At 41.3% G+C, this 288,358-nt stretch overlaps 6 protein-coding genes, 1 non-coding gene and 1 pseudogene across 15 annotated transcripts; 4 read left to right on the top strand and 4 right to left on the bottom strand.

Moving 5' to 3' along the window:
• Window positions 1–33,870: 33,870 nt before the first annotated feature.
• e2f1 (E2F transcription factor 1) lies at window positions 33,871–42,195 on the bottom strand. Of its 2 annotated transcripts, none has more exons than XM_068334738.1 (7): window positions 40,899–42,195; window positions 40,589–40,688; window positions 39,646–39,865; window positions 39,294–39,446; window positions 38,355–38,469; window positions 37,992–38,274; window positions 33,871–37,318 (listed from the first exon to the last, which is right to left on the bottom strand). In XM_068334738.1, exons 1-7 carry the CDS (start codon window positions 41,148–41,150, stop codon window positions 37,077–37,079), a joined length of 1,365 nt encoding a protein of 454 aa, XP_068190839.1. In that variant the 5' UTR covers window positions 41,151–42,195; the 3' UTR covers window positions 33,871–37,076. The 2 variants fall into 2 exon arrangements, with proteins under 2 accessions (XP_068190839.1, XP_068190849.1); XM_068334748.1 differs by having other exon boundaries at window positions 33,871–37,315.
• A 328-nt stretch (window positions 42,196–42,523) lies between these two features.
• On the top strand, window positions 42,524–53,702 carry znf341 (zinc finger protein 341). Of its 3 annotated transcripts, none has more exons than XM_068333081.1 (16): window positions 42,524–42,857; window positions 43,539–43,649; window positions 44,065–44,255; window positions 44,520–44,669; window positions 44,858–45,145; window positions 45,303–45,486; window positions 45,613–45,703; window positions 45,804–45,894; window positions 46,765–46,936; window positions 47,681–47,922; window positions 48,243–48,451; window positions 49,028–49,124; window positions 51,583–51,715; window positions 52,164–52,275; window positions 52,431–52,519; window positions 52,861–53,702. In XM_068333081.1, the coding sequence occupies exons 1-16, from the start codon at window positions 42,614–42,616 to the stop codon at window positions 53,454–53,456; spliced, it is 3,000 nt and encodes a 999-aa protein (XP_068189182.1). In that variant the 5' UTR covers window positions 42,524–42,613; the 3' UTR covers window positions 53,457–53,702. The 3 variants fall into 3 exon arrangements, with proteins under 3 accessions (XP_068189182.1, XP_068189199.1, XP_068189192.1); XM_068333098.1 differs by having other exon boundaries at window positions 42,525–42,857; window positions 44,620–44,669; XM_068333091.1 differs by having other exon boundaries at window positions 42,686–42,857; window positions 52,449–52,519; window positions 52,861–53,699.
• Window positions 53,703–69,532: 15,830 nt separating this feature from the next.
• Window positions 69,533–90,545, bottom strand: itchb (itchy E3 ubiquitin protein ligase b). 2 transcript variants are annotated; one of them, XM_068334160.1, is made up of 24 exons: window positions 90,409–90,545; window positions 87,489–87,580; window positions 86,910–87,051; window positions 84,751–84,875; window positions 81,729–81,863; window positions 81,573–81,618; window positions 81,300–81,478; window positions 80,802–81,054; window positions 80,488–80,583; window positions 79,640–79,814; window positions 79,217–79,286; window positions 78,624–78,708; window positions 78,400–78,528; window positions 77,490–77,562; window positions 77,253–77,324; window positions 76,567–76,655; window positions 76,124–76,283; window positions 75,840–75,973; window positions 75,037–75,177; window positions 74,774–74,894; window positions 74,437–74,541; window positions 73,808–73,904; window positions 72,195–72,267; window positions 69,533–71,973 (listed from the first exon to the last, which is right to left on the bottom strand). In XM_068334160.1, the coding sequence occupies exons 2-24, from the start codon at window positions 87,556–87,558 to the stop codon at window positions 71,874–71,876; spliced, it is 2,670 nt and encodes an 889-aa protein (XP_068190261.1). In that variant the 5' UTR covers window positions 87,559–87,580; window positions 90,409–90,545; the 3' UTR covers window positions 69,533–71,873. The 2 variants fall into 2 exon arrangements, with proteins under 2 accessions (XP_068190261.1, XP_068190269.1); XM_068334168.1 differs by having other exon boundaries at window positions 90,446–90,545.
• Window positions 90,546–98,089: 7,544 nt separating this feature from the next.
• Window positions 98,090–116,886, top strand: LOC137609132 (solute carrier family 22 member 2-like). 3 transcript variants are annotated; one of them, XR_011038303.1, is made up of 13 exons: window positions 98,090–98,517; window positions 99,835–99,882; window positions 100,193–100,296; window positions 100,606–100,760; window positions 110,775–110,943; window positions 112,212–112,326; window positions 112,418–112,521; window positions 112,610–112,824; window positions 113,123–113,231; window positions 113,320–113,432; window positions 115,045–115,140; window positions 115,824–115,923; window positions 116,307–116,325. XR_011038303.1 is itself a non-coding variant. In XM_068335931.1 (12 exons), the coding sequence occupies exons 1-12, from the start codon at window positions 98,164–98,166 to the stop codon at window positions 116,335–116,337; spliced, it is 1,539 nt and encodes a 512-aa protein (XP_068192032.1). In that variant the 5' UTR covers window positions 98,090–98,163; the 3' UTR covers window positions 116,338–116,886. The 3 variants fall into 3 exon arrangements, 2 of the variants coding, with proteins under 2 accessions (XP_068192032.1, XP_068192023.1); XM_068335931.1 differs by lacking the exon at window positions 115,045–115,140 and having other exon boundaries at window positions 100,193–100,218; window positions 116,307–116,886; XM_068335922.1 differs by lacking the exon at window positions 115,045–115,140 and having other exon boundaries at window positions 116,307–116,886.
• A 2,344-nt stretch (window positions 116,887–119,230) lies between these two features.
• On the top strand, window positions 119,231–155,634 carry calcrl2 (calcitonin receptor-like 2). Its single transcript, XM_068331528.1, has 13 exons — window positions 119,231–119,361; window positions 137,368–137,425; window positions 138,628–138,799; window positions 147,440–147,547; window positions 147,741–147,853; window positions 149,932–150,023; window positions 150,241–150,370; window positions 150,592–150,745; window positions 151,832–151,892; window positions 152,311–152,377; window positions 153,258–153,476; window positions 153,859–153,900; window positions 154,017–155,634. Exons 1-13 carry the CDS (start codon window positions 119,312–119,314, stop codon window positions 154,287–154,289), a joined length of 1,539 nt encoding a protein of 512 aa, XP_068187629.1. The 5' UTR covers window positions 119,231–119,311; the 3' UTR covers window positions 154,290–155,634.
• A 1,794-nt stretch (window positions 155,635–157,428) lies between these two features.
• Window positions 157,429–157,500, bottom strand: trnaq-uug (transfer RNA glutamine (anticodon UUG)). Its single transcript has one exon. It is a non-coding gene; the product is annotated as a tRNA-Gln (tRNA).
• Window positions 157,501–181,354: 23,854 nt separating this feature from the next.
• LOC137601564 (uncharacterized) lies at window positions 181,355–182,554 on the bottom strand (annotated as a pseudogene).
• A 10,831-nt stretch (window positions 182,555–193,385) lies between these two features.
• On the top strand, window positions 193,386–269,497 carry LOC137606050 (vitamin D3 receptor A). 3 transcript variants are annotated; one of them, XM_068331093.1, is made up of 9 exons: window positions 193,386–193,460; window positions 244,381–244,528; window positions 245,181–245,311; window positions 254,845–255,029; window positions 257,401–257,500; window positions 257,964–258,141; window positions 259,854–260,005; window positions 260,463–260,579; window positions 261,689–269,497. In XM_068331093.1, coding segments are annotated over exons 1-9 (1,266 nt in total). In that variant the 5' UTR covers window positions 193,386–193,459; the 3' UTR covers window positions 261,943–269,497. The 3 variants fall into 3 exon arrangements, with proteins under 3 accessions (XP_068187194.1, XP_068187202.1, XP_068187209.1); XM_068331101.1 differs by lacking the exon at window positions 193,386–193,460 and adding an exon at window positions 193,521–193,594; XM_068331108.1 differs by lacking the exon at window positions 193,386–193,460 and adding an exon at window positions 194,414–194,593.
• Window positions 269,498–288,358: the final 18,861 nt, after the last annotated feature.

Here is a 288,358-nt window from a genome sequence, read left to right as displayed (position 1 = left end):
GAAGAAAGAAACAAAAAATTTTCTCAATAGATTTAGTCAATTCACAGGGAAGGGAGGCACGGTGGCGCAGTGGTTAGCGCTGCCGCCTCAAGTCCCGCTCTGTGCGGAGTTCGCATGCTCTCCCCATGTCTGTGTGGGTTCTCTCCGGGTTCTCCGGCTTCCTCCCACCTCCAAAAGCATGCGCTTTGGGTTAATTGGCCGTTCCAAATTGCCGTAGGAATGAGTGTGTGTGTGCATGGTTGTATGTCTTTGTGTGTGGCTCCGCGGTGCACTGGCGTCGTGCCCAGAGTGCCCCATGCCTCACGCCCTATGCCGCCGAGATAGGCTCCGGCTCCCCGTGACCTGCTGCGGTGGTAATCTGAAGATGACTGACTGACTGAATTCACAGGGATGATCAATTTGAATTACAATTCATAGAGTTGTGCTATTCAGGGGAAAATTGCTATCTGTTTAACAATAGTAATGATGATGATGATAACAACAACAGTGATGACGACGACAATGACGATAATGTTGATGGCAACGATGACGATGATGATGATGACGATGATGATATGGCTCTTGAGCATCAAAATGTTTTACTAATCTTATGTCAAGTTGATGATGAAAAAACAATTTTGGTGGGTTGAATTTGAAGTTTTGATTGTTGCTGTTTAAAATCTTTAAAGTTTAAAGTCTTGGGATGAAGTTTTATAGCAATGCACCTTCAGTCAGGACATTAAATTTGATGTTGACTTAGAGTGCAGTGTTGAGAAAAACCAAAGGTTGTGTGAGTGTGCGTGTGTGTGCGTGTGTGTGTGTGTGTGTGTGTGTGTGTGTGTGTGTGTGTGTGTGTGTGTGTGTGTGTGTGTGTGTGTGTGTGTGTCTTGACAGGTGACAGGAATTCTGGTCCAGTGAGCCAGACAGACAAGATGCATCACTGTCACCTCATGGCTGGTCTGACAGGCAGTGGGGATGTCATGACAGGCGTAAGTAACATGTTTTAGTCTGGACATAACACACTGTGACATATGTTCCCCAACACACAAGTTGCCCACTCACCAACTATACTTTCTACTCTAATTATCGGCACTACACAGTGTTTTCAGAACAAATTTGTGATTTGGATTAAAGTGCTTTAAGTGTCGATTCTGCAGATTACTATAATCTCAGAAATCAGGATCATCCCCAAAAAAATAACAAAATATTTAACCCTTAGATGCACATGTGGGGTCAGGCATGATCCCATGGGTTGTTTTTCTTCAACAGCTTCAAAATAAAAGCTTGTAGTATATTCATATTCCAGGTATTCCTCATAAAATATGTTTGCGATATGAGGCCATTTCCATTTTTAAAACATAACAAATAATTTTCAAGAAATTGCAGTTTTTGTGTCACTACCCCATTCTTCCACGAGTGGGGTCACATATGACCCCCAAATACTTTTTTATTTTTGTATGAACCTTTAATTTTTAGCCGCTTTTACTGTCCCACTCAGACACATGTAGTCAATTATTCACTTCTGTTGTAACTTTCCAATCAACACACCTGGTGTCAGCAAGCTCTCCACTGCTACATATTAATACACACGTAAGTCTTTTCTTTATTTATGAACTTAATTTTTTCGTGATATATTCTAACGTGATCATGCTACTGGTTAAATGTGTGTTTTTATTTTAACTATAGTAAAATGGCTGATGGGAGGCCAGCTAGGATCCTTTGGACCGTGCCCTGCAAATGATCCAGGACGGATGGGATGTAGAACCAATCACAGTCACACAGACAGGCTACAATACCAAGTCACAGTTTTCAATGTATTTGGCCAGGACCTGTAGCTAGGTACAGGACTGTCTACCCAGTAAAGCCTGGATGGGGTTCATGCCTGATGATATAATAGAAGAGGTGCTGACATGCACAAACAAGGAAGGAGAAAGAGTAGCCTCAGACATGGGAAAAGAGTGGAAAAATGTAATCAAAGATGAGCTTGTGGCCTTCATTGGATTGACCATTCTTGCAGAAAGTGAGAAGAACTGGGATGTGCCAGTCCGTATGCTTTTTGGGAGTCCTCTGCACAACCCATTGTACAAGGCCACTATGTCGGTTCAAGAATTTGAAGACATTCACCCTTTCATACACTTTGACCAGGGCCGACCAACTGCAAACAGATCGCCTGGCAGCTTTTTGCCACATATGGGACCTGTTCCTGGTCAACTGCAGGTACAAATTCATCCCCAGTGATTGTGTGACAGTGGATGAACAAGCCGTGCCTTTCAGAGGGAGGACCCAGCTTCTGCAGTAAATGCCAAGCAAGCCCGCCAAGTACGGCATAAAGATCTCCTGGGTTTGTAATGCAAGTACCTCATATGCAGTTGATAGGATTGTGTACCTAGGGAGACAACCAGGGGAAAATGACCAGAATAATCTGTGGGACGACGACATTGTCCGTCAGTTGTGAAGTGGATTCAGACACACATGTCCCAAATAACCACTGACAACTTCTCCACCAGTGTGCCTCTTGCAGAACATCTCATGGAGGAGGGTCTGAGTATCGGGAGAACTTAGTGACAGAACAAGCCAGACATTCCTCCAGTCATGAAGGCTTCCAGCTCCAGAGAGGTCCACAGCACCGAATTTGGGTTCAATGGCAAGATGACCATGATCAGCTATGTAAGAAAGAAGGGAAAGACTGTTCTGATGCTTAGCACAATGCACCACAGCAGGACGGTTGATGAAAACAACCCAAAGAAGAAACCAGAAGCGATCCTCTTCTATAATCAGATGAAAGGAGGAGTGGATATAGTGGGCCAGATGGTTAGCAAATACACCTGCAAATGCCAGATGCAGAGATGGCCCATGGTGCTCTGGTATAACATGATTGATGTCCCGCTCTGAATGCCTATACACTTGTCAGGGCTCAGCACCCTGAAGTCCTCGATGGAGGACGACACTTCCTCACAAAGCTCTCAATTTAGCTTCTGACACCTCACATGAAAAGTCGACTGGAAGATACCCTGAACCTACATCACAGCAGCAGTGGAAAGGGTTGGAGTGACAAAGGCTGCTGCAATCCAGCCACGGGGAATAGACACACATAGCCAGTGGAAGAGGAAGAGGTGCTGGTTGTGTCCAGGAAAGAAAGATCGCAAAACCGTTGATTTTGTGTCAAAATGCATTATCCCTGTGTGCAACGGTCATAGTCAGAAGCAAGTAGTTTGTGACAGATACACACAGTGAGAGGAGATCTAGTTTTTGTGTGAATTTGGGTGTGTGCACAAAAACTGAAAATTGTTAGTTAATGAAAAAATAAATAAATAATGCAAATGGTTATGTGTCACAAACATGTTTTATTATGAATGCCTTGAATATGAATGTATTACAACTTTTCATTTTGAAACTGTTGAAGAAAAACAATCCCTGGGTTCATGTTTGACCTTCTCTGTGGAAGAGTGGATGTATTGGTAACTTTGTGTTATTAAGGTATTTTTCTCTTTGAAAGTTTCTCTGGAATATCCTCCCTGCTGACATTAGATGACTGCACACCTTATGATAATTCTGGATCTTGCTTTTTTGATGTAATTCTGTGATCAGGATTTGTACACGTTCTGATTGCTTTGCTCATTTTGTGTCTAATGAATCTGTAACACCACTTATGGAGATGTCAGCTGAAGTACTTAAGAAGGGAAGAGATGATACCCGTCACTGATTTCTTTTAATGAAGTTTTACAGGGAAGAAAATTCCTTCACATTTTATTGTTGCCAAACTTAATCAGCATGCCTATCAGAGCTAAAGGGCTCTGTCATCATGTAAATGCAGAGTAATAAAATGGAAAATTCAACAGCCACTATACAGTTATGTTTATTATCAATCCATGATGTTTAAATGCACTGGATGTCATTATGAGACTCATTGTGCTCATTGCCATCATTTCAATTTCCCTGTACTGTCTACTTACTCTTGGAGTTCCACTACATTTTGAGATTAACTGTTAGCAGACCCAATTAACTTTCACACACAGACTTTTGATTATATTTACAAACTATGTAATATATATTTATAATCATCAAGCCACCAATCATAGAAGTCATAATCGCAGAAAAATGCCGGTAGTAAATCATATTAAAATGGATCCAGTGTCTATTGCTAGAAGAAATACAACAACAAAAACAGGATATATGTATTCATGCATTAGGTGCTTAATTCATAACACACTGTCACCTTCCCCGTAGGTATTTATTTGGTTGTTATTGGTACATCATAAACAATACAAATTTCAAATCCTGCTCAAAATGATTCTTGATTTTATTGCAACAAAGTATCCTTTCAATGTTCTGGCGACGCATCTGGGGCGCACCCCACTTCTCATTCATAGTCAGCTGAGACAGGCTCCAAGATAACCTGTAGCCCACAAGGTGGATAAGTGGCTGTAGGTGAAATGATTATGGTCATCTTGCATGCAAGAAAATGAATGAAAGGAAGGAAGGAAGGAAGGATGGATGGATGGATGGATGGATGGATGGATGTTAAAAGCTATATTTTTAAATGAATCCTGGAATTTGAAATCTGAATAATGTGGGTGTCACTTTCAAACCTGCTGTTTGTCAGAAATCATTTTTTAAAAATAATTATGCACAATCAAAATTTTACAAGCTGTATCTCGAGCAGAGACAACAATATTTCTTAAGGCAAGACTCACTGTTTTTTTATTTATAAAATTTATCACATATATACCGTACCTGTTGAAAAATACACACTCAAGGACAAATGGTCTCCTCGTAGAGAAAGCAAAACAGTTCAGACAAAAATCAATTAAACTATCTGCGATTCAAACCATTATCGTCTATTGATACTTGCAGTAGTAGGATAAGTAGTAATAGTAGTTTTGATAGTAGTAGCGGCACCTACTACTACCTTAACTCCCTACTTAAGATTCTTGGTGTCATGGTTGTGTTTGTTGCTCTGGTCATGTTTTCTCTGCTCTGTTCTCTCTTCCCAGCTCTGCAGTGCTGGAGCATGGCAGGACGCTAGTCTGGACTTGTGAGCAGAGCCTGGTCTCACATGTGAGCATCATTGGGCTGATCACCCGGGGCCTTTTTAGCTACCTTTCCCCTTTTGTTCAGCGCCGGAAGATTTCAGATGTCATGCACTTTGTGTCTCACCATGTTGCTGACCCCATCTCCTGCCACGCGTTCCCGCTGCAAGTTTGTTTCCAGCAATTCTCCAGTTTTTGGTCTTCACCCTAAGTAAAATGATTTTCTGTTGATACTTTGTTAGCTAGAGATGATTTTCTGTTGTTATTTGTTTAGGTTAGCCTTTCTCTAGAAAGTGATATTCCGTTGCTACTTTGTTAGTCAAGCAACTCCCTCAAAAGTGATTTTCTGTTGTTACTTTATGCTTAATAAACCATTTGCTCTTGTACTCTGCATCCAGAGTCCTGGCCTTGCTTTTGCCAGCATGGACCCAGCAGAGACAGAGCGTCTCAAGCACACACTCTCCACACAAGAGGCATTGCTTGGCCAACATGAAACGATTCTGCTGCGAGTAATGGAGCACGTGCAGCAACTCTCCACCACCGTGATGCAGCTGAGTACCCAGCTGGCAGCCATCAACGACCAGCTCTTGCCATCCAGCTCCTTGGGTCTATCGCCCCCCCAGCCCACGGCAGCACCACCCATCTCCCAGATGTCTCCTCCCAGAGAGCCATTCATTCCTATCCCGGCTAGGTATTCTGGAGATTTAGGCACTTACACACAATTTCCTTTATAATTCACATTAGTTTTTAACCAGCAGCCTGCCACGTACGCTACCACCAAGTCAAAAACAGCTTTTGTGATGAGTCTCACTGCTACCACGGTTAAAAACAGGTACCCTCTGCCCCTGCTCGACTCTGCACTCAGCCCCCTCTACAAAGTGACTGTGTTCTTGAAACTGGACCTACGAAACGCTTACCACCTGGTTAGGATCCGTGAGGGAGATGAATGGAAGACTGCTTTTAATACCCATTTGGGTTACTTTGAGTACATGGTTATGCCTTTTGGACTCACAAATGCTACAGGAGTTTTCCAGTCTATGATAAATGATGTTCTCAGAGACTTACTAAACAAGACTGTGTTTGTTCACTTGGATGATATACTGATTTTTTCTCAGTCACAGAAAGAGCATGTGGACCATGTGAGGGATGTTGTCAGGAGATTGTTGGAAAATAAGCTCTTTGTAAAGGCAGAGAAATGTGAGTTTAACGTTTCCTTCGTTAAGATTCTGGGCTACTTGGTGGAACGGGGACAACTCAGGGCCGATCCAGCCAAAATAGAGACAGTCAGGGATTGGCAAATTCCCACTAGTCGAAAGCGGCTACAGCGCTTTCTTGGGTTTGCTCATTTTTACAGACGGTTCATTCGTAATTACAGCAGCATTGCAGCTCACCTCACATATTTAACGTCCACCAACATTCAATTGATGGTCCACTGATGCTCATTACGCTTTCGACAAGTTGAAGGATCTTTTTGTTAAGACCCCTGTTCTCATTCACCCATATCCCGAGCAGCAGTCTGTGGTGGAGGTGGATGCGTCTGATTCAGGAGTGGGGGCCGACCCTGCCTGTGGACCAGAAGCTGCACCCTTGCACTTACTTCTCTAGTTGCCTTTCTCCTGCTGAGCGCAATTATGATGTTAGAAACCATGAACTGCTGGCGGTGGTTCTGGTGCTTCAGGAGTGGCGGCATTGGCTGGAGGGAGCAGCTAAGCCTTTCATCGTCTGGACAGACCACAAAAATCTTTCCTATCTCCACTCTTCCAAGCAACTGAACTAGAGCCAGGCTCATTGGGCTCTCTTTCTCGGCCGTTTTTACTTCACCAACACCTACTGTCCCGGAACCTGAAGCCCGAGGCCTTCTCCCATCAGTTCACCTCTGGGTGGCACAGGGACAATCCTCCCACGTGTGTGGTAGTTGCTGTTGGGTGGCAGGTGGAACAGAAAGTCCTCGACGCTCTCAAGGATCACCCGGTTCCAGATGGATGTCTTCTAGGGCGGCTGTTCGTTCCCCCTACCACTAAGATGCCTGTGCTTGTCTGGGGGCATGCTTCACAGATTGTGCACCACCCGGGGGTCCACCAGACGCTCACCCTGCTCCAACAGCACTTCTGGTGACTGTCTATGGCTGAAAATGTTCGAGCCTTCATTGCCTCATGCTTAGTCCGCGCCCGCAACAAGACCAGCCATCAAGCTCCGGCAGGTCTTCTGTGCCCCTTGCCCATTCCCCTTAGACCATGGTCTCACATCATGGTCTCACTTTTCCTTCTTCGACCGCCGAGGACATCATCAACTAGCGGTGGTGTCCTGAAACACCACTCGTGTGTCTTCCTCTTTCAATCCCTCTCGCGGTAAAGTTTCGAGCTATGCCTGGCCTCTCTTTTTCCCGGGGCTCACTGGACCCTGTGGACTCCTGGCTGCTACCTGTCGTCGGCCCGGATGAGGTGTTCCAGCCCCGTGGCCCCTGCTTTCCTCGTCCCCGCTGGCGCGGGGTGAACCGCATCAACCTGCGGCTCCTGCGGCGGGCTTCCCTGACAGCTGATGCCACGGATCCGCCAATTCCCGCCAGGATTAGCCTGGTGAATGCTAGATCACTAGCGAACAAGACCTTCATTCTGAAGGATTTCTTCACATCCCGAGGTTTGGATTTTCTCTGTGAGACTGAGACGTGGCTGAGTGTTGGTGAGTCCAGCGCTTTCACTGAACTCTTACCTGACAACTGTTGCTACGTTAACTCCCCACGGACTACTGGCCGAGGAGGAGGAATCGCTACTGTTTACAAAAGTCAATATAAATGTAAGCAGTTATCCCTGTTATCCTTGTTCACCAGCTTTGAACTGAGCCTATTTGAGCTGGGTCGCTCTCACACTGTGCTGTGTGCCGTGGTCTATCGGCCTCCTAAATACAATAAGGACTTTTTAAAAGAATTTTCTGACTTTCTGGCTGAAATTATGCCTAAATATGACCGTGTCCTTATTGTTGGCGATTGTAATGTTCATGTGTGTTGTCCTGAAAAGCCAATGGCAACTGACTTTTTGAACCTCATTGACTCTTTTAGTCTTGTGCAGTCTGTGTCTTGACCCACACAAGAACATGGACACACACTCGATCTTGTTTTATCGTATGGTTTGCCTGTTTTTAACCTAGAGATTTGTGATGCAGTGTTTTCTGAACATATGCCTGTGCTATTTGAGGTTACTCTTATGCAATTTCCTCCGGGATTAATAAAGTATCTATCTATCTATCTATCTTGTCACTAATACAGTTAAATCTGCCGCTGCTTCTCAGCGCTGTCGTATCATAAACCCTTCCACTGCTGTTCAGTTTTCGGCCGCTTTTAATCATAACTCTGTCATTCCTGAATCTGTGTGCAGTACAGAGGAGCTCAGCTCATGGTTTCACTCCACCTGCCAGACTGTTTTAGACTCTGTGGCTCCATTAAAAACCAGGCAGCCTAAAACTAAATCTGAGCCCTGGTTAAATGACTTGACTCGTGCTGCCAGACGTGAGTGCCGTAAAGCTGAGCGCAAATGGAAAAAGGACAAACTGCAGGTGTCTCTTCAAATGTTAAGGGACTGCTGGCGTCATTATCAAAAAACTGTGAAAAATGCTAAAAGAGAACACTTGTCTAATATTATCCTCTCTAACTGTCACAAACCTCGTGATTTGTTTAAAACAATTGATTCAGCTCTTAATGCCAAGCAGACTGCTGGTATAGAAACTTCTCCTGTTGTCTGTGAAAATTTTCTTCACTTCTTTATTGACAAGGTCTCTTCTATAAGGGCTCTCATCTCACCTCCTGCTTATGACCCCTCAATCTCTGTCACCTGCTCTGCTGTTTTTGAGCAGTTTGAGCCTGTGACACTGTCCTTTTTACAGGAGATAGTTGGTCAGTTGAGGCCCTCAGGTTCTCCAAATGATGTCCCTCCTCGACTGCTTAAAGAGGTTTTCCCCACTGTTGGAACTTCCGTTCTCACAATTATTAATAGCAGTCTCTCCTCAGGTGTCGTCCCTGTGTATTTTAAACATGCAGTAGTGCAACCTGTGATCAAAAAACCTGGGCTAGATCCTACAGCTCTTGCCAATTTCAGGCCGATCTCCAAACTACCTTTTCTCTCAAAAATCCTTGACAAGATAGTCTACAGTCAATTAATAGACTTTCTGAAAGACTACAATATTCTTGAGGTTTTCCAATCCGGTTTTAAAACCCTGCACAGCACGGAATCAGCTCTTTTAAGAGTTTTTAATGATATCTTTTTAGCTACTGACTCTGGTGACTGTGTTATTTTAGTGCTTTTAGACTTAACTGCTGCATTTGATACAGTGGACCATGAAATCCTGATCTTCCGCTTGGAACAGTGGGTGGGCATCAGGGGCATAGCACTGGAGTGGTTCAGGTCGTACTTGGCAGATAGAACGTTCTGTGTCAGCCTTGGCGACTCAATGTCCTCCTCTGCTCCTCTCTTGTGTGGGTTCCCACAGGGCTCAGTTCTGGGCCCTCTTCTCTTCTCTCTCTATCTGCTCCCGCTTGGCTCCATACTTAGGAAGCATGGGATTCACTACCACTGTTGTGCGGATGACAGCCAAATTTATGTTCCACTCAAAAAGAACAATGCATACTCTATCGCTGCATTAGTTAAATGTCTTGATGACATTAAGGCCTGGATGGCTCTGAACTTTTTGAGTTTTAATGAAAAGAAAACTGAAGTGATATTTTTTGGTGGCACCGCTGGTACACCCCTTCCAGATCTGGGATCTTTGGCCCAGCATATCAAGCCAAGCATCACTAATCTTGGGGTAAAAATTGACTCAGGTCTCAAGCTTGACAGCCAGATCAGGGCAGTAGTGAAGTCAAGCTTTTATCATTTGAGGCAGCTGGCCAGAATAAAACCAATTCTTTTGAGGCAACACTTTGAAAGTTATCCACGCCTTTGTCACCACTAGGCTGGACTATTGCAATTCTCTTTATGTGGGGGTTAGTGCTTCTTCCATCTCCTGTCTCCAGATGGTCCAAAACGCTGATGCACGTCTGTTGACCAGCACCCGTAAACATGAGCACATTACCCCCATTTTAGCCTCACTCCACTGGCTGCCCATACATTTTAGAATCCATTTTAAAATTATTTTATTTACTTTTAAATCCCTGAATGCCCTTGCCCCGCCTTACCTCTCTGAGCTTCTACACCGCTATGTACCTGCTCGCTCTCTCAGGTCAGCTGATCAGCTGCTCCTGAATGTGCCTAAAACCAAACAAAAGCTCAGAGGGGACCGTGCCTTTGCTGTTGTGGCACCCAAATTGTGGAATAATCTGCCTCAGCAAATCAGACAGGCCTCTTCTCTGTCTGTTTTTAAATCTTGTGTGAAGACCTACCTCTTCTCCTTGGCTTTTAACATCTAGATACCAGATTCAATTTTGTCTTATCTTTTTTATCTTACTTTTTATTGCTCTGATTATTTGCTTTTGTTTTTATCCATATTTTATGTTTTATGTTTTTAATTGATTAACTTTACTTATAATATTTGAGCCATTTTGTCTTTTATCTATAATGTTTGTTCTTTTTTATTCATTCGCCTGTACAGCACTTTGGTCGACTGCGGTTATGGTAAAGTGCTCAACAAATAAAGTTTGGATTGGATTGGATTGGACATCAATGTGGATTTTGTTACAGGAATTTCACCATCAGAAGGTAAAGACACCATCCTAACCATAGTCGATTGCTTCTCTAAGGCAGTTAATTTTGTTCCCCTCCCCAAACTCCCCACGGCCTTAGAGACTGGAAACCTCCTGGTTCCGCATGTTTTCAGGATCTCCATGGACTTTGTCTCAGATAGGGGCCCATAGTTCACCTCTCAAGTGTGGAAGTCTGTCTGTGGGGTGCTGGGGACTTCAACCAGTCTTTTGTCCGGCTACCACCCCAATGGCCAGACTGAGCTGGCAAATCAGGAGATAGCCCTTTGCTGTGTAGCCTCACACCTCCACCTGGTCCACCCACTACCGTGGGTGGAGTACGCCCACAACTCCCTGATCAGCACCACCATAGGTATGTCCCCGTTTATGGTGACCTCAGGCTACCAGCCTCCTGTTTCTCAGCCAGGAGTCAGGAGTCATCCAGGCCTAATTCTGCAGGGTCCGGCGGGCCTGGAGGGAGATATGAGTGGCTCGGCTCTGGGTAGAACAGCTGAGCGCAATCGGCGCATGGCTGACCAGTGGAGGATCCCAGCTCCAGACTACCTGGTGGGGCAACAATTCTGGCTGTCAGCACGGGACCTGCCTCTGCAAGAGAACTCCCACAAAATGACTCCTCGGTTCATCGGAGCCTTCCCATTGACAGGATCATTAACCCTAGTGCCGTCTGACTCTGGCTTCCAGCCTCCCTCAAGATCCACCCGGTTTTCCATGTGTCTCTACTAAAACTGGTGACTGAGGAGCCCCCTCCAACCACCAGAGCCACCACCACCTCCTCCCCACATCATCGAAAGACATCACGCATACACGGTGGATTGCATCCTGGATGTCCACAGGCGAGGCAGAGGTTTCCAGTACCTCGTCGACTGGGAGGTATACTGCTGGACCATTCCTCTCACGCTCCCTCATATTAGACCCACAGCTGCTGTGGGATTTGTACGTCTGCAACCCAGATGTAGAAATCCAACGTGAAATGCCAGGTGGCGTTCCTTGGGGGAGAGGGGGTACTGTCATGGTTGTGTTTATTGTTCTGGTCATGTTTTCTCTGATCTGCTCTCTTCCACGCTCTGCAGTGCTGGAGCATTGCAGGAGGCAGGTCTGGGCAGAGCCTCATTGGGCTGATCACCCGGAGCTTATTTAGCCACCTTTCCCCTTTGGTTCAGCACTGGAAGATTTCAAATGGCATGCACTCTGTGTCTCGCCATGTTGCTGACCTCGTCTCCCACCACAGGTTCCCGCTGCAAGTTTGTTTCCAGCGATTCTCTACTTTTTGGTCTTCTCCCTAAGTAAGATGATTTTCTGTTGATAATTTGTTAGGTTAGCCTTTCTCTGGAAAGTGATTTTCAGTTGCTACTTCGTTAGTCAAGCGACTCCCTCAAAAGTGATTTTGTTCTTACATTGTGCATAGTAAACTGTTTGCTCTTGTACTCTGCATCGGAGTTCTGGCCTTGCTTTTGCCTCGAAGCCCCTAACACTAGGTATAAAACCAGCAAAAATAAGATGATACATGAAATTCATAATAAATAATGAGATTCTGCGGTAGGTACACATTCATTGAATGCCACATTGGATTGAAGGATAATGGAGGGGCGGCAGTGGCTCAGTAGTTGAGCAAATCATTTTGAAGACAGGATCACCCAACCATCTGGGGTTCGAATCCCGCTCCCGCCAGAACATCCAACCGAGTGTGAGTCGACGGTGGGAGGTGTGGCTCACCCTGAGCAAGGCGCCGTCCCCCCTACAAGCTGCTCAATTTGGGGCGCGTTCCACAAGCCGCTGCCCCTCACTCTGCCTCCCAATGTGTGTAGTTTGATGTGTACCTGTATGTACTAACTGCATGCTATACTAACCTGAGTGACTATGTAATTTCCCTCGTGGATAAATAAAGTATACTTCTTCTTCTAATGGTTGGATGCAACATCACAGTTCTGCTTTGATAAACAGGTTAAAGTGATGAACCAGAGGATCAGGGTTCTCCTCATTAATGAAACACGGCCATGGTCTGGTTCACATTCATGTAATGCCTCATACATTAATTAAAGAATTTTAAAATGCACAACTAACAGGCGGTCAGGGGAGAATGTATTGCGTGTGTCCTTTTGGTCATATTTTCAATTCATTGTGGTTGGTTTATTATATTCTTAGCTAAACAAAAAACGAGATGTTGTAGAAATGTGTACTAGTCTCTGTGAGACTAGAATTGCTCATAGATTTTATGGTTCTTGGTTGTGGCTGAGTACCTCATGCTGCTTTTGTCAAAATCAAGACCTCAGTAAAGTTTGGAAGAAAAAGAAAATAACAATTCTTGTAAAATTCCTTGAAAAATTAGCAAGTGAAAACACTGAGCTAAATACAAGGGATGTTTTTGCATTGTGCAATGGAATGTGCAATATACTGTGTAAACCTATAGGATGATGACATAGCAAAATTACAAGAGAAGGGAGAATGATGTTTAGCCAAATACACATGCAAATTTTGCTGTTGCTTTCCCATCTGCTCATAAAAAGTTCCTGCTCTGGTAATGAATGAAGACTTTTCAAAATAATGAGGCTTTTGTTAATGATGAGACCAAATTATTTTACAGTTGTACAGCTGTTACAATCTCATGACTGTAATCTGGGTGTTTGTTTAATTAGATTTTGAATTTAAATAGTTTCTTATGTGGTTCATGAAAAAAAATAGGACTTCAGTTTCAAAACCAGCGGAAAGTTCTGTTGGGTGTAACATTATAGATATTGCATGTAAGCGTGGAATGCAATATAATTAGGAAATTCCTCCATCTATCCATCCTCTTGTACCTGAGACAATTGCAGGTGTGTCATCTTCAGTCACCCATCCGGATGAGATACCAGCTGATTGCATTGCCGCACTACAAACAAATAATCATGCGCACCAGGAGGCAACAGCGCTACCCACTGCATCACCTTACCAACCTGTTGTACAACACCTTCATGAAAAATGTTAACACGGGAAGTAAGCAAAATAAAATATGTTACTACAAATCTGTGTTTGTAGTTTGAACATGGTAGTTTCAATTGTGGCGCACCCTGAAAGTGCTGCCTGTCACTCTGCCTCCCCATGTACTGTTTGATGTTGTGTGAACTAATTGTATGCTTAAAGGCCCTTTGTGTTATGTGGTTGTGTTTCAGGGGCCTGTACACACACTGTAACTACGTAACACAAAAAAATGTACATCTGAGCGGAAAAGTAATTTCCTCATCTGGGGACCAATAAAATATACTTTCTTTCTGTCATGGTATCTATCAGTAACAGTAAGTTTATACATACTCAGGGTAATTGCTGGGATTGTTAAAAACTATCTTACTGTAATTGCCTCACTGTAATTACCAAAGATATGGGGGCTTATGCTAAAACCGTATTATCTCAAAAATAAATTGCTCTCTTGTTAGAAAACACACTTTCTTAGTTTTTTAGTTTCAGCATTATGTCGTGAATCACATATGTCAAAGTCAAGGACCGGGGGCCGGATCTGGCCCGTGAATGAATTATCTATGGCCCCCTGGATGTTATTTAATTATTATTAGAACTGCCACCTGCTGTTTTTTTGCACGCACCAACACTACATTTTTTTCTTTTTTAATTTTATATGCAGTGGTACCTCTACTTACGAAATTGGTTCTGGAAGAAATTTTGTAAGTACAAAATTTCGTAAGTAGAGAGGCGTTTTCCATGCAAATGCCCTAATCTGTTCCTCATTGTTTTTTGCCGTTTGGTTCATACGCTCCTGTCTCACCATGCCGAACAACAGATTCAATTCCAGTCCTCCTTTTGAACTTCTCCAACCATCCACGCAATGCCTTATACTCCTTAAACTTCCTTTGGTTTTAATAACGTGGCCATATTCTTTAGCGAGATCAACCAAACGCATCCCTTTTTCATGCTTTTCTATGATCTCTTGCTTTGTTTGTATGGACAAAAAAAAACTGTATTCTTTGTGACTTTCTTGGGGTCCATAGTGAATACTCTAAAAGTTAATATATTTACGTAAAACTATCAGAACACCTCATGGGTCGAGGGCCGAATGATGAGGACGCTGCATAGACACCTATTTAGCTGCATACAGAGGTCCCTCTTAGCCAATGGGATGCCAGGATGCTAGGTAATAGCCAACGGCAAAACAGCTATAAGAATGTTGCATTCAGGAACCTGTGGGAGCTGGGAGTAGCAGTCCATACTGTATTTTTACCTTTCGTAACGCGAAAATTCTTTCGTAACTAGCGGCGATATTTTCCTGTTGAGGCGTTTCGTAAGTAGAAAATTTCATTTGTAGAGATATTCGTAAGTAGAGGTACCACTGTACTGATTTTGATCCCCGAAGGGAAACGAAGAATGCACACTCTAGTTAGTCGTTAGTTCAAACGTATGCATACATATTAGTGAGTACAGGCCCCTGTAGCACTCACACACACACACACACACACACACACACACACACAAGGAGGCCTGTAGGCATGCAAGGGGAGGTAGAGTGGCAGGCAGCTCCTTCATGGTGTGCCCCTCATGACCAATTTGTAAAGGGGGCAGCGCCTTGCTCAAGGGCGGCTCGGCAGTGGTCCGGAGTGTGAGCTGACACCTCCCACTGTCAGCTCACACTCCGGGTGTTTTTTTGGGGCGGGAGCGGAAATCGAACCGCCGATCTTGAATCATAGGAGGACCCGCTCTACCGCCCGCTCTCTACCACTGAGCGACTGCCGCCCCACAATGCAACGGTAGACTGCAAAGTCACTGCAGTATGTGGGCTTCAGCTTCATTGTTCATCAGCAGTCAGAGCAGAAGTTAACTTTCACCTAAACCCCCTCTGTCGTGAACATAGAACAAGGAGGCAGGACTCAAGTGCACGACACTGAGCGGTAAAATCAGAAAAACAAGGTTTATTCCAGGCAGGGTTTGGTACACAGTAGTGATGTGACGCTGGGGATCGAAGCTCCGAAGTGTGTGCCGAACAGGAGAGGGGTGTTCCCGCGAAGCGCAAATCGAGGCTTGCTTCGTCGATGGGAGGTGCTGTAAATGATGACGTCCGAAGCCTCACCGGCAGCGAGGCATCGGACGTGTCTTCCGTATCGACGCTCCCATCACGGGAACGCCCCGCTACACGGCCGATACCATGTGACTGATTCGGCAAGCGACAAGAGCTCCAACACCGATATAAAGCGATCACACTCCATTCAGAATGTGGTTGTTTGGTGGACAGTTGTGGTTAGATAGTGTGGAGACAGTTAGGAAATTAGATAGTGTTAGATATATTCTGGAGCGAGGTATAGATAGTGTGGAGAGAGTCAGTTTAGGAGATTCAGGAAATGGAACCAGCCACAGTGGAGAAAATGTTGTTTCTAAATACAAACCAATGATGTCACAAAGCATATACCTCAATGTTACAGAAACACAATCATTTTCCCAACCCCAACCACCCTCCCCTCACTGTATTCAATAATTTTCACTTAATTTGCGTTCCATTGCCTATGGTACGAGTTATGGTACCGTAAACTTCGGTCCCTAAGACGACGATAACTTGCATCTTGGGCTAACCGGATTTCTTTCTCATGTTTGCTTCTTTCTTTTACATTTCTTTGATATGTTTCATTACCGTACAATTTGATATATAAATGACATAACATTTTGAATGACCTTAACAGGTAATTTTCTAGCGTCTTGAAATGTGGTCGGAAACCGAGGTTTGCCTGTATATATTATATACTGTGTATATACAGTATACACACACACACACACACACACACACACACACACACACACACACACACACACACACACACACACACACACACACACACATATATATATTATAATCACTAAACTATACAAGTTTTGCATACTTCTTTTTTTTGTTGACAGTTTTATTAAAAGGCTTTCTGCAAAATGCTGCACACTTCAAACTCATGCCACCTGATATTTTAGCATCCAGTAGATGTCGTACTAGAGCAAATGAAGCCTCATGAAGCTCCGAACTACCGTGAACCGATTGGGATGAAAGGCTTCATGCTTCATGGGGCTTCATCTGCCCATCACTAGTACACAGGTAAGGCAGTCAATCCAGGCAGAGGTATCCAAGGCGGGAGGCAAAAAGGCAAGGTCAAAAAACAAGCAAGGTTCAAACACGATAACGAGAACAGGAGCAATGAAACAAGGTGGGAACATGAGCTATGAACTACAACGAACTGGCGACGAGACAAGACTCAAAGGAGAACTATATGCAGGACTGATGGGGGGTGATTGGATCAGGTGCACGTAGATGGGGAGGGGGCAGGGCAGACAGGAACCTGGAACAGAGACAGGGGTGAGTGATCACAAAATAAAACAGGAAGACAAGACATGAAACACAGGCAAGCAAATAAAACACTTAACAAACAGGATCATGACACCCTCCTCAAAATGGCTAAACTGAAGGTGGACGCTGAGAGCAGGGGCTTTCAATTCAGGTGGGTGGCAGACAGTTCAGGGAGGGAAACGACAAACCTGTGTCTTCCGTGTGGAGAAAGTTTGGCTGTAATGAAAGAATATCATTTAATAAGAAGCCATCTGAAAGTATTGCATATTCATTTAATCAATGAATAATATACACTCTTGGTTCAAAAGGCTATGTGCAATCATTTCAATATGTTTTAACAAACATTGAACCAGTCCGGCCCTTGGCTTGAAGCAAATTTGTTGTTTTGTTTGGCCCTCTGTGTATTTGATCAATCTACGACAGCCATCCCTGTTATAGATTGATCCCTGAAACTCCAACCTATGCTTCTTTATTATACCTCCATGATAATTTGTCAAACCCACAGTATATAACAAGGGCAGAGTTTGGAAAGAGTTCTACATCTGTATCCCCAGTGAGGGTTAAGTGGAGAGGACAATGTAATACACCATTTTAACTTCACTTCAATGGCTACTAGGGCAATTTAGGGTTGATGGTAAAATTTTATTGATCAGCACTTGTGGCACTTTTCTCCTTCGAGAGGTCTAATAACACCACAATGTTTTACTGTTGCTGCAATAAAATCACATTTTAAGCTGCACTGAATATGTAGACAGAGACAATTTGCAAAAACCTCCATATACAGTAATAGCCTGTTACCCATGGCTCTGTAACCTCTGACACTATTTGGGTCAGTGTTTCCACAAATGAATACACCTGCATGGCTAATGCTCATTATTATACCCTTTTTTTCTTAGTTTCACACTCATGAATGAAAAGTCAATGTCCTGAATACTTTATAAGGACTGAATGGGTCATTATGCTGAGGGTCACCCCAGTAACAGCCTCCTTTAGCCCATTATTGAAGAAATGTGGCAATAACATGCCATGTATACCATTAGAATTGGCTGGTTTTGCTACAGTGGCAGCCAGCAGGCAAACAGTGGTAAAGCTGTGGCCTCTCATCTGCTGGCCAGTAAGCATCATTAATGAGTAGGAGAGAAGAAACATGACACGATGACATGCATGCCTCTCAGGATTGGTATTGTGGCACTGCAGGAACTTCCTGTACTGTATGAGCTGTCACTGTCTGGGCAGCGCACCAGCCTCATACAAATTGATAATTGCTGTTTAGATGACTACTAGTGTGTTAGCTACTGCTGGCATTGTTTGTGAGCAAGTGTGTGCATTACCCATCTGTTACCAGATTTTAATCTGTAACAAACCAAATGCAACATCTGCAAGGCTTGAAGAGTTATTTTAACTAATACATTTTCCTCTCTATCCTCATTAGGAGATGATCAGGCCTGACCTGACGCTGAATCAGATGGAAAGAAAGCCAGGAAGTCGCCTGATAAAAATGGACCAATTTGGAATTGGAAAATGATCTGAGTCCTGATCACCACTGATGATTGATCCTCAATGTGAAGTGTCTGCATGGTATGTCCAAATCCAATCCTAACAGTGGCACTTTATATTTAAACGCAGGCCCTTTAAAAGCAAAGAGAAAGTGTTAAATCTAAAATATGTGATAGCTGTCTGAATGGCTCAGGGTTTGCTGTTTGTAATTGTTTTCTGTCTTCAGGTCCTGTCTTCAGGTCTTGGTCCTCGTTGCAACTGACTGGTTTATTCTGAGTTTGCATTTAGGGGTATTCCATTCTCATTTTCCACTCCCTTACTCACTGCTGTTTTACCTATATGATTTACATTCTCTGTTGTTTGGTTTAGTTTATATCTACTGCATGTATCCCTACGGTTGGGTTTTAAGGGATGAAGTGGTTGGGACTGTTTAGTCCTGGGCCCTGCTGTTGACCATCATGTTAAGTAAAACAGTGAAACATAAGTTGTTTCTGATGGCTCTTTCTTTGATAGTGAGCTTTAATGCACGTGAATAGCTGTCATTCCTGTTGAGTAGGTACATAGAGACATCAGACAACAGTGAATGGATGAGTGTGAGAATGCTGGCTTATGTTATGATAGTCAGTAAGACAGTATAAATATAGTCCGTTTACCATTTACACACATACACACTCATTAGCACGGCTTTTTCTTGGTGGCCGAAAAAAAAGCTAGTGGATTTGCAGTCATCAAACAGACAAAGATATTCATCCATCCATTCATTTTCTGTCACCGCTTTATCCGCTGTAGCTGGTCACAGGGAGCTGGAGCCTATTTCAGCTGGCTTAGTGCATGAGGCAGGGGAAACTCTTGGCGTGACACCAGTGTATCGTGGAGCCACACAGACAACCATGAACGCACAAACTCACAATTTGGGACTGGCCAATTAACCTGAAGTGCATGATTTGGAGGGGTTGGAGGAAGCCAGAGACACCGGAGAGAACCCACACAGACACGGGGAGAACATGCAAACTCCACACAGAGTGGGACACAAACCCAGAACTGCTTTGCTGTGCGGAGACAGCGCTACCTAATGCGTCACCGTGCTGCCCCAGACATATCCAGTAAATGCTAATATTGTTAAATGGCCACTGGCTGCTTGAGCAACTGCTATGACTGATGTTAACTGTCCTGAGTATGTTCTTTTACAAATACACTCCATATTAGTTTTGTATACCTTTCCATGTTGAAACACTTCTCTTCTGTCCTGCTCTTCAATGTGAAGAATGAATACAATGTGCATGCCTGACTTGCCCTGTTCTAGCGGGAATGGTACCAATGTGAAAATATAAATGCCATGCTCTACCAACTTAGGCCCAATGGACAAAATATGTAAATTTCTTGTAAGACTTTGGGCATCCATTAATATCATTATCATCACCAGTCATGCCACCATCACATTGTTTTACCAGTGGATAGCATTCCAAAGCTGCTAGGAAGAACGTTATGCACTAAATTTTGCTGTAGTAAGGAAACTCTTCAATCATATTTCAGAATCAGCTAAATGTGATTGGTGGAATTTGAGGAATATGACATTCTTACATATAATCTGTAACATTCTGCATCAACACTACTGCCCAATCCTTAGAAAGAAGGTTGTGTGTGTGCATGTGTTCGTTTTGTTGCATTTGGATGCTGAGTGTAAGGGCGCTCCAGCTAGCTCCCCTGCCTCACCCCAGAGGTCACTTTGAAATGGAATAGATTTTTCTAGATCTCACGATGCTGTAGGGAAGGTCACTTCATTAATCTCATCTAAATGCCACTGTCTACCTATCTCCTTTCTTAACCAAGTAACATCCACAGATAACATCATTGATTGATACCAATAATTAATTCTTCTTCAGTACAGGACAATAGAGGGCATCATTCATCAGGGAACCATTAATTATTATGTAAAGACTCATTAGGTTAATACCATCCTCTGCTCTGGTGGCACAGGGGCCAAATAGAAGTCTTCCTCCCACTGTGACCTTTTGAAACAAACTGCTATTCTCTCTTTCTCTCTCTCTTTCTGTCTCTCTCTCCCTCTCCCCTAAGTTTTATGTCTGTCTAGGTATACCCATGTACGAACAAGCCTACTTTCTCTGCTGATTCAGTGTTGGAAAATGTCAAGTCAAATTTTGCTTGAGAGGATTTTGGCAGATGAGTTGAAGCACAAATGATCAGGAGAGAACAGGTAAGCTGGCTCAGAGTGTACAGTCTGCACATCTGTATGACCTATTAGCATGTGTGCAATTCTGTTTTCAGGGATGAATATGTTTGTGCGTGTATGGGTTGGGTTAACTCTTGAGTCATATGTATGCCACCAGTCATGGCAGTGTCTCTGCATCACAAGCAGGAATAGAGGACATGCCATGTTGTGTCATTATCTACAAATTTATGCTGTGTGAAGGCAGCTGTACCACTCACAGGCTTTTCACAAAATAATAGTCTGTGACATATTCACATAAATATAAATGTCACACACTACTATTTCATACAGTTTGTTTGTTTCCATTTCTAATTATCAAAGCAGGTAATGATTCAAAACTTGTATTATATGTAGCTGTTGACAGCATTTGGAAGATCTTTGGGAATAATCTCAAAGGACTTGATGCCCATCACATGATACTTGGTACAGCAGTTAGCGAAGCTAGCCACAGCTCTGGAAGTAAATAAGTCAGAACTTCAGAAACTTCAACGAAAAAGAGATAGATTTATGGATCACCATGAATCAACTCCGACAAAAGTAAAAATTCACGTATTACTTTTGTTTTTTAAGCTACTAAAACAAATGGAAACTACACATGACCATAACTGCAGAAAGCTGCAGTGGTATGATGGGGAAATTAAAATTGAGTGCTTGACTAAGACTTCACTGGACTAATCAAGTGGCTCTCTGCTAGGTTTTAGCACCATCTTGTGGGCTGTGTGTGTAAGTTTTCCTCATGTATAGTCTTTAAAAATTAATGATTTATTCTTTATAGTACTAGTACTTTTACAGTAGAGGATGCAATGAATGGACTACGTTTTATCACAACAGTTGGTTTTTGTGTGTTTTACAAACTTGGTGGATGTTTTATTATTTTGCTCTGTGGTTGTGTGTTTTAGTGTGACATACTCATGCTCGCCTATTTCTATATATTTGGCATTTTTTTAGAATACAGAATACAGATACAGTGCTCCAACTCTTAAGACTGTACATCACATGGCATTTGCTTTGAGGAAAGTATTTCAAACTAGTTGAAAAAAATTGTTTGTTCATGTATCTAATTATATTACATTGAAAGCACAATACATTTTCCAACAAATAATGAATTCTGGGGTTTTGAATTGCATCACATCCCTTAACTTGAGAGGATGGACAATTTCCACCTTGGCTAAATTTGAGTTCACATCAGCAATTTATTCATAAAATCCAAGATGGAGGACATTAGTAGCCACAAGAAGACACAAGCCAGTGTCTTATTGTGCCGGTCCCAAGCCCGGATAAATACAGAGGGATGTGTCAGGTAGGGCATCTTGTGTAAAACCTTTGCCAAATCAAACATGCAAATCCAAACGTTGACTTCCATACCAGATCGGTCGAGTCCTGGGTTAACAATGACTGCCATCGGTTCTGTTCACCTACAGAGTACCGGTGGAAATCGGACAACTGTTTGTCGAAGACGGAGAGGAGGAAAGTGTTTTCGCATGGAGAGAGAGAAGAGGAACACCAAGAGTATAGGACTGAGAGTAGGGACGTTGAATGTTGGAAGTATGACAGGAAAAGGTAGAGAGTTGGTTGACATGATGCAGAGAAGGAAGGTAGACATACTGTGTGTCCAGGAGACCAGGTGGAAAGGTAGCAAGGCTAGAAGTTTAGGAGCAGGGTTCAAGTTGTTCTATCATGGTGTAGATGGGAAGAGAAATGGAGTAGGAGTTATCTTAAAGGAGGAGTTTGTAAGGAATGTCCTGGAGGTAAAAAGAGTGTCGGATAGAGTGATGAGTCTGAAGCTAGAAATAGAAGGCGTGATGTTCAATGTTGTTAGTGGGTATGCTCCACAGGTAGGATGTGAGCTGGAGGAGAAGGGGAAATTCTGGTTGGACTTTGATGAAGTGATGCAGAGCATACCTAGAAGTGAGAGAGTTATCATTGGTGCAGACTTCAATGGACATGTTGGTGCAGGAAACAGAGGTGATGAGGAGGTGATGGGCAGGTTTGGTATCCAGGAGAGGAACGCAGAAGGACAGATGGTAGTTGACTTTGCAAAAAGGATGGAAATGGCTGTAGTGAATACTTTCTTCCAGAAGAGGCAGGAACATAGGGTGACCTATAAGAGTGGAGGTAGGAGCACACAGGTAGACTTCATCTTGTGTAGACAGTGTAATCTGAAGGAGATCAGTGACTGCAAAGTAGTGGTAGGTGAGAGTGTAGCCAAACAGCATAGGATGGTGGTGTGCAGGATTACTCTGGTGGTGAGGAAGATGAAGTGTTGCATGACTTTTAGGAAGGGGTTAAGACAGGCTCTGGGAGGCCAGGAGGTGCTCCCAGATGACTGGAAAACTACAGCTAATGTGATCAGGGAGACAGGTAGGAGAGTACTTGGTGTGTCATCTGGAAGGAAAGTAGATAAGGAGACTTGGTGGTGGAATGAGGAGGTACAGGAGTGTATACAGAGAAAGAGGTTAGCTAAGAAGAAGTGAGACACTGAGAGGACTGAGGAGAGTAGACAGGAGTACAGGGAGATGCAGCGTAAGGTGAAAGTAGAGGTAGCAAAGGCCAAACAAGAAGCTTATGATGACTTGCATGCTAGGTTGGACAGTAAGGAGGGAGAGACTGATCTATACCGGTTGGCAAGACAGAGAGACAGAGATGGGAAGGACGTGCAGCAGGTTAGGGTGATTAAGGATAGGGACGGAAGCCTATTGACAGGTGCCAGTAGTGTGATGGGAAGATGGAAAGAGTACTTTGAAGAGTTGATGAATGTGGAAAATGAGACAGAACAAAGACTAGAAGAGGTGACTGTTGTGGACTAGGATGTAGCAAAGATTAGTCAGGATGAAGTGAGGAGGGCACTGAAGAGGATGAAGACTGGAAAGGCAGTCGGTCCTAATGATATACCTGTAGAGGTTTGGAAGTGTCTAGGAGAGGTGGCAGTAGAGTTTCTGACTGGGTTGTTCAACAGGATCTTAGATAGTGAGAGGATGCCTGGGGAGTGGAGGAGAGGTGAAGAAGAGTGTACAGGCAGGATGGATTGGGTGGAGAAAAGTGTCAGGTGTGATGTGTGATAGAAGAGTTTCAGCTAAAATGAAAGGAAAGGTGTACAAAACTGTGGTGAGACCAGTGATGTTGTTTGGCCTAGAGGAGAGATAGTATATAGATTGATAAAGGAATGCTGAGTTTTGAACTGACAGGCAGCAGGCCTAGAGGAAGACCAAAGCGGAGGATTATGGATGTAGTGAAAGAAGACATGAAGGTAGTTTGTGTGAGAGAAGAGGATGCAGAAGACAGGGTCAGATGGAGGCAACTGATTTGCTGTGGTGACCCCTGAAGGGAAAAGCCAAATGGAAAAGAAGTAGAAGAAGATGTAGGAGCTGCCCTCCACTCAACCTCCTTGTGCGTGCGAACAGGCCCTCTTGTGTGTGTTTGTGTGTGTTACATGGGCCTGTACTGTACATCCTAACATATATGCATGTGTTTGTTCAAAAAACTAGACTGCGCTTTTAATTTCTCTTTGAGGATTATTAAAGTATACTTTTTTCCCCAAAAAAAGTCAGATGGAATAGGCAGTCTTAAATAGATGTGTTTTGAGTTGCGATTTGAAATGGGGGAGTGAATCAATGTTTCTAAGTTGGGGTAGTAATGAATAACAGAGACGGGGAGCTGAGCGCCTGAATGTTCTGCAAGCTTTATTCATTAGGAATGAAGCCACACAACAGTCGATGAGCCCAGAAAACAGCGCCTTGAGGTTTCCTGTATTCTTTACATTTTCTGAATAAAACCAAATATAATTTAATTAATGTGTTAATGCTTGCTTGCTCTATCAAAACCGTATACTATAGGAAATTCTTTTTTGATCATTGATCCTTGCAGGGTTCAACAAAGCATTAATATAATAAGCAATAATATTAATATCTAATATAAATCTACATTTATGCTTGTCTGTATGAGTTACATAAGAGGATTAGTGCCACTGGGGAAAAAAAGGTCTATGTTGTTAGATAAAAGTCGGAATTCCGAGATGTCATCACAGCAGCACCACCGGCTTCATTCTCATGTCTAGCCTCATAATTGATGGCGTGTTGTTACTGTATGCCAGATACTGGGAACAAACACTTCACCTGCAAATTAAAAATGAGATGTGTGTAGTTTATTCTTTTCTGCTGTGTGAGCAACAGGCCTTGAAAATAAGTTTCTTAGAAATTAACCCACCTGCTATGTTCCAGGTCAAACTGATCCGTTTTAAAGTTTGATGATCTAGGAAAAATAGTTGAAATATTTTTTTCAGTATGAAACTTCGTCTACTTGACTTAATTACTGTAATCAATATATATTATGAAAATGGTTTATCTCAAATATTTGTAACTATACCCTGCATGTTTATAAAACAATGTTACTGTACGGATCAATTTGACCCAGCAATCAGACATATTTCACCCTTCTCTCTCTCTCTCTCGCTCTCTCTCTCTCTCTCTCTCTCTCCCTCTCACACAAACACACACACACACGCACGCACGCACGCACGCACACACACACACACACACACAGGTGCAAGTGTGATGACTTGACGGGAACCATTTTGACTGGAATAATTTATGTTCTTGCGAGAAACTCTACTCCCATTCAGTGGACATTGAACAGTGGAGGGGCAAAACTTATAAAAGATTCTCTGCATGGGAGTCCTACCAACATTACACTCTGTCAGGCAGACCTTTACAAAATGAGCAGCAGAAGCAAATAGGTGATAGTCCAGGAGGCTGCAGAACTCATCTTAGATCATGACTGTGAAATATAGGAGGATGTGTCTGAAGATGAAAACTATCTTGAGCTAAATTCTGACTATAACGATTATGATTTTGAACCAGATGAGGGGTCCCTGGGGACCCGATTGTATGCCATCTCCAACTCCACAAAACACATGTAGACTGAATGGGCATACTCCCAACCCCCTCTAGGACCCCTGCAAGAGTAAAGAGCTGGTCCATTGTTCCACGACCGGCCGGACCCTCCTTTCCAGCACCTTGGAGTAAACTTTCCCGGGGAGGTTAAGGAGAGTAATGCCCTTGTAGTTGGCACACACCCTCTGGTTCCCCTTTTTGAAAAGAGGAAAAACCACCCCAGTCTGCTACTCTTTCAACACTGTCCCAAACTTCAACGCAATGTTAAAGAGGCGAATCAGCCATAACAACCTCTTAACACCCAGAGCCTTCAGCATTTCCGGGCGAATCTCATCAACACCTGGGGCTTTGCCACCGTGAAGTTGTTTAACTACCTTGGTGACTTTGCCCAGACAGATTGACTCGAATCCTCCATCGTCCTCCTGCCTCTGCAACAGAGGACGGGCCAGTTGGGGTAGTTGGATTCAGGAGTTCCTCAAAGTGTTTCTTCCATCGACTAAATACCTCCTCAGTCGAGGTCAGCAGTGTCCCCTCCTTGCCGTATACTGCTTGGATGGCCCCCCATTTTCCCCTCCTGAGGTGTCAGACAGTCCTCCAGAATAACTTTGGTGCTGTCCGAAAGTCCTTCTCCATGGCCTCTCCAAACTCCTCCCACACCCTCTGTTTTGCCTCCATCACAAACGAGGCGGCAGTTCTTCTGGCCTTTCGGTACCCTGCAACTGCCTTAGGGGTCCACAGGGACAACATGCCCCTGAAGGCCTCCTTCTTCAGTTATATGGCGTGCCTGACCACTGGGGTCCACAACCTTCCAGGTGTCTCCATCATTGCCAACGTGTGCATTGAAGTCCTCCAGGAAACAATGGAATCCCCCACAGGGATCCCGTGAAGGACCCGTTCAGGGACCCCAAGAAGGTTGAATAGTCCGAGCTGCTATTTGGTGCGTACGCACAGAGAACAGTCAGAGTTTTCCCTCCCACAGCCTTAAGGTGTAGGGAGGCGACCCTTTCGTCCACCTGGGTAAACGCCAACACAGGGGCACTCAGCTGGGTGCTTGTGAGTATCCCCACACCTGCCCTGCACCTCACACCTGACGCAACTCCAGAGTAAAACAAGGTCCAACCCCTATCCACAAGTTTGGATCCAGAACTGAGGCTATGCGTGGAGCTAAGCCCCACCAGATCCTACTGGTAACTCTCCAACTCCAACACAAGCTCCGGCTCCTTCCCCGCCAGAGAGGTGACATTCCACGTCCCCAAAGCCAGCTTCTGCTGGCCAGGTCTGGTCCGTCGTGACCCCCTGTTGTCACTGCCAACCATATGGAAGCGCAACTGACCCCATCCATCTGCCCTGCAGGTAGTGGGTCCAGAGGGGACCCACTACCCGCAGTGCGTCCAGAAAAATTCACTTTGCCTTTTCGGGCTGGGCCCGGGCGGGACCCGGCCACCAGGAGCTCGCTGACAGGCCCTCCATCTAGGCCTGGCTCCAGGCATTGGCTCCAGGCTTCCTCCAGACAGAGTCACATTTTTTCCTTTTTCGGTTTTTCATGAGGTCTTTTGAACAATTCTTTGTCTGGCCCATCACCTTAAACCTGTTTGCCTTGGGTGACCCTACCAGAAGTACAATACTTCCGACAACATAGCTGTCAGGATCCTTAGGGCACAGGAAACCTCTCCACGATAAGATGATGGTTCCTTGGAGAAGTCCTTAGCAGGATGGTTCTGAGCAGAAAGTTGGTGGACTGCTTTCTCCAGGTGGGGAATGAGGTCCTTCCACAAGTGAAGGAGTTTAAGTATCTTAGGGTGTTGTCCACGAGTGCGGGAACAATGGAGCGTGTGATTGGACGGAGAATTGGGTCAGCAGGAGCAGTAATGCAGTCACTTTACCGCACTGTTGCCACAAAGAAAGAGCTAAGTCGAGAGGCAAAGCTCTCTATCTACTGTTCAATCTTCGTTCCTACCCTCATTTATGGTCATGAGCGATGGGTCATTACCAAAAGAACAAGATTGCGGATACAAGCGGTGGAAATTGTCTTTCTCAGGCGGATAGCTGGTGTCTATTCATGAGGGGCTCAGAGTACAGTCGCTACTTCTTCCTGTCAAAAGGAGTCAGCTGATGGGGTTTAGGCATCTGGTGCGAATTCCTCTGGTAATTTGGCCCACTTGAAATGAAAAGACAAAAATGTTGTTCTTCATGAGATGGGTAGTATAGATAGACTCTTCCTGCCTTAACTGCCTATCCCAGACTGAAAATTAGGCTTCTCATTTTAGATAGATAGATAGATAGATAGATAGATAGATAGATAGATAGATAGATAGATAGATAGATAGATAGATAGATAGATAGATAGATAGATAGATAGATAGATAGATAGATAGATAGATAGATAGATAGATAGATAGATAGATAGATAGATAGATAGATAGATACTTTATCAATCCCGGAGGACATTGCACATATCCACTGCTCAGGCATACATAATGAATAAATACTGGATAAACACCAGGAGAAAAACAAACACTGACACCACAGGACGTACCACAAGACATACACTACACTAACAGACACATACAGCACTAACAGGACATATACTAAACTAAAATATAAACAGCATAAAATAGAATGAAAAGTGAAAGTGAAGATAGCAGGAGGCCCACATGGTGGGTAAGGTACACCCTTCTTACATTGTAAGGCATGTCACTATCTAATGTCACAACATCACAACACTTTGGCCCTACTACACTGCAGTACAGGCTGACATCCCATCTCCTCCCTTCCATTCAACCGCGTGCTGACCTCGCTGCCTCCCCACTGCTCCTCCTGAGAGAGTCATTGTATCCCCTGATGGCACGGAGCACGAAGGTCGACCTCAGCCCCTCTGTAGAGGCGCTGTGTGACAGCAGTCTGCCGCTGGAAACGACGGACTGACAGAACATGATGTTGAAGGAGGCCAGCCTCCTCAGGAAATACATCCCGCTCTGCCCCTTCTTGTACATACAGTCTGTGTTGAGTGACCAGTCCAGTTTGCTGTCTAGCTGCAGTCCCAGGTGATTTCCTACCACCTCCACCTCACTGCCCTCAGTGATCACTGGCTGTGGAGAGGGGGGTACCCGCCGGAAATCCAGCATCATCTCCTTCGTCTTGCAGACGTTGCGCTGGGGCTGGTTCTGTCGGCACCACTCCACGAAATCATCCACCAATGCGCTATACTCCCCCTCCTCACCTTCCCGGATAAATACCACAATCGCAGTGTCATCGGAGTACTTCTGCATGTGGCATGTATCCGAGTTGTGTTTGAAGTCCAATGTGCAGAGGGTGAAGAGAAGGGGGGAGAGCATGGTCCCCTGTGGCTCCCCCGTGCTGCTGGGCACCAGTCATCTATGATTCACAGATAACTTCACAGGTAGATCTGCCATCTTGAAACCTGGGTATCTCAGTTGGTAGAGCATTAGACTTTTAATCTTAAGGTCCAGGGTTCAAGTCCTTGTTCAGGCACTGCTTTCTAAAACATTGTTTACTTATTTATTTAGTTTATTTTGTTCGGACATGTTAATATAGCATACTTCACACCTTCATCATATTTACAACATCAACAACAACATCCGAAAAAAAGGGCAGACGGATAGAAGCCAATAGGCTTGTGAAATTCCCGTCCCCCAGAATCAACAAACATCTCTCTTATTAGAATATGTAATCAACAAACTCAGACATTAAAAGTTTTCAACCAGGTCATACCTTGAATTTTGACAGACATTCATTCCCTTATCCACTTCCAGATATTGGCCTTTTACCCTAGAGTATAACCATGTTTACATTCTTCCTAGGAACACAAGGTTTGTTAACATCATGGATAGTCAAAACAAGAAGTTGGCCTTGCCAGTGTTCTGCACAAGAATATAATGATCATATTAACCTCTTTCAGCAGACAGTGATTATACAAGAATTAAACAGTTTGTTGCAGAAACTTTAACAGTTTTACATGGTATTATATTGTCAAAAGATATCAATATGCTCTTTAAAGTCTCAAAGTTAATGTTATCCCATGTTATCACAAATACATGTTTTGTTTTGGTTGGGGGGTTTTTTTGTTCATAATTAGTCCATGTTTCTGACATCAATGATGTTGATTTTTTCAACTGTTCCATGAAATACTTGACGTGTCCAAAAATGTAGAGCTCCCAATATTTAAGTGCCTCTGTTGTACTGATCTTTGGTGTAGTAACAATTCTTGTCCGTCTTTATTGCTCATATTTCACCAACTCCTCTGCACTCCTGATCACCATTGTTTTCAATGGTGATCAGGTCCGGAGAAAGCCCCTTTGTTTTGATGAAGATCCTGCAGTTGTTTGTCCAGGTGTTGTCGATCAGCCCATTCTTCTTCAGTTGTCGAGCTTTTTTAGCGATATCAGCATTCTTTTTAGTGAGATTCTCATTAATGTAGACATGTTTTCCTTTCAGTTTGAAGCCTTGTTTCAAAAGAGCAATTTTGTTTTCACCATTGTTTAATTTTATCAGCACTGCAGGTGCTACCTACCTCCAAATGGTAATGGGTAACATGTCTCAATCTGGTCTAGATCTATAGTTAAATCCAGATCCTTCAGTTGAGAACTCACTTGTTGCTCCAGAGATTCGATGTCAGCGCTGTCCACAGCATTACTTTAATTCCTCGGCTTAATTTTGATTCCAGTGATGATCACATCATTTACACGAATGTGTTGTTCTAAGTCATCCATTCTTTGTTGTCCCTGTTCCAAGACAACAATTCTTCGGTCTTTTCCTCCATGTCTTTCTGCATTTTCTTCATTTTGACCTTCATTTCTTCCAAGGCGTCGAGCACCGGTTTTAGTTTTTCTTCCAGTTTTTTATCAAAGTCACTCCTCCTCACTCCCTAACTAGTCAAAGTTGCTCTTTAACTCACTCTTTAATTCTTTCATAGACACCATCTGGTCTTTAGTATCCTCCAATTTTCCTTTTCCTTTCGGCATTTTGCAGAGAATAAGTAAGAGTCAGTCTGGGTATGAGCTAGAGAGATAGCAACAACAGGAGACAGAAGAAGGACATCTGCTACCGTTGAGAGCCTGAAGTGTATATGTTTGATCACATATAAAAGATTTGTTTCAGAATGTTTCTCAAAGTGATCAAAGCAGACATACTCCATACTTGAATCGACATATGTGTTTAGGTTCTCAGTTTTCCAGGTCAAGGTAAACCAAGAAGGGCAAAAAATAATCAAGTGGACTTTCTTGACAACACAAAGATGTTTCACCTTTCACGCAAGAGGTTTCTTCAGTTCTAATTGACTCGTAAAGTCCAGACACTTACTGTATAACTCTGTTGGAGCAGAAAACAAAGGACAGAAACCACCAGGACAATGAGTCGTTAGGAGTCGTAACCGTTCATAAGAGGACTGTTGTCCCACTCTCATGTGAGCTGTTATGGTGAGCTCCACACAGGTGTGAATGGTTGCTGTGGTTTCTAGGAATGGAGTACAACACTGCATTGTAGGCAGCTAATAGGTGGTGTCTTGATCCTCCTCATCTGTTCAGAGATGGTTTCTCCATTTTAACATAAATGGCTTTAACTCCTCTTTCATATACCTAGGTAAATGGATATTACTGTTGTCAAAAGAGCGGCCTGAATCTATCAAGTGTGAGTGGATTGCTGAGTCTAGTGCTGAGGAGTCCTCCATGTCCTGTACACCATGTACCACCCAACACACTTTTTTTACCAAGAGTTCAGCGAATATATTATTCCAATAACTGTATGTCTATGGGTTTAAATGGACATCACAACATAGACAAAGACGGATTAAAAAGGATTTCCAGCTCTGACTTAAATGCATCGTATGAATCTTCACTGAGAGGCTGCACTCATTCACTAAGATCCATCTTCATGTTTATTATGTTAGACAGTGACGTCAGGTGAGGTTCATGGCTGGTGATGCACCGACGTCATCATGATCACGTGATCAGATTTACAAAAATTAATAACCTACAGTGTAGTTTATTCACCATTTAATTAGCAACAGTGAGTGGGTTACGTTAAAGTCTCATTGCAGAATTATTTACACATACAGACTGTAACACACAAATAAGCATATTTGATTTAAAAAAACGTAATGTTGTTACTTACCTGTTAATATGTCAGGTTTACTTGTAAATGAAATCCATGAGCCACTCCCTCTGAACAAATGCAGAAATTTGTAGAAATTGTCTGTATCTTCCTTCAGTTTGTAATATGTAATCCTCCATTTGAATAGGCGAGTGGAAAAAAAAAATTGCTGCACTTGACTTAATGAAATTCGCAGCCTGCATTCACTTATTCCTTGGCTGAGGAGTTCCAAAACAAATCCCTGGGATCACCAGCGCCCCCTATCCATGAGGCCGGGTATTTTTGTACCTCACCTAGTGCCTTCTTACAGCGGTTTCAGGACCGCTCAACTCAAGAAAGACGTTACACACATGCAGCTGTTGACATAAAAACACTACATTATATACATTAGCTAAATTACGGGAATTTAGTTTATAGAGCAAACGTGTTTGAACATTTTAATAGCAACATATAAAGGGATAGCATTACGGTCTCACTGTATAGCATGCCAGCACAGGTAGCTGAGCCATTGCGCAAGGCATGGTGAGGCTCGGCTGGCTGGTGCCTCACCGCAGGTCTCTGTTCTGTATTGCAGCGGTAAATGTGAAAATTCACCAATTTTGAGTAAAAATAACATAAAATTAGTGATGTTACACGGGAAATAAGTTTATAATACACATCGCTGGATAAATGTTAGCATTTAATTTATTTATTCCATTTTCCATTTTTTCTTTCATGAAAATTTTTTTTTCTTTCTGGGCAGGTGTGGCCGTGTCTCACCTGCCCAGCCTGAACAGAGCCACATCGCATTTGGACAATTGCTAAAAAGAGTGTGAACAGTCCTCCCTAAAAACCAGATATGGAAGGAAATCTGATATGCTTGCAGTCTGAACGTGACCTAAGAAAGTTTCTTGAAAATGTTTCGCTCCTCTTCCAAGAGACTTCGTCAGTTTTGAAGGTGTGTGGGCTTGGCTTATAACAATGTGGGGTGTGGTCAGTGCTATTCACATTTCAACGACTGTAGTTGAAACCAGTCTGGGAGATAGTGAATATATTGGTAGAAGGATACTGAGTTTTAAACTGCCAGACAGGCCTAGAGGAAGACCAAAGAGGAAGTTTAGGATGCAGAAGACAGAGTTAGATGGAGGCAATTGATTCACTGTGGCGACCCCTGAAGGGAAAAGCCAAAAGGAAAAGAAGTTGAAACCGGTCTGGCTCCTCAACAATGGTTGATTGGGGTGCCAGGGGGTGTCAAAGGGGGGGGGGGTCGTTGAAATGTGAGTTTCACCTTTGTATACTAATGAGGGTCATTAGAATGAGACACATCACCTGAGTTAATCTGCAGAGACATTCTTTTTGGGAGTTTTGAAAGGACCTAATTGTAAATGGGCGAAAGCTGATGTCCCAGATCACCCCCCTGTTCAGAGATGGCTTCTCCACTTTGACATGGATGGCTTCTTTCACTCCTCTTTCAAACCATCTATCTTCCCTGTCCAGGATCTGAACATCCCTCTTTCTTGAGGTGAAGGAGACTGCTTAGTCCTGACCTGATGATTTGGCTCTTCTGTGTTGGGCCATGTGCTTGTGTAATGGTTGTTTGGTTTCCCATATGTAGACATCTGGGCATTCCTCGCTGCATTTGACTGCATATAACAAGTCCAGTGGATTGATTTAAACAGCTTTGGATAACCATGACCTGGATAACTGAGAACCTACACAGACACCTCCCACTGAGTGTTAATTGCATGCTTACAGGCCCCTGGTGTTTGTGTGTGTTTGTTTCAGGGGACTTTACAAACATATACTGTAAATACATGTTCAATCAGTAAAAGTGAGAAGATCATTTCTCCAAGAGAGACAATCATGTTTCTTCTTGTTTGCAGGAGCTGCCGTGAGGATGTCCTCACACCTGGCAGCTCCCAAGTTCATCGTAAAAAACAGTTTCAAAGAATTCAGATCATCTAAATAGACAATATATTAAGGTGTCTTTTAAATAGATCGTAAGTTCATTTTAAAGTTGAAGCATGAATAAAAGACATGGGATAGATATTACAATTATGTAAATGTATTTTATATATTACTCACTCACTGAAAACACTGTACATACATCTGTGCTAAAAGACAACACGTGGAACAAATGGGACAAATTAAAATTTATTTATTTCTGTCCAATAAAATGACTCAAAAGGGCAAAGTAAACAAACCTGAACTTTATAACCAGTATACTGCAAGAAAAATTATACCAGTTAATCAGAATGACTGATCGATTACACTGCTGGATGAGTTTCCCTTAAATGCACTCAGTGATGGAATCAATTCATTCTACAGCTCTTAAATTTATTACGATATCAGATTGTGTCCAACAGTGATATCACAATGTGAACACACCTCTGAAAATAAAAACTTTTCAATTTTCATGTTATGAACTGTAGATCAGTTATCATATACTCCACTGTAAATTTGATGTGTGTTGCTTCAGAAAATTCTGCTCATCTCCTCAAACTTGGATTCCCTAACATGTGACACAGGCGTTTCTTCTTTTAAGATTTTACTTCAATCCTGGTGCAACATGTTATGTGAACTTTTATAAGCAAAACTACACAAAACACCCAAAAATGTAGCATTCCATCACCACTGTCACACAAAAAGAAATCCTGATTTGAAGATTCACCAGCGATTAATATTTTACCCCAACAAGGCACAGCAATGGTCTTGCAGTGAAACAAGGAAACACAAGATTTGTAAAGACAGATAAGACGAACTGCTCACAATTCAGAAATACTGTCCAGTTCAGCCGCGGAAGGTTGTTGTAGGTAAGAAAGTTGTACGAGTGTAAAGAATGTTTCACATAGTAGTCAATTGTGACACAGCTGGCATGTGAGACGTTTCAAATGATGGTAAACCATCATATATTGATTGTTATGAAGATAGAAGATACAAAAGACATGATAGTATGAAGCACCCAATGGCTACATTATGATGCATGCACAACCTTACATTAGCAATGTTGCCTGCAACATTAAGATATATTTAAGCTAATGTGATAGAGGTCAGAATTAACCAAAATATGGCAAAAAGGTACAGTATGGAAAGGAATCAAGCCATGCTTGAGCAAATTCCACCTAAAGTCTACCTAAAATCTCTTCTAAATCCCGAAGAATTACTGGTTTCAAACATTTTGCACCTAAAATAGTTATGTTTATAAGTAGCAGGTCTTGATGAGGATTTGCCGTTTTTGAACATGTGACTCTTATTCATCTAACAATACTATAATATTGCGTAAATGTGCACAGATTAACCCAAAAATCAAAATTCGCAGCCCTATTCCTGAGCCACTGTGGAGACATGACAATCAATCATTGTAGACTCTGGAAGATAACTGGTTCCTTGTCTTTGGAAAAAGGTAAAGAAATAAAGGATTTTTGATATCAGGTGGTTATACACTAACAAAATATAAACAATATATATTTTATTTAATTTCCTTTAAGTCCTTTAAAACTCGCACACTAAACTTGTAATTTGACGATCAATCAAAAAGACGTGTTGGATTTGCCAATATTTTTAAAAAAATATTTTTTCACCATTGACCAAAGAAAAGGTTGCACATGTCAAAAAAAATAAGGCAAAACTATATATTTTCTATGGAGGGACTGAACATGGGAAAACAAACATTACTAGCACAATAACACACTGCTCCTTTCACCACTGAGGGACAGAATTATCAATTGCTTGGATTTACCCAAGACTAAAATAATTACGGCTGTAAGTTTTCTTCCTGCAAGAACTTGGAAGAAAAATCTTCTATGTGTTTTCTATTAAAACCCTTTTCTTTTAAATAAATACGAAACTCAATGAGGAATTGTAATTTCTACACACATGCACCCACATACACATCAAAACTGTGACTTCAGGAAAACAAAACACATTAGCTTACATAACTTGAAAGAAAATGGAGACATTTCAAACTATAATAAAAAAGACAAACTGCTGCTCATCTAATACATGATCATATCATGTGAGGATGTTTTTGTTATTGCTGCTTATTTCAACTGGTACTCAATGTGAGAGAAACCGTACATGTAGCAATATCTGAAGAAAAGATGCGGAAAGATGAGGAGGAATTGACCTGTCTGGGGCTTTGATAAGATGTCATGTGATGGCCTTCACATGGCACAGGTGTTTGATGTAAGGCATGAACATTAGCTTTCTAGTTTGATTAGAAGTGCATATACCATAGCAGGTAGTCCATCACTTTCACTTTTCTCTCCTGAACCACTGAAAAAGCTGCAACACTACAAAGCTGTAAATCTGTAAGAACACAAACCACCATGAAATTCCACTCTGCATCAAAAACTGATTGAAGACACCTGAGACTGATCTACATGTGTAGTCAACTGACAACATATGTGGTATTAGTTTTTACTGTTATCACCTGGTTTCTGGTTTGTGAAGACTTTCCGACCCTTCAGATTTGCTTATTTTTCCTTCAAACCTACATCACTTGTTCATCTGTGTCTGCTCCTGTCCTTCAGACGCTCTACATGGCTTTTGTCCTGACACCTAAAGGAAAAAATGCTTTTTGAAGACATGTAATATTTAAAATGTAATTGACTTTAGAACAAGGGCCAAGCTCTCCAAAAGCATCTTAGTTGTTGCTGAAGTAAAAAAACAACCACACATTAGATGGTCTGTGGCTGGAAATCAAACTGAGATGGCAAACAGATGTAACTTAAGTAAAGTATCTTAAACGCCATCAGATACAGAAACAAGCAAAAAGCAGTGTGAGGATTCCAGTGTTGTAGACGAACTAACTGACGGAGAGGCGTTTACTTTTACACTTGTGACTTCAACCATGGAGGAAATAAATATTCAGATTGTGAAACTGCACCACCGCTCCAAGAAACTTTTGGACAGCCTGGCACTGACTCTTCCCTACAATAACGCTGGTTTCACTGAAGCAACTTCAAGAAACCAGCCTCATGAGCTTTAGCATGTAAGCTAATCAGTGTTAAGGAAACCAGCCCTATCAGACCACACTACACACAAACACCTGCACAAAAAGAAAATGCTCACTCAGTACAAAATAGGTTTCATATAAATAATTTAAATAGCTATACTAAAGCCAAAGTCTTGGTCAAAACATTTTGATGGCCAAAGAGAAGTGCTGAAAATGTGCTGTACAATTTGTGGGGCTTTTTGAGGTTTTGTAGTCCAGGTGGAACTTTAGGGAGCCAAATACTGCACAAAATATTTTACAACACCCAACACTGCCTGGGTGTTTGACAAAACAATATGTTGACTTCTAGCCCTCCTTCAGAAGCCCCAGGAAATGGAGAAACAGTCTGTAATCAAGAAGCCAAGAGCTCGTCCTCTCAGTCTAACTATTCGCCAAAACTTGGGACAGATCACTGAAGTCACAGTCAAACAGTTCACTGATGCCTTCATTGTCATCCAGTCCAAAGTGGTAGTCGTGAGCGTGCGGGGGAGACAGATTGATGAAACTGTCCAATGGCAGAGAGAGGCCTTCTCCATTTAGGAAGTCCAAGGAGGTGATGGGTGAGAGATCAAAATCAGGCATGTCTCCCAAGCTGGAAAATGGGTCGCCTCCGAGGAGAGCTTCTGGTACAGACAGACAGACAGACAGACAGACACAGCGTCACGGGAGGCATTTGTGGTTTCTGGATTTTATTACTAAGTAAACACCAACAGCATCAGAAAATGAGTCAAAGTCTGTGGTGGCAAATAGCCAGAAATTATTTTCATCTTGAATATTTGACATCTTACTGGGAAATAAACGACGACGACTGCATTGTGTTGTGCTTACACACTCATCAGCTCACTGGTAAACTGAAACTAACCTTTGCTAACATTATAAGTAACACTCAGGCCCTTCCCTCTTCAACTAAACGATTTACCACTTCAGTAACACAGCTAGTAAAAGACGCAGGTGTGAACCTCTAGCTGTTGCCTTGCCCATTCGTTCTTTAAATATTTCCCTCATCCTTTGGTGTGTGTGTGTTGTAATTCAAGTCCCAATCAAAGCCTTTTGAGATTGTTATTGTGGGACATGATGGCAATTAAACCCAACAAATGTTCAACCTAGTGACATTTTGTCCCCTCCACCAACTACAGAAATTGACAGAAACACAGTCGACGTTAAAACAACATGAACAACATCGGCAAGCTTGAGCTTTGCCTTGGATTTGATTTGCTTAAGATTTTCAAAAGCTGAATGATCCCGTTTGAAAAGTTTCAATAAATAGAGTTATTTTCTGCCAAATGTAACCCTCACCTGTGTCACCACCTAACATCAGGGATGTGTAGTCCTGCTGGGAGGCGGCCGTCACTGTGGAGGATGTAGACGTTGGTGATGACAGACCAACTTCCAGAACCGTTGTGGACGTTCCGGCTTGTGATTGGTCTTTGAGTTGTGTAGAAGGTGGAACCACAGAGGGGTCAGAGTTCAATTTTGACGGACTACATTCTGTTACCGGGCTGCAGGCACCAGAGCTTTCATCTGGACAAAGGAAGACATCGATTGGACCTCGCGTACTCTTTAGTGACACCCGGTAGCCCTGAAGAGACGAGACAAACATTTGCCGTCATGTGAAAAATTTCAAACTGAAAAAAAGTGGACCAAACTGAAAAGACGTACCTCATTGGGTTCAGATACTTGCATCTGGGTCTCTGGTGGAGCTCTGATCACCATTACCAGCTGGTCCGGGGAATCAAATGACTTCTTTAAATCCTGGCAGCGCACATAGCTCAGCGTGAGCGACACAGTCATTAAGGAACACATCAGGTGCAAGAGAAACCACATCCAGACCAACAAAGACAGCAAATTCTTCTTGACAAAGTTTTAGTTTTAATATGCAGGAGGCAGACCTAAAAAAAAACTAAAGGTTATTTATATGTAAACTGGAATGGGAACGGCAATACCAAAGCACCATTATAAGAAAGGAAATCATAGAAGACACACATTGAAGGTTTTGTGAAAAACTATTGAACAGTTTCAGAACTATACCCCAGAAAGCTGACTCAAAACATGAGCCTAACTTTATGTACAACACGTAGCCATGGAAACGGCAGAAATGCAACTGATAAAAGTTTCCAAGCAAAAGGCACCATTTCAGGTCTTGTTGGTGTGTGAAGTTTTCACAAATGTTGGACAGTATTTTACAATAACTAAATCCACAACAATAATGACCCTGTGTCCAATTGGTAACCATGGATATGGGGGAAAAAATGTCAAAAAATACCTTCCAAAAATCAAAAGGTGCTAGTCTGTGCTGTGATTAATGAGTATTAATATTGTGAAAAATTGTTTTGTAGTTTTTGATGCTGCTGAAACAAACTATCAGCCAGCAGCCACAGTCCATTCCTATTTGCCACACCTCACTTTGTTTACAGCGGGGAATGAACAAACAAACAACACTGATTCAAAGGAATCAAAGTATTAAAAGCAATACCTTCTTCATATCACCAGCGGGTTTAAACCTGATACGATGACACCGATCAAACTTTATACTCATCTGTCGGGGTCATGTGAACTCGCTGAGCGTGACCCTCAGCAGCTGTTCTGTTGAGAGGATATTTCTTGTTTTGTGGGTCCTCTGTGACCAGCCGGAGCTGAAGGTTGCATTTAGAAATTAGATCATCTAGCTGCTCCTCGGCTTCTGTGAGGTCACACACCTCACTCTGTAGCTCCTTATGGCGGGACACCAAAGTCGAATCAACTCGATTGCCGCTGGAGGAGAAAATACCACAATTAGAATCCAAGCTTTTTCAAAGCAACAGACATGTTACCAATCTGCTGTAAATAAGGGCCATCCTGATCGGGGACCAAAGTCATGCTTTAATATTTTCCACTTACTATTTCAGTGCTCGTTTTGTTTAATGCTGGAAAAGTACGCTAATTTGACATATCTACCTTTATCGATACTCACAGCCACTGAATGTTGTTCTTGGACTTTTTGGAGATGAGCTGGATTCCCTCCAGGACGTTGGTTATGTCGTAGATTCGTCTCTTCTGAACATCTAGGACCTGCGATGCCCAGTTCAAATCCACCACGCCATCAGCTGACTGGGACAAAAGGTCCAGGAAGCGCTTGGTGGTCAGATTAAGGGATGTGTCATACCGAGACTTTTCTGTTGTGGTTCGAGGAACTGGAAAAGAGGACGATTTTTAGCTCTCTTCACGTCTTCCTTCTTACATTAGCATGTGTGAATCAAAGGAGAAAAACCTCAAAAAGAAGTGAGAGAGATGCAACACACAACCTAAAGACACACACGGCTGTTTAAACTCCCCTTGAACTCCTGTCAAATAGTTGTTTGTCGTGTCTTTAATGAGGCAAATCTACTTATTGGCTTTTTAAATCTATGTAATTGAATAGATTAACTAATCAACCCCATGTAAATTCTGTGCTAACCATAACACATTTTTACTTTTTCCATGTCATTCTTTGAGAAATCCAGACAAATCTGAGGACACATAATTTCAATCAAATGGTAGACAAATGAATGTGAGACCACTATGTCAGGCATTCGTCCCAGTTTACCACAACTGACACAATTTTGTAGGTTGTGCACCAATTAACAAGCAGCACATGTGACCCTGGAGGATTTTAAGTCTGTTTTTTTTTTACTGGTTGTACATATAGTGAAAGATGACTTCTTGAGAGATCTGCTTTAAACTTGTGAACCTCATCTACTGATCACAATCTTCCTGTGTACTTCAAAACAAGTTGTCAGCTGTTGCCATTGATGAAAGGACAGCATGACAGTTGTAGTAGCATGAATGGATTTGAGTGACACGCAGCATTGTGTTGCTTCTGTTGACAATGTTTTTAATACAAATCAGGAGAGCAAGCTTTAGGTGGGTGTTTGTACCTCTGGGAGGTGCAGGGGTAGAGAGTGGAGCCGGGCCTACGGACGGCCGAGTGGTGCAGACGTACTGATGGTCACTGTCCAGGTCCAACTTCCTCTTCACCTGAATATGGGTGGATAGAAGAGAATTGTAAATTTACAGCCATAATTCTATTTTCCCCGAAAAGAAGTACTGTAAAATAATCCCTGATGGGTTACAGACATAACATGCTCTAGCAATAAACAGTAGGTGTATATACACATTCAAGTAAACATCTCAAAATGTAGAATAAAAATCTTGAACCCTTTCCCTCAACTTCCACACTCTCCTCACCGGAGGTCTTCCCAGAGCCGGTCGTCTCTTGTCCTGGAGCCCCACGTCAGCAGGGCCTTGTGGCGTTGCAAACAGCAAGATCTCCCCTGTGCTGGTGGGCGCAGATGCTGGATGGAGTCCCTCATTGCTGGGGCTGGTGATGATGACTATCTGGTGGTCTTCACTCAGCTCAAAACTTCCCGAATTCAGCAAAGTCTCAAAGTCAGCCAACAGATCTTCAGACGTCTGCCCTGTTATCAAAGTCTCTGACATTGCAGTGAGTCAGTGAGAGGGGCTTCACTGGACTTTGAGGTGCAGAAAGGTCCAAACTCAGATGCTATGGCTTGACAGTATCAACACCTACTTGGACTTGCTGTCCTCAGGAGATTTAAGAAACAAAGAAATCTCCTGAAAGTTTCCCCGCACGCTTTTTATGACCATCTTAAACATGTCTTTAAAGTATTTAAATTCTCTTCAATAATTACAATCAAGCTTCTTCAAAGAAGTAAACGAACAGTATTATCTAATCTATTGGCAGCTAACTGCTTCACTCAATTTAGGGCTGACGGCAATACAAATCGGGTTGTTTTTACTTTTGTCAAGCGGGAAATAATAGAATTACTAAATGAATACAACAACCTGAGTCTCAATCGCTAACATATGATCTAAAAGCATAGATGTTGCAAGTTAGCGAGCTAGCAAGAAAGCAAGCTAATCTACTGTTTTTAATCTATTCTGTCAACCCGGTTCACAGCCGCGGCCTGCCTCATTGTCCTTCACACACTGCTAACGAGCTAGCCCGAATCCTCACAACTTACATTGAAAGTTAAAAAAACAACACGATGCAGCAGGCAAATTACACAATAAAGAATATGAAACAATATTACTTGTCCTTAAACCCAGCACAGGGCGTATATAAATAGATATTGGAACTTTACAACCGCATTTCAGGAGTGAGCTTTCGCAGTAATATGTATACCATGAATAATCATGAACATCGCTCAAAAGCAGAGTATATCTACTAAGACAAAAGACAGTTCAGCGCTGCATCAGAGGTGTCGTACAATATGAAAATGTAGGATACGTTAGCATGCTAGCTAAGTTATTAGCCGCAGTTCTTCAACCCCTTGGTTTAGTTGGGGCACGCAGGAAGCAGTCCGATAAAACTGGAAATGTAATGCAAGAGAATAAATATCCAGACGTTCTTTAAAATAACAGCTTCCCCTCTTTCGTCTGTTTTTACCGTTCTCAGCTCGTTTAGAAACGCGACGTCTCGACGCCGTTATCGGTTGTTATTGTTGTTATTGTCCCAGCTGATCTAAATCTAAACAAGGGTCGGACGTTTTTTCGCGCGAAATCTTTTTTGCCGCGAAACCGGCACGTGGTCAATACGACAGATATCATTGGTGCAAATGCTTCACTTTCCGGGAGGGAGGGGCGGACGGTCTCTGGTTGGTGTAAACACTGGTCTGTCATGTTCGCGAACGCAGAGGCGATTGACCGATCGCAGATTCATCGTTGTTCAGATGCGTTCAAGTCTCACAGAAAAAAACAACAACAACACAACTTTTGTTTTATCCTGCGTGGGGAGGGGGGCGATTGAATGTACTTAATACTTCACGGGTTATGCTAAATTAAAAGCTATTGCTCAAGACGTTGCTTGAATAACAACTCTAGTCTGTCAAGAATAAATTTTGATCGTGGACCAGATAAAGAAACGACACAGCTCAACCATAATGTTTGGACTCATTCAAAAACATGTACTAAGTGAATTTACAGCCGGTACATATTTGCAACCAATAGGCAATCTGGTTGGGAACGATGGCTCTGCAAACAACTCTTCGGTTGTTTCGGTGTTAATGATTTGTTGGTCTTTCCTTCATGCGGAAACGTCTCTGACAGCAGACTCAGCTAGTCGAGCGCCTATCGCACGGCAGAAGAGCTACAAGATGGCGCAAGCAATATTTGAAGTGCTTGAAGGTAGGAATATCATGTTAACAACCACGTAACTACAAGTATAAGAAAAAGAGCGTGTGGTTTGAACAACTGCAACATACGAGCAATATTTCACAGATAGAAGTATGTATCTGTCTTTGTCAGTACAATTAGAGCAGGAAAGGTGACAATGACTGTTCTGCACAGATGGGTTGTGTTTCGGACCTGATGGATAAGTTACTACATGAAGTCCTTGTCATGTTGTTAATGGCAGCTATCAGAAGATGTTATCTTCATCTAATCACAGTATATGTTGGGTTTTGCAGCAGGCCTTAGTGATGGAAACACTGAATTGATGTTTGTTATTTGTTAATGTATTTACAGCGACCTTATGCTTTGCGTACTTTATACTCCTTATCACTCTGATATTTGTATCCACTATCAGTATTTACATTTTAGTGTTAAAATCAACTTTACAGCATTTGGCTGTTCCTTCTTTATATGTGAAGCATAATGATAATTTATTTTATGTAAAGCTGCTAACTAGAATTCAAGATGTGCCTTTTAATGTCATTTTACATGATGAACTATTCACAACCAGTGTGAAAATACACCTTTACTATTCTAAACATGCAGTAATGGAATGTCGACTACAATTTACAAGTTCTGCGGAATATAGCAAATTATAATGTGTTTCTTTACCCTCATCCTCTTCATCCTCATCAGGCATGGACAACCAGACAGTGTTGGCTGTCCAGTCTCTGCTGGATGGCCAAGGTGGAGTTCCTGATCCGAACAACCAGAATGTTTCTGGAACGTCCAACATACAGTCTATGGGTATGAACAGCAAATGTAGTGAATCATATTTGTGAGACTAAACAGAAAATGAACCGATGAAAACAGAATAAGCTAGAACAGAATCCTCGCTGTATATAGCTGAGATGGACAAAAAAAATAGAAAGTCAAATCAAAACTCTTCCACAAAGCTCCAATCTGAGAGTAAAACAGTTAGAAGCCATGTAGACTCACTTCTGGCAAGTGGTGTAGAGTCTAGTGGGTTTCCTTTCAGCCTCTTTTCCATCCTGCGGGTCACGGGTGTCGCTGGAACCAAGGGGAAAACTCAATGCAGTAGCGTTTTAGTTTTCAATTCGTCATTGTTCATGGCGTTTACAGCTGTAACACAGCTCTTGAATGGCTGCTACTGCTCGTCTTTTACATGTGGCTGAAGCTTCCATGTTTGCCCTTCCTACAGATGATGAGGACGTGTTCTTGTGTGGGAAATGCAAGAAACAGTTCAATTCTCTGCCGGCCTTCATGACACACAAGAGGGAGCAGTGCCAATCCAGTGCGCCCTCACTCTCCACGGTGTCCTTGGCCTCTACCGTTGCCTACACACCCATCCCGTCTATCAGCTCTGGACCCCAGACGCCCGCCAACAGACAGGTAATAAGAGTCAAGCTTCTTTTCTGTGTTTTGTCTCTTGTTTTTTTTTTTGTGTGTGTGTTTTTTACAAAATGTCTCTTAAATAATTGTACAGGAGACGTATAGAGAGTTTGTGACCCTACCTGTACAAAAACATGGAAACAGAAATATTATATTGAATGTTTTGTGAGAAGGAACCCGCCTTAACATGTTTTCTCTCTTTTGTTGTTTCTGAACCGAGGATAAGTTCACATGATTGTTTATCACTCTTCACTTACACATCAGGTGTCCACCTACATCACAGTCCCTCCCTCTCCTCTGACTCACACACTAGTCCAAGGAAACGTGCTGGTCAGTGACGATGTTCTCATGTCTGCTATCTCAGCTTTCACCTCTATCGACCAGCCCATGGCTGCCATGCAGACGCCCATTCAGGTAATACAGGACAACTTTACACAATAAGTGTTACGCCTCCTCTGGAAACCATAACATCCTTGTAGACATTGCATCATCATGCTCTTGACTTAAAGGACGTTTACAGCAGATTGTGACCATAAAATACATACAGAATTATTTTTAGCAATATTCTCATCAAATCTATTTGCTTCCTGTTTGTTTTGCAGAGTAACTTGAGTATGCACACAGCTGGTGTCTCTTATCTGCAGCACCATCACCACCACCATCATCCCCAGCAGCAACAGCAGCAGCAGGCCTCCCACAGTTTACCCTCAGGCCAGACCTCCATCCACCCGCTGCCAGCAGGACAGTCTAGCCAGCAGCCACTCTCCTCACAGGTCCCAGTGAGCCACAGTAACTCAGTGGTCCAGGTGTACAGCACGCTGCCCCACATGGCCGGGGGTGGTAGCGCTGAGATCCACACCCTGGGCTTGCAGCCTTTTAATCCTGTACACGTGAGTAAAGCTTGCTTTTATGCTTCCATGTCAGTATTAATTATCTTGTTCATTATTCAGTTCTCAATAAAGTCATTTTGAAAAAAATATTATGTGTTCAGGAGATGGAAACAGAAAAGTCCTCACACAAAGCACTGAGCCTTTGGTTCTCCTTCAGGTTCCCAGCCAGTGCGTTGAGAACCAGTCATTTACCACCCCTCCTGTCTACAGTCCCGGAAAGCAGAGCACCAAAACAAAAGTCTGCAGCATCACCACCAACCTGACAGAATTGGGAGACTTCGAAAAGGTCATCATTCCAAAACGACAGAGGAGCAGCAAAAAAAGCCCAGATGGGGCCACAGGTAACTTAGAACACAAATCAGATAATATTCCATATTTTTGTTTAGTTATGAAACTAAACATGACAACTCAATGACTGTGGACTATGATGTCAGATAAATATGTATTCACCGTATTTCGTTCAACAGAGCAGCTAAAAGGAAAAGGACCAAAGCTGAAGTGCAATTATTGTGACAAAATCTTCTCAAAAAACTTTGACCTTCAGCAGCACATTAGAAGGTGAGTTCACCGGCCAGCAGGATGGGATGTAGAGCGAAACCCACAGGACAGGTTCTCCAGTCCCTCCTAGTCATGACCCCTGACTATTTTCTTCCCACAGTCACACAGGAGAGAAACCGTTTCAGTGTATTGTCTGTGGCCGAGCCTTTGCCCAAAAGTCCAATGTGAAAAAGCACATGCAGACACACAAGGTAAAACATTTGTGATCACACAGCTGTGCATGCACAATGATACAAAACATCCTCAATAGTCAGATTCTGTTTGTTTAGAATGCAAATTTATTATAAAAATATTCACTTAAAATTGAAGGCAGTTCTATGTGTAATTAGATAATTATAATAATAGTACCATTGCTACATCAAGCTTTCTTTTTTGCCAAGCACACATTTACATTTACAATAATGGTTTTTAAAATGTAGGGAATTTAAGACACAACTGGAAGATTTGTAGACAGTGATCCTTCGCCAGCTGAAATGAAGGAAGTTCCCAGATTCTAGCAGATTTTACTTTAGTTCCATGAGTCCATGATATTCCACACAATATCATTGTTAAATTATTATTTTTTTAAGTAAAAAAAAAAAATTTACTTTCATGCATGAATTTTTCATCTTTGGTTAAATGGTTTTGTGTTCAATCAAGCTCATCAACAACTTGAATAATCAATAAGGCTGCCTCCAATCAGCACAGTGTGCTTCATAGCTAAATTGACATCTGGTTTAAGGCCCCGCCCTCATGTCTGAAGCCCCTCCCCAACAGATACAGACATACTAACTGGTTTTCCAGCTGCTGATGCGGATCATGGTATACTCAATCATAGTACCTGTTCCTTAGTGCTAACATTTAATGTTATTTTTCTGCACACAAAACTACTGTTTAACCAATTCCTTGGGATTTCTTTTGCTGTTCAATGTTTGGGTTTGGAATGCCAAAAAAAAAGAAAGTGTAAATTTAAATGACACTGTTTTTGTTTCCAATATTTTTTGTTACGACCCCCTGCCTTTAATTATTGCAATTAAAGTGAATGTGTTATAGTTCAAGTGATAAATGCCTGTATCTGAAAGGTGTGGCCTATGGGCGTGGCCAGCACAGTGTCAAGGTTACCAATCACAGTGAAAGTGGTGCCAGTGGCGTCCAATGAGGAGGAGGGGAATGGGCAGCAGCAGCAAGGTGCACCAGAGAAGGAGGGTTCACAGCATCACGGCAGTCAGACACAGACAGAAGATGCTGCAACAGGTAGGAAGAGTTTCACAAACCTGACTGAAACGTCTGAATCTTCAGAATAGAAAATATGGTCATGATATATTTGACTCATTTCCATTCTCTACACGGACTGATAAACAGAAATTGAAAGCTTGTGCTGCTCAATAACAAAGTACCACACAACCAACAGCATTACGAACAAAGACAATGTAAAAAAATTTTTTTTTAACATTTTCTTTAATATCTCAAAGAATAAACAGACATTATTCAAAAATCCAGATCGTCCAGCTCCAGTCCAGTAACTGTATGTTAAGTCTGGCCGGCTGCTGTACTTATTGAGTCCCATGCTAGCTGTAATCTAAAATTCTAAACATATTTAACCTGAGAGATAATAAGAATTCCAAATTCAGTGGTTGATATATCAAATAGCACTGCAACATTTTGATACTTGTTGTTTTTTGGAAATACTTTTATTTAAAGTTTTATTATGAAGTGTAACTTCAGTCACTGTTATGTGTGTTTATTGTATCTCTTGCGAGCAGATGTTACCCTGAATTTCCCTTGGGATTATTAAAGTATCTTATCTATCAAATAGTTGATGTATTCTTCATATATATGTCAGGAAACTTCAGCTTTAGAGATGCTTTGTGTGCAAACAAGTTTAATATTTGCTTGGCAGTAGTGTTGCAAATGGGTTACACACACACAGTGCTTTCTAGCTGTAAAAGTAGTAACAGCATCAAACCTTTTCTCAGAAGGTACAATGCTTGATTACAGAAACTCCAGTAGAGTTAGAGACTGTGACAGAAGTTCACACCAGTCCAGAGGAAGGTGGAGGGGAAGCCATGCAGAACGGCCATCCTCAGGCGCCAATGCCGTCCAGCCAGAACCAGCAGAGCCACGCCCACACCAAACAGGTGGTTGTGATAGACAGCTCCTACCAGTGCCAGTTCTGTGCCGGCAAGTTCAAGACCTACTTCCAACTAAAGTCCCACCTGACCCAGCACAAAGGGGAACAGGTGAGTGTGGAGCACCAACAGGTTCTTATTGTTAGTGGAAATCTTTATTCCAATGTTCATGTTTGCCCTTTTTATGATAGATTTGTGCAAACATTTTAAAGTACTTGTTAATGAAGAGTGATGTTCATTCATGTGTTTATTTGGCTTATAAAGCATGATTCAGGGGTCTGATTGTTTCTAGTCATGAATATTCCATGTAGAAATTTGCCGCTACCGCGCGAGAGACTCTACAAGAAGAACACAGGAAAGTGAATGCAAGGTGGTAAAGACAGTTTAGTTCTGACAAGACAAGACGAGTAACCATTTTCACTTCCCTACAGGTTTATAAGTGTGTGTTGAAGTCCTGCTCCCAGACCTTCCATAAGTTGGATCAGTTCTTGGAACATATCAGGACACACCAAGAGCAGCTAACCTACCGCTGCCACCTCTGCAGCAAGGTATTCCCCTCACTGTTTGAACTGGGAGTCCACCAGTACTCGCACTGCTTTTGCCCACAGCAGAGTACGCGCAAAGAAACCACCGTGTACAGGTGAGCTCAACCACTCGCTACTATTGATTGATTACAAATTGATAAAGGAGGGAAGAATGCTGGCATTCTGAAAGCAGCTAGACCAATTTAAGTTTTGTGCATATCTTATTATTTTTCTTTCTTTCTTTTTTTTTTTTTTTACCACAAACAAGTCATGTATTTTGATTTACTGACAAATTCAGACAGGAAGTCAATTAAAAATTTAAGGAGCCAGCCAGAAATCAAACCTAGAAGCTTCTGATCCATAGTCAGAGACGTTATCCTTTGCACCACTGGCCCAGTGATGATTGAGACCCTTCTTCTCCTTTCTGAGCTCTGCTCTGTTATCAGAGAAGAGAATACTCACAGACTCATCTGGTAAAGTGTATCTTGTGGTGTGAGTTATAACAAATACAAATTTAAACGTCAACCTGACTCGTGTGTGAAAGCACACAACCACAGTGTGGTACTTCCTGAATAAAATGAATGTATTAATGTATTATGTGAAAATGAGTGTGCTTTAGCTATGACCTTTTGGAGAGGGTAGGTTGTCACCACAATCTTTCCATGAACAATAAAATCTTTGTTTTCCTTCAGATGTGTGAAGTGTCAAAGTAGATACTCCACCCAGGAGGCACTGGAGCAGCATCTGCTCACTGCCTCGCACAGTTATCCCTGCCCACACTGTCAAAAGGTACGATTCATTGACGTGAACACATGCAGGATGTTCCCCTGGTGTAACTGTTGAGGTGTTACCGCGGTGATATCAGGACTATATAGAGTTTTATCATAAGACGGCTCTGCTTGATATACTGGTTGAAAGGGCTCAAGTCCCCTTTGTCAAGAAAGTTTGAAATCGGTCAAATATAAAAGGTGCAATTTATAAGATAAGACCTGCTAAAAGGTCTTGTATATATTGATTTGCAGGTTATTATTCAAGGTAGCATGCTAATCAACAATGCCCAGCCTGTCCTACCTCTAGGTACTTTAATGGCCTTCTACAATGAAAGCTGGTTAGTTTGCAAAATTAAACTCTTAACATTCAGTTCAGTAAAAAGAAAAAATTTAAATCACACAATGTCCTTCTCCTGCTCTCCTGAGAAATCCTAAAACACAAGCATGTACCTGAGTCCAAGTTTGTCTTTAATTAAACCAGGATCATTAAGATTTATTATAAAACACGTAAATCCAACAGAAACAAAAGAAGAGTCAGCAAAACCTGTGACGACTCATCATTTTTCAGATCAGTCCTCAGCTGCTTCACCGCCCACCTTGTGTTCTCATCCTTAGAGTTGTAGTTCCTGAGGGAGCCGCTGAAAAGCTGCCATCTGTCCTTCACTGATCCCAGTCTGGTGTCCATTCTTACTGCAAGAACTCAACACTTGTTGAGCGAGACTTGATCAGACCGTAGCCGGCAGGAATTCCATTACAGCCTGCTTTGCACCCTCTAGTCCCACCTGTCAAGTAATACTGGGCCAGTTTAAAGGATTCCTCAGTTATTTACTTAAAAGGACAGCAAAGTTATTTTTTAATGAAATATATGTTATTCATCATTATGAAAAATAGAAGAAAAAATTAATTTTATATTGTAGCATCATCCCTTTGGTCAGAAAACCTTAAAATCTGCACTGCAGCAGATCTTCTCAGTAAAATGACCTGTCTTATTCATATTGTTTACTTTTTTACGAGTGCTATAATCGCGCGATAATCTGGTCATAAAAATATTTATGCAATAACTCCAGTAGCTCCAGACATGAATTAATTATCCACTAAACCTTGGGAATTCAGAATAAATACTATGGGTTGTCTGAAAATGATCTTACCTTCAAATTACTTTGGAAATCCTCCGAGGTAAAGTGCTCATGACTGATCCTCGGATCCTTGGCCGTATTGACCCGGTTTATCCGTGCTCTCCATCTCCCTCCTAGCTTCCCAAAAGGTATTCTAAAGAACGATAGATCCTTGTCTTTGTGTTTTTTTGATGTTCTGTTAACACAACCGTTCACCTCGCAGGTAACCATGATATTTTTGGAGTTAATCGCGACGTGGATTGCATTGTTTCTTATGGCTGCTAAGCTATGTTGGGCACCAGTGACATATGACGCCCACGTGACCACTGAATGCGGAAGCTGCTGCTGCGAATATTTTAAGGTTTTCTGACCAAAGGGATGATGTTACACATATAAAATTTATATGTGTAGCAAACAAATAACCAGTTTCATTGCAGATGAAGACGCTACTAATCAGAACTGATGTTTTTGAAGAATGAAAGTAACTTCATTCTATGATCTGAGAGCTGCATGTATACCAAGCGAAGACACTACTCATTAACAAACAGCCTCAGCCTTTATTTATTATAAAGAAAACCCTCAACGTTTCATCTTACCTCACCGTAACATTAGACTCGCTAGCTTAGTGTTCATAGCCAGCGATCTCTCATGGTCAGTGGTGATTGTCAGGAACCACAGCTTTAATTACGTCCTGTCCGTAATCTTCTGACATCTTGTGACTCATTTTTGTCTAGTTTGCAGACACTATGTTTTACTCCACAAATTCAGCGATGTTTGATGACTGGCTTCACTTTGATCAGCCGTGGTGTTTACACAATGAGCCACGAGTTGCACGACTGAGAAAACAGCTCCACGCTTACTGCAGAAACATTAAATTATATAATGGAAAACAAGAGTGAAAAATAAGAAAAAACGAAATGCGTAGTAGCGAAGTTACTGAAAGTTAAAAAAGTTCCAGACTACAGTAGATCGGATGGTAGTGTGTGCGCGTTCACGTGGGGCATGTAAACAAAACGCACGTGAACCTGAAAGGGAATAGGGGTATTGATAGAGAGAGAGCTCAGAGGCCATTAACACCAAGTCTTTCAGGGTGGAATTAATTTTATCTACAGTATATTAAACATAGATATAGACTAGAGGACCACGGAGCAGTTTGGGGCAAGACATTTAAAATACAGTGTAGTTTGACATCTGGCAGCTGAATTACATGAGTTCAAAAAAAAGCATAATATGGGACCTTAAAAGACCTAAAGTGAAAAAATGCTGTCCAGACAGTACAATATGCATCATCTCAGTTGTATTTGGTTTTAATGTGTTACTTTCAGACCTCGGTGCCTAATCTGTCCTCGTTCCCACTGGCAGGTTTTCCCATGTGAAAGGTACTTCAGGCGCCATCTCCCCACTCACGGCATCGGAGGGAGGTTCAAGTGTCAGATCTGCAAGAAGGCTTTCAAGACAGAGCACTACCTCAAGCTGCACACTCGCATCCACTCAGGTCTGCAAGGCTTTCATAAAGCCGTCATCCTGTCCCTCTGATATTCTGTTGCATGAGGACTTTGATTGTGTCTCGTGAGCAGCGTAGAATCAGTTTATCTAACTTTTTCATCATTTTTAAAAAATATTTTAATATTTAAATCCTCATCGTCTTCAGTTGAACTGAGAAATGCTCCAGAAATGTTTTATGGACTAGCAAAACCTCAGCTGGTCATCTTCAGGAATATCCGTTAATAGATAGGGTCTGAATTTTGATTTTAATATTTCTTTTCTTTTTTTACGATACCTTAACAATATCCAAGGAAACTCTGACCCTGCGTCTCTGGCTAAACATTTTGCAGTTGAATTCTTTGGAAGGGTGTGACAGAGTCAATAAGAAATTCTTTACTTTATACATTGTGTACACATCATTGATCAGTGGTTGATTTATTGCTGATTTTACGCTCTAGGTGAAAAGCCATATAAATGCACCCTATGTGAGGCGACGTTCAACAGGAAGGACAAAGTGAAGCGTCACATGCTCATCCACGAACCCTTCAAGAAATACAAATGTCCCTTTAGGTGAGATGAAGTCTTCCCTCTCTACCAGACAGTTTCTTTCAAGCCATCTTCTTTTCCTCCTCGTTCACAGAAATCTGCCCTGTTCTGTTCTGATTGCCGAATCCTTTCCTTTCAGTCTGTCTCACTTTGTTTTCATGCTGAATGTTATGCTAAAGTTGCAGTTTTTCTACCAGGACACATGTAGGCTGCACCAAAGAGTTCAACCGACCTGACAAACTGAAGGCCCACATTCTGTCTCATTCTGGTGAGGGATTAATGTTACCTTTCATTTTTATTTCAGCCACAATGATGGACTATCGTCTGTGATCAGTCAGAGCGTCGACGAACCACTGTGATTTATTTCTGAGACTTGAGATCCACAATTAAAACATATAGACTGATCAGATTAATGTAAAAATCAGTAAAGATATTAATGACAGATGTTTTGCTGATGTGAGAATATTTCTGTTCAATGAGATTAACTGAATCAAAGTGAAAATAACTGAACTTTAGCAAAAGGACCATCTCCAGAGCAGTTTAGCCCCCACGAGTTGTTTGACATCTATTTTTACACCATTATTGGTTCTAATGAAATCCTCCTTGCAGGAATCAAACCCTACAAGTGTCTCTTCTGTCAGAAGGCATTCAGCCGGAAAGCTCACATGCTGGAGCATCAGCAGTCCCACACCGATAACTACCGCTTCAGATGCTCTTCGTGCAACAAGGGATTCACCAGACAGAGCTATTACAGAGATCACAAATGTTCTTCAGCAGGGAACGGGGTGGGAACTGAAGAGGGGACCGCAGATGCCGAGGGAGACGAGGGAGACGAGGTCGAAGGCGCAGCGATTGTAGAGCAGAACCACGGAGGGGACAAAGAGAGAAGAAGCAGATTCATTAGAAATGTAAAAACTCCAGGGCCCGGAGGAGAGGACAGACAGGAGGGCAACAACATGGACAACAGCCAAAAGCTGATGCACACAAACGGGGAGGAGGAGGAGGAAGATGAGGACAACGACGATGATGAGGGAGATGAGGAGGAGGACGGGAGGACAGATGAGGGTTGTCAGCCTGCGTTGTCTATTGCAGCCATTGGAGGGCAGACAGAAGGAGCAGAGGGGGACAGAATGGAGCATGGAGGCGAGACAGTGGAGCAGATTCAAGCCAGTGAGCCAAACTGCTTGCAGCCACCATGTTTGTAGTTTTAAGCGTCTGGACCTGGACCAAACAGACTCCATCCTTTAAACAACAGCATCTGTGAAATTCTATATTATATTTTATTATAAATTTTAAATTAAACGTTATTTATACCACACACACTGCCTGGAATCCCAAACTGTAAATTAAAATGGATTGTGTGGTACACTATCTGTACTGTCAAAACAAAATGACCATGGTGTATTTCTGTTTTCCCGTGTGAACCCTCATCCATAGTCATTCAGTTCACATAATTTATCACATCAACAGGAAGTGTGACAGTTTTTTCCATATCAAGTTGGAAGGACTACATTATTTTAAGTTATATTTGTGTTTTTGTTTTTTGTGTTACTGTAAAAAGTCCTTTTTTCCATCCTCCCACCATATTATCAAACCAAGTCCACGTCTTGTCCTGCATTCTCCTTTACTTCTATTCTGAGATTCTTAATCCTCTTCATAGCCTTAGTAAAGCAACCATCTGGAGCCGTATTACACCACAAACACCACCTCGTTCAGCCAATAACCAATCCAAAACGTGTCCATTCTGCCAAGCCATGTCAGGTAGCATCCACCACCTGTATGGACCCTCCTGTCAGGGGATGTTCCACTTTCTTCTGAACACCTTTATGTACACCAAGTCTCCCTGTGTCACTGAAGGTGGTTCCTCCTCTCGTTCAACTTTCGCCTGCTATGAGATAATACGAGCAGAGATGAATAATTTCATGATCTGCTCACAATGCTGAATGAGACAGCCGTCAGTTTTTCTGAAACCCCTCAAGGCCTTTAGTTCTGCCGACTGGCTAGAACATGGCTGTAGCATTCGAACAATCTCAGTGTTGCCATTTTTAACTCAATATCTGCACATCCTGCTCTGAGAACTTCCCCATCTCTAGCAGGAGACGTCTACGAACAGTCATGTCGGCCGACTCCAAAGAGATGGCACTCAAGTCAGACTTTTAAGTTTAGCTAGCATAGCTCTCTGGCTCAGCCACAGTCAGGTGGTTCTCCCTCAAATGGGAGTGGAATGGAGTCTGCTGGGTTTTCACTCTACAGACATGCAATGCCACATCTGGATAGTCAAGTAGTTGGTGATATTCAGTTAACCACTGTGCATTCATTCATTCATTCATTTTCCAACCCGCTTAATCCGCTAACGCAGGTCGCGGGGTAGCCAGTGCCTATCCTGGCAGTCTCAGGGCGTGAGGCGGGGGACACTCCGGGCACGACGCCAGTGTACCGCGGAGCCACATACAAACAAACATACATTCACACACACACTCACTCCTATGGTCAATTTGGGACCGGCCAATTAACCTGAAGCGCATGCTTTTGGAGGTGGTAGGAAGCCGGAGAACCCGGAGAGAACCCACGCAGACACGGGGAGAGCATGCGAACTCCGCACAGAGCGGGACTCGAACCCAGGTCCGCCGTGTTGTGAGGCAGCAGCGCTAACCACTGCGCCACCGTGCCGCCCAACCACTGTGCAGTTAGCACAAATTTTCCTGAGGCCAGGCCAATTTAGTTTAACTTATGATGTGATAAGATTTTTATGTGATAACCCATGGTGAGAGCTGACGCTTTTTCATAAAGCAAATGAGCAGCAGCCAGGTGCTGATAACAATCTATCAAACCCAGTTCTACCAGTGTCAGTGCAACAGAATCATAGGCAATCGGTTGGGCCTGTGTAGTGATGTGACGCTGGGGATCAAAGCTCCGAAGCATGTGGAGGGGGGCGTTCCCGCGAAGCGCGTATCGAGGCTTGCTTCATCCAAGGGAGGAGCTGAAAAGGATGACGTCAGAAGCATCGCCGAGCAGTGAGGCTTCGGGCGTGACTTCCGTATCGACGCTTCCATGACGGGAACGCCCCGCTACGCGGCTGATACCACGTGACTGATTCGGCTCGTGATTCGTGCATTAACACCGATGTAAAGCGATCAGAGTTGTGGTTAGCTGGTGTGGAGACAGTTTGGGTTTGGATAGAGTCAGACATACTTTGGAGAGAGGTATAGATAGAGAGTTGGTTTAGGAGAGAATCAGGAAATGGAACCTGCCACACTGGAGAAATTGTTGTTTTTAATTGTTTTAAATATACTTTTATATATACTTATATATACTATAAGTATATATATATATATATATATATATATATATTTGTGTGTGTGTGTGTGTGTGTGTGTGTGTGTGTGTGTGTGTGTGTGTGTGTGTGTGTGTGTGTGTGTATATATATATATATATATACTAATTTATAAATTTATATATATATATCCCACTGGAGTACACAAAATAGTTTACACATTGCATCTCTTCCAAGAGGATTCACAGGAGTTTGATATGATAACACTGGTAGTTCTATAGTTTTTTCACGGAACTGAAAGGGGACTGGTTCAGGAGTAGGTGTCAGCTGCTTCGTCCCTGAGAATCCAACGATTCGAACATATTGTCCCGATCTTGGGAGGTGTTGCGAGTCGGCCTGGCCCACACAGGTGTAAGCAGCACCTAAATCCGCCGTCATTTCCACAGGCTTTCCTGCTGATAGAACCTGCAACGTCGGTTCTTCATCAGGGCATGATGTTACAACCAGCTGATGACCCCCCTCTGGATCCTCAAGGCCCTCCTAGTACCCAGCAGGAGGTCCCTGCCAGAGGTTCACAGGTCCCCAAAAACTCGGTTGGTTATTTTTCAGTCCCTGCGTGTTTTGCCCAGGTCCAGCATGACGAGGTGCTCTTCAACTCATGCGCAAGTGGCCTGGTTTTCAACAATTATAGCATTTAGGTGGTTCCCTCTTGGGATTTGTCCATTCGTCCTCCAGTTGTTCTTCTACCTTGTCCCATTGCAGGAGCTACCCAGCCTGAAGGCTGCACATATATCACCTGGGAAGCTGCAAGTACTGGAGCACTTGGTGGTGGGGCAGCTGGTGCCACAACGGCTTGTGTAGTCTTCTTTCCTTCTGTAGGCTGCTGCTGTGTCAGTTTTCTCACAGCTTCTTCATCAGCCTGCTTTTGGTGAAGGATCTTGGCTCTTCTCTTTGTCACAGCATCCACCACATGATCTGTGAACTGATTAAATGGCATAGCATACAGTCCCACAGCATCATTCAGTCTGCTCTGAGCCGCTGTTAGCAATCCATCAGCAATTATCTTCCTGAGAGCAACATTGTGGAAAATGTCTTGATCTGGTCATGCACCAGTTTGTCTGATCCACTCTTTTCGGGTGTTGTGCACATAGGCCTGTGGGCTCTCACTGTCTTTGATTGGAGAAATGATGATGCTGTCAGGTCTGATTCTGGCAGGATTTCGCTGTCTCAACATTGTCCATAGCACATGAAGATATTGGTTGAAAATGTCCCCACATACTGCTCAAGTCCAGCTTCTTATAGAATTTCTTCCATGTCATTTTTCCCCACTGTTTTTTCCCACATGACTTTAAGATCTCCCATTGCCAAGATTGTAGGAATTGTTTCCTCTTGAAAAGCAGCAATCCATTTTCCTGCTCCGTCATAGATGCACAGAAGTCTTTGTATTAACCCTTCCAAGTCCATTGTAGCCCAGGGAACATATTGCAGAATTGGTCCTATGGCGAGCAGGGGATACTCTCATCTCTCCTGCACTGCTGTTGTTACTGGTGGACCATGCGTCACAAATGTGATTTCACCATTCAAGTGTCCTCGTTCCTCCACAATTTCATTACCACTAAATGGTAAGGAAGTTCTTGGTCTTGGCATTGACATGTGTTCTGGAACAATTGGAGATTCAAAACGTCCCGTTTCATCGTAGTGCCTGAGTATGGTTTTGCCTGTCAAAGCCCCGTGAATTCTTTTGGTCTTGCCCCTTGACCTGCTCCTGCTTGCCTAGGTGTTGGCAGAAGGAGTTCAGAATACTGCATTTTCACATAATCTGGTGTCTCTTCTTCATCTGCCCCTTCATTACTTTCTATTCCTTCTTTACAAACTTCCTGTTCTTCTTTGTCACACTCTCCACCTGCTGCCTCAGCCTTCTGAAGACAACATTTAACTTTAGTGCTGAATCCACTTGTACGCCTGCCTTTCTTCTGTACTTTCTGCCAAGGCAAAGGTATGTCATCCTCTTGTTCTGTTTTTGCTTCTTTTGCTGAGTCTAATACTGGGTGAAGTGCATCCTTCTCCGACTTCGTCACATAATGTCCCTACAGCGAAACTTTTCGGACCGGCACCTGAGAAGAGCACGGAGGAGGACACACCTCCTTTCAGGCATCAACTAACTTTCCTACATGTTTCTTAGAAGCTTCTCTTAATTTCTTTCCTTGTGTTTGACACATCTGCAAAAAAACTAATTATCTCTCACACTTTTGAACACATTTAGCTCTTCTATCCTTTGGATTATAGTTTTTTATTAAAGTCTCTATTTCTCTGCATTGGCTTATGTCAAATGTGCCATCCGTCAGTCAGGGAGACTGATGCTCCGTGTTCATTTATTCCATTTCTGTGAAACTTTATTTATTTCATCAGACAACAGTGGGTTCAGTTTTCTGTGAATACTCACTGCTGACCAAGTCTGCGATTCTGGCCCCATGATTCGCACAGCACAAACAGTGTAAGCAGTTATGTAGTATTGTAAATATAGTGTCAACTGTTAATGTCAAAATAATTATGAATGAAGGGTACATGATTATGTGTGTGATGTTTTTTTGACCATTCATACATTTTTAGCAATGTTAAGCTAAGCTATGCTAAGCTAATTATGCTAACCAAAGCTATTATATTAAGCAGATCTCAGTTAGCTAAGTTAAATTATACTATGCTAACATGCTATGCTAACATGCTAACGTATGCTAATTAATGCTAATTTGACCTGTGATAAGTGACACTGTCGCCTTTCATATATCTTCACACACACACACACACACACACACACACACACACACACACACACACACACACACACACACACGCAGAGAGCAATCAGGGAGTGATCATGGGGAGCATGAATAAAAAAATACCAGCGGGAACCTGTGAAAATTCCACGATCAAACAATAATATCACACTTCATACCAAACATATGAAAACAAATGTACAGTATTTTCCATTCTATAAGGCGCACCCTCAATAATTTGTTTGTTTTATAATTTATTTCATATACAAGGTGCACCGGATTATAAAGCACACACAATAAAAAATAAATAAAATTGATTTGATAAACTGCAGCTGCTGTAGTTGCGCAATCCGTCCACTAGATAGAGCCACGCTGCTCAGGCAGTCATGATTGCATTCATGACTTCCTGACTACCTTTGAATGGCCCCTATTGTTATGTCAATAAGTCATTCTGAGCCTCATCAAGGAAACCTGATCACTTGATCACTTTGCCATCTTAGAAAGAAGTCAACACGCATATTAAAAAACCTGACATTAAAAACTGGTTAAATTCATTACGAGTGCAGTCAGTGCGAACAGAGCGGATTATTTCCTGATCTGACATTCGAAGCAGATATTTAAGCTCCGACATTCATCTTCGTTTATTAATTAAGTATTGATTTGATCGATCGGTAGTCCAGTCGGAGGTGAGGTGCAGCTTTTTGCTGCTGTGTGTCCTAAACAATTTTTAACTAGTTTTTAATGTCAGGCTGCTAATTTACTGGCAAATGTGACGCTGTTTTACTCCTAGAACTGACTTTAACGTCGGTGTCTCACCGCCGTGAATCTCACAGCACGTCGCTGCAGACTGAATACACAAGCCTGAATGCGCCCCTCCGCCGCCCGCCCAGAGCTATCAACTACATTTGTAAATCAATGCAGCACACCCATTGGCACCATTGTCTAGCAGTGACTCTGCTCTTGAAGTTTCAGAAAGAGCTGGAAGTTCAGCTTTGAGGGTCTTTCATTCACCTTTATGCCAGTTTCTCCGTGTGTTTCCACAGACTAATAGAATGGACCGTCACTAGATTCCAGATGACAGCACAATGGCATTTTTAAGACCAATTAAGTTTAAAGTGGGTTATTTCCGACGCCAAATAGTTAGGAAATACTGAGATCAGTCAGTCAGTCAAACTTTATTAATAGAATTGTTGAAAGTTCCTTATGTTTTGCTACGTAATCACCGGTGCTCCTACAGTCTGCTCTACCGTCTGAGAGCAACTCAGTCAGTCAGACTTCGGTGACGCCCCTTGACTACCGTTGTTAGGGGGCGTAGGGCTGAGTGCCTGGTGAGGGGGCTCCTCTGGTGGCGGAGTGCGGAATGACTGGCGGCTTTTTTTCAGCGATCATGTTTTTAACCAATATTAATATGAATATTAATTCATATATAAAACGCACCGGATTATAAGGCGCACTACGGGATTATGAGAAAATTTTAGGCTTTTAGGTGCGCCTTATAGTGTGGAAAATACGGTATTAGAATTGTAAACCAAGTGCATCCAATGTAGTCAAATATCAACGTGGTGACGTAACGACTTTGAGTTGGTAAATCATGGATTGCGCTGGACGGACATTGCGAAGCCGTAGATGAATGTTAGCAGGCTAACCGGAGAAAAAAAGATAACTAATTGTGAGATTGGGAAAGGAGCTAACGTTAAAGGAAAAGGCACCTGTCAAAAGAGCAAGTGGAAAAGAAATTTTAGAGAAGTGATAGTTCTGTTAACTGAATACATGAACAGAACTGTATGTAGTTACTTAAAGACCGTTATTGTCAGATGCCCGAGGAGCATTTTTGATACTACATCGATTGTCCCGTTTCAAACGGAAACCACAGCTGGACAGACTGTTGGTGTTAGTCAGATAGTTTCACTCAGAAATCGTTGCATTTTCTTTGTCGTTGCTGCTGTTTGGACTTTCTACTCAAAAACATGAAAATTGTTGGAACAGTTATGACACTCTAAAATTATGTTAGCTCGGAAGTCAATGTATTGTTACTGATGGACAGATCAAATCCCTTGAAGCATTGAAGCTTTTCATCCCAATCTGGTCACTGTGGTTCAAAGCTTCGTGAAGCTTCATTTGCTCTAGTACGACATCTACTGGATGTTAAACTATCAGTTGGCATGAGTTTGAAGTGTGTGGCATTTTGCAGAAAACTTGTGAATAAAACTGTCAGCAAAATAAGGAAGTATACAGTACAAAACGTATATTTTAGCGATGGCAGTACACTGTGTGTGTGTGTGTGTGTGTGTGTGTGTGTTTGTGTGTGTGTGTGTGTGTGTGTGTATTAAATAAATAAATAAATCTATTAATAATTCCCATAGGGAAATTACTTTTGTTTTACTCCAAATGCTTGTACACATGTACAGTATACACACACACACACACACACACACACGCACGCACGCACGCACGCACGCACGCACGCACACACACACACACACACACACACATGTCAGTATGGAGAATGACCATTTGGACAGGACGAAAATGAAAATACAGTAAACATGTACAGTGAGGGGAGGGTGTTTGGGGTTGGGGTATGAACATTGATTGTGCGTTTGTAACATTGAGATAAAGCCTCAATCCTTCCTTCTTCGTGTCGCCACATTGAAGTGGAATTTAGGATTTCCTTAAGACAGGTCAAAGTACGTAAGTATAAAATATTTATTTGTCAATTCAGGTTGAGAAGAAATCCAACATTATCATCGCTGATAAAAGCAAACAATTCAAAGATACTTAACTAATATTACATAGCTCTTATCTGAACACTGCACACACTCTTCTCCTTCTGTTCCAAGTCTTCTTCATTTTTTATACACAATGGGTGGTTACTGACCGACCAGTCCATGGCAAATATTTTCTCTTAAAAGTTCATCTTTTTACATCAAATTGTCACGTCCTCAGGCCACGTCTTCAGACATGAATGTTACATAACTATTGTTTAATAATATTATTTTATCACATGATTATTTTGTTAAACATTATTAATCATTTTATTAAACATAAATTAAAAATAAAACAAACATAAACCACCACACTGTTTCAGCCATCCTTAAGATCACTGTATGGAAGTGCTGACTTATGTGAAGCAGACCAACACTTAACATACTGTATTTCTCTATGGCAACTGATGAGGACATTCATTCATTCATTCATTCATTCATTCATTCATTCATTCATGTTCCATCCATCCATCCATCCATCCATCCATCCATCCATCTTCAACCACTTTTCCGGGGCTGGGTCGCGGGGGAAACATTCTCAGGAGAGATGCCCATACTTCCCTCTCCCCAGACATCTCCTCCAGCTCCTCCGGGGGGATCCCGAAGCATTCTCAGGCCAGCCGGAAGAAATAGTCCCTCCAGCTTGTCCTAGGTCTTCCCCGAGGTCTCCCCCCGGTAGTACATGTCCGGAACACCTTCTAAGGGGTCTCGAGGCGGAGGAGCAGCGGCTCTTCTCTGAGCTCCTCCCTGGTAACTAAACTCCTCATCCTATCTGTAAGGGTGCGACCAGCCACTCTACGGAGGAAACTCATTTCAGCCGCTTGTATCTAGGATCTTGTCCTTTTGGTCATGACCAAAAGGACAAGATCCTGACCATACGTGAGAGTAGGAATGTAGACTGACTATAAGCAAGCCCACACCAGCCTGCCGCCTCTCACCTTGGGCAACACCAAAAAAGTAGAGAGTTGAGACCCTCTCAAGGGTTTGGGTTCCAGAGCCCAAGCTGTGGGTGGAGGTGAGTCTGACTATATCTAGTCAGTACCTCTCATGTTGCTAAGGAAGTACAGAGACACTGACAGTCAGTGGCTGTCTGTGCTATGAGGCTAATAAGAGTAAAATGGCAAACTAAGATCAAGACAGTGAAACAAACCGGTTTCATCAACGTCATCAGTTGTTTGTATATATTTTGTTTAAACCGGGTGACAGAGTTTTTGCTCTTATTACTGGGATACTGACTGTGTGTGGTATTATAGTATTTGTGTCTGCATTAATGCGATCAAATTGTACCTCCTGATTAGCTGGAGTTGAACCTGGAGTGTCAGTGATGGTGTGAATGGACACTGCTGATAAGGACAATGACAGAAAAAAAACCCCACTTCTTAATATAAAACACTGCAAAATTAATTGTTTCCACAACAACAAAATCACTGTAGAATCCCCCTCAATTTATCTCTATTTCTGCCCAACGTGGAAGTACACCAATGTTTACAGCATCCACAATGGACAATAATAGAATAAAACCTCTCACAAATTACAATATTTTTTTAACACAGTCCAAGCAAAATATACATTTATGCCGTTTACACAAAATAAATAAATAAAAAATATTTCTGTACCTACAAAAAACTGAACTGGGCGGTGCTTGTGTCCATGGATACAGGTGTACAAAGCCTTCAAACCTGTTTCTTGTCTTTGAAGAGATTATATATACAGTATGTACTCTACTAAAGGATTTATACTGTGTCTGAAAGTGGAATAACTTCCGAACAAGTGTTGCTGGAATTAAACCCGGATCCATCAGTCATCTCATTTGCAATTTCATCCAACATTTCCTCACCCATCTGAGCCCAAATGTCATCTCCATCATCTTTAACCATCAAGGCCAGTCGTTGTGGTAGAAAGGTAAGATGTTTAAACCAACAGTCACCGTTTTAACAAGTGACTGTTTTTAGTCACTTGTTTAAGTTTGATTTCTCCTCAGATTTATGTCATTTGATAGATTTATACTACTTAGGCTGTTCTACATGTATTATATATGTATATAAGGACTTGTATATGTATATAAGGATTTCCTACTATGTGATGTTAAAAACCCGTATTTACCCAGATTTTGCACAAGGCTTGTGACGACATCAGGAAACAGTTTGTCCTCAAGGACAGGGAGGACAAGCAGAATGACTCTCACCTGCTGAAGGTAAACGACCGCCTGAAGAAGAGATTGTCTAATCTGGGGGAGTACAACAGGAGGCTGCAGGATGACCTCAAGGGAGCTCGGGAAAAGATTGGATGCAGGGACAATCTCGTTCGGTCTCTTCAATGTCAACTGTCTACTCTGCAGGCCCAGATGGAGAACCTTCAGCCACCTGTGAGTTCAATTTATATCCCAACTATTTATTTAATTGGACTTCAAATCATAGCTACAGTGTGAAATGGTAACGATATGTCAGCCCATGGCTGAAATATCACAAGACCAGACTTAAAATAATTGAAAGACATAAAGGAAGACATTTTAATCCATGCATGGTTTTACAGCTGCAGTCACTGTGGGCTTCAGTCAGCTACTTAGCACATTTAAGACTTCTGAAAGTGACATCAAACGAGCTTTCTTTTTCCTTTCAGACAACAAAGGAGACCACCTCGCCTCTTCAAGTTTCTCCACCTGCTACCAAGGAGCCTACAGTCCACCAACGGACTGACCACAAGGGTGAAGTTTGGTGTTTTCAGCCAAAGAAGCCCATCCTTTTCCTGGGGGACTCCAGTCTTGCTCGGGTGCCGGAATTTTCAGATGCAAATATTCAAGTGGATAGCTATCCAGGGGCCCAGTTTTTTCACTTGACTGAAATGCTAAGGAGGATTTCCCCAACTGAGATGGTGGAGACAGTTGTTTTGTCAGCAGGACTCAACAACTGTCTCAGAAGACAGACGTTAGAGACCATGGTGCAACAGCTGGATGCTCTGTTGAAAGTGGCAAAGGAAGCATTTCCTAAAGCCAGTCTATACGTGCCAGTTATTAATATCTGTGACGGACTGGATAGGCAGCAGAAGAAGCAGTTGGTGAAACTGAATAACTTTGTTGAAACCAATTGCAACTTTTTGTCAGGACTTGTTCCTCCAGTCCGCTCCAGGACCCAGTCAAGGAATTCTGTTCAGTTGACACTGAAGACAGCCCAGACCATCATACACCATTGGCTGCATCAAATATTAACAAAACAAACCCTGACTGATAAGCCACAAGGAGAAGAGAGACTGACTGCCACAGAACAAGTACCCTAGAATACATTGTTGCAGCTTGTGTCAATTGTTAAAGCTGATCATTAATGTATCACAAATAAATTCTACAATTGAGTGAAACATTTGCTCGTAAATCTTGTCTCACAGTATCAGTTGAGGAAGTCTGACATTGGAACGGACCTGTGTACAAAGTTTGGTTTTTGTCATGTCCACACACATGCATCCCCTATTTAGGATTCAGGATGTAAATAAATTTAATTGTTTTTATGCTGAAACCAAAGGTGGCCCTCTGCACATTTGTAGCTGAGGAAGGGTTGTTGGACCATTCAACAATGGCATAACACTGAAAGACAGAAAGGACACCAACATTAGCAAAGATTACAATCCATCTCCTGGTGAGATACTGCAGGTCTTGAGTGCATGGGTTGTCACTAAGTGTGACGCTAAGTGTTATATTAATTTCCACATTGACCCTTTTATTATTCACAGCACATAATAGGAAATATAAGGACTTAAAAAATAAGCACAGTTAGAAATGGAGATGTGGCTCTCCAGAGTGTACACTAAGTATACCTGCTAGAGCGAAGCAGGTATATTAAGTATACCTACTACGCCCTAGCAGGTATACTCAGTGCCTGGGCCAAAGTTAACAGGCCTAAACAAGAGTGGGATCCCTGAGCAATAATTCACCAGGTCGTCTTCGCAGATTTCCATGGTAGTCCCATGCTAATATGCGGTGATCCTGCAAAGAGAAAGGGAGAAAGGTTACATCGCAACCACACAACAGACAGACGTTTGATCCATGATAAATATGTTTCTTCACAACATTTGACCACTTTGGCTTTTAGTGTACCATTTTGTCCTTCCTCAGCTGAACCAGATTGAGGGTGGTAGCTGCAGTGTGTTTTGAAGTTGGTCGAAGAGTTGCAAGATGTCATCATTGACCAACTGTGTATCAATGTCACGAGGGAACTTATGTGGGACTCCCAGGGAGAAATTATTTCAGTCAACAGTGCTTTTACCACTGGTAAAACTCTATTTCACAAGAAAGCCTTCAATCCACGTGGAAAACATGTCTGCAATTGCGAGACAGTATTTTTCACTTGGGCGGGGTCTCAATTCATTGAAAACCATCATTAAGGCCCCGTCCACACGATGACAGATTTTTTTGAAAACGCAACTTTTTAAAAACGCATTGAAAATGATTTGCGTCCACACGACAGCGTTTTCAAAAAAATCTCCGTCCACACGTAAACGCACCAGTGTGTTTTCGAAGACGGCTATAAGCATGCCAAACCATGTGGTGGCAGTATTGAGTCAAATTTTATCCAATAGGAATCCTCCGTGTTTTGTTGTCACAACACACATAAATATGACATCACAGAGGTTTTTGTCGCAGGCAAGATGTCAGAGTTTTTAAAAAGTTGCGGATACACCGTCCACACGACAACACAGACCCAGTGTTTTTTTTAAAATCCACCTCGGCCAGCGTTTTCAAAAAGTTGCGTTTTCGTTCCGGATATCTGCGTTGTCATGTGGACGGAAGGCGTGTGGTCAGGAAGGTTGTGTGTTGTGTGTGTTCTTGTTTGCCAGTGCTGACTGATTTATTGTTTACATAAAAGTTTTATGCTCCTGGCCAAACAATTGCTAAGGTCTTCATTCTCGATTTGGTCTACCTGTGGCTGCTGAGCTTGCGTATTCAGCCAACATCAATGTTCTGGTACAGGATATTGGAAACCTTTAGGATGTTGAGCTGACAGAAACCACTAGACTGATCAAAAGTCTATGTGTTTGTCATTATTTAGCTCTCTCCTGCTGTCCATCTGTTTCTTTTTGTCCAGTTGTCTCTGTTTCACACAAGCTGTATCACACAATGGGCCCGTTTCACGAAGGCAGGGTTAACATACCCTGAAGTAAACCTGTGTAACTCGATTGACTTACTCTGAACTTGAAAAACCAGGGATTTCTTTTTCACAAACGATTTCAGGGTTAGTGTTGTTAACCCAGAGTAAGTTGACCTGCAGTTTAACAGGCGCAACAACTCTAAAAAAAAGTCATCATCAGTGGAGCCCCAATTCGATGATTTACCATGACGGACATGGTAAATGCGTTCCGTATCACTTCACGGCAGTTGAAGTATAGATTTCAATTTATGCATATGAAGACTCTGAGGGCATTTTCAGAAGAAAGAGCACTTGCAGCGTTACAGCTGCAAATAAGTGGGAGATGGCATGAGAGTGAATTGTTGCTCAAGTCAATGCGTAAGTTTAAACATAGTCTGTTGCACTCGCAGCCAAGGCGTTGAGGGTGTCCGGTTTGGTGGCCCCAGTATTGCGTCTCTGCTTTTTGCAGACGACGTGGTGCTGTTGGCTTCATCAAGCCGTGATCTCCAACTCTCACTGGAGCGGTTCGCAGCTGAGTGTGAATCGGTTGGGATGAGAATCAGCACCTTCAAATCTGAGACCATGGTCCTCAGTCGAAAAAGGGTGGAGTGCCCTCTCCGGGTTGGGGATGAGATCCTGCCCCAAGTGGAAGAGTTCAAGTATCTCAGGGTCTCATTCACGAGTGAGGGTACGACGTAACGGGAGATCGACAGGCGGATCGGTGCAGCGTCTGCAGTGATGCGGACTCTGTATCGGTCCATCGTGGTGAAGAAGGAGCTGAGCCGAAAGGCAAAACTCTCGATTTACCGGTCGATCTACGTTCCTGCCCTCACCTATGGTCACGAGCTGTGGGTCGTGACCAAAAGAATGACATCCCGGATACAAGCGGCCGAAATGAGTTTCCTCCGCAGGGTGTCCGGGCTCTCCCTTAGAGATAGGGTGAGAAGTTCGGTCATCCGGGAGCGACTCAGAGTTGAGCGGCTGCTCCTCCGCATCGAGAGGAGCCAGATGAGGTGGCTCGGGCATCTGGTTAGGATGCCTCCTGGACGCCTCCCTGGTGAGGTGTTCCGAGCACGTCCTACCGGGAGGAGGCCCCGGGGACGACCCAGGACACGTTGGAGAGACTATGTCTCCCGGCTGGCCTGGGAACGCCTTGGGATTCTCCCAAAGGAGCTGGATGGAGTGGCTAGGGAGAGGGAAGTCTGGGCTTCCCTGCTTAAGCTGCTGCCCCCGCGACCCGACCCTGGATAAGCGGAAGAAGATGGATGGATGGATGGATGGATGGATGGATGGACGGACGGACGGACGGACGGACGGATGGATGTTGCACTCTCGGTAAAATTACGTAGGTAAACGGCTTGAATAATAGTCTATTAATTTATTCTATTTCGGTGCAATCCAGCAGGGGGAGAAGCGCACATGTCAGCAGCTGAGAATGAAGTATAAAACCATTGTTCACACAGGTCAGACACCTGCATCATCTCATTAAGGATCCTCCTCATCCTCATTATGTTTGATATTGTACAGTAAATATGAAGTGGACGTTTGACTGTTGAGTTATCGCCAACATATTGCTCTTGTAATGCACATAAATGTGCTCTCATCTATATCAAGTTATGTTAAATAAGGAAATATATTTAAATTTTAAAGGTTATGTAAATAAAACAGTAAATTAGCATATGCATGTTACAAAAACAGTTGAGTAGGACATTCATACCATTGTGTATACCGATATTATCTAAGAAGTGAAATCAAGAGCTGACGTGTATCTCGTTTGCAGGGTTTCCTCGATACAGTAATAGCCATAACTGCTTCAGTTGTTACATCAATTTCTGTGGCTTTGTCCTGCTCAGAACTGCTTGAAGTTACTAATTGATAAAAAGAAAAATAAATTGTTAAGAAATTGAAGAAAAGAAAGCTGGTCTAATATTTTATGTTACTGATTGATCTCTTCCCATTGCTTAACATTCTGGTGCAATACAGTGTGACATTTATTATCCGCTGAAGTATTAACACCTTCTCATCCTTTTTTAACAGAGCATGGCTGGACAGTAGCAGAAGGGTCCCAACTATGTTTTTATTGCCCGCTGTGGCGGTGATGGTGACTCTGAAATGATTCTGGCTGATGGTGTCTGTCACTGCTCTGAAATCCTGGATAGCAGGAATTATCCTGAGGTGACATTGGCAGTGGTAATGGGCTTTCAGCAGGCCTATGGTCATCTCCACCCAGACTCGTCCTGCAGTGAACCCAGTTGAAGTTCTTTTGAGTGTCTGGGTTAGAATAAAGGGTCAGCAACCTCGGTTGGCATGGGTAACCTGTGTCCCCCAGCAAAAAATCATCAAACTCTCCTGTGATGTATAGTGGATTCATTAGAGTGGATTAAACAATGGAGACAAGTGAATTATTGTGTAAATCTTTAGGTTACTGACCACATTATAGCCTGCTGCTCAGGTAGGACTCATCATACATCCGTAAGTCAGGAAACGGCCGAGACCATTTTGTCTCCACATCAGAAATGTAGTCTGCAACGTCACACATGATCTGGACAGATGTTAATTTATCTGTGATGCAGTCTTTAACGTGTTGAAACAGTAGTCGGTCTACATGTACCTTGATGGGTATAATGGGAATTTGGGTTCCATCTATGCAGCCAATTACATTGGGAAATACTCAAAGAAATATAAGTTACTGATCTGATTGTGAGGATGCAGCACAATGTCATTAAGAGAATATAATTTCAAATTAATTTATCAGATTTCTACATCATTCACCTGCAATCCTGTGGAACTCTTCGATAATTCTGATGGGTTTATCTCCAGCGTAATAGAAAAACCAGAGTAAAAGTTTCAAGGCTGAGCATCTCCCACATTGTATAGAAAACTGCCGTTTGCAAATAGAAATAAACTGAACGGAGCGCCGCACGTATCCAGGTTTTCCACTAAACCTGCTTTGTGAAATGGGCATATTATTTATTAGTCATCAACTTTAAATAAAATACAGTAGATTTTGAGGGGGCAGTAGGACACATCCAATTCCCCCATACCCTTAAATAATGCTTGGCTGCCGTAAGCTCAAACTGCATGTACTTTTTGTGAAAACATGTTTATTACTTATAAATCTGGTCACGGGTCTGACGACTACAAGTGAGAGGCACGGTAAACCCTGGACACACTGCAAGGCAGGACTTTTATTCTAAAAAATTTATAGATTTAATGTTTTTATTCGTCACAGTCTGGGAGCTGTTCATTTACTTTGGTTTGAGGCTCACCTCAATCATCTTCTGGCTCTATCAAACTGTGAGTGGTTGTGTGTTTTTCATGTGGCCCTATCTAAAGAACAAACACATATTTTGAACTTAATTTATTAAGGTGACAATTTCTATATTACACATCTTTACACATTACACATGTACATCAGATATTAATTAGGGGAAAGAAAATATAGTGTCACCGAAAACCTCTTATTAAAATCTTTCTTTTACAAAAGAAAATGTGTTATTGACACCATTTACATCTTTTCATGTACAGGAGCATAACAGTGGCTTAGTTTTAGTTTACATGGAAAGGCAGTGATTTATGATATATACACATCTGCTGGATTTTTCCCACATTTACCCAGGAGAAGATTTAAAAAACACTCTGCATTGGGGGAACAGCTGAGGCAAAACTACATAGGCAACTTTACATCATGATACATTCATGATTTTGCATCAGTTTTCTGTCAGTAATTGTTTTCCAAACTGAAGTCATGGTCAGCCGTTGACACAAGCCATGAGTTTCCAGATAAGTACTTTAGCTTTCCCTTACTGGTGAAGTTTCTTGACAGGACTTGATGAAACTAAGTCTGCTTATCTGAAGATCAGTGCCCGAGTCCTCAGCATAAAACATACGTGACAATTAAACCCACATGATGGGCCGGCTGATAAATGCCTGAGGGTTGAAATAAGGCTACCTGAAGGCTAACACCAAATACCAGCTGTACACACACACACACACACGCACACACACACACACAAGCGCACGCACACACGCACGCCCTACATCCATCCAGGAAAGACCATGGAGGGAAATTATTAAAGTGTCACTGTTCCAGACTAACACTGACATCCAGTGTTTCCTAGCAACTACATATATGTTTTCAGAATATAATTATTTATTTCATAAGCACACTCAAACATCAGCAACCACACTATCCAGTGTTGATCAATACTAGACTGCTAGACTTACACCATGATCTGGATCTGAATCCAAATCTTACCACTCCTTCCCCATTCCATCTCCCCACAAAATATTATGGAAATCTGAGAAAAAACATTTTCCACAAACAGCAAACAGATGAAATAACACCTCCTTGGTTTAGGAAACGAATGTGTCTTCACAAGTTGGTTGCATTTGGATGTTTCTTGGTGCACAGGATCCATGAGCAACACACAGTGAAAGTTGTGTATCCATAATTGCATACTGAGCACAACATAAAACAGAAAACCCTCTACATGCATGAGCTCATTGTGTGTCAAATATATACCCATTAAGGACATCAGAAGAATTTTGACAATATAAAGTGAAATAATGATAGCCAAGTCATTTTTCATTGGTGTCAACTGCTGTGGGGAAAGAAAAGTGTTAAAATTGTATTTTTCTGACTTGTACTGAATTGGTGTGTTTTTTTTTCTTCTTCACAAGTTCACTGAAAATATAATATTTAGTTCAAGGGATCAGGATCTTTATTTTAAACAAGATCATTAACCATTAAAAAGGAGGAAGATACACTATGTATTTAAAGCTTACATTGAGATGAACAACTTCTCCCAAAAATACTTTGATCACGTTCAATGTCACATCACAGTGTTCCAACTACAACCCTATAAAACTAGGGTAGGCATAAGTTCTGCTGAGTTCTTGCACATTTCCCACCACTATAAATAATGGAGGTGATAACACTTATCACCGAGTTAGTCAGAGATCAAATAGAACCAGGAATAAAAAATCTGATTTCTTTGCTACTAGTAGGCATGCCCCCCCTCCCCCACCCCTCTTGTAGCACCGAGATTCTCTTACTTAAGTTTCATTCTATAAATTCATCAAATGCAAGCTATCATCTTCTACTGCCATGCTTTACTGTTTGCTGCTAATCATGAAAGATGCAGACCACACTGGGATAGACAGACGGATATGACGTATAATACACTGTCATTTTCTAGATTCTTTAGTGCAGAGCAACTGAGAAAACACAAATCAAGCAGTCGAAGACACTTTGATAAGACACCTTGGAGCCTGCAATCTCCTTGTTGCCTGTTATTACAGGGTTATGTGCGGGGAGAGAACGATACTGCTGACCCATGAAACTGATGTCAGAGGCTGAGTTCAGGTTCCCCATATGATCAGCCGAACATTCCGAGACACAGGAGCAGCTCTGTGCTTTGGTTTAAAAGAATAATAATGTTCACAGAAAAATCAAGCACTGAGAGGCCTGCTGTGAGCATGATGCACATGGTAGATACAAATCAAAGCTCCTCTGCCAATATTTGAAAGTACAGTCTCACAAACACACAAACAAGTACCACTCCGGTGCGTGTGTGTGTCAGCATCAGCTCTGCCACACAAAACACCTTCCTGTTTCTGTAGAAGCTCCCTGATTTGAAAACTGGTCGACTTTCGACTCCTTCAGCCACCATTTAAACTTCTCTGGGTTGTCTCACTCCTGTCCGAAACCTTCGGTCTCCTCGATGGCAAACATCAGCTTTTCCTTCAGCTGCTCGTAGCTCTTGTAGGGTGGCAGGTCCAGTCTGTTGAAGCTGAGAAAATAAAATGACTGCGTCACAAACTGATTTCATTGATGAAAAACAACATTTTCTATGTGGTTAGGACGATATTCCTCATCCCAACATTTAGAAAAGCAAACACACCTGTCTACAGAAGGAAACACAACACCTACCTCCAGTGACTGGGCACAGGTTTGTCAACTTCAAGAGTGTAAAATCTGTATCTGGTTGTGTGGTAGCTGGGATGAACTCACCATGTGTGACTTCTGGGAAGCCAGTTCTCCTTCCCAACCTTTTCGATACAGAACTTCTGAGCACCATTGCTTCCTGTAAAGCAAAACGTATCTCAGTAAGGTCTAGAAATACCGCGATTCATTTAACACACAACCTACGCCACCTTCTGACAAATAATAATGTTTTAGCTACCACAGCAAATTCTAATACATTTTCAGACATACTTTCAGATATTTAGGAATGTTTTGATCTCAGACAACTACAGACATAAATAGAGGTAGTCCTCAACATATGAACAATATTGGTTCTAAGAGGTTGTTCACAAGCTGAACTGTTCTTAAATCATTTATTAAATTTCATATCTATAATCGCCATTTGAGGTTATTTAAATCAGTGGTCCCCTACCTCTTCTGCACCACGGACCAGTTTCATCTAAGACAATATTTTCACGGACCGGCCTTCATTTCTTCAATAATTGTTAATGACACCTGGACAGTTGTACTCCAATAATAAATCACTGCAGTGGTCTTATGTCAAAAGCAGACATCAACAGACAATAAACAATCGCTGGTGAATTGTCACATGACCAAAACTGTCAAGAAGCACTGACGCATGACTTTGTCTGTAAAGTGACTTCTGTGTGCACAGAAGTCACTTTACAAAATATGTTTAGACTGATAATAATAAAAAAGAAAAATTCAAATGTTATGTGCCGCCTGTGATCTAATGGCCCATGGCCCAGTACAAATGAAATAAAATACAAGTATATGTCATTTAGTGTTGTTGATCTCGATTGTACGGAACACATGGAAAAAAAAAATCAAGTTTACGTCATTTACTCAACTTTACATCTGAAGCCATATATTGGAATCGTAAAATCAGTATAACACCATTAAATCACATAATCTGTTACTGTACAATAAATAACAATAAAATCATATATCATTAAAATACATACGTTTAGTTCCAGTATGTATCAATGAGCATCACTTATGATTCATGCAATTTTTGTGAATTTAGTTTACGGTAAGACTTTGCTCCTTATAATTTAATCCTTGAGGAGAAGGAGAAGAAAACACTTCAAGGAACTCTCCACCAGTTTTTGAAGCAAATCCAACGACAACAGCTGGAGTCAGCTGTTGATGCTGATGATTCGCTGTACCGTGCTCTAGCATTTAGTCTACCTTTGGGAAAAGGAGGAGAGAGGAGCTAGTGTCGGTGAGAGGCAGAGTTGACATCGGAGAGATCGTCGCCACCACCACTATTCATGACTTGCCTTATGGTTTTTGCCAATCCCACTAGCACTAGCCTTTGCTTTATCATCCATGATAAATGGACAAGTATCCTAGGGGGTACCAAACCTGTAGCGCTGAGATGCTGATAGAGACACGTACAAGAACAAGATGGGGGAGACGAGTGTTGGAGGTGTGCGTACTCAGTGGTGCTGCTCGGCAGGGTTCCGGCATATCCCCATATTCGACTAACTGCAGTAGTCGGATATGTGGGCGTCTGGCTGCTTGTGCCTACAAATGTTGGTTAGCCGGATGTTCGTATCTTGAGGACTACCTGTCTGTCCTATGGTGAGTACCGAACAAGCAGATGACAGGAAACATGTTTCTACTGTTATTTTTACCCATGAGGTCAGCGAATCCTCCTACTGGCAGACGACAGGTACCGGTGACAAACTGAAGCAGCCTCATCCTCTTCTCATTGTCCATCTCCTTTATAAACTGCAGGATTGAAACACAAGAAGGTAAAAATTCATTTTTTCTTCTGCCTGCTGGACACCCTACACAACATGCTTTTCATTATCTTCCTTGAAATATTAGTTATAAAATTATATTTCTTTGCAGAACAAATAACATGAAAAAATGGGGTGCGATTAAAAACTTTTCACAGCTGTTTGGCTTCCAGCGAGGATCATGGCAGTAAATGGTTGCTGCAGAATGACTAGGCGTGGGAAATGTCTCATTAGTGAGTCACCTCTCAGTCTGTGCAAGAGATTATCATTTTTTTTCCCCTCGCTCTGCGTTCAGAATAAATGATCCAACCTAAAGCTGTGACTGCATCATCACTTTGTGATGGCAATGCTTTCACACCATTAAAAAATGAAATCAATTAATAAGCTGATAAAGGACTGACGTGAAATTTCACAGTTCAAACACATCCCGTTGTTTTGGACCTCAGTAATTGAAACCGTGTCACATTAGAACTGAATGGGGCTTCAGTGTAACATTCTGAACTGGCTGCTCCGACACCGACCTGCCAAAACCAGATGATCTGTTTGCTGTTTCGTGTGTAGTGTCTGTAGATGGTGTTTCTTTGCCAGTCTGTGAGGTCGATCTCCTGCATACCACACAGCATCACCTGTAGCAATACATAAGTTGCATACACATTGTTTTAATTCATAAATAAAATGGAATGAATAATTCCCTCATCAAGAAAAGCTGTTTGTGTAATAAGCTACCCATGAGGGTAGCTGATTAAATTTCCCAGTTTGGGATAACTATATCCATCTATCTATCTACATCTATTTAATCTTTCTACCTTAATTTACACATAAGTCAGATCTACCACTGTATAAATCGTTTCAGGGTACCTCAAGTTCTTTAGCATCAAAGTACTGCAGGTACTGCTGGGGAAGGACCTCATTGAAGCCTTCAAAGAAAGCCTGTGTTTGCTCCTCCACTCCTCTGGACAGCCTCCACTCAGCTACCAGCCTGCAAACAGAGGCACATACACCCCAACTTTAAGACGGATATACTACACAATAACAAACAAAATCTACTTTGATGAATAATTGCGTATAGAATCTAAAGGATAATATATGAAATGGTTGAATCACAGCTGCACAGAACCAACCGAATGTATTCCTCCTTGTTCTTCTCGGTGACCTGGATGTCTCCTCCTCCTGGTTTTAGATCCTGAGTTGTGATTTCTCCCAGGATCTCTTTATCCACAGAGAAGAACATCTCTAGCCCACACTCCTCGATGTCATTATCCCTTGAAGTGTCATAAATAAAGCAGGGCAAAGATTACAACACAGTACATCATTAATTCAGCCTGGACTCACTGCCAATGGCTAACAAGTAACTACAAAGTTCAAATTCACACATTAAAAATATTTGTTGACTAAACAATGTTTGATTTGGGTTTGCATTTGGATTGGACTTAAAGTTAATCTGACTCGTCATAAGTCTGTTATTCAGGTCGTCTTTTTGTAGCTTTTTGATATATTCTTTAAAAAAAAGACGTACAAAAACAGATGATCACATGACCTCCACCACGCTCAATGGAATCTGTTGTTCAGCTGGTAGTTTTGGTGTGGAGGAATACATGATGCATGTCGCTGCTGAGGTTCTGAATGGGCCTCCTCTCACTGAAGTCCAGCCAAGACCATCATTATTAAATAACTGCCTGCCGATGACATCTATCGCCGTCAATGATGTTTTCAAAGGTGAGGGTTGGGGAACGGTTTGGTAGAGCTTGTCAGTGACAATCAGGCTTGTAATTGTGAAATTTAGCTTAATGAGGAGGACAATTGGTACAAAGCGCTGGCAGCCAGTGAGTTAAACTCAAAACTGACTTGAACTCAAATTACCAGATGTGGTAAAATGCAAACAGAATGAGGGCGGTCTACATTTTACCACGCTCTTTGCACTTACTTGATCCACATGAGGGAGTTGTAGAACTCTGGGTCCACAGACTCCAGGTCCTTTAGGGCAAGCGGCTTGTTCAAGATGCGTTTGTAAAACGGCAGTGAGAAACCAGTGTCGATGAACTTGCTGTGGAACAGAGCCTGAGGGACAGAAACACTTGTTGCTTCAATACAGCTTTATTACATGTAATTAACAATGTGAAGTTCAACATATTCTGTACTATATATCTGCTCTATTTTCTTCATGGCATCGCTAATAAATATAAATCTACACTTTTGAAAAAGACTAACCATGGCAATGAAGCGTCCTATGAACTTGAAATACTTGAGGTGGTCTGGGTTGATGTAGGAAGCCGGGTTAATCTGGAGACAGTAGTTATCTTTCCCGGCATATTCGAACAGGCAGTACATGGGGTTCAAAACCTCGTGGGATAGGAGGAAAAACCATTCTCTGTTCAGAAAGGACAACACAAAAACAAAATGCAGGGCAGGAAACATTCCATTTAGTACAGATTTATTTAAACGACATACAATGTATAATTCATCAGGTAATCTGCCAGAATAAAGATATCAGAGATTTCTCCATCATCAGGGTGGGTGTTTATCATGTCAGCTAAAAACAGGAACAGATGTGCGGTATATTTTTATATAATGTCACTAAATCTAACCAGAATGATGCGCTTAGGAGGTGATACTCTTGTGGTACAAGAGAATCCCCTCCAGCAGTGGCTTACCTGGCGACACCTCCATAGTCGAGACCTTCTTCTCCAGGGAAGATGATCCATACTCTTCTTCGCAAGTCTTGTGCATTGAAGCTCATTATCTGAAACAGAGACAAAGAGAAATAAAATCTGTGGTACAACATAACCTTCCTCAGAGTATCTGTCCTTCATGTGTAACTGCTGTTAAAACAAGTACAGCGCGCCCTTGCGTATTCGTGCATCAACACTCGCGACTTCTTGGTATGTGGTCATGTGATATCTACTGGCTGACGGCATCCGGAAGCGCGCTACGTTCCGTGAGTATCGTAGCTCAGCACACTTCCACGAGACACAAAAGTACTTTAAACAGTCGGTAAGAGTGTGGGAAAAGGTAATACAGTATGGGGAGGGTTCATAAACGTTTAAATTACCGTAAATAATAAGATAAATAGTTCTTCGCTATATCGCGAAATTTGTTATTCACGTGTGGTTCCTGGAATGCATTTACTGCGAGTAACGAGGGCGCACTGTATATACATAACAGGTTTGCACTGTTTAAAACACGTTTAGACTTTTAAAGATCTGCAATTAATATGCAATTAGTAAATAATTAAATAGTTATATTGCTCTAGAAATGTTGACTTCAGCCAGAGGCAGAGGAGGTGAGGCTCATTTTCCAGAAACCAAAGGAAGTCTTCTCAGATACTGGAGGTCACTACCTGCTGGAAGGAGTCCTCAAACAAAGTTTTTCTGGTTACTGTGATCTTGATGTGCTGAGGCATTGAGAGTTGCTGGAAAAAAGGGGAAAATAATTCAGAAGTATTAAGTAAATTTACTTTCAGCATGGACACCACAAGACACATTCAAAGTTCTGTCAAAGTTCCTTTGAACCCAGCGTACACATAGCATATAGGCAGCATACTGCAACCTGTCAAACTGAATAATCGGAGCCCTACCTGGCACCAGAACCTGAAGTATTGGACTTTAGCCTTGAAGTCTCGAACGTAGGTGATCTGAGGTCCGTTTTCCCTAAGGGAGAAAAGAAAAGTTTAAAGGTTCTTAATGTTTTAAAATCTCATATTATTCCAGGCCAATATATTTTTAATAGAATGCCTTACTTTGTTATCTGAAACTAGTATCTGTTGTATTTTTCATGCATTATTTACCCATTTTGAAATTCCTCCCAAAGGTGTTCAATGTCTGCTTTGGCTCTCTACAGCAGAATAATGAGCCCTGACTATTTACCACCACTCATCACAACGGTAAAATAATCTGAAGTCGTGTTTTATGCCATTTGCTACTTTGATGAAGAAATTAATTGTGGGAACAGCAATGAGGACAACCTGCATTCTCTATGTTTCACATCAGCAAAGAACATCACGTCACCATCTATTTATGTGCTAGTTTAAAGCTCTTGAGTCAAGTCAGTCTGGACAGGTGAGATAATAAAGTTTTAGGCTGTGTCGTTCTTGCAGCCACACAAGGCTGTGCACTGCGCTCAGCACTGCTTCAGCTTGATACTTTTTACTGTAACGTGTGTAAAAAGCTGTCCAGGTGAGGCCTGACCCCAGGAGAGGTTCTACTCTGTGTAAAGACGTCATGTGAGAAACTATTTAGTTACCTGATACTGTCAGTTCACACTGTCACATTCTTAACATTCAACAAACTGGTTTTTCCAACAGTTGCAAGCAATTATCATGAATCAGCTTTCTGATCTGTGCCAAAGACAGAATGGAAGCTGAAGATAGCAGGTGAGTTACCGACCCATGGTCAATAAAGATCGGGTGTCACTTGACAAGTCAATACTGTTCTCTGACTTTGAAGTCTCAAGTTTTTGTGGAAGTAGAGACAAAAATGTGGACATACAGGGAGGATTTTCCAGTGCGGGGGTCAATGTATGTGGTCGTTCTCCTGTTGTGATCTACGAAGTAGGGAATACCATCCACAGTGAACCTCATCTCCCAGCCCTCCGGAAGCGGCTTCTCATTCAACAACCTAAAAAAAAGAAAGCATATCAACATTGAATGATGAATTACTTCAGCCTACAAAGATGCAGCAAACACAATTTGACTCTGGACACACAAACTGACCCTTGTGTTCTCGGGTCCTCCCACTGGGTTGTGCGCGTTGAGTGATGGACAAAATAAACTCTGCCATTTGTGTCTGTTCTCTTCTCTGAGGACAAACAGAAATGATTTATTAATGGTTCAGTCAGGACACAATGTCCGCTGGTCAAGTGTGCAATTTGAATTTACAACATGTACCACTCGCAGTGGCCTCAATGCATGTACTTGAGCTTGAATGTAAAAATCACTTTCAATGAAATGCAATAGATCATCTAAAAGGTTTTGTTGTTTTTTCACTTCAAGGTAAAAAAATAGTCACGTTTGTGTGTTTTTTCTTGGACATACCACCAGAGCTCTATATTAAATTGGGCGATAACACAGGAGGCTAGCTAAGGAGAGTGGGAAGGAGGTTTGTGCTGTCATCAGGTCGGTGACGTGCAGTTTTCATACTGAATAAACAAGCACCTTATTTCAAGTCTCTATTCTCTGTTATATGTCATTGTGTTGTGTATTACACTATAGTGTGGTTTGTGGTTCTTCTTACTTCATTGTCTAAAATGACCTGGAGCATTTTAACAGACTAGCACAGTGGAATAAAATGAGCTTAAAAGTCTTACCCCATCCATGCGGCAGAGGCCCAAGGGGATCATAATCCTTATTCTGCGTGGCTGAAGCCTGATCTTGTTGCTGCACAGCAGACAAAATAATTCATAAAAATCAAAAATGTGTTTTACAAACAAATGTAGAGACAAACAAAAGCGACATCTTCCATCCAATTGGCTATTAATGTCACAAAAATACAGCAGTAAATATTTGAGTGAAATTTAACTTAAGCTGTCTTTTAACTGTGACTGAAGACTGATGTCGGTTGATGCATTCAAATCTCAGTTTACAAGTAGGAAAAGGTTTAAAAAAGACCACAAAAAAAACACACCTTTGATGCTCAGTTTCTCAAGGAGATCTCACTTGTGTTTCCACACACCGGACAGCCAGACGACTGCACCAGGCAAAAGCATCACATTGCAGAGAGGAAGACTCACCCCGAAAATGAACCTCTGGTTGAACTGCTGCATGGCGCCCTGCAGCTGACTGCGCTGGTGTTGCCACTGCTCGTAGTTACGCACAGTCTCCACCGTGGGGCGCTGCCATGTGGTGGTTCGTGTGATGTGATCGACAAAGTAGACCCGTCCAATCTGGTCGACGCGACGCTCCCAGCTACAGACAAACCAAAGACTGGATTTCAAACATCTCTTATTCTATTTGCAGGATCTTTTTCTACAGCTAAATGAAACACTGAGGAATCAGTCTGATTTTGTTTAAGTATTTACTTTAGTTGTACTAAACTAAAACGAAAAAATAGGGAAATGTAACCACATTAAAGTAAAACAATATAAAAATAAAATGACATCTTTTGAGGGTCGTTTTATTTATTTTTGGAGTCAAATATATGCTTCTGTGCTGATACAATGATCTCAAACACAATGTCATGTTTGAAACGTCTCCCTTTTCAGGCTAGTTGATCAGGGAAACCAAATTTAAATTTTATTCTCCACATTCACCATCGCTATTCGAGCTCCATGAGACTCAGCTAACATCCAAGAGCTGGTAACATTATACAAACTGGCCTTGTACTTTCTCCTACTGCTAATTAGCTCGTATTGTTCCTGTGATCAAACCACCCTTACTAGTTTTGTTGTGTGACAACTGAATGAATCACTTTGGTGTATTTAATGAGGTTTGATGGTTTTTGTAAATATGTTAAAGTAAAAGTGTCTCAAAAATGAACGCAGCTTTATGTTTGCAGTCTAATCAAAATGTACAATTATACCATGATATCTGAAACAAAAACTGTGTCTGTGTCTGATAAGACAAAGGGGAAAGCTTTTACCCCGGAGGAAGGGGTTCAGGGCGTTCCCACGTTGTTCTTTTTTCCACATGATCGACAAAGTACAACCTGCCATTCTGATCCACCCTCTGCTCCCACCTGGGTAATAAAACAACAGCAATAAAACTGAGTTCAACAGGCAATTACACATTATGAATTTAAAGCAGCTCACATGAGTCATCCCACAGCAAAGGTTGCAAATTGCCAGGAATGTTTTCAAAAAGATGACTTCAAACAGCTCTACTTATACTGCAGTCAACCACTGTAAACATGCAAAAGCTGACTGTTTTTGCAATGAACACAAAATGAGAGCTGACCCAGGGGGCAATGGTCCAGAGTTGACTACGGGGACCCTGGGAGGAGCAGCAGGAGTGACACTGTTGGTTGGTTGTCGGGTTGCAGCAGCAGCAGTTCCAGAGGTGGAGGCCGGGCTCCTGTCTGAGCCGACTGATGGGCTTGAGTCTGGGGCTGGGGACGGGGAGGGGCCAGAGGCCAATGTTCGCACCGGAGTATCAGCACCTGACTGACTATCACTGCCATTGGCTGGGCCAGAACCATTGCTGCAGGATGCTGAGGAAACAATGAGATAAGAGAGTTTGATTGCAAATGAAGTGTGGCAAGACGCAAATGTGGTAATCAAGGTGGGCTGAGTTTATAGCACAAAAACTGTAATTCAGAGTATGCACACTCCATGTTGGCTAAACTCAACTGAGAAATTTAGCCTTTAGGACAATTTTGACTAGACCTTTGACTTCAGACTTTGTTGTAAAGTGTCTGGAACAGATCAGATTGGATTTGTTCAGTAAATGTCTGACCTGGTGAAGAAGTGGGTCTGCGAGGGGTTGGAGGTGGTGGTCTCGAGGGCCTGGGTGGTCGGAGAGGCTTCGAACCTGCAGATACTGATGGAGACCCTGTGCTGATTATTGATCTCCGGCCACTGGGAGAAGACCTGTAATCTACACCATCAACGGCTGGAGAGCTGTCTCGGCTGCGTCTGAAAGAAAACAGTTGATGATGTTTAATATTACAGTAGAAAATATAGAAACAAGAGATGTGAACTTTAACCAGAAGGGAAATAAACGCTTTACCGTATGACATGATCCCCGTTTGCTTGTGATTCTCCATTTGATTTACCTGAAGCAAAAATTCACAACATGAATGAGGCAGAAATTACTGGACTTTAATACTTTGATTGACACTAAACAACAAATCCTTACAGGCAGCACTTCTTCAGCAATACTCACTATGATGGTTGGCTTCAGTGGTGGCGAACATCTCAGGGTCAACAGTCATTCCATCCAGGCAGACGGACAGGTCTCCCACGATGTCAGTCTGGTCTCTGTCTGCACACAGCTGTAAGGTCTTCACTACCTCACAAACTAGATTGAGATAAACAATACAAAGAAGCAAGAGTCAGTGAAAAACAGTGAGAGAAGTATTAGCTCAGCTAATCAAATCATTGATTTCATGCGTTCCACTTCCATGTCCACCAGTGGATTAAAAGAAGCACCTTGGTACAGATTATTTCTACAAACATTTGTGGAAGAATAGGGCGCATTTAGGAGGTCAGTGAATTCCAGTGGCAGGCTGTGCATTTCACACCTAGGCCTTCAGTGATGTTCTCTTTAATCAAACATGAATAAATACAACCCATAATACTATAAGATGCTCCCACCACTACCACCTGTGTAGCATTTAGGATTGAGGTGTTTACAACTTCTCTCAAATGGGACAAAAACTGGCGTCTGCCCCACTCCTTTTATTGTCACTCACACAGAAGAACTCCACATGTCACAACAAAACCAACTGAAATGACCATCATTTATGACACCACAGCTAGAGAAACAAAATACAGACATACATTAACACACTACCAGATGTTTCATCACCTCTACCAGGTATAAAACGGGCTATTTTCAAGCAGGGAAACAAGTCTCTTTGTGAATTTCCACTACAAACACACAGCTGCGCAAGTGTGCCACATTATTTACACGCATCGCAGAAGAGCAAGACTTTTTTTGTGTGTATTTGTCATTTTATTTTGTTACAATTGATTTGATATAAATGAAATTTAATTACAAGAACATTAAATATGAAAACTTATGTAAATGAAATGCTTGTACTCACAGAAACAGCTGTTCAAACAGCTTATTTAAACACAAAATCCATTCTCCTTTCTTTCCACAAGAACACTCCACTAGCTAGAACAGGTTAACTAGTTCAGATTAGCTAGTTCAGATTAGCTAGTTCAGATTAGCTAGAACAGGTTAGCTAGAAAAGGTTAGCTTCTTCAGGGATTGGACCCTCCTCTCACTAGAGCTTCTCTTCAAATGTGCGTCTGCATAGCGCCGTCTTCTCAGACTGAGTAGCCAATCACAGGACATGTACATGTCAGGTGAACGTGAGGCCAGCTAGAAGGCCTTAGTGTTGCCAACTCGTGATCTGATTGGCTGTCGCATCCGTCTGTTCACTTTAGGTTCTCTTACACTCACAGTGCAGGGAGACCTACATTCTAGATTCTGAAGGTCCTGGGCAGATTTCATTCAACCTGGCAACACAAGCTAGCTGAATTCTGATTGGATAAAACCTCTCTTACCTAAAAATAGAACAATGACCCAGTGTTGGCTTATGTCATATCCCAATGTATAATTATATATTTATACACATATTTGAATATATATATTTAAAAGAAAATGCATTAAAATATAATTAACTTTTATCATACATGTCATAATTTCTGGTTATGTTAGACCAGCAGAGACGGCCTTGCTGGCCCTGACCGACCACCACTGGTGAATTCCAGCATGGTAACAGTAACAGTGATGGGATGGCCCCTATAAAGCCCAGTTGTGAAATTTTTTCCTTACTAAATATCCCAGTCAACTGTTAGAACTACAACAAAGTGTAAGTGAGTAGGAACAACGGCAACTCAACCACAAAGGGGTAGGATTAGGGTTAAGGTAAGGGTAACACAATGCAAACTGTCAGATGCAGCGTTGTAAAGCACTGGACTCTAGAACAGTGGGGCGACAAATTATGCTTCTTCATTTGGTAATCTTGGATGGATCCGGGTGGCCAGGAGCACGATACTTGTCTGACTACAATGTGCGAAGTGTAAAGTTTGGTGGAGGGAGGGATTACTGTGTGGGAGTGTTGGTTTCATTGAAAGAAACTCTGAATCCTTCCACATACCAAGCCATTCTGGGCAATCATGCTCCCAACTTTGTGGGAATAAGTTGGAGATTACACCTTCCTGTTCCTACATGACTGCATGCAAGGTCCAAAAAGACGTGGATGAATTTAGCATCAAAGAACTTCACTGGCCTGCACAGAGTCCTGACCTCAATCCTTTAACAGAGATAGCAGAAACTGCAAACTAGGCCTTCTTGTCCAACAAGAAATGCCCTTTCAGAAAAATGGTCAAATTTCCCACAAAACACATTCCTAAACATTGTGGAAAGTTTTACAAGAAGAATAGAAGCTGTTAAAGCTGCAAAGGGTAGACCAACATCATATTAAATCCTATGGTTTAAGAATGGGATGCCACTCAACTTCACTCCCCTGAAGTCAAACCAGCATTTTATATGTAATTCTCAAAGTGGAAAACTGTATTTTCTACATTTTCTGTGATGTAAACAATCATTAATTTATGACAACTTCAAAATACTTTCAAATCTACAAGTCATTTTGTGCATAATCCAAATTTGGCAGGGTAAGACTCAGCCCTTCTCTTGTACCTAGATCTCTCAGGCGTCAGCACTGAGGCAAGGAGCTCTGAGGGATGATGTCTGAAGCAGAGGTATTTATTGGAGCAGAATCAACCTAATGGCTTCATGCTTCACGAGCATAAAGTTAAGTTGTCCTGATCAGTTCCAATGACTGTTAATTATATGAACAGTTCCATTTAACTTAAATATATCAAATACCTAAAAGTTCTCCAGTTATCTGTATGTGAGAATGCGTATGTGTTGATAAGATCTTGTGAAAAGTAGTTTCTGTAATAATATTAAAACTTCACTATTGGGCCAGAAGCCAATCGTAAATCCATCCCATCAATGAATGAGTTGCAATTCAAGTTGCAGCCACAGAGTCAAAACAAAAATTAGCACTAGTAAGACTCAGCCAATGAGGAAATTCTGAGGCAGTAGGCTTGTGTTATTATGAATAGTTAAGAAGAGAATTACTAGCTTGGAACAAACCAGAACAATAAATACATAAATAAATAAAAAATAAAGAACAGCAGCTCTGTTTGAATAATTCACTCACTTTTCATGTCATTGGACTTGAGTGTGTCGCTGACTTCCAGCGCGGCCATACCCAACAGCACGTCTGACTTCAGGGTCTGGTGGCTCCACACACGAAACACCACTTTGCTGAATGGAGTCACAATCCTGTAGAGACAACACTTGTTTTGGAAAATTGCAGCACAGTGCTTCTTCTGAGATGAAGAGTAATACCATACTGTCTTCCAATGAGGATCTGATTTCTGAAAGACCCCTGGTGTCTAAGCTCAGGACTTCACATCCCATCATCAAACACTTTTTGAAATTATTTACAAAGCACTACTTTGGTTTAACCTTTACTTTTCTGTAACAATTTAAAAAATATGAAAGGTAAATGTAGCATAATGTCCAGGTGATCAATTTTACAGACATGTAAAAGACCTAGGGAGAAAAATTGGGTTTAATGTTTTTCCTCGGTGTGTAACCAATTTAAATGAAGCATTATGGTCCTTTGTTGCCTTAGAACAAACATCTTCCAACTACAAAAGCAGCTGGTCCACTGTCATCCTTTTACAGTAACCAAGAGGGAATAAATCAAAAAATGGCTGCAGAGGCAACATTATTGATGGCCACTATAAGGGTGGGGTGTTCAGTTGACTGCAATCTGTAACCACGGCGCTAGAAGCCACAAAAATGATTGGAAGATTAAATGAAATTGTGAAACAAGGCAGGCCTCCTGATAGCAATACGGACAAGAAATTAACTTAAAACAGATTCTTCTCACGTAGCAATCCAACAGAGCTTGGAGGTTATTCTCATAAAGCCACTTTGCTAGATGAAATAAAGCGATACCAGCCGGTAGTTAAAAGTCCATCATCCTGCAGCAGCGTGAGTAGCAAAAGACAGTAAAACTCAGTGGCTATTCAGTGATAACGGGTGCCTACAGCCACCATTATGAAATCTGTTTAACTTAGCACTCTCACTTGCCCTCAGAAAAAGCATCTGTTGACACAGGGGCGCAGATCCGATTGCATCCCATAGTAAACACTTGTTACATAATAACACACTGTTCCCACAGGTCCAAAGGAAATTGTAGATGAACTCTATATTCAGAACGTCACTGTGCCCAGCCGAAGACTGAGGACAAGCTAAAATTAAGAGGACATCTGAAGTGTGATTATGTCAGACTGCAGGGAGTCTACCAGTGTAGCGCACATGTTTAGGAACCGGCTTCCTGTAACTGAACCAGATACATTCTCTCACAAATATGCGGCATTTTCCTTTTACATGCTAACCTTTTGAGAGATAGCATATCTGTTCCTTTAAATTGTACACACCTTGATACTGAAGTTAAGAGTTACACCACAAGGAAAACCCAGTCCCAGTGACTCATTGTGAAAGACGACCGCTGCAGGCAAGACAGCTTGATCAAGACTGTATGTTACAGCAGCAATTTTATACAATCATAACAAAGTCTATTTTTCATTCCTAATTGAAACTTCTTAAGGTTGGGAAAGTTTTCGTAGGTATTTTTCTTGTGCCAAAAGTTACATCAGCAGTTCTGTTTCAGGATAAACATTAATGGCCAAATAACAAATTCTTCTTTTCATGAGTCACTTAATTCTTAAGAAAACTGCGTTAAACCACTTTCCTCAGCACTAGTGATGCGATTTCTACCTGTCTTATGCCTTTGCATGCTTTCTCATAATCTTGTGATAACAAGATAAGCAACTTAATTCAAACATTAAGACTAAACCTGCTGTTATTTATCCACACCTACATTAACTACACAAATGTGATGCGAAAATTTGTAGTTCAACAAGTACTAATACCACATTGCAGCAAAAAGTCCAGGCTGCTGGTAGGTTCTTTTAATCACCCAGAAGTGAACCTTACAATAAAATTTGTGTTGGAGTCAAATCTGAGAAAAGAGGCTTTTGTAAATAACAAGGTTGTTTTGAACTTCCTGGAATACCAGCCCGGGGACATGAAACGCAATAAGAACAACTAATAATTAGGTTAAGTTTCTGTAAATGCTGAGCAACTGGCCTGTGAGATAATATCTATACACACTGTAGCACATCCCAGCAGACAGTCAGTGTGAATACTACAAGACAAGTCTAGCCGGGAAAGAACACCACATTTCTATCAGAATGTTAAAAGTGATATTGGTGTGGAAATCCAGGAAAGACTTTGACTCACACAGTGAGCGGCTGCTTCCATTTGGGGCTGTGAGTGTTGTTGCATTTCTCCGTTTTCTTGGACTGACCGTCGACCGTCACTTCAACATATGGACTGGGACCAAACCAGTTTTTCTTGTTCTCTTTTAGTTTTGCTGATAGCACTAAAACAGGTAGATAAAGAGAAGGAACCCATGCAGCAGGCGGTCAGTCATGTTTGTGCAAAGGAAGCAATGTTTCAGGAATAGGGAAACTGTGTATAACAAACTTTCGAATAAAAAGCAGAGTGGGGAAACATGATGTCTGGGTTTTACAAGATGAATTACAGCCTGTGCAAAATGTGATAAAGCAAAAAAGCAAATGAGTTATAAACAACAATACAGATGTCTCTACTTTATATAAACGTCCAAATAATGACAGTGACAAAAAGCATAGCACCAATAGTTACGAACCAAAGCAGCTGAAAGAAGATGTAATTCATTTATCTGATATTATGAACACTCTTATTTTCATGTCTGTAAGAACATAGGTGTTTTACCTTTGAGCAACAATGGCCAAACACATGCTAAACACACAAGAAACAAAAGAGCATGAGCCTTACCAATGATCTGCAGCTGAGCCTTCATAGGGTAACCATTAGATGTACCTGACCTGGTGACTCCACTGGCCATGACATAGGGCTGCAATGGTGGCCTATGACACAGACAACACATCACTGTCGCGGTGACAAAACAAGGTTTCTCATTGCTGCAGTTTCAACATCATGTGCACCAAATACATTTCACCCACAATAAAAAGGAACTGAGAAAAAAACAACCTCTTAACCACTGCCAATATTAAATGTGCTACTTTGTTTCATTTTGTCAGATTGCAGATGTTGATATAAGGACAGTGTTCCTCCGAGTTGCAGTCAACACTGTGTGATGAATTAGCATATACGGTTTCAAGATGTAAAAATTCATAATCCCTAATTATGGTGAATTCTGAAGCCTTTATCAGCGGATCCCAACCATGTCTGATGTTTTCCTACTGTTTTACTACACAGGAAATCATTCTCGATGTTGTTGACATGAACGAAAATTAAAGTATTTCTGTTGTGTTTCAATGACTTCAAAGTGCATCCTATACATGAACTTGTGTCTCTGATTACAGTGTTTATCCGTCACGTTCACTTCTTTACTTCTGCTGAAAGCATAAATCAGTTTTTACCTCCCTTTACTCCCAGAACAAGAAAAATAAGTTTCCGTGAGGCCCTGAACCTTGACGCTGTAGGCAGTCTTCTCATTGTGTTTCCACCCCCACCACAGCTGTTTCATTTGCAGCTTTCTCAACTGCCTGCCTGGGTTATTTGTGTATTATGAGAATTATGTACCGTTGACATTTATATTAAAAAACAAAATGAGAGAATACGCTGACTGTACACTCAAAAGCATTGAGTTAAATAAGCTTCTGACTTTCTTGACAAATAATCATATGATGTGACACTCATCATGATTTAACAAAGTAGGAGACGTTGACTGAAAATCCACACATAAAAATGATAGATTCATCATTTAACTTCTGCTTTAAATTGACGAAACACCAAAAAATATCCTGTGCTTGCTCCTGTTCTCTGTCTGAGGACAAAATACACCTAACTGCAACTGACGCACAAGTACCTATAAAACTTGACATCAGAAAACAAAGATTGCACCTGCATTCAGCCTAAAGAACCCGACACTGGTACCTGAGGCTGACTTTCACATATTCTAGTTTGAATGTAATATAAATGTGCATATTTTGCCAAAGTTAGCACATGAATGCGGAATGAAGTTTGTTGCAACATAGCAAGGTTACCACCGGTAGCACCTCTGTGAGACCTTGATTCACTGGACAGGCCCCTGCACACATACAATGGATAGAACACATAGCTCACATTTTAATTTCACCAGATGATAAAATACGAGGATGGGTCAATCCCAACAAAGATAAATGTAAGGCATACACAGACCCCCGTGTGGTTTGAAAGTCCAGAGCCCTCAGCTACTGAGTTATTAAAGTTTGGGTCATTGAACATTTATCCCCGATCCACTTCTGTCAGTTTTGAGCAACATTTAACAAAGACATGGTAAACTATACAGCCAACACTGTCAATGGGTTTCAGAGTGTGATTTGACAGGCATGTTCAGTCTGATTCTGATGCTGGTAGAAACAGAAAAAACAAGAAGAAACGTACACAAAAATAAAGTCCTGTGATCTTTGATAGATTCTGGTTCGTTACTTTGATGCATCACTCAATTATAAATGGTCCAGGTTTAACTTTCACTTTGTCGGCTGCTACTGTCAATAATTAATTGTAAATGCAGGCCTTGCAAGAGGATTTTCTCGATGAGGTTATATAACACGAATTTGATATTTAAATAATATATCATTTAAAAGAATGAAGTATTAGTAATTTAATTTACAAGGGAATTTAATGATTTCCTTACATATAGTGACCAGAACCTGGATAGGTTGATGAAAATCACACATGAATTGTTTCATTCAGAGCTGTCGGGGGTTATTTTTGAACAAGTCACACAAGAGCAAAGCAGATCATTCACTCGATCATTCCACCAAGATGAGAGAACATCTAGCAGTGCTTCATCAGCCTAACAGTGTCAGAGGAGGACACACCACCACACCAAAGTCAGAGAGATGACAAGCAAACCCGATTAAAAAAAAAACCCCCAATGTGCTCTGCTCCTCTGACACGACTACAATCATATTTCAAGACGAAAACCCAAAGCGGTCTGAGGCGGATGTTTGTGCGTTTATCTGCAAAATCCTTGACGCGACCGGCTCACTGTTGACACCAATGAACATTCCTTATATTCAGACGATTACCATTATTATGTTTGTAATGTTCGATAAGTCGTATAAAGGACGCACCATTAATGTTTTCGGACAGTCTCCATTTTGTGTTACAAGGATGTAGCTTTACAGAGACTTAAGAGCAAACGACCAGGTGCTATGATGGAGTTGGGTGTAGTGTTTTCGCACTGAGTTTACGCAGCTGGGTCAAAGCAATTCAAAGTGAACTCCGACTGCAGTAGACTGGGTGTGCGGCAGTAATCGTTAAAGACCACAGACCACAGCTGTCTGTCTGTCAGTAAAACATCGTTCCTCTAACACTAATTCCCTTTCGTGTGTGAGGTCAAAGCACATGTCAAATGTTAGCACATAATCCAAACCAACAAGGAGCTAGGAGCTACGCTAACTAGGGTTAGCTGTATAGTCAAGAGCAATATGTCCTGGTTACCCACTAACTTAAACTGCACTGCTGTTGAGCTGCATGTTTATGTGCAGCACTGCTGCGGTCACAACAGCTGCTGACTACGTGTTGAATGTCAACTGGCCACCGGGTTGACAGCCCCGCTACATGCTAGCCCACTAGCTCGTGTCATCATCATGGCTGAGTGGAAATCCCAAAGTCCAGAGGCTTAATTAAAGACAAATGCTACTGGTGACTACAAATCGTCCTACTGGCCTCTGTCGCTTACCTGGATCTGTGGGGAGACTGCTAAATAAAAACAGTACCGTTTCAGTGAACACCGAGCCCTCGGTTTACAGGATGTTTGGGTTTCGATCGTGGAAGAAGCGAAAGGAGGAAGAAACTTCCACCATCTTCCTAAGCTAACGTCACGTGACCGAAACAAGGTGGGGCGCACGCTCCTTCCGCTTTCCGCCTGTGACTGGACTAGAGTCGATCTGCGAGTGAGTCCAGACGGACCAATGAACGGCCAGCAAACAAGCTCGTGGTTTTGGAGCGCTTGTTGTCAATGTTGCCAGGTTCGCTTATTATCAGCGACTTCGGTTTTGTTATTTGTCGTCTCATAAAAATGTCGGTACTCACTTGTCACACTTTTTGGACGTTTTTCCAGTATGTACTTGCATCTTTAGGTTTACTGTCTGGTTACTGGCTCGATGTAAGCTCCAGCTTTACCTGTTTGACGTTACTTTATAAAGGCCGCAGTACGGATGTAGTTCAACAGTGGAGGCGATTTTTCCTTCTGAGATCATTAGACGAGCTGCACGGGTGTGTCACCTGTTCCCAGACGGCTGAGTTTTTCCAGTAATACTGGAAACAGTTAAGACTTAGCAAATTTAGAGATAATGAATAATAAAATGACCCTTGAGGACAAATACATGTTTTTTTAATTTGAATTTTGAATTTTCATAGCACTGAATATTATTGTTTCTAGAAAACTGAATCTTTCAAGTAACAGGCATGAAAGATGAAAATAAGAAGGTAGATGCAATATTATATATTATGTATACACTGTATATTAATGTATTTAAAGTAGCCGCAAGAGGGCACAAGCCAGTGTCTTATTGTGGCAGTCCCAAGCCCGGATAAATACAGAGGGTTGTGTCAGGAAGGGCATCCAATGTAAAACTTTTGCCAAATCAAACATGCGAATCAAACCTATAACTTCCATACCGGATCGGTCCAAGCCTAGGTTAACAACGACCGCCATCAGTGCTGATCACCTACAGGGTGCCGGTGGAAATTGAACTACTGTTGGTCGAAGAAGGAGAGGGGGAAGAGGGAGAGAGAGTAGAGGAACACCAAGAGTATAGGACTGAGAGTAGGGACGTTGAATGTTGGAACTATGACAGGAAAAGGTAGAGAGTTGGTTGACATTATGGAGGAAGGTAGACATACTGTGTGTCCAGGAGACAAGGTGGAAAGGTAGCAAGGCTAGACGTTTATGACCAGGGTTCAAGTTCTTCTATCATGGTGTAGATAGGAAGAGAAATGGAGTAGGAGTTATCTTGAAGGAGGAGTTTGTTAGGATTGTCTTGGAGGTAAAAAGAGTGTCAGATAGAGTGATGAATCTGAAGCTAGAAATCAAAGGTGTGATGTTCAATGTTGTTAGTGGATATGCTCCACAGGTAGGATGTGAGCTGGCGAAGGAGGAAAAATTCTGGTTGGACTTTGATGAGGCGATGCAGAGCATACCTAGAAGTGAGAGAGTTGTCATTGGTGCAGACCTCAGTGGACATGTTGGTGCAGGAAACAGAGGTGATGAGGAGGTGATGGGCATGTTTGGTATCCAGGAGACGAACGCAGAAGGATAGATGGTGGTTGACTTTGCAAAAAGGATGGAAATGGCTATAGTAAATACTTTCTTCCAGAAGAGGCAGGAACATAGGGTGACCTATAAGAGTGGAGGTAGGAGCACACAGGTAGACTTCATCTTGTGTGGACAGTGTAATCTGAAGGAGATCAGTGACTGCAAAGTAGTGGTAGGTGAGAGTGCAGCCAAACAGCATAGGATGGTGGTGTGTAGGATGACTCTGGTGGTGAGGAAGATGAAGAGGGCAAAGGCAGAGCAGAGGAAGAAATGATGGAAGCTGTAAAAGGAAGAGTGTTGCATGACTTTTAGGAAGGAGTTAAGACAGGCTCTGGGTGGTCAGGAGGTGCTTCCAGATGACTGGACAACTATAGCTAATGAGATAGAGATGGGAAGGACGTGCAGCAGGTTAGGGTGATTCAGGTTAGGGATGTGCTAGTAGTGCGATGGGAAGATGGAAAGAGTACTATGAAGAGTTGATGAACGAGGAAAACTAGAGAGAACAAAGACTGGAAGAGGTGGCTGTTGTGGACCGGGAAGTAGCAAAGATTAATCGGGATGAAGTGAGGAGGGGATTGAAGAGGATGAAGAGTGGAAAGGCAGTTGGTCCTGATGATATACTGTACCTGTGGAGGTATGGAAATGTCTAGGAGAGGTGGCTGTAGAGTTTCTGACTGGGCTGTTCAACAGAATTTTAGATAGTGAGAAGATGCCTGAGGAATGGAGGAGAAGTGTGCTGGTCCCCATCTTTAAGAACAAGGGAGATGTGCAGAATTGTGGCAACTACAGAGGAATAAAGCTGATGAGCCATACAATGAAGTTATGGGAAAAAGTAGATGAAGCTAGACTAAGAGCAGAAGTGAGCATTTGTGAGCAGCAGTATGGTTTCATGCCAAAAAAAAGAGTACTGCAGATGCAGTATTTGCATTGAGGATGTTGTTAGAGAAGTACAGAGGGAGCTGCATTGTGTTTTTGTAGATCTAGAGAAAGCTTATGATAGGGTGCCCAGAGAGGAACTGTGGTATTGTATGAGGAAGTATCTTAGAGTGGTGCCAGACAGGTATGAAGACTGTAAGACAGTGGTGAGGTGTGCTGTAGGTGTGACAGAGGAGTTCAAGGTGGAGAAGGGACTGTATCAGGGATCAGCTCTGAGCCCCTTCTTGTTTGCTATGATGATGGACAGGCTGACAGATGATGTTAGACAGGAATCTCCATGGACTATGATGTTTGCAGATGACATTGTGATCTGTAGTGAGAGCAGGGACCAGGTAGAGGAGAATCTTGAGAAGTGGAGGTTTGTCCTGGAAAGGAGAGGAATGAAGGTTAGCCGCAGTAAGACAGAGTACATGTGTGTGAATGAGAGGGACACAAGTGGAAGAGTGAGGTTACAGGGAGAAGAGATCAAGAAGGTGGAAGATTTTAAGTACTTAGGGTCAACAGTCCAGTGCAATGGAGAGTCTGGAAAAGAGGTGAAGAAGCGTGTACAGGCAGGATGGAACGGGTGGAGAAAAGTGTCAGGTGTGATGTGTGATAGAAGAGTCTCAGCTAAAATGAAAGGAAAGGTGTACACAACTGTGGTGAGACCAGCGATGTTGTTTGGTCTAGAGCCAGTGTCACTGAGGAAAAGACAGGAGACAGAGCTGGAGGTAGCAGAGATGAAGATTCTGAGGTCCTCTTTGGGAGTGACCAGGATGAATAGGATCTGGAATGAGTACATCAGAGGGACAGCACATGTTAAAGGTTTTGGAGACAAAGTCAGAAAGGCCAGACTGAGATGGTTTGGACATGTCCAGAGGAGAGATAGTGAATGCATTGGTAGAAGGATGCTGAGTTTTGAACTGTCAGGCAGGAGGCCTACAGGAGGACCAAAGAGGAGGTTTATGGTTGTCATGAAAGAGGACATGAAGGTAGTTGGTGTCAGAGCAGAGGATGCAGAAGACAGAGTTGGATGGAGGCAACTGATTCGCTGTGGTGACCCCTGAAGGGAAAAGCAAAAACGAAAAGAAGAAGTATACTGTATATCTTTATATACTGTATATTACAGACACACACACACACACACACACACACACACACACACACACACACACACACACACACACACACACACACACACACACACACACACACACACACACACACACACACACACACACACACACACACACACACACACACACACACACTCACCCTTGATACTTCTCAATTTTTTCGTGTTCCTTCTTCCTGATGATGGAAGAAGGAATCGCCACATCTGTCACCACTGCTCTCTTCTGCTCTTTGTCCACCACCACTATGTCCGGTTGATTAGGCAGCAGCTGTTTCTCAGTCTGGAAGCTGAAGTCCCACAGGATCTTAGCCTTGTCGTTCTCAACCACCTTTGGTGGTATGTTCCATTTGGATTTGGGTACTTCTAGTCCATAGTGGGAACAGATGTTCGTGTACACGAACACAGCTACTTGGTTGTGCCTCTCCATGTATGCTGAGCCGACGAGCATCTCACACCCTGCTACCACATGCTGGACTGCCTCTGGGGCTTCTTTACATAGCCTGCACCTTGGTTCAGATCTACTGTGGTAGATATTGGCCTCTATTGCTCTAAGGCATTCACTGAGCAGTTCATCTGTTGGGGCCATCTTCCTGATATACTCTTGGATTTTCGATGTTTCATCCTGGACAGTGGCCCTGATGCTCACTAGTCCTCGGCCTCCCTCTTTCCGCTTAGTGTACAGCCTCGGGGTGAGGAGCTTTCTAGTCTTAATATCTGTGGCTTCTATCGCCTCCTTTGGCCAGCTTATGATCCCAGCGGGGTATCTGATGACTGGCAGTGCATACATGCTGATGGCTCGGACTTTGCTCTTGCCATTTAGTTGACCTCTCAGGACTTTCCTTACTTTCTGGAGGTATGTGGCTGTGGATGACTTTCTTGTGGCCTCCTCATGATTGCAATTAGCCTGTGGGATTCCAAGGTATTTGTAGCTGTCCTTGATGTCTTCTATCCTGCCCCCTGGTCGGTCAACCCCTTCAGTTCTGATCATCTTGCCTCTTCTCGATACCATCTGGCCACATTTGTCTCATCCGAATGACATCCCTATGTCGTCATTGTAGATCCTGGTGGTGTGAGTCAGTGAGTCGATTTTCTCGCTCATTCTTGGCATACAGCTTGATGTCATCCATGTAGAGGAGATTGTTGATTGTTGTCCCACTTCGGAATCGGTATCCTTAGCCGCTCTTTGTGATGATGTGACTGAGGGGGTTCAGGCCTATGGAGAAGAGCAGTGGTGATAGTGCATCCCCTTGGTATATGCCACACTTGATGTTAGTCTCCAGGGTTGTCTTCCACATTCCCAATGAGTTCTTGATGAAGGCTCTTAGTGTCCTGTTGATCTTATACAGTTCCAGACATTCCAGTATCCACGTGTGTGGCATTGAATCGTAGGCTTTCTGGTAGTCTATCCAGGCGGTGCACAAGTTGGTCTGCCTGTTCTTACAGTCTCTGTGTACTGCTCTGTCCACCAGTAGCTGGTGCTTGGCTCCCCTGGTGTTACTATCAGCTCCTTTCTGTGCCCTGTTCATATATTGATCCATATGCCTACTCTTCTTAGCCGCCATGATGCCTGACAGGAGCTTCCATATTGTGCAGAGACAGGTTATTGGCCGGTAGTTGGATGGGGTGGATCCCTTCTGTGGCTATTTCATGATCAGGACTGTCCTGTCTTCAGTCAACCATTCTGGGTGCGTCCCATCCCTTAGCAGCTGGTTCATCTGTGTTGCTAGGCGCTTATGGAGTGCTGTCAGTTTCTTTAACCAGTATGTATGGATCATATTGGGGCCCTGTGCTGACCAGCTCTTCATCTTTGACACTCTTTCTTGGGTGTCTGCCATTAAGATGGATACTGGTTCTGGTTCTGGGAGGCTGTTCTGGGAGGCTGCTGTGGTCAGTCCAGTATTTCTCCACCTCAGCTCTGACTGACTGCTGCTATTTCCCTGCCACTGAGAATACACCTTTGCTGGTTGAGAATAACCTTTATTTATTCTCCTGGCCTCTATCTCCTTGTTGTATCTCTTCAGTCGGGTAGCCAGAGCTGCTAGTCTCTGTTTAGCAGTTTTGAGTGCTTCAGGTATGGAGAGCTTGCTGTATTTCCTGGGTGCCCCTTTTTTCACCATGTTCCCCTTCTGCAGCTCAGCTAGCTGGCTGACTTCTCTCCGTGTCGCCTTTATCTTGGCCTCTAACCGTCTCGAGGATTGTTGGTCTCAGTTATGTTCCCTGTGGGGTTCTAAACCACGCCTTCCTGAATTCCAGACAACGACCTCCTGCATTTCAGTAAGTTGACTGGATAGTGTTTGTCCCGACTAGGATTCGAACCCACAACCTCCTGCATTCAAATCAGTTGATTTAAACACTGTACTATCCAGCTGCTATATACAGTATATATATATATATATATATATATATATATATACACAGTGTATATATATATATATATATATATATATATATATATATACAGTGTGTGTGTATATATTTTTATATATATATACAGTATATATACAGTATATATACAGTACATATATATATATACACAGTATATGTACAGTGTATATATATATACATACAGTATATATACAGTATATATATATACATATATATATATATATATATATATATATATTGGGAACTCTAACTAAATATGTTTATATTCTAGATCAGAGGTTCTTAACCAGGGTTCGATCGAACCCTGGTTAAGAGAAGCCTAATTTTCAGTCTGGGATAGGCAGTTAAGGCAGGAAGAGAAGGATGCAGCTATGTTGATCCTAATGGAGTGTCAACTCACGCATGCTGAAGTTCTTAACCAGGGTTCGATCGAATCCTAGGGGTTCGGTGAGTTGGTCTCAGGGGTTCGGCGGAGACGTAGGTCAAGCGGATGAACAGACTCATCCGCAGAGCGTGCTCAATGGTTGGGCTGAGCCTGGACTCTGTGGATACGCTTCTGGAGAGCAGGACCATGTCTAAAGTTAATGCTATCATGAACACCAGCCACCCCCTGCACACCACCTTCTCCCAGCAGAGAAGCACCTTCAGCGGCAGACTGCTGTCACACAGCGCCTCCACAGAGAGGCTGAGGTCCTCCTTTGTGCCCCGTGCCATCAGGGGGTACAATGACTCTCTCAGGGGGGGGGGGGGTGGCAAGGTCAGCACGCGGTTGAATGGATTTAATTTAATTTTATACTGTTTATATTTTAATTTTATACTGTTAATATTTTAGTTATACTTTAGTATATAAGTCCTGTTAGTGCTGCATGTGTCTGTTAGTTTAGTGTATGTCTTGTGGTATGTCCTGTGATGTCAGTGTTTCTTTTTCTCTTGGTGTTTATCCAGTATTTATTCGGTACGTAATGCCTGAGCAGTGGATATGTACAATTTCCGCCGGGATTAATAAAGTATCTATCTATCTATCTATCTATCTATCTATCTATCTATCTATCTATCTATCTATCTATCTATCTATCTATCTATCTATCTATCTATCTATCTATCTATCTATCTATCTATCTATCTATCTATCTATCTATCTATCTATCTATCTATCTATCTAAAATGAGAAGCCTAATTTTCAGTCTGGGATAGGCAGTTAAGGCAGGAAGAGAAGGATGCAGCTATGTTGATCCTAATGGAGTGTCAACTCACGCATGCTAAAGACATTTCATTAAGACTTCAGGGGATTGTGTTAAGATGTAGTTAAAGGAATTGTATGTCCCCATTAGAAAATAAAGGTGTCAACCATCTAAGTCAACCATCAGAGGCCAGTTTAGCAAATTCAACAGGAAACTAAACAGCTAAAGAAACCCTTAAAGGTCAGTGACAGGATAGCTTTGGGTGATGTTGGTTATACATTTCAAGTACATGAACAAAATGTGTTTTTGGATCTGCAATAGTTAAACTGGATCTAATCAGATCCAGTTAAATATTGCAGGTTTTTTTTTAAACATTTACTGTTTACATAAATTAAAGCATAACAGCAGTTCAAACTAGATGTGGCTATTTTTAACAGACCTGTTGGACTTTAGCTCCAGATTGACCCATTCGGTGAATGTATCCAACTCTACTAACAGTCCGTTCTCAACTGGACACTGACTTGTCTGGATACCTCAATCACCAAGAACTTGTATCAGAAGATGACAACGTTTGATGACCTTCTTGATGAGGCTGGAAATTTTGGCCACTATCAGAAGCGAATCTTTGCAATGACCTGTCTGATGTCATTGCCCTTTGCAAGTTTGTATGTTGGGATCGTCTTCCAGGGTTATACCCCAGATCACTGGTGTCAGGACTCCACAGTGATGGAGATGAGGCAGGCATGTGGTTGGAGTCTGGAAGACAGTCATAGACTGACCGTACCAATGGTCAACAGTTCTGGGGTGCTGCAGCACAGCAGCTGTGAGCAGTATGACGTTGACTGGAACAACACAATGCTCACCTGTGACACACAGGGACTGAACCTGACTAAGGTTCTGGTTATCAAATGTAAGGTGAGATGTCTGAGTTGGATTGTTTTTTAATGTGTCAATATGAACAAAATGTAATTGTGTTTTCAGTTTAGATTCTTCTTCATATACAGGTATTGGTAATCATTGAAGACTGAACCTTAAGCAAAATTTCTGAGACAAAATTAATAATATGGATTGTTGAAGTTGTTAAAGATTAACGTTGTTAGTTTGTCTAACGGATCACCATTTCAGTCTTTAGTATTATTGTCACTTTAACTTGACTTGAAGAGAAATGCTAAGACCTCATTGTTTGCAGGCAAGGAGAGGGGGTATTGACTTAGTAGCTTACATGTGACGTACAAGGTTGTAGAGTGAATACAAGGTTCTATTCACTCTTCCTCCAGACCCTCTGTCTTTTTAGCAGATGTAAGGTGCTGTGAAAAGATACTTGCCTCTTTCCTTCCATACATCCATTTTCTTGTAGTGGAGACAATCGCAGACCACACTGCTTAGGTGAATTGGTCACACGAAAATGTCTGTAGGTGTGAGTGGAAGCAAGTGGTTGTTTGTCTTTGTATGGCCCTGCAACGAGCTGTTGTCTGATGTGGGGTGTCCTCTTAACCTTAGGAAGCTCGGATTGGCTCCAGCAGGTCTGTGACTTGTAAGGTGGATAAGTGGCTGTAGGCAAAATGAGTGTGGTTGCAAACTCTGCACTGAAAGATGCAATCGAACCAATGACCTTCTTGCTGTCAGGCAGCAGTACTACACACTGGGTCAACATGCTGCTCATAACATTATATTGATCATAAATAATAATATAAATATTATCTAATAATGTAGCCTTGTTATATCGTATTTTTATATATTGATATAAAATATTTTTGTTTAATTGTACAATAATCAAGATGAAAACAAAAATTAGTTATTTTGCTTGGATTTTGCTTACCACCAAGAAATAAGCTGACATGCCAGAGAATTCGGTTTACCTGAATTCTCTGCTTATTCTGTGTGGGGGAGCCCATCCCAACTGACCTTTGTGTGTGTGAGGCAAGATAGAAGGGATATTGCATGACCACACATAGAAAGACAAACACCCAATCTCACTTAGAGTGTTAAAAACAACAGCAGCTTACTCTGGTCTATTGAAATAAAGGTTCTGAAAGGGATCAAGTTGGCTATTAGATTTCATCTCTACCTGTTGTTGTGAACATCTCTTTGAAGTAATGTGTCTTTCACTGTAGCCCTGAAGTTCTATGTGGACATGATGTTAAGGTTACCATTATACGTTTGATGAGATTCCTTGAGCAGTTATTAGGCCATTTAGCATTTGTAATCCCCTGATGTTTTTGTGTCCGTAAGGATGGCTGGGAGTATCAGTATGCTGGCAGGAATTCCTTAGTCACAGAGGTGAGAAATCAGCTTTGATGAGCTGTTTGTTGATTGGTGGAACCTTTATTTAATATTTCTCAATGTCCTTTACCTCTTTTGTTCTAATTAAGTGTGAATATCGTATGTGACATCATTAATAAGCATTTTCTAAATGTTGCCAAAGTAATCATTAATATTTTTTATTTTTATTTTTGTAATTTTTAATTTTATATACTGGTTTGATCCCCAAAGGAAAATTAAGAAAGCATTACAAGCATTACAAATTACTGCATATGTGTAGACAGACATCCTATACAGACAATTCTAATGTTTTTCCTATTGATTTCAGTTTAACCTGGTGTGTTCAGATGCATGGTTAGTGGACATCAATCAGTCCATTCTGAATGTGGGCTTATTTGTTAGCTGCTTGGTTTTTGGTTACCTTGCAGACAGGTAAGTTCTGGAATAACCTTTCAGTGTTCTATTTTGGCCACTTTAATTATGAGTAAATTAAATTCTTTTTTGCCCAGAAAAACCTGAAACTTAAACTATAAAATTGTCAAGTTGGTTTACAGTCCAGCTTGTTCATAATTTGTGCCTCTTCTCATCATACTTTTCAAGTATTCTGTTTTCTATATCAAAGCGTTCCATCACATTTTCAGATAAATTTTAAATAAACGGAGTGAAGAGTTTTAGAATTTAGTAAAGTGACTTGTGACCTACTTCGGTGATTTATGGCATATTTTTTCTTTTTGCCTGCAGCTTTGGAAGGAGGATCGGTATCCTGCTGTCCAACATACTGAATGTGATCGCAGGGTTTGGCCTGGCTCTGACTCCAAACTATGTCGCTATTTTGGTCATCAGGGGTATCTTTGGCTTTGGAGTGAAAGGAGGATGGATGACTGCATATGTTATGCGTAATTATGACCGTTGTTGTTTACTGAAGTTGATCTACCACCTTATTGACTGTAATTAAATAGCTTTCAAGCTATGTGATATCAATATTCTGATGAGATTGTTATGATGCAGTTATAACCAATTGATAAAAACAGTTAAGTTAATAAAATATTTTATTTTAGATAAAGTAATCAAGCACCATTTATTGTCCACAAACACAATGTGTAGTTTTCTGAAATATCTCTTATTGTGTAATGGCTACTTTCACAAACTTAGGTAAGCTAAGTTTTCTTTAGTAAAAGTTTAGAATATAGTTTTATATTGTTCAAAAATAAAACCTAGATACAGAGCTAAATGCTCTGCCAATTAATAGCAGAAAAACAAACTATGCCAGTCAAGAATATTTAAAAAAAAAAAAAGAATCAACTGCTTAACATTGGTTGATTTTAACCCAGATGTCATCCATATATCTGAACCAATAGCTGGGTACTGTCCCTGTGAAACAGTTCAGAACCCTTACTGTCCACCTCTTTCACATATAAGTTGGCTACTATAGGAGATACAGGTGAGCCCATGGCACAACCATGTTTCTGTAGTAATTTTCTGGAAGTACACAAGAAAGAAACTATACAAGAAAAACATACACGGAAATTATAAAAAAACAACAACGTCAAGTCCAATGTAGATATTTAAATGAGAAATTCACCAACCAAAATCCTAATTGGACATTAAAAAACACAAAAAAAAATTAAATTACAAAATCCAGGAGCAGACTTGGGACTAAACAGACCAGCTGACAATAAGAAAGAGGAATCTTACAGCCTAAATAGACGTTGACACACAGGCGGGACAAGGAGAAACTCACAGCTGGAGACAGGTGAAAATATTCAAGCATTCACAATGGAGGGGAAATCAAGCGAGAAAACTACAAGGGGAAGATACAAGAAAGTTTCAATAATAAAGTAGCACACACACAAGGAATCCACATGGAACAGATAGAGCACAAACACATTTAAACATAATCCATCAAACAGGAAGGCACAGGACAGAAGAAAGAAATAAAGAAAGTGAAAAGTACCAAATAATGAACATACAAATCCTTCAAAATAAAGCAGCAAGAAAAACATAGAACCATAATACTTGTTCCATCAACTGATTTTATGACATACTATGTTGTTCTACAGTCACATTTGCACCTGCTCAGGTCTAACCTCAGAAAAACAACAACCAAACTTATTTGGTTATTTTGAGTTTGGTCTTTCTGTCTTTTTTTTCTTCTTCTGTAAAACACACCTGGAAAAAAATTCTGCAAATGTTACATTATTGCTGACCTGGTTGATGAGATTCCCTCTAGTAGGACATTTTTTGACCAGAGAAACAAACAAGAAAGTTCAAATAACGTATCTGCAACACAAAGTGGCAGCATGGTGGCGCAGTCGCCTCACAACAAGGTGGGTCCGGATTCGAGTCCCGCACTGTGCGCAGTTTGCATGCTCTCCCCGTGCCTGCGTGGGTTCTCTCCGGGTTCTCTGGTTTCCTCCCACCGCCGAAAACATGTGCTCCAGCTTAATTGGCCGTTCCAAATTGCCTGTAGGAGTGAGTGAGTGAGTGAGTGAGTGAGTGTGTGTGTGTGTGTGTGTGTGTGTGTGTGTGTGTGTGTGTGTGTGTGTGTGTGTGTGTGTGTGTGTGTGTGTGTGTGTGTGTGTGTGTGTGTGTGTGTGTGTGTGTGTGTGTGTGTGTGTGTGTGTGTGTGTGTGTGTGTGTGTGCCTGGTTGTATGTCTGTGTAGCTCCGTGGTGCCCGGAGTTTGTCCCGCCTCATGCCCTATGACTCCCCGCAACCCATGCAAGCGGATGAAGCGGTCAGAAAATGAATGAATAAATGAATGCACCATTAAACTATTATTTCATTGTATGTAATTTAAACACAGTTTTGAAGGACCTCTTTAGCTCGTAATTCAGAATTATCTCCCAACACCAGAGGGACCTTGAGCAGTGTTTCCTCTGAACTCCGCGTTTGCGCAGAAGGCAAGCTGTGAGTTTTTATTCATCTTTGTATGAAAGTGAATACCGAGAAAACCAGCCACTGTTAGAGGAGTTCTGTGCAGAGCTACCTCAGGTCTCCACGGAGACAAATTCACAACTCGACCGGCCACTGGAGTTAGAGGAACTCCACACTTCCCTGCAGAACATGCAGGGACGACGATCTCCGGGTATCGTTGGTCTGACGGTCGACTTCTATAAAGCCTTCTGGGACATTCTAGCACGTGATATGTTAGAACTGTTTACCGAAAGTAAACAGGCTCTTTGTCACTGTCCTGCCGGAGGGTGGTTGTTGCCCTCCTGCCTAAAAAAGGCAATCTGCAGGACATCAAGAACTGGCGCCCTGTGTCACTGCTCTGCACCAATTACAAGGTTCTGTCCAAGGCTTTGGCTACCAGGCTGAGGGAAGCTATGGAGGAGGTCATCCACTGGGATCAAACCTACTGTGTGCCCGGCAGGTCCATGGTAGACAATGTCTACCTAATTCGAGATGTTTTGGAGGTTTCCAGATCATTGGGTATAAATGCTGGTCTTGTTTCATTAGATCAGGAAAAGGCATTTGACCGTGTTGAGCACAGCTTCCTCTGGAAAACTATGGAGACGTTTGGGTTCAGCACCGAGTTTATTGCCAAGATCCAGCTGTTGTACAGTGACATTGAGAATATACTGAAGTTTGAAGGCAGTTTGTGTGCCCCTTTCAGGGTGCACCGGAGCGTCTGGCAGGGCTGTGCTCTGTCTGGGATGCTCTATACACTCTCTCTGGAACCCCTCCTCTGTAAATTCCGCAAAAGCCTCGACGGTTTGATTTTACCTGGTGTTAGAGAGAGAATTCTTTTATCTGCCTATGCTGATGATGTTGTTGTTCTTATCAAAAACCAAAGGGATGTTGATGTTTTGGTGGGTTTGACAAACTCATTCAATGTTTTCACTGCTGCAAAAGTAATCTGGAGCAAAAGTGAAGCCCTTGCCGTTGGTGAGTGGCATGGCAACCTCCAGGTTCTTCCTCAAAACTTGTGTTGGAAGACTGATGGTCTCAAATATCTCGGTGTGCACCTGAGAAATGAGACAACAACCAGGAAGAACTGGGAGGGCATCATTGAAAAATAGAAGGGAAACTTAAGAAATGTAAATGATTGCTCCCCACAATGTCGTACAGACGTCGAGTTTTAGTGATAAACAACCTGGTGGCCTCACAGCTGTGGCACCGCTTGGCCCAATTCCAGACCAAACTTGTTAACTTTTTCTGGGATGGGCTGCAATGGGTGCCTCAAGGAGTGTTGTTTTTATCAAGAGAGGAGGGGGGACAGGGCCTCATTCACCTGGCTAGTAGAACAGCCACGTTCAGATTACAGTTCATCCAGCGGTATTGTACGGACCAGCATTTCTGACGTGGAGAGAGGTGGCCAGCTGCATATTCAAACGTGTGAGTAACTTGGACCTGGATGCTGCACTGTTTTTAATGGTCTCTAAGTTTCTAAAGTTAAACGGTTTGCCTCCGTTTTATCATGGTGTTTTTAAGTCATGGGCCCTATTTAAAAGCAGCCCAGGAAAAAGCTCTGACTCTCTGTTCTGGTTACTGAAGGAACCACTAGTGCATGGGGCCAGGCTGGATGTCTGCAGTGGAGCCACACCTGGGCTGTCTGCAGCGCTTTGCAGAACCAGGACCATGACCCTCCAGCAGCTGGTGGACAACGCCGGGCCAGCATTGGCGGATGCCCAGGCTGTGATCTCCCTGCTGAACATTCAGTCCACCAGGGTGGCTCAGAGGGTGCTACAACTGTGGAGGCAAAGACTCTCCGAGAAGGAGAGAAGCCTCCTCCTGGACTATAGTACAGGGACTGTGCCAGACAGCAAAGATCCTTTCCCTGAGGTACACATCAGTCCCCTGTTTGGAGAACTGGAGGGTCCTCTCCTCGGAGATGAACGACAAATCAGCCTGCACATGGCCAACAAAAAAAATACTGTACAAACAATGTATAAAAGTAATCAACAAGAAAAACCTGTGTAACAGAGCTCCCACTACCTGGGCCAACAGGATGACAGGAAATGGACCTGACCCACAGTGGAGACTTTTATACAAACCTCCCCTCAAGAAAAAAACTGCCGACCTCCAGTGGAGAATTTTACATGGTGCCATCGGTTCCAATGCTTTCATCTCTGTTTTTAACCCTGCGGTGTCCAGCCACTGTCCCTTCTATCCCTTTTGTGAAACAGTCTTTCATGCTTTCAGTGAGTGTGGGAGACTTGCAGTACTCTTCACTCTTCTAATGAATGATTTTAATTTGTTCATTGAAAATTTTAGTATCAGGAAATTCTTCTACGGTGCTGGATACAATAAATCGAATCAGAGAAAGTGGCAGCTTTCAAATTTTATCTCTGGAGAGGCAAAACTCGCAATTTATGTGACCAGGAAGAGGAGAATTGAAAACAATACTGTTCAAGAAGCAGCTACTGTTTGTATAAAATCACAAAAGACCTGAATAACTTTAGGATCATCTAGTGTTACAAAAATGTCCTATGCACTTTATTTGATGACCACCTCACTTTTGCAAACTTCCTGTTATAATGCATTAATTTTTATATTGTAGTGGACACTTGGAGAGCTGTCTCACACCAGGCAGGCACAAGGGAGGTGTGACGTCACAGGGTTAAGGGGTGTGATAGAGGAAGTGGGTATTTAAAGTAACTGTGTTGGTTGTTGTAGTACACTTATGAATAAATACACTGAACTCGCCCGTAGCCTTGCCTCGTTCCTGCGAACCTCCACATTGGTGACCTCTACGTGATCATGGATGCCAGTCACGATACCCAGACAGGTAGTTCGGCGCAGGTTCCTGCTGCTTCTCCAGCGATATTTGTGGCTACAGTTAAGCTACCGGAGTTTCAGCTGGCGCTGATGGGATCCGGTGATACTTTCTTCCTCTTTATCCATCTGTTCCTCCGCCAGCTTCCACCGCCGGTGCGCACAGCTCTCGCCACATCTCCTCTCACGCGCACAAAGGACTACCGAGGGTTGGCGGAGGAGGCCGACAGGATTCTGCTGGCTTCCCATTGCTCTCACGTGCACACTGTGATGCCGGGACAGCCACAGCCCCCGCCAGAGGATGGGGCTGCGCCAGCCGTGGCCGCGGTGGCGGTGCGCTGGAAAGACATTCAGGAGCTCTGTTTTTATCATCGCCGTTTTGGAGCCAAGGCAAGGTGCTGTATTCTGCCCTGCTCCTTCTGCAACCAAGGAAACGCCAGGGCCGGTGGGAGTTTATTGTGGCTTCTGTCTCGGTACCCATACTGGGTGCGGATTTCTTGTGCGCACACAGACTGCTAGTGGACGTAGCGAATTACCGCTGAATTGCCGCTGTTTCGTTTGCCACCTACCCCTGCATGCTGGGGAGCTCCGCGCCACTCGCCCTCGCCAATATCCTCGCTAGAGGGGACATATATCAGTGGCTCCTTGCTGAGTTCCCGGCCCTGACCATCCCGACTTTCTCTGCTGTGGTCGCGAAGCATGGTGTGGAGCATCACATCACCACAGCTGGTCCGCCGGTTTTCGCCCGGGCGCGGCGTCTTGATATTGCCAAGCTGGCAATCGCAAAGACAGAATTTGCCACAATGGAGCAGCTCAGCATTGTGCGCCGCTCAGACAGTCCATGGGCATCCCCCCTGCATATGGTTCCTAAGCGGGAGGGGAGTTTGCGTCCCTGTGGGGATTTCTGGCTCTCAATAATGCCACCACCCCGGACAGGTACCCCATTCCGCACATCCAGGATTTCTCTGTGCACCTGGCAGGGGCAGTAATCTTTTCGAAGGTGGATTTGATGCGGGGTTACCATCAGGTTAGGGTTAGGGTTCCTAAGACTGCTGTCATCACTCCGTTCGGATTATTCGAGTTTTTGCGAATGCTGTTCGGCCTTAAAGGGGCAGCGCAGACTTTTCAAAGGATGATGGGCTCCGTCCTGCGAGACATGCCTTTTATTTTCGTTTACCTGGATGACATCCTGGTGGCCAGGGCTTTGGTAGACGAGCACCTGTCACATCTTCATTTGCTGTTTGCTCGGTTAAGTGAACATCGACTTATTGTGAACCCGGCCAAGTGTCAGTTTGGCCGGACTTCTATTGACTTCTTGGGACACCATGTCTCGCCCCTGGGAGCCGGCCCCCTGCCTGCCAAGGTTGAGGCCATTTCTGCCTTTCCTCGACCCCGGACTGTTAGGGCCCTGCAGGAGTTCCTCGGCATGGTGAACTTTTACAATCGGTTCATTCCCAGGGCGGCTCACCTCATGCGCCCACTGTACGAGGTGCTGAAGGGTCAAAAGGCCAGCGCACCTGTAGACTGGTCGCCGGAGAGGGTGCAGGCTTTGGACAACACCAAGGCTGCACTTGCCAAGGCTGCCCTGCTGGCACACCCATCAGCTGCTGCTCCTGTGGCCCTGATGACAGATGCCTCAGATTCTGCGGTGGGGGCGGTCTGCGAGCAGTGGGTGAGAGGCGCATGGTGGCCCCTGGCCTTCTTCAGCTGGACGCTGAGGGACAGTGAGCGGCGGTACATTACATTTGACAGGGAGCTGCTGGCTCTTTTCCTGGCTACACGTCACTTCAGGTTCCTGCTGGAGGGCCGCGAGTTCACCACCTTTGTGGACCACAAGCCTCTCACCTTTGCCATGGCCAAGACTACTGAGCCGTGGTCTGCCAGGCAGCAGCGCCATCTCTCTGCCATTTCGGAATTTACAACTGACATTCGCCATGTGGCAGGGAAGGATAACCGGGTTGCTGACTGCCTCTCCAGAGCACAGGTCACCTCTGTGCATTTGGGGGTGGACTACTCTGCCATGGCCGCTGACCAGCTCACAGATGGGGAGATCCAGGCTTTCTGGTCGGCAGAAACTGGACTGCGCTTGGAGGATGCGGCTTTTCAGGGCTGCGGGGCCACGCTTCTCTGTGACGTTTCCCTGGGGCAGCCCCGCCCCTTGGTCCCCTCCAGCTGGCGCCACTAGGTTTTTGACTCTGTGCATGCCCTTTCACACCCGGGCGTTAAAGCTTCGGTAAAGCTGGTTGGGGCAAGATTCGTCTGGCCGGGCCTCCGGAAGGACGTCCGGGGATGGGATGCTGCCTGGGTGCCCTGTCAGCGCGCCAAGGTGCACAAACACACTAAAGCACCTCTGGAGCCGTTTCTCATTCCACAGAAATGATTTGACCATGTCAACGTGGACCTGGTGGGTCCGCTTCCCCCATCTGGGGGTTTTACTCACCTCCTCACCATGGTAGACAGGACCACCAGGTGGCTGGAGGTGGTGCCCCTGTGTTCCACCGCAACAGTGGAAGTTGCCCGGGCATTCATTTTTGCCTGGGTGGCCAGGTTTGGTACACCCTCTGACCTGATGTCCGACCGGGAGCCGCAGTTTACCTCTGAGCTCTGGACGGCAGTAGCGGGGAGCTTGGGCGTGAAGCTCCTTCGCACCATGGCGTACAACCCACAGGCCAATGGGCTGTCCGAGCGTTTTCACCGGTCCCTGAAGGCAGCGCTCCGAGTCGCACTCACAGACGCCAACTGGATTGATCGACGGCCATGGGTCTTGCTCGGCCTGCGTTCCGCTCCAAAGAGGATCTGCGGTCTTCATCAGCGGAGTTAGTCTACGGCCAGCCACTGAGGGTCCCTGGGTAGTTCCTGCCGGAGGGTTCGGCCCCCGGGCCAGCAGTGGTTCCCCGGCCCGTGCCCCCTAATGCTGACCGCGTTTGTGTCCCTGTGCCTGTTCACCACTGTCTCCCCAGATCATACATCCCGAAGGACCTTGCCTTCTGCGGAATATTTTATCATCCGGCATGATGCTCACCATTCTCCACTCCAGCCTCCTTACGATGGGCCCTTCAGGGTGTTTGAGGAAGGGCCAAAGTCCTTCAAAGTAGAAGTGGGGGGACATTCAGAGCGGGTTTCTGTGGACCGCCTTAAGGCTGCGTATCTAATATCAGAGGAACTGGTCACGGTGGCTCAGCCCCCGCGCCGCGGCCGGCCGCCCCTTGTTTCATCGCGTAAAACTTCTGCTCTTGTTTCAGGTCGTGCCTCTAAGACAGCCCGCCGGCCAGAGGAGCTGCCCCCAACCCCTGCACAGCCCCTGCCCGCTGTTAGGCGTAACCGTTGGGGCTGAATTATCAGGCCACCCGTGCGGGGCTGAAACTTTTTCGGTGGTTGGCCTATTCTGGATGTTCGGGGGGGGGGCCTGTGTAGTGGACACTTGGAGAGCTGTCTCACACCAGGCAGGTACAAGGGAGGTGTGACGTCACGGGGCTAAGGGGTGTGATAGAGGAAGTGGGTATTTAAAGGAACTGTGTTGGTTGTTGTACTACACTTGTGAATACACTGAACGCACCCGTACCCATGCCTCGTTCCTGCGAACCTCCACAATATTGTATTTCCTTTTGTTGATTGGTGTTTAGTGTTTTTGAGTGTTTAGTGCTTTTGAAGTTTCATCCAATGAAAAATTGTAAAATGTTCAAAATGTTCTGAATGTGATTGAAGTTTTTTTTGCCAAAAATCTTCTTCTTCTGAAGCACTTTAGTGCTTTCATCTAATGTTAAATTGTAAAATGTTTGAATATGATTAAAGTGTTTCTGCAAAAATCAAAAAATCTGTCTTTTGGCAGAACTTGCAATTTATGTGACCAGGAAGAGGAGAATTGAAAACAATACTGCTCAAGAAGCAGCTACTGTTTTTTGCTGTAACATCAGATGTCGCTTAAAACTAGAATTTGGTTTCTATAAAATGACAAAAGACCTGAATATCTTTAGGAACATCTGGTGTTACAAAAATGTCCTATGCACTTTATTTGATGACCACCTCACTTTTGCAAACTTCCTGTTATAATGTACTAATTTTTATATTGTATTTCCTTTTGTTTATTGGTGTTTAGTGTTTTTGAGTGTTTAGTGTTTTTGAAGTTTCATCTAATGAAAAATTGTAAAATGTTCTAAATGTTCTAAATGTGATTGAAAATCTTCTTCTGAAGCACTTTAGTGCTTCATCTAATGTAACATTGCAAAATATTTGAATGTGATTAAAGTGTTTTTGCAAAAAAAAAAACTTTCTTTCTTTCTTTCTAGTGAAAAATTGTAAAATGTTCTAAATGTTCTAAATGTTAAATGTGATTGAAGTTTTTTCGCAAAAAATCTTCTTCTGAGGCACTTTAGTCCTTCATCTAATGTAAAATTGCAAAATGTTTGAATGTGATTAAAGTATTTTTACAAAAATTAAAAAAAATCTTTCTAGTGTTTGCTTCTTTCTTTTACATTTCTTTGATATGTTTCGTATACAATTTGATATATAAATAACATTATGAAATAACATATTATGTTGAAAAAAGGGTAGTTTTCTAGCATCTTGGAATGGATTGAGACCATTTACATGATTTGTGATGGGAAAAATGTATTTGGATTTCGAACAAATCGGTATTCGAACAACCTTCTGGAACGAATTGTGGTCGGAAATTGAGGTTTGCCTGTATGTGTCATTTCTTCCAGAACAGGACCCTAAGCCAGGCCCCAACTGGACCCCACCGGCCAAAGCAGCACTCTTCCCATAGCCAAAGCAGGACCCTCCCATATAACATGCTACACATCTCATGAAGAACAAAATTTTTGTCCTTTTCATTGAAAGTGGGATAAATCACTGACATTAAAAGTAAACTAATGAAAATTGCTGCTGTAATTTCATTCTTTTAATAAGCAATGTAACTTGCTATGATCCAAGGTTTTGAACAAATGTGATACTGGTGTGTGGCCACAGCGTGAAAATCTGATGTTGCTCACAGTGGTCCTCAATGCACTCGGGAATCTTGTGTGTTTGCCCAGACACTTGAAAAATTAGAGGGAACATTGACCTTGAGTGAGAATAGAAATCAGGGAGATCATAAATGTTGTATGCCCCTTTTGCAGAATTTTCATCCAGTCAGTGATATATTGTTTTACTTTTTCGTGAAATAACTTCTGTTTTCTGTCTTGTTGGTAGTCACAGAGATTGTTGGGATGAAGTACAGACGCACAGTAGGAATACTGTTCCAGATGTTCTTCAGTGTTGGCCTCCTTATCCTACCTCTGCTTGCCTACTTCATAACTGACTGGCGCTGGCTGCAGGCTGCCACAACTGTACCATACATTTTCTTCCTGTCCTACTACTGGTAAATGTATGCTCTTTATTAAATTACCCTCTACATTCTAACCATCCATCCATCATCCATCCATCCATCCATCCATTCATCATCCATCCATCCATCTATTTTCTACCGCTTTATCCGCTGTCGCGGTTCACGGGGAGCTGGGGTCTATCCCAGCTAGCTTACGGCGTGAAGTGGGGAAACTTCAGGCGCGACGCCATCTACGGTCCTTAGTCACAAAGGTGAGAAATCAGCTTTGATGAGTTGTTGTGGGTGGAAACTTTATTTAATATTTCTCAATGTCCTTTCCCTTTTTTGTTCTAATTAAGTGTGAATATTGTTGGTGAAGTCATTAAAAAGCATTTTCTAAATATTGCCAAAGTAATCATTAATAAATTGGAGAGAACTCACGCAGACACGGGGAGAACATACAAACTCTGCACAGAGCACCCTGTTGCTGCTGCTATTTAATATGGGTTGATATTCATATTTAGCACTGTGCAAAAAATTTAGACGAGTGTGATGAAGTGCAAGTAAAGTACACGAGGTGTTGATAGAGGGAGCTCAGGCCCCGTCCACATGATGACGGATTTTTTTGAAAACCAAACTTTTAAAAAAAGCATCGAAAACGATTCACGTCCAAATGACAGCGTTTTCAAAAAAATCTCCGTCCACACATAAACGCACCAGTGCTTTTTCGAAGACGGCTATAAGCATGCCAAACAATGTGGTGTCAGTATTGAGTCAAATTTTATCCAATAGGAATCCACCGTGTTTTGTTGTCACAACACACAGGCTCATAAATATGAGGTCACAGAGGTTTTCGTCGCAGGCAAGATGTCAGCGTTTTTAAAAAGTTGCGGATACACCGTCCACACGACAATGCAGCCTTAGCGTTTTTTAAGAAATCCACCTAGGCCAGCGTTGTTAAATAGTTGCGTTTTCGTTCCGGATATCTGCATTGTCGTGTGGACGGAAGGCGTAAATGCAACAAAATATTTGTGTTTTCAAAAAGTTCCGGGAACATGTGGACGGGGCCTCAGAGGCACATGCATTAGGCCCCGAAAATGCGCATTAACACAGCCGTTTTGAGGCGGAAGTGATTTTATCAATATTCAATCAAAGATATTGAGGACCACGGATCGCTTTGGGGCAAGACATTTCAAATACAGTGTAGTGGGATATCTGGCAGCTGAATGACATGAATTTAAAAGGGTAATATGGGACCTTTAAGTACGGGTCTTGGTGGTCAGATACTGAGGTTTGAGTCTGGACCATTGCTTGTGTCACAGGTTAATTCCGGAGTCTCCGAGGTGGCTCATCTCTCAGAAAAATTATTCAAAAGGTCTGGAGACCATGGAAGCTATGGCGAAGGAGAATAAGAGGAACATCTCCAGAGACTTTGAAGTAAATTAATTTAGCTTTGCATGATCGATATGTCAAGTAATTAATATTATAATCCTGAGTGCCACAAATGTATCATAATTTCTTGTTTCAGACACTGACCGGTGATGAAGAGGAGTCATCCTCCTCTGTCTCAGTGTTTGACCTGTTTAGAACTCCAAATATGAGAAAATACACCTTCATCCTCATGTTCTGCTGGTGAGACTCAAGAAGAAAAAGAAACGTACTGGTTTTGACCCATGAAGACAGTAATTCAACACACAGATGAATATTCTTTTTTCCGTAGGTGGACTAGCTCTGTGGTTTATCAGGGCCTGGTCTTACGAGTGGGAATTTCACAAGGAAACATCTACATTGACTTCCTCCTCGCTGGACTGGTGGAGTTCCCTGCAGCCTTTCTCATCCTCTTCACAATTGAACGCATCGGGCGTCGCCTTCCCTTTGCCGCCGCCAACATCATAGCTGGGTTGTCCTGCTTTGTGACTGCCTTTATCCCTGATGGTATGAAGACCCTCTGATTCCTAGATGATGACCGCATCAAATTTTAGTGTCTAATGTCAGACTCTAATGTTGTTTTGTCAAGACCGAAAATGTAGATTCAAATATTGACAAACCAAAGTCCTTATACGGTGTTAAATAAAGTAATGACTTAAAGAGGGATTTCTTCCAGAGTCAAAAGGAACTGCTGTCGATGCTACTGACTCCATGAATGTAAAAATGTTTTATTTCTGCTTAGGCGTCCCTCTGAGAATTACCCTCATTTCTAGTCTAATTCATTTCTACTGTCTCTGTGCCTCAGAAATGTTCTGGTTTAAGACGGTGACAGCCTGCTTGGGTCGGTTAGGGATCACCATGGCCTTTGAGATGGTGATGTTTATTAACTCCGAGCTCTTCCCAACATGTGTCAGGTGAGGTCAAACTGGTCAAGTCTTCTTTCACATTCCTCACACGCTAGTGTTAAAATTTAAACTAAAATGTATGTTTAACTGGACACAGGAACCTGGGGGTGTCAGTTTGCTCATCCTTGTGTGACATCGGAGGCATTATATGTCCTTTCCTGTTGTACAGACTGGCTGCCGTCTGGATCGAGCTTCCACTCATCGTCTTTGGTGGGTTCCTAATGTGTTAGTAGTGATCGGTGTCATTCCATAAAGCTTTGGAAACATATCACTGAACTCTCAAAGAAAAAGTGACATTCCATTTCTTGCATCAGGTTAAGCAATTTTGAAGAGCTATGTAACATTCATCGTGTTCACTCCCTGTTCATGTCATAACACCAAAAGAAGTCTTGGTTATTTTCACCGACTTCAAGACGACAAGCACATATTTTATTTTTATTTGTACCAATATAGTTTTAAGTATGAGTATTAGTATTAGTATTATTAGTATTATTATTCTGTTTGACAGAGTTGACTTGAAAGAACACTTGCATCTTTAATTTGTCCAATTTTCCTGCTAGAAAGGCAATTAACTCCCAAACTGCTAGCAGGAATGCTCTCTGGTCAGTTCATACTCCAGGGTGGATTTTGAAATGAAATTGGATGAATTCTTAGAGAAAGACCTTGACGCCTAGGAGTGACATGTACTGTAGATTGTATTAATATACCAAATATTCCACCAACTATTAATGCTGTAGTGTCTTGTAGTGCTACCAGAGGGAGCCAATGCTTCTTCATCTGTCCTTTCAGCTTTTCCCTTCAGGGGTTACCACAGCGAATCAGTTGCCTCCATCTAACTCTGTCTTCTGCATCCTCTTCTCTCACACCAAGAACCTTCGTGTCCTCTTTCACTACAACCATAAACCTCCTCTTTGGTCTTCCTCTAGACCTCCTGCCTGGCAGTTCAAAACTCAGCATCTTTAAATGAATATATTCATTATCTCTCCTCTGGTTATTTCCAAACCATCTCAGTCTGGCCTCTCTGACTCCAAAACCTCCATCATGTGCTGTCCCTCTCGTGTACCCATTCCTGATCCCATTCCTGTCTTTCCCTCAGTGACACTGTCTCTCGATCAAACAACATTACTGGTCTCACCACAGTTTTGTACACCTTTCCTTTCATTTTAGCTGAGACTCTTCTATCACACATCACACCTGACACTTTCCTCCACCCGTTCCATCCTGCCTAAACACGCTTCTTCACCTCTTTTCCAGACTCTCCATTGTACTGGACTGTTGACCCTAAGTACTTAAAATCTTCCACCTTCTTGATCTTCCACTTGGGTCCCTCTCATTCACACACATGTAGTCTGTCTTACTGCAGCCAACCTTCATTCATCTCCTTTCCAGGACAAACTTGGAAGCATTGAAGCCACCAATGCTAGTACTTAAATTTATCCTCTTTATTTATAAATTGATCCTGATTTATTTTCAAGCTGCGATGAAATCTCTCCTTCTTGTGGGGAAATTACTTTGTGGTCTCCTATCAGTTGGACATGCTTTGAAAACTCTCGACTGCCATTTCACACTGGATGTTTGAGCTCCTCACCTGACCTTTCAGGGTGAAACCAGCCGCCCTACATAGAAAACTAGTTTTGATCACTATCCCTCTTTCAATCGCTGCCAAAAGTTAATGATCACACAAGGTAGGTGAAGTGAAGGCTTTGCTTCAACATAGATCAGCATTACTTTCCATCTGACCTTGAAGGTGCTGCTTATTGGAAAAACATTCAGAAAAAGATTTTACTGAAACTGAAAACTTAATGTGTTTTTCTTTGTACAGATGCTGGCATAAGATGTAATGAGTAGACAATTTAAGCAAAAACATGGAACAAACTTTGTGAAGTTCTTCAAAGCAAGGTCATTGAAAAGACAACCAGTGAGTGAGAACAATGACAATTGATCATTTGAATATTTCTGGCCTAAATATTCAGCATACACCAACGTGATGTGAAAACAGGAAGCCCTGATTATCAATGAGGAAGAATGGAAAAGTGTTGTTTTAAAGTTTTAAACTTGCTTAAACTTTACATCTTCTTGAAGAACCTTTGTTCACCCGGATCTCTTGGCTCTCGGAGTGAAATGCAGCATCCTGTCATTGTTACATGTGCCATGGGAAGTAATCTGGCTAAACTGCCCTTCTTTGTGACCTCATCAGATGGTGCTTTAAAAGCACCAGCAGTCACATTTTTGTCCTTCATTGCCACTGACTTGGCATTCAGTAAAATTATTATAATCAAAAAAAGTGTCTGTAGTTATATGTAACACTCTCCACCCTGTCAGCGACTGTTTAGACATCCGAATTATCATATAGGCTTGGAATTGTAATGAAAAATAAATTGGAGTCTTGTCACAAAATGTAATTAATTAATTGACTGGATTTTAAATGACAGTCAGTTCTTTACCTCTTTACAAAAAGTCATAATGTTTCTTAATATTTGGAATGGGATGCTTCCCTGCTGCAAAGTGATGTGTGTTGATGATATTCAATAGTTAAGTTTGGAGTGGTGCTGGGATCTCTGTTTTCAATGTGAAGCTAAGGCAATGATATTTTTCTTCCAGGAGTTTTCGCATTCATAGCTGGAGGACTGATCTTGTTGTTACCTGAGACCAAAGGAGTTCCTCTCCCTGACACCATTAATGATGTTGAGTTTCCTGGAAGGTGAGACACGTCCAAACTCATGAAAAGTTGATTAATGCATAACACATTCTCCATAATCAGCGGCAGCATTGATTAGAAGGAACCAGACAGTGGTATACTCAGCTCTCACCTCTCAGTACTTAAACTGATTAATTTTAAAAGAAAACAAGCTCTTACTGTGGAAAAATGGCTTTGGGAGTGCTACATGCTTATATGCATTATACAGTATAACAATATTATATCATGAACATGTAAACAGAAGTTATGTTAATATGAGCAAAACTCTCACTCTTCCTAGAGCTATGTGAGGATGACTTAATGAGAAAATGAATGACTTCTGTTGAAATTGATGCAGGGAGTGTTTTGTCTATTAACTACTAACAGATTTATTTATTTATTTTCAGGAGAAGGGTCCTTGTAGAGGAAACCAAATGAAGAAACCTTTAAAATCGACCACAGCAACTAATAAGGAGAGAACTGCATAACTGTGTTTTTTGCATGGATTTCGAAATTTCTTTTTCTATAAAACCTGGTTTCTCTACTGAATTTGTTATACATTTTATTTTATAGCCTTGAGCAAAAGTACACACAATGCAGAACAGTCCCTTTCAGTGACTAATGCCATTTGAAACTACAAAATTTGTTGAAGGTTGAAACTCTTATTTGCTCTTGATGGTTTTGTAGACCAAGACAACAAATTTGGAGACTAAAATAAAGATGTCAGGTTCCACAATGTGGGCAGATCCCAAGCCACAGTTTGTCCTGCACATCCTGAAGGACAGTATTATGAAACCATCTGGATTGAACTTAGATTTGATAGCATCTTATTTGTTCCAGTCTTCCAGTTCCGGTCAAATCCTTTTGTATATAAATTATCCAGGATGAAATGCAACTTCTTATAGTCAGAATTTAGGTATATAACACTAGTGTTGGCAAACATGCATCAAATTTGGAAACGAAAAAAATGAAAACTTTGAATAAACTCTTGCATGAAAAAACTCACATTTGTTTTGCTTAAATAAATCAGACTCGAGTGAGTTTAAATTGACAACTTTCTGAACACCCAAGCCCAAGTACAGTGCGCCCTTACGCATTCACACATCAAAGCTCGTGACTTCACCTCATTGCGAATTTTTGGTACACAGTCACGTGATACCGTACAGGCATTCAATTGAATGACAGCATCTGGAAGTATGCTCTGTTCCGTGAGTCTCGGACTTACGTGAGACACAACAGTGCTTTAAACAGTCGATAAGAGTGTGGGGAAAGGTAATGCAGATAGAAGGTAATTTAATATCAGTATGGGGAGGGTCATAAACAATTAAATTACCGCAAATAATGAGATAAATAGTTTGTTGCTCTATCACTGAATTCATGGTTCCTGGAATGCATTAACTGTAAAGAGTGAGGGTGCACTGTAAATTGTTTAAAACAAATTGGCTACACTCTCACCTACCACTACTTTGCAGTCACTGATCACCTTCAGGTTACACCGTCTACACAAGATGTAGTCTACCTGTGTGCTCCTACCTCCACTCTTATAGGTCAACCTCTGCTCCTGCCTCTTCTGGAAGAAAGTATTCACTACAGCCGTTTCCATCCTTTTTGCAAAGTCAACCACCATCTGTCCTTCTGCATTCCTGTCCTGGATACCACACCTGCCCATCACCTACTTATCTACTCATGTACACCAACATGTCCATTGAAGTCTGCACCAATGACAACTCTCTCATTTCTAGGCATGTTCTGCATCACTTCATCAAAGTCCAACCAGAATTTCTCCTTCACCACCAGCTCACATCCTACCTGTGGAGCAGACCGACTAACAACATTGAACATCACACCTTCTATTTCTAGCCTCAGACTCATCACTCTATCTGACACTCTTTTTACCTCCAAGACATTCCTAACAAACTCCTCCTTCAAGATAACTCCTACTCCATTTCTCTTCCTATCTACACCATGATAGAACAACTTGAACTCTGCTCCTAAACTTCTAGCCTTGCTACCTTTCCATCTGGTCTCCTGGACACACAGTATGTTTACCTTCCTCCATAATGTCAACCAACTCTCTACCTTTTCCTGTCATAGTTCCAACATTCAACGTCCCTACTCTTAGTCCTATACTGTTGGCGTTCCTCTTCTCTCTCTTCCTACAAACACACTTTCCCCCTCTCCTTCTTCGACTAACAGTAGTCCAATTTCCACCGGCACCCTGTAGGTGAACAGCACTGATGGCGGTCGTTGTTAACCTGGGCCTCGACCGATCCGGTATGGAAGTCATAGATTTGATTTGTGTGTTTGATTCTAAGGAAATATTTTGCCGGATGGGCCTTCATTTGCTCGATAATCGTGAATGATGCCAGGACAGCTCTAGTCTGATATGAAATCATGCAGACATCAACAGACAATAAACAATCTTTTTTTTCATAAATTGATAATCAAGATCTCTATAAACAAAATAACTGTAAGAAATAATTATATTAACAACTCAATTCAGGTGACTGCACTGATGAGGTTCACTTTGAAATATGGCGACTGACAATCAATGCATTCAACATCAGAGAAACACTGATAATTTCCAATAAAAGGATGAACAAGTCAATCTAATAATAATGACAATTAGTGGTTGGGGACCGCTGATCTAGGGGTAACGGGAGACTACTCCCGTTACTGTTTATTATGCCAGCAACTTCTGGCATGCTACACAGTTAGCCTAGTCATTAGTGTAACAGCAGCCGTCCGAGCCTCACCATGGATTGCCAATTCTTAATTTTAAATTTTTTTTAAATTAATTAAAATTAATTAAAATTAAGACACATTTTCACATTTACCGCTAAAATACTGAGAAGAGACCTGTGGTGAGACAGCAGCCAGCCGAGCCTCACCATGGATTGACAATTTTTAATTACAATTCATTTTTAAAAAATAAATTTTTAAAATAAATGTTAAAAAAATTAATAAAAAATAAATAAATAAAAATTCAGAATTGGCAGTCCATGGTGAAGCTTGGCTGGCTGCTGTCTCACCACAGGTCTCTTCTCAGTATTTTAGCTATAAATTTGAAAATTCAGTGATTTGGGGTAAATATAAGCTAAAATTGGTTAGGTTAAAAGGAAAATAACTTGATATATATAACCATTTAATTTATTTCTTCCATTTTCCTTTTTTTTCTTTCATGATAGCAGATGAGGCCGTGCCTCCTCTGCCTCCCCTGAACGCACGTCACTGGTCTTCATCATTCCAAACTAAAACGAGAACATGCTGGTGGTTATTTTATTTTGAAAATCCTTAGGAAGTTGTATGTTTGCTGCTGTGCGGCGCTTCATTGCCCCGGCTGAGTGGTCGAGGTTGGTCAGTGTTGACAGAGGAGCAGCATGAGACCGTTCTCTGCTCGGATCATGAAAGCATGGAGATACTTGGAGGGAAAGACTGTTGGACAACTTGCTCAATGAAAAGGTATGTAGAAAGTGTTTTTCTGTTCAAAACCAGTTTAGCAGATACCTGAGATTCGAGAGCTGTTGCTTTGCTGAGGTTGTGGATTACTACATGAAAAAACATCTATGGACATCCAACAGTTAATATCATAAAGGTACAATTACTAATATTAAAAATCTGAATATTATAGGACAAGTTAAGTGACGTAAATACATATTTAAGTATAAAAATAAGCACTTTAAGGTGTATATAAAGTCACAATTGAGCTTCATAAAGAATCTAAAAGTCCATTAGGAGACTACAGGAATATTATGGGACTGCTCTGCCTCAAACAAGATCATTTTAGATAACAGTAACTGCCACAGATGTAATAAAAAATGCTCACATCTCAAATACGACCAACTTCCTTTTGTGTGGGTTTGTGACACAAGTCACTAGGGATGAATGCAGGTTAAAGGAAGGTCACACCCTGATCTCCTTCCCAACTTCTACAGTGGTACTTCCAAGTACCACATGAAGAAAAATAGAATACAGCTAAGCTGTGTTGCCTCACTAATAGAACAACACAACAGATGGTAGATGAGTCCTTGGTCAACATAGGGGACACTACAGAATGCTGGGTTACATGTGAGTGATGCTGCAGAAAACCTGGCAATACAGCAGCAATTTAATCATTTATTGGTGGCTCAGTGTTGTGATTGTGACCCAGTTAAAGCGTGATTCATTTCTATACCAGTGATTCTGTAAAGCACAAGTCATACTAAGACTCAAAATGATGAACAATCAGAAAGCAGTCTGGTAAACTTCACAAGATTCAATGCAGATTAGAGCTGGATTCCGCTGATAAAGAGCCTTTTCCATCGAACATACAGTCTGCGTCCAAACCACCGATAAAGCATGAACGATTGAATGGTACAGTCAGATAGAAATGCTGTACGTGGGGCTGCAGGCAGAAACAAGTGTTTGGACATTTTGTCTTATTTGCATTTGTCCTGCGTGATTTTCATTTGCCTTTACAAAGCAGCCACCAGCATGCTCTGCAGAGCTGGGGGATTTGTTCTCTTTGGAGAAGTAATTTCATGTCCTCTGTGCTTTATCCAGATAAGGAAGCCAATGTACTTTTTTTTGTTCATATCGCATACTTGTTTGTCTCTGGTGTTATTCTGTTGACATCACTGGCCTCATATTTTTCTTTACTCAATCTATAAGACATCTTTTGTTTTACCTGTAGATATTGCCGTGTTTGTTTGCTTTGTGTGTTTCTACCTAGCATTGTTTCAACTTCAGTGTGTCTTCAGACATACCCTTCGATCCTTCCTCCTAGTTGAACTGAGCTGTAGTCGTCGATCTTCGACCATCTCCTCTCTTGACTTCTAAATGATTCCTGGTGTCTCAGAAAGTTTCTGCCCGTGGGAAACTTTTACCCAACCCCACCAGTGTCCCAGTATGTCTTTTTGACTTTGTATGCTCTTGCCAGGCAGCTATCAGTGTATTAATAGGTGCTTTTGCTGCTACTTTGGTCCCAACCCCCACCTCAGTCTCCAGTCATCACCCCCTTTCATAACACAAATAAACCACCAACAACCCCCTGAAATAACATGCACCTATTTTAAGCTCAGTGGGAGATAACTGCCATGTCAGGCTTGCATGTTGCAAGGTGCAGGGCTGCAGAAGTTACAGTAGGAAAAGCAATGATATTTCATCAGTCCTCAGAGCATTAGTATTCATGGAGACCCCTGTATTAGGACACATTACAATGTTCTTCGATGCTACTTCGTGGGGTTTCAGACCTGGGACAATGAGACAAACAAAACCAATCATTTGTTTCCAGAAAGTGTGTCTTTGTGGCATTCAAAGAGAAGGCGGAGAAAAACTTTGACTACTGTTAAAGGGATTTGAGGGAAGACCTCAGCTAGATTAACCGTGAAATGGAATGATAGAAGAATGAGAATAGATGCTTTTGTGGGGAATGTGGTGTCAAGCTGACCGTATTTGAGACCTGTGTCAGGGTGTGCTGGCTCCCACACCAAGTTATCACTGGGGGGAGTGTGAAGGCTGGCATGGTTGCTGTTGTATTGGTGTGGATCTCTGTCAACATAGCCTGCAGACATTGGCAGTCATCTGTGTGGTGGAAAGATTAAGTCTGGTTGGATGGAGGAGTTATGCGATGTTTGGCTTATAATGTCATGCTTTAACCACTGTGTCACGGGAGTCTTTTTGTGCACCATCAGTGCTGCTTGTGTAGCCCCAGGGACATAAAACACAAATGAAAAATGGAAGGACACAGCATGGCACAGCTCCAAGCTGGAAGAGCTATTTTTGGCTCTGGCTATGGGAAACTAACCAAGTCCATAATCATTTATACATGGACAGCTCTGTTGCTATAAACCCCGGTGCTGCTGGTGTGCTGGCTCTTGAAATTGATTTACAAGATCAGACAGTGTTAAGAGCCTGCTCTCCACAGACAAGTGCTGGACTTTAATGTTAGAGAAGAAGATGCAACTCATTCATAGCAGGAAAACACAGGCACAGAGCTGCAGAATCAAATGAGTGATGCACTAAGCACACAGCTTTTCATGCAGATCAACACATGTCCAGGTGTTTATGTCATTTTTAATGGTAAACTGCACCATAATGTTTGTTGACTGAAGGTGCAATGCATGCCATCTTCTTCAGTCACCCTCTGCCTAAGTACCCTGTCTGACCTGTAATTAAACCTCCTGATGGTCATTGCATAACAGGATCTTATGTGTGTTGGCTGGCTTTTTCTGTTCTCACGGTGCAACGACCTCCAATCTCAGTTTCTTATTCTGAAAATATTGATGATTTACAGTATGTGTGTGTCATTTGAAATGTGTTCCCAGAGAACTGTCTCCCTTTCAAGGCCTTTTAGGTCTGGATGTTATATTGTTAAATATCTGTGTGAATTTTATTTCATGATATAGTGTTGTTGGTATTAAAATGCTGTTGTGATAGGGTTATTATTCAACTGATAGAAAGAGGGAAAATTAATTTAACTTTATTAATTGTCTGTTGATATTTTGTGGAATGACTGAGCAAATAGTAAATAATGAAAATAATTTTAGCCTAGTCATACCTCAGATATGAGTTTACAAACTTGAATCTGTAATACTTTCCTACAACAGAGCTTTGTTAGAGTTATTCCATGTCCCTTTGTTCATCCAACAATGGCTTATTTTTAACCTGGGAGGCTGTTCAAAAGTGAAAAGAAGTAAGGAAGCAGTTCCAGGACGACAGAGGAAGATAATTGCCTCCTCCTCAGCCTTCATCCTTCCCCTGTCTTCGCTCACATTAGACACAGATGGTTGTTGTTTTTTTTTCTTTATTCTCTGTTGGAACAACATGATCACATGCTTGTAGATTCACAAATGCTCCTGGACTGACTATTTAAATATATTTATTCTTCAATAGCTGTTTACTAAGCAGACTTCTACTCCCCCTGGTTGTCCCTGGTGTTTTGTTTTTGGTATTTTATCTTATCTCTGGAAAACACTCCCATTTGCAGCACTGAACTCTGTGACAGTTCCTTTTGTTGTTATTTGTTTTAGTTTATCTTTCATTATCCTTGTCTGTTGTTGTCAAGAGCAGCTGGAGTCTTCTACAGAGCTTTTTATTCTGCTGTTATTTTCTGTTCATTCTGGTTCTTCCTCTTTTTTTCCTTGAACAGTCTCAAAGTAACTTAGCTTATCACAATCCTTCCAGACTGGACAAATAATGTATTTGCATTTATAAAGGCCCACTTTCTGTACCTCGAGCAAAAATAACCTCTTGAGTTGGGAAAAAAATCCTGTTTTACTTCACAGCAGCATCTGTGGTCGCTGGGTGCAAGGGGCAATAAACCTATATTTGGTGGCACAAGAAAAAAACATTTGGATTTCCCATCAGTCCATTAGATGTCCATACAAGAACAGTGAGGCTCTCGCAGTGATGTGCAATAATGTTGAGCACTAGCCTAGAGTTGGATACAGTATCAGAACAGGATTCAGGCTTTAAATACAGTTATAGGCTTTTCAATTGAAAATGTACTACAAAAATGTCCACTTGAGATATTCAGCCTATAAATGTTGTGTGAAGATGTTTAAGTGACATGCTGCTTCCTCACTAAAAGGTCTTGTTTTACTTACTAACATTACGTTCCTTGCTATTTCCACATTCACACTCACATTGAAGATTTTGAATGGAAACTCACCATTCCTTGGATATGAAATCACTAATGGATTTGGAGAGAGAAAGAGAGAGAAAATGGCAACAGTACATCTGTGTAATTAACTTCCAGATGGATAAATATACAGAGGGGTGATATTTATAGAATTTAATGACATGGAAAGGTCTAACATTAACAAAGATACTTTTAATTTATTGGTGTTTTTCTCCCACTTTGTCGTTTGTTGCCAGGAAAATAAATTGGATGTCACACAGAGTCCCAGAGAATCTCAGGACAAGTTGTTGAGCGCAGTTCATATTTATCAGATACATTATTTTGTTAGTATGACCGCAGCTACAGTTACTGGATCTTTATGTACCATCTCCAAAGAACACATTGCACCAAGAAGAAACATTGTGACTGTAAGTTCTGTTTGTTTTAGACCTCTGACTTGTTTAAAAATCCAAATAAGTTTGGTTAAACTCAGGATTTGGTTGCAAAGTACTGCATTTATTTTGATGACATGGTCTTGTCTTATATCATAAGACTTCATAGTAACTGATGACTCAGAAGACGTCCGCGCCATTCCCTCTGCTGTAGTCTATGTCCTTTGACTTTTTCAGTTACTAGAGGACACAGAGGGGTGAAGACTTGATATTTTTTATTTTCTGGCATTCATCTTTTTTGTCGTTCAGTCATTCCAAGTCTTTCCAACATCTTTCAAACCCAGAGAACGCGGTGATTTAATTTAAGGTAATGGTGTCACCCTATCTTCTAACTGAAATGAAGGTGTTCAGAAAATGTGACTTAAATATTGTGATGTCTGTGAACATTTCATCTACAATGTTGGATCCTATATTCTACATTATTTTCAATGCGTCCCTTCTCCTCAGTGGTTAAATTTCTCTTTATACACAACAAGTAGACAACAAAAAACCTGATCTTGGATCTATCCAAATTTTGTCCAGCTGTCCTGCAAAAGTCACCATTTCCTGTGCAGCTTTATAATTGCTTCCCAATATTGAGTTACTGATCGCTTGGTGATTTTTCTCCACCTTTTTTGGTCAAATGGCTCAAAATTCTTTCAGTGTTTAGGAATGTAGGAGAACAGCAACAGAGCTACCCCTTTAACTGGATATACTGATTTGGAATAATGCTCACACTTCTACCCAGCTTCATTGTGACACATGAAGTTTAATCATAACAGACATCCCCTTCCCTGACGAAAAACCCTCATATTATTGAAATGACTTTGCTCTTTTATCCAGTTCTACTTCAAATTTAATGAGTTCTTCATAATGAATTTCTCCATCAAGTTTCGTGAAAATCCATCCTGTAGTTTATGTGAATACCTGCTAACAGACAGTCAAACTAAATAATGTTATAATCATTTTGTTTGTGCAGGTCTAAACTGTGTCATCATTGTGTCCTCTGGATTTATTGTTAAAGTTTCTACATAGGGGCGGCAGTGGCTCAGTGGTAGAACAGGCGGTAGAGCGGGTCGTCCTATGATTCAAGATCGGCAGTTCGATTCCCGCTGCCGCCCAAAAACACCCGGAGTGTGAGCTGACAGTGGGAGGTGTCAGCTCACCTCCAGAGAACTGCCGAGGTGCCCTTGAGCAAGGCGCCGCCCCCTTTACAAAGTAGAGTTCTAATACGGGTCCAGGGAGGCAGGTCGGGGTCCAAATACAATCCGTCAAGGCAGGAGTCAGGATGAACTGCCGACAAACACGGCCTCAAGTCAGAGGATCTGACGCTGGGTCCGTGTTCAAGCCGGGTGTCTATAGTGAGTGACTAGGGGTAAAACGCTGGCAGGTGTGTCTGGGATGATTGGACGCAGGTGTGGGAGCTGCGCCGCGGGAAACCCAGCGCAAGGCTGGGGGCGGACCCCGAGCCGGGTCGTGACACAAAGACAATGCAGCTTCTATAAATCAGTTCACATTTACAAGAATATTTAATAATTATGGTTATAATTATAAGAAAATTATTATAATATAAAATAAAATAATGTTCAACATGCATTAAGACTAGAAGCACTTTTGTTTTTCACATCTGTGAATTTTTTTTGTGGTGCAACTTGAACATTACATCGTAAAATGGATTCTGCAAACTCTGCTATACTTTTGGTTATTTAGTTATTTTGGGGTAGGTGGATTGGAGAAGTGGTTTCCGTCTTCTTAGCCGAGCTGTGGTCAATTCTGTTGTGCATTTCCTTGAACCACCCGTGTCCTTGAAAACAGCACAGCTGATCACATGATCTTACTGTAGGGACATTTACTCACTCCATTGTAAGTTACAAAGCTTTTATTTACAGAAAGGGGGGCAAAAAGCACAGAACAATGAAAGGGTATAAGTGGTGAGAATATAATTTCCTGTTCAACAGGGGAAGTTTCAGAATATACTCTGTAGTAGCTTGGTGAAAATATGGAGACTGTTACTTGCCATTCATTTTCAATATGCTTCATGTGATAATAGTGACCTAAAACACATCTGCTTCATGCAGTGGTAAAGGTGAGCACCAAGCAACGTCTTCAGGTGTAAACCAAAATTACAATATAATGTGCACCCCTAATTATGGCAACAAGTTAACAGTACAGCTGACGATTGGAAACAATATAAGAAATATACATATTTAGGAAGTGATTAAACAACAAGAGCTTAGGTAAAATCAGGAAAGGTTTATAAGAAGGCATTTAAAAGAGATTGTGTTTTCGCAGACCTGAATCTTCTGGCAGATCATTCAAACGGAGCCTTGACTGGGATTGATCTATTCCCTTTAGCCTTCAGCTAGTCTAATGGAACAGAGAAAAGAACTTAAGGAGCTTGGAGTATCTGCTGCATAAAGGACTAAACAGTTGGATATATAGCTAGAGACAGCAGAAACTGATAATCCTTCCTAAACCATACTGGGAGCGGGTGTCTGGAGGTAAAGGCAGGAGTGATGTGATCACACCTCTTACTTCACTGGGTTTCAGCACCTGGCGTCAGCTTTGAAAACAGATAGTATTACACAGATGGTTAGCATTATATGCCGGATGCTCTTAGACTGAGGTATTCCTCTGACTTGACCAGACAACTTTCTTTTGAAAAAGTGGTGCAAGAATACTGAATATTACTGCAATTCTTTCTAGTGGAAAACATGATAAAACAACAGTATTTTTTATTCAGTCACAAATACACAATCGTCCATTAGCAAAGAACGGTGGACCTTAATTATTTATTATCAATTTATAACTTGATTTGGAATTATGTGTCTCTAATTCAGTTTGTCTCAGTCCTGGTCCTGGGAACTTCCTGACCTGCACATTTCAGACACTTCCTGCTCCTGGCTGATTCAAATGAATGGTTTGTCAGGAGGCCTCAGCAGAACCTGTTGACCGACTTACCATTTGAACCAGTTGTGTTGAATGAGGAATTGGGGATATGACTAAAACATGGAGGTAGGAATCCCTGGGATGATGCCCAGGATTTCAGTCTGTTGCCAAAGATTCAGTTAACCTGAGAAAAATACCAACTGTTTGTGTCTGTATTATTAGTTATTAGTTAGTCATTAGTTGTTATTTGTTTGACAAAGGTTGCTTATTAGTAAAGTAGAGTAGAGTAGAGTAGAGTAGAGTAGAGTAGAGTACAACTTTACTTATCCCTTGAGGAGGTTCCGTCAGGGAAATTAATTTCTCCGTCGCACACAGCACAGTAAGTACACAAAACACAGAAAAAGCCCACAGAAAGCACCAGCACATAGAAAGTAGTACAACACCAAATAGAAATATTAATAAATAACCCATCAAGAGTATATACATAGAAAATCATAAATAGGCGTAGAAATAATAAATAAACAGGCCTGGTTAAGTATGGGTATAGTGAAATGTCTATAGTGTTTGTATTGTTTTTGCTGTATTGTCTGTGTCATCCCTCAGCTCTCCTGTGGACTTACTTCTTCTTCAACTCCCCCAGAGGGGAGTTGAGCAGTGACCAAAGGGATAAAGATACTCAATTTTCCATTGACTGCAGTCATTAAAAGATAAAGATTTAAAACACTCATTCAAAGATGATTGTTAAAATATAGCATAATTCATCTATAATATAATTTTTCATGCATCATTGAGAAAAAGTGATAAAGCAAAGTTCATTATCATTTATCTCAATTCAAAGGCAGGTAGAAAGGAAAGTGCTGTCAGAATGAGTTAAACACAGAAGAGCACTTTAGTCTTAGACTTGAGTCATATTCTGTATGAACCCTATGTGCAGCTCGAGAGTGGGGGATAGATGAAAGGTTTTTACACTAGAAGACAAAGGTTTGAGTTCACGTTTCAATACAATCACTGTGACGCAGAGAAGATTGTGTTCAGAGATGGTTGTTCCAGAAACAGCTAGTCCGTATTTGACAGCACTTTGTCCACCCATCTATCCTCGAGCCTCATCCTGCTGTGTTAAAGGTGTTGATCAAAAGGCCAATTAGAGGCAAACCGCTTCTCACCATCACATTCACACCCACAAGACATCTTGAAAAGTTGTTAGCAGATTTTGATAAAATTCCATGTAGGAGTAGATCTCGTACGAAGGAAAACATCACATTTTTGAGTCATATGTTGGTCCGCATGTAGATGCTGAATCATCTGTAATACATTTTTCTAGGAAAAGTAGTCATGCTTTCATTTCAATTCCTGTGAGCAGCTGTGCTCCATCCCATCTTGCTTTTGTCACAATATTCTGAGACAATCACAGAAAGATTGTCTCAGAAAGCTGCCAAGCTGCTACAATACGAGTCCTCGGATTTACAATATTAATAACAATACACTGTTGGAAACAGATAGCGAGACGTTCGTTGTTGCTTTGGTTCTTTTATTTACAAATAAATCTCTGGTTATAGTTAACTAGCAGCTGGTTAGCTTATCTTAGCATAGCTTTAGTTCCCCCGTCTTTCCTCACCTATCATTTCTATCAATGCTGCAAAGACCACTTCAGTTTGAATTTGAACTTGAACTGATTGTAAATTATGTACTTTGTGGGCTTTAGAGGCTTGAGTTAATTTTCTACTGTTACATTAAAAATGGAGAACCTTTATTAGAAAGTTGGTGGAAATTGTTACTCTCTACCAGCCAAAACACCGAGAGGAGATAGTTATAAAAACATAGGCAACAGAGACAGAGAGACAGACATGTTTTTTTTTATAATTGATGACTTAATGTGGCAAAAACATCCTTATTCTCTTCAGGAGGTTATGTGTTTATCATTGCTTGCCTGCCTCTTCATTTTTAAACTTAATTATTAAAAGAACGACCTTTAACTATTTAGCCGAGTTCAGAAGTGAATAGGTTTTCCTGAATTCAGACCAAAAAATGGAGCCTTCATTTCTTTTCTTTAACATTTTGATATTTTTGGACACATGCAGTAGTTTTCTGACAAATGAGTGCCACATATAATAATGCAGTTTGCCAATGTTATATGTGAGTAGCTTTTTAACTTTCTGACTTCATCATTGTGGGATTTTGTATTTTTTCCCGGAACCATTTCCATAGAGGTTTGATAAGCTGTATCAACACACACACACACACACACACACACACACACACACACACACACACACACACACACACACACACACACACACACACACACACACACACACACACACACACACACACACACACACACACACACACACACACACACACACACACACACACACACACAGATTACAACTGAAGATATGTTGTGCTGACTCCAAGTTCCCAACGTTGAAGCTCATTGTGGTTGGTTTCCTGCTCCCAGTAAAATCACAGTTGTTTTGTTCCTATGGGTTGAATAAAATATATTTATTCTTGTTTGGCTCAAGTGGCTCGGGAGGAAACAGTCAAAGGAACTTCCTCCTTCTTACCCTAACTACACAAAAATAATAGTAAACACAACTGTGTCTCTGACCCGCATTGGGCAGTTGAGATTTATGGCTGCTGGAGCACGAACTTCCTTTCTACACATACCATAAATAAACATAGGTCAGGAAAATTCATGAACACATCCATGTATTAAACTATCCATTTTTCTCATTTTTATGAAGCCACACACAGACAATTATTCCCCATGACTACATCTGCCGGGTGTCACTGCTGAGGTGCCCTTGATCAAGGCGCTGTCCCATTTCTAAGCTGCTCATTGGGTGCATCAAGAAGTTGCTGCCCGCTGCATATATATGTATATATGTATATATGTGTATATATATATATATATATATATATATATATATATATATATACACACACAAGCCAAATGCCCAAGTTAACATCAAGTGCGGCATATACTAAGGGGATGCGCTATCACCACTGCTGTTCTGCATAGGCCTGAACCCCCTCAGTCACATCATCACAAAGAGTGGCTACGGATACCGATTCCGAAGTGGGACAACAATCAGCCATCTCCTCTACATGGATGACACCAAGCTGTATGCCAGGAATGAGCGAGAAATCGACTCACTGATCCACACCACCAGGATCTACAGCGACGACATAGGGATGTCATTCGGATTAGACAAATGAGGCTGGATGGTATCGAGAAGAGGCAAGATGATCAGCTACTTACCTATTCATATTTACAAGGAACGTTATTAACCTATTTGGGAATTATATTTTTTTGTTCTAACCGCTTCAGGAACATCTGTTCATGGGTGGAATGTAAAACCGGATACTTTATAATGCTGTTTCTGTTTGGAACGAACCGGTTGGCAAAAAATTCTGGTTCAAAGCCCAGTGTGACCCGTGTCTCCATGTACACACTGAATGGATGGAGTTAAAAACGACTGTTTTCTGACTTACAACACCTCCACGTCAAAGACGCGTTGATAAACATTCTTGACAACTGGGTATTTTTTCGTCTGTTTCTTTCTTTATGAGTCATAAAGTTTATATATTTATTTATTTATTCATTGAAGCAAAGTCTTTTCAAAGCTTCTTTATTCCGTGGGTTCTTGTTATTGAGGTAAAGTAGGAGACTTAGCCGATCGTCAGAAGTTTAAAAAGTTTATTCCCGACAACAAGTCTAATACAGATACCCGGGCTCTACCACAGTCACTGACTGCCGGTACTACACGGGTCTTACATCAGACGCAGCTGAAGAAGAGCAAATTCTATCTTGGCCTGGTCAGATTTAAACAATTCAGATTAAGAATATGCATGATGGGATGTGGTGTCTTCTGGACCAATCAGATCGTGACAGGTTTTCGGCCGCATCTTCTCGACGTAGTTTCCGTCTCCAGTATCATCCTGTAGACAATCCTGCCTATTCCTGATCACCCCATGAGTGTGAAGACTTCCATAAACGCATAAACGGAACTGTTACCTGGGGGGGGGGGGTGTAGGTGTAGGTGTGTGAGTGTGTGTGTGTGTGTGTGTGTGTGTGTGTGTGTGTGTGTGTGTGTGTGTGTGTGTGTGTGTGTGTGCGCGTGTGCGTGTGTCAGATTAGATAAATTTGCCTACATCTTCCAAATGGAACTGCCTCTGCAACCATGTATGTGTGTATGTGTGTGTGTTGTATGTATGTGTGTATGTGAGTGTGTGTCAGACTAGAGAGAAGTGAGACCGCTGTCTATGTCCTGTGTGTGTGTGTGTGTGTGTGTGTGTGTGTGTGTGTGTGTGTGTGTGTGTGTGTGTGTGTGTATGCACTACTTTCACCAAAGAAAGTAGTGCATCCCTGAGATGCGCTTCAACAAAAATTTGTGCACCCCAACATGACGTTTATGCAACCCAAAAGTGATAACAGAATACACGGTAGAAACCGTACAAAAGGATTGAGTATTGCCGCCAATAATACAATATATGAACAAAGTGTTAATTTTAACAATTGTATTAATAAAGATGTCATAACTGTTTCAGTAAAAAAGAAAATTACAGATTCTTTTTATCAAAATGTTACAGCCTGGTGATCATTCTTAAAAAAAATTTAAGTAATAAAGATGTAATACAGTTTTTTCCCCCTTTTGCTCTTCACTCAGTAGTTTTCTTTGCCTTTAATTCATGTATTCTCCTGTGGACACTGCACCAGACTGACAGAGCCTTCTCCGCACACATTTTTGTAGGCTTCATTTTGTCTTGGGTGCTGACAGTTAGCCATGCCTCACCCATGGAAACAATCATGTCCATTTTTTCCATCGGTGAAAAAATGGATTTTTGCTGGTTTCTGCTTGGCTTCTTCTGCGTCTTCGTCCGTACTGTCCACAGTAATATCTGTTTTTCTTTTCATTTACTTTTGTTTGTTTATTCAGGAAAACACTCATTGTCACTTGGGTTTTTTCCAACTTTTGCATCTTTTTCGGAGGCGTGGTGAGAATGTGAGATTAACTCGTCACACTCTCACTGCGGCATGTAAAATGTGCAGAGGTCGTGTTGCTGTTTGGTCGATTTTATTCATTCATTTATTCATCCATTCATTCATTGTCACAACAGCTTCATCCGTCTATCCCAGCTGACTGAGGGCGTGAGAAGGCGGAAACTCCGGGCGCGAGGGCCGGTGCACAGCCACGAAGAGACGCAGACAAACATGCACGCACACACTCAAGCCTACGGTCAATTTGGGATCGACTAATTAACCTGAAGCACATGTTTTTGGAGGTGGGAGGAAGCCAATAACCCGGAGAGAACCCACACAGACACAGGGAGAACATGCAAACTCTGCACAGAGTGAGACGCGAACCCCAAATGGCCTTGCTGTGCGGCGACGGCGCTACCCACTGCGCCACCGTGCCTCCCCTAGTCGGTTTTAATAAGGCTGAATCAAGCAGATGAGTCTCTTGACGAGAATCTCACGTGAGATCACAACACAATGGCGATTACTCTATCAAAATTTAAATGGAGAAATAGCTGGACGGATGGACAGACAGACAGACAGACAGACAGACACTGCTCAGGCATTACCTAACGAATAAATACTGGATAAACACCAGGAGAAAAAGGAACACTGACATCACAGGACATACCACAAGACATACACTACACTAAACAGTATAAAATTCAAATATAAACAGTATACAATTAAATAAAATCTATTCAACCGCGTGCTGACCTCGCCACCCCCCACCCCCCGTTCCTCCTGAGAGAGTCATTGTACCCCCTGATGGCATGGACCTCAGCCTCTCTATGAAGGTGCTGTGTGACAGCAGTCTGCCGCTGAAGGTGCTTCTCTGCATGGAGAAGGTGGTGTGCAGGGGGTGGCTGGTGTTGTTCATGATGGCGGCACGGTGGAGTAGTGGTTAGCACTGCTGCCTCACAGCAAGAAGGTCAGGGGTTCAAACTCCATCAATTCCAACCTGGCCTTTCTGTGAAGAGTTTGCATGTTCTCTCCGTATCTGAATGGGTTTTCTCCGGGTTCTCCGGTTTCCCCCCATTATCAAGAAAAACAAGCATCTAAGGAAAATTAGGTCATGTTGGCCCGTAGTGGTGGCGCACCCAGGGTGCAGCGGCTCTAGGCCGACTTCCATCTGGCCTTTCAATTTTATTGTACCATCCCTGTATAATGACAAATAAAGCTCCTTGTCTTTGTCTTTGATAGCCTTAACTTTAGACATGGTCCTTGTAATGGTTATTTCTTGGGCCTATTGATAACCATTGGTGGCTGAGCAAAAATGTCTGACTCTCTAGCAGTCCAAAATGATCCAAGTTCCACAAAGGTTTGTAGCAAAAAATAAACCAAAATTTATTACAAACTAAAATTAATACAAAAGCCCAGAAGATCAAATGTTAAATTCAAATAAGGATTGCACTGATAAAGTTAGATTTTACAAAGGAGGAGCCGTTTAATCTAAAGCTCGGAGGTTATGCATTGAGTGTCAAAGACTGTGTCTTCCTGCTCTGGCCACGCCCTCCAGGTAGGATGACTGGACCTTTATGCTCCAGTCCAGCCACTAGATGGGGGTGAATCTGGGATATGGCTCAAACAGAACATATATGAGTTAATGCAAACAAATCTTCATTTTGGCTCCTACAGTCCTGCTCTCCAGAACTGTCTCCACAGAGTCCAGGCTCAGCCCGACCACTGAGCCCGCCCTGCGATGAGTCTGTTAAGACGGTCCATATCTCTTTTCCTGGCCCCGCCACCCCAACACACAATGGCGTATGACAGCACAGTGGAGACTATGGCCTGATAGAACATGAGAAGGAGCTTAGGACAGATGTTGAAGGAGGCCAGCCTCCTCAGGAAGTACATCCTGCGCTGCCCCTTCTTGTACACACAGTCCGAGTTGAGTGACCAGTCCAGTCTGCTGTCTAGCTGCAGTCCCAGGTACTTATAGTTTTCTACCACCTCCACCTCACTGCCCTCATTTATCACTGGCTGTGGAGAGGTAGGTGCCCGCCAGAAATCCAGCACCATCTCCTTTGTCTTGGAGATGTTGAGCTGGAGCTGGTTCTGTTGGCACCACTGCTGGCATTTTTTCCCAGTATTATATCTCAAAAAAAGTTAGTAAGTGAATATTGTCTGACGATCGTGTGTCCCTGCCAAAAATTGTCTGTCAAAGACTCAAAGACACACGCAAATGAGAACACTTATATATATATATATATATATATATATATATATATATATATATATATATATATATACAAACAATGTCCCTCTCACCCTAGTAGGGTGGTATCTGTGTGTCATCCTCAAGCTTGGGTCCTCTACCAGAGGCCTGGGAATCTGTGGGTACTGTGCAGTATCTTAGCTGTCTTTAGGACTGCGCTCTTCTGGACTGAGGCTTCAGATGTTGTTCACTGAATCTGCTGGAGCCACTCTTCTAGTTTGGGGGTCACTGCCCCAGTGCTCCTACTACCACGGGGACCACATTAACCTTTACCTTCCACATCTGTTCCAGCTGTTCTTTCAAACCTTGATGCTTCTCAATCTTTTCACGTTCCTTCTTCCTGATGTTGGCATCAGCTGAAAATGCCACATCTATCACCACTGCTCTCTTCTGCTCTTTGTCCATCACCACTATGTCCGGTTTGTTAGCCAGCAGCTGTTTGTCAGTCTGGAAGCTGAAGTCCCACAGGATCTTAGCATTGTTGTTCTCAACCACCTTTAGTGGTATGTCCCATTTGGATTTGGCCACTTCTAGTCCATACCGGGTACAGATGTTCCTGTACACTATCAAAACTGCTTGGCTGTGCCTCTCCATGTATACTGAGCCAGCTAGCATCTTACACCCTGCTACCACATGCTGGACTGACTCTGGGGCTTCTTTACATAGCCTGCACCTTGTGTCAGATCTACTGTGGTAGATATTTGCCTCTATTGCTCTTGTACTTAGGGCCTGTTCTTGTGCTGCCATAATCAGTGCCTCTGTGCTGTCTGTCAGTCCAGCTTTATTCAGCCATTGGTAGGTCTTCTTGATATCAGCCACTTCCTTTATCTGACGGTGATACATGTTGTGTAGGGGCTTGACCCTCCATGTTGTCTCCTCCGCCTCCTCCTCCTCCTCCTCTCTCTCATCATATTTTGCTGTCTAAGGCATTCACTGAGTAGTTGATCTGTTGGGGCCATCTTCCTGATGTACTCTTGGATTTTTGTTGTTCCATCCTTGACAGTGTCCCTCATGCTCACTAGTCCTCATCCTCCCTCTTTCCGCTCAGTGTACAGCCTCAGGGCGCGTTACTTGGGGTGAAACCCTCCATGCATGGTGAGGAATGTGTGTATATACAGTAGTATGTATATATATATACACACACACACACACACACACACACACACACACACACACACACACATACTGTATGTATGTATGTATGTATGTGTATACAGTGCACCCTCATTACTCACGGTTAATGCATTCCAGGAACCACACGCGAATAATGAATTCCGCGATATAGTGACAAACTACTTATTATTTACGGCAATTTCAACGTTTTTGAACCCTCCCCATACTGATATGTAACCACCTTCTATCTGTATTACCTTTTCCAACACTCTCATCGACTGTTTAAAGCACTTTTGGTTTCATGGACGTGCGCTGCGTTCCAAGACTCACAGAACTTTTGGATGCCGTCAGCCAATAGAATACGCGTATGGTGTATACACACACACACACACACACACACACACACACACACACACACACACACACACACACACACACACACACACACACACACACACACACACACATTCACATGCTATCCTTTTCAGGAAGTTGCTGATGTTGATTCACACACATCAAAACTGCAGCACTGTTTCATCTGAATTCATCCGGAGTGGAAGATGAGATGTTGACATTCAGTTGAAGTCCAGAACTCATAGATAATTCAGGAACAGAGGAAAGGGCTAAAAATTGGATTTTGGCTGCCAGTCTGAGCACAGCATAAGTGACTCTCATCTGCCTTTTACATCGCTACAAAAGCAGTTTTCGATGAAGTTAGCGTATGCAACGACCATCAATAAGTCACATGGGCGCATATATATGATAAAATAGGACTGAAGCTGCATTTAGTCATGATAAGCTGAATCTTGCTTTCTCGCAAGTTAAAATACAATTATATCTTCAAGTTAAAGTGATCAAGACAAACCAGCAAGGCAGAGAAAAAGAGGAAGAACAGTCACTGGAAACAGAGTTTGTCGAAAAGTATGAAGTGTTTGAACATCTGGTTGGATCCTATTGAAAGCAATGGTTGATTTACTTGTTGAAGTTTCTCCATGTTTGCGTCTGTTCTCTTCCTCACAAAGAATTGTGTAGTTCTGAGCCTTGGATGATTCCTCCCCCTTTAGCTGCAGCCTCTGGGTTGCCTTTTCAGATAGTGTTGCGCTCTAATGTTGTTGAACTTAAGAGCTTTCTTTTACTCTTCCACAAATGCTTATTGATGGTTCACTTTTGAATCAGTAGAATGACCACTGGAAGTATGCAATGCTATATAGGACAACTGTAACTAATAAGTAAATATTTTGATCAAAGGGCAGCACGGTGGCGCAGTGGGTATTGCTGTCGCCGCACAGCAAGGTGTCCTGCTCTGTGAAGAGTTTGAATGTTCTCTTCCGTGTCTGTGTGGGTTCTCTCCAGGTTCTCATGGCTTCCTACCACCTCCAAAAACATGCGCTTTAGAGTCATTGGCCATTCCAAATTGCCCGTAGTGTGTGAGTGTGTGTGTGTTTGTGTGTGTGTGTGCATGCTTGTCTGTGTCTCTGTCTGGCTCTGCAGTACATTGGCATCGCACCCGGAGTTTCCCCTGCCTCATGCCCTCAGTCAGCTGGGATAGGCTCCAGCACCCCTGTGACCCGCCACATCAAATGAAGCGGTTGATGATGAATGAATATTTTCATCCATCCATCCATCCATCAATCCTGGAGTGAAGGGCAGCCATGTAGCAGTGCCTTATGAGCAGCTTGAGGGGTTTGGTGCATTGCTGAAAGGGACCTTGTTCAAGGGCACTTTGGCAGTGCTCAGGAGGTGAACTGAGGCCTCTCTCCAGCTAACAGTCCAGACTCTAAATTTTAGTCAACACTGAACTTGAACCGGCCCCCCTCTGGTCCTTGTGGGCTGAGCTACTGCTGCCTCTTTAGTGTTTAGCCAAAAGTGTTCCCGTATTTATTGTTTTTGTATCATGCTAATTTGCGAACATTATCTTGCTGAGATGACAAAATAACAAGTGTAAACATAGTAAATGTTACAACCGGACTTCAAGGAATAAGCATTTAATAGTTGTCACTGTGAACATGTTAGTTTGGTGACATTAGCGTTTAGCTCGAAGTAAAAATAATGACTACACAATGAATTTTTTTTATTACTGTGGATTCAGTTTTATGTGTGTGAAACTCTGTTTATAGAATACATTGTTCACTATCATAAATAGTCTTTTTGAATAATACACATTAATCTGTTTAAACTGTTCTTGTTTCCCTTTCAGAAACATGTGGAGGACCCTAACATTGTCACTGATAGTTGCCCTGGCTTTGGGGTCAGAAGTGAGTGTGATCATTTCTGTTTGGTTCGAGCTCTTTTTATGTCATTCTATACAAATATCAGCAAAATACTGTTTAGACCTTGAACACCTAGATATATAATTCTCATGTATACTGTACTTGCATTTCATCATCAAGCTGGGGCCTGACTGCTCATTGAAAGAGTAATCCAGTTTTTTCTGTATTTTTTTTAGATGTTTCAGTGTTCTTAGATAGATAGATATACTTATTTATCCCAAACTGGGAAAATTAGGAAATTTCTTTTGCTTTTCCCTGGTTTTCTCTTGAAGTAGTCTATGAATCAACCTTGCTCATCTATCTGCAAGAGAGCATAATCTTTTTTTTCCTGTATTAAATCTGTCAGAAATGAAAGTACATTGCAAGTAGGCTATCATAGCCTAGTCAGCTAGTTACGTTATCAATAAAGAATTAAACATGCTTTTCTACTGTTGATGTTTTATGATTTTTTTGATTCATCCAATTAAAGTAAATGGTTGTTTTGACAGTGGCACAGAGAGGATAGAAGTACCATTTTGTTATACAATTGGGTGATAAATCAAGTTGAACCTGTCACGTTTTGCAGAATAGTTGCATGTAACACAATATACCAGTGTAAAAACAGAGACAATTATCAATATAATTTTTATGTCAATGATGCACAGGATAGTATCATTTGCTAACATACAGTTAGAATGATGATAAAATGGAATTAAACACATGGCCATTCCAATTTGCCAGTAGATTATCTATAGTTGTGTCTGTGAAACATTTGTAAAACTCTCAGGAAAATGATGGTCAATGGAGAGAACTATCTCAGCTGAAAGTTCATGAAACTATCAAGAGTGAAATTGTTCCGCTGCAATCGCAGCCCTCCTGTGTGGAGCCAAAATGTCTTCCTATTCCTCTGTTCTCCTTTTAGAACTGCTCTTGACAAAACTAATCTGCTCTTACACAATTTTTGAATATGTAAGAACCAGAGAAATTTTGCAAATTTTAACATTGAGTTTAGATCCTTTTGAGACAAAGATGAAGAAGTAGCAGACCGTGACTTTCAACTGCATGTCTTCACATATTATTTCCTCTGTTCATATTTGTACATGCTTATTTCCTCATTACATTTTGCCATTGGAATATTTGTATACATATTTCTTACATAAATTTTTGTGACATTCCCGATATTGAGTGTATTGACTTTTTTTTCCCAGGTATCCCAGTCTGAGGACATGTCGGCCATAGTGAACTACAAGAAAGCACTGGCCACACGGGACAATTTTAGCGACATATCCAGCCTAATAGGAACGTCCCAATACCAGATCCGGGCGGCTCAGTTTGAGTGCTACTTGAAGATAATCCATGATCCACCACGTACAGACGAAGGTGATAAGATGTGCCTGCTATTTTTATATTAAAATGTTGATAACAACCACCCTGCCAGAACTTGTGTGTCCTTTAAGGGCTCAATAAATTTGACTTCTGCTGATGTCAGATATTCTATATTGAGTTTTCAGTGCTAAATCAGTTTCAGTGAGATACCATAAACTAAAATTAGTTCAGCGGTAATCTTTATAAACTTCCACATCCAATGAAGTTGAACTCTGTTGTGATTATTGGGCTCCTATGTTTGGCATTACTGTCATGCTTTGATGCATAAAAAAAGTGTGAGTGAAGGGGAGGAACCTGTCCTGTCAACCAATTACCATAAAACTTCTAAAATCATTTTTCCTCATCAAATACATACCACTTTCTGTGAATATCACTGTCTGTCTGTGAACTGGTTTCAACACTGAAGTCCAGACAGACATTTTATATTAACTATTGCATGGATTACTTTAATTTTTTCCATTTATATTCATGAAGTCAAATGGATAAATCCTGCTGACTCTGCAAAACCTTCTTTTTGAAGTTTGGTCACTTGAAACAGGATCTATCCTTGAACTTTGCTTGCTTCCTTTGTCAATGAAAAAAAAAACCCTGCCAACCTTCTGACCTGCCAACAGAGGACGCTGTATGATCAAAATTGTATGATCAAAATTTTTTTGCATTTCGGCAGTATGCATTCAGATGGGATCTGTCCTTCCATTTCGGCAGTATGCATTCAGATGGGATCTGTCCTTCCTTGTTTTGTTTACTTGCTTTCTTGTTTTGTCAGTATCCCTGCAAATCCTGCAAACCTTTTAGCGCTCCCCCCAGAGAATGTTTTCATCTTTGTGGTTAAGCAGCACTTCAAAACATGAGGTTCTAATACATCTAGTGACAATTGCAGCTATTTGCCAGTGACTGTTTGTGAATGTGAATGAGTGAATGAACGAACGAACGAATGAACATAACTAACGACTAAGAGTAAACACTTGTTCACTCCTTGAATCAGCTTTGTTAATGGAGGAGAACAAGAGCAATCCAAGGATTCTTTTTAGTAGTGATGGTTTCATGAACTTCATTACAAAATAGAATTTCTTAGGGACGAAACATTCATCATCTTCTCTTATTATGTATGACTGATGTATCCCTAAGCAAAAAAAAAATGGAGATGCCACTGATAGACTTCATTGTTATTTGAATAACTTCCCCTATCAACCTGAAGCAACTAAGTTCAACTCTTGTTGCTCTTGTGTCTTAGACCCAGCCCCAACTAAATCACTTAAAGAGGGCTTTTCTCGCAATTATCCTATTGCTTAATAGAATTCACCTCTCTTTACAGACAAGCTATGTGTCCATTGTTTAAAAATATCCGTCATTAAACCTCTGAAAAAAAAAAAACATCCTGAGGAGCCATGCGGCTTAAGTGAATTGTTTACACCAATTTGTCCATAGGTATGTGTGACCTTTTGTGCGTTTGACTTTTGTGTGGTCTCTCGATGAGTTTGCATCTTCTCAGACGTATAAAACCGTCTCTCACCCGGAGGAAGCTGTGCTAGGCTACAGCGGACCTGTGACCCGCAAGTCGGATAAGCGGCTGAAGATGAGATGATTATGGTCAATTACAGTCATCTCATCTTCAAGAAATTGATTCTCTTCATGCTCTCTCCCCTTCCCTTCACCCTCTGCACCACAGACTTCCAGTACAACTCCAGTACTTGCCACATGCAGAGGTTCTCTGACAACACTGTGATTGTGGTATGTATCAGGGAGCGTGAGGACTGAGTGGACAGGAAAGTGGCGATGGACTTTGTAGAGTGGTGTCACCATAATGAGCTCCAGCTGAACATCTCCAAGACTAATGAGAGGGTGCAGGACGCCAGGCGGGTACCCCCCCCCCCCCTTCGCAGCCGGTGGTCATCGAGGGTAGAAAGGTGGACAGCATACTGGACTGGTCAACCAACTTGGACTGTGTGGACAAGAGGGGCCAGTGTAGGATGTATTCCTAAGGAGACTGGTCTCCTTCAACTTCTGCTCTAAGCTCATTCAGATGTTCTACCTGTCCGTAATGTCTAGTGTGCTGTCCTATGCTATTGTGTGTTGGGGTGGTGGTGCAAAGAAAAGGGATAGGGACCGGCTAACAGATTCATCCATAGGGTGGGTTCTGTGGTCGGTCAGAGCCTGGACTCTGGAGAGTGGAGAGGAGGACCATGTCCAAGTGCAAAGCGATCCTAGGAAACACTGGCCACCCGCTGCACACCGCCTTCTCTCAGCAGACAAGCTCATTTAGTGATAGACTGCTGTCACCGAGCTCCTTCACAGAGAGACTGAGGACCCCCTTTGTGCCCCGTGCCATCAGGGGGTACAGAGAGGCTCTCAGGAGGGGGGGGGGGGCGTCCAGGTCAGCCAAGGGATGAATGGGGAGGAGGAGATGGAATTGAGCTGAACTGGTGGTGGAACCATGGTGGAGTTGGAATGAAGACGTGTCTGTGGACCATGTGGGCTTCCAACTCGCTTTTTTAGGTTTTTTTGTTTTGTATTTATATATTTGTTTAGCTGTGTATCTATATGTTTGTGTAGTTGTGCGTGTGCATGTCCTCAGTTTTGTATCTGTGTTCCTTGTTGTGTATTTATCTTGACTCTTTGCTGTTTCTCCTTTTGTGCATTTATTAATTTGTTTGTATTTGTTTCGCTGCTGTGCTGTCTTGTGTGTGTGTGTGTGTGTGTGTGTGTGTGTGTGTGTGTGTGTGTGTGTGTGCGTGTGCGTGTGCGTGTGTGTGTGTGTGTGTGTGTGTGTGTTTGCGTGCGTGCGTGTGTATGTGTGTAAGCAGCTGGTATACCTAATTTCCTTCAGGATAAATAAAGTAGCTACGTACCTACCTACCTCCCAGACTGACTGACCTACAGTATATTGACACTACATAAACCATGTGTCAAGGTCAATGGAAGGATTTTTTAATTGGGAAATTCCCAAAGTAGAATGAATAACTGTAAGGGTAAATATAAATATTGAACTCATGTCACTGAAAATTTAAGAACAAATATCATTTGCTTTGATATGAATTGAATCGAGCACGAGTTGTACGGTTATGCAATGGACTGTGAACATGACATGGTGTGGACTGAAAGGGACTTGACTGTTGACTGTTGAAACATTCAAGTCCCTTTCAGGGGTTATTTTCTCGGAAATCAAAAAGGAACTTTTGAAAAATCCTTGAAGGATTTAAAATGAATGTGAAAAAGAAGAAAACTATGTGAACCCTTTATATTGGACTGTAAACATTAATGAATGATTCAAATTGTGGTCATTAATGAAGGGCTCTCTATTACATGCATGTTGAATTGCCATTCCATGGGCAATTAGGAGCCAGAGTGTTAGAGCTGTTTTGATCTTTTGAGTTTTCAAACCATTTATGGCTATTATTTTCATTCTGTTGATAGATTACTGACATTTATGTTCTTATAGTTTAGGATCATAATTTGACTTGGGTTGATTAAGTGGAAATTGTGATAGTGATTTACCGCTCTGACCACAGTTGAGTGACGTGTGTGACGTATGCCAGATTGATGCCTGATATCGGGAACGCCACCTGTAGCCAGACAGACGGAAAGAAGAAACGGCTTTACCACTGCGTCAGTATGATAGGTTCATGCGTTGTTTGTTTGTTAAGTTACAGTAAAGAGAACAAATAAATGACCTCATTTTTGTAAGGAGTGCATTGTCCCTGTTAATCTGGAGATGCCTCTACTCCACAAATAGATTTTATCGGTAGACAAAATGGTCATCCCTCCTTCAAAAATGAATGAAGGAATGAAATTTTCTGTTTGAATGTTTTGCTCTATTCCAGAATTCAATGGGCTCTTTGTAATCACATGAACCTGAGAGAGAGATCTGCCTTTTTTTTTTATTTGTAAAATCACATTTATTCATAAAAGCCAAATGACAAGATAATCACGTTGACACAAAATCCAAAAGGGATTCATGCAAAGAGGATTTTCAATAGTAGGTGGGTTTCCTGAACAAAGAAGCACATCTAACCTTTTAACATTTATCAAACTTAAAAAAACACAGGTTTTAAAAGTTATCTGTTCTCCACAAGCATCCCTTTTACTTTTCGTATCTTCAATCTATAAACCTCTTTGTAAAAACTGGTTGGTCACTTTCTTCTCGATTCTTTAAATAAAAGCTAATGCTAACCAGAAACATGTTGAGGTTAGGAAAGAAATTTTCTACTTTGGGCCTCAAACTTTTTGTGTCTTGCAGGATTTTTTTTGTTTTTCTATATCTTTTGCGAATCATATGTGAATCATATTTTTCTGTTACAGCCTCTTTAAGACTGTTGTCATTTTCGTTCTCAGAGCTACTTGTATCAGGAGGTGTCTCAGGTGTTTCTTTAGCAATTTTGTGTTTTCTTTTAGGAGCTATCTTTAATAATTCCTCGTCTATCACAATATCATCCTCCTCCTCCTTCCTCTCCAGCTGAGACTACCATCCATTCGGCTGAATCTTTGGCCCCTCAGCCTTCCCCAAATCAACCTGTCCATCCTTTGTGCTGTTATGTGTCCTGTGTGAGATAGAGTGTGTGTGAGAGAGAGATTTGATTTTTAACATGAAGTTTATTCATAAAAGTCAAATTACAAAATAATCACATTGACACAAAATCCAAGAGTCACCTAGAGGATTTTAACAGTACTGTGTGTTTTCCGAGCAAAGAAAAAATCTTAACTTTTAACATTAATCAAACTGAAAATTATCAAACTAAACAGACAAAAGTAAGAAAAAAAATAACAATTATCTGTTCTCCACAATCATCTCTTCTACATTCATGTCTTTTACTTTTCCCCCTAGTTTTTTCAATCCGTAAAAATCTTGGTCTAGAGAGAGAGGGAGTCTGAAAGAAAGGAAACTTACCCTTACTGCTGTCAGTACTCTGCTGCCTTTGACACGTTATCTTATGCTGCGTTTCTCAACTTGCCCCTGTGTCATCTGGTACCACCAGGCTTCCGTCCATCAATTTCCTCCGGGATTAATAAAGTATCTATCTATCTATCTATTATCAACAGGTTGCCTGTGGGCCAGCTGCTGTCAGGCATAATTCATGAAAGCACAACACACCGTTAATGCTGAATAGATCATTGACACGATGCTTCAAGCCAGGGACTAGAAATACAAATTGTTCTCTATCTTTATGTTTGACTGTTTTTAGATGTGTGAGTCACTGACAGAAGTCTCATATCACAGATTTATAGCGTCTCTTCTTCTTCTTTTCCTTTCGGCTTTTCCCTTCAGGGGTCGCCACAGCGAATCAATTTCCTCCATCTAGCCCTGTCCTTTGAATCCTCTTCTCTCACACCAACTACCTTCATGTCTTCCCTCATTACATCCATAAACCTCCTCTTTGGTCTTCCTCTAGGCCTCCTGCCTGGCAGTTCAAAACTCAGCATCCTTCTACCAATATATTTACTATCTCTCCTCTGGACATGTCCAAACCATCTCAGTCTGGCCTCTCTGACTTTATCTCCAAGACCTCTAACATGTGCTGTCCCTCTGATGTACTCATTCCTGATCCTATCCTTCCTGGTCACTCCCAGAGAGAACCTCAGCATCTTCATCTCTGCTACCTCCAGCTCTGTCTCCTGTCTTTTCTTCAGTGACACTGTCTCTAGACCAAACAACATCGCTGGTCTAACCACAGTTTTGTACACCTTTCCTTTCATTTTAGCTGAAACTCTTCTATCACACATCACACCTGACACTTTTCTCCACCCGTTCCATCCTGCCTGTACACGCTTCTTCACCTCTTTTCCACACTCTCCATTGCTCTGGACTGTTGAGCCTAAGTACTTAAAATCCTCCACCTTCTTGATCTCTTCTCCCTCTAACCTCACTCTTCCACTTGGGTCCCTCTCATTCACACACATGTACTCTGTCTTACTGCGGCTAACCTTCATTCCTCTCCTTTCCAGGACAAACCTCCACCTCTCTAGCTTCTCCTCCACCTGTTCCCTGCTCTCACTACAGATCACAATGTCATCTGCAAACATCATAGTCCATGGAGATTCCTGTCTAACCTCGTCGGTCAGCCTGTCCATCACCATGGCAAACAAGAAGGGGCTCAGAGCTGATCCCTGATGCAGTCCCACCTCCACCTTGAACTCCTCTGTCACACCTACAGCACACCTCACCACTGTCTTACAGTCTTCATACATGTCCTGCACCGTTCTAACATACTTCTCTGCCACTCCAGACTTCCTCATACAATACCACAGTTCCTCTCTGGGCACCCTGTCATAAGCTTTCTCCAGATCTACAAAAACACAATGCAGCTCCCTCTGGCCTTCTCTGTACTTCTCTATCAACATCCTCAAAGCAAATACTGCATCTGTAGTACTCCTTTTTGGCATGAAACCATACTGCTGCTCACAAATGTTCACTTCTGCCCTTAGTCTAGCTTCCACTACTCTCTCCCATAACTTCATTGTATGGCTCATCAGCTTTATTCCTCTATAGTTGCCACAACTCTGCACATCTCCCTTGTTCTTAAAAATGGGCACCAGCACACTTCTCCTCCATTCCTCAGGCATCTTCTCACTATCTAAGATCCTGTTGAACAACCCAGTCAGAAACTCTACTGCCACCTCTCCTAGACACTTCCATACCTCTACAGGTATATCATCAGGACCGACTGCCTTTCCACTCTTCATCCTCTTCAATGCCCTCCTCACTTCATCCTGACTAATCTTTGCTACATCCTGGTCCACAACAGTCACCTCTTCTAGTCTTTGTTCCCTCTCATTTTCCACGTTCATCAACTCTTCAAAGTACTCTTTCCATCTTCCCATCACACTACTGGCACCTGTCAATAGACTTCCATCCCTATCCTTAATCACCCTAACCTGCTGCACATCCTTCCCATCTCTATCTCTCTGTCTTGCCAACCGGTATAGATCAGTCTCTCCCTCCTTACTGTCCAACCTAGCATACAAGTCATCATAAGCTTCTTGTTTGGCCTTTGCTACCTCTACCTTCACCTTACGCTGCATCTCCCTGTACTCCTGTCTACTCTCCTCAGTCCTCTCAGTGTCCCACTTCCTCTTGGCTAACCTCTTTCTCTGTATACACTCCTGTACCTCCTCATTCCACCACCAAGTCTCCTTATCTACTTTCCTTCCAGATGACACACCAAGTACTCTCCTACCTGTCTCCCTGATCACATTAGCTGTAGTTGTCCAGTCATCTGGAAGCACCTCCTGATCACCCAGAGCCTGTCTTAACTCCTTCCTAAAAGTCATGCAACACTCTTCCTTTTTCAGCTTCCACCATTTTGTCTTCTGCTCTGCCTTTGCCCTCTTCATCTTCCTCACCACCAGAGTCATCCTACACACCACCATCCTATGCTGTTTGGCTACACTCTCACCTACCACTACTTTGCAGTCACTGATCTCTTTCAGGTTACACCGTCTACACAAGATGTAGTCTACCTGTGTGCTCCTACCGCCACTCTTATAGGTCACTCTATGTTCCTGCCTCTTCTGGAAGAAAGTATTCACTACAGCCATTTCCATCCTTTTTGCAAAGTCAACTACCATCTGTCCTTCTGCGTTCCTCTCCTGGATACCAAACCTGCCCATCACCTCCTCATCACCTCTGTTTCCTGCACCAACATGTCCATTGAAGTCTGCTCCAATGACAACTCTCTCACTTCTAGGCATGCTCTGCATCACTTCATCAAGGTCCGACCAGAATTTCTCCTTCTCCTCCAGCTCACATCCTACCTGTGGAGCATACCCGCTAACAACATTGAACATCACACCTTCTATTTCTAGCTTCAGACTCATCACTCTATCTGACACTCTTTTTACCTCCAGGACATTCCTAACAAACTCCTCCTTCAAGATAACTCCTACTCCATTTCTCTTCCCATCTACACCATGATAGAACAACTTGAACCCTGCTCCTAAACTTCTAGCCTTGCTACCTTTCCACCTGGTCTCCTGGACACACAGTATGTCTACCTTCCTCCTCTGCATCATGTCAACCAACTCTCTACCTTTTCCTGTCATAGTTCCAACATTCAACGTCCCTACTCTCAGTCCTATACTCTTGGTGCTCCTCTTCTCTTTCTTCGTGCGAACGCACTTTCCTCCTCTCCTTCTTCGACCAACAGTAATCCAATTTCCACCGGCGCCCTGTAGGTCAACAGCGCCGATGGCGGTCGTTGTTAACCCGGGCCTCGACCGATCCGGTATGGAAGTCATAGGTTTGATTCGCATCTTTGATTTGGCAAAAGTTTTACGCCGGATGCCCTTCCTGACGCAACCCTCTGTATTTATCCGGGCTTGGGACCGGCACAATAAGACACTGGCTTGTGTCCTCTTGCGGCTACATTATCACACGGCTACAAATCACAGATTTATAGCGTATGTGTGTGATAACACACCTTAGGGAAATTTTTTTGATTATTTATTAATATAATTTACGTAATATTTTAATATAGCAGGGCACCAGTTTTTAGTTCTGTTTCCTAAATTTCCAGTTGCTGGAGCATCCTGACAATATAAATAAAGCATCTTAAGGTGCACGCGCGCGCATACACACACACATACACGCACTTCTGATGCCCTATATCTGAGACCTTGTGTTTGTTCTGCCTCCCGTAGGGACCTACTGTAACCGTACATGGGACGGCTGGCTGTGCTGGGGCGATTCAGCTCCTGGGACTGTCATGCAGATGTGTCCTGAATACTTTCATGACTTTGACCCTGCTGGTGAGGCTTAATACACACACATTTAATACATGAAGTTGGAATTTTTTTATGATTTCTCAATGACTTTTTTACATTGTGTCCTTGCTGTTTAATTAATTACAGTAAATAAGTAAACAGATACACATTAGCTTGTCATTTGCTGTTTGCGGCACCGGGAGCGACTTCAATTGAACTTTTTTTATGTGTTAAACAGAAAAGGTTACCAAAGTGTGTAATCCTGATGGCCAGTGGTTCCATCACCCTGAGAGTAACAGAGTGTGGACTAACTACACCCAGTGTCAGGTCTACACTGAAGACAAACGCAAGGTGAAACACAGTCAACACTAATACAATCCCAGCCACTGCATGCGAGGTGATTTTAAAAGTTTTCGTTAGCATACATTTTGTCTCCCTCAACCACATTCAGGCAGTGTCATTGTTGAGAATCAGATACATGGAGAGATCACCTCATTTAGTTCTTTTACTAGACATGTATTGATATACATTAAAGCTGCTAATGTCAGAGGTTGTCTGTCACTGCAACCGGAGCCTGAACATTCCAGCTTGATGAGGTAACAGTGGTTGTTGTTAAAACATGTACATGTATTGCTTTGATTGGACATGTGTTTCTCTACCTTTTTTAGTCACCATTACACAAAATACGTGGCTATGGGGAGAGGTGTGAAAACATTTAATGTACTATCAGTGGGAAACCCGAGTCTGATACGGCACACAAACTATCTGATCTGCCACCGTTGGACGGGAGGCAAAGAGTCAATTTCCTTTAAGGGTATTTCTCTTCACACGAGCTCATGGAAAAATGACTAAATATTATAGGACTGAGCAAGTTTTATGAACAATTCTGCATCTCTTCTCCTCTCTAACAATGGTGTCACCGACTGTAGTGGTCAACATTCTGAGGAACACGCACCCATTTATTGAAGTAATTTCCAAACTTGTTTTAACTTTGAATCACTTTTCCTTTTTAAGACATTGCAAAACAACATGGTCCAAAGTAGGGCTGAATTTGAGTCTCTTCAGAACAATTTCTGCTTTTTTTTTGAAGGAATATCTTTCAAACATTTTTGTGAAACAATTACAGTGCGCCCTTGTTCCTCGTGGTTAATGTGTTCCAGGAACCCCACGCGATTAACGAATTCCACGATTAAGTGACAAAATAGTTATCTTATTATTTACGGTAATTTAAACATGACCCTCCCCATACTGATATTAATCCACCTTCTATCTGTATTACCTTTTCCCACACTCTTATCGACTGTTGAAAGCATTTTTGTGTCTCACGTAAGTCCAAGACTCACGGAAACGAGTGCACTCCCAATGCCGTCAGCCAATAGAATCCGCGTACGGTATCACATGACTGCCAACCAAAAATCGGCGATGAGGTGAAGTCGCTAGTGTTGATGTGCAAATGCGCTGGGTGCACTGTACAGAGATTTTTTTTTGTCTCTTTTGAGTTCTGATATAGAAGTAAATCTATAGTAGATTTCTTTTTTACCTCTGGTTTTTTGTGAAGGCCCAGAAAGCAGTCTAATGTTAGTTTATTGTTACTTTTAACCTTTTATTCTAGCTCTTAACTGAATCTTATTTATTTCATTAATTACGGTTTTACTTTTTTTAAATTTTATCTTTTTAGACTGTTTATTTTATTTTATTTTATTTTAATAAGTTATTATTTTTACCTTTTTAGTCCGGCCTCTTATACCGTCATCTTTTATCTCCATATTAATTAATTTCTCTCTGGTGTTACTTAACTTCATAGTGGCGAGTGCAGGATAGTGTTTCCTATATGTTCTGAACTTCTCAGTGTTTTTAATTGTGTGTGTGTGTGTGTGTGTGTGTGTGTGTGTGTGTGTGTGTGTGTGTGTGTGTATGTGCGTGCGTGTGTGCGTGCGTGCGTGTGCTGGGGAAAAGTGGAGATATTTCTTGTGTAAACTGTCTTTTGTATTGTTTTTATGTAAAGCACTTTGGGTTCCTCATTTTGTATGAAAAGAGCTTTATAAATAAAGATTGATTGATTGATTGATTGATTGATTGATTGATTGATTGATTGATTGATTGATTGATTGATTGATTGATTGATTGATTGGTACATAGATCCGTGTGTTGGACTGGTCATGGTTAAGGTTATGTAAGACATTGTTCCATCAATGAATTTTAACAAAATAACATTTATCCAACAGGATGAATGTTTTTCTTTTGTGCGTCTAAAGTTTCTGTTTCTCAGCTTGTATTTTGTTTCCTGTCTGCTCTAATGAGGCTGTAGCTCTTTGACAGCATCCGGGACTTCACTGCTGAACTTAGTATAACCCGAGTATAACCATCCTCATCGGTTAGTGAATGTATTTAGATCTATTCAATAAGCCGTCCTTCATCTCTCTTTGCAGTTTGCCATTAGTCTCTACTACCTGGCCATGGTGGGTCATGGCTTGTCTATTGTTTCCTTGATCATCTGTTTGCTCATCTTCTCCTACTTTAAGTGAGTCATGACTACTCAAATCAACACCTCTACAGTATTCATATGCCTCTATCACTTCACTGTTCTATCTGATCACTAAGTCAGTTTTAGTGTCATATGATGCATGCTGCATTATATAATGTGAAAAACATAATGAATGTGGAGGGCTAAATGTAGTAATGTGGAATTTAAAAATGTCAAGAAATATTAAAATACTTTCCCTGTTCCTCTCTTTCAGGAGTCTCAGCTGTCAGAGAATCTCCCTCCACAAGAACATGTTTCTGTCTTTCATTTTTAACTCCATTGTTACTATAATGTGGCTCTCGCTCTCTGTGGCAAACAACCAATCCATAAATGCCAGCAACTCGGTGAGTTACATTTATCACTGAATAAAAATGGAAACATGATTTCCTTTTTCACAAAGTTTAAGTAAAAAATGTGAGATGAGACGTTTTGTGGATACCAAATAAACATTTCTATCAGGTTTCATATTTCTCAAAGTATCTTAGTGTGTTCTCAGTGAGGGTGAGAACACCAATCTGTTGATTATTTCTTTTGTTTAAAATAAATGTTCTTCTCTGTCTGTTAGATCAGCTGTAAGATTCTGACGGTGCTGAATCAATATACATCTACTTCCAACTACTTCTGGATGCTGTGTGAAGGCATCTACCTCCACACACTCATCATAGTGGCTGTTTTTGTCGGGGAACAGCAGCTCTTCTGGTACTATGTCCTGGGATGGGGTGAGTTATGACAGTGAGAAGTTTCACCAGGCATTTCCCACACACACACACACATATATATATATATATATATATATATATATATGTAGTTTGCAGCAGGAAGCTCCCTCGTGGGACGAGGGAGCTTCCTGTCTCACTGCTCAGCCTCCCTGGGAAAGTCAAAGCAAAGTCCAGCTGTTGAACCTTAGATTCCGAAGGAGAAATGCGTTTTTCGCTCTAGTCGTGGAACACAGGACCAGCTCTACGTTCTACGCTCTATGCGAGGATGCTGGAGGGAGTCCACACATGCTTTGTATACCTGGAGAAGGTTTATGTCCGTGTCCCCCGAGGAATCCTTTGGAACTCTGGGTAGGAGGGGAGTCCCTCCCTCATGCGGATGAGTTCCAGTATCTCGGGGTCTTATCTACGAATGAGGGAAAAAATGGAACTGGAAACAAACAGGCAGATCGGTGCAGCGTCCACAGTGACACGGTTGCTCTACTGCTACATGGTGATGAAGACAGAAATTAGCCACAAGGCAAAGCGCTCTATTTACTGTCTATGTTCCAGCCTTCACCTATGGTCAGAAGCACTGAGCAGTGACCAAAAGGATAAGATCAGTAGTACAAGCCGGTGAAAATAAGTTTTCTCTATAGGGTGGCTGAGCTCTGTCTCACAGATACAGTGAGGAGCTGAGACATCTGGGAAAGGCTCAAGGTAGAAACGCTGTTCCCCGTATTGGGCGGAGCCAGCTGAGGTGGAGTGAGCATCTGGTCAGGATAAACCCGTTCCTTAGTTTACTGTCCTTTTGATAAGCTAAGCCAACTATCTCTAGCTACCAGTTGTACTTTGAGGACCTTTAGAGCTGACAGTTGTGATTTGTCTTGGTTTTGGACAGTGTTCTGCCTCCTCTGTCACAGATCCTTTCCTATTTGTAGGCTAAGTATGGAAGCTAACTCCTGATATTTATGTAGAACAATTGTTGCTTGTTTAGCATATTTCTCTAACTGTCAGGATATTATAAGACTATAGAGTGAAAAGGTTTGATGACATGTTGAGTTGCTGTTTTATGATATTTCTCTGTTTTTACGCCCGCTCTGTCCACAGGTTTTCCTGTTGTACCTGCCATCACATACGCTGTTGCTAGAGGACTCTTCTTCAATGACAGGTAAGATATATTATTACTATTACTCTGTACTAAGATATATCAAGACAATGAGCAGTCCCAATGTCAGAACCCAAAGGTGATAAACTGATTTACCTGCATCTACCTAACATGAAGAGGTTTTTCTTCAGATAAGTCTGTCAGTTTGAGCTGACACATCTTGTGTGGAAGAGAAATAAACCTCTGGACATTTGTAGTCTGTGTACATTTTGGTGCAGAAATGATGTGAAATCAGTTCCAAGCCCCGTGAATCAAGCCGTGTTCTCCTGTGACCTTCCTGTTTGATCATCTTCAGAATGAGAAAAATTGAAAAGTATTGATTTGCTTCATCAAGAGGGGCTTTAATGAAGCCCTCCAGCTGTTGTACGTCTGTGAAACCTCATTGAGATGTTGTTTTTATCTCCATCTGTGTTTGTTCCAGGTGTTGGATCAGCTCACACACTCAATTGCTTTATATCATACATGGGCCCATTCAAGCTGCACTGCTTGTAAGCAATCATTAAATTATTTTCTTTTACATTCATATATACTCTTCTCCTTCAAAGCATCCATCCATCCATCGTTTAAAGCCCCTCATGCGCTGTGGTGGGTCACAGGGAGCGGGCGCCCTTCCCAGCGAACTTAGGGCGTGAGGCGGGGGAAACTCGCGGAGCCACACAGAGACAGACAAACACACATGCACACACTCATACCTACGGACACTTTGAACCTGGCCAATTAACCTGAAGCGCATGTTTTTGGAGGTGGGAGGAAGCCGGAGAACCTGGAGAGAACCCACGTAGCAATCTTTTGTTAATTATTTCAAAAGGCAGACTGTAAAATCTGTTTTGCTCTGAAGTCCAATTTTAAAAAGGTTGTGACTCACAGACATTCATTCATTCATTCATCGTCAATCGCTTCGTCCGCTGTCGTGGGTCACGGGAAGCTGGTGCCTATCCCAGCTGACTGAGGGCATGAGGCGGGGGAAACTCTGGGCACGGAGCCACATCGAGACACAGACAACCACGCATGCACACACTCATACTTACAGGCAATTTGGAACGGCCAATTGACCTGAAGCGCATGTTTTTGGAGGTGGGAAGACGCCAGAGAACCCAGAGAGAACCCACGCAGACACGGGGAGAACGTGCAAACTCCGCACAGAGTGGGACTTGAACCCGGAACCGCCTTGTTGTGTGGCGACAGCGCTACCCACTGCGCCACAGTGCCGCCACATGTACATTAACAAAACACTATTTAATCATTTCATTATTGACTAATGGCTTTGATTTTAATTTCAATTGAATAGAAATACAGAAGAATACATATAAAGTTGTACTTCATCAGCTTTGTTGAATTTTGTAAACCTCTGCTTCAACTGAATTTTAGGTGAACTTCTTCTTCCTTTTGAACATCGTCCGGGTTTTGATCACCAAGCTGAAAGAAACCCACTGCGCTGAGACCACAGCCTACATGAAGGCAGTGAGGGCCACGCTCATCCTCATCCCGCTGCTTGGTGTTCAGTTCATCCTGTTCCCCTGGAGGCCAGAGGGACGCATCAGCCGAGCAATCTATGACTTTTTTGTAAACATCTTCTGCCACTTCCAGGTACACTCAAAAATAAAGTAATGTACTCATTCCATTACACTGCAAAGCCTCATACAGCCCCTCTGTGCTCCTGACTTGAAATAATTGTTTGGCCTTTCGTCTGTGAACGTTCATTGGCTCCTTATGTTGACCTATCCACCCAGTCCATCATTCAAGTGAAGAGTGCTCTCCTCCAGAACTGACAGTGAAAAAACAAGGAAGATGCATTCTCAACAAGTTACAACCTACAGAAGCTACATTCAGTTTCTAACTATGTCTCTTTTGATCCAGATTTTTCAGATTAAATTTCGGGACCAGACTAATTGACATGAATTATTTACAGGATTATCTCTGAGATCTGTCATCCTAACAAATGTGTAATCTGTGTCCTGTTATTTCACAGGGACTCTTGGTTGCAATCATATTCTGCTTCTGCAATGCTGAGGTACGTTCCAACTGTAATGTTCAATGTAAATGTGTTTTAGACAGGATATCATATTTAAAATGAGTCACACCACAAGTTCATTTAGCATGAAAATGAATACCTTTTCTGACATCCAGGCCCAAACAGCGCTGAAGAGGAAGTGGGTTCAGTGGAAGTCTGCCTGGGATAAGACCGGCTGGGGTGATACACCTATCACCAGCAACCACTTCAACTACCACAGCTCCTCCATTACGGAAACCAGTCGCGCTACAGTCAGCCTGGAGCAGCCTGCAGTTGCACCCTCTGGACAGAAGGAAGATAGCCCCCAGCAGAACGCAAATGGCCCGCAGAAAAACAGCAGCACCTGGGAAGTGGACGCGCTAAACACAATGGGGCCTGTGGACATCTGATGAGAGACAGCACGGACGACACACACACACACACACACACACACACACACACACACACACACACACACACACACACACACACACATGCACTGTCTCATATATTGGCAGAGAGATTTCAGGTGAGTGTTTCAAATGAAAGTTAACTGAGCAGTGAATGTAGAGTATGTGCAAAAGACAAGAACTTCAAAATTCAATTTGAATGGATGCACTTCCTGGAACTGAGGTGTGTATAGAACGTGATGGGGTGCAAATAACCTGATTCAAAATGGAAGTGGAGCTTTGAGAACAGGATAATGACTGGTGTGTTTGGAATGGATCTGTGGAGCACTGCACGAGTTTGAGCCCTACTAAATCTCACTGCATTAGAAGCATGGTGATAGGGGGCATTTGCCAACAAATACCACACGTATAATACATACAACTTATGTTGTGTAGGGTCATGGGGACAGCAGCCATGGGTAAATAAATAACCGGTGTCGCTCATGTTCACATTGTTTGTCAATAAAGAGTCATTGGTTCACCTGTACTGCATGTTTTTTGATGGCGTGAAGAAGCCAGAGAAACTGGAGGGAACCCACTCAGACGCAGGGAGAACATGCTGCAGGACTGTCTGGGTATGAGGCCTTGGCGTTACCCACTGTGGCATCCACACAACACAAATACAAACAAGTGACGTTGTCTCTTCTACTTTGGTACAAGTGGTGGGATAAATGTTTTTCCTGTCTCTGATTAATTCCACTTGAACCAGATACTTAGAATGTTTTCATTCTCATAGTCACTGTGGATTGGTAATATTCCTTGTGATTACTGTTTTGGTTGTTAATATGGACTGATTCATTATATGTAAAGGTTAATATTATTGTTACACTATGCTTTTATCCAAATGCACAAATTATTTCACTAATACATCCCAGAGACACAAAGTATTTTAATGTTTTTCTATTGTGCAAACACAGTGCTGTATACACACTGGCCTGCAGGCTATGATACAGACACCTTTTCAGTTCCCACTGAAGTATTTTGCAAATCTTATGTTTAAAAGTGAGCTTTTATCAGATATAAATTATGTTGGATAAAACCCATGTAAAACAAATTGGGAATATACATTTTGAAGTGTGGGTGCAGCAGGGTTCACTTATCCACCAAATGTAAAAGTAACAACGTTTGTTTTCAACTAATTTTTTTGCCATTGCTATTCTACATATAAAATACGTTCATTGACATGTTTGTTAAGACATTCAAGAAACATTCCAATAAACGTCTTTGATATTTTGAATTGAAGCATATTACTGTTTATGTATTTTTAACAGGTTCATGTGGGGAAATAAATGTATGTGAACATAAAACTGTGGTATTTAGAGTTTTATTTCTTAATAAAATTCCTTAATCTTTGCACCTTTGATATTTCCAGTTGACATATGGTAAGAATGTAATGTCCTGTGTGAGACCCACACCTATCCAACAGGACTACATCCAACACAGCTGGACAGATAAACACCAAACCACACAGGATGTAAAACCCCTGCATTATCCTTACTGCAGGTTAGGGGATGCAGAATAGGGAAAATAGGGACGGCACTCAATAGCCAGTTCAATATACAGAACTCAATCGCGTTGACTTACCTTTCCCGTATTTCATTCAGATTGCTGTGAACCCCTACACCAGGTCTTCGACCTCAGTCTCCAGCTGGGGAGGGTCCCGTCCTTATGGAACACATCGTGCATCGTCCCTGTACCCAAGCAGAGACACCCCACAGAGCTCAATGACTATCGACCAGTCGCTCTCACCTCACACGTGATGAAGACCCTAGAGCGACTGGTCCTGTAGCTTGTGCGTCCCCAGGTGCAGGGTGCGATGGACCCTCTCCAGTTTGCCTACCGGCCACAAGTTGGGGCTGACGACGCTGTCCTGTACCTCCTCCACCGGGCCCTCTCCTACTTCGATGTCGGGAGCTGTGTGGTAAGGGTGCTGTTTGTTGACTTCTCGAGCGCCTTCAACACCATCCAGCCCCAGCTCCTGCAGGAGAAACTGTCATCCATGGCTGTGGACCCCTATCTCGTGAGCTGGATTACGGACTATCTAACAGACAGACCCCAGTATGTCGATATGGGGAACTGTCTGTCATCAGTGGTGACCAGCAGCATAGGGGCCCCGCAGGGAACGGTACTCTCCCCCCTTCTCTTCACCCTCTACACAACGGACTTCCATCACAACTCGGATACGTGCCACATGCAGAAGTTCTCTGATGACACTGCAATCGTGGCATGTATCAGGGAGGGCGACGAGAGGGAGTACAGGAGAGTGCTGACAGACTTTGTGGGGTGGTGTCAGCAAAATGAGCTTCAGCTAAACATCTCCAAAACCAAGGAGATGGTGCTGGATTTCCGGCGGGCACCACCCTCCCCACAGCCAGTAGCAACAAGTTCACATTATAAAACATATAAAAGGACAAATTTTCAAAATGAATAATACATCAGCCAATTTCCATTCGAGTGATGATTTCAATTTTATTAAATTTAGAAAAACTGTAGGATCATGGAAAGCCATAGGTCCCACCAAGAGCTGACCTCAGACCGTTGGTTTCAAAGTCCAAGGTACTAACCATTACACCAGGGGACCTTTGTTGATCTAGTTGGCGTGTTTTACAAAACCACATAAAAACTTTCACTTTGCTATATCATTTCAGTATAAAAGATGTGTGGAACTAGTTGGTGTACAGTGGCTAATCTAAGCTACCTATTATTCAGAGGACATGTAAAATGACAAACATGGTGGTTTTCTGACTTTTGCTGAGATGTAGTATCTGTATGCGTCACAAGAGGGCAGTATTTATGTAGTCAGCACATGGATTCTACCCAGTGCGACCCACTTGTCAGCGGAACCCAGTACAGACGCATCTCGTCACAGACATTTTTGTAAAAACCAGAAACACTAAATTAATGTTGGGGAAATGTTGATTTTCAGAACGTTCATTAATGTCTAGCATTCTACATATTAAAGTTTTAAAAGAGCCGGTAACCTAAAATAATTGTCCTCAGCTGCATTAGGATCATCGCTATTACTCTGACATTCGTGTAACATCAACGACGAACCGTGCAATGATACTTATCTGAGCTTTTACACATTACTAAAAGTACGAGGTCCCACCGAGATTTGAACTCGGATCGCTGGATTCAAAGTCCAGAGTGCTAACCATTACACCATGGGACCAAACTCCGCAATGGCTGTTGCAACTATGTATTTTGTCTATTTCTGTAAATATTATCGCGGATTCAGGATGTAGGTAGAGTTCTTATATTCAGCAGAGTTAGGATATAATCATGTCAACCTGACGAGACTATGACTGGAGTTGAACCCTGCTGCTAGGACCGTGTTAATCTGCTTAGTTAACAAAGTCACACTATCGATAGGACAACAGCTGTAATTTATCGATGCATTGTAGTACCCACATGTACCACATGGGGCCAGCAGCTGTCAATCAAAATGACCCTGCCCGTCTCGATACCTACCTGTAGATCTATCTGTCTGTCTGTCTGTCTGTCTGTCTGTCTGTCTGTCTGTCTGTCTGTCTGTCTGTCTGTCTGTCTGTCTGTCTGTCTGTCTGTCTGTCTGTCTGTCTGTCTGTCTGTCTGTCTGTCTGTCTGTCTCTCTATCTTGACCTCCTTCCACACAAGGAAGGAGGTCAAGACTCCCTCTTGACATGCTGCTCCATTAGCCCAATTTAGGACCAGCAAACACACACACACACACACACACACACACACACACACACACACACACACACACACACACACACACACACACACACACACACACACACACACACACACACACACACACACAAATACAGATGATTAAACAGATACACACAGAAACACATTTGACCTGTTAAGACAGATTGGTGTTAGATCAATGTGTTTCTGGACTTTGGATGCAGGAATACGACTAAAATCAATAGACTGCAAGGCTGTCTGATTACTCAGTGTCACCCCGGATTCAATCTATATTTCCTATGCTGGAAATAGGTCGCTGAAAAAATAACACACATACTATAATTGTTTTCCTCCTCATGATCTATGTAGCATGTTTGGAATTTTCCAGTCTATAGACAACCATGGGTCATGGTGTGTAAGTGTAGTCACACAAAGGCAAACAGGAGTAGGCAGGCCCTCCTCTCAACCTCTAATCCCAGTCAGTTGGCTAAATCCTGTTTCAGAGATAATCTGAATGTTTGGCTAATCGGAGTTGGTCAGTAACCAGACCAACCAGATAAGATGGATTGTGTAGAATCAACAGAACCTGACACACATCAGCTTGTAAATCCAGTGAAGAAAAGTTCACACTACAAAACAATCCTTTTGCCTCTGTGACTCATCAGTTTCCCCACATGAGGCCAGTAATGTTAATCTTCTTTATCTCTCTTGATCAGCTGTTAAGGGCTTTTTTATATTAGCTCTTGAGTCTCTGCCAGAAAGGGTTTTTAGAACCTGATCTAGAAGGTATAAAAACAACATTTGTAAAGGGGCCACAGAGTTCTACCTCTGGATCCAGTTTTAGATTTTCATTAGTTAGACATGTGTGATATAAAAAGATCTCCTCTCACTCCAAGCAGAGCCAGATGAGATCCAAATGAGTTGCAGTATCTTCGGACATTTTTAAATTTGACCACCATTAAATAAGATGACACATGACAGAGGAATCACTTTATTAAGAAACTCTCGACCGTGTTGCGACAAAAAATTGACAGACCAAAAGCAAAAAGCAAACCGAATGTAGTATAATTACGCAATCAATACATATGGCTGTCAGACAGCCATATGTACAATCTTATATGTACAAATCGTAACATAAATCATAAGAGATGCAGCAAAGCAGAAGAATGCTTGTAAATATAAAGCTGTCTTGTTAGAGAACACTTTAACCAGAGAACAGCATCTGTCTGTCTGCTAATAGTCAAGACAGTTTCTCTGAAAGACAAAATGAAGGTAACAAAAGAAATGTGATTTCAGTTATTAGAGTAAGAAGTACTTCGTTAGTTGCATTAGTTGAGGAAATTCTTTTCTTCACTCCAGTATATTTTTCACACACATCCATGCCTGAAGGACGAGCATAGACATGCTAATGCAGGGGGAGATGGTGGAGTGACCCTGAGAGCAGTTAGGGGTTTGGTGCCTTGCTCAAGAGTACATTGACAGGGCCCAGGAGATGAACTATCATCCGTCTACAATCCATACTTGTCTTGAACTGGCCACAATCTGCTTCTCAAGTTAGGTCCCTGTGGATTGTGACCACACTAGTTAAAAAAAACTTTGTTTTGGAACTGGCATAAAAGCAACAATTTATTTTTTTGTAATCTGTTGGTGATGAATGCATACATTTGACGAATTTGACGATTTTGGTCTCAGACAGAGTCAAAGAGCAGCCAGTTTAAATATTCAAGGCTCATCTGGTCCTGACGTCCGGCTCAACAGCTCTGCTCCTCTCTGCTTTCATGCAGTCTCTAAAGAAACAGACCCCAAAACATATAGAAACTAAATGCAAGCTTATTTAAACAAACCTGGATTCTTGAAGTCAAATTAGCCTGACAAACTTATATCTGAGATAATATGAGATTTTCCAACTGCATTAACATCCACTTTGTGAGTTTCTAATTATCAGTGTTTAGAAGGCCAGCTTGCTAATATTTGCAGTAGAGCACCAAATGTAGAATCAGATGCAGTTGAAGCCGATTGGACTACTTATCATGTTGTTTTCAAAATTTTAAACTTTGTCCTCATGGTGGTTTGAGTTTAAATTTATTGCAAGTTGAATCATGATACATCCTCTGGAGACCATGCCCCAATGATATCTGTCCCAAAAATCCATAAAGTACAGCAAAATTAGGAGTGACTGATGATGTCAATGATCTTCAGACCTGCTAAATACATGGAAATAGATTGCTTTGTCTTTAATTTTCTAGAAAAGAAAGAAATTAGATTGAATGTTTTTGAACTTGTACAAACACAAATGCGTCCAACTTAACAAATAATCAACAACCTTTTCTTCCCTTTTTAACATTACAGACTAGAGGAGACCAAAGTTTCTTGCTGTGGTTTGCCTGGTTTGGTTTCAACTGGGTTGAGCTTGAAATGGAGTTGTTTCTGAGTTTACTCCAGAGAATCTCAGTATCGTTTGAAAATGATCCAGGAGAGTAAAGACAACGTCTTCTTGTTTTTCTTGTTTGATTTAACCCTCTGTTCTTAGATGTCTGAGTTCATATTTTGTCAGTGCTACTAGATATTAGCGCTCGGGGTGCACACACATTATCTAAGGACAAGGGAATGGAAAACGGACACCAATGCTGCACAATTAGCCCAGGTCATTTTTAGAGTTAAAGCTTTACTGCCATTTAGACTGTCTGGGACTGTGTGTCCAAATAAGCCATCATTAATCATTCTCTCTGATGCTAGTCAAAAAGTGATTGATGTGCTAGTATTTAGCTCAAAGCATAATTCTCCTACCTTCTGTTATACTACTCAAAAATGTATATTTTGCCAAAATTTTATTACTGATGATTTTCTCTAGAATCAGAGTAGAATGTATGTACCGGTACCTGAGCAATCCATCACATGGGGGTGAGGCCTTGAAATTCTGAATGTGGACCCTCACTGTCAGAATCAGGTAAATGTATCATCTGTGTTCGTCATGGTTCCTGTCGCTATGTCTCTTTTTGGTTGTGCTTCGAGGCTTGGCTGTATTTGTGACATCAAAGGTTCTAACCACAACTTCACATCAACCTGGCAGGAAGCCAGACACTGTTTATATAACATTAAAACTGGTTGTGCCTCCTTTCTCAGACTTCTGGTGCTATTATACTTGATGTAATTGCAACACTTTTCTCTCTTACCTTCTTGAGCCTCATCTACCCACAACCCACATGTCTATGACACTCTCCCCAACTGTCACCCATGTTGTCTTATTTCCTCTCATTCACATCCTATGAAATGTGTTGTACTGTAGTATATTTGAGCAAACTACAATCTAGACGGCGGCAGTTTTCTTCACGTTCCTCACTCCCCCTGGGCAATAATCTACCCTCTTCCTCCATGTCTCCACAGTTTCTCCTACACAGTCTTTCATACAATCATCAAACACATACTCGCCCCTCTATACACAGCTTGACTTGCAATGCCCCTTCATTGCAGTTCTGTCACATGTGATATAGTCACTGAATATCCACACTTCACGCCTGCCTAGTCAGGGTGGGAGACGGTATCAACACATCCAGCAAAGAGAGACTTCTGACAGCGCTACAGGCTGTGATAGATGTCACTGAAAGGACAAGTCACCACGAATTGTCCTGAGTAAAAAAAATGTTCTAGGAGGGTGACTGAAGCTTTGTGTTGATCATGTTTATTTTAAGTCCTTTTTACTGAAATCATTAATGATGTTAACTTTGTTATCAAACACGCTGTGCTGTTTTACCTGCTGCGATGTTGCTCAAGTGTTTATCATGGCTTTGTTCAGAGAACTGAAGTTCATTTACAGCCAGATATAAAATTTGCTCACTGACAAATAAAATTCCCCCAACGTTATTTCGAGATATTTATTAAAACAAAGACTTAAATATATTTTATTTCAAGTATAAAGAGCACAAATTGTGATTATTACAAGCAATAAATTAAAAGGTCAGATATATCTCATTCATTTTAAGGTGATTTATGTGTAGCAAGAGTTATGCAAAATTTATGTTGTGATGTGGTGCAAAGGCTTCTGTCTTCTTCGTATCCGATTTGTTCTTTTTCAACAGTGGAGTTGCAACCTTGGCAACTGTGGAGTGCAGAATTTGAATCCAAGACAAATATCCCTCTGGAGACAAATCTTATCATATTCCACTATATCATTTTACTGTACCATACCGTATCATTGCACTACATCATCATCATATCATATACTGTATGTATTATATATTATAATATTCTTGTAATATATATTGTATCCAATTGTATTGTAATGTATCTTAATGTATCGTATTGTATTGTATCATCGTATCATAGAATTGTAACTTATTTCATTACTGTATATCGTAGGGGTCACGTTGAGGCTCTCTGTTTTGATTTCTGTGAATACAACTGGAAAAGCTCAAAGTATCAATTGAAACTGTTCAATTTATTATTTTATTGCAGTTTATTTGTGACATGTCTGTCTCCCTCTCTCTCTCTCTACACTGCTGAACTGTTATCAAAAGGAGGACACAGCTTCTCTCAATCATTTGATAAAAACATCCACGGACTTCTTGTCAATCACTCCATTCTCACTGTGTAATTTATCTTTGTGCCTGCCTGACTGTTTGCTGTTATATCACTGTCTTGCTTCTCTACTCTCTTTTGTTATGATTTTCTCTTCCATTGTCTGTGCGGCAATCGATGTAAAGGCTAAAAGATTGTAATTATATTCTACAGGGTTTTTTTCTAACCTACCTTGACACACTCTTTGTGTGTGAAGGTCACAGCCATCACACCAAACATATTAGCCTGAGCTTCTGTATCACAGTGTGATACAGTGTGATGTGGAAGAATTTGTAAAAGAGTACGCATTTTTATCAGCAGTTATTTTCATTAATTTATTCATCTTCAGTACCCTTTTCTTTGCTGTCGTGGGTCGCAGGGTTGCTCTAGCCTAACGCAGCAGAATACAGAGAAAACTCTGGTTGCGACGCTAGTGCGCTGCAGAATCAGCAGTAATTTAAGCACAAATATTAACTATGAAAAAATAAGGAGCCTGAAACAATGAGTGTCTCAGTTACAACTCTTTAATATTTAATGTGAAGTGTCACATTATATTCCCTGCCTTTAAAAATAATATACAACAAGCAACCAACAGTTCATTAGAAAACTTGATTATCAATTTAATTTATATTCTGAAAGCAAAGGGTCTTAATAAAAGAAGAAAGATAACGTTAATGTGAGTTTTCAATAGTGGATTATGTTGAATCAATTTCCTTTTTGTGATTGAAAAGGGATATTTGATTTTTCTTAACTGAAAACACAACTTTATTCAGAAAACCACACTATTCCATGATTCGTTAGCATTGCTGTCAAGTTGCTCAATGGGCTCAAAGAAAAGAAAAGTCTTCCAAGGTTCTACTTTTTCTAAAAAACCCCAAAAAGAATTGGCAGGCTTAAAAGAATGCACCACATTCACTTGACCCGCAATTGAGAGAGTGATGGCTCCACCAAAATGAAGTACATAATAACAGCAGCAGCATGACTGGACAACACTACAAAAAACAACAAATTGACAGCTGCATATAAAAACAAGGCAATCAGAGACTGCAACATCCCGCGACAAGCTTGATTTCAAAATTTTACCCTGACCTACTTTCATAATGGTCACAGAAATGAATTCTAAATTGTACTATTAAGTATGACATTGACCTAGTTTTCCAAAGGTGAAGGTCATCATCACATTTTTGTGCCTCTGGCTTCTTGAAAATGTTGTTTTTTGTTATGTGATTATATCTCATCGGGTTTCAGAGATGTGTACCTAAAAAGGTATAAGAGTGAAAATTTGACCTTGACCTAGTTTTTCCACAGTCAAGGTTATGTTGTAATTTTCATACCCTTGCCTCCCTGAATATAACGCCTTTTGTTTCGTCTTTCTATCTTATCCAGTTCCAGGGATATGCGCAAAATAATGTAAAAAAGTTGAAATTTGACCTTGACTTAGTTCTCTCACGGTCAAGGTCATCATCTCAAGTTCATCCCCTTTGCCGCCCGATTAATGTGATTTTCTTTTCATCTGTCTATCTGCAACGGTTGTGAAGATATTTGGTGGACAGATGGAAGCTCAAACACACACACTAACAATTGAAATACAATCAACCCTCGATTTTCGAACATAATCCGTTCCAGAAGGCTGTTCGAAAAGTGAGTTGTTCGAAATCCGAAACTATTTTTCCCATTATAATTAATGTAAATAATTTTAATCTGTTCCAAGTCTAAAAAACAACTTTTTCTAAGTTTTTTTTTAACTATTTTACACCATAAACTGCACTGTATACTGTTTACCATAAATAAAAAAGGGTAGAAATAGACACTGTGTTTTATTTTAATAAAAGATATCCTATCGAACTTTGAACACGAATGCGCTACGGAAGAAGCATCCTGGGCATTCGAGTTCGCTCGGCTCCCGAGTGAGTCGCGTTCAGGTGCGCTCGGCTTCTTTCGGTTTGGTCGAAAGCCGAATTTTGGTCGAGTTCAGAGACGTAAAATTTTCAGATTTTCTGGTCGAAAACCGATTTGGTCGAGAACAGAAGCGTTGGAAAACCGAGGTTTGACTGTACATCACCGCGTCACGGGATGTAAACAAGATTGAGTTACAGCTTAACATTGACTAATGCCAGAGGAGTGCTGCTCTAAACGTGCCTGTTCAGAATGGGATGTTTGTTTGGCCTGTTGTGTTGCTGGTTGCATCTTTCTTCAGACACACTCTAAGAACCAGTTTTGTATTTTGCTGGAACATAAATAATACAGTGCAAAACTCTACATGTGCAGTTTGTGCCTAAGCTGACATTCACATTTATTTATTTTGATTAATAAGTTACAACCAGGCACAGTGGTGGAGTGGGTAGCCCTTTCGCCCACAGCAATGTGGCTTCGGGTTTGTATCCCACTCTGTGCGGTGCTTGCATGTTCTCTCCATGTCTGCGTGGGTTCTCTCTGGGTTCTCCGGCTTCCTCCCAACTCCAAAAACATGCACTTCAGGTTAATTCATTCATTTTCCTCCACTATATCCGCCCCAGCGGGTCATGGGCAGCCGGAGCCTATCCCAGCTGGCATAGGACGTGAGGCGGGGGACACTCCGGGCACGATGCTAGTGCGCCCCGGAGTCACACACAAAGACAGACAACGATGCACACACACACACACACACACTCATTCCTACGGACAATTTGGGACCGGCCGCGGTGCACTGGTGTCGCTCCCGGAGTTTCCCTCGCCTCACGCCCTAAGACAGCTGGGATAGGCTCCAGCTCCACGCAACCCGCGACAGCGGATAAAGTGGTGACAGAAAATGGATGGATGGATGGAAGTTACAACCACTGTAAAAACATGTTCCATATGTTAAAAACAAGACTCTTTGTACTGTGTGGTTTCTGTGGGTTCACTTTAAGTGCTCCACAGTTTAGGGCTTACAGAGCAACATACCGTTCGGCCTGGGTTTCCCACACTTTGTTTTCTGCAAGAATCACACTTTGACTGATATACATGTTGTTTTTGATCAGGGACAGACATCTTGGCAAGACCTCATTGTCATGATTGAGGTTACTTGTTTTGGCTAAATCCAAACCGCCGCTTCTGCACAGATTACCGTTCATCTGTTCTTCTTGATATTAAAAGCATCACTGGTCAACGTGCTACGTATCTAGACTGCACCACAACTCAACAATGTACTTCAACGGACCCCCAGCAAATCACATCTTGTGAGTTGCTGGGGTATGTGTACTGAAATATGTGTATGGATTTGTTTTCTTGGCCTACTCCTGCTACATACCAGCACTGCTGTTGTTTGAACTGATAACATGTATGAGCTCAGTAACTGGATGCTTAAAATGAGAATATTGTGGACATGAACAGATATTGTGAATTTTAGTGGACAAACTTATGTTTATTTTTAAATCATCCTGAGGGTAAGAGGGATTCCATCAAGAATTAGAAACTCAGAGAAGAAGCTTTGATGTCATTAGAAATTCCAAAAGGACAATAATCCTAAGAAACCTCAAACTCCGAGGCTTGGCTCCAGAAGTCCTGGATCATTCTAGAGGCCATTGTGTTCATCTGACTTGAATCACATAGAACATCTGTGATGGGATTTGAAGGACGTGGCTGCAGTACATAAGCCCAAGAATATCCCAGAATGAAGGATCTTTGTCCAGAGCTCAGATTCCTCAGGAACATTGCCAGAAGCTCATGTCTTGATATGCATTTATGTCTACAACAGGTTGCAACAGCTAACATGTCTCCATAAAGCACTAAAGATGCTTGTCATTAAGGAGATGAGACTGCAGTTCTCATTCATATTCATATTTCTTTTGTATTTGCGAAAAATATTTTTAAGACTTCTTGTATTTAACCACATAAACTGTTCTTTTTGTTGTTATTACAAAATGCTGGTTAATTATATATTTTCCTATAAATCTAAAATGCTGTGGGTTCTGAGTCATTCTGCTATCAGCTATATATATATATATATATATATATATATATATATATATATATATATATATATACACAGTACATAGTATATGTGCCTTCTGTCATGACGTTGAATTTACATAATTTGAAATGTTAACTGATAACTAAGAAATTATTATTAACTTAATCAAGAATTGAAAAATACAGAAAGACTAAGACTCAAAAAGTTTTTTTTTTTTAAAATCTGTCTTTTAAGAAAATCTTTCATTTATTTTGTCATTTCTCTCACTTGACCAGACCATATTTGGAAGAGATGGTTTTTACAATTGATAGAGAAAATGCTTTTTTATAATTTATATATAAGGTATATGACTGGCTCATAGATTTGAACCAGCTTTCTGTTGAATTTATGAATAAACACAAATTAGTGTTCCTCCTGCAATTTTTGTAAATTTCGTGTTGACATTCTACAGATCCAAAACTTTTATCCAACAGCATCATTATGCAGCCTCACACTCCAGGAGCCACTTACCACTCCAAAAAGAGCACTATTCAAACACCGCACAACACAAACACTACTCATTCGTTCCTGCGGAGCAGAAAGAGCTCTAAATCTGTCTGAACCTGTGTTTGTGCTCCAAGACTCCCTCCAGGTGGGACACCTCTGATAAAAGCCACAGACTGCATACTGTACCGAGAAGAACTCCCATAGACAGGCTTATTGCTGTGAGCAAAGCTGTGTGTGTGTGTGTGTGTGTGTGTGTGTGTGTGTGTGTGTGTGTGTGTGTGTGTGTGTGTGTGTGTGTGTGTGTGTGTGTGTGTGTGTGTGTGTGTGTGTGTGTGTGTGTGTGTGTGTGTGTGTGTGTGTGTGTGTTTATGGTGGTAGTTGCAACAATGTCAGACAAATAACAGGCAGGCAAAACGGTCTACTACAAAATAAACACATTCACACCTGAACTATTTCCACAGGATAAGAAGGAAACAGTATCACCAAACTGATTTGTTTTGGTAGATGGAGGAATAGAAACCATACCAGTTACTTTGAGAAAATTGTGTCAGACTAACAAATAAGAACCTATATGGAAAAATAATTGTGCTCTTCTCATATCAGTGATGTGGGATTTGGTCACATGGTACAGCGCTGTGAAAGCAAAAGGTCAGCAGCTGAGCACTGAGCACAGAGGTGCGCCACAGAGGGGATGAAGCTTTCCTGACCTTTTGGTTTCTGAGAAAGGAAAGCCAATCAGTGTTGTCCTTCCTATCCTTGTAATGTTGCCATCACCATTGTGCAGTCAACCGTGCTCTGAAAGGGGTGTACGCAATTTCTGGGTGTTGATGTGCAGTAATTACGTGAAGTCACAAGAACTGAAATTGACCCTATGCCTTGTTCATAATTCTTTTTGGCTACAACCTCTATCTGACACCAGATCTAAAACACAACCATATGATTCATAACAAGTCTCAGAATTCATCACAATTAATGAAATAATGATGCAGCATTCATAGCTTGTATCGTTTGCTGTGGTAACAATAGTGTGGAGACAGTCCGTCTGCTCTTCAGGCTGAGGCAACACGGGGTTTGACCGAAGTACCTTCCTATTGTAGCAACAAGCTATATTGCTCTGCCTCCATTTCCCCCAGTATAATGGAAAACAGCCATGCACAACAATGTCTTGTGCATCTCTAAATTCTTTTGGCAGTGTTTCTGCAACTAGAAACTCATACTATGTCTCACAACCATGAAGATTGTAGATTATAGTGTCAGAGGTTGACAAGATGCCAGCTGACCCGTCGTATGCTGATTCATACATTCAGATTGTGACCGTAAAATAAGGGTATGTGAGACAAATTCTGATAATGATGTGAATTTTTTTTTGTTTTTTAATTTCATTTCAAGTACTGTAATGTGATGTGATGTCAGGGTATCAGGGTGTTTTTTAGCAGTACTTTGACAAGGCCAGACAGCTCCCCAGTTGAGACTGGTGTAATTACTGTGACAGTGTTTCATTTAACTTTTTAACTTTGCCATCCATAAATTTGTTATGCTGAACTAAGATCATCCCTCTCCATATTTAGCATACAACCATGACATCAATAATCATTTCCTGAAATGCAAACTATGCTTTTTACGTGTGGATTATTCAGTAATACATTTTTTATTCAATTAATTTCACATCTGCTTGACCACTCAAAGGTTTCCAGTAATAAACATTTATAAAACATTTTCCGCCATTATTCAATTTTGCAGAACCACAGGATCCCTTCAGCAGAAGAAACCAAGGTTAAATCATGACATTGGGAAATGGGGAGTAGTTTGAATTGTTTAGTTTGGTTTAATAGATAACATAAATCTGGAAAGATAATATGCATGAAAGAAAGGTGTAAAAGCACTTCCTGGGATTCCTCTTGTCTGATTGGATTAGAGTCTTGGCCTATAATCCACTCCAGGACAGGGCAGGTAAAGTGATTTGCTAACAGAAGAACAGTGTTAATGGTCTCTATATAGCACTTTAAGACTTGTGTGACCACACACTGGACTTCATGCTCTTGATTTTTAAGAGGTCGATGTACAAATCTGTGGTGAGCCCCTGAGCAATGTCGGAATTCTAACCAAGATTAAATATCCTCTATTTTTATACCCCCAAATTACAGTCAGTCAGTGTCTCCTGCTGGGGTGGAAGAGCATCTGGAGCAGCACATAGACCATCATGCAACATTAACCTTTCATTAAAACTCAGACTGATGGGGTTTCTTTGAGGTTGCTAACTTCTTCAGACAGATGGAATGGATTACTAACTAATTATTCACTAGAGCCGTAAAGGAACAGTTCATCCAACTAAGAAATAAGAAAATTCAGATGGAGTTTCTAAGATGTCGTAATATTTGTTGAGCCTGACGACCAACAGCATTAAGCATTCTCTTGGACAAGTGGAGAGGAGGAAGCTGCCACAGAAGTGGACAGACCCCAACATAACAGAAAGCTCCCAGTCTTTGCAAACCACAGACTTAAGCTGGATGGTTCACCCACCTTTGTCACATGGGGTGTACGCGGATGCTTTTAGTTTACAGGCTATGATGAAAAATAAATAAAGCCCAACGAAGAGTGTAAATAATATCTTTTTAGGTCACATTGGGATCATTGTGGTCCCGCAGATGAAGCACTGTCAAATTATCTTGTGTTTGATTGCTTTTGTTCTCACTGCAATGTGCTGGCATCTTATCCAGGGTGTACCCAGTTTTATGCCTGTAGCCTGCTAGGATAGGCTGCAGCAGACCAGTGACCTGTGAGGTGGATAAGTGGCTGTAGATAATTGCAATTGTCAACAAGGAAATGGATGGATGGAAGGATGGATGGATGGATGGATGGATGGATGGATGGATGGATGTTTTTGTTCTTAACTAAATTTTCCACACCTGTTGTTTCGGAGAATGATGCTACACTGACAGTCCAAAAATGAAACTTCCATCAACTTCCATTTCATTTTCTGCCCTTTTAATACTTGCAAAATTTACAGACTAACAATAATCATTAGTTTTTGATGCAAACTGAAATGTGCATCAAAAACTAAAAACATGTGTACAGTAAGTGTACAACTGACTGGATAAATAGGTAAATAAATTGATATATAAAGCATAAACAAGTGTGTCTCTGGGGAACTATATGGTGATGGCTATATATATTAGACAATTTCAGCTAAAATTTGGTGAGTGGTTGAAGCAACGTCATGTAAGCGATCACACACATGTATCATCTCGTCTGTTAATAGGCTGATTTTTACTGTACACTTGCAGTTCCTATCTTTTTACTTGCAAGTATACGTACCTGAATTTTGTAATGTTGCTAAACATTCACATTGCATATCTGCGATCTGCTGGCTGCACCTTTTTCCTGAAACCTCGTGTGTTTTCTCTCCCTGATATAAAATTACTGAAAACTTCCCAAGTGATTGTTAAACTCAAATCAGGCTAGAAGAGCATGTTGTTAAGTTTTCCTTTTATGGTGATTCATCCACAATGCAAGTTTATTCTGTAAACAGACAAATGCTGTTAAAGATTAGTCAAGCATGTGAGCTCAAATGATGTTTTTTTGTTGAAATCTGTATTTGAAGGTATCTAATAGTTGGACCTCAGCAGGGGAGCTGAAGACCTCTGCTCTGAAGACCTCTGTCCCAGTGTACGATTCCTTCATGACATCAGTGCTTCTTCCCCCTCTCAGGCCTCCTCTGCACACTGGCGTGCAACAAATACAGCAACCAGGGACACTTAGCCAAACATTTACTCAAGGTAGGTCAGGGAGTTAGCAGCGCTGTCGAGGGGGACCTCAGCAGCCCTGCTTAATTTAATCTGTCTTCACTTTCTATATTCTCTTCTAAGTCAAAATTATCTTACCACAAATTTAAAACATAATATGAATGAGTCTGCATCAAATCTAACAAACAAGTCCCTCGCCTCCACCTCATATCAAAGATTTATTCTGTTAGGGAGCTAATTGCTCACATTCAGAGTTTCGACAGTCATTTCCTCTTTTAGCTCACAGCTTTTGTAGCCTTCTTGTTGAAAAATTAAAAGCAAGTTGCATAACGCAGACTAACAATAATGTCCTTGCGAATAATCTCCCTATGAAGCCATGATGCCAGGGACCCACCACTGCTCAGTTGTGTTTTCTAAAAAGAAAAAAAAAAGCTTCATAAATGAGTACTGTATTATGTTGCTGTGTGGCATGCTGTTGTCTGCTTTGTGGCGTGTTTCTGTCATTTTTTCCCCCTTATGTTTCTTGCTTTCATACATACCATTACTCTCAGAATTTCTTGTTGATGTTTTCCTAAAATCTAATCATGCAAAAAGTTGAAATCTTAAGAATGGGAAAGGGAAATGGGGAAAGAAAAAAAAAAAGATTTACAACATAGAAAAACTGACTTGGCCTGACGTGTTTCAAACATGGAGATAAAAACATATCTGAGCGTTTTATTTCAGGTAGGTTATTTTTCCAGAATTTTCCAGAAAGACATGCCAGAGAAAACAGTACTTTATGAAATACTTCCTGAATTGAATCATCCTTCACTCTCTTTTGAGCTTATAGACATTTGCACCTGTTACTTTGAGAGACAAAACTCAAAACAGTTTGTGGGATAAGACTAAAAGGAAAATGATATATCCTCAGAAAGGTACAGCCGCACAAAGACAACATAATCCAAGATCAATCTGGAGAATACAAGACTAGACCAAATAAGTCTTGAACAAGTTATAATGTACAAGTGTGTATGTAATATGATTTATTTGTGTATTTATTCTGCAGTATCAGCTATTTCTTTTATTTCATCAAGTATATACTAGTATTTAATAATGTGTTTTCTTCAGCAGAGAGATACAATTTACAACTGAAAAAAGCAGAAAATCCACTTTTTAGAAATACCAGAAGCAGAGAATATTTATTTCTCTTGCCTGACAAATTACTTGAATGGTTGCAAAATAAAAATGAATGGGTTGAAAGTGATTCAATTTGGGGCAATATTGCACCAGCCACGAGTGAATCAGCCCAGTGTTCACGAGACGAAAGTGATCTAAGCGTGTTGCTGTAAGGAGCTGTGAGAGGCAGTGAGAGGCCATTGTTAGTGAAATGATTTCCATTTAACTGAACAAACTAAATACTGTGGTTGAGCTATCATCATCTCTAGCTCCTTTTCAACTTGCATGTCAACATATGGGATTGCTTATGATGTAATAAGAATATGAACAACTTAAACTAAGACATAGGCTGACATGTTATGTTGTGAAACCGACACCACCATTGTTAATAAGCTGAATCTTTACAAACCTGTATTCAGTATTAGTTTTATTCAGTGGTAGGCCATCAGGGCCAGCAAGGCTTTATCTGCTGGCCTGACATAGGCATAACTCATGATAATATTTATGCTTAGTAATGTTTTAATGCATTTTCCTCAAATAAATTAATTTAAAGATATGTAAAAATATATACATATATACATTGGGATATAATATGACATGGGCCAACACTGAGTCAGTGTTCTATTTTTAGGTTCAGCTAGCTTGTGTTGCCAGGTTAAATGAAATCTGCCCAGGACCTTCAGAATCTAGAATGCAGGGGTCCCTGCAATGTGAGAACACGAGAACATGGGCACGTATAGTTAATAGACAGATCGATAGCCAATCAGATCAGCCAAGGTTAACTCATGACATTGGGAAATGGGCCTTCTAGGAACTACTAGTTAGCCCACATTGTCCTGACATGTACATGTCCTGTGATTGGATAATTACTCTGAGAAGGCAGTGCTATGCATTATGTGTGTTATGCATACGCACATTTGAAGAGAAGCTCTTGTGAGACTAGGTCGTCCGATCCCTGAACGAGCTCATCACATCCTGCTTCAAAGTTGTGATGTATTGTAAATGTCAGTGTTCGTGTGTTCGTCCGTTCATTCATTCATCTGTTAGTATGTCCACCACATATCTTTGCAACCGTTGCAGAGAAGGATGAGACAAAAAGCAGATTACTCAGGCGACAGAGGGGATGAAAATGAGAGGATGGCCCTGACCTTGAGAAAATGAGGTCAAGGTCATATTTCAACTTTGTATACTCAGGAACCGGATAAGATAGAAAGACGAGGGAGAGGGCTAGTGTGAGTAGATCAAAGCTGGTGCTTTGATCTACTTATGCACTAGCTTTGATCTGTGATCAAAGCTAGTAGATAATATACAAGTATGATGCTAGAATAAACTGGTAGCTACATCCTCCACGAAGAACCGCTGGAGTAAGCCTGTAGTTTAATTCCCCACAGAGCATAGTAATGTACTTTGAGTCCCAGGACCCCCTATGATGCTAGAACAAATGTGTCGTTCATTCCCCACAGAGCATAGGACAGTACCCACAAATTCTTTGGTTGAGCTAAACCATTCCAAATGTGCTCAGTCTCTTACCTTGACACACGAATCGGAGAGCCCAACGATCCAGGTAGAGTAGCATCAACCGTGCTGGGCATTCATACGCAGCTGACTCCAACATGGCGCCGGAAACCCTCTACTTTTATACACCGGAATAAAAAACGCACCACACTGTCTGAGAAAGACGTGGGGAGGATCTCGCTGCACCGGTGAAGGCAGTGCAGGGAAACATCTATATCAGGTGACCTTGCACATGGGAATGTACCAAAACAACTTAACTGAGCAGAGTTGCCTGAGAACAGGCCTCTATTCTCTTCAAATCCACACAGGTGAAATTCCCATTACAGGTACCCTGACCAAAGTCGTGGGATGTTGCAGTCTCTGACTGCCTTGGTTCCAGTTTTTTGCTAGAATTGTTGCTGGAATTAAAATGCACGGATAAACTGTACAACCAAGTATCAAAGTGTTCTTGAGGACAGAAAGGAGAATGGATTTTGTGTTGAAATAAGTGGTTTGAACAGCTGTTTTGGTAAGTACAAGCATTTTTTTAATTTAATTTTTCATGTTTAAAATATAATGCTGTAAAATAGCTCGTTTCATACATGATAGAGGCGATGCAACATATAGCAGTGTTTTAATGTATTTCTGTATTTTGTTTTTTTGTGGTGTCATAAATGATGGTCGTTTCAGTCGGTTTTGTACTGAGACGTAGTTGTGTGACGTCTACAAAAGGTGTGGCTGCGGGTTCTTCTGTGCGAGTGACAATGAAAGGAGTAGAGCTGAAGCTTCTTCAGAAACGATGGTTTTTGTCCTATCTGAGAGAAGTTATAAAAGCCTCAGTCCTGAACGCTACATTGGTGGCAGTGGTGGAAGCCGCTTATAGTATTATGGGATGTTTTTATACAAGTTTGACTAAGTAGAATATCACTGAAGGCCTAGGTGTGAAATGCATGGCCTGCAACTGATTTTATTATTGATATTATCTGATTATCATAAAATATTTGTCAGCCATAACAATTCAAATCAAACCACCCTTAAGGCACGAATCACATTATGTGTATGTCATGTCTTATGTATGCATGACGTGACTCATGCAGTTTGCATGTGAACATGAGAGTTATCTGTATTTCTTCAAATCTCACTCTTTCTTTGCAGTAATAAAGATGTATCAAGAGAATTCAGTTCGATCTCAGTGGGAGAGAACCTGAAGTCATGTATTTGCTTGTGTAATACTGCAACATTATATAAATCAATCAATCAATTCAGTTTTATTTATATAGTGCTTAAATTTCAAAGCACAGATGGAAAACCCAACTGAACCCTCCAGAGCAAGCATAAGCAACAGTAGTGGCGGGGAAAAACTTCCTCGCTGAGGAAGAAACTCTGGGCAGGACCCAGACTCTTTTGGGTGGCCATCTGCTTTGACTGGTTGGTTGGAAAAGAAATAAAATGAAGATGAGGACAGGGTAAGAGAAAGCGAGACAGAGAGAGAGTGGCAGATAGGCCAGATAGAGTCAGTGTCTTTATGGTTATAGTTAGACGATTTGATGCAGGTGCTTAATTGGGAACGGGAAAGTCAGGCTGCGTTCACCGACTCCTGGGTTGTTGCCTTCAATACATGTTCCCCATCATGTAGTTGGTAAATTCAAGGCACAATACAGCTGCAGGAGCCATTATAATTTTTATCTCTCGATTAAACATTATAGTCAGTATTAACAACAATAAAACTCCTCTTCATCCCAGGGCCTAAATGAAACCTATTCATTTAAAATAACTTCAAACAAATGATCAATTAACAGACTGATGGGCAAACAACGGAGACTGTTGGCACATCATCAGTTACTTTGATCCTATAATAAAAGAAATTTTAAAAGTATTTTACAAAACGTCTTAATATAAGTTGAAAGCATAGCTGAAGTCATATACTGTGTGCTCTATCTGATATTTTTGTTGTCCGTACAGCTCCTTTGCAGCTCACATGGCTGAGAGTGGGAGAAAATCATGATAAACCTGAGACGAAGAAAACTGGTACGTTAAGGATCACTAAATTTAACCCAGGATGGCACATTTCTTTAAAACCTGCTGCCAGTTTCCAGTCATGGGGAACAAGTGCAGAACGTCTGGTCATAAAAACAGAAATTTTAGTGGTAGGAAACTGCCCGTAAGGAGTGGAAATGTATGATTTCATAGTTCAGTGAAAATGAATCAAAAAACAAAAATGCCACAAGAAATGCTCCAGGAAATGAAATCTTACCCTGCTGGACAACTCTGCTTGCTCTGCATTAAAAAAAGGAAACCCTCATCCTTTATACATGATCTTTATAGTGTAACAGCAGTTGAGTGTCATTTCCAGCGCTGGGGCTCCGGTCATCTGAGGATTCAGTTTGGGTTGTGTTGCTGCGCTGGAGCACCATTACTGGCAGTTTTATATGACGTTAATGTTCTCTGTCACATTGAGACTATGTCTCTAGCCAGCTAGCTACATTTTCCTTATATAGAAGGATTTATCACAGGCTGGCAGATAATCAGTATTTTCATTTTATTTCATACAACACATCAGCTGATCAGGCACACACACATACTTAATTTAAACCACAGTGGGCCTCAATTAATTCACAGATTTTCATGTTTAGAAATCAAGACATGGTATTACAACGGACATAAAGATAAGATAAAAGCAATGGGCAGTCAGAGACTGTAACTTCCCGCAACACCCTTGAACTCAAAATTTTACCCTGGCCGTAACTGGTGCATTCTATTTCAGAGGTTTCAGAGACGTGTACCTAAAACCGCATTAAAGTGAAAATGTGACCTTGACCTAGTTTTTCTAGGTCAAAGTTGTGATCTAACTTTCATCACCTTGCCTCCCTGAATATAACACATTTTGTTTCATCCTTCTATCTAATTCAGTTACTGAGTGTACAAAAATTAAAATTTGACCTTGACCTAGTTTTCTCAAGATCAAGGTCATCATCTCATTTTCATCCCCTTTTCCGCCCGAGTAATGTGCTTTTTGTTTCCTCTTTCTATCTGCAACGGTTGTGAAGATATTTGGTGGATGGACGGACGAACTGACAATTACAATACAGCACCTCTTCGCGGGATGTAATTATTATTACATCCCGCTTCAAAGCGCTGATGTATTGTAATTAAATCCTGCTGCACAGTGGTGGTGCATTGTGATTGTCAGTATTCATGTGTTTGTTCATCCATTTGTTTGTCCTCCACATATCTGCTCAAATTTCAACTTTTGTACACTCTGGAACCGGATAAGATAGAAAGACGAAGGAAGGGGCAGTGTGATTGAGACCATAGATCAAAGCTAATGCTTTGATCAATGACAGTAAGTTATTTTTGACCCATGCAAGTAAGTCAGGGTAGTATTTTGAATTCAGGGGTGTCGCGGGATGTTGCAGTCTGTGATTGCCTTGGTTCTAGTTAAATTTGTGGCTGTTCTCTTACTCCTCATGGTATGCTGACACTTATTCTGCTTATGGGGGGGCAGTGTCTCAGCGGTAGAGTGGGTCGTCCTATGATCCAAGGTTGGTGGTTTGATTCCCGCTCCAGCCCAGCCACCCAGAGTGTGAATTGACAGTGGAAGGTGTCAGCTCACCTCCAGAGCACTGCCACGGCACCCTTGAGCAACGCCCCGTCCCCTTCACAATTGGCTCATGAGGGGCGCACCATGAAGGAGCTGCCCCGCCTCTCTACCTCCCATTACATGCCTAGAGGCCACCTTGTGTGTGTGTGCGCATAAGCTATAGGGGCCTATACTGACTAATATGTATGCATGCGTTTGAACTACTCACTAGAGTGGGTTTTGTTAGTTTCCCTTCAGGGATCTGATGAGTATATAAAATAAAAAAAAATAAAAAAAAAATATGGCTCCACAAATGTGTTGTAAATGGATTAATGTCCCATTTAAACTGCTGATAACAGTGTGTGAGGGATGTTACAGTGCATGCTCGGGGACAGTCCAAGGAAAAGAAGTCTAAAAAGAGAGTAAATAGTCATGCAGCAAAGCAGGGTCTTCGGCTTACCAAGTGCTGTGAGCTGGAAAGTGAAGCTGAGTGACTGTCTGTTTTGGCATCCCACTGTGAATATGCTAAGCACTGGGATGATGTGCAATGAAGTTTCACTTACCTGCTTTCATTCTCCCCATTGTCCTTTGGGGGCCTTGTCCTCACTGAAAGAGAGAATCATACTAAGGGACTGTCAGATAACTGTTTTCTGCAGGTAAGTCTTCCAGAGGCTGTGCGTGCAACTCTTAACACAATAGGTCATCATAGTCACATGAACCCTACATTTTTTGCCTCCTTGGCCTGGCAAGGGCAGATGGACCAGGACCTGCTGGATCATCAGATCACTTCGACTTGAACTTTCAACTGCCCCACAAATGTTATCATGTGTGACCACATATGAACTGCAAAGTAGAGGAGGCACACATTTGGGACTTAAATTCTGGCCCAAACCCTTGATGCCACAGGGTTAGCTAGATGGAGAAGTCTTTATCAACCTTGTGTGGCAAGTTGTTTGCCATCAATCAAACCAGTGCAGACTTTTGGAGAATGTGATATCCTGGTTGCACATTTTTAGGGCCCCTGCTGTGTCACATTAGGAACCATAGTTGGCCTTATATTCTCTCCATGTGCCCAATGGTTTTCTGGAATGTACAAAAAATCATACAGTACGTCCCTCTCTCAATAAGCAGAGGGAGATGTGGTGGACACTGTCCTTAGTCTGCTGAATTAGGGTCCTGTATTGTATAATCAGGACATGCAGGGCAGTGGGTAAATTATATTGCAAATGTAAGAATGGGTAAAAGAGTTTCAAACTAGACTGTCTCAGTAGTTGCGGGACTAATCCAACATGCATGAGAAGGGAGCATGTGCGCTTGCAGCCCCCTACATACAGGCACCATCTAATATGTCTTCCATGTGAGGACATAGTGATTGAAATGCTCATCTGTATGTAAGTGTATACCGTTTATCTCTGTGATGATGAACTCTGCTACAGTATATATTATATAGACTGTGTACATTCTAAATAATGTGGGTGTGACTAATTAATTTATTCATGTCATCTGGGGTCAAGCCCTGAAGTATCTATGAAATGCAAAAGCTGGGTGTAGAACACAGAGCAGCAGTTACATTAAAACTGTTACAGAAGTCATGTCCTATCTGTTTATTGTGGTGAGAGGCGGTGGAGTGTTTCCAAACACCTACAGATTATTTTCAAGCTGTGATTTTGGTTTCCTCTTCACCACACATGATAAATCCCAGCAGGGCAAAGGTCACAAGGGAGCAGAGGGAGAGGCAGTTTGTGTGTGGCAGGCTGGAATACAGCGTGAAGAGAAGGGAAAGAGATTTATTGCAGGCATTGTTATTTTTCTCTCACACTTTTATCCAAAGACAGAAAATGTGTATAAGAAAGTTCTGTTGCATTGAATATTAACTAATTAAATTCAGTGACCATTGAATGAAATTAGATCAAACGATCCGGTTGTAGTAACAGTCTGTCATTACATATTTTTAGTAATTTTCCATGTGTGTTGTTTTCACTTGTGCATAGAATAATTTTTGCTGGGTCTGTTGAATTGAGTAAGAAGGAGATAAAGGCATGCAGGGCAGCAAGAATTGAAACAAGAAAGGGAGACAAAAGGAGAGGGGGTTTGGTGTTGTGTAACAGCTTGACATTAATCAGGGCTGTTGAATGGTGTCAGCCCATTGTCTCATCTGTCTGCAGTGTGCAGCCTCTCCATTCTGTCCTTTGCCTCCTCCCTAATGTTAACTCACCAGAATCGCAAACATTTCTTTCCCTTGTGTCACATATTTATTGGAAAAATTCAGAGAGAAACCAAAACATAGCTAAACATAAATATCTTGAATTAAAAAACAGAAATGCACTCTGCCAAAGCCAGTAAAGCATTAAAGTGGTTCTTGATATTTTTTACACTTATCATTAAATCCTCTTGTGTAGATATTTCACTCACATTATATTTGCTTTCAATTTCTATCAGAGATAGACCAACAGCTAATTCATTCTTTTTTTGACTTGATTCACCCAATGGAACAGGAAAAAGTGAATCCTCTGGAGCAGCTGTTTTCCAAATAACAAACATTCTGAACAAATACAAGCTCTATGTCTGAATCCCTTCTTTGATCTTAATATGTATGGATGATTTTGAAAAATCTTTCCACCAGATTATAGACTCAACAGAGTCAGGATGGCATCGGCATCTTAATGGACGTCTTTCTGGTTTGGGTTTCTGGTGTCCAACGCTTGCCACAGGATGTTTCCAACTCTGAAAATTTACTTCATCACAAACTTTTATTGTTGTAATAAAATTTTGAAATCACTGTTCAGGTAGTAAAGTAATCTAGAAGGAATATTCGGTAGCATACATGACATCACTGTGTCTCATATTGTGTTGCAGTAAAAGCTTGGCTATCATCAGTTGGCTATTGTTTAGCTGGAGCCCTCCACGGAGCATTGTTAGCTCCATAGAACAAGGTAGCATGTTATTCTTTTCGTATGTTTGGTATGAAGTCTGACATTATTGCTTTATTGTGTATTGTGGAATTTCCACAGGTTCCCATATATATATATATATATATATATATATATATATATATATATATATATATATATATATATATATATATATATATATATATATATAGAGAGAGAGAGAGAGAGAGAGAGAGAGAGAGAGAGAGAGAGAGAGAGAGAGAGAGAGACAGGCGATATATGTGGTGGATGTAGGACCAATGGATGCTTCAAAACCCACAATCAAGGCTAACAAAGAAACAGCTGTTAGCCCAGTGTTCCAACATTCGTAACCGAAAACTGCTGTCACAACTAGAGATCGATGAAATACTACAACAATGCTACGGCAAGGGGGAGCCAGGACGCCAAGTCAGTGGGGGGATGTCAGCGGGGGGATGTCACCCCCCCACAATCCGAGATTGGGTACCAAGCCCCAAGAGACATACACAGCCTCAATACAAGAGCTGCTGACCTGAGAAGGAAGATCGTGACCCAAATGGAAACCTGGAGCCTCCGACAAATACCGAAGCTAAGTTGTCAAGTACCTTCAGAAGATCTGCTAGAAGATGTTTCAATCAATCAATCAATCAAGTTTATTTATATAGCGCTTAATCATGGCAGCAGACATTTCAAAGCACTTTAACAGACAGAGAAACCCAACTGAACCCTCCAGAGCAAGCATAAGCAACAGTGGCGGGGAAAAACTCCCTCGATGAGGAAGAAACTCCGGGCAGGACCCAGACTCTTTTCGGCGGCCATCCGCCTCGACCGGTTGGGTGGAAAAGAAATCAAAGGAAGATAAGAACAGCATCAGAGAGAGAGAGAGAGACAGAGAGAGTGACAGATAGGCCAGATAGAGACAGTATCAATATGGTTAAGGTTGCTAAAGTCAATGCACAATTACAGCTGCGTGGATGACTGTATGGCGGCACAGAGGAAGAAAGGAAGCAGGACCCCAGCCGATGGATAGTTGAGGGGTGGTACTGGTGGGCTTGGAGGAGAAGGTCCACAGCACATGGAGAGATGGGGGTGATACTGGTGGGCTCGGAGGTGTAGGTCCACAGAGGAAGGTCCACGGCGGCTGGGCGGATGAGGGGTGGAACACTAAGATGACACCAAGGAAGAGAGGCAGCAGGACCCCAGCCGATAATTAGGTTAGGGGTGGTACTGGTGGGATGGGAAGAGCAGGTCCATAGCAGATGGGTGGATGAGGGGTGAACCTGAGAAAAACCTGTGAGGACATAGAGCACAGAGACTCCAGGGAAGAAGTTTAGTTAGTAGGGTGTGATTGGAGACTTGGAGAGTGAGATCGGAGAAGAAGAGGAGTAACAGAGATGGTTGGAGAGAAGGGGGAGGAGAGAGGAACTCAATGAGTCTGGATGTTGAGTCTCCAGCAGTGTAGGTCTACATGAAAATAAACGTAGTAACTTAAGTTGTCATTAATTGTAAAATTTATGAAAAAGAAAAGTTTTAAGTCTAGTCTTAAATAGTGAGAGGGTGTCTGCCCCCCGAACTGAGGTAGGGAGGTGGTTCCACAATAGAGGGGCTTGATAGCAAAAGGCTCTAGCCCCCGTCCTACTTTTATCAATTCTAGGAACCACCATTTGGCCAGTATGTTGAGAGCGTAATGCTCTAGATGGATTATAAGGAACTAAAAGTTCCTTCAGATAGGTTGGTGCCTGGCCATGAAGGGCTTTGTAAGTGAGGAGGAGTATTTTAAAATGTATCCTAGCTTTCACAGGAAGCCAGTGCAGAGAAGCCAGCACAGGAGAAATATGGTCTCTGGCACTGGTCCTGGTCAGAACACAGGCGGCAGCATTATGAATTAGTTGAAGAGTCTTCAGCAACTTTTTGGGGCAGCCTGAAAAAAGTGTGTTACAGTAATCTAGTCTGGAAGTGATGAAAGCGTGGATTAATTTCTCTGCATCACTCCGTTTTAAAATATGCCTGATTTTAGCAATTTTTCAGAGATGGAAAAAGGCCATTCTAGAAACCTTAACCATATTGATACTGCCTCTATCTGGCCTATCTGTCACTCTCTCTCTGTCTCTCTCTGATGCTGTTCTTATCTTCCTTTGATTTCTTTTCCACCCAACCGGTCGAGGCGGATGGCCGCCCAAAAGAGTCTGGGTCCGCTCGGAGTTTCTTCCTCATCGAGGGAGTTTTTGCCCGCCACTGTCGCTTATGCTTGCTCTGGAGGGTTCAGTTGGGTTTTTCTGTCTGTTAAAGCGCTTTGAAATGTCTGCTGTCATGATTAAGCGCTATATAAATAAAACTTGATTGACTTGATTGATTGATTGATTGCTCAATGTGTGTGTTAAACGAGAGATCCTGATCAAAGATGACACCTAGGTTCCTCGCAGTGGTTTTGGCCTCAAACGTGATGCCATCCAAGGTTATTACATCACTTGCCACTACATCCCTAACAGTATTTTGGCCGAGCACAACAACCTCAGTTTTATCAGAATTGAGATGCAAAAAGTTATTCGTCATCCAATCTTTAATCCCTTTGATACACGCCTGTAATTTGCACAACTGACTGACTTCGTCAGGTTTTATCAAGAGATATAATTGCGTATCATACAATGGAAGTTGATGGAGTGTTTCCTTATCAAATTACCCAGAGGAAGCATGTACAAGATAAACAGTATTGGACCAAGAACCGAGCCTTGAGGAACTCCATAACTAACTATAGTTGACTGAGAGGACTTGTTATTAACGTGAACAAACTGGGAACAGTCAGTTAAATAGGACTTAACCACATCAGTGCTGATCCCTTAATACCAATTGTTTGGTCCAGTCGTGCCAAAAGAATATTGTGGTCAATTGTGTCAAATGCCCCACTAAGGTCCAAGAGAACCAGTATAGAAACAAGTCCTCTGTCTGAAGTGGTTAGAAGGTCATTGCTAACCACTTCATTGCTAAGTGCTGTTTCCGTACTATGATGTTCCCTGAAGATGTAAATGCTGCAATAAGAACCATCCCCACAGGGAACATAACTGAGACCAAACAAGCTGATCCACAGTACAGCAACAGTAATCCTCGAGATGCTGGGATATAAGATCAACACAGGGCATAACAAACAATACCCAACATGGAAGAGATGGTTAGAGGCCAAGATAAAGGCGACACGGAGAGAAGTCAGCCTGCAAGCCGAGCTACAGAAGGGGAACATGGTGAATAAAGGGGTACCCAGGAAATACAGCAAGCTCTCCATACCTGAAGCACTCGAAACTGCCAAACAGAGACTAACGGCTCTGGCTACCCAACTGAAGAGATACACCAAGGAGATAGAGGCCAGGAGAATAAACAAGACCTTCTCCACTCAACCAGCAAAGGTGTACTCTCAGTGGCAGGGAAATAGCATCCGGCCAGACCCACCAAGAGCTGAGGTGGAGAAATACCAAAAGGGCATATGGGAAAGAGAAGCATAACACAACACCGATGCCCAGTGGCTAGTGGACCTGAGTACTGACCACAGCTGCCTCCCAGAACAAGAACCAGTAATCATCTCAATGGCAGACATCCAAGAAAGAGTGTCAAAGATGAAGGTTGGTCAGCACCGGGCCCGGATATGATCCATACATACTGGCTAAAGAAGCTGACAGCACTTCATGAGCGTCTAGCAGCACAGATGAATCAGCTGCTAAGGGATGGGACGCACCCAGAATGGTTGACTGAAGGCAGGACAGTCCTGATCATGAAAGACCCACAGAAGGAATCTACCCCATCCAACTATCAGCCAATAAGCTGTCTCAGTACAACATGGAAGCTCCTGTCAGGCATCATGGCGGCTAAGATGAGTAGGCACATGGATAAATATATGAGCGGGGCACAGAAAGGAGTTGGTAGTAACACCAGGGGAGCCAAGCACCAGCTACTGGTGGACAGAGCAGTGCACAGAGACTGTAAGAATAGGCAGACCAACTTGTGCACCGCCTGGATAGATTACGAGAAATCCTACAATTCAATGCCACACACGTGGATACTGGAATGTCTGGAACTGTATAAGCTCAACAGGACACTTCATCAGGAACTCAGGGGGGAAGTGGAAGACAACCCTGGAGACTAACTCCAAGCCAATTGCCCAAGTTAACATCAAGTGTGGCATATACCAAGGGGATGCACTATCGCCACTGCTGTTCTGCATAGGCCTGAACCCCCTCAGTCACATCATCACAAAGAGTGGCTACGGATACCGATTCTGATGTGGGACAACAATCAGCCATCTCCTCTACATGGATGACACCAAGCTGTATGCCAGGAATGAGCGAGAAATTGACTCACTGATCCACACCACCAGGATTTACAGCGACGACATAGGGATGTCATTCGGATTAGACAAATGTGGCCGGATGGTATCAAGAAGAGGCAAGATGATCAGAACTGAAGGGGTTGACCTACCAGGGGGCAGGATAGAAGACATCAAGGACAGCTACAAATACCTTGGAATCCCACAGGCTAATGGCAACCATGAGGAGGCCGCAAGGAAGTCATCCACAGCCAAATACCTCCAAAGAGTAAGGCAAGTCCTGAGAAATCAGCTGAATGGCAAGAACAAGGTCAGAGCCATCAACATGTATGCACTGCCGGTCATCAGATACCCAGCTGGTATCATAAGCTGGCCAAAGGACGAGATAGAAGCCACAGATATCAAGACGAGAAAGCTCCTCACCATGCAAGGAGGGTTTCACCCCAAGTCCAGGATCCTGAGGCTGTACACTAAGCGGAAAGAGGGAGGCTGAGGACTAGGGAGCATCAGGGCCACTGTCCAGGATGAGACATCAAAAATCCAAGAGTACATCAGGAAGATGACCCCAACAGATGAACTGCTCAGTGAATGCCTTAGACAGCAGAAACCTGAGGAGGAAGAGGAGGAGGAGGAGACAACATGGAGGGACAAGCCCCTACATGGCATGTACCACCGTCAGATAGAGGAAGTGGCTGATATCAAGAAGACCTACCAATGGCTGAAAAAAGCTGGACTGACAGACAGCACAGAGGGACTGATCATGGCAGCACAAGAACAGGCCCTAAGTACAAGAGCAATAGAGGCCAATATCTACCACATTAGATCTGACCCAAGGTGCAGGCTATGTAAAGAAGCCCCAGAGTCAGTCCAGCATGTGGTAGCAGGGTATATGATGCTCGCCATCTCAGAATACATGGAAAGGCACAACCAAGTAGCTGTGATAGTGCACAGGAACATCTGTACCCAGTATGGATTAGAAGTACCTAAATCCCAATGGGACATACCACCGAAGGTGGTTGAGAATGACAAGGCTAAGATCCTGTTGGACTTCAGCTTCCAGACCAACAAACAGCTACTGGCTAACAAACCGGACATAGTGGTGATGGATAAAGAGCAGAAGAGAGCAGTGGGGATAGATGTGGCGATTCCAGCTGACGCCAACATCAGGAAGAAGGAACACGAAAAGATTGAGAAGCATCAAGGTTTGAAAGAACAGCTGGAACAGATGTGGAAGGTCAAGGTTAATGTGGCCCTCGTGGTAGTAGGAGCACTTGGGGCAGTGACCCCCAAACTGGAAGAGTGGCTCTAGCAGATTCCTGGAACATCTGAAGCCTCAGTCCAAAAGAGCGCAGTCCTCGGAACAGCTAAGATACTGCGCAGAACCCTCAGACTCCCAGGCCTCTGGTAGAGGACCCGAGCTTGAGGATGACACACAGATACCACCCCACAAGGGTGAGAGGGACATTTATATATATATATATATATATATATATATATATATATATATATATATATATATATATATATATATATATATATATACAAGGGAAGCTCTGTTTCCCGTGCTTCCCTTGTGTGCCTATATATATATATATATATATATATATATATATATATATATATATAAACACTGTACACATACATACAGTATATTCCCACCTATATATTTGAATAAGCTCACTTGAAAATCTGTGTCACGTTTTCACTCCACCCACTATCTGTCAATCAAGAGCCCGACCAATCACGGCGCCAAAACAATCACGTTGCACATGCCAGAAGGTATCACGTGAACAATATGGTGTAAGGCATCAGACAGCAAGGCTTTTTGTTGCTTTTATACCTTCATCCACACGACAACGCAGATAACCGGGACAAAAACGCTGGCAAAAGTGAAGTTTTTTGAAAACGCGGAGCGTCAGCGCCGGTTCTCCGCCAACCTGTGTCTGTACTGCGGGGAGGGGGGACACAGAGTAGCGACATGTCCGTTAAAAGCCAGAGCTCACCGGCAGTAGGAGGGGTCCGGATGAGCTCAGTCACAACCCGACCGTCCCAGACATCTAACCCCCGCAAGCCCCTCGTCCAGGTCCGCATTCACCTCCCTGGTAAGCTCCACAGTCTCTCCGCCCTGGTGGACTCCGGGGCCGAGTTGAACATTATGGACTCTGAGCTGGCCCGCCAGTGGAACCTGCAACGCCAGCCTCTACCCACTCCTGTTCCTGCCCGGGCGCTGGACGGTCACCCCCTGGGTATTGTCACCGATGTCCCCGCACCGGTCCAGATGTCCATTCCCGGAAATCACCACGAGGCCGTTCAGTTTCATCTGCTCCAGTCACCCGGCCAGGCTATTATTCTCGGATACCCCTGGCTCCGCCGACACAATCCCTGCATAGACTGGTTAACGGGCTCCATTCTGGAGTGGAGTAAAGATTGCCACCTGACATGTTTAAAGGCGGCAATACTAGACTCTTGCAAACCTCCAGTTGGACCACCTCCCGATATCTCCAAGGTTCCTGAGGTTTATCATGATTTAAGAGAGGTGTTCAACAAAGCCAAGGCTACCTCTCTGCCCCCTACGACTGTGCCATCGACCTGCTGCCTGGTTCTACTCCACCCAGGGATCGCCTGTACTCCCTCTCTGTTCCTGAAAGGAGGTCTATGAAGGACTATATTAATGACTCCTTGGCTACAGGCATCATCCGGCCGCCGTCCTCTCCCGCTGGTGCGGGGTTCTTCTTTGTGGGGAAGAAGGATGGTTCGCTCCGTCCCTGTATCAATTACCGGGGACTGAATGAGATCACGATCTAGAACCGGTACCCTCTTCCCCTGCTCTCTTCTGCTTTTGAACTCCTCGAGGGGGCCACGGTTTTCACTAAATTGGACTTACGCAACGCCTACCACTTGGTCCGGATCCGGGAGGGAGACGAGTGGAAGAATGCGTTTAACACCCCCACTGGACATTATGAAAACCTAGTGATGCCGTTCAGACTTACAAATGCACCGGCGGTCTTCCAGGCTCTGATCAACGATATTCTGAGGGACATGTTAAATAAATTTGTTTGTTTATCTAGATGACATTCTAATTTTTTCCCGAACTCAGTCAGAGCACGAGTGACATGTCGGTCTGGTGCTCAGTCGTTTGCTCAAGAACTCATTATTTGTTAAGGCAGAGAAATGTGAGTTCCATGTCAAATCCACTTCCTTCCTGGGCTATGTAATTGCAGAAGGAAATATAAAAATGGACCCAGCCAAAGTCTCTGCAGTGACCTGTTGGCCAGTTCCGGATAACCGTAAGAAGCTCCAGCAGTTTCTGGGGTTTGTGAACTTCTATAGACGTTTCATCCGGGATTACAGTTCCATTGCAGCCCCTCTCACCGCCCTTACCAGTACCAGACAGCCGTTTTCCTGGACCCCTGTGGCTGATAGGGCATTTAACGCTCTCCGGACCTGTTTCTCCTCTGTGCCCATCCTCCGCATGCCAGACTCTGAACGCCAGTTCGTCGTGGAGGTGGACACTTCTGATGTGGGGGTGGGAGCGGTGTTGTCCCAGAGGTCGGCAGAGGACAAGAAGCTTCACCCCTGTGCATTTTTCTCTCGTCGATTGTCGCCAGCTGAGCGCAACTACGACATCGGGAATCGAGAACTGCTGGCAGTAAAACTGGCTTGGGAGGAATGGCGCCACTGGCTGGAGGGCGCTTCTGTCCTGTTCCTGATATGGACAGATCATAAGAATCTGGAATATATTCGTTCAGCGAAGAGACTCAAACCCGGACAGGCCCGGTGGGCCTTATTTTTCACCAGGTTCAACTTCTCCTTGTCATACCACCCTGGTTCTCGCAACGTTAAGCCTGACGCACTTTCCCGTCAGTTTTCGGGGAATGACGCCTCGTCCCAAGACGGCGCACCTATTCTTCCCGGCCCCTGCGTGGTTGCTGCCCTGACCTGGGATGTCCAGGAGAGGGTGAGAGAGGCCAATCATGACCAACCCGGACCCAGCGCTTGCCCCGCTGCCTGCTTGTTTGTGCCAGAGGACCTGAGGACTCCAGTCATCCAGTGGGGTCATGAATCCCGTCTGGCCTGCCACCCCGGTCCCACCCATTCGGCCTTCCTTGTTTGCCAAAGGTTCTGGTGGCCCAGCCTGAAAAAGGATATCCTGGACTATGTACAAGCCTGCCCTATCTGCACCCGGAATAAATCCGTGTGTCGCCCCCCAGCTGGACTTTTACAATCCCTGCCGGTGCCCAGTCGCCCATGGTCCCATATTGCCCTGGACTTTGTTACGGGGCTTCCTCCCTCTAACGGCATGACCACCATCCTCACGGTGATTGACCGGTTCAATGGCCAGTCTGAGAGGGCTAACCAGGAGCTGGAGAAAGCACTCCGGTGTATGGCGTCGCTGAACCAACGCTCCTGGCATGTCCAGCTCCTGTGGGTGGAGTACGCCCACAACTCTCTCACCAGCTCTGCCACCGGACTCTCCCCATTCCAGTGTGTGTATGGGTACCAACCACCGCTGTTCTCCAGCCAGGAGGGAGAGGTTACCTGCCCGTCAGCGTTTGCCTACGCCCGACGATGTCGCCATACCTGGGTCCGCACCCGCTCCGCCCTGCTGAGGTCATCGGCCAGCTACGCTACGGGAGCCAACCGCAGGGGAACCCCCGCACCTGCCTACCTAGAGGGCCAGAAGGTCTGGCTCTCCACCAGGGACCTCCCGCTCCGGGTGGGGTCCCGCAAGTTGGCTCCACGGTTCATCGGGCCATTCCCCATCCAGCGGGTCATCTCACCAACTGCCGTCCGGCTCCAGCTCCCTCCGACCATGAGAGTGCACCCGACCTTCCATGTCTCCAAGGTCAGGCCAGTCCACGAGAGTCCACTGGTTCCTGCAGCCCCCCCCCCCCCCCCCCTTCGTCTGCTGGAGGACGGGTCTGTCTACTCCGTCCGTCGCCTATTGAAGTCCCGTAGGAGAGGAAGGGGCCTACAGTACCTCGTGGACTGGGAGGGTAATGGTCCTGAGGAGAGGACATGGGTTCCTGCGAGATGGATCCTGGACGGGACTCTCATCACTGAGTTCCACCGCCTGCACCCTGACCAGCCTGCTGTTCGACGTGGCCGCCCGAGGGGGGCTGGCCGCAATTCTCCGGTTCCTGCCGTTCCTGCCTCCGTGAGTCCTGGGGATTCTTGGCAGGTCGACGAAGGTGGTCTGGATTCGGACCGGTCGGAGGAGTATTAGACTGTTCTGGTTACTTCCCCCCCACCCGCCCGGCACTGTGGATTCTGTTTTTGGGACTTCGGGAGCCGTCCCTTAGGGGGGGGGGGGGTTCTGTCACGAACCGGCTCGGGGTCCGCCCCCAGCCTCGTGCTGGGTTTCCCGTGGCGCAGATTCCACACCTGCGTCCAATCATCACAGACACACCTGCCACCGTTTTACCCCTAATCACGGACTATAAAGACCCAGCTTGAACACGGACCCAGTGTCAGATCCTCTGTGTTGATGCCTTGTTTGTCGCCAGTTCATCCTGACTCCTACCTTGACCCCGAATTGTCTTTGGACCCCGACTTGCCTGCCTGGACCCGTATTAGAACTCTGCTTTGTCCCCGACCACGAACTCTGCCTCTCGGACTTGTACCTCTGCCTGCCTGTTTCCCGTAAGTCCTGTCCATATTCCCCCGTGTCTGCACGCCGCTCGTCCCGCTCGGTTTCCCTGGACTCGTGCATCGGTCTTTCCCGTGCTTCCCTTGTGTGCCTTTGCTGGAATAAAGACTTTAGTTCAGACGCACCTGGTCTCCGCTTCTGTCTCGGGCCTGACAGTCAGCATTATTGTATATCATAATATACTGTATATATATAATATACTATAATATAAAGATATATATATATCCCTCAATATATAGATTTGTGCAAAAACGGTCAAATTGACTCCCATTATAACCACATATTTTTAATATATATATATCTGCTTATAGTATATGAAAAATATGTGGTTATAATGGGAGTCAATTCGACCATTTTTGCACAAATCGGGTAAGGTGTATACACAATGAAAATCTGCTATTCTATACACTTCTAATGACAGGCATTAAGGAATTTAGAAAATAACGTTGAAAGAAAATTACTGGCAAATTTCAAATATTTAGGCTTTTAATTGACTGATTTATTGGGAGAGAAACACATAAAAACAACAATGTCCCTTTTTGTACCAAACAGGCTCCAAGGGTTAATAATTGAGATTAAAGAAGAAAGAAGAAAGTCATGCGGTCCACAATTTATTTAATTCAGACCTTAATGCTTTTGATTATATTTGCAAATTATATTTGTTGAAATACTGACCCCAGATTCCAATTGTGCTGAATCAAATTTTCTTATTTTGGGAATTTATGCAACTACTCATGAATATAGGTCACGTTTACTGATTTTGGAAGCTTGTGATGACAATGTTGTGGATTTGGAAGACAGGGCAGAGTTGAGGAAAGGCCTTGCTGTCAAGTGGACAACACCATCTGCGAACACTGCATTCCTGCCAAAATATCCTGAGAAATGTATGGCACATGAGGCAAAGTTGATCAAAAATGTGTTTTCCAATTTCTGCAGCATTCCTTTGGTTTGTGTAATTTCATTGCTCCTTGTAAGTTTTGACTGCTGATAAAAAAAATTTGTGTGAGGACTGCATTCATGCAAGTTAAGGTCCAGGCATGTGTGAGAGCCAGTGGGCCAGGGCACGGCCTGCCTGCGATTATTTGCTTTTCCAGCTGTTTCCGAGACTCACCCTGTGAGTGGGAGAGAAAGTGGTGTATATGTGTGTGTTGATTTTGAGGTCAGGAGTGGGGGAGTTGAAGTGAGATGTTGAGATTCACTCTAGGAATGAAGATAGTGAGGAAGAGAGCTCTACAAAGAACCTGTGTGTCTGTGTGTATAATCTATGCGAAGATGTCTCTTGTTGCTATTATACTGCACAATGTTTGCAGAATGGAAATACCCCTTGACAACCCAGCCACATCAGAGAATATATGCTCTCTCACTCTGGCTCATGCAGACATTATGAAGTCCTGAGATGAAGTCCTGTGTACGCATGTCCCCACACAAGCAAGCCCATATGCCTCGCTGCCCCTCATATACACTGATCCTCCTTTCAGACACAAAGCCACAAGGGATGGCCTAGATTCCAGCACATGCAAACACAGGCTGTAGGGAAAATATCAAGTGCACATTAACATGTAAAAGTATACAAGCTTCACATATACACACATGTTAATGATTCTCATTTATAGATAGTCAACTTTGATTGTGTGGCTCCGCGGTGCACTGGCGTTCCGCCCGGAGTTCCCCCCGCCTCACAACCCTAGTCACCTGGGATAAGCTCCAGCTCCCCGAGATCTGCTACAGTGGATGAAGCAGAATGAAGATGAATGAATGAACAAAAGCAAAAATAAATTAGTTTCAAGGATGTTAGACACAAGAACCAATAAGACCATGTAAAATACCTCTCCTGGATGAAATATTAAGAGAAACAGTTCTGTCCACAACTCTTTCTCACAATCACAATGGCCAATAGCCCATTTATACATTTGACATACTGCATCCCACAATTGTTATTGATATATAGAGTTACATTGCCCTGAATTGTCTTTCTCTGCAACTTCTGACAGCACAGTAACGTTAACTTTGTAAAATGGAATTTGTTGAATAAAAAAAAGTACACAATTTGTTTGGATGAGTATGTAGGGCACACACCCACCTCACCTTTAAGTGCAATGATCTGCATACAATGCATTCTCTCACAGGTAACTGACATTTGCTCATGTAAGTTAACATGGATTTACAATTTGCGGGGAGAGAAATTGTCAAATATAAGTGTTGATCTTTAAAAAAATTAATTTAAAATCTAGTTTGAAGCAAGATAAAACAATCAGTGAAGTTGAGTGAACATGAGAACTTTTGACATGGGTTGTCAAATCTGTCTTACTGTTTTTCAAATGCATTTCTGTATTTGCATCTGAGTTTGTCTGAGAACAAATATATTCCATATCCAACATTTACTTATTATCAATAGCTATTCTTTAATTTTCCAATTGTGATGTTAAAAGTATGAATTTATATTTTTTATATATTTTCTGTGGACTCTGGCACTTTAAACTACACTGGAATTTAGAAATCCCACTTCATCCTACAAGAACAGCTATTTTGCATTTTTATAGTATTACACAAATTATACAATTACCAACCTCTTTAGTGTTATCATTTATAATTTTATAGAGGTTTGTATAGTATAGTGTAGTAAACTATAGCATACAGTAGTTTGTGTATAACACAGCAGAGCATAGCATGGTACTATAGACAATCCACAACAGCATGATATTTTGATGCAACATTTAGAAACATGGATGGTATATTAGTGTCATATATAGTATAGTACTATTCTTGGCAAACGCAAATGGAAACGAAGAGAATCGCCTCCTATCAAAACCAAACAATCATTTTGCATACTGAGTTGTGACCGAGCAGACTTCAGTTTGCTTTTTATCTGACGGCTTGTCTCATTTGTATAATTACTCGTTGCTTAGTCCAAACAAGAACATGTCAAGAGATTAATACTGTATAAAAAAATAATATGTCCCACATTGAGTAATGGGATTATTGATGTGCTGTATATTACAGATTGTAGCACTTTAGGACCCCATCATTTCTACTGAGTGCCTCGGTCAGCTGGATGAAGTGGCTCCGCTTTGTTTCCGTATAAACACCATGTGCTGGAGCCTCCCGATGAGACGAAACTGTTACGATCTTGGCATGTGCGTGTTTCTGTTGCTGCCACTTTTCTTAGCCAGGAGATCGGAAAGAGAGAAGAGGATGCTGGAACTTTCATATATTATGTATAAGTAAGACATTAATAGTTAAATAGTGAAAAATGCAAAATTAGACAATATTTTTAACATTTGTACCTTGACATAGGATAAAACGCTTGCACAAAAAATGTGTGAAGGAAATTCAAAGATATTTACCGTGTTACATACAATTTCTTCCAGTCTCCACAAACGCAGGAAAGCAAACGCCATGAACTTCACACGCTACAAAATGTAATTGTAATTTTTCTGTGAAATTGTGTATTTTTGTTTATTTCATAAAGGATTATTTTTGACGCAATTGTTTACTACTAATCAGACTGTTACGTCACGACACACCCCTATATGGTGAGGAGACAGCTGGATGCTCAGCACAAGACTGGCAGACACCTCGACCAATGGGAGCTGACAGTGTTCCAGAGAAGAAGGCTGTGATTGGACCATTCGGGGATTATATAGTAAGCATATATATCGCTGTCGTGCTGTCGTGGGGGGCGGGACTAAACAGAGGTGCAGTCCAACTATGTTAATACAAATCTAAAAAACTGGATTAACGGATTGTCTGCTTACATTTGTGTTCGCATGGACTAATGTAAGTTACTTTAGCTTTTCCTGTGCATTTGACAATGTCCCGTGTAGCGAGGGCGATCACAACACTGTAATAGCGACGTAATTTTACTCTTCCCCGGTTACGTTTTGCTGATAAACGCTTTCGGGCCGACTGGCACACACGCGTTTCTTGCCAGCAAAGCGTGCTGCTGGTTACGTAGCGTTAGCTCTCGTTCTCCGCAATGTTTTCCCAGCCAGCCGAGGCGTAGTGTCGTGCCAAATTCCATCTAATCGACTTTTTTTCCCCCCTTAGGTGTGACAATTGTGTCTGCAATGTGTGTGTAATAAAAGGACTTTTCCTTTGTAAATGCTTATGCTACTCGCCTTTTTATTAGCTACTGTCAGCGACATGTCTACTCGTGCAGAGAGGAGACACTTCGACCGCCTTTAAAAGACCGTAGGTCGGGGACTATTCCAGGGGCTCCTGGGCTGCCTGTGTTGGAAACTGTACGAGCCCAGTAACACGACCATAGACAATACATGTTGAGGATACACCCCCGGTTCGATGCACATTTAATCGTTACAGTTTCCACAGTGGAATCGCGTTCTGAAGAGTGTGGATTGTAGAAGTTGAAAGTTTTGTTGGAAGTGCTGCACAAGTCAGCTCATGTGTCCCAGGAGCGAAAGCGCTGAAGTCGGACGCGTTTGCCCCTGATTGAGCAACGCGACCGATGCGTTTCCAGATTTATTGAGTGACGTTAGACGCAACAGAATGTCCATGCAATAAATAACGGGACGTCATCGGGGCTCAATCGTTACCCAGTTGCCCCCCCCCCCCGGACTGACCGTTAGATAGCCCCACTCCTCCTTTCTTCTCTGTTGACAGTTTGGTTTTATACAAAGGAAAACTTTTTTCAGCTTGGGGAAATTGTTAAAAAGCGGCGTCCCACTAGCTTGGAACATTTCTGCACCGGGGTCCAACATTTGGGGCCCTCCCCTGCAGCTGCATGAAGTGAAGCTGGGTCACGTTGTGCCACATCAGGTAAGAGCCTCCAGCAGCCTCCAGCTGCCTCCAGCAGCCTCCAGCAGCCTGCTGCTGGGTCGGCGCACCGACGGCGGTAGCATGTCAGGTTATCAGCTAGCTAAACACCAGCAGTAACATAAAAAAAAAATGGAAAGAATCCCCGTCAGACTCTTTGTTTCCTCGCTGCGCTGACGTGCCTAGAGGCCACATGGTGTTTCACATTACGGATTCATTCAGCATTTCAGCACTGCTTCGACATGAGCCACGTCGCTGGTGTGTTGTGTGTGGTGGTACTGTTGAAGGCGGGGGCTCCCCTCCACATTCCACATGCATATGCTCGGCTGACTGCAGCAGGGCCACGGCTCCAGTCCCTCCTGTCTCCGAGACGCCGATTGGAAAAATAAACCGACATGGAGGCTAGCACACTGCAAAGCCATTTTACCCTGAGCGTGCAGGCTGGCGAATGGACGTTCTGACGTGTTTTCAGAAGTGCGTGGAGGTGTTGCATGCCTTCTGTCCTGGAGGTCATCGGTCTGTGGAGGAGGCTGCTTCTCGTTGCAGGAGGAGACAAAGGAGAGATTAGCATGGAGCTGAGTAGAGTAGAAAGGACTGGAGTTACTGCTCACAGCGTTTTTGTGTGACTTTTGGGCCCTAGAAACACTGGATCGGTGGTTGAAATAAAAGCAACTATTTGTCAGGACATATGAACTTGTGCGCTGGCTGTTTTTTTTCCAGACTGTACCTTTCACTTTGAGGGGGGGGGGGGGGTCATAGTAAACATCAGTCTGATTGAAGAAATAATTTGGCCTTCATCATTTTTAAAATAAAGGCCTCCCTTTAAAGGAAATTTATTTCCCTCATTATTTCTGTACAGGTTGCTACTTGATCAAAATACTTTTTTTTTGTTTGTTCTTTTACACATAAGAGATCAGTTTCTTCTTCCTCATGTTCTCCCACAATCTCTAGTTTTCATGTTTTTTCTTCATAAAAGATTTGTTGTTTGTAAGGTGTAGAGGTGCAGTTTCACAAACTGTTTTAGTCCCCTTTTTTTCATGTGTGTTGCATTATATAAGGAGAAAGTTGAGGTGGTTCCTGGAGGTTTGATGAAAAGACAACGTGAGGTTTGAAAGTTTCTATTTTACCAATTAGACAAAGCATTATTTTTCTGTTGTTAGTTTTGTTGCAGTACCTGTATGCTTGTATGTTTGTTTTTACTTGGCCTGCTGGGATTTTGCTGTATTGCTGTTTTGCTGCGTTGTTAGTGAACATGCAGTAATACAACCTGCAATAACTTGTCTCACATTCTGCTACTGTTGGATAAAAACCCTTGAATTTCTCATCTTTAGTAAAATAGGCTGGGTTTTCTCATCGCCTCAAATTTATGGTGTCAGATTAGTAGTTTAAAATCATCTGGTGAATCTTCGGAGTCAACTTGCAGTTTTTGTCAGTTTTTTGAATCTGGGAGATTAATCTGAAAAGGTAAAAATGCCGTATGGAACTGTGTTGATTCCTCCATCTAAAGGATTTTCCTACCTATCTATTCAGTGGGATACAAATAATTGTTTTCTGTACTGAGGTGCCAGATGTAGTACATTGTGTTCAGGACGTTTGGGGAGTTATAGGAGGGTTGTAAAATGATGAGATGCACAGGGGCCTCAAGGTGCTGCACAGTTTTGAAGGAAACTAAAGGAAATATGGATTCCTGCATGCATGCATGCAATTGCACACACAAACACACAATCACACATTCTCACCATACTTTCACGTTTGCACACTGACACACTTTGTTGCCCAGAGTTGCAGTAAGTGTGTTTAGTGTTCCTGTTACGTACTTAGAATTAAAAATTGGAGCTGCTTTCAAAGCGGTTTGTCTGACAACGTTCATTGCAACTCAAGACACAGCATGAATTACACTCCCAAGCCTGTTCTTTACATCTTATGTTTCCAAAGTGATCTCAGCAGCAGATACTCAGATAACACTGAGTAGATATAAGGTGAGTCTTTCATATGGATTGACAGTTTATGGTACATGTGTCAAACTCAAGGCCCGGGGGCCAAATGTGGCCCGTAACATGTGGCCTGCAAGAGCATAAAAGTGTCTAAAAAGAAATAGGTCAAAAGTGTGCTTTGACCAAAACTACATTCCCCACAATGCAGTAATTAAGCCTATTTTAACTTTGACAAAAACATTTTGAACAAAGTTACTGCCCTAACTTGTGTTTGATATTATTTTTCTTTATTAAATTGGATAGTTTGATCTTTGAGCTTTGTGAGTTTCATAATCTGACAAAAGGATTTATAAAAGAGAAACAAACATATATATTTTATGTGAAACTGTAATGTTTGTAACTTGGATAAGTAATAAATTCAGTTATTTAACGATAAGGAGTAGTTACATTTGTTTTACATTATATTGAGTCATATTTACTTACATTTATAAGTTACATCTGGTCCTTTGAGGACAGACATTATGATGATGTGCCCTTCAGGGAAAATGAGTTTGACACCCCTGGTTTATGGTATTATCAAAGCAAAACTGTACAAGCATGGAGACTAGCGTGATAAGTTAAATGTCATGATTGACTGATTATTTCTCTGGTCTGTGATTTTTTCAGTCAAAAGTGTTAACAATTGGGAGGATAATGCATCCATTTAGATGTTTTTATGCACATAAATGCCAGAAAACAAGGGTTTGTGGTGTGACTGAATGATGTTCTTTGCACTTGTCTGGAGTTTTGAAATGCAGTTGTGTTGTTTTTTTTTGCTAGATTTGGCCAGATCCTGATTGATAATGAGAAAAGAGAAACATATGTGACTGAATCTCAGTTGAGCAGAACCGTGAATATTGACAACTATGTGGTCAGCACTGAAGCGCTGAAAGAATGCTCTTGTAAAAGAGAACATTTCTGCAACACGAGTAGATGGATAAAACATTGTACATCAGAATCTGATCTTTTTTATTTTAGACAATGCTGATACATTGAAATATGCCTGGATCAGTTGTCTTACAGATATTTATAGCTGGGACACAGAATATTTCTAGTACTAGGTCTCAAACACAGCAAGAATTTTTACCTCCGCGCTCTATTAACAGGTAATAAATAACCCATGAAAATAGCTAAAGAATTATGGAAGTTCATTTCTAATTACAAGGTAAGGAATAAACTTAAATATATTTAGTTTTTTAATCTTCATCTTTCATAATAATTGTTGATTGCGGCAGTATTTCATTACTGTTGTCTTTTCTCCTGAGTTTTCTCTTTGTCAAACGATGGTGTTTGCACAAACCAGTTTCTCTTCTGCTCATTTCAAACAAAACTGGTCACTCCCTGCATGGTAGTGCCCCCAATTCCCCCCCCCCCAAAAAAAAAGAAAAAAAAAGAAAAGATCTGACACTCAGTGTTTACAGTGGCACAATGCAAAAGTGTTCATGAGCTGTCCAGATGTTCAGTCACTGTTGTGAGGAGTAACAGAGATTGACATGCATTTGTCTGCTTTATGAGATTCAGATGCAGTTGACAGCTCCTTTATTTTCTACAGCCTCTCTTTACGTCTTTACGTCTTCTTTTCCTTAATTTGAACAGGGGCTAATGGATTCCTTATGAGAGGTAATTTTGTAGCCACAGCATACATTTAGTAAATCCTGTGGTGTTGTGGCGTGTGTGATTAGAGTGCGCCCTCGTTACTCGCGGTTCATGTATGGTTCCAATAACCATACATGAATAACGAATTCTGCGATACAGAGAAAAACTATTTATCTTATTATTTACGATAATTCAAACATTTATGAAGCCTCCCCATACTGATATTAAACCACATTATATGTGTATTACCTTTTCCCACGCTCTTACTAACTGTTTAAAGCACGGCGTGGCGAGACTCACGGAACATAGTACACTTCCGGATGTCATCAGCCAGTAGAATGCGCGTACGGTACCATGTGACTATGAGGTGACTATGAGGCGATGAGGTGAAGTTGCGCGTGGTGATGCGTGAATGCGCAAGGGATTACTGTAGGTCTTTTTGAAGCCCTTAAGGTGCTTGGTGATGTGAACATATGAACATAGCCCATCCCAAATCTGAACTTCCAATTCATGGAAGTTCTCAGAGTTCATCATCTAAATAAATCAGTGGTGTTGATCAGTGGGATAAACCAGAATGGTTCCATGGTTTGTACAGCATGTGGTGTTCAGGGATTGCTTCTTAAGTCAGTTTGGTTGGTATCGTACATCTGTTTACAAGTACACTGAATCTGTATTGTTGTTTACAGAGGCTTGAATTTTCAAGTCTTTTTATTACAATTTTTTTCAAATGAATACAATTTTTAACATTTTCATTACATTATGCCATTAGGACAAAATAGTAAATTCTATGCAGCTATACCAGACTTCACCTTTTCAGAGAACAAAATAATAGCTCAACAAATTGAAAATCAGCATCAGACTGTTTTTGCAGAGGACACCTGACCACCTGACGTGGTCCGAAAAATGTGGATTAAAATAACACATGGAACAACAACGACCTGATACAAGAAGCATGTATTGCTCAGATACTCAGTGAGCTTTATAAATACAGACATCTGCGTCATGTTCCCTATTTTGAAGTGACCAATCAAAGATGTTTTGGCATAATAAAACTTTGTAACAGTTCTTCAATCTCTCTGTGCAACAGAAATGTAATTTTAGTTGTAATTAATATCATTTCATACTAATTTTGTTTAGAAGGATGTTTAAAGAGTTGGGAGCAGCTGGGGAAACTGATTTTACTCTGCACACTTAACTTACCCTAGTTAAGTGGACTCAATTTAAGCGAGTGATGAAACACACTGATGCAACATGTACAAATTTAGAGCAGAATAAACAGCCAGTGTGTTTGTCTGTTATGGTGTTATCACCGCCACAGTACATACTGTAATATGTCTCCATCAATATGCAAACATGTAGTATTAGTGTCATACTCAGGTTTCTGACATACACTAACTTACTGTTAGAGCAAAGTACTGTAAATGGTGTGTTGGTAAGGAATTTGGGTATCTGTGTTAGCCCCAATAAAAATTCTGTCATAGAAGGCATTGGAATTAAGCTCTGTAATCTCCAACAATAACTTTGCCAAATGCACAATTAATTACATGGTGTCAATGAAGTTCTTCACTCAAAGTTTCCTTCACTTAGATGCTTTTTAATTGGAATCAGACTACAAAACTCCATGCTAAAGATATTTAAGTAAGCAGCCAAAAGTCTATTATAGCCTTCATTTCCATCTGTGTGGATGAGAAAGACTCAATTTCCATTGATCTAAAATAAGGCCTTTTAATTATCTTTATTGAGAGTTAACTTGAATGTGTTTTATTGGCACACTAAAAGCAAGACTGGCTCATTAGTGTGGCCACTCATGGAACTGTGTGTGTGTGTGTGTGCGTGTGCGTGTGCGTGTGCGTGTGCATGTGTGTGTGTGAACTGATCTCCCATTGACTTTCAATAGTATAATCATGTGTGATCTTGAATTGACCAGAGTTGTTTTCTGTGTTGGGATTATAAACTATAATAACAATCAATTCTTACAACATGTTAAATATCTTCATGTAACGGGAAAGAGCATGGCAGAGAATTATCCACTCTTTCTGCTGTTTATCTTGGTTCTTTGGAGGTGGTTCCATAGCCTTCTGTTCTTGTGGTTAGTAGCTGTTTCCAGTGGGAGCAATCAGCTCTGCAGACACTGTGGGTGTCTTGTTGACATGAATGTTTTTATCATATGATTTGCTTGTAGTTACTCTTGTTTTTGTACTCATATGTCATAACTGGCATGTCTTTATTACACCTTATGTGATTATGCCAAATACATTTTTCACTACTATGAGCAGATTCTGACTAAACTCCACTACCAACTTTAAATTCTTTCTCACTTGTTAGTTTACGTGTGTAGGTTTGAACTTGTTTTTATTTCAATTTGTTCATGAGATATATGATTAATCTCATTACTTTTCAAGCAGACTTTTCTTCTGGCCTCCATCCATTTAAAAAAAGTTAATCTTATGACTTTCAGAATAACCTCGGGGTATGTGTTCACCGAGTGCTTAGTTTTGTTTATTAAGTGGATTACACAGAAACTACTTGATGGTTCTGAACATTTCAAGATGGGACTTTTTAATGGTAAATTTCAATTACACATAATTCTTGACACATACAGTATAGCATGAGGATTAAATTACAAAACTGCACATGTGACATGTACCACAGAAGAAACCATTTTTTTTCAGAGTGCATCTGTGTAAAGGGGTTATACATGGCCTTGTTCAGCACTTTTATCAGGTAGACATTTATTAAATTACAAAATGTCATGAAACATAATGGAAGAGTGGGGCATGAGCTAATAAGTATAGTCATACCTCGGTTTTCGAACATAATCCGTTCCAGAAGGCTGTTCGAAAAGCGATTTGTTCGAAATCCAACGAGTTTTCCCATTATAATTAATGTAAATGATTTTAATCCGTTCCAAGTCTAAAAAACAACTTTTTCAAAGTGTTTTTTTAGTATTTTATATCATAAACTGCACTGTATACTAGGGCTGACACTTTAACGTGTTAATTAGATTGATTAATCACAGTACGATGAAAATTAACGCGCTATAAAAATTAACGCAATTAATCGCGAATGGCAAATTTGACTCATTTAGGGACCGTAGGCTGCAGTGACGTCACTTCGTACCTCCGCCACTAGTCAAAGCAGGGTGACTGACAACAGAGGTGGACGCGAAACAGGAGAGCGAGGCAAGCCCACTCGGACCATTGGGTGGAATATTTATTTATGAAAAGAACAAAGACAGGACTATTGACAAAAACACAGTGATTCTGCCCTGCCAATCTGCGCTGTAGACGACTCCGTCAGTCTGCCCCAGGCCAGCTGTGGCTACACACGTAGCTTAGCATCAACAAGTAATGAATGAGGAGTGAATGAATAATGGATCCGATGTAAAGCGTCTTTGAGAAAGCGCTTTATTATTATTACAGTATTATTATTATTATTTGTACCATTTGTAAAAGAGAATTTTCCAGCCTAACGTTTGTTTTATTTTAATAAACATTAAAAAAACCCAAAAAAAACAAAAGCACTTTTTCATCAATTTTTCGAAGGAGAATCCTCTTCCATAAAAACTTTGGGTAGCTCGATTGGAGTGTCGTCTCTCTAGCCATTCTCTTCAGTTGGGGAGACGTGGCCACAGGGTGTTCCTTACTTTTCATAAAGAACCTATCTAGAGTCACTTGTTTTTCCCTTTTTTTTTTTTAGAACTTTACGGAAGTGGCTAATAACATCATTAAATCCATAAACGGCTCTACTGTTTGCGGCTTTACATCTTCACTAAGAGTATCGCCTGCTAACTGTTTCTCGTTTACGAAGATCAGCAAAAGTTTATCCACTTCCTCCAATACCTGTGGCCTTTGTTTGCTAAAAACACTACATCCTTTAGCCACATCACTTGCTTTAAGCTGGTCTTTATTGTTTAGGATGATACTTATCGTCGATTTCGCCATCCCGAACTCCTTAGCCAACTGAAACACATGCACGCCTGATTCATATTTTGCTATTAATTATTTTTTAAATTCAATAGTTTTGCGCACCATTGGACCCATGATTAGGGGGTGCAAAATTTAAAAAAAACAGTCAGATTTGCGTAAATAACAATGTCAAGGTCCGTTCCAAACGGACTTTGAACACAAATGCGCTACGGAGGAAGCATCCTGGGCATTCGAGTTTGCTCGGCTCCCGAGTGAGTCGCGTTCGGGTACCCTCGGCTTCTTCCGGTTTGGTCGAGAGCCGAATTCTTGGTCGAGTTTGGAGACGTAAAATTCTCGAATTTTCTGGTCGAAAACCGATTTGGTCGAGAACAGAAGCGTTCGATAATCGAGGTTTGACTGTAAATCCATATCCATAATTATTTTCTGTCTACCGTCAACAGTGAACCCTGAGGAAAGCCCTTTTTTTCCCCACAGAACTATTAACATAATAAATGAAACTTGTAGTCACCGTTTCCTTCACATTCATAGTCTAATTTTACTTACATCAGAGCAAATACATTTTTTTTTCGCACTAATGCTCAACTCATATATCTGTGAGTTGAGCACAGCCGGTTACGGATGGTTGAAATTATAATGTAAATAAATTTGTTGACTTTAAAGGGGTCCTGTTATGACAAACACATTTTTTCAGGTCTCTAGATATACGAAGTGGTCCTCCATAACCTGACCAAATCCCAGAATCTGGAAAACAAACGCTTCCTACATCAAAAGATATTTGGAATCTTTTGGATTCATGGCTGAACAGCATCAAAGACGATCGGATTCAAAAAGCGCCGAACCTTTCGTCATCTCCAGGATGATTGATAGAGTAATTTGACCTATCCTGAGTCACTGTTTGTTGTCCACCTGGATGTGGATGTGTGTGTATGCGTGTGTGTGTGTGGTTCTTGATCTATGGGACCAGTGTGTGATAACATAGCAGTGAAGTTACTGAAAGTTAAAAAAGTTCCAGACTATGCCGATCGATCAATCTGTAATGCGGACGCGTCCAAGTGGCTCATGCAAACAAAACGCATGAAAACACGAGGGGGAGAGAGGGGTTGATAGAGGCAGCTCAGAGGTGGGAGGATGGTGGTGACAAAGAGCTCACAGGCACGCCCATCAACACAGTGCGTTTCAAAACAGAAGTGATTTTAACCGTATTCACTCAAAGATATTGAGGACCACGGATCACTTTGGGGCAAGACATTTCAAATACAGTGTAGTTGGGCATCTGAATGACATGAATTAAAAAAAAGGATAATAATTAAAAAGACTGCTGAGCTTTTGCGTAGAACATGCCACTGAGTGGTTACATGTTTTAGTAATGATTTACATAAAGGGGTGTAAAGGCTTCTCGAAATGTTCTGGAATTGTCCCATAATGAGGAGGAACCATGAAATACTTTCAGCTGAGGTTCGACTTCTTTCTCCTTCTTGCTCATTCTTTCTGTGTCTGTCTGAGGCCCAGTTTAAGGGGCTTTTATGTGAGCCACTAACCCACCTTCTCAACAATTTTTTTCCCGTCAATTCCTCAATTTCTCTTTCCTGATGCTACTGTAATCCAGACAGGAAGAGACAACCCCCTGGAGGGGATTGGTTGTGGATCCACTGCCCCCCCCCCATATTAGGCTCTATCCATTTCATCCTATTTATGGGCCAGTAGAAGTATTGGAATGATCTGTTGCTGAATGCATACAGTCACTTAAAGATGGTAACCGTCAATATCATTTATTCCACGAGATGTGGACTTCATTCATCAGACTGACGTGTGCATTCCCAATGTGTCACTGTGGATCCAGTGTATTTGGGTTTGATTTTAGCTACAACATTTATGATGTGTCCCTTCTACACACACATGCACCCAAGTACCCACACCCAAATGCACCTACTCATACTGGCTCTCTGTCAGATTTACATGTTATATGTTTTTTTATTGTTTTTTATAGATAAAGTCTCAAAAGCAAACATCAGGCATCCCATTTTCACAATATAACCAAAAGTCCTCTTGTGGTTATGGTTAACACAAGGAAAAATACAGTTTTATATTATTTATGTAGTTTACTTCACACAACACAACAAGTCTTCACATTCCTTAAGAACACATTGCTCCAGATAGAATTTTTTCACACATAGCACCAGTATCAATGCCAGCACTCTTACCTGAAAAATATGATTAGCTTCTTTATTCATCATTTAAAAGACCAAATGTACTGTAGTGTGGAAGTTGTAAGAGCTGCCAACAACCTCTCTTGTGTCTTTTTATCTTATTTGTTTAATGTTCCATGATTACCGTGGACAAACTAGATTTGACAGCTTTATGTCTGGATTTGGATTTATATTTGGTCTTAAACCCGGTCCCGTTAGAATTAAAAATTATCTTGGAATGTCCTGGAAAACTCCTGAAAACCGGCTGTTGTGTCCTCTTTGTAAATCTATTAAACAAATGGAAAGCTCTGCTCAACATTCTTGTCTCAGTATCTGAGTTTATACATTTTAACTTGTATTTTGTCCTGTCCTGGAATTACCACTGTACAAATATTACAAAAATCTGTGCAAATATTTGTAAAAATGTTTGCAATCAGATATTCAGAATTTTCCAGAGACAGCGAATTAATGTAGTGTGAGTGAAATGTTGCTTCTCCTATCAAAGATTTGATGTAAATGTTTCACTTCATTCAGTATCATAAAAAATAGTTTAAATTTCTGTTCAATATTTGGAATCTGTCTTTCAAACTAAGTGCTTGTGTGGAAATGCTTATAATTGTTGTAACCAGGGCAAATATAATGAGAATATACAGTAAGTTTCAGGAAGTTTGCAGTTTGAGGCAGTTCTTCAAGGTGATTCGTCCGTTCCATCCATTTTCTTCTGGATAATGGTGTCAGCAGGTTAAGTTCAGTGTAAATGTTGCTCTCTCCAGCAACACTTTCCTACTCATCCCTCGGGATTCCAGGGTGTTTCTAAGCTGGATGAGATAATATAATCCCTTTAAAACTTCCAAAGGGAGGTGCCCTCTGGAATCTATCCTGTTTAACATTTTTCACTTCGTCATATTCTGTTATACATTTGTATCATTATAATCTTTTGCTTCCTCCTTGTCTGTTTTGTGACACTGTTTCTTACATTTTTTCATCTATTGTTGTTCAACACCTGTGATATCAAAGCAGAGTCCAACTCCGGTTTCTATTTTTGGTTAATGTGCTCTGCACACCTCCTGATGTGCACCTCCATTATGCATTACTATGGACCTCTGGGCTAGTTGATCGCCACTACGCCATAGGCAAAGTAAATTCCAGAGTGGCTACAAGGTTTTTAGCCTGTGTAGCCACAGTGGCATTCTTATTTTTAGGAAAAAAAGGCTAAAACTTACAACTTTTTTGGACTCGCGAAAATCCCCGAGCGATAACATAAGAAAAAAAAACTTTTTCTCTCGCTCTCGCTCTTTTCTCTTTTTTCTCGCTTTCCAATGGTCGTCGGCTCGCCGCGCTGCACTGCGCTGTGCTGCGCTACGCTGCGCCTCTGTCTTGGACACAGAATGTGGCTTTTTGTGGCTTACTCAATTTTTTACACGGAGCCACAGTGGCTTAGTCATATTACCTCCTAGTGCAAACCCAGGAACTCAAGTACACTATGAGCTAGAAGACCACTCGGAGCACAGTCCTTCATCAATACACAAAGGTTCTGAGCTTATTTAAATCAAAGTCCAAAATCTCACAAGATACATTTACTATTAAAATCCCACATTCTTCATGGGAAAGTCATGGATTAAGTTCGTTATCTCCAAAAGTCAGTGGTTCCTTTGATGGTGCACTCTTCCGCGTAGTTCAGTGAAAATCCATCAACTACTTCATGCTTAATTACTACAACTCCATTATCTCCCATACTTATTTAAACTCAATCAAAAGCAATTTTAGGTTAAGATTTACTTGACAGGGAGTAACTGTGAGTTGTCAGAGAAAGAAAGATCATTTGTCACCTTCACCCACAACATCAGGTCGCATTTTGAAGTCTTCATTACTGAGCAAAACGTGATAATCTTAGGAGGAAGAATAATCCAATATATCCCAGGAAAGGTGTCACGGAGAGCTGAAGTCGAACCCAGCTGTCTTGGGGTGTGATGCGGGGGAAACTCCGGGTTCGACGCCAGTGCACCTCAGAGTCACACAAACACACACTCACTCCCACGGACAATTTGGAACGGCCAATTCACCTGAAGCGCATATTTCTGGAGGTGGGAGGAAGCCGGAGAACCCGGAGAGAACCCATGCAGAGACGGGGAGAACATGCAAACTCTTCACAGAGCGGCAATCAAACCCAGAACCGCCTTGCTTTGTGGTGACAGCGCTACCCACTGCGCCACTGTGCCGTACAGAAGTTAATTTACAATATTCAAGAGAAACAACTGACATTCACAAAAATACAATCAGTTTGTTTTCATATAAAATAAAAGTACTGTATTCATAAAAACTAAAATCCCTAGTGTTACAGACCTGGGTTTAAATCCTGGTTGTGACAGGAAGCAAAAACCAGCCAAGTGCACAGTGGAAGTTTCAGTGACTTGCTATGGTAACCCATGTAAAAAAAGGAGCAGCCAAATGAATGTTCTTCTAGTCTCACTAATGTTGCAGTACTCTAGCATTAGTGTTGTTTTCTTAAACCCCTAGATAAAATTAAAGAATGTTTGTATTATGCATCAATGTATTGCAGAATATTTTCATTCAATGAAAACTATTGCTATAGCTCTTTAAAAATCTTTTAGTTAAAAAATAGGAATTTCAAATAATTTCTGTAATCCTACAGTAATTACAAAGATTATTCCATAAAGGATGACCATCTCAGTTGCTGAGAGATTAATGGATAAATGATTATACTGCTGACATGTATTCTGCTTTATGCTTGGATTTCAGGTAGGAATGATCTACAGTTAAAATCAAAGAAAGCCTTTGCCACCAGAGCAGATCTCAGAAATGAAAATTTACACTGACAAACATCCCAGAAGCTGAAGAAAGGATTCCTTTGCTGACAAGCTCACTGGTGTGAGCTGTTGACAGTCTTAAGGTTTCGACCACACTAAAAGGAAATAAACTGTCATCATTCTTGTTTACCCATTACTTGCAGTTGTGCTATCATTAACACAGTTCCTGTGCTGGCCTAAACTATGTCAGAAATGAAGAACAACAAAAAAGAGCTTAGATTTTAGATTAGATTTTAATATATTTTAGAAATATACACATTTATCAGAGATTTTTCTTTCTTTTTCTATTAACGTAGCTTGGGGACCACAAGTTGAAGTTCCTATATTTTTGTTTACTGTACAGTCTGTATTTCTCTGGCTACTTGCAAATGACCTATTTTCCCCATCACTTTGATGCTCTCACCATCCAATCTTTGTTCATAAGCATGATGTTGACACAGATTTGTGTATACAGTGCAACCTCGTTACTCACAGTTAATGCTTTCCAGTAAACACACCGGAATACCAAATTCTGCGGTATAGCGATTAACTATTTATCTTATTATTTAGGATAATTTAAATGTTTATGAACCCTTACTGATATTAAACCATCTTCTATCTGTATTACCTTTTCCCTCTTATTGACTGTTTAAAGCGCTTTTGTCTGAGTCTGAGACTCAGGGAACGTAGTACACTTACGGATGCTGTCAGCCAATCGAATGCGCGTATGGTGTCACGTGACTGCCTACAAAATTCCGCGATGAGGTGAAGTTGCGAGTGCTAATGCATGAATGCGTAAGGGCGCACTGTATATGCTTGAATATGTTGTTAAGCCTATTGTTTCTGCGACATGCTTCTCGTTGAGTTTATCAGATAATTATATGGATAACTTTTACATCAATATGCATGATCCCATGCAAGACATTACAGGCTTAGGTGGCTTTCTCGCTACAATGCAAAATGTGTGTCGGTGACAATAAACCCGGTGTGTGTGTCACAAGGAATGCGTATGTTTGTAACTTTGGCCTGTGTGTGTGCTGAAAGCTGACACAGCTGTTTCACAGTATCACAACTGTTTCTCCACACTATCTACAATTTCACTCCATGGGTCTCTTCCAGTCGACTCCTGCCACTTTTCCTTTTTCTGTCTGTCCCCCCACGTCGTTGCACTAATAGACTTTATCTGCAGCCCACACTCTAAATTACTCCTGTATTGAGAACTAATTATCAAATTCAGAACAAGTTTTAATGGAATTTGAAATTGGAATGGGTTGTCAAGAAAAACCTCACATTTTGTGTGGGAGATTTCACTGAAATTTTGTAATTTCAGTTTATCAGTTTTTAAAGAATGCCTTAGTCTTTTGTTTCTTCAACAAAACTTGAGTTTGAAATTTATGTTAACCATTTAAAATTTGAATTTTGTGTTAAATTGTAAGGCTGGAAAAGTTGATAGGAAGAGGGTGTGTAAAAAAGTGTTCAGGTTATCAGCTCAAATATGATCTTAGCCTGTCAAACTCACTGTTTCCTTTAAGGCAGGGGTGTCACACTCGTTTTCACCGAGGGCCACATCAGCATAATGGCTGTCATCAAAGGGCCAGATATAACTTATAAATGTAACTAAATAATGTAAAATAAATGTGCCTACTCCTTAATGTTAGAAAACTCTGAATTAACTTATTCAAGTTACAAACATTACAGTTGCACAGAAAAAACATGTTTGGTTGTTGCTCTCTTATAACATAAGTCCTTTTAATTTGTCAGGTTATGAAACCCACAAAACTCCATCAATGAACTATCAAAGTGAATAAAGACAAATCACAATACATCACCGCTTTGAAGCGGGATGTAATAACATCAAACACAAAGACATTAATTCTATTCCAAACGTTTTTGTCAAAGATAAAATGGGCTTGATTACTGCATGGTGGGAAATCTAGTTTTTGGTCAAAGCAAAATTCTGACATATTTATTTTTATACACTCTGATCTTTAATGCTCTCGCTGGCCACATAAAATGATGTGGCGGGCCCCATTTGCCCCCCGGGCCTTGAGTTTTACACATGCAGTCTAAGGCACTAGTGACAAAATGTTGGCATGACCTGTCTACACAATGTCTGCATATTGTGGTGTTGATGTACCTGTAGAAGTCTTCATTTCTACAACCATAGTGGCTACGGACTCATATCTCTTTTATTATGGATTGTAGTTTATTTCATTGCAGTGCTATATTCAATGACAGTCTAAATACTATAAAGACCAGAGTCTGGGTCCTGCATGGAGTTTCTTCCTCAATGAGGGAGATTTTCTCTGCCGCTGTCCCTTATGCTTGCTCTAGGGGGTTCTGTTGGGTTTCTCTGTCTGTTAAAGCACTTTGAAATGTCTGATAACGTGATTAAGTTCTAAATAAATAAAGGTTGATTGATAATAAATACTTTCTTGCAATGGCCAGACAGTGTAATGTAGCTGTTCCATGTGAGTTTCCTGGTCTTAATCCAACAAAATATTTTTCAGTTGCTGAAAAAATAAGTTTGTTTTCAAAAAGTCAAAGGAAGTTCTTCATGATGAACAAACACTTAGAAAAAGCATAGAAATGTTTATGTTTTTCCCTTATTCCTGGCCTTTGAGAATGTCATGTTCCACATGTTGCACTTTGATCATTGAAGGGAAGCTTGCTGCTACCGAAGTGATACTCAGTGTATTTGAGTCGTTCAACCCCCATTTACAGACTGAGAGGCCCCTCCATTGGCTGGGAGCCAGAGGCAGCAGGGAGGTGAGGTATTTTAATTTACCCTGGCCAGGAAAGGAGATTGTTATCACCAGAGTGAATCACACAATGGAAAGAAGTTTTGTGACGGTAGAGATGCCATCTGATGAACTGTTGGTGACATATCTCATGAAACCTGTGTGTTAAACTGGTGAGTTAAAATTAACACAATAACTCTGAAGCTGTAAGGATTGGGAGACAGATTCGACTCACCTGTGTTGCTTGGTGCTGTACTCTAAATGAGAGAAATGAAGACCTTGGATTATTTTCAATAGTAGTACCTTTTTGACACTACATATATTTATGCTGTTCATTCAAATACATGTAAACCATCACTTAAATGTACAGTTGTACCTCTACTTACGAACGTCTCTTTATATGAAATTTCTAAGTTACGAAACACCTCAACAGGAAAATATTGCCTCTAGTTACGAAAGAAATTTCAAGATATGAAAGGTAAAAGTACAGTATGGGCTGCTAGTCGCAGCTCCCAAAGGTTCCTGAATGCAACTTTCTTATAGCTGCTCTGCCATTGGCTATTACCTAGCATCCTGGCATCCCATTGGCTAAGAGGGACCTCTGTAGCTAGATAGGTGTCTATGCAGCGTCCTCATCATTCGGCCCTTGACCCATGAGGCTCTGATAGTTTTACGTAAATATATTAACTTTTAGAGTATTCACTAAAAAAGGAACTGGGGTGGGATTACATACGTTTTCTTCTTCCCACTCCCTTTCAGGCAGAATTGTATTGTTGAGTTATGATCTTTGCTTATTATTTGCTTATTTAATCATTTTGTTTGTTGTTGTTTTTTGTTTGTTTTTTGTTTTGTTTTTCCTTGCCTTGCCTGAAATAAATGAATAACTAACTGACTAACTAACTAACCCTAAGAAAGTGAAGGAGAAATGAGGAAAAGAAAAGAAGAAAAGAGTTTTTTTGTCCGTACACACAAAGCAAGAGATATTAGAAAAGCATTAAAAAGGGATGCGTTTGTTTGATCTCGCCAAAGAATATGGCCGTAATGCATCTACAATCGCCACGTTATTAAAACAAAAAGAAGTTTAAGGAGTTTAAGTCAATCGCGTGGGTGGTTCGAGAAGTTCAAAAGGAGGACTGGAATTTACTCTGTTGTTTGGCATGGTGAGATAGGAGCGCATGAACCAAAGAGGGCAAAAAACAATGAGGACAGCGGTTATAAGGTAAATGACCATCATTTTTATTCTTTACTCTATTACATTATGCACATTTTTATTCTTTTATGTTATGCACAACTCTCATTTATTGTGTAATAATCTAATTGTCTTTATAAAACATGTCTGCATTTTGGGGTGTGTGGAACAGATTAGGGCATTTGCATGGAAAAAGCGTCTCTACTTACAAATTTTTCTACTTAAGAAATTTCTTCCAGGACAAATTAATTTCTAAAGTAGAGGTACCACTGTATTATCTAAAAACATTCTTTTCGGACTAGCTATCTGCTTCAGATTTCTGCAAAACTGAAATAGTTTAAATTCATGCAAAGATATTTGTTTGTTTTGCACAGGCACTGTGCCATCTCCTGAAGACTCTTCAGTGTGGATGGCTCTGAACGTTGTCACTGAAAGATGCTGTTTAAAACAATTGTGTTAAATTTCATACTAGATTGAAATACACATGATTCGCACTGTCAAGCTCATTGGTAAGCATTATTGAATGGGGCTTAAGAAAATTACTTTCTATTCATTAAAGACAAATACACTTCTTGTGCCATGGTAAACTGGTTGTTCATCTATCATGACTCTATCAACATTCTTTGGTAAAGTGAAACATGAACACCAGGACTAATGGTAGCAATGCACATATTAGGGTTATAATCCAGTGCAGTTAACAACTGTCTGGTGATTATTTTTCAGTTTAACCCGTCATCACAGAGCCAAATGTTTCCAGCTAGTGTGAATTGTAAAAAAAATTCTTAAGATCAGCTGTGGAAAAAAGAAAGTGCTTGATCAAAGTGTCTGAATTATAATTTTCATGGTCCTGAGTGCATTTAGCTGCCTTGGAATGTGCTTTTATTTATTTCTATGACTCTAACAAAATTCCAAATTCAGTGTGTGTCTGTGCTTGCCTTTCTGTGTACACTAGTACCTAGAGATACGTGTTTCATTTGTTGATGGATAGAGTAACACCTCGTATTTCAACTAACTAGCAGCTTGTACCTCAAGGCACTTTACTGTATGTGTAGAGAATGACTGCAGAAATCAGGGGAGAGGTTATGTTTCCAAATGTATGCTAGTTTATTCAGGGAGGACAAACAACACCCACTATATCAAAACAGATTATATATCACACACGTGCACACATCCACACACAAACACGCACTCTCTCTCTCTCACACACACACACACACACACACACACACACACACACACACACACACACACACACACACACACACACACACACACACACAACTACACACATGCTGATTCTCTGGTCGTCACATGGTGGTGTTTGTGTTTTTATTATGCCAGCGCAGTAAATACAATGATACGCAGTGCACACATTAGATTACACACATCACTCCAGTGTGTCAGTCATACTGGAAGAAGAAAACGATACAGCACGACCAAACACCCACTCACGCTTCACTCTGCCCCATAACTCCGTCATCCCACTTGTTTACTGTTCATCTGTTTACCGCAGTGAGGAAACTGCCACTCACAATCAGATCCTGCTTTCACATGTGGTGCTCAAAATACTATTTTCAAAACAGACATCATGTTTGACAGATGTTTACTTGTTGCCTTACCAGTGATTTGACTCACAAATCCTACTGTGACAGCTGCTGTACAGCAGAAATAAAAAGACGACTGTCCATAAAGAAAAGCATTGATATCCATTGATTTTCTTGTAGATGAGACAACCATAATCGTCTCGTCTACAGCAGCTTCTTCCACTTTGGGGGTCTCGGGTGTGCAAATTTACAATGAGCGTCATCAGTAGTCTGTAAAAATACAGCATTAAAGAAAAACATTAAAGTAACTGTACCTCAGAAGAATTATCACATTGTCTAGTAAATAACGGAGGAATCAGTAATGTATTGTGGGACGTTTAAACCGTTTTGTAATTCAAACGGAATGTCCTGCTGCTTTTAAGAGCACTTTGTAATAATTTTGTGTTTTACATCAGCTGTTTGTGGACCTTGCTCTTAAACAGGAAAAGAAAAGAATTTCCTAATTTGAATGCTCGTATTGAAGTGTGTGTATGTATGTACGTACAGACACAGGGCCTAGCACGCACGCATGCACGCACGCACGCACGCACGCACGCACACACACACACACACACACTTTTGAAATTTGTGACACAATTCACACAATTGTTAATTGTGACTTCAAGTTCTCAACACTCTCCATTTTGGTGTTTCAAAATGTGCCACACATTTTCAGTTGGACAACAGTTTAGTTTATAGTTTTCAGGAGATCTTGTATTAATAGGTTTTGGGGAATCTTTTTGATTTTACTACAAAGCTAGTGACATGAATGCAATGTTGTTATTTTTGTACTGATAGGAACCACAACAAAGAATGAATTTGACTGATTATTGTCCTTCGGCTTATCATTTGAGATTTAAGTCTAATATTGTTTATTGCAAAAGTTTTTCATCAACACCGATGGAATCAGTAGCATCAGTCTCATGTTTTATCCCCCCGACTCAAACACCCTTAACCTCACCTCAGCCTATCTTCTTTCCAGTTCTTCACCAGAAACAGGTGACTGGCATTTTATGATGTGGGTTTTTTCCCTATTTATCTTTTATATATTATGCTCTTTGCAGCTGAGAGTGTGGTTGAGGTTCCAATTCATCCCTCTCCTTTTTGGTTCTAGGCATCCAATACTAACATCAGGTTACATCAGTTGATAGTGGAAACAAAATTGACTACAGCTACATAACTTGGCAAGTAATCAGGCATAATATGCATACCACCTCTATGACTCACACATGGAAAAAAAGTGTCTTTGCTCCTCATTTCTTCTTTGTTTTTATAATTTGAAAGGAGCGTGGATCATCACATATTGATGTTGCTCGTCTTATGTGTATCTCATTTGTTTATTTACTTAACTTGTTTGTCAGTCTGCCCAGTCAGTTCCTAGAAACGAGTGGTGAATACGTTGTTCACATGTCGATGTTTGTCACTGAAGTTTAGCTATATACAGGATGTGCTGGAGCTAACTAAAAAGGAGAAAGGGAGAGAGCTAGAGATGGAAGGACGGAGTAGAAGATGAGTCATTTTCTCTGTCAGACACTGTTGTTTTCCACTAAGGCATGTTATTTTTGCTCTTAAATGGATGCCAGGTAGTGGGCGGAAAGAGTCTATATTTTGTTTTCACAATTGGTGTTATTTCATGATGGACGCAGCCTGTATTCAGTGTTTAAACTCAAATTTGTCTCTTTGTAACCCTCTTTTGTGTTTACATAAACATAAACATGTATACGTACGGTATCACGTGACTGCCTCCCAAAAATCCGTGTTGAGGTGAAGTCACGAGCGTTGATGCACAAATGCACGAGGGCGCACTGTATTTTGTTTTGTCATTTTGCTGTATAATTCTATTTAGCTACTTGAAAGAAGAGCACATTTTATGGCCTGAGAGTCCTTAAAAAAATCCAATATTTCTTTCAAAATGGAATTTCTATCCACTTGAAAAAGGCTTTGGAAAAGCGTATTGGATGTACAGAATCATGTGACTGTGAAAGAAGGTTGCTGATGCACTTGGGTTACTTTAGAATTTCTTTTTAATTATATAAAGCCAAAATAGTAGGGGTGAATGTGGCTCAGGTGGAGAGATAGTAAACAGTCATCTATGTCATCAGAATTTCAGTGGTTCAATTCCGAACCTGCAGTGGAAAAGGGGGGACATGTAACAAAAAAGTTCAACAATGGGGCCAATCAATCGGGGAAAAAAAATAGGATGTGGATTCCTTTCTGGTGCCTTGTCTGTGATTGGTTGTGTACTGCTATGTCCTGTAAGTGCATATTCACATTTTTGCTATCTTCGTCAAATATTTTGTACATTAAGAATTTAGTACTGGTACTCTACACCTTTTTGCATCAGCCAAAATTTATGAAGAAAAAAGCAGTTCACTGTTCGAACTGCTCTGTAAGGAGTTTGCATGTTCTCCCCATGTCTGCGTGGGTTCTCTCTAGGTTCTCCAGCTTCCTCCCATCTCCAAAAACATGCACTTCAGGTGAATTGGCCGGGTTTAAATTTCCCGTGTAGGTGAGTCTGTTTGTGCATGCTTGTTCGTCTCAATGTGGCTCCATGGTGCACTGGTGTTGCGCCCGGAGTGTCCCCTGCCTCACATCCACAGTCTGCTGGGATAGACTACAGCACCCAAGACAGGAGATGTAACGGGTACAGAGTTCATTTTACCTCAAGAAAGTAGTGCATCCCTGGGATGAGCTTCAACAAAAATTTGTGCATTCCAACATGATGTTTATGCATCCCAAAAGTAATAACAGAATATAACAGAAACGTACGTAAGGATTGAGTTTTGCCAATAGTAAAATATAAAAACTAAACAAACTTAAATTTAACAATTTTATTAAAAACAATGCCACAACTGTTTAAGTAAAAATAGAAAAAATAAAATGACAAATTTTAATCAAAATGTTAAAGCCTGGTAGTCATTCTCAAAGAAACAACAGCTTAAGAAATAAAGAAAGATATAATAGTTTTTTTTCCCTTTTGCTTTTCACTCAGTAGTTTTCTTTGCCTTTAATCCATATATTCTCCTGTGGACACTGCACCAAGCTGACAGAGGTTTCTCCACACAGGTTTTTTTCTAAGCTGCATTTTGTCTTGGGTGTTGACATTTAGCTGTGCCTCACCCATGGAAACAATTGTGTCGATTATGGTACAAACGTTTGGATTTTTGCTGGTTTTCGCTTAGCTTCTCCTGCATCTTCTTCCATACTGTCCACATTAACATTTGTTCCTTTTCATTAACCTTCTGTTGTTTTTTTATTCAGGAAATCACTCATTGTCACTTGGGTTTTCTCCAACTTTTGCCTCTTTTTCAGGTGTGGTGATAATGTGAGACTAACTTGTCACTCTCACTGCAGGGTGTAAAATCAGCAGTGGTCGTGTTGCCTTTTGGTCGACTTCATTCATTCATTGTCACAACTGCTACATCCGTTGTGGGAGCTGGAGCCTATCTGAGCCTGAGGCCCCGTCCACACGGTGACGGATTTTTTAAAAAACGGAAGTTTTTAAAAACGCATCGAAAATGATTCGCGTCCACACGACAGCGTTTTAAAAAAAATCTCCGTCCACATGTAAACGCACCAGTGCGTTTTCGAAGACGGCTATAAGCATGCCAAACCATGTGGTGGCAGTATTGAGTCAAATTTTATCCAATAGGAATCCTCCGTGTTTTGTTGTCACAACACACGGGCCCATAAATATGACGTCACAGCGGTTTTCATCGCAGGCAAGACTTCAGCGTTTTTAAAAAGTCGCGGATAGGCCGTCCACATGACAACGCAGACCAAGCGTTTTTAAAAAATCCACCTCGGCCAGCGTTTTTAAAAAGTTGCATTTTCGTTCCGGATATCTGCATTGTCGTGTGGACGGAAGACGTAAACACAACAGAAAAGTTGCATTTTCAAAAAATCCGTCATCGTGTGGACGGGGCCTGACTGAGGGCGTGAGGCGGCGGAAACTCCAGGTGCAATGCCACCTGCAGAGCTACACAGAGACAGAGACAAACATGCACACATTCACTCACACCTACGGTCAGTTTGGACCAGTCAATTAACCTGAAGCGCATGTTTTTGGAGGTGGGAGGGAGCCGGAGAACCCAGAGAGAACCTACACAGACAAGGGAAGAACATGCAAATTCCGCAAAGAGTTGCTGTGCAGCGACAACGCTACCCACTGCGCCACCATGGAGAAATGGAGACTATGGATAAATTGTGAATATTTTTGTTGAATGGACGTGCATATACTGTAAAGCTTGCTTCCCAGGGACGCACGCTGTCTCACGATCATGCATCCCTGTCAAAAAGAGTGCATAAGAGACGCAAGGACACAGGCAAACGAGAACATTGCAGGTATAGAAAACAAATGAGTGAATATAAAGAAAAAAAACATTACTTTTGGCAATGAGCCTTTATGACACATTTATGGCATGTTGTGTGATGAACATGCTACGTTAAAAAATAATTCTGTATTCACTTCTAAATACAGTATGTTCCGCACTAAAAGGTGCACTGAACTATAAGGCGCACCCTCAATAATTTGTTTGTTTTATAATTTATTTCATATATAAGGCACACCGGATTATAAGGCGCACACAATAAAAATAAATAAAATTGATTTGATAAACTGCAGCAGCTGTAGTTGTAGATGATTGCATTCATGACTTCCTGACTACTTTTGAATGGCCCTTATTGTTATGTCAATAAGTCATTCTGAGCCTCATCAAGGAAACGAGAGGCCTGTACCATAAAGCTTGATGAACCTAGCCAGGCTTCCTCTTACATATCTGGCTTTACTTACCGAGACATCCGCCCTCTGGATTTTCGGTACCATAAAGCCGGCTTTCAACTCACTAATTCAATCCAGCCTTGTCCACTCTAGATCTGTGCGCGCTCACATAAAAAGGGCGGAGGTTGCTGCATGCGACCAATCGCAAACATGCAAAAAACCGGCCCGAGCCGCATATTTCACAACGGAGAAGCAAACAATAATAATTAATAAATACGAGCAATACAAATCAATAATCCAGGCAAAAAGCAACACAGTTGCAGCTGCCAAACGGCGCAAGTTAGTGCCATTATAATATTACTTCCCCAACATGACTGCACTTGTATATCTGACTACAGTAACATTTGTGTGTTCCATAAATGTATGTGTGTACGACATTTTTCGTCTAGTGATTGTAGCCCCCGCGACTTTATGAATAGCTCTACATACTGTGTTCTTCCCGAGGTTTTCGGCATCGCCAACAGAATACATAAAAGTACCTATGAATGAATCAATCAATCCATGATTTACTTGAACAAATAATTTTATCTGTGGCTTGCTAGTAACCCATCCAACTAGGGATTTAAGGACATCATAATAATTACGAACATCACTAAGAAATATATGAACTGTGGCAAAACACCTCAGTGCAATGCACACTGTGTGCGGGACTGTCAGCTCCTGGTTGCGGTGTGTTACATTACTGATATAAGGCTCCAGCAGCTGACAGATGTAATGTAATCCCTCTCCCCAAAACCTGTACCTTTCGTACAGTGATTGTTCAGGCAATTCCAATGGATAACAGCAATCTCTAAATATTCTCTCTGCCTGAGCGCTTTTCGCACAAGCTGTGCACCAAGATCCACCGGGTTCTCATAAAACGGACAGCCCATTTTCCAAGAGAACTGATTGGTCAGTAGGTCGGGCTGTTATACCCGCTGAGCTCTGATTGGTCAGTAGGTGGGACTGGAATACCTGCTGAGCTCTTATCCTGAATTTATCCTGCTCCAGAGCAGGTTAGGTGTTCAGCATAGGTTACCGCGACAACGTAGCCCGATAGAAAGTCGGCCACCTTTATGGTACCGAAAAGCCAGGGTTAAGCCTGAAGTTATGTTGCTAAGCCGTAATCCAGCTTTATGGTATAGGCCTCTGATCACTTGATCACTTTGCCATTTTAGAAAGAGGTCAACACGCATATTAAAAAACCTGACATTAAAAACTGGTTAAATTCATTACGAGTGCAGTCAGTGCTAACAGAGCGGATTATTTCCTGGTCTGCAGTTCGAAGCAGATATTTAAGCTCCGACGTTCGTCTCTGTTTACTAATTGTTTGTTTGAATATTGTTTCCATCGATTGGTAGTCCAGTCGGAGGTGAGGTGCAGCTATTTGCTGCTGTGTGTCCTAAACAATTTTTTAACTAGTTTTTAATGTCAGGCTGCTAATTTACTGGCAAATATGACGCTGTTTTACTCCTAGAACTGACTTTAACGTCGGTGTCTCACCGCCGTGAATCTCACTGCCGTGAATCTTACCGCACGTCGCTGCAGACAGAATACACAAGCCTGAATGCACCCCTCCACTGCCCGTCCAGAGCTGTCAACTACATTTGTAAATTAATTGCAGCACACCCGTTGGCACCTTTGTCTAGCAGTGACTCTGCTCTTGAAGTTTCAGAAAAGGCTGGAAGTTCAGCTTTGAGGGTCTTTCATTCACCTTTATGCCAGTTTCTCCGTGTGTTTCCACAGACTAATAGAATGGACCGTCACTAGATTCCAGATGACAGCACAATGGCATTTTTAAGACCAATTAAGTTTAAAATGGGTTATTTCCGACGCCAAATAGTTAGGAAATACTGAGATCAGTCAGTCAGTCAAACTTTACTGATAGAATTGTTGAAAGTTCCTTATGTTTTGCTACACCGGTGCTCCAACAGTCTGCTCTACCGTCTGAGAGCAGCTCCATCAGAGCCGGGACTTCGGTGACGCCCCTTGACTACCTTTGTTAGGGGGCGTAGGCCCGAGTGCCTTGTGAGGGGGCTCCTCTGGTGACGGAGTGCGGCATGACTGGCGGCCAGACTGCCGGCTTTTTTTCAGCGATCATGTTTTTAACCAATATTAATATGAATATTAATCCATATATAAGACGCACCGGATTATAAGGCACACTACGGGTTTATGAGGAAAATTTAGGCTTTTAGGTGCGCCTTATAGTGCGTAAAATACGGTACATTGATTTTGGTATTTTATTCATCTGAGAACACGGATAAAGGACATGACAGTGCCAGGCATTTCTCTGCTTTAAGGTCTGTGCTATATTTATATCTTGCATACCGCATTTTCTGGACTACTCCGCAGTATAAGGCACACCAGCCAAAAATTGCATAACAAAGAAGAAAATGGTTTTGTTCACACTTGTTGAAATGATCTGCACAAACTGAGCAATTGGGTCAGAGAGCTACGGTTAGAGTTTGCAATGGTGAATGCACCCCAAATTTGTAATTTTATTAATATTGCTACTGAGCTTGTTGGCTAGCAGTAGAGTGTAGGTGAAATTGCTCAATGTTCTGAGAGAAGAAGTGAATATTAAGTCAGAGGATTCCTTGATTGACACACTCTGGTGTTGAAGACATATCTTTCATTGGATAGGAAAGGGTTTGGATTAGATTGGATTAGATTAGTGACAACATGTATTAATCTGAATCAAAAGACAGAATGGAATGGCATTGAATTAGATCATAAGGATTTGAATGGAAGCTTATGTCAATGTTCGGTCAAGTAGCTCTTTCAGTGGAGCAATTACACTCCAGTCGCAGCCTGTGAGTTTCTTTTTATCACTGTGACTAATCGCTGGACTGTAACCACTTCTTTTCTATTGTGAAGATTATGTGCTGGCCTTTCATAGTTGAAGACACTGTGGACAACAGCATTTATTGTCAGTCGTCCTTTTTTATAGAACTACACTTCTGATACGATTATTCTGGATTTCCCATGTGAACACGACAGTGTTTTTAGATTCACAATGATTCATACTTAGATTTTTTACTTCCCCTTGTCAATTTTCCTATGGTCTTAACAAAACACTCTTGTTTTAAAGATGTGTGCAGGAGAAATTAACATTAGGCTTCAATTAAATGGTTGGGCTTGTCAGTGATGACAACTGAGTCATATCCAGGGGAAGGTATTGATCCAGTTGATTTTGCACTCTGACCCTATTAATATTCTAGTGGACCATATGTATTGGTTGAATGCGCGCCTCCTAGCGAGAGAAAAATTTTGTTTTCTTGTGTTATCACTCGGGGATTTTCGGGAGTCCAAAAAAGTTTTAAGTTGTAGCTTTTTTTCCCCTAAAAATAAGAATGCCAGTGTGGCTACACAGGCTAAAAACCTTGTAGCCACTCTGGAATTTACTTCGCCTATGGCGTAGTGGTGATTGGCTAGCGCAAGCCCAGCTGCATGGCATTTGCCTTGACTGTCAGATGTCCTGTCAGGTTTCAGTAAACACCGGACACCTCCTAGCTCTGTGTGCAAACAAACCAGGTACCCATGTTCCTAGCTCTGATACATGGCTTTGATTACAGACATTAAAAATTAAGACCTTAACGCTTTCACTTTCTGGTTGTCTTGGTAAATCTAAATGTGACTTTTAATTCTGACTAAAGGCCTATTGCTCCCGTCTTTCATTTTTACAAAATAGAGAAGGAAGCTTTTTTTTTACCTATTGTATCCAAATTACTATACTATACTACTTTTTATTATATTATAAGCCCTTTGTTATGGATATGTTTAATTTTATACGAAGAACATCATAAAACCTCTAATCTCACATTTCACTTTACTTTATCTACTGTGATTTTTACAACTTCCATTTCCATAGTCTGTGCCCCACATTCTTCAAAATCTCACACTTACTGTTTCTTTTGACCTTCTAAGTTATAACATGTGATTCTTATTCAACACATTCTATAACAGGTCTTCAGAAAGATCATGATTTGGATCATTTGCAATTAAAAAAAAACCCCAACACTTTCTTTTCTCCCATGTTTTTAACAGGCTTATATCACTAAATGTAACTTTGAGATCTTGTCAAACAATAACTAAGTCTGGTTCTTATAATCTGTACGTATATTTTTAAAAAAGAACTGTATGTTGTTCTCCAGTCCTATGGGGCCCCTCTTTCTCAGAGCTCCTCTCCTTTTAACAGCTTGCCAAACCACATCAGTACATGTGAAAGAGTGTTTTCAATCATAGACTCACAATCCATCTCTTCGGTTTGTAAATCATAACCCTTCAACCATGTATCACAATTGCTTGGGGTCTCATTTATTCCTGTTATTACCCTAATCTGAACCCTATTCTGCTTTCTGACGAAAGGTTTTATCCATAAAATTTGATGGTAGAATGTAAACTTTAAGATGCACATCATCCTAAAACCAGAAGTAATGTTTTTTTCTTTTTGATAGCAATACCATTCGATTTGCAATTTCATAGGTAATTGAGAAATTTGGTAAAGTAACCGCATCAGAATCTTTAAAATCATATTCAGTCTCCTACATTAAATATTACGAAACATATCAATATGAAGATGATTTTCATTTCACAAGTTTAACTTTGCACAAGATTTCTTCTACTTTATTGAGAAGACATTCACAGTGTATTAGCATCAGAAGCATTAAGCTCCTACACATGTGTACACCGCATGCTGGCCCAGGATTTGCCTTGCAACTTGCAACTGGAGTTTCTTCACCATCTTCACATATGAATTGTGTAATTTAAAAAAGTATGAAAGTGAAGCAGTAAGCCATAACTTATAACTAAAAAAAATAGTGTTGGTGGATCAAACTTTTCAGACGGTATCCCAGGGTGGGATATACAACTGGTTGACCACTGATCGTTTCAGCAGAAAGTAGGGATTCACTGGAAACCCACAGTATAAATACTGCAGCAAGAGTCATGACATTGCTAGATGAAGATGTAAATGATGTGTTGTTCACATCACCCACAAGCCGTTTGATTTTTTTTTGGCCAGAATTCCTGTTCTTCATCTCCTTGATTTTCATTTTTACAGCTTTCATGAGATGCTTTTTGTTGATATTTTGTGGTTGAATGTGGTCATGTTGAAAGCAGCATACATATAGATAGATAGATATATACTTTAATAATCCCGGAGGAAATTGCACATATCCACTGCTCAGCCAAACACCAGGAAAAAACAAAAACAAACAAAACAGAACATACCACAAGACATACACTACACTAACAGACACATGTAGCATTAAGAGTACATATACTAAAAAAATTAAATAAACAGTATAAAATTAAAATATAAACAGTATAAAATTAAACTAAATTAAATCCAAATCCATTTAACCGTGTGCTGACCTCGCCACCTCCCCCCCACTCCTCTTGAGAGAGTCATTGTACCCCCTGATGGCACGGGGCACGAAGGAGGACCTCAGCCTCTCTGTGGAGGTGCTGTGTGACAGCAGTCTGTCGCTGAAGGTGCTCCTCTGCTGGGAGAAGGTGGTGTGCAGGGGGTGGCTGGTGTTGTTCATGATGGCCCTGAATTTAGACATGGTCCTGCTCCCTAGAACTGTCTCCACAGAGTCCAGGCTCAGCTCAACCATACGAGGCCATGTGTCCAGATTTGGACAAGTGGTCTGATTTCCAAAGGGAATATTTCCTATCAGTGTACATATTTTTTGATTCACACCAGTTTTGGCTTCTGTGTGAATAATTGTGTTTACTATGTTTCCTATGCATTGTTTGGTAAAGTGAGATCGATGTTTTATGAGTTCGTGCTGTCACATCGGATGTACCGGTATTGGTATCCCTCTTGGGTTATTCATTTATTTATTTTCTTGTTGACCTGTTTGTTTTATTGTTGTAAAATGTGCTGGGAGTATTCTGTTAAGTCCTACTTAAAATCCAGTGAAGTTTAAATGTCAACTTTTGTTGCTGATGGATGCGGTGGGGTTGTATATAGATTCACTCTTACATACTTGGTGGTCTAGACAGGCTAGCAGCTGAGCACCCTCACAGAACACTCCAACAGAAAATAAACCAGTTCTTTATTTAGTGTTGCCATTATAAGTAAATTTCTCAACAAAGGTGAAGTATGTTCAGGATTAACATACCAAAGGAAATCACTTTGCTACCTTTAGAGAAAATGAAGACGGTTAACTGTTGTACGTATATATCTATTGTTGCCTGCTACATTTTCAATGTGCATGTATAAATACGGAGTTTAATGATTGTTCAAGGTCATCCGTATACAAAATATAGGTGTATTTATTGTATAAATAGTCTGTATAAATGTAGCTATCGCTACTGTCATTGTTGATAACCTTTATTAAGCTGGGGAAATGGCTTCTGAGTGTCATTTATAGCTAGCATTTGTCTCTTCAACAAAGTCACAGAAAATATCATGTTATCATTACCACCCATCACATTTGGGCATGATTTTTTTTAGCATGAGGAATGGAAAATATAACCCTAGGAAAATGCTTTAAGTCCTTTAGTTGGTTGCTGAATTTCACAGTGTTAACATCTCTGGTAGAAAGTTTGAAATGTTGATATATGTCTAAATTTAAAGACCTGGCTCTTCATCTTTGTTAAATGAGGACATTTAATAAATGAAAGCAAACCTTTTATTATTTTGTATTTATCGTGAAATTAACTTCAACTTGACGTCTTGAAATGTTTGTTTTAGCAAACCAAGAAACCACAATCTTAGATCTTTTAGATGGGACATACAAAACTCAGCTAGTGGAACAGTTATCCAATAACTATCCATTGTTGTTGATTTTGTTTCTTTTTAAAATTTGTATTATTGTTTTGTTGCTAGTAAAGTTATTAGTAAAGTTATTCAGGGAGCTTATATGCCAGGTTTGTCCTGTTACTTACATTCCTCTTCCTGACATTGATGTTTTGGCAGTGGCTGAGTTCTCCGTGTAATATCTTTTAAGTGACTGTCAGGAGTGATTACATCATAGGGACATCTATCAGAAACAGATATTTGTGTCAGATTATTTGTTAAAGTGAGGTGTTTACAGATCAAATCTTCAACCACCCAATCTGCCAATCTTGGATAAGCTGTCTCAATAATGGCATATGTAAATGATCACTGCTCTGCTGCTAAAGACTGTCTAAAATAACACAAAGATACACCAGAGTGTTCTGGTGCCATTGCCGGTGTCTGTATCACAAGTCAAAGCTGTCCGAAAGCCTCAGTGCCAAAAGGCTGAACTTCACTTTACTTCACTGAAGTTCCCTGCCCTTTGGCATGCTAGTGTCATCTTGCAACACTGTAAAAGAATCATGCCATCCACATTACTACTCAGGTTATGACTCATGAGTGTCACCTAAAGGTGTCTTCAGGTGACACTCACCGGTGGCAGGATGTCACTCTTCATGCTTTGCTCAATGTCAGACGTGTCATATTTCCTGCAGATAGATAAACAGAGAGACAGACAAACCTGTTTTAATTTAGTTTATTTTGGACATTTCATTACAACATACTTCTCCAACTTCATCTCATTTGTAACATCCACAACATCCGAAAAAAAGGGATGACAGGTAGAAGCTATTTGACTTGTGTAGTTCCCGTCCCCAGAATCAACAAAGCACCTCTCTCATTACAATATGTTTTCAACCGTTTCATACACTAAATTTTGACAGTCATTGCCACACATTGTTATTTCAAACAGTTCATTCAGTCCCAATAGACATACAGTCAGATCCATAAATATTGGGACATCCACACTATTTTCATCTTTGGCCCTGTACACCACCACAATGGATTTGAAATGACACAAACAATGCATGCTTTAAGTGCAGACTTTCAGCTTTAATTTGAGGGTATTTGCATCCAAATCAGGTGAACGGTATAGTAATTACAACAGTTTCTACATGTGCCTCCCACTTTTTAAGGGATCAATCAATCTTGAAGGTGTCCACAAGTTCAGTTGAATAATAACAAAAACCAAGAAGAGAATGAAAAAGCAAGAAAGAAGTATATATAAACTTAAATGTTTAACCCTTTTACACTATGATTTATTTTCTTTCCAGATATTCAACCCGTGCTGCCAAAAATGAATGAGTTTCAATTTCTATTGTTTTTGCTACATTCAGCGTTTTTGTGAGTGCAAAATGCAAATACATGTGTCTGATTGTAAACACCAGGGTTTTCAGCACAAGAATATCAAACTTTTAATATAGAGATCTCAAACCTGTGAAGCAGAGTGATTCAATATAATAGACTTGAGACAGGCACAAACACTTTGAATTATATTGGTTTTTATAATAGGATCCAGCAATATGGAATCCTTTTGTAGCTATGGTAGTGTTTTCTACCTAGCCATGTGAAAATCATGTTTATCTGCAATGATGTGTCTGGGTCATTCAGAATCCAATGGAACAAAATTAAAATTTGTTTCATTGTATAATGCCTAGTGTTTGATTGTTATCAGGTTAGCATGAATTTCATATCTGTTATAGATTGATACATTGGATAAATCTGTTATCAGCATTACCATGAAATACATTTCATCCTGGCTTGAATGCTTGGTTGGGGTGTTGCAAAGATGTGACAGTGGCTAGCTAGTTTATCTTAAAACCATTTGCAATTGCCACATTAAAGACCTCCATCTACGTCTGAATGCAGCCATTGTGTTGTGCTCTAATTATTTCACGTTTGCCCAGAGGTTATTCTTCTCAGGTTCCCATGAGTATGCCTGCCTCCTTATATTATCTCCTTTCCTTGTTTCCTGTCTGACTGTGCCGCTTACATTTTATTTTATGTTTTAACCTTATTCACATCTCCCTCTAAATCTTTTCCTGTCGGAGCATCACTTGTCTAATTTTGTTTGCTTTTGTTGTTACATCTCCACGTTCCCCCTTTTTTTCAAGCATTTCTCTTTCTCTTTCTCTCTCTCTCTCTCTCTCTCTCTCTCCCTCCCTCCCTCTCTGTGACCCACCTTACTCCCTACTCACCCTGCCACTTAGCCCTTTCAATGACCTCTACCCTCAACATCAGTGATGGCTTGTGCTATATTTGTGAAGTTTACCCTTACCCTGCTGACTCTAGGACACAGGTTAACCATTAATTTCAGGTTTCACCTTGTTGGCCCTTTGCCCCCATTCTGAGCCACATAGCTACAGGCTGGATGTTTTTGCTGTGTCTAAGATGTGTGTTTCTTTTTGAAGAAAGAAAATAAATTCAAGGAAGACATTGGTGCAGTGAGAGTAGGCAGAACGGAAAAGGTGAGGAGGGGCAGAGATGTCTGAATCATTGAAGCAGCTAATGACAGAGTAGAGGACGAGACTGAATTAAGATTTTTACCTGTGTCCCAGGCGACATTTAGTCTGAAGGAGTGTTTTCCTGTTGGGAGGAAAATGGAGTAATCTCTCTCACAGTAACAGGCCAGTGGTACCATACAACACACACACACACACACACACACACACATACAACACACACAAACACACACACACACACACATGCACGGAGGCATGCAGGCCCGCACGCACTCAATGACGCATGACGCACAGACATCCATTTGTCTGTCTGTCTGTCTACACACACAGTAGGTGATTTATGCTAAAATCGACATTTGTCTGATATTTATATTTAAAAACAGGTACCTATTGACAGTTTGTTTTTCCTTTTTCATTTGTTTTTCTCCAAAATTTGAATTTAAGTAATGTAATTTAAGTAAGTTTGAAGAAGCAATTATAGTTTGAAGAACACAATAAATTGTGTTCAACCCAGCTCATCTAGTAGACAGTGGCTCCTCTAAAGTATTAAGTAGTACTTTGAATATTTCGCATTCAGATTATTCATTCATTCATTCATTCATTCATTCATTCATTCATTCATTCATTCATTCATTCATTCATTCATTCATTCATCTTCCGAACTGCTTTATCCACCGTAGAGGGTCACGGGGAGCTGGAGCCTATCCCAGCTGTCTTGGGGCGTGAGGCGGGGCAGACTCCGGGCATGACGACAATGTGCCACAGAGCCACTAAAAGACAGACAACAATGCACGCTCGCACTCACACACAACGAGCAATTTGGAACGGCCAATTAACGTGAAGCGCATGTTTTTGGAGGTAGGATGAAGCCGGAGAACCCAGAGAGAACCCATGCAGGCACGGGAGAACATGCAAACTCCGCACAGAGCGGGATTCGAACCCGGACCCACCTTGCTGCGCGGCAACAGCGCTACCCCCGCCACAGTGCCGTATTCAGGTTGTGTGATTCAGAAAATAAACTATTCTTTATACAGTATTATACTATAATAAACTAAAATTGCTTGAAACTCTATTGTTCCATATTGCAATAGTTACCAATTAATAGACTGCAGGCTAAAATAGAAAGTGAGAAGGTTCTGTTTGGACCACAAAGTGTTTTCAAATCCAGGAAACAGAGATAGATTGCAAATTTTGAATACTATCACGATAAAATTTTTGACTGTAATCATACCAGTTGGAACACTTTTCTTATAATTAAGGGTTTTCCTTTCATATATGTCTCCAACATTGCCAGGCTCTAAAGCTGGAGCCCTAGCAACAGAGAAAGTGGCAATGGAGTTGTGAGACATTTCTCCATTCTCTTCAAATAAGATAGTAAAATCTGCAGTGTGGGTCCACTGAGGACATCTAAAATACAACAATTTGTCCTTGAGGACAGATACAAAGCTTAAAAACTATGCTGCCACACAGTGGCTTGACAGATCTGAATGAATTAAGCTTGGAAATGCACAGGAAAGTAAATAGTTGAGCTGTAAACAGCATAGTTCTGTTTTGATCTAAAAATGTAATGTGATTTGGAAATGTTTCATTGTTAAATTCAGGGAGAAGCATCTGTGATAACGGTGATGTCCCTTTGATCCTATTTATTCAGAGTTCTGCAACATGTCATTGGGTGACTTTTGTTGCTTAACATCACATCCAGTCAATCAGCTGGCATCCTTTTGCCCTTCTTCACATACTCTAGGTCAGCAGTTGATGTATTGATCACTCATTGGCAAGTCATGTCACATCCATGTATGTATGCAGAAAGATTTTCTCAGGGTCTTGTAAAGCTATCATTGGGGTTTGGAAATTTTACATCAAGTTCAATGAAATGCATTGAACATATAAGTTTGAACATATGAGTTTTACAGCAGAGATGTGTGGCAACTCAACAAACTCAACAAAGTCCATCTAACTGTATTGCCTTCTGTAGAGCTGAGGGAAGCATGTCTTTAGCTGTTGCCTGTGAGACAATGGCTGTTGTCTGTCCTGCACATCAAACACCAAACCTTTGTTTGACAAAACCTGCCATTGATTGTTCTACTGGTGATGGACCTTCATATGTTGGTGCCTTGACTCGTTATAAGACAGTCATCAATACCTCACTAGCCTCTTTCACAACTAGCATATTGTTGCTATCTTTCAAGTGAAAATACGCTGCTCTTTATTTTTGTTGTTAGCGGTTGCAAACAGCCTGTAAGTGTATTGTTACCACTTTGTGGATTATTGCATTACTACCAGTTTCAGGGAGGAAAAAAATGAAGACATTTAATACTAACCTAATATTGAAATGATTTAATGACTATTAGAATATTTGAAAATCACCAGTGCCTGCTCGTATGGTGCATTATTATGTTCTGTTACCTGTGTTTGTATTTCTGCACAGAAATTTTGACAACTTTACATTCTTTTACAATTCAAGGGAAACAATGGAACAGTAGGCTGATAATGGGGCTCTATGCTAGATTTGTACCAGATACATTCAGTTTCCGTTCTTCATTCATTGCAGCGAAGCTGACAGGCACTATGGATTTTTTTTCTATTATGGTGAAAAAAACCTTTATCGCTCCCTGCTCAGCTGAAAAATTTACCGTCTTAAGCTACAGAGTAATATAAAGTTTCCAAAAGTGCTACATTCATAGTTTAGTCACGTTGAGTAACATGGCAGAAAGTATGCAATGGTCCAAAAATCAGCAACAACAATAAAGGGCAGCCAATCCAATTTACAATTGAAGTGAATGTCATGTTCATGGTTGTGTATCTCTACAGTGATCGCTGCTATATGGGCTGATATTAATATTTACATGCACACAAAAGGAATCTCCAATTAGCCTGTGTTCGGTGACTGTTCCTCCACCTTGCAGCAAAGCTGAACGTATCAACAACCAACAAACTTTGTTTCTAATCAAATTGAAGGCTGTCGGTTACAATGACTAAACAAAGATTAGTGTTAAGAATTAATTTAAATCACAGGCAGTCATGCAGCCTTCAAAAAAACATACAAATAAATGAGTTGATTAGTGATAATAAACTGATGATGGAAGTGGTAATAAACTGATGAAAGAGGTATAGTCACTTTCTTTCCTGTCCAAACAGCCCTAGGCAGATCATTTATTCACCCAGCTAAATTATATTCCCTGAACGTCCATGACAAAGTCACAGCTGTAAGAAACACAATATTTCCTGATTATGACATTAAAAAACTTTATACCATTTATTTACAGATTATCAAATTTATAAATTTGTGACTACGCCCATATTTTCAAATTTAAAAGCTTACAAATATTTATAAATGAACACACTGAAGGAATTTAACTGAAACTGAATGTTTTGTGTAAGTTGTGCTGGATTTTTTATTCTTCTGTCCTTGCTTGTTTTTGTAGTTTTCGAGGCTTGCATTCTTTCCACAATCTTTCCTATCTTCCCTGTCCTGACCAGCTTTCCCTTTCCTCTTTTCCTCCTTCATTCCCTTTCTCTCGCTTTTTTCCTTCATTGCCTACTTCGCGCCTTAATTTTTTCATTACTTCATTCCTTTCTTTACAAGCTCCTCTCTGTCTTTGCCTCTCCTCCTCTTTCCCCTCCCTCTCCCTTTTCTTGTTAGCCTGCCAGAAGCCCGAAGGCCTATTCGTTTTCATCCTCAGCGTAGAAAACAAGGTCTAAAGTTCAAAGCAGCTGTTTTGGACTGGTGGCAGAAAAGAGCAAAGAAGGAGGCTGGGCCTGGGTCAAAACCAGATTCAAATGTTGTCTTAAATAGACAAAATTTAAATGTACTCATTAATTGTGAATTACATGGAGAAAATAGGATTAATCAACCATAATGTTTATCTGTTTTAATGTCAAAAAGTACCAAAATTACTTAAAACTTTTTTTGCAAGAGAACTGCAATTCACTGCATAGATATCATAAATATCTTGTCAAATATGATATGATGTGTAATTGTACACATTTGTACACTGTCAAATATATCAGATACATTTTTAGCTTCAGATGGGACGTGTCCCAAATGGGACATTTTCTTAAATGTCTTTGCTCCTTTAAATGCAGTGTTTTTATGAAGTGGTCGGTTTCAAATCCCATCTCCTTTCAGTTCTTACTGTTCACCCTCAATTCATGTACAACCACACGAGTGTGAGTGTTTGTGTGTGTGTGAGTGTGTGTGTGTGTGTGTGTGTGTGTGTGTGTGTGTGTGTGTGTGTGTGTGTGTGTGTGTGTGTGTGTGCTAGGCCCTGCTTACCTACATGTGTAAAAATTTAAAGAGTGGATAAGTTTTGAGAGTGGATAAGAGTGGGTACGTTTTTGGGGCGGCAGTGGCTCAGTGCTAGAGTGAGCAGTAGAGCAGGTTTTCCAATACTCCAAGATCGATGGTTCGATTCCTGCTCTCGCCCAAAGTGTGTGTGATCTGACAGTGGGAGGTGCTCATTTGGAGCGCACCAAGAAGGAGCTGCCCGCCACTCTACCTCCCATTGCATGCTTACAGGCCTCCTTGTGTGTGGTTGTGTGTATTACAGGAGCCTGTACACACTAATATTTATATACATGCGAGTGATTGACCAACATACTTGAGTGTGCATTCTTAATTTCCCTTCGGGGATCATTACAGTATATAAAATAAAAAAGTTAGTAATAATTGATGATCAGTTTTATTGTATTTGACTCCTTCAGTTTAAAACATAATTTTTGATAATGTTTAGCTGAATCCTCAAATGACGAATGATGGATGAATTTATTTTGATTTAATCTGTGTGTTTGTCCATTTTTCTTTTTTTTTTGTGAACATTATTCATTACGATTGTCCAGGGGTAATGATGAGAAACAGGAATATGTGGGTAATGTGTGTGTTGGCATTTTTGGTGTGAGGACTATGGGAAGTGACGTAAAGAGACAATGACAGAATGAATGAAATTAAAATTAAAAAAAATTGACAACATGTCATAATGGAACAAGCAATTTTCATATAGTACAACAATATTAATAAGGACAGTATTAATATGATGATACACAATGTAATTAAAAATAATAGCATAATTATTTTTCTAATAATGCAATGGTGAAATGTTATACCATTATAATGTCATTGTTACCATATTTAATTCATTTTAATTAAATAGTGAGTTTAATAATAATATTAAACATTATTTAAGCTTTTATTTAAATGGTAATGTCTAGTGGGGAGGGCTGTTTATGTTTATGTATGTGTGTGTGTGTTTTTGTACACATGTCGGGAGGTGTGTCACATACCGACCAATCATGTTGGTCCCTTTGTGTGGCAAACTTCTGCAGCCAGCTGGGACACTCCATTATTATCTGTCCCACCGAAACACGTTTGCTAAGACCATTCCTTATTTTCATATTCTCAGGATTGTTTCCTTGATTCACAGAATCTGTTTTTTCTTTTTTTTCTTTTTTTTTAGTCATTATGTGTTTGTTTCCGTGGAAGTTTCCATGCATTTCATTTATGATACATATTTGTTATGGGTTGAAGTTTAAGTAGATTAGGTAGATGTTCTAGTAAATTACGACAATCAATAACTCTTTTATGCTCAGTGTGCCTGATGGTAAATTCTTCTGAGGCTTTTTCTATTGTATCTTTGTTCTAACAACTCACAGTAACAAACAGCATTCAGAATGGTGTTGTGTCTCACAGTTAGGTTTGGATCTGGATTCACTTGCTCACACACTTCTCATCTGTGATTTGATAGCTAAACTTTGGTCAAGTTTGCAGGAGAGAGCCAGGAGTAACGGAATATCTGGAGAAGAAATACTATCCTGGTCAAAAATGTGATGTTTGATTGTCCAGCTTGGAAAACAAAATTAAATCAAACCCAGAGATGTCAGGATCAGAATTCTATGTGTAAGATCATTGAGTGGAAGCATAAGGAGAGGCTGTGTGGTTGGGATTCTGAGTGTGTGTGTATGTGTGTGTGTGTGTGTGTGTGCGTGCGTGCGTGCGTGCGTGTGTGTGTGCATTTGTCCTAAACTCTGGGCCGACTGCTGCTTTGTTGTATTGTATGGGCCTGGGGTTTATGGCTGCTAGCTGTTAGTGAGGCCCACTTTGAGGCAGCTATGGTAAAGTAGGCCATGTTCCCTGTTGTGCCGTTGACAAAGTGAACCCCTCCATATGCAACTCGTTCCATATATGGCAGCCTCCTATATACTGCCTTCCACTCTACCAGGCAGTGCGTGGTTACTGCTGAGCTTTGAAGTGAAACTATAGGAGAAATGGGAGCCTGTCTACGAACAGGAAATAATGCTGGAAAATACTGGTACATTGTTGAACTACTGGACCTGACATTTTTATGCGGTATAGCCCACTTTAGATAGCAGAGATGAAGTGAAGGCGTGTCTTTCTTCTTTTCTTCTTAGCATTTCAGCTGAAAAACTCCCGCAAAATATTGACAATTGCAAAGAAGTGGAACTCATTCATTAAATTACTAGTAGCTATACAATTTTCAAATTAATGCAAATCAAGAAAAGTATTCATGTAAAGAAGCCGCAACAGCTGGTCTGCATACAGTCTAGGTAACTGAGGTGGGGAAAGAAAGAAATGTTAATAAATATAAATTTTCATTTATTTTCACGTAAATCACTGTATTTCTTTTGGAGTGAAATCAACTTTATTGATCCCTGTAGAGAAATTATTTGTCCACTCTGCTGTTAGTCTTTCTTTATGTTGTTAATCATAGAGTGTTTGTGTACAGGCCAGTGACTCTCACACACCCACACACAGACACACATACACACACAAACTCATCATTCATCATTCATTTTCCAAGGCGATCATAATTGTGTTCGCTTGTTTATCCGAACATACAGGTCACATAATGCTGGAGCCTGTCTCACCTGGCAGTGGGCAAGAGGCGGGATACACCCTGGATGAGTCACCAGTTTATCATGGGCCACACAGAAAGTCAGACAATCAACCATGTTCACACTCAAACCAATTGTCAATTTCGGAGTGACTTATATACCTAAGGTGCAAGTTTTTGGAGGTGGGAGGAAATCAGACAACCTGAACAGAACCTAGGCTTGCGTTAGCCATTCACCACTTTGCCATAGGCAAAGTAAATTCCATATGGCTACAAGATTTTTAGCCCGTGTAGCCACATTGGCGTTCTTATTTTTAGGAAAAAAAGGCTAAAACTTACAACTTTTTTGGACTTGCAAAAATCCCCAAGCGATAACATTCCAAAACAATAGCATATGACTATTTGATGCCGACGGAAATAGCCAAAGTGACTCGAACGCTCCCGATCATTAAATATGCACTCGGGTCATGACCTCCGCTCGTCCAATAAAAAACGAACAGGATTCTTTTTTACAAGCTAAACCCGAAAAATTGGTGTACGACAAGGCGAGGACAATCGATCAAAAGAAAATGAGAATAGAGTGTTTTATAGTAGATTTTGCGTTACAATTCTAATTGAACAACAAATGATGAATGCTGACAGGAGGTAGGAGTGGTGACGGACCAATCAGAAGGTAAATGAAAGATATTATCAATACTTTTTTGTAGTCTTAGACATTTGATCCCTATGACCGGCAGGAATAAACAGCGATGCATGTAAAAGTGTATTCACCTCGCTTGCTATTTTATATGCCTTTTTTAATTGAAATGAAAAATCATATCATCGAATTAAAAAAAACAACAACTAAACTATGGCATACCAATGGTCAAAGGTAAAATGTCTTCTAGTCCAAGTAAAACTTGCAAGTAAACATTGAGTAATATTTTGTATGACTTTATCTTCACACAGTGAATGCATGTTTTCAATTGTTGAATCTCACATTTATACCTGCATAAAGTAGGATAGAAATAATGATAGTTCAGCTTGAACTGTTGACTTTAGTGTATTTTTGTAGGTAAACTGAACAGAAGATTTTTCCCTCAGAATGCACCAGAATGCAGGAAAACAACCCTATTTTCTAAAACATTTCACAGGGGAGCCCCCCGGACCCCCCTGTGGGGGGGTATCTTCCCCATACCCCCCCCACGATGAGCGTGGTTTTACACCCCCCAACAATTGAAAACTTACATTCACTATGTGAAGATACAGTCATACAAAATTTTACTCAATGTTTACTTGTAAGTTTTACTTAGACTAGAAGACATTTTAACTTTGACTTAGACACTTTGATTTTAATAAATTTGATTATTGGTATTACCCAATGTTTACTCGTAAGTTTTACTTGTTATTATAGCAGCCGCTGTCTTGGACTCAGAATGTGGCTTTTTGGGGCTTACTCAATTCTGTTACTGAGCCACAGTGGCTTAGTCATAATAGTTCCTAGTGCAAGCCCAGAGAACCCAAGCAGACACAGGGAGAACACTCCAGGGAGAATCAGACTAAAGACCATCTCTGGGAGGTCAGAGGTGGGGGTCAGTCTTTGAACAGTAAAACTGACACTCAGTTCTTCACTTTAGAGCTGATCCTTTGACCCCTTGTGTATCCCTCTGTTCATCCTCAGATCACTAGAATAGCATGGATCCATTCTACATTTAGTCAAATATTATATTTGAGATTTGCATGAGCCAAAAAAGGTTGTTCTGTTTTTTTGCATTTATGGTAAAGAATTTATTACATACCAGCACACCAGGACGTAATTTAGAACACTCATTCATTCATTCATTTTCCAACCCGCCAACACAGGTTGCGGGGTAGCCAGTGCCTATCCTGGCAGTCTCAGGGCGTGAGGCGGGGGACACTCCGGGCACGACGCCAGTGTACCGCGGAGCCACACAGAAACAAACAATCATTCACACACACACTCACTTCTATGGTCAATTTGGGACCGGCCAATCAACCTGAAGCGCATGCTTTTGGAGGTGGGAGGAAGCCGGAGAACCCGGAGAGAACCCACGCAGACACAGGGAGAGCATGCGAACTCCGCACAGAGCGGGACTCGAACCCGGGTCCGCCGTGTTGTGAGGCGGCAGCGCTAACCACTGCGCCACCGTGCCGCCCATGTAATTTAGAACAATCCAATAATTTGTTTTGCACACATTCATAATTTCTAACACAACAAAACATTAAATGAGAGCAAACAGAATGGAACATCTTAATAAATGTCTATATTCTCATTATATAAAATGTTAACGGAGAGCAAGACGCTTCTCTCAGGAAATATTGGAAGCTTAACTACTTGACCTGACATTTTTATGAAGCATAGCCCACTTGAGACATATATCAGGCCAAGATGAAGTGTGCTCCTCTTCATCTCCATCACTAAATACTCTAAAGGTGGATGTGGCATTTAGTGTTTCTTCTACATCCCCAGCCAATTTTTTTTTTTAAATTTAGCAGTCAGGGCTAATTAATGTGTTAAAGGTCATTTTATAGTGTAAGTTGATGTACACACTGGGTGGTAATCCAAGCTTCTGTGAGACATTCCCTTCTCTCCTCCTCTTCTCTTAGGTGGTCCTGTTTTTTCTAGAATCTCACGGGCTGTATAGCTTTTGCAAACTGGAACATCAGGTTTATGATAGGAGGGAGTCTGAGGACAAACACTGCTCAGCAGTTAAAATTACCTCCAAGGGGCACAAAAAGGGTTGAAGAATAAAAAAAAGAAGACAGACGGTCACAAGAGAGCTATATGGACTTTTTGACAGAACCACAGCAACTCCTGCACATACACTGGTCGTTTGGTGTATGTTTGTTAGATTTTCCAATGCAGTTGGTACTGTTTATTGAGCATAAGTACAGCAATTACTGGTATAAATACTCATGGATAATTGTTCTCTAAAGTGCACATCTGAGGCTATTAAATAGAGAATGACTGGCAGATGAGAGATGCACATTTGCTTCAAGTTCCTGATCCCTTATGGATCAAACAACCCCTTTAACTTGTTTGGCAGGAATGTAAATCTGGGGAGTCTGCCCATAAAAATAATAATTTTAGTTTTTTAATAGATCAATAAACAAAAATTTTCGCCCCTGCTAGTCCACAGTAAAATAATAGTGCACATGTGTTTTTGATGAGTAGCTCCCACTTCCTCCAGGCCCAACTGTCACCTTATTCAATCTTATACAAATCGTATCCAAAATAAAACTCATATCCTATCCTTTGTCCCTGCAGGCATGGAGAAATAGAATTTTATATTGAGGTCTGAATAGCACTCATTCATTGATAACTTCCAAAGTATGCTAGATTATTTGATCATTAGTGTCCATGTCCTCCTTTAGAAGTCAACAAAAATGAAAGGAAAATCTCACAATGTAAATTAAAGAGAACGTCATGAATTCCCTTTTACATGGACCAACACAACATTAATTTCTTCTGGCCAAAGACCCACCCTCTCAAACATAATAGAAATCTGTTCATTAGTTTTTCCATTAGTCGCTAAATTTAATTTTTATTCCCAAAGAGTGATGCATTTTCTTAAAAGACAGATGTTTGCTACTGAAAAGTGCCATAAAATTATTTATGTAAATATTTTGTTTATCACTTTTGCTGTGTGATTTTTGTGACTGATTTTTGTGATAATTTTAACTCCCAGTTTGTACGTAATGCCTGTAGTTTTTATGGTGGACTAATTCTAAGTGAATTTTATTTATCTTTTTGTGACAGTGTGGGATGTGCCGCCGATTTTCTTTTTTACATTAGGGTCATGATTTAAAAATCTTGAGTCATTACCTTCAAAGAAAAAAATTATCACCTGAAACTACAAAAAATGTACTACTATTTTGATGATTTTAAAAAGATTCCTTAGACAATGAATTACAGACTTGTAGAAAAACAGAAAAACATCTGAGGTTGAAATGACAAATTCCAGGTAACATAAACAGCTTTGTGATAATTTATGCCCTAACACTAATAATGAAAGAAAGGATAATTAAAGAACGAGTGTAAGAAGCCACAAAGCTGAAATAACTAACTTCTTAAAGACAGCAGTTTCATAATGGGGCCATATTTTTTTCAGAGTGAAAAAATTGCATGATCACAAAGACTTTTTAATTATTTGCTCAGATATAATAGCCCGTGTTCTCAACCAGAATACATTTCATCCTTTTAGTTACATTGGTTGCTTGTTCTTTTTGCGGTCGACTACAGGATTGTACAACAATTAACTGTTTCATTCCCTCTGTGGAGGGCCTCAGGTCATACGTTTGCCTCTCTAATGAAGGTAGAAAAACAGAAACCCAATTGCCTGTTTTTATACACAACACTTAAGGTAAAGGGTCTTTGAGAAAAAAAACTTTTTTGTGACACAGCTTGCTTTTACATTGGGAAGGTGTCATACAGTATATGCCTGTTCACTGTGCACGTTTAAAGGTCAGCTCTTAACAGTGGTTTAGAATTCATTTAAAATTAGAATTAAGTAACTTCTATTAATGACTTTTAAATGCAGATCTGAAGATGATAATTTGTATGTCCTGCAGACTAAATGCTTTCAGTCAATCTAGAATGTGAATGTTTCCAGCCATTTTTTGTAACAGTTTTTTGCATCATTAACATGCTGATTTGCCAGCTCCATCAAATATGCTCAGTTTTAGTCTGAACATTTTGTTGCGTCGTCTTCTTTCATCATCAGTCACACAATGAATGTGAGGATTGTCTACGCAAAACTCATACTGTCATTTAGGAATACATGGAGCTGATATTTGCTTATACAGTATGCAATGTTAATGAAACTTCAACTAAAAGAGGATCAAAGGCAGGTTTCAATACTTCAAACAGATGCACTATAGCATGGGTGACCAACCAGCCAGAGACAAAGAGCCACATTTTTTACAGTGTTACCTTCTGCACACACACACACTCACTCATGCACACACTCACACACACAAACATACAGGGACCTCTGGTCAGCCAGATTTATTATAAATGTCACACACCAACACCAACGTGAAATGTGTTAATGATGCCTCGGATGTAAGGTAGAATAGCTTGCTATTATGTTCAACAAAAAAATACTAATTCTGCTTCTCCTGTGTTCATCTTTTAATTCTTGTTTGAAAAAGAAGTGCACTTTAATGATCCTCATTGGGAAATTATTGTGTTTTCACTTGTTATTAGTCTGTTAGTAATCATGCATACATATATTTTTTGTACAGGCTCCCAAGCACACACACAAGGGGCCTGTAGGCATGCAGTAAATACTAGGAGGCCAAGTGGCGGGCAGCCCCTTTTGACGCGCCCTGAATGTGCAGCTTGTGGAGGGGACAGTGCCTTGCTCAAGGACACCTCGGCAGTGCTTGGGAGGTGAGCTGGCACCTCCCACTGCCAGCTCACACTCCAAGAGTGAATGGTCGGGATAGGGAATCAAACAGCCGATCTTGGATCATTGGACGACCCGCTCTACCGACTAAGCTACTGCCGCCCCAGTGCATTTTGTGCCGTGCACTTTGCTGTGCATTTTATCCGAGCATTTTTGAGAGCAACTTTAACACAAATTGTTTACTCAAATGATTTTGGCTTTGGACACTTTGCGGTATTTTTCATTTGACGCACATGCTCATTTCACAAATATACAATGTTGAAATAATGCGAAGCAAACACACACAATAAAAAAACACAAAGACAAACGGGTTGGCCTCCTGGACACCACAGGATCTTGTTGGTCATATGTAACGTTGGCTATTGATATGTTTCTCTGCATGTTGTTGGGTTCAGCCTCAAGCAGCTGACTGTTAACATGCTCTGAGGGGGTTGTGAAGTTTAACTTGGTGAGGTGACGCAGAGTTCCAATCCTTCAGGGGAACATAGTATCAGCATTACAGTAACAAATACAGACAGCCTGGCTCGGCTGTAATTCAGCCTGATCCTCACACTAAAATTTTCATCTCTTGACATTAGATGTCACCTGTAGCTGAGTTGTTGTGGTTAGAAGCGATCATTGGATCCTGGTTCTTTTCTCCTGGCATGGGCTGTAACAAAAATGAAGCAAAACGTAAGTTGGTATCACTGTTTATGTGAAGGAACATTTGCATCGCAAAATGTGATGAGCTTGAAAAACAAATTTGGATGAATACAATTCAATTCATATACTGTATTGTATGTAGTACAACATGGATGATTTCGTAATAATGTAATTGATATGGGCAATTTTAAATATTTCCATTGTGAGACTGGGCTGTTATTAAGGCCCAAAAAATTGCATTTAGGTCCTATCACATGGGTGTGGGCCTTTTGCCAAGCAGCGGAGAGTAAGAGTGTACAGGACTAAATACTACAAGCTGCTTGCTGTCTACTACCTGCTGCTTTTATACTTAATTAGGGTTAAAATTGCGTTGCAAAAACATCCAATGTATTCTGTTGGAGAAGAGCCTATGGAACATACACAACTTTTAGTTACATTAAATGTATAACAGTTTTTAATTTTTTGATTTTATGACAGATTTTAAATTTCAAGCAGTAATTATGTTATACTTACCTGTCTATTTATAAAATATTTATTCTTTAACTCTCTTCTTTGGAGGTCTATGTGATTCTTCTTCCTGAAAGGAGTGGTTGAGATGCTCTGTAGCACCATCTATTGACTAGTCATCACTTCACAAAATGTGTTCACGGCTGAAGAGGGGGAGCTTGGTCAAAGAAGGGAGAGGTGGACAGCAAAGAACCTCGGAGAGATGGAAGGGAAGCATAATTAAACCACAAGACAAAAAAAAATGTTTTTGATTGTCAGTGCTTCATAACTAAAGAAAAAATCAGTACTACTTCAAAGCAGTGGTTAACATGACAAATAATTCCTGTGTACCCGCTATGAGCCCAGTGTGATGATTGTTTTAAATTTATACTTAATGTTCTGCATGACCAAGATCAATGCTCTTTGAGGTTGTTCAGCTAAATTTGCTTATACTCATTTGCACATGTTCAAAAACAGGGCTTTGAGGAATTCATCTTTTGGATTACATGTGAAGTTTTTAATCAGTTTCTAGACTTTCGCAACATATGGATGTAACATTAAATTTTTTGTTGTGTCAACACTACTGAGGCCTGTGGCCGCAGTGAGTGATGGGAGTCACAAGGCTGTGAAGAGGGAATATGAGGTGAACAGAGCTTGGCTAGCTTGACAAAACAGCAGAGCGTCAGTTTTACAGTAAACAAACCACCATGGGACAGGCAGCGGGAAGACCATGGCCCCGGGGAGGGCTTTGGTAACCCAGGATGATGACGATGAGGAGGCTCTTTTCTGATTTGTACCGACACACAAAGTGACTGTTCTAACCAGAGTATATTTATTTAGCTTCATAATATCAAAATAAAATACTCTTAAAATATCTCAGTAAAAGCGCATGTGCAACCCAGTAATATATAATATGTCGTTGACCATCTATGTAACACATTTAATGATTTTGCAGTATCAGGAAATGCTTTAAGTGAAAACACCTCCATTAAGAATCCATTATACATCAGTGACGTGCAGTCGGGGGAGGTAGGTGAGGCAGGCATAACTAGCTGTGCTGGCATGCTATACAGTGAGACAGTAATGCTGTCTCTCTATATATCGCTATTAAAATGTTCTAACACGTTTGCTCAATGAACTAAATTTCCATTATTTAGGTAATGTATATAATGTACAGTGTTTATTTGTCCACAACTGCATGTGTGTAACGTCTTTCTTGAGTTGAGAGTCCTGAAAACGATGGGAAAAGGTAGAAAGTGAGGGACTCAGTTCTTGTGTCTCATGGTAAGGGGCACTGGTGATCTCTGGGATTGGCCAAGGATTCTTCTTCCTCAGCCATAGAAGAAGTGACGGCAAACTACAATCTATAGTCAGTGAGTCAAGTGCAGCCATTCATTTGTTTTCCGCTCGCCTTGCCTTACTATAAAAATGGAAGATTACATATCTGAACGTATAATTTTTTCGATGCTTTTGTTCAGAATGAACTGCACATGGACTTCATTCATTCATTCACTTTCCTACCCGCTTCACGGGGAGAACATGTAAACTCCACACCGAGCGGAACTCGACTCTGGATTCGCCTTGTTGTGCAGCAACAGCGCTACCCACCACGCTACCGTGCCACCCATGACTTAATTTATAAGTATGCATAACATAAAAAACATGTAGGTAACATGTTTTTGAATCAACTTTGCTTATTTGTGTGTTACAGTTTGTATTTGTAAATAATTCTGCTATGAGACTTTAAAAATAACCCACTCACTGTTGCTTATTAAATGGTTAATAAGCTACACTGTGGATTAGTATGTAGTATAAACATCTTCATCTGATTATGATGAAGTCAGTGCCTCACCAGCCATGAACCTCACCACACGTCACTGTTATACATAGGTGAGTCTTATTGCTCTTGTCTACCTCACTTAAGATCTGTTTGTTTGATTTTAATTGATATATTTATTTTTGTCCAGATTATTCAGGTAAACATTGAATGATAAAAGTAAACACCAGTGCAATCTGGTTTGACAGGTCTAACTGTCAAACTGATGAAGATGTAGCATTAAAATAAAATTATCGGAACCAGAGTAACAGTGTGTAGTGGTGTTCCAGAGTGAAGTTAACCAGAGAACAGTTTAGTTTTGTACAGTTTTTAGTTTTATTACATTCATTTGTCAGTTAACCACAGATGATCTGATCTGTGACACCATCTGAGCTGGAAGATGTTGCTGCTAAGGCTGAGAAGTTCGTTCATCGATTCCAATTCACTAATGTAAAAGGAGGACGAGGAAACACATTTATGGATGGGTGAAATAGGAGCCGGTTCATTTGTTTGTACGTGTTCCAAATGTCAACATTAATATTTACTATAATAGATTTAGTTTTGAAAATGATTACCAAACAACTTTTACTAAGTTTCATATCTATCATGATCTTTTCATGAAACTCCTAAATGTCACTTTTGACAAGATCAAAATTAGAATGATGTGGTGTAGCAGGTTGGCAAGTCTTGTCATGTCATGTCATTTAGTTAAACTAATTTTATTCCACACCCTGATTGCATTAATTAACATGTCATATTTTTTAGAATGAAAACAAGTATAATGGGCATGTCAAATATGTATTATATTCTTTAAAGTAAATGCTGTAATTGTAGAATAACAGCTATATAGAAGGTGCATGCATGAGAAAAGAGGGGAATGATTGGTACAGTTGGGAAAGAAATCATTCCGACAATAAATGAATTAAATACCAATTATTACGCAGTGTCACAGATGAGAAACAAGTGAGAGAATACACAAAAGAGGTGGAGGAGCAGTGATTAAAGTCATTAATACTTGATCTGTCAGCGATAGTGGTGGACGCTGCTGATGCTGTTAATAATCAACACCACTAATGAAACTGCAGCTTGTTTTTGTATATGTTGGACACACTGTCTCTCAGGTTCACCCTCTCCATCTTTTTCATTATTCACCTGCTGCTACATTATTACAAGAGCTGTTTGTGGGACATGAGGTTAATGGTGTTTGTGTGTTGTTTTTGTATGCACATCTGACCTGTCAACACACTTCTAATGCTATCACACATTGTAACCTGAAATCACTGCTATGTTTATGGCTGAGAACCCCCCCCCCCCCGTTTAGCACACACACATACACAGTCATGGATGGTCGAAATGGTTCGTGCGTGATATGTTTTCCTGTGGAGCCTCCTTAATATCAGTGATTTATATCTATTGATGTTTTTACACAGAACTGATGGTGAATCATCATCCCAGCAAAATATCCTGAGAGCTAAAAATTATCCTCTGCTTTCTCCAAATGGACTCCCCTCTGTGCTCTGTCATTGTTTCTCTCTTGCCCTCCATTGCTCCTCCCCACCAATGCCTCTCATTTTTTTGTCCTCATTTGACTTGATCTATGTCCCACTTTTATGTAGGACCCTCTCCCCACCACACACACACACACACACACACACACACACACACACACACACACACACACACACACACACACACACACACACACACGCACACACACCTCCCTGCTGAGGCTTAGCTCGTTGCTTGTGACCCTTTTTCACATCACTTCTTTCTACCTTTCATTCAATTTTATTCAGTGTTGTTTCTGTTACTATCTCAATGGGATCATGTTACTGTTGCTTTGTCATAGCTCACATTCAAATTTTTTGTCTTTCTATCTTTTGTCTAGTTTTTATTGCTACAGCTTCTTGCAATTTGTCCATTTCCACATCATCACAAGACACAGCCATCGTTGGCCGTGTATAACCATTTAATGAGGATTGGTTTGCTTACTGTTGATTAGTCAGTATGTGTCGTCCTACTGATACAAATTCAATGGGACAGCCAGATGGTGATCATTGTAGAAAAGATTTCATCTTGACAATATTAAATGCATGAGTCATGTCTTCTCTTTCAGTAAAATATCCTCTTTCTGTCAATAATCCTCCTTTCAGTAAATGTGTTACTTGAATAATTGAAAATACATACTGTGTGTGTGTGTGTGTGTGTGTGTGTGTGTGTGTGTGTGTGTGTGTGTGTGTGTGTTTACACCTGTGTCTCCTGAGTCATTCATCCAATAGATGTGAGATTCATGGTGCTTCTTTCAGTGTTCCTGCTGCATATACAAGTAGCCCGACACCTGTTTGTATAAGAGCAGAAAAAGTCACTCCTGCCAATCAGACATGTGTTTCACATGACACGCATGCAAGGAGTCGTCAATTTAAAGTATTCATAGTTCAAGGATGCACACAGTCTGGCTGTGTGTCTATATTTTCCTGCTGCTGACATTCAGAGAAACAAGGAATACGCTAGCAGTGTGAAACAAGCTCCAAACTGTTCTCACTTTTTTTCCCCTACATTTTCTCCATAGTGATGGAGCCCATGACGGTGACAACGTCAGTGGTCGGACCGGAGGAGTTCGATCGCAATGCCCCCCGAATCTGTGGAGTATGTGGTGATAAAGCCACAGGTTTCCACTTCAATGCCATGACATGTGAAGGCTGCAAGGGATTCTTCAGGTGAGTGTTGTTGTGTTTAAATGTGTTTATATATGTGTCACCTCATCACAAATCCAAAGAGGGTCATACATGTATGACCTGATTTGTGTATCCTTAGCTTGAAGCAACAGTCCAGTTTGTGGCCATACTGGCAGCTGGCTGGCAGCATGAACATTTAAAGGCACATACACATCATATACAAATGTTTAAATGTTTAGTATATATGGAATAAAATATGTCTGTAACACTTTTCCATTTTTGTCACGAGTACTCACTCACATACAATGACATTTACAAAATTCACATATTTTCACAAGTTTTGAAATTTATATAGTGTTTGTAGTAATTCCTAAAATATTTTATATAAAGTGTTTTTGCCAATAATGCAAATTGGACGATACGTAAGTCAGACAGGAATTGTTATTTGTAAATCTTCCTTGCATATATTTTCCTGTAAAAATAATCGAATTTGTAATTTTAATATAGTTACATTTGATCTGGATTAGTATGAGTTGTATCACGGTCAGCCACTATTGTTTTCATTACTTTTTAAGTGTCTAGAATTAAGGTATATTCTTCTGTCCCTGCTCAGCCTTTTTGAACCAGCAGAGAATTTGAGCAGCGAATAAAGGATTCTGATGACCAACAGACTGATAACTGTTTAATCCAATAGGCGCAGTATGAAGCGTAAAGCCTCCTTTACTTGTCCATTCAACGGGAGCTGCACCATCACTAAGGATAACCGGCGACACTGCCAGGCCTGTCGTCTGAAGCGCTGCATTGATATTGGCATGATGAAAGAGTGTGAGTTAACTTTTTCTGAAATATATGGTTGCCGCTGATTTGGCTATTGATATTTGAACTGTGAATGAACTTCCTTAAGCCAGGCATTTGCTCTCAAGTGGTTGTGCCCAGTTGTAGTAGACTTGTGATATGTTTTACATGACGTAATTGGCAATAGGGGCAGCAGAGTGGTGCAGTGAGTAGCGATGTTGCCTGATATCAAAAAGGTGCAGCGTTCAATGCCTTTCTGTGGGGAGTCAATTATTTAAAAAGACAACAACAAATCATCTTTATCTCAGTCAAAGTTGTGGTCTTTCTTTATCATGTTTTTGCAGCAGTGACAGCAGTGTTTCCTTCAAGAACAATTATCTTCAAGTGTCCACAATACACTTTTGATGTTGAATTTTGGGAAAAAAGTGAGTTTTGGGATGCCAGAAAATTTACTTATTGTCTCGCTCCCTTCTTTAACTCATTTTCACTGAGCACAGAAGAAAAGTTTGCAGTATTAGTGTGTAAACAGTCTCAGTTGTTAGACCTACAATACTATATGTGTTGAGCTTACATGAATGTACATACACCATTCTACATAGTAAGTTGCAAGTTTTCATTGTGAACTGTCAACATGGGGAAAAGTAGGACATGTATACATTCTGTACATTGTGCTCAGGTCAGGATTGCTCCACAACAGGAAGGTCCTCGTTCCTTCAGACTATCAGGTGTCTGTGTAGATCCAGTGCATCTTCTTCTCATCATCATTAGAGAAAATTGTTGAAAGAAGAACAAGTTGTTTCAGCTCACATTTCATGCAGTGGAAATATGTTTTGAAATTATTTAAGGAAACTTCTGATTAAAAGACTTAAGAACGTAAAAAATGCACTAAAAAGTATTTAACTAGATCAAATGTCTACATAAAAGGTAATACAAGATAAAATACAGTAAATACACCATAATCATTTACTTAGGGTTATTACTATAGTAACAGAATTCAGTGGCTTTGATTCAGTTTATGTAGTAAACCACATCAGTGCTCCATGAAATGCCATATGTGTGTGTGTGTGTGTGTGTGTGTGTGTGTGTGTGTGTGTGTGTGTGTGTGTGTGTGTGTAGGTGTGTGTAGGTGTGTGTGTATGTATGTGTATATATATATATATATATATATATATATATATATATATATATATATATATATATATATATATATATATATTTGTATTTAAATATACATCATTCTTAGTATGTGAATTCACATAAATAAGAAAACACATGAGTGCATTTATTTTTAATTGTTGTTATTTTTGTTATTGTGCTTTCTTTTTTTGGCATTGTTACCCTTACTAAAATTGTATATGAGAAATATTAATTTCAAGTTTGTTATTTGTTTCCTAATGCTTTTTTACATGAAATGAAATGAAATTAACTGTATTAATCCCCCCCTAGGAGAAGTTTGTATCCACTCAAGTACAATAGTTGTTAGTCACACACTTATAAATGTGGGTGCATGACCATTACACACACACAATGGGCCTGTAGGAATACAAATAATGGGGAGGAATCGAGGTGCAGCCCAATGATTTGGAAAGGGGACGGTGCCTTGCTCAAGGGTACCTCGGCAGCGCTCAGGAGTGTGAATGGGCAGTTCCCACAGGTGCACATCTGTTACATTTAGATGTGTATCCAACAGCAGCATAAACAAATAATGAGTCATTTATTTTTGGATGCCTTTAACTTCTCAGATGGAATTTCCATTGTCAGTGTAGCTATAGATTGTGTTTATGTTTTACTGTTACCAGTGAGAAACTGTTTTGTCTCATTTGTTTAACAATCTTAATCATGTTGCTTATGGATGATGTGCCATCATCATGTGTAATTCAGCAGGGCACACTGTGAAGGAGAATGAGACATCCCCTCACTCATGTTAATGCAAAATAATATCTTGTCAAAGTTGCCTTAGTTGTCTTAATTCAGTGTCAACAAATGTCATTAGCGCTACATCTACATGTACTGAAGACAACAGAGGTGTATTTGTTCACACTCTTGTGATAGGACCTATGAGTTGTAACAAGATACAGTATTATGCACTTCTGATTCTCCTGTTTCATATAATTACTTCCACCTCCAATGTTACACTTCATTGAAGAGCCAAACATATTGCATCATAGTTTTTACTCTTTTATTTGAACAAATCCAGATGACAGAAGATACAATATGACATTTGAACTAATTGGACAATTTGCTAAGTTAATTCACTTGAAATCCTGCATCCTGATGGACACATTTTTGTGTGTTTTATTTTCGCATATAGATTAAATGCAAAACTAAGTGCAAATAAAACTCAAAACAACTGTTTGGGCAGAGGTGAGGGTGTGGCACAAGTCTGACTTGTTGGACCTAAATCTACATCTATCTTGAAGTATGCATTTGGTCCTGTCATATGTGTATAATATGGCTGCCCTTAGTCATGATTAATGACACTGATAACTGACATTTGAAATGGATGTACTGTACATGTAGAGTTAAACTTTAAACCACAGGTCAAAACTGAAAATTTTAGAAATTGTGGTATTATTAGTGTTGATATGGAGCAGCACGCTGGTGAAGTGGGTAGTGCTGTAGCCTCACAGCAAGAAAGTTTTGGGTTCTATTCCTTTCTGTGTGGAGTGTTTCTGCTCTCTCCATGTCTGCGTGAGTAATTTTCAGGTTCACTGGCTTCCTCCCATCTCCAAAAAGCATGTCGCTAAGTGAATTGGGTCACACCAAAGTATCCATAGGTGTGAGTGTGAGCGTGTGTTTGTCTCCCGTGGTCCGACAGCGAGGTGACGTCTTGTCCGGGGTGTGCCCCGCCTCTCACCATTAGCCTACTGGTATAGGCTTCAAGCAACCTCAAGACGGAAAAGTGAATGTGCAATATACAATTGTGATTGTGTCATCTACAAGAAAAAGGATTGGACAGTTGATATGGCATAAGTCATCATGTTAACCAACAAGATTTTGTGCGAAGGATAAGCAGTGGATTTGCCTTTACATTATTTAATCAATACAGATTTCCGAAAGAAAAAAACAGGTGGTGAAAATTCAAAACACCCAGAGTGCAGGGAGTAGGATTCTAATAGGTGGATGAATATTTGATCCCCTGAGCCACAGTTGTCTCATCTGAATGACAAAAGTACCACAGATCATAACAAAAATATAAAAGTTCAAATGGAAATATTAAATAAATGATGTTACTTTTAGGCTTTGACAGGGTTAATGGTGTGACTTTTGCCAGCATTTCGACACCTCGAGGGAGAAAGAGTGACCCTGCGACGAGAAAATAAATCAATATATTGGTGATGTGGATCGATCATAATCTCTGTCACAGAAGAATATCAATGTATGGGGAGGATCAATGTATGACTCCACTCTCCTCTGCTCTGCTCTCATCTTTTTATACAGAACACATCACTTAACCACGCCTCAGACAGACGCGATGAGAGAAACAGAGTAGACGGACTGACTCACAGTAATCTGAGTTAAGGATGAAATCAGGATGTTAAATTTAATAAAAGCTTTCCCACATCCAAAAACAGACAAATAATGTATCCAAAGTTCAAACCAAGTCAAAAATCGATACTGTTTGTTTCTCTTGTCATGACACAACTTACTGCCACCCCACCCGTGAACAAGCATGCAAGTATGCAAGGATCAGCAAGTATGCTGATCCTCACGGCTTCACCTACCAACAAGCACTAGAAGACAGGCTGTGACCCAGCTTGACTAACTGAGAGGAAACACTGTTGTCCAAACTTTATATTGTAAGTAATTATCAAAGCACGTAAGCTTTAAGGTTTGAAATGTTGTGTGTTGAGCTGAGTTGAGTAGAGCAGGTATTGTGTGGTAGAAATAGACCTTAATCTATTTGCACACACATGAATGGACAAGGATGTCCCTATATGACCCCTCTGCTCGATTTAAAAAAAAACTGGTTCATATTTTAGTTCTCATACTTTGCTTTCACCTTCCCATGATACTCCTCTATTTACCGTTAAGTTGACTGTACATTCCTGTAAATAATGGCATTTTGACATTCATGCCGTAATCATAGTGTCTTAGTTTATAACACTTTGCTGTGGGACATGAAGACTGGTTTGGATTTCACGGTAAATTCACAAGGTTTTACAGCGTGTGTGTGTGTGTGTGTGTGTGTGTGTGTGTGTGTGTGTGTGTGTGTGTGTTTGTGATCATTTTTTTAATTTAAGGTTTTACATTTTCTGCCTTAAAGTACTTGTTTAAGCAAAAAATGATGGGAAACTGTTAGCTTGTTTGTGTACCACAACACCTTTGAATATTCGTTAAGAAAATGTTAACTAAGAAGTAACTATTTCAGAGCTATGAATGATTTAGATACCTTTACAAACTTTTTGTGTGACAAGGATGTCTTATGTTCTGTGTTGAGTGACAAGCTTGTGTTCAGTCATTGGTTGGTCTAATTTATATGTATTTTGATTTGTTAACTGTCGAAATATCTTTTATTTCAAAGGCACATTCTAATTAATGCAAGGGAAATAATCCGTCTGAGGTACTGCATGTTATACGTTTATCTTCCTACCCACTTCATCCACTTGTGCGGGTCATGGGGAACTGGAGCCTATCCCAGCTGGCTTAGGGTGTGAGGTGGGGGTGCACCGTGGAGCCATACAGAGACACAGACAACCATGCATGCACACACTCACACACTACGGTCAATTTTGGAACGGCCAATTAACCTGGAGCGTATGTTTTTGGAGGTGGGAGGAAGCCAGAGAACCCAGAGAGAACCCACGCAGACACGGGGAGAACATGTAAACTCTGCACAGAGCAGGACTCGAACCCGGAACAAGCTGTGCGGCGGCAGCGCTCCCCACTGTGCCACCGTGCAGCCGATCACAATTATATTTTATCTAATGTGTTTATTATTTTTATACTTTTAATTGCTTTTGACTGTGAATTTCTGGCAAATGTGATTATTTTGTAATTTGTTTTTGTAAATAAACGTGCTTTTAAAAATGAAAAAAATGCAAAAGAAACATAGGTGCATGAGATAAACTAAAACCCACCATTACCGACTGTTTAAATATGCTGACAAGTGGCATCTACTATGTTTACCTCCCATGCCTTCCTGCCACCAACACAGTTCTATTGTGATGTTTCGATAAGCCGCTCTGCATCCCACTCAGCATGTATGGGTGCCCTGATGCCTGGGTGACCTGATTTCACCCCTCTGCCATCACAGGCCCCAGCTCAGCAGTGAAAGACATTTGCCATAAAACAAATCCAGCTTGACATAGTGTATATAGCACTGAGTGTTCTTAGCTCTTTTGTGTTCAACTGGACAACTGGCTTGTTAATGAGTAAGCACGCTGTGAACCTCAGACCTCCACAAGAGGACTTTTTTTCTTTTTCTCTTTTTGTCAATATGTCTAGCATTACCAATGTTGACCAAATTCTAACTCTCTACTACTCTGTTTCAAATTCTTTGCTCCTCTCTGCAATACAAGGCACCACATCACCACATCCAATCAGTCACTTTACAAACAGCAAACTCTCTTTTTTGGTAAAGTGCTGTGCATCTGCCAAGCGCTGTGGGGTGGTCAACATGTTTCTTTGATGGTCTGTTAATTTTGTGGACTGCTGACTTAATGATGCCATCCAGGGCTCAAACTTGGCTGGATCCTGACTGGTTCAATTATGTCCCAGGCTTAGAATAGCTGCTTTGACAGCCAGTGCCAAACTTTGACCAAACGGTACCTATTCATGATTGGGCTCTGTGCTGCATACTTGGATGTCCTCACCACAAGGAGTGGTTATGGGCAGTTCACTCCTGGCTATGGACTGGATGGACATTGGAGGACAACCAAAACCTAATTAATGACAGTGGGTCAAACGAGATGCACGCCAAATAAATCCTTTGGTAAGCTAAGCAGTCAGGTTTATTCAGTAGCCTTTTTAAGCCTGTGTAGCCAAATTGTTGTTGTTGTCTGCATCACCACACTATGAAGCTGTATAACACACTTCTGTGGTTGGATTCGTGGGTGCTGTCTCTGAAAATCCCCATTAAATATAGTTGTTTACAGCTTCCAGAAAAGCAACCAGTGTTTAGTAGGACGTACAGGATATTATTTGAGCATTATTTACATCACTTTACTTCAATGCAATCTTGTTGATCTTGTAAATTAGCCCTTACTGGTTAAATATGTATTAATTTGTGTTTACTCATTTGAGTACGTCATCATTTGCAAATTGGGCAAAGATATGAAAACATACATGCAACTGCCACACTTAAAATTTGTGTGTGTGCGTGTGGTACAGGGGCCTGTGCACACATAGATAGATAGATAGATAGATAGATAGATAGATACATACATACATACATACATACATACATACATACATACATACATACATACATACATACATACATACATACATACATACATACTTAACCACTTACTGGAAACATCTGCTCACAAAAGATACAAATAAATACACATAACAGTGACGGACACAGACAAAAACATGTTGCATAAATGACATAATTAACATAGTTACATAATTACACCAGAAAAACCTAACATAAAAAAGGAAGCATAGGAGCCTGAAAGAAGCACTACATATATTGTAGAAGATGCCTAAGAAGATAAGAAGATGCATAAGAAGATATAAGATAATAATGTATACATTCATGTATTTTCTATACTTTACCAACTCTAGTGTGCTCTTAATTTCCATTTGTGGATCAGACTAGTTTACAAAATCAAAAAAATAATAATAATTTGCCATCAGTCATCATGTAGAAACTTCTTCTCCTTTTGACTTTTCCCTTTAGGGTTCACCACAGCAAATCAGTTGCCTTCATCTAACCCTGTCTTCTGCATCCTCTTCTCCCCCACCAACTACCTTCATGTCCTCTTTCACTACATCCATAAACCTCCTCTTTGGTCTTCCTCTAGGCCTCCTGCCTGGCAGTTCAAAACTCAGCATTCACTATCTCTCCTCTGGACATGTCCAGACCATCTCAGTCTGGCCTCTCTGACTTTATCTCCAAAACATCTAACATGTGCTGTCCCTCTGATCCATCCTGGTCACTCCCAAAGAGAATCCCAGCATCTTCATCCCTGCTATCTCACAATGTCTATATGTCTATCTATCACAATGTCATCTGCAAACATCATAGTCCATGGGGATTCCTGTCTGACCTCGTCTGTCAGCCTGTCCATCACCATAGCGAACAAGAAGGGGCTCAGAGCTGATTCCTGATGCAGTCCCACCTCCACCTTGAACTCCTCTGTCACACCTACAGCACACCTCACCACTGTCTTACAGTCCTCATACATGTTCTCTAACATACTTCTCTGCCACTCCGAACTTCCCCATACAATACCACAGTTCCTCTCTGGGCGCCCTGTCATAAGCTTTCTCCAGATCTACAAAAACACAATGCAGCTCCCTCTGGCCTTCTCTGTACTTCTCTATCAACATCATCTAAGCAAATATTGCATCAGTAGTACTCTTCTTTGGCAAGAAACCATACTGCTGCTCACAAATACTCACTTCTGCCCTTAGTCTAGCTTCAACTACGCTTTCCCATAACTTCATTGTATGGCTCATGAGCTTTATTCCTCTGTAGTTGCCACAACTCTGCACATCTCCCTTGTTCTTAAAAATGGGCACCAGCACACTTCTCCTCCATTCCTCAGGCATCTTCTCACTATCTAAGATCCTGTTGAACAACCCAGTCAGAAACTCTACTGCCACCTCTCCTACACACTTCCAAACCTCTACAGGTATATCATCAGGACCGACTGCCTTTCCACTCTTCATCCTCTTCAATGCCCTCCTCCCTTCATCCTGACTTATCTTTGCTACTTCCTGGTCCACAACAGCCTCCTCATCTGAGGGCACAAGCCAGTGTCTTGTTGTGCCGGTCCCAAGCCCGGATAAATATGGAGGGTTGTGTCAGGAGGGGCATCCGACGTAAAACTTTTGCCAAATCAAACAAACATGTGAGTCATAGTGTAGAAAATAGTATCTAATTGTTTAAATTGGCACAGTAAGACTGAAACCACAAAGGGCTGCTGTATACAGCTTTTAGCAACAGCTCAAGCTGAGTATACAATATACAGGGACTTCTTAGTTCTCCTCACGATGGCAGTTGTGCCCATCCTTACAGTTTCATGTTGTGTTTAGTTAATTACTATAAGTCAATGCTCTTAATGTAAAGGCAAAGGAATGTGTAGGTCAGTAAATCTTCAAATGTAAATGTTTGCACTGCATTTTTAAATCCAGTGGACAGAGAGTTAGATACAGTGATACTGTTGTGAATGTAAAATAATGGGATATAATTCCATTAGACACGCAGACAATGCTTGCAAACCCAAGAATTCTCCAAGGAATCAGTTATCTAGCAAGACCTGTAAGAGTCATTCTAAACTGTATTCAGTTCTTCGCCACCGTATCTGCAGGCACTATTCCTGCACCATGAATAAAGCAAAAGGCACTTAAACATCCAACACTTGCTGCATCAGCTGTATAGAAAGGCAGCCATAACAGGCCCTTCTGCATGGCACACCGAGAAGACGTATGTTTTATGCAACCTGTAATGGAAATATTTAGAACTTTCATTATGGCTTTGTCACTTCTGTTTGAAAGCAAACTGCTGCCAGAGTAGTTTTTTCCACTCCATGTTGAAATTGAATCATTCTTTTTATCAGTGATGGTTCAGTCCTTATTTAGGATAGGAACGTTCTTCATAATGTAATGTGAATCACTGTCTTCAGTGTGTGTGTCCTGATGGTACTGTATAAGAACCGTGTTCCTTTCAGTGTGGGTCAAGAACTCCATTACTCAAAAACATGTTCACAGTACCTGACTATGAATGAATGAAAAAAAAAAAATTATCAAAACAAAACAAGTCATTGATCAGAATTACCTCATATTATCAGCTTATTGACCTGGCACTTATTTGAATGATTCCCTGTGTCTATTCAGGTTTTCTCTTCATCCGACCACCAAAGCATGTGGTAGAGGTGAATTGGTGACTCTACATAGATTGTAGAAATGAATGTAAATCCAAAAGGTTGTTTGTCTTTTTCATGTGTGGCCCTATGATGAACTAGTGACCTGTCAAGGTTGAAATCCTCCCTCCCTCCTGCCTAAGCCACCTGGGATAGGCTCCGCCTCCCCTGCCACCTCAGATGTGCTACTCACTGCTACTCACGGTGCTACTCAGGATACACGGTTACAGAAAATGATTGAATGTATATAACCTAAAACACTAACTTAAAAATGAAAGGAATTTGAAAATATCAGTGTTGTATTTTGAATGTGGGTTTTAATCTGTCTATAGTAGACACTCTTTTCTATGTCATGACAGATACGAATCCAATCATGATACAGAAGACGCTCAGTGTGTCTATGTCTTTAATTTTTAATTTTTTTGGCAGCTCAGTATTTTTAAAAGTATACATGTGCCTTGTTTTATTTGAAGTTTATTATATTATGACAGTTTTTGATACTCATTTTTGTATTATCTGTTGCAGTCATTTTGACAGATGAAGAAGTTCAGAGGAAGAAGGACATGATATTGAAGAGGAAAGAGGAGGAGGCAGCCCGGGAGGCAATGAGGCCTCGTCTGAATGAGGAGCAGGCCCGAATCATCTCTTCCCTGGTGGAAGCCCACCACAAGACCTATGATGCCTCCTATTCTGACTTCTCCCGCTTCAGGGTTAGTTCAGTTCCAAGTTTCATCCTTTAACAAAACCACACCACATTAAAAGTCACTTTGTACTCCACCACGAGGATGGGTGGAGCTGGTCATCGTGTTCTGCAGTAGAAGGGAGATTCCTTGAACTATTGAATCTGGCCTTAATACAGCACTTTCCAAATGAGAAACAAAACTTGTGAGCAGGTGTACTTCATTGATGCTCAGCTATAAACTCCTTTTGAAAATAATCCCCAACATAGTGCATAGAAAACCATATTCTCAAGACTAAAGTTAATGTTTTAATGTGGTTTTTGTTTTTAGAAAGCATCGCATTCAACAGCTCAAATAGAAAAGGATATGTAGAACTTTGATTTTAAACATATTTTAGATTTTGAGCAACAAAGTGGGGAGTGGGGAGAAGAACCTTGACCCCGGGAGCAACTTTTTAATCCTGGCCTAAATTTTTGTTCAACCATTGTGGACTTGGAGAAGGTTTCTGACTGTGTCCCCCATCAAGCTCTGTGAGTGGTGCTCTGAGAGTACGGGCTATTGGACTTGCTGTTACAGGCCATTTGGGCCTTGTATGACTGCAGTGACAACTTGGTGTGCATTGCCAGCAACAATAAGTCAAATTTATTTGCAGTTACAGTTGGACTTTTTCAGAGCTGCCCTGCTGCCACTGATTCTGTTCATGATCTTTGTGGACAGAATTTCTTGGTGGCGTCTGCTTTTGGAGATGTGTCTGGTAGCATCATCATGCTGTGACCTGTCTTTCATTGGAACAAGTTTGCTGCTGAGGGTGAAGTGGCTGAGATAACACCTCCAGCTCTGACGCCATGGTTCTCAGTTGGAGATTATTTCTCAGTCAGTGATGAGCTGCAAGTGGGGGAATTCAAGTATCATGGGGTATTGTTAATGAGTGAGGGAAAAATTGAGCAGGAAAAAGATTGATGGACACTGTACCTGGTAAAATAGGAGCTAAACAACAAGGCTTAATGTACACTTCCCAATAAGTCCATGCTCCTACCGTCACTTATGGTCATGACCAAAAGGACAAGATCACCAATTCAAGTAGCTGAACTGAACTTCCTTCATTGGGTGTCTGGTCTCCCCCTTTGGGACTAGATGAGGAAATTAGTCTTTCAGGAAGAGCTCAGAAGCTGCTGCTCCTCCACATCAAGAAAAGTCAGCTAGTGGTAATCTGATGTTTTTGAGTCTTCCTGTGTGGTAAATATTTCTACTTACAAAGGATGTAGTGGTGTTTTGTGAAAAATTTTGCAGGTCCGCCGGAGGTAGGTACACAGAAAAACTCACACAATAATCAGAGAGAAAACTGCTATGATACTATAATAAATGAATGATTTATTTCCCGCAGTGCATAGAGCAAACAAACAACATATAATGCGCAGCAAACAGCAGATAATGAACAGCAAACAGTAAATTACAGACAACTTTGATGCTAGAATAAACTGGTAGCTACATCCTCCACAAAGAACCGCTGGAGTAAGCTTGTAGTTTGATTCCCCACAGAGTATAGTCATGTACATCATAGGGGGTCCCAGGACCCCCTATGATGCTAGAACAAATGTGTCATTCATTCCCCCACAGAGCATAGGACAGTACCCACAAATTCTTTGGTTGAGCTAAAGCATTCCAAATGTGCTCAGTCTCTTACCTTGACACAATGGGAAGGACAGCCTACAACACAGGCAGAGTAGCATCAACCACACGTCCGCACGCAACCTGTAGCTGACTCTAACCTGGGGCCGGAAACTCACCACCTTTATAGTTTCAACAAACGAGGTCTGCATGCGAGCAGGGGGTGCCAACCCCACCTCGCAGGCACCCCTCAGGCGACCTTACATATTGGAATGCACCAGGACGACTTAAGTGGGCATAGTGTCTTGAGAACAGCTCTGTATCCCCTCTCCATCTCCCCTCCTCAGAGAGGAGTCACCCCTGGTACTAGGCACCTGAACCAGCCCCCCTATGATTTGCAGTGAGTCACCCCTGGTACTAGGCACCTACAGCAGCCCCCTATGATTTGCAGTGCTGCTGTGACCTCTCGGTGTCCAGAACAACTAAGATGAAACGCAGTCTCGCAGGGTGCATGGAGAGGTTCTGAGGTCTGCTTTAAGTAACAACATACTAAAGCCTAAAGCAATCACATTATAAAGCAATTATATTGTGAAGCAACTGTAAGCACAACAATTATCATGAATATTCCAACATGTGATCTAAATATTCCAACAGGTGCATTAACATGTGACATAATATTCAAACATATAAAATTCCCATTACAAGTGGCAAAAGCCCTAGGAGGCACAGGAAGACATGTAACCCAGCTGTCACTGAGTTGTAAATGTATTTCTTCCTCTGTGTGTTTCCACAGCCTCCAGTGCGTGAAGGTCCGGTAACACGCAGTGCCAGCCGAGCTGCCTCCCTTCACTCTCTTTCAGATGCCTCATCCGACTCATTCAACCACTCACCTGGTGAGACGTGCAGAATCCTTCTCAACGCATCCTGTCTTGCTGTCATACCTCAGGGTTAACTCGATTTCATAATACTACTGTACAACTAATTAACAGTTTCTATTCAAGAAGACTCAGTTTTGTGCCGTGTTTCATATTGTTTCCATTTCTCTATTCATTCTCCTTGGTACATCTAAGTAAACGTGAAAGAAAAATGTGCACCATCTAAAAATGTCACCAAAACAGTTTTCTTTTACACAGAATTTTATATGTGTCCCACCATTTATTACCCAATATGTCTTTCTAGGTGTTTACTACAAGTAGAATTGCTTAAAAAGACTTCTGCTCTGAACTATCAAAAAAGCGAATAATTAATACCCACTGTCATTTTTTCAGGCAGGCAAGTCAGATCTTGAAGAACCTTTAAGGCATTTTCATTTTTGTGTGTTCCCCGACCTCATCTCTTAACGTCCTCCTCAAACAGAGTCGGTGGACACCAAGATGAACTTCAGCAGTCTGCTGATGATGTATCAGGATGGTGCGAGCAGCCCGGAATCCAGTGAGGAGGATACAAAGTTTTCCATGCTGCCACACCTGGCTGACCTGGTTTCCTACAGCATCCAGAAGGTCATAGGCTTCGCCAAGATGATCCCAGGCTTCAGGTAAACCCTGTGCACAGCAGATTTCCGACAAATCTGTGTCACTACAGCATAACAAATTGCAGAAAAGATCAGCATGGTTGTTATTGGCAGTAAATGACAGATAATAGCAAATTCTATTTAGTTCTGTACAACACAATACAACTGTCAGTGCATCCAGGTTTTAAATGACAGCGAACATCAATATTATACTGTACATTTTGTTTAAGAGCAGCCTCAAGGAAATTCATTGTTTTAATTGTGTGATTTTTTTACAGATGAAATTTTGTCAAGTCCCAGCAGATTGGTGAAAATAAACTTTACCTGCAGGTTATCAGGAATAATTTTAATTATACTTTTTAATTACCTGGTGCCATAAATTATATTCTAGATACGCTTAAAAAATAGCATCATTATCTCTGTGGCTATACTTTATCTAATGAGCTGTCCTAACGATTTGTTGGTCGCCAATTTTAGCTGCATCCCACCCGCACAGACACAAAGGCTAGCAGCCTGAGTCGGCTCCCCACACACACAAACACACAAACACTGTAAGAATTGATTTGCTGCCTATGTTTATGCAGAACAACAGCTTCAAAAACACATGTTGAGCTGAAAGATAAGTTTGTAAATGTATGCACATCCGGACATCATTTAATTAGAGAAAACAGAAGATGTAGCTGTAATGTGGGTGCATTAAATGCAAATTTATGTGTTTGCATGTTTGAAGCAAGAAAATTAGAAGAACCTCGTTTTCTCTATTGACGTCTCAAAATATGACCGTGCATTGACAATTTTCCACAATTTGTGTTAAAAGAAAACATGAAAATTGAGGATCAGAATAATTACCTTTGATGACAAAGTCTCAGACACAGTTTCAGTGAATTGCTGGTCGACGTTTTCAGTCCAGCATCGGTCATGGTCTGGGGATTCACTCAGCTTAAGTTAAGTTCTGGGCCCTGAGAGGACGAAGACACACCAGACATGCAAACTGTGATTTTGTGCTTTAATAGACACACACATCCCAGGGTTAGACTGTTGCTAGAGTAACCATATAATGCATTCATGGTGGTAATCAGTTTCACTAGCAAAGACATAAACACACACATGTGGGTGGTTAAATTGGGAGCATGTGTGTGTTTTTCTGTTAACTTGTTGATAGTCCTCTGTTTAATTGTTATCCCTCACCTCGGGCAAAGTGAAGAGGCAGATAGAAAAACAGAGTCCAGTCTTCTGTCTTTGACGACCAAATCCTGAAATGCCTTTTGCTATTTAGCAAATTCAATCATTCCTGTTTTTTTCTGTTTTTGTGGTCTCATTTTTGTTCTGTGAGTGGGCACTGCATCAGATATTGTTTTATATAATTTTATCTGATGCTCTGTATTAAGTAAAACACGTCAGTCCTCTCTTTTGGAGAGATAAACATTAGCACATGTTGTGTTTTTATAAACTTACATAAACTATATATCTCTGACCTTTCCATCAGTGTCGGGTTGCGGATTTTGCAATAAACAAACATATTTATTGATTTTCCTCTAAAGTGTGCAATGATTGTGCAGTTCTTTTAACTGTTCCTGAATGTGAGATGTGTTTTAGATCTCATTTAAACTGTTCTAATCCATCCCCGCAGATCAAATCAGGCCCATTAACAAGCTATAAAATAAACATGCTTGTTTCTGACACCTACTGATTTATACAGTAAACGACTCAATAACAAACTTATCTGTGCTCTCCAGAGACCTGACAGCAGAAGACCAGATCGCTCTGTTAAAGTCCAGCGCTATTGAGATCATCATGCTGCGTTCAAACCAGTCGTTCAGTCTGGAGGACATGTCCTGGAGCTGCGGGGGTCCTGACTTCAAATACTGCATAAATGATGTTACAAAGGGTTGGTTCCATCTCATCAGTCATTGAGCCACAGAGAAAAGCCACCTTTTCTCTGTGGTGGAGCCCCTCCTCTGAAGGCACTGCATTGTTAATGTAGTGTATGCACACAAAAATAGAGGTGTTCGATGTTGAAGCTAATGACCAAGCAGAGATGATCTTTTTCTCTCATCTCATTTAACAGAGTCAAGGATCACCCAACATGCTGCTTTCACGCGCATTTGCACATTACTATGAGGTTTTCACTTCAGGTATTTTCATGGAAGTAATAAAGCAGCCACAAACACACCCTTACTTGGTTCTGTGTCTTCCACACATGCAGGGCAGGAAGTAATCTGTAAATGCACATAAAGAGAAATGACTAAGCTTCGAAGGCTCCTACTGCATGCAGTGTGTTTGAATTCATAACAACAAAGCACAAAATATTCTTCCCATTCTGACATTATTGGTGTCCTTCACAGCGGGTCACACTCTTGAGCTGCTGGAGCCACTGGTGAAGTTTCAGGTTGGTCTAAAGAAACTCAACCTGCACGAGGAGGAACATGTGCTGCTCATGGCCATATGCCTGCTCTCCCCAGGTACTGCTTGTATTTGTGTGTTTGCAGTGTAGGTGGATTTCCAGCTGAGTGAGATTGTTAGCAGATTCACTGACTATTAAGCAATGGGATTGCGTTGCTTGCTGACCTTAATTTACCCAAGCCTTGGTGTGTTTTTGAGGCTGCCAATAACACACCAAATAAAAAGCTTTTCCGGGAAGACAAGATGGCTTAATTTAGTATATATTTACAACATCGGAAATTCATGTTTGTGAGTTTTCAGCAATGAGTTGAAAACGCTGAATGACCATAATCACTGAATTAGGCTGCCGAGCAGCGAGGCAAGAACAGATGGTGAAGACTCATTGATGAATGAGTATTCATTCAGCGGTTTATACTATCTTACGCTCTTGTGAGTCAGAGCGCCAATGAGCTCAATGTGAGATCCACCTTAGGGTGAGAAACCCTGTTGCACTGCTGTATTGTAAGGTGAAGATGAAGAGAGACTGGTTAGAGTATAGCTCTCCTCTGATTTCTGTCAGTGGCATCACTCAAACATCAGCCACTCTGAACTTCCCCAAAAATCCCCAAATCCATACGCTGATGGAATGAGAAGCAATTTGTATCCCCAGGATTTTAGAGAAGTGACATTTAATATGAAAAATAAATGTGTCACCTAACAAATTGTAATTGTTAAGCAAAAACACACATCAACACAAACACACACAAGTATCCACAGTGCAGGGACAGGAGCACATAATAGAAACTGCGTTGAAGAAGGGATGCATCAGCAATTGTTATGGGAAAGATTATAAAATAATCGAAATAATTGAGATTACGAGCTGCGTCTGTGCAGAAATAACACTCTGCATAACTCTGAAGGAACTTTTTGATATGTATGTTTTTGTTTGCTTGTTTTACCAGTTTCATTCATGCTTAGCACAAAGTATAGAAGTTTAAATCTTCTCTCTAACTAGTTACATGATAAAGTGTACAGAACCTCCTTTTTAAGTGATTTTCTATGTCTCGTTCCATTCCTTCACCACCACCACCCCACTCTCTACTTCCCACCTAACTCCTGCTTGTCTGCCCACTCCCTTGTACCTTTGATACTAACCCAAACCCTCACACCCTCTGCTTTCTGATGGCAGATCGTCCTGGAGTCCAAGACCACAATCGCATTGAGAAATTACAGGATCATCTGTCAGAGACACTGCAGGCCTACATCCGGATCAACCACCCCGGCGGACGCCTCCTCTATGCCAAGATGATCCAGAAGCTGGCTGACCTGCGCAGCTTGAATGAGGAACACTCCAAACAGTACCGCTCGCTCTCCTTCCAGCCCGAACACAGCATGCAGCTCACCCCATTGGTGCTGGAGGTGTTCGGCAGCGAGGTGTCATAGCAGTGGTAGCGGGACATGCTGTCATGCATACACAAAGTCATCACATATAGGACGATAAACCGATCCCTCATGCTTTTCCTCAAGACTACCCCAGCCCAGATGCAGGAGAAAGACTGAATGTCACCTTCATCTTTTCATCATCTGCCCATCCTCCACATCCTTCATATCAGAGATGCCTGGAGCACCGGAGTTGCAAATTAAAGACAGCTGAATGTGCTAAGGAATTCTGCAGCACTCAGAAAACCAGATTAAATCTCCAGATTCTCAGATGCAGCATTTAATGTCTTCACATCAGGCAGACATGTGGACACATCATCTGGAATAGATGGACGTCACGGATCCTCCCTGCAACACAACCCCCCCTCCACCCCCCCAAAAAAATCTCCTTTTTGCCGTCACGACCGTTCCCATGGGCTTTCTATTTTGTTCTTCCTTGTTATCCTTTTTTTTTTTTTTTTTTTTACAGTGGAAACAGGTTCATGGACGTGACTGTCACGTCCCTTTTTAACTTCATCCTCATGACATTTTTCACATCCGTCAATGTGTTGGATGACAGATTTATATCTTACTAACCATGCTGGCACTTGCAAGGTACTGAAAAATAGCTTGTGCTAGTTTTAGGTAGCTATAAACTATTCTTTATTTACAGTTAGTTAACAGCTAAAAGATATCCAGATATATTAAATGTCAACATGGTCAGCCGTGGGCAAGTTTATTTAATGAAAAACTATTTGAAAAATACTTGGTTAAGATGGATTATAGCAGGTGGGATGTCCTGCTTGGTCCTGTATATTGGTGTGTATAGAGAGAAGACTTCATCTTACGTAGAGAAAGTTCAAGTAGGAATGTTTTCATTATGGGAATGGTGGACAGAAAGGGGAGATTTGGAGGAATGTGTAAAGGAGGTTGGATAGATGGAAGAAGACGCTACAGTTGGGATTCCTTGTTCGCAAGTCTAAAGGGAATTTCACAAAACAAGAATGTATGTATAATGCTATATAAATATAAATGATACGTTTAAGCTGACATATATAAATATATATATTTAAGAAAGTGAAAAACAGTAGCTTCCATGGAAGCAAAAAGTTGTGAGTGTTATATAATGTAGAGGATTTGAAGGCGCCTTCTCAGTTTCATGTGTTCAAAAGACAAATGTATGCACAAGAAAGCGCTGAGAAGTGTGTGAAGAGTCCTTCTGTTTTTGTGACGTGTACAGTTTGAGAATATTGATTGACCACAAGGGGGTGGGCACACAGGCTCTGACTGGGGGTTTCTGATGCAGGGAAGCACTTCTCTGTTAGGTTTTGTCATTTCTTTGGACCTGTGAAGTTTGTATAGTGACAAACCCAACGTCATGTTTCATGGATAGTGATTATCCCAAAAAAAAAAATGCTTGTTTAGCTGGTTAGATTGCTGCTAAGACAGTCAGAGCTAGATAGTTGGACAGAAAACAACTACCGGCTGTTGCCTCAGGGAAACGTTTGTCTGATGATATTGTGTATTCAGTGTTTATGGTATGTGTGGCGGAAGCTTACAATCATGAGACAGAGATTGTTTTTGAAGCTCTAGACATCACTGTGATTTCTAATTATACAAAACAACAGCATAAGTAAGCTAAAAGTGGAACATTTTCAAATACTACAAAAACTTTTCTGTTTAATTAAAAACATCCCTTAAGGAATGGCTTGCGTGATTGTACAGTCCTTTAGAGATCATTGCTAAAATTAACATACCCATTAAATTATGATGTCTGTCCAAACATAAGTGATAAATATCAGCCTTAAGTTTAGTCTGGTTCAGGGCAAAGTGAATACAGATGGTAGCAATGTGCAGTAGTTAAGTGTGTAGCAGTGTTTTGGGGATGAAAACAGCCTGGCATAGCTATGAAACATGAGAGCGAGAAACTTTTTATATGAATCAAGCCGTATCAAACCTTTTTCTCATAGTTATCTTTTCAACACCAGCCATATAAGCGAGGTCTTCAATGTTTCTTTTCAATATCACTACATATCATTTTAACACCTCTCTCAACACAGCATGCTTACCCCTCATAAAAGCCTGGATCACCCCCTTGTGGAGAAAACTTGTAAATACCACTTGCTAAGTCTGTACATAGATAGGCATTAAAGCTGGCAAAATACTAAGATAATTCAATTGTTCAAGGCAAGATGCTCTGGAGATACAGCACTATATGCAATTAGGAGATGGACTTATGTTATATTGAACTACAATGGACAGAAGGGGCAATCCTGGTCAGTCTCATGAAAACAACTGTCTCTGGGCTTTTTGGAAGCTGATATTTTTTGACTCTTGAATTATTAACAAATGCAAATGTTACCAGTTTAAAGACGAACCAGGCAGACAACGCAGACCCCAACAACAAAGCTTCATTTCCCCGTTACGTCACTTCACCAGAAAGCAATAGTCTGGTGAAAGTTTGACGCCCATTTAATGAGTCGTTGATCTTGAAGATGGCTTCTAAATTTGCAGTCACATTGGTATCCCTTTTCTGATCCAGATAAGATCTGGTAATTCAGACCACCAGGATCTGGAGTATGGCTTGGATCCAGATCACACACTGATGTGTGGCAGATACTGTAGTCTGTATTTTTTCCAACAAAAAAGGATCCCTTAAAAAAAGTTTCATCTAGGTGATCACTTAAATTTAGTATATGTTTCTCTGGACCGTACTGCTAAAAATAAAAAAAAACAAATCTATTAGTACCTTTTTGATTAATCCTGCGAACAGAAAAACAAACAGCCTTGGTGGGTGTGAACTTTCTGATTTCATACCATCACATCAAACACAAACAGGCCAGCATTGGTCCATCACCTTTTGATGATGATGATGATGATGATGATGATGATGATGATGATGATGATGATGATGATGCTCTTACTCACGCCATGATGAGACTCTGGAATCTGAGTCTTTATAATGGCAAAAGCTTCTTGTGACTGAACATTCCCAGTAGTGGTTGAGTTGAGCATTCCAACCAACTGAGTTTTGTGCACCTTTTAACATCCAGTATGGGTCAACACCACCATGAGTGGGAGTATCCATAACTCTCCAGTTGCCTTTGAAAGGCGCCCAACTTGGCATGACCAGGATGTGTCCTCTCTGTCCATTCCAAGCTTATCGATGTATGTCTCTTTTTCTCTTTCTTTAGTTCTTTTGATAAGCTTTTGAAGTTATACAGTGTAAACATAATATTTTCATTTTGGTGATTTTTCTTTTTTTCTTTTGAAGATTATCAATTTTAATGCGTGTCAGTTTTTTGCTGTCTAGCTAATGCTTGGCTTGCTGCGCTGGGACAACATTTAATGAAGCAGACAGAAGCATCATGGACCCCTGGAGCCAAATGAATAAGCTCTTATTTCCTTGATCCCCTGATTTTAGGGGAGTGAATGCAAAACAGCCCTTTTTAACCAATTATGTGGCTTCACTCTCGTGATTTCAAAGAGAAGGGACACTGGCACTTGGTCTCTCTTTTTGCTGATGGAATAAAAAGAGACATGCTGGTGCCGCCTTTACCACATCTGGAGCTGAGGAGTAGGAACACCATGGAGGAATTATTTCAATTTTGAAAGGAATGGCAGTATCCAGCTCTATTTAAAAATGAAAAAAAGTCAAACACAATCAAGTGATCATGAACTAACACTGCCTCAAATGACCGACACAGGATTTAGCCAATGGCAAGACACTCACATTGACAGCATGGGCGTGCCTCTTCGTTCATCACCCAAGCATCGGAACACCTCTTCTGCAACAGGCCAATTCCAGCAGGATTACTCTTCATAGCTTTAATACAGAAGCCAGACAGGCTCTGTCTATGAAAACTGGTGCCCCAAGGGCTGATGGGAGATTTGGTGAAACAGCTGCTGTAGAATTGGATTTGTCACTTTAGTGTGAATATGCATAATTTGCTTCATTGTCCTGCTTGGCCAACAATGGTGGGCGTTGAGACTGAGTGGAATCTGATTCCACTCAGGAGACAAAAGTATTGTTAAAACAAGTGACGGGTGTACAGGCAGGAGTCTGCAATGACTGACAAGCCTTTGTGTCCTAAACCCAAAGTGTGACATTACCCTCTCAGTACTCACATTATAGCTCTTAATCCAGATTGTTTCGTGACGGCAATCTGTAACAACAAATCATCCATTTCAAAAAGAAAACAGGACGGGCTGATGGGGGAGAGTCTGCTCATTTGTGCTGTGCTTCTGTGGGACATTATGTCGATTTTCCTGTTCATTACTGGTTATATTTCAGCTCCTATATGAAGAAAAATTACATTCGCAGGACAAATTCTGGGTTCAAATTTGTACGCTTATCATTAACACAAAGTGCTGCTCATGGAAGAGGCCATGAAACCAGACGGCGCTGCAGTCTCTCCCCTCCCAACCCTCCAACCAGGGTCAGCAGCTCCACCTCAGTAGCCTTACTTACAGTAACCTCACACAGCTGGAAACATTTAACAGATACCTCAATGACTTACAGGAAGACCTTTCACAATAGCCTTTAAGGGAAGCAAACATGAAGTCACAGAAACACACACAAATCTCAACTCTCCTCAGCAAACTCTGCAGTGTTTTCACCAGTTGTATAAAGAAGAAGGTTGTCCAGTAGACCAGTCAGTATATGAGTGGATCCCAATGTTTCTAAGTGTTAAATGTAAACTCTCTTTTTGTGCTTTACTCACTTGATCCTCATCTCTGCCTCATTCTGTATTTTCTGTCTTTGTGTCTGGAGACAAACAGATAATGTGTCGCTAAGCTTTGGCGCCGCGTTTAACCAAACATACTACCTCTCCCTTCTGCACATACATATGTATGTATATTTTTGTTGTATAATGCTAACGCATACAATCTAGTTATAACACTAATTGAGGTTTTTATTGTAAACATGTACAGTTCATTTCTTTTTATCCCAATTCTCTTTAAATGCTGGATGATTTTTACCTCAAATCTCAAGTAAGCCTAAAAATCTTTACGTAAATAAATCAGACATCTCTTTAACATTATTTCACGAATAAAGTATGTAAATGCAGGTTTAATACTTTGTATTGAAGTAAGTCTATGTTCACAAAGCAGCTAAAATTGGCCATTTTTTTAACTCCTTTATTTGTGGCACAGATTGGATGCTTTGTAATTATTTTAGCAGTGAGAAGCGTCTAGATTCGTTTCCACATGGGCGACTGGTGTCTAAAGACACAAGTCACTGTTGCTTTATGATGTAGTTGCCACTGAGGGTTTGTTGGTTTAACCTGGGAGGTGAGGTGATTTTAAAGTGAAAAGGAGAGAAATAACAAAATGTAGAAAAAATACAACAAATCTATCAAAGGTCAATGAAAAGTCAAATGACAGGGCAAAGGAATAAAATGACAATGTGGAGAGAAGACGGGGAATAAAAACTGCTATCATTAAGAAATGTAGACAATTCTAGACCAACAAATCTATGCTAATGATTCGTACATTGAAAGAGATTAAAACGCTGCTATGCAACTAGCTTAAAACCCCAGAGGTGATTTCTGCTCATCTGTGCACACATTTGGAGGGAAAGATGTCTTCACACTGACTCTGAAAGAGGAGTGGTAGACGAAGAGAACATCTCTGTCTATGTCTAAATAATAAAAACTAGTGGCTTGGATCTAACAACAACAACAACAACACATCAGTGTCTTTTTCTCTGGTAGTTTCTTTCAACCTTCAGGTTGTTTGTCTGTAGCTGTTTCTTTGCTCAAAGGGTTTGTATCATTGGGATCCAGTTTTAGATATTTTAGATACATCTAGTGTGTTATTTTGTCTCAGCAGGAAACCATCATCTGCACTCTGCCTTCTTCTTACCTCCACCAGCTCCTCTTTTTCTGCTTGCACTCAGATTTCAGTAAACCAGGCCTTTAGTAGATATGCTGTGAATGACGCACGAAGCCTTTGTTCTTGTATTATGTGGACTAACAAATTGAGCTCGCAGCATGCAGCGGTTCACACTCAGCTACTGTACATCTCATTCCTCCTGGATGCTGATGATGGATGCTTCCAGCAGGGCAGATGGACTATTTAAAAGGTATCGCTTTGTTTTCTGCTTCAAGGTCTTTCATGGGAAAAAGGGTGACGTGAAGCTCTTTTATTCTGAGTTTCACAAGGAAATGTCACGTCAACTGAATGATGATCAATGAAGCATTTTGAGACGGATAAAAGAAAAAAAAATAACATAATTAACTGATATTACCAACCGTATTTGTGGATGATGTCAGTCTGGGTCTGTCGCTTGTACTGAATCATTTACGCCTGGTTTGAAATTGGAGGAACCTGGTACACAGAAAGGTGATATTTCTGCTGTCGTAATAGATGATTGGTTATCACTCAAGATGATTTGTCATCTGTTTCTCTAATTGTTTCTCTGCTACCTCTTTAAATGTGCGCTTGATCCTATCCACCTGCACTTAAACTACAGCGCTCACAAGCCAACACTTAAAATAAAAACAACACACATGCACCTTCTCCCTCACCAGCAGTTTTTGCCAATGACACACTTGTTTTGTCTCTTTACAACGCGTGACATCTAAAAATGATCATTACGTTATCATAACCTTGATTTTTCTTTTTTAATTAAAAAACAAAATAAAATTCTAACCTCTGTAGTCAGGTCTGGGCTATCCAGGCGTTTAGGAATAAGTTGGATATTAATTCATTCAGTGCATGAAAAAGTTTTATGTCTTAAAAAAACAAAACATAAATGCACATATTACTCAGCTCAGTTGTACCTTGGTGTGCCTAGAACCCACAGCCTTATTTTGGGACAATATCAGGGGTTTGAAACCAAAATGCAGGACGATCTGTATCGTATTGCTAATGTTAAGACCGTTTTATGTACAGTAGTTTCAGTGGCTGTTTTTTCATCTCTTCATATCCATATCTTTGTTTCCCGCTGTTGGATTTTTCTGCTGGTTGTTCTTCAGTTTCATCTGTTCAGCATTTTTCATTCACATTACCCGATTATGGAGGATCTACAGCTGCGTTGTCGAGTACAACTTATATTCAACAACGGTCCAATGGAAGTTACTGATCTCTTTTGACCTGATTAGTGCTTACTTTAGAACATCCAGCAGTCTGTGACCTCAGAGCAGGAAATATCGTCATTGTTAGAACAAAAGTAAAAAAACAAGAGGACAAACTAATTGTAGTTTATCTTAATAGAGTCCCAAGATAAGTACCTTTACCTTCTCATGCACACCACCATGCAGTGAAACTCACCAGACCTCAGTGCTTCTAGCAAAAACTTTGTCTTTTCAACTTTTTTAAGTCTATTCAAACTATACAGTTGCCATGGCATCGCTGTTGATGGTGCTATCAACGGCTTGATACAGTATATAAAGGAAATAGTGTTATACATACAGTACCTTAACCAATGTCTCTCTGTTTTTTGTGTTGCTCTTTACTTTTTGCTCTTGTCTGTGAAGTTGATCCATTGTACTTTGATTACTTGCATTGTATGTAGTAAAATACTGATAATGTTTGGGGGAAATCACAAATAAAACAGCTATACGTAATGATGCAAAACATCCCTGGTGTTCTCGTTTTGATTTTGGGTTGGGGGGGGGGTTTGTCTTAGAGAAGAGCTATGATACCTTTATTAATTTTTGAATTATGAGTATTTATAGAATAAAGATTTGTGGCTCTAAATAAAGAAAACACATGAAAATAAATTGTCCTATCATGTGATGACAACACAAAGCATGTTAGAAAAACCTTCTAAAATCAACCACTGAATTTGCTGTTCAAATGGTTTGTGATTGAGGCAGCAATTCCAATTAAAACAAGTTGTCATTTAAATTAATCAAGACATGTTTTAATGTGCGACACGGTGGCGCAGTGGGTAGCGCTGTCGCCGCACAGCAAGGCGGTTCCGGGTTTGCGTCCCGCTCTGTGCGGACTTTACATGTTCTCCCCGTGTCTCCGTCTTCCACCCACCTCCAAAAACCTGCTCTTCAGGTTAATTGCCCATAGGTGCGTGTGTCTGCGGGGCCCTGGCGTTGCGCCCAGAGTATCCCTCTCGCCCACTTTCAGCTATGATGGGCTCTAGCGACCCGCGATAGCGGATGAAGCTGTTGTGAAAATGAACGAATGACTGTTTTAATGTTCATATGATTCTCTTCTGCGATGACTACAAGCGAGATTTCTGTTTCCGTTACATTACACCTCATGTTCTATGGGGGGCTTGATTTTCAAGACAGGAAGAAAATCAAAAAGCACACTGGTAAGTCGCCAATATGTTAAAAATAATTTGTCAAGCAAACAATAAGGTTTTTCTTTTTGTCTGTATTTATGGAGTAATTATACCTCATACAGTATTACAGTACAGTACTATTGCATCCTCATGTGAACATGGTGTTCATACACGTGTTGGCCACTCGGTGGTGGTAAGGGACCACATAGACATCAACACACTGACCTCCCTCTCCAGCTAACTGAAGGATGCTTGTATAAACCAGTGGCGATAAAAAGGAATTACAGTTGGCAAAAGTTTTATTCTGTAAATTTAAATTTGCAGAAATTAATGACACTCACCACCCACAGCTGACAAAAACACAAAAGCCATCACCAAAAGTAGCTCAAATACATCTAGATAAGTTTTAGGAAACTTTTCAGCATTCTAGATCTGGAAGAGGAAGAATGAAGCTGATGTTGTAAAGAACGTTCTAACTTCAGAGAAGCGTGGCGGTGGATTGGTGATTCTCTGAGGCTGCTTTGCTTCCTCAGATATTGGAGAACTGGAGCATGTAGAGGGTCACATGGATTCCATGAAGTCATTGCAGATTCTAAAAGGACAATGATCCCAAACAAACCTCAGTTCACCAAAGCTTGGTTCCAGGAAAGTCTTGGATCCTTCTGGTAGGATTGGAAGAAGTAGTTTGCATCACATAAAAGCAGGAATATTACAGAACTGGAGGCTTAAGATTCCTCAGGAATGCTGCCAGATGCAGGTTCGGGACATGCTTCATGTTGGACAGCAGGTTTCTACAGAGTCAACAAGGGTTTGAATTATTTTAGATTGCCATGTACAGGCTGGGTAATAAGTATAAACCGATTAAATGTTAAGATCTGAATCATATGGATAACAAGATTGATGAATAAGATAAATGCTCATTACACAGTTGACAGGATATTCCTATGTGTTCTTAAAGTATTTCAGACATCTAAAAATTCATCAGTTCATTACTCACTGGGGAGGAACAAATTATTCTTTGAGCAGTGGACCATTTGGCAACCTCCTTCCTCTCCAGTTGAGAAAAAAATATACCTGGAGTTTTGCTTATTCGAGCACATACTTTTCTTGGCATGTTTGTGTTATTGATGCTCTCTGAATTAGGCTTTAAATCTAATCAACAACACACGCACGAACTGATCGTTACTGTTAAAATGTTTGCAGAGCCAACTATCTAACTCACTTTTTTTGGGCTCCTATAATAAATTGACATTCTTTTTTTGGGAATGACGTTACAATGCCTTTCCTTGCCGTGGTGTGATGGCTCCCCTCCAAAAATGAGATAGCGGCACGATTAAAGGAACGAGAAGAGATAGTCTAGCACAATGTACGGTACAAGACAAATGGGGCTTAGTATAGAATAAATCAACAGATGCCTTGAGTTCTATGAGCGTAAAAAATTTAGATCACTCTTTTGAATGAAGACCAATCTGACACCTTCCTGATTTGTGTGTGTTATGACAAACCCCACCCGCCCAGCCCATCTAGCGGGATGAAACAAATGCCTGAGAGTTATGGCGGACGCTTACGTGACCCAAAGCTTTTCATCAGTAGGATGACAGAGCGCTTGGCCTTTCTGTGATGAGAGTCATCTAAACAACATTAGTGCAATTTCCTCCATGTGACCCTGCAGGAGACGCCTCACATGCAGATCTGTGGACTTGTTGGAGGGGCAGACAGAAAGGAGGGGATGGGATGGGGAAAGAGCAGAGGAGAAGCAGAAACAGGCAATCAAGAGAGGATGGAAACCTTGATTGGAGTTCTTAGAAAGCTGATATTTTTGTCATCGCATGAATTAGAATTGTTTTGACAACGTTTAGAAAATACTCTGACCACTATCACAGTCGTGAAATATTTCTTTGTGCTTCATGACTTCACTCCCCATGGCTGACTGACCATTTCCTCAGGCTTGAAATAAACTGCAGCCATGCTGCCGTCAACACTTCCACTATTTGGTATTCAGTGCTTCTTCCCAGTTCAGTTCTCCAAACGCCCAACGACCCACAATGCAGCATGATGATCAGTTGTTATTACACTGGATTTCACGGTTTCACTTCACAGAAAGAGAATTCCACTCATGGATAAGACTCAAAAAGCCAGACATCTAAAGTGTTTTTAGTTCCTGCGTAATTACTGAAAGCAGCTGTGTTGGGAAACGGCTCTAACATTGACGTCAGAGAACACCACTGCAACAAATCAAGACTTGATCCATCTGCTAACTGGAAATCTGACTCGCGCCATCAAAATTGTGAATCACATGAGTGTTGCTTTATTTAACTCACACTGTTGTAAGCTGAGGTAGGTCACTATAGATCATACTGAATTGTTAGAACTCTTTGTAGAATCCCAGATATCAAGGTGTTGAATTTAACCCATTAAAATAATTTAATGAGAAATATGTGAACACATGCACAAAAATCTTTACCTTCCGATCAACAGTGTTGAATTATTTGTTTGTTTGCTGTAAATACAGAAACAAATTTGTAAACCAAAAATTCAAAGAAACTAAATCGTCCTTCGGATTCAAGCAGACGTCGGGTCCAGCAATGAGCTACTCCGAGTCAAGGCTGTTTCGAGTGTCATCCCCCCGTTCTCTCCTCCTTTTCTCTTAGGCATCTTGTTACTGTAACAGATTATTTAGCTTTTTGGTTCAAAGTCAGTTATAGGCTTGTATTTAGTGTTGATTGGGTCTCAACCAGTGATTTTCTGCACCTTTTTATTAGTTTTCTGCACCTTTTTCATTTGTTCTGACTTACTGTGTTTTTTCGGGGTGCAAAACCAGTGAAAATCCCTGAATGTTACAACTAATTTAATGTTCAACCATGTTCCACCCTAATGAGACATTAAAACTACGGCCTGAATCTAGACTAATTCCTAACATCCTAATATAAAGACACAGTGGAGATCCTTTTCTTACTGCAAGCAACACCCTCATCCGTAAATAACAAGAGACTGAAACCAAAATGAGCCCTTCAATATTTTCTGGTCGATCGGTAGCATCCAAGTCTTTGAACTAAGAAATGTAGAGCTTATTTCCCACAGAAAATGGTTGGCAAATTCCTTAAACATCTGCCCTTCAACAAATGTAAGTCAAGCGTGAGTAAATAATTAATTTATGTGTTTTGTATTTCTTGCCCCAGGATGGTGTATGTAGAGCCGTCCCACTCCAGAAGGGAGTCACCTCCACTATTTCTTACTTGTGTCATGTTCTCATTAGTGCTGTGCAGCCTTTCCCAGTGGAGGAGGAGTGTTTTAATAAGACAAGAATGCCGCAGCTGTGAAGACAGACACATAAAGAAGGACTGTGTCGTCCGGGTTGAATCCATTTTGACGCCTCCTGTTTCACACAGTTGATCTCATTCACATCACCTGACATCTTTATGTAATAAATATAAGTTGGGACCGCCGCTCTTCCTCCCTCGCTGGTTTCAAACAGAGGCAGATCCACAACGCCTTTACTGCTGAAGTTAATGAAGAGCAGGATTTTCTCAGACGTCTGTTGTTGGAAATTTTAACCAAAATTGCAATCAGATGAGCAGATGTTAGTTGTTATCTGCTGCAGACGTGTTCTGGATTTCCATTCTATGACCTATGAAGGCTAATCCCCCCCCCCCCCCCCCCAAAAAAAAAGTGTTGTCATGCAATGTGTCAGGCAGCATTTGTTTAATAGCTTCATCTCACTTTTATTCACCTGTTGAACACTTTGTTCCCCTCGTAATTTATTTTGGATGTCGTGAAACATCTAAAATAAATGACATGTTCTGCGACATCTACTCCCGTGGAACATGATTGACATCATGAGAAGCAACGCGATGTCAATCATGTTGCTTCTCATGATTGACATTTTGTCACCTTATAAAGTTGGATTACACAGCTTTATTTTGAGCTTAATCTTGAGTAAACTATCCTGCTGTAGGGAGGCTAGAAGCACTTGAAGCTCGTGTTGTATTGGTGCTTAGCAAGTGCAGTATTTCTGTGCTCATATTTGCTCAGGTTTTGGTCTCCACCATCCCCCACCTTTGCTGTTAAATGCCATTCCAACTGCTATTATCAATATTATTATTAATTATTATTATTATTATTATTGTTGTTGTTGTTGTTCTTCTTATTATTACTTTCAGACAAAGTTAAAACAAAGCCATGAGATGAAAAATATTTCAAAAAGGGAATTGTACTAATCCTCTCAATTGACCAATCGTTAGCGGTGAATGCTAAATAGTAAAGTGAAGATTTATTCCGGCTACATGAGACAATAATCAATATGAAACATGTTTTGAACATGACAGGATTGGCACATCACGAATGTGAATAGTTTAATGAGTCAGACGTTGAACAGGTAGCGCAGCTTTATGTCAGTCGAAGGTGTTGCTTCTCTTACTTGAGTCTCAGCTGAGGAAGCATCCACCTGCGTTCAGCTTGTTCCTCCTGGAGATGCATTCAAGCGATTGAAGAGTTCTTCCATGAGAATGGAAAAGCATCATTTCTGGGTCGCTGCAGGATAAAACACACAAAGAAGCATAAATTAGCATGTTTAAGCCTCCATATTTCCTTCTGTTGCTACATGCTTTTTTAGAACCCTGGTTTAATTATCCAGGAGGGGGTGTAGTGGGGATGGTTTCAAACTGTAAAAGACTTTTTGCACAAATCTTTCAACATACAACATGCCTTGTAGATGCTTTTATTCTGTGTATTTTTGATGTTTGTTTCCAGGGTAGGTGAATATAAAGTTTTGTCTTTATTGACACATATACTACAAGCTGGACAGACGTTTTTTGTGGTGAATACCAGGTTTTTACTCATTTATGTCTTGATGTGTTTGTTATATAACGTAAATAGAATGTCATTCATTCATTCATTCATTCATTCATTCATTCATTCATTCATTCATCCATTCATTCATTCATTTATCTTTATTTCGAAAATAAAAAAAAAGGATTCATAAGAAATAGATAATAAAATCTGAAAAATAATTAGAACTAATTAACTACCATCTAATAACCTCTTCCTGCTTGTCTACCGTCCATCTAAATTCTTCACTGGTTTAGTATTTCTGGACGATTTCAGGATTCTTCTGGATACAGGCTTCAGTTTGTGAATATATAACTAAAAGTTTAGGGTTAAGGGGGGGGGGGGGTTGTATTCAGGGATGGGGTGGCAGTGACGGAAAGGGGGGCTATGGGTTGCATTGTGACACAAATTATTGTTGTTTTGAAACTGAAGAGAAGAATTAGTGGTTCCAAACTACAATAAGTAGAGGATGTAAAAGACCAAAGGATGGAGAAACAGAGTAAAAGTGGGGGGGGGGGGGGTGACTGAGAGAGGCAGAGCCGGAGAGGAGAGAGATCACAGGGGAGAGAGGAGAGACAGAGGAGGTGTCTGGTGAAAACACAGAGAGAGGCTGTGGTAACACTGCTGACGCACATGTGAAACATGGAGGGGAAGGAGGGATGGAAAGGATTCTCTGGCAGGGATCACCAAACCTCGAGACGAGGTCAGTAAGCCACTGGCGACATGAAGAACACACACACACACACACACACACACACACACACACACACACACACACACACACACACACACACTGATGCAATAATAATATTAGATAGCACTTTAATAGGTGATAATCATCGATGGGTTTACGATCATGAAAAGCAAGAGGAGTGAGGCGAAATCAAAACCTGTGTCTGTCTCTCTCTCTCTCTCTCTCTCACACACACACACACACACACACACACACACACACACACACACACACACACACACACACACACACACACACACACACACACACACACACACACACACACACACACACACACACACACACACACACAAATTGAGAAGTTGTTGAGAACAGGCATTATGACATTAGTTCAGAGTGATCAGCTGACTGGATCTGACCATTTGCATTATGTATTTTTTTCTGAATAAGCATTCCACACAGTGTGTTTTCTTATTGGTCCAGCAGCACATGTACAAATATGCTAGTGTCTCTGAGTGTGTCCTTTTTTTTTTTTTGCACAGGAAACGGAATCAAAGCCTCTCTGTGTTTGTGTGTACAGCATCAGTTTAAGTGAGACAGATGGACAGCTCTCATGCATGCAGGGTATGTATGTGCATGTGGTTGCGTGCTAATGTGAATGTGCGTGTTCTGGCTAGAGCGTGGGAATGTGGTCAAGGATTTTTGTGGTATTTTTAATGTTTGTTATTAAATATTACCACAAGGGACCGTGACCAAACCCCAGACACTCCTCTGCTCCTCATCCTCAAATAACAATGAAACCAAAAAGACACTACTTGGTCTGAATAAAAATGTGACACTTAAGGGAAAGGTCATGCAAGTTAGATCGGAGCCAAACTATGTAACCGGATAACTGGCGTGAGATCAGTAGTGGGGGGGCGGGGGCAGGTGGAGTCGTCATTGTGGGGATGATGAATGCTGAAGTTGAGAAAGAATCTCACACGAACACAGAGGCATAGTGGTATGAAGTAGCAGGAGGTATTTGAGGCATTTACACCCGTGTGTTTGATTAAAAAAGCTGCGTAGCCTGATGACGTCGGTAGAGATTCAAGAGCTGCTTTCAATCGTGTGGGGATAAATGTTCTCTCATGTCCACCGAGTCAGGTCCCGCAGGGTGCGAGCCAAGAAAAACTCATTTTACAGTGCATTGTGTTTTTGTTTTTTTTAATTGAAGTCTTTTATGCACATTTCAAAACTCGTCACATCCAGGAAGATGACGTGATTAAAACACACATTCAGTCAGAGGATGATGCAGCGTGTCTTCGAACTGCAACGAAAAGACCTGGAAAGTATTTTTTAATAGACCACCATTACAATAAGAAGCATCTTTGTCAGTCTGTGAAGTGTGATTCTCTCAGTTATTATTTGTTAGGTGAACTGTCTCATAAGGGAACTTGATTGTTTACTTCCCCCTATCATTCATCCGTTCCTCTTCTTATCCACTTGTTCCCCTTTTGTGGAACAAGGTTGCTGGAGCCTATCCAAACTTGCAAGCGAGACGAGAGGTGGGGCACACTCCGCGCATGACGCCAGTGCACCGCGGAGCCACACAAAAGACAAACACTCATGTACACACTCACACCTTCGGGCAATTTGGAATGATCAGTTCACCTGAAGTGCATGTTGGGAGGAATCCAGAGAACACGCAGACATGGAGAGAACATACAAAACATTGCTACACTCTGTGCCGCCCTTTTTGTTCTTAACATTTTGCACATCTGCACAGATTTTATTTCTTTTCTAATATCAGTAATAAAGGCAATTACACAACTATGAACATGTTTGTCGTTACATCATCTACCTGTTAGCTCCTTTTAGTTACCACTTACCCCATTCAGCATAGAACAAAGTGTCATTTAACATGTAAATCAACACCAGACCACTTCAGAATTAAAAACCACAAACAGGGACAACATACAAAACCTGATGGGACACAATATATCTGACACAATATAAACAGGAGAGGGACAAGGAGAAGAAGGATGCAGACTGTTTCTTCGCACTACAAATGATGGTGTTTCATTTTAGATGACTTATCTTCTTTCTTTGTTTTCAAGTTATTTATTATTTTTTAATCCAGCACACTTCTGGTCTTCTTGTTGTGGCATCTGTGGTGTCTGTGATCCATTACCCGACCCCTCTTAACACACGTTTCTTTCTGCTGCCGCTCTGGTCGTCTCATCTTGATGAAGATGGGTTGACGTTGGATGCAGTTTAAAGGCTGACGAGTCTCGTCCAGGCACTGAAGGGGATCTTCACTGAGATGCCGAGGGACATGACAGATGCTTGGATAATAATGACACATTTACCTGATCCCTCTGCTCCCTTCAGCTTTAAGGGGTTTTACAGTTTAGCTGTCCAGTCACAACATCATTGTAAAGCCTTCCTGTCACAAAGTCTTCCCAACTCTTGGTTAACATTATACAACATATTTGTTATGTTTAGAAACAGAAACTAATGTCAGATTTGAAAGGTAGTGCTTGAGTCATACTGAGAAACAGAATGTTCATCAGTTCATTGTCTTTCTAAGACATCAACCAGCATCTGATCAACTGTTTTTCATCCATTTAGCATTCCTGATATTAAAAAAATGGATTTATTTCAACATTACACTCATCAGGCTGCAGTTTGAGTCATCTGGCATTAAGCTGCATTATGCTCTCTTGTTGGGGAAGAGAAGTTCAAGTTTTGGGTGGAGCTGACAAATGGTGGGATTCATACAGTAAACATCTTTTTTGACTTACCAAACACATAACTCATTATTTTCCCCTTTCCTGGGGAAAGTGTTTCCATCCTCGGATGCTCACACAATCCACATTCAGTCTGAAGAGGTTCACTGTTTGCTGCATTTCGTCTCGCGGACTCAGCCTGGCTCTTCCTTCTGTCCTGACTGGGTGTCATTACAGTAAATTACGGTCTTGATTTCTTGCCAAGGCTGATATACACAACAGATCGGAGGTCATATAAACAGGATTCCAGAAATGCACTGCAGGAGGGCCTATTTTTAGCTAAACATGAGCACTTCAAATTATGTTTTCCACAAACAAAGGATGGAAATCTCCCAGTGACATGAGATAAACATTTTTGGTTTGGCTCGGATGTTTTTTTTTGTGTGTTTTTTTTTCAGCTGACATTCGTCCATCTCTCCTCATTAAGATATGGAGATACTTGATATTTTACTTTATAGTGTGTGTTTTAATGTGTTTGTTCAAGACGCATGTGGTGCAGTAATAACTTTTTGGACTTCATTCCTAAGGGTTCCTTTCCAGTTTATACTCTGGAATTGTGTCAGGACTTTTGACAGGAGTGTTCAAATCTCCCATCAGCCCCTGCTTTCTTTTTCATCTAATCCCATCTGTTCCCAACTTTCTTCAGTTTGCTGCTCTCATCTCAGACTCATCGTCTCTTAGCTATCTGTTTTCTTTTTTTCAGAAGTGTGCGAAAGCACAGTCACATAGACTCCACGCTTCTCCACACAAGCAGCCAAATTTATCCTTGTGGTTTTCCGCATGTTTATTTTGGGTTTTCTTGAGAGACGACATATCTGCGGGAAAACCAAATGGCCCGAAGCGGGTGCTTTCCCTCTGGGAATCATCGCGGTACAGGGTAAAAATAGGAAATTCTTTTTTGGGAAATAGAATTAAGGATTGGTGAGTGGCTCCCGAGGGTCCCGCTCTTTCAGAGCCAGGACAGGATGGGAGAAATCATTACTCATTTATTTCTTTATTTTTTAAATTCCCTCGTCTTTCGTGTAGAGCATGTGAAAACAACAACTTGGGTCATTTTTCAGACATAATAGAAAACAAGCACAGTGGCAGTCAATTAAGGCTGTTATTTGCCCAGATTTCTAAACCAAAACATCCCATAGTTACATTACACACAACATATTTTAACATATTAAAAACATCAACCCCCTGTGTACTTTGTCCCTCTCCTCTCCGACCGATGCTGCATGTAAATCAGCATTCTCTCCTTTGGGAGAATCAATCTCTGTCATCCTTTTCAAAACCTCTCCTGCTCTTTACTTCTTGCCACTCTTTCAGCTGAACTTGATGTGCTGTCACTATAGGATGTGTGTGTGGGTTTGGAGGAATTCTGGGAAAGGAAAAAACCTCCTCCGCTCTGACTTTCTGGTTTGACCTGTGTTAAACATGCTGTCTGCTTCGGCAATCTACAGCTACTACTACTACAGCTGTTGATGCATTCAGGGACATGTGTGCAGTGTGGCAGATGGTGGGCGAGTGAATTGTTTTGTACACCCAGATTTTTACTGCAGCTAACCTGCAGAAGTCTTTATAATATCTCACTCTGCTGATATTGGCCTTCATCCAGAGCTGCTTTGGTATGATGGAGGTTCGTCCCTGCAGAACCTTTGACCCCTCATAATTCATTCGTCACTTAAAGGCAGTGATGTGGGTTTTCCAACCAGTGAACGAGTATGAAAGCTTGCCATACTATTAAGCTGTCAACACACTTAAGAAGAATGTTGGTCAGGAGAGAGCTTTACTGCACTGTGTTGATCTATAAGTCCTGCACCTAATTATTTATGAACGGTTCTACCCCAAATAAAAATCAGTAATTATATCCCTATCTCTTAATTTTAACCCTAATGTTTTCCGTCCTGCTCCATGTTTTATCTTAATGTCACTGTGCTTAATAAGCACTGACCTGAGACGTGTAGCAGACTGTAGCACATGACTTTATGGTCTTTTTAGACTTTTAATGTTGGAGTCTAGAAGTGATAACTCTTACACTCGGTTCGTGCACAAAAAGCTTTTTCCAAGCTGCCTAAAAGAAACTGAAGGCGTGCAAGAGTTATTTATGACACAGCCTTTTATTTTAAATAGATCCAAAACAGTGCCGCTCCACAGATTACACCTATAAAAGTCATTTTACTGGTCCTGAGGAGTTTTATTCAGGTTGTCAAAACCTTTCAGTGCGTCTTCTGTAGAACTGCTGGACATCTTCAGTAAATGCACAACAACAATGATGAAAACAGCAGCAACAACCTGTAGAAACGTTGGAGGTTTCAATCAGGATAACCTCAGGTTATCTGAACAGGGAGCCAGTGTTGGATTCTGGAGATTTTAGATGCTGCATTCAAGATAACTTTAACATGGCTATCCCTGTTTTGGAGTTTCAATCCTCTGAAAATGTGTCAAGATTTTTAGCTAACAATATGGATGGCTAGGTTATTGGCCCTATAACTAAAATTAGAATAGATTATTGAGGCAATATCAGTTATTACAGACATCTTTGAGAAAACAAAGTCAATGGTAGCTTCACAAATAATGCATTTCATATACAACAGTAAAAGATTTAATATCAACAGAATGTTTTCCTTTTGTAATTTTACTGACACTAGTAATATTGAATCAGGTAAACTTTAGCAGCAGAATTCATTTTCCTTTGCAATAGAGATTTTAAAAAATCCTTCTGATTGTATTCTGTAGACACCAGGAACCAGTGCTGAGGAAAGGCTGCTACAAAAGGGTGTTATGGAACCAAGCAGTCGGTCTGTTTGTCAAAAATATGTTGAATAAGTACATAAGTAAGAAACAGCAGTTTTTGCTATTCACTGTATATTTAAATGGAAAAATCATCACTGCGGTTGGAAACATGAAACAGCTCAATTCTGTCAACTTAAATAATAGTATTTGACGTCCTGCCTGTTCCTGTCTTCTGCCTCCTCTTGTCTCCTCCTGCCTCCTTCTGCCTCCTGTCTCTTCCTAAACTCCATAAAAGACATTCCGCTGGAAACAAAAAGTGGTGTAGGAGGTTGGGAGCTGCTCTGCTGCCATCACACGATATCAGTCTGATGCAGAGAGGAGATAGCGTATCTGATCCAACTAAAGGAGAAGTGAGACATGTTGAAAGGTAAAGGATAGGTTTACAAACTGCAGACATATATATAGTAATATATGGTTGAAGATGAAAAACACACAACTCTAGACCAGCAATTGGACCGCGGTAAATTATTGACGTATTGTTTCAAGTGAGATACAACTTCAGTTTGTCCCATTTCTGTGGGGTCTCTAAGCACCTTGGTGTCCACGTCAGCACTGACCGCAGCTTTCTTCACTCAGCTGGTTGCTGGGGTAGGGCTGGTACTGAGCAGGCTGCTGTCACCGGGACTAATGAGAAACATGTGCACACACACAAACATACACAAATGCATTACACAAGGACTCATGCATGCTCCGTTTATGTTCCAAACGGAGTTTGCATTCTGCGTGATGGGCAGGCAGGCGGTGTGGAAGCTAATTGGAAGCAGAACGCAGGACAGCACAGGCTTTCTTGCTGTGAGGCAACAGTGCTAACCACTACGTCACTGTGCCACTCGTGTGGCTAACTTTCCCAAAATGATAAGCCATTTCTGTAGAACAGAACTTTGACAAATAAGAACCAAACTTCTGACGCAGATCATCAGGAAAATGACAAAAATGGGCAAAGACATCCCAGTATCACAAACTCACTGAAGTTGTGAGAACATCAGTGCTCTTCTGTTTCGATAACAAGGATGCAACTGTTGGTGTTTTAATCCCACTTATTAAATTCATACATCTTGATTTTATTTATTTATTCAGTTTATTTCTTCTTTCCAGACATGCTATTAGAGCAGATTTCACTTTCATCAGTGTTGAAACATCAGCAACAACATCCAAAAAGAAAAAAAAGGGTTGACGGGTAGAAGCCATTGGCTTGTAAGGTTCCCGTCCCCTAAATCAACAACATCTCTCTCATTGCAGCACATTGTCAACCAAGACATACTTTGCATGTCACAAATCAATTTCAATTATTTTATTCTGGTACATTCTTGTTTTAATCCGTCCATTTAGTCCAATAGGCGTGCATCTTTGTACACCTCTTTGTCAGTTCTTGAGAAGAGTCCAAATTTTGTTAATGTTCATTTTGTTACCCATTTCAAGAGTTGTTTCTGGTCAGTTTTATGATTTAAGCGCCGTTGGAATTTCTTGTTTTGTGTGGCTGCGTTGATGTTGCTTTCTGTGCCTTCCACACTCCTAATCACTGGTGTCAGCATCATGGTTTCTGGCCTTCACATCCAAACGTTCTCCCCATTTCTCCAGTTTTTGGGTGATATCCTCCTTGAGCCGAGCATTGGACTCCTCATGCCAGTCACCCATCCTGGCTATGGCATCATTCAGCACGATAGCCGTAGCCTCCTTATACACCCTGGCCGTTGCCTCTGCTGCTCGGTCGGAATCCTCTTGTGCTTTGGTCTGTTGTAATCCCATTTTTCTCGGCTTGCGGTGCAGCATAAAAACACCACACCCCAGTGCTGTTATCCTGATTGTCATGGAGGTGAAGATATACAAATCCTCCACGTCTTCCACATCCAGCTGTCCAGCATGTAGCCAGCCAAAAAAGTCCCATCTGGACAATGGCGCTCACCAGTTCCGACAGGTCTGGTGGAAAAAATTCTGTCGATCGCGTTAAGTGACCAGCTCATCAGATTCATCTTGGTTAGCAGACTTCGTATGATGATATAGAACAATCAGGATGTCATAAGAGAGAGGAGATACTCTCTCTCTCACCTTCCTATCTTATTCAATGCAGTTGATAATAATAATGATGATGATTGGAAATTGGATATTGAGGCAGGTGAACGTTTCATCCTTTACTCGATACAAAGAGCATTGTCCAGATGTTCTGACATGTCACAAAATATCAATCAATCAATCAATCAATCAATCAATCAATCAATCAATCAATCAATTAAACAATCAAACAATCAACTTTTATTTGTGAAGCACTTAAGCACTTCATGTCACCAGACATTTCAAAGCGCTTTTACAGGCAGAGAAAACCAACAGAACCCTCCAGAGCATGCACATGCGACAGCGGCGGGGAATCACCCCCTTCATTGAGGAAGAAACTCCGGGCAGGACCCTGACTCTGGTGGGTGATCAATCTAAATAATCTAAATAATGATGAATTCCTTTCTGTTGAATCAGTTTCAGAGTCCCGTACTGTGCAGGCTGTCACCTCAGTCCTAATCTTCCCACAAGGTTTCCTTCTGGACACTAGAGAATTAGTTCCATCTGATAATAATGCACTAACTTATCTATATCAATTCACCATGTGCAACTTTGTTCATCAAGACATGACACTTGAATCCCACACAGTTTGAGAAGAGAGCCCTGTATCATAGTCTGCTATACATTTATATTAACAGGAAGTTTCACCATATTAGGAATGGAAAACAGCTTTACTTCTCGTAAAACACACAGAAAGTGAGTTTCACATGTCTCCTTCAGTTTATACAGTCAATCTGGTGGGTTAGGTTATATCAAAAGCATAAAATTCACACATTGTGATTATACAGTTGTCACAATCATACAAACAAGATTAACGATACATACATATATATATATATATATATATATATATATATATATATATATATATATATATATATATATATATATATATATATATATATGTGTGTGTGTGTGTGTGCATGTACAAAGGAGAGTAAAGATAATTTCCCCGTTTGTGTGGATAATAAAGGTGCTTTAATCTTTAATTTTTAATCTTTAAATTCAGGACAAGATCTCTGATTTTTGATTTGGTCTGAGATTATTTTCAATGTTGATAAAACTGTTAATAAACTACTTGTGAGTAGATATGGAGGCTTTCATTTTAATTAAGTAAGAAATTATTTGAAAAATAATGATTGATGAACTCAGGTTTCAATGTTTCAGAGTGATAGAGCAGTATCAATTCTACATGGACTCTTTAATAAATATTAATAAAGTGTCTGTCTGTTTGTCTGTCCGTCGGTCCGTTCGTCCGTCCGTTTGTCCAGCTGCAGCGTCTCAGTCATCACTGTACTGACTGAACCAGATGGACTGGTGGGCCCTCCTAGTCCTGGTTCTAAAAATATCTCAGTGAGTCCTGGTCTAGAAGACTATAATTCAGTGTGAGTCAAGTTCCCCTTTGGAGAGGAAATGACTTCATGAGACTCTGAGGTCTCTGTAGTATGTATGTAAGTGTTTGCGTGTGTGTGTGTGTGTGGGGGGGGGGGTAGATGTATGGACAAACACACAGATGAACACGCACAGCCGGCCTCCACACACAAATGCACAATTGCAAGTGTAAAGATAAGCATTCAAGTCACTGCAGGAACACTCACTCACATGTTTTAAATACACACTCCTGCCTGCCGCCACCCCCCCAACCCCCCCCCCTCCCCCCGGTCGGATGCTGAGCGTGTTATTTATTTTAGCTAGCCTGTGTGAGTTAAAAATGGAATGTTTCAGCTACATAAAACACTTCCTGTTTTGCCGAATCCCTCCCTGAGCTGTTACCTCAGCTAATGACAGCCTGACACACAGGAAAACGTTTGTGTTTGGGTGTAAAGAAACTACACACTCACTCAAGGCTATCCTCTTCATGCATGTGTTGTTGCCTATTTCCCCACCACCGAGCTGCTTGCTTGTTCTTCCTTGTGTTGTATTTTATGTGTGTTTGCACATGTCACCAAAAGAACAGGAAGAAAACTTCATTTACCTCATACTGAAAACTTTTATTGAGCTACGCCACATTTATTTTCAACAGATGGTCTAAATTAATAGCCTCAAGTTTGGCTTTCTGAAAATGCAGGTCGGAGCCACACTGAATGCTTTAGCACAGATGAAGGTGGATTTCTGAGATTAGGGCGCTGATCACAAGAGGTTTTCAAGGAGAAATCTCTAGCAAGTTGAACAAGGCAAGGAGCCATTAGCTGGTGTTTAACATGGAAGTTTAACATCCACTGTGTGGGCACACATCCATAGTGATGGGTCATTGTTTACTTCATGTGTATGAAATAACAGAGGGGCAAGTAAAATCTTTTATGCCTCACCAGGTTAAATAAATACGTCTGTAAAGAGCTTTTGGCACAGCAGTTGGATGGATTGGCAATACCACTTGGTGAAAATATAAGCTGTGTGACTGTCGAACTCTCCTATCGAGCACAGAAAATATAACCCACATTCCTAGAAATGAATGGATCCTAAATTCACTGAAGTGTTGTTGTCATTCCTTTTTAAGCTGAGATATTTATAATAGTCTTAAATGCAAAGGTGCTGTCATGCATTATACCTGAGGATATAGACAGGAAAGCAGAGAGCTCCAGCCGTAGTCCGTATGTCTTGTACATAAAGGTCTTGCAGCCCAACACCGACTACACTGTTACCTCCACGATTACGACTTTTTGCGACAGCCTCAGAATTGAGATTCAATGCTTTTGATCACAATAGTAAAGGAACTATTTACAGAAGTTTTTATGAACTCAGAACATGAAGGGCATTAATGAATGCAACGCATGCAATAGGAACTTATGAACCACAAAGTATGAACAAGAATTGTCATACTTAACACAACTTTCTAATTATTTTCTTTTACATTTTTTTAATAACTTTTATGAACTGTTTTTTTCCCCAATTATTGATTTATTCTTACCACCTGATGTTCTTGCCATTTTTTTTCAAACAGAGTTTAACAAAGTTTATTAAGGTGTGTGTGTGTGTGTGTGTGTGTATGTTTGTGTGTGTGTCTTTTTGTGTATGTGTGTGTGACTGAGTGACTGTGTGAGAGGGAGAAAGAGAGAGAGAGAGGCTGTGTGCGCGCTATATAACAGTTAAAATATCTATACAGCACATAAACTATTAATTTGAACTGAAGTGAGAAAGTGTTAAACTAAGGGCGAGCAGGTAAAAGAAATAAAAAAAAAACGACTGGAGTGGAGGCAGTGACTGGTGTGACACAAGCAGTTTTCAGCTGTGTCAGGTTAAATGCACCGCGTACGTACAACAAAACAAAACAAGAAACAAGTTCACAAAGTAACCTTAAATAGACCGTAATAGATGCAAGCTGATTAAAACCTAAGGGAAGCTATATGAGCTACAGTGAAGCCACGCACAGAGAGGTCAGTCAATGTCTGTGTATGTGTGTGCGAGAATGTGACAGCATCAGCGACACTCTGGCTGCATTGATGTGTGTCTGTAGGGAGGGGCGGGCAATGTGTGTGACTGGCCAATCACAGAGCGTGAAGACAGTCAGGTCTGACAATTTTCCTTCAGCTATCCCAGCTGGGATAGGCTCCAGCTCCCCGTGACCCGTGCAAGTGGATGAAGCGATCAGGAAAATGAATGAATGAATGAACAAGCACGAGTATTGACGAGTTTTACTCGTATCGTACTGGTCAAAAATGTGTTATCCGTACTGGATACGCTTCTGTAACGAATACTTGGCTCAACCCTAGTGTTTACATATGTAAATGGAGTGTAAAAGAGCCTATGAGGTATATCATATTAATCAAAAATTAAAGGGCACCAAGCAATACGTCAATATATATCATTCCCTCAAGTCAATTATTCATGTAAATTGATTGTTAATTCATGTATGTTTTGCAATCAAGCTGTTGTCTCCACTCATTGCATAAATATGTATAAACACATAGAGAAATACAAGTTCCAGATGTCTAATCATGGGAGTTTTGGCAGAATCCCCACTGTTCTGGGTCCAGATCACTCACTCACTCAGTCATTTCAATCACTTGATTTTCAGACATTGTGCTGACAAACCAAAGAAAACATGAACTCCTACGAAGAGAGAGAAATGAGCTGCTGCAGACGAGAGCTGATTATATCTTAACATATGTGACACTGTTGACTTCTGGCTCCGTAGACTTACAGGTGTTTCCAACAACAACGTTTTTGATAGGTACTCACTGCAATCCAGTGCTTTTAAACCACAACCCCACCAACACACACCAATATATACACACCTCCTAAAGAGGTGTGTGTCGTGTTTGTGGTGCTGCTGCCGATGTTATCTGCATTTTTAAATCTGCACAAAACATGCAGACATGTTCTTTCCTTCCTTTTCTGTCAGATCTTTGTCAACCACAAGTCTCCTCTTCACGCACCTCAACATTTTCACTCTCTCCACCCCAACTCACCCAAACACACACACACACACACACACACACACACACACACACACACACACACACACACACACACACACACACACACACACACACACACACACACACACACACACACACACACACACAGCCCCTTCCCTTTCCCTCTCTTGACTTTATCCCTGCAGCTGTTGCTCTCACTTAGGCTGCTACTCCCCCAGACAAAACCTCAACTGTGTGCGCATAAATGTGTGTGTGTGTGTGTGTGTGTGTGTGTGTGTGTGTGTGTGTGTGTGTGTGTGTGTTTGGGTGAGTTGGGGTGGAGCGCGCGCGTCTGTGTGCAAGAGGGGGGAGAGAGTAAGAGTTCGGAAAAGCTACACTCTGAATGAAACAGGTGGGGCTGAAGGAGGGAGGGTGAGATCTCAATGAGAGGATGGAAGACGGAGAGGTGGAAGAAAAATTCCCCTTTACTTCCCCCTTGAGAGCCTCCGTCCTCTCCTTCTCCCTGACCCATTGTGTTCCCTCCTTCCTCCTTCCATCCATCTCTACATCCTCCACAAATGTGTGCACAGTATTCGGATATCACAAATCTATCAACCCCATCTGGCTTCGTCGTGAACGTCGAACAGGGAGACAGATGTGTACAAATAATAATAATAAAGTCTAAATATAAATTTCTCTGAAAAGGGGGCAA

This window comes from Antennarius striatus, chromosome 2, assembly GCF_040054535.1.
Source record: "Antennarius striatus isolate MH-2024 chromosome 2, ASM4005453v1, whole genome shotgun sequence".
Taxonomy (NCBI): Eukaryota; Metazoa; Chordata; class Actinopteri; order Lophiiformes; family Antennariidae; genus Antennarius; species Antennarius striatus.
This window is presented reverse-complemented; position numbering and strand designations above follow the sequence as displayed.

Excerpts from the sequence above, each read along its gene's own strand:
- e2f1 (XM_068334738.1), bottom strand. The coding sequence starts at position 41,150 with ATGTCAGAGACTTTGATAACAGGGCAGACGTCTGAAGATCTGTTGGCT. Across the intron at positions 38,275-38,354 it reads AAGTATCTGAACCCAATGAG|GGCTACCGGGTGTCACTAAA; the intron begins GTACGTCTTTTC and ends TCGTCTCTTCAG. Across the intron at positions 37,319-37,991 it reads GATGTTAGGTGGTGACACAG|AAGCTCTCCTCGGAGGCGAC; the intron begins GTGAGGGTTACA and ends TGTCTGTACCAG.
- znf341 (XM_068333081.1), top strand. The coding sequence starts at position 42,614 with ATGTTTGGACTCATTCAAAAACATGTACTAAGTGAATTTACAGCCGGT. Across the intron at positions 45,487-45,612 it reads AAGCCCAGATGGGGCCACAG|AGCAGCTAAAAGGAAAAGGA; the intron begins GTAACTTAGAAC and ends TTCGTTCAACAG. Across the intron at positions 49,125-51,582 it reads CCTGCCCACACTGTCAAAAG|GTTTTCCCATGTGAAAGGTA; the intron begins GTACGATTCATT and ends TCCCACTGGCAG.
- itchb (XM_068334160.1), bottom strand. The coding sequence starts at position 87,558 with ATGGCCAGTGGAGTCACCAGGTCAGGTACATCTAATGGTTACCCTATG. Across the intron at positions 81,864-84,750 it reads CAAGTCCAATGACATGAAAA|TTTGTGAGGTAGTGAAGACC; the intron begins GTGAGTGAATTA and ends ATCTCAATCTAG. Across the intron at positions 81,055-81,299 it reads CAGACCCACTTCTTCACCAG|CATCCTGCAGCAATGGTTCT; the intron begins GTCAGACATTTA and ends TTGTTTCCTCAG.
- LOC137609132 (XM_068335922.1), top strand. The coding sequence starts at position 98,164 with ATGACAACGTTTGATGACCTTCTTGATGAGGCTGGAAATTTTGGCCAC. Across the intron at positions 112,522-112,609 it reads TTCATCCTCATGTTCTGCTG|GTGGACTAGCTCTGTGGTTT; the intron begins GTGAGACTCAAG and ends TTTTTTCCGTAG. Across the intron at positions 113,232-113,319 it reads CTCTTCCCAACATGTGTCAG|GAACCTGGGGGTGTCAGTTT; the intron begins GTGAGGTCAAAC and ends AACTGGACACAG.
- calcrl2 (XM_068331528.1), top strand. The coding sequence starts at position 119,312 with ATGGAGATACTTGGAGGGAAAGACTGTTGGACAACTTGCTCAATGAAA. Across the intron at positions 152,378-153,257 it reads CCATTCAAGCTGCACTGCTT|GTGAACTTCTTCTTCCTTTT; the intron begins GTAAGCAATCAT and ends ACTGAATTTTAG. Across the intron at positions 153,901-154,016 it reads TCTGCTTCTGCAATGCTGAG|GCCCAAACAGCGCTGAAGAG; the intron begins GTACGTTCCAAC and ends TCTGACATCCAG.
- LOC137606050 (XM_068331093.1), top strand. Across the intron at positions 255,030-257,400 it reads CTGACTTCTCCCGCTTCAGG|CCTCCAGTGCGTGAAGGTCC; the intron begins GTTAGTTCAGTT and ends GTGTTTCCACAG. Across the intron at positions 260,006-260,462 it reads CATAAATGATGTTACAAAGG|CGGGTCACACTCTTGAGCTG; the intron begins GTTGGTTCCATC and ends TGTCCTTCACAG.